Below are 288,358 nucleotides of genomic sequence, written 5' to 3'. Positions count from 1 at the left end.
TCTGTTGATCGGTTGTGTTGTTAGGCAAATTGTAGGGGTCCAGTGTGGGTGATACCATACTGCAGAAGTAGTCCTGAGTGCGACAGGACGCCAATGATTGAGACATGTTACCTTGGTCTTTTTAGGTACAGGGACAATGGTGGATGTTTTGTAGCAGGAGGGCACTCTACACTGGGAGAGGGAGAGATTAACATCTGGCAGATGAGACGTGCACATCCTGAGTACCACCCTGGGATGCCGTCCGGTCCCACAGCCTTGCGACTGTCCACCCATTGGAAACACCTGCGTACTTCAGCCTCAGAGATGACCAAGGTGCAGGTCACTTTGGCGGCTCTCCTCAGGGGCTCAGTGTTGGTGACATCGAACCGAGTGTAAAAAAGATTTAGCTCGTCTGGGAGAGAGGCAATGATGTTGGAAACTCCACTGCGTTTAGCTTTGAAGTCTGTGATGGGGTGGAGACCTTGCCATAAGCTGCGTGTGTTATTGGTGGGAAGTTGTGTCCAGATCTTGTCCCTGTATTGTTGCCTCACTACCTTGATAACTTTGCATAGATTGTAGCTGCATTTCTTGAGTTCCTTTTGGCTTCTGCCAGTGAAAGCTCTGTTTCTTTTGGTAAGTTCAGTGTGCACAGAACCGCTGATCCAGGGTTTCTGGTTTGGATAGACCCTGACCGATTTTCGGGCGCCAACGTCCTTGATGCACTTCCAGATGAAGCTCGTGACCTCTTCCGTGAACTCGGAGACATCCTCGTCACGAAAGACATTCCAGTTGATGCCATCAAAGCAGTCCTGTAGCATAGAGACTGATTGGTCAGACCAACAGTGGACGGTTTTAACTGTGGCCACCTCTTGTTTCAGCTTCTTCCTGTATGCGGACAGAAGCAGGAAAGAGTGATCAGACTTCCCAAGCAGTGGACGGAGGAGCACTTTGTAAGTGTTGTGGAGGGGAGAGAAGCAGTGGTCGAGTATGCTATCTCCTCATGTGCTCACCTGGGTGTGTTGACAAAACTTCGGAGAGACTTTAGTCAGTGACGCTCTGTTAAAGTCACTGGTGACGATGATGGCAGCCTCCGGGTGTACAGTCTCCAGGGTGCTGATGGTCCTTGAGAACCAGGTCAGTATCAGCCTGTGGTGGAATATACACTGCTGTGATTGTAACAGCGTGAACTCCCTAGGCAGCCAGAAAGGTCTACACAGCAGCACAAGGTACTTCAGATCCGGGGAACAAAAGGATTTGAGGGCATGCACATTCCAGGGGTTGTAACAAGCATTATTGACCATGAAGCATACCCCTCCTCCTTTACTCTTCCTAGAGAGGTTTTTAGACCTGTCCACCCGGAACAGGGAGAACCCAGTGGGCTTGACGGTGTGATCCGGTATCTCCTCCGTCAGCCAGGTCTCCAAAACATTACACACCTTTGTTTCCTGCTGATAGGGGATTTTTGGCTCTCAGTTCGCACAGCTTATTGTCCAAAGACTGAACGTTAGCCAGGACTATGCTAGGGAGTGATGGCCAGTTAGTACGCCATCTCAACCTCACCAGGACGTCGGCCCTTCTCCCTCGCCTCTGGCGCCGGTCCTGAGGTAGCAGCAGTGTAGTAGATGAGATTCGCATGGATCGTGTAAGCAGGGGTTCCTAGTGTAGAAGAATCAGCACGTTTTGGGTAAATGCCATCTTCCCAATGTTCAGAAGAGTCAGTCGATCATATCTGATGTGACCATCAGCTTCTTGAACAAGAAACGCGAAGGAGACAGCAGAAATCAGCGGTACACTGTAACGTTGGTGTATGGCTGCCTTATGCAGTGCCATCTTGGTTTATCTGTATTATGAGGATGAGTGATAATTAATCTCAATTCCTTCTGCCTTTGGATCTAACCATAGATTTGCATAGGGAACTCCCAGGATCTCCCGTTCATAAGACAATAAGACACAGCAGCAGAATTAGGCCATTCCTGTCACTGAGTCTGCTCAGCCATTCCATTGTGGCTGACATTATCCCACTCAATACCATTCTTCTGCCTTCTCCCGATAACCTTTGATGCCCTGACTAATCAAGAACCTATCAACTTCCGCTTTAAATATATTTAATGACTTATCCTCCATATTTGTCTGTGGCAATGAATTCTGCAGGTTCAGTACACGTTGGCTAATGAAATTCCTCTTCATCTCTGTTCTAAATGGATGTCTGTCTATTCTGAGGTTGCTCTTTTGGTTCTAAATGAACTCACTATTGGAAACATCCTACCAGCATCCATTCTAACTAAGCCGTTCACTATTTGATCGGTTTCAATGAAATCCCTCCTTATCCCTGCTAAACTCCAGCGACAATAGACACAGAGCCATCAAAGACTTCTCGTACGTTAACCATTTCGTTCACAGATTCATTCTCATGATTCCCCTCCAGACACTCTCCAATGCCAGCACATCTTTTCTTAAATAAGGGGGCCCAAAGCAGCTCATAACAACCCAAGTGCAGTCTGAGAAAACGCCTAATAAAGCCTCAGCATCACATCCTTGCTCTTATATTCTAGTCCTCTCAAAATGAATGCTAATGTTGTACTTGCCTTCCTTACCACTTACTCAACCTGCAAGTTAATCTGTAGGAAATTCTGCACAAGGACTCCCAAGTTCCTTTGTACCTCCGATTTTCTGAATTTTCTCCCGTAAGGAAAAGAGACTACACCTTTATTTTGTCTACCAAAGTGTATGACCAGACACTTCCCTACGCTATACTGCATCTGCCACTTCTTTGCCCATTCTCCCAATCTGTCTCAATCCTTCTTCGTATCGTCTGCAAATTTGGCCACAAAGCCATTAATTCCGCCATCCAAATCATTGACATATAATGGGAAAAGAATCAGTCCTAACACTGACCCCGCGGAACACCACTAGTCACCAGCAGCCAACCAGAAAAGGCACGCTCTATTCCCATTGTTTGCCTTCTGCCAATCAGCCAATCTTCTTTCCATGCTAGTACCTTTCTTATAGTTCAATGGGCTCTTATTTTGTTAAGCAGTCTCATGTGCAGCACCTTGTCAAAGGCCTTTTGACGATACAAGTAAACAACATTTACTGACTCTCCTTTCTTTGTCCTGCCTGTTATTTCCTCAAAGAATTCCAACATATTTGTCAGGCAAAGTTTTCCCTTAAGGAAATAATACTAACTTTGACCTATTTTGTCATGTGCCTCCAAGTACCCTGAAACCTCACCCTTAATAATGGACTCCAACATTTTTCCAATCATTGAAGTCAGGCTAGCTGGCCTATAGTTTCCATTCTTCTGCCAACCTCCCTTCACAAAGATTGGATCAGTTGGATATAAACAAATAAGCTGGGTAAAGTCAGGTTGAGCAAACAATAATGTGAACTTCCCATTGATGACAGAGTGAACAGGCACACAGTCTGGCCTCTGGCTGGACTTGCTCCAGTATAGGATCCATCAAGTGCACAGATGTGACAATCACAAATTCACAGTGTGTCTAGAAAGATTATAAAGCCACTGCAGTGGACATTTGTCAATCAATGTATAGTCTGCGTGTAAGGGCAAGAAGAAGTTCGCATGGATCAACGCTGGATTCCTTGAGATCTGTTATGATTCCCAATCCAGACTTCCTCATTCCAGGTTGCAGATTTAAGAGCTGATCTCTCAAACTCTTTTCATAATGTCCATGAAGAATCCTATCAATGAGATAGAGAACATTATGGCACTACTAGGGTTGTCATTCAGTAGTACTTCCAGTGTCCAGGTGTGTCCCTTATTGTCCTGTATAGTACTTGACACTTCCTTGTCAGCAAGGTTGCTGGAAGGGGTTTTGCTATGCGTGACATGTCCAAGCAGAGGGGACTGCAGGTGGAGAAAGATGAAAGAGCTCACTTCGACCCTAATTGAGGACATTCAGAAATAGGGTCAGAGAAAGAACAGGAAAAGGAGATTCACGGGTGAAGCTTTGCCTCACTAGAAAGGACTATTTGTGGTGCTGAATAGACAATAGACAGTAGGTGCAGGAGTAGGCCATTCAGCCCTTCTAGCCAGCACCGCCATTCACTGTGATCATGGCTGATCATACACAATCAGTACCCTGTTCCTGCCCTCTCCCCATATCCCTTGACCCCGCTATCTATAAGAGCTCCATCTAACTCTCTGAATGGAGGTGTGGGAGGATGTGAATGGGCAGGTGTTCTGAATGGAGGTGTGGGAGGATGTGAATGGGCAGGTGTTCTGAATGGAGGTGTGGGAGGATGTGAATGGGCAGGTGTTCTGAATGGAGGTAGGGGAAGAAATAAATAGGTAGGTGTGACAGCAACACTTCATCTGCAAATCTGTTGATGTTGTCTATTGTATCTGGTGCTCTGATGCGGCCTCGTCTACGTTGGTGAGACCCAATGTAAGTTGGGGGACTGCTTTGCTGAGCACCTCTGCTCCATCTGCCAAAATCTGAATTTCCTGGTGGCTAATTATTTTAATTTCTATCACTATTCCTGTTCTGACATGTCAGTCCATGGCTCCCTCTTTTTCCATGATGAGGCCACTCTCAGGGTGCAGGAGAAAAACCTCATATTCCATCTTGGTAGCCTCCAACCAAATGGCATGAACATTGATTTCTTCTCTGTTTTTTTTCCCTACTCCCTTCCCTCTTCTTCTATTCCTCACTCTGGCTTTTAGCTCTTCTCCTCACCTGCCTATCACCTCTCCCTGGTCCCCCTACTTCTTCTGTGTCTCCCATGGTCCACTCTCCTCTCCTTTCAGATTCTTTCTTCCCACCTGGCTTCATCTATCAGCTTCTAGTTAGTCCTCTTTTCCCTACCCCACCTTTTTATTCTGGCATCTTCCCCCTTCTTTCCCCATCCTTAAGAAGGATCTCGGCTCAAAACATCAACAATTAATTCATTTCCATAGATGCTGCCTGAACTGCTGAGTCTCTCCAGCATTTTGTGTGTGTTACTCTTGATTTCCAGTATCTGCAGAATCTCTGTGTTTATGATGTACAGTATTTATTTGCCTCCAGCTTGTGCCAAATTGGAGGCAACAACCTGACTGATACACTGGTATTCCCAGCCCGGATAATGTTACAGTTGGTCTTGACTGGAAGAATCTACAACAATTTACTTCTTTTGACAGGAGGAGGAGGAGGAAGAGGAGGAGGAGGAGGAGGAAGAGAGAGAGAGAGAGAGAGAGAGAGAGAGAGAGAGAGAGAGAGAGAGAGAGAGAGAGAGAGAGGGGGAGAGAGAGAGAGAGAGAGGGAGAGAGAGAGAGAAAATAACTAGTTCACTGAATTTTAGATGAAATACAATTACCAAGAACCTAGTTAATCTGGAATGTGGATTCTCATGTGCATGGTTTCTAGCTTCTTCCAGCTGCTTGCCAGCACCCGTATTCCGCGACAGTGTCTGTGGCTGTGACCGGGACCCCTCCCTAGGTGCAGCTCCCAAGAGACCAGATGCCGCTGCCCACTGGAAATCCTGGATGAGGGACCTGTCCAGGATGTGTCCAGCTTGAACTCAAGAATGTTCCTCTTGGCCATATCCTTCCCAATCCATGCCCTACACTCTGTGAGATGCCAAGATGCGCCACACGGAATAGACCAGGTACCCATCAATCAAGCTGGTAGCGGGGTGACTTGAGTAAGGGTGGAGGAAGTCATCGGTTTGAGATGAGAAACATGGAACACTAGGTGAACCTTCATTGTTGATAGTAGCCGCAGTCTGTTGATAGCCTTCTCCACCTAGCATGGTGCTAACTTGTGGCTCTCTATTCTCAAAGTAAGATCCCTAAATGCAAGCTAGACTTTTTCACCGGCTTGAGATGCCTCACCTGTCGGTGAAGCCAATCAGCTGCTAGACATATTGTTTCTGAGTGTGCTGCAGAGAAGCCCTAGCCCATCTCTATGTGTGCTAGTAGTGTCGGACCAACTGTTCAGCAGCAGGAACTTCCAAATCAATCTCTTGGTCAGGGAAGAGCAGTGGCTAGAATCCCTTTTGGTATTCAAAGGGGGACATACCAGAGGAGGGTGACTGGAGCTTATTGTGGGCAATCTCTGCCCAAGCCATTTGGGAGCTTCATGTTGTGGGCTTGGCATGGTTGTCTCCAGCTCCTGGTTCACTCTGGCTGTTAGACTGAGAGTGGAAACCAGATGAGAGACTGGCTGTGGCTTCCAATGGAGAACAGAAACCCTTCCAAAAATGGGATGTGAGCTGCGGTCCCCGATCAGACACGACATCCTGAGGGAAGCTGTGCAACTTGAACGTGTGTTTAATCACGAGGGTGGCGGTTTCACAAGCGGCCAAGAGATTGGGGAGGGGAATGAGGTGGGCTGCTATGGAGAACCAGTCCACAACTACCTGAATGGTAGTATTCCCATGTGATGGAGGCAGACCAGTGATGAGATCCACCGAGAGGTGAGACCAGGGCAATGAGGCACAGGCAGCGGGCAGAGCAGACCAGCAGGTCGCAAACATGACACCTTATTCCGGCCACGAGTAGGACAGGCAGAGACAAAGTTGGAGACATCTTGGGACTTAGGCAGACACTAAAATTGTCTCTTTATAAATTTCAGAGTCTTTTGAATCCCCAGATGACCAGTCAGATGGGAAGAGTGACCGTACTCCAACACCCTGGGGTGCATAGTGTCAGGGAAAAAAAGCCGGTTGGGAGGTTCCCCTACCTGGGACTGGATCTGGCTGTTGGGTGGCTTTCACCCCTGTTTCTATACCCCCAATCACCAGAGCAGCTCTGCATGAGCAAGGGGGAATGGGCTCTGAATTGGTGCTGTCCCAGCACAGAGCTGCTGAGTAGTGGCAGTGAAAGCAGTAATTCTGGCTGTCTGTCGTGAGTTGTCAAACTTTTGTTGTGAGTGCAGACCCCTATTTTTCCAGCCTCGATTGGGCTTGCTGCTCTGAGAGTAGTTGTCATACTACCCGAGCCATTTCCGCCAGCCCAGCCCAGCCAAGAGGTGAGAGGCGGGCCTTATCATCTCACTGCTCCATAGGGTTTGCTCAGCTCTGTGCTAGACCGAGACTGTGGCCTGAAACTAGTGAACTTCTGACTTGGCTGCAGTGATGCCTGGCATTATGAAATTCAGTTCTGAATGCTATTTGTTGGCTTTATTGATTTTTTTTCTCTCTCTGCAAATTGGGTGTTTGACTTCTTTTGTTTTTAATGGGCTGTGTTGGGTTGATTTGTTCCGTGGCTGCCTGTAAGGAGGTGAATCTCAAGGCTGTATGAAGTCTGCATGCTTTGATGATAAAATATACTTTGAACGTTGAACTTCCTTGCTCAGAAAATGAAGCCCATCCCTGCTGGTGAGGTAGAAGGATGGATAAATCCTAAAGCCAATGCCTTCTTGATGTATTCTTTCACGGCCACTATTTCAGGACGACAGAAGGAAGAGGGCCGGCTGTGATGAGGATGAGAAACTGCAGGATGTCAATGGTGCAGTCATATGGCTGGTGTACAGGCTGGGAGTTGGCCATTTTCTTACTGAAGACTTCAAGAAAGTCAATGTATTTGGTTGGAACACCAGACAGGCCCACAGGCTCTGAGAGGTTATGCTGACAGTGGAATGAGCTGGATGGGTCAACAGGCCCGCCAGTGCCCACTCTTGAGGCACCTGTAGAGAGCAATCGATTTATGGGTTGTGCCCACAGAACCATGGAAGGCCAATCACTAGTGGTTCAGGTGAGTTAATGAGAGATAAGGAGAGCTGCTTCCTCTAGCACATTGGAGGGGTATTGTGGAAAGGTGGAACATACTAATGCCCAGACACTGAGCCTTGATACCAAAATTTTCTTTCAATTGTTGGCTGGGATATCCCCATCTTTGAGTCTGAGAGGGATCCATGATATTGCTGCCTTCCCCAGAGTTAAATAATACCAGTAACTCATGGGTCTGGGACCACCCCCTATGACAGGGAAGCTGGGAGAATTAGTTAATTAGTGGAAGATGCCTGAAGAGAGAATAGACCTGTCAGAACTCTCCTTGCTGACGAGTCTCCTCCTTTACCGACGCCTGGGACAGGATGCCCGGAAGTGTCCTGGAGAACCACAGTAGAGGCAGCAACGTGTTCTTCTGTGCTGGCCACGTTCCTTCTGAGATAGGTGCCGGTCTCCTCCATAGGCTACTCCATGGATTGTGTGCTGGGGGACGAGAAAGGGGGTGAGGACAGATGGTGATCTAAAAAGCAGCAGGCTTGGGGCATTCTCTCTCTATGTCACTTAGCTTCCCAGTTGCCCATTCAGATAGCCAGAGGTATCAGGGTATCCAGGCTGTCCTGTTCATCACACACCGTGGTCTCATGTCAGACCTTTGTACTCAGCCCATGCGGGAAAGCAGTGATGAGAGATCTCTCATTCCACCCCGTCTCCACTACAAGAGTGAGGAGCTTTACTGTGTAGTACCTCCTTGGTGCAAGTCCAGGAGTTGGTGGGCAGCTTCCTGACTTCATACTGGAAGGTCAAACACTCTTTTGAACTTGACTACAAATTGCTGGAAAGCCTGGGCTGCAGGAGAACCTTGTTCTGTTAGGGCGTTGAACAGGGTGAGTGGGAGTCCGTCTAAGAGATTCACTATGTATTCCAGCTTATTGCATCTTCACGGAACTATCCTGACTGGGCTTGGAAATTCAGCTAATACTGTGTGATACAGTCTCTGTGCCTGACAGGGTCACTGGAGTATCTGCCTGGTGGAGGGATGGTCGGTTCAGGTCCAGACGCAGCTAAGGGAATTGGGCATTGGTAGCTGAGGCTGCGAAGGAGGAGGGTGGGACGCAATTGGTGCTGTCCCAGCAGAGAGCTGCAGAGTAGTGGCAGTGAAAGCAGTAATTCTGGCTGTCTGTCGTGAGTTGTCGAACTTTTGTTGTGAGTGCAGACCCCTATTTTTCCAGCCTCGATTGGGCTTGCGGCTCTGAGAGTAGTTGTCATACTACCCGAGCCATTTCCGCCAGCCCAGCCTCCATTGACTTTAATTTCGCCTGACCAACAAATTTTGGTTTGGACTGGGCTTGGTGCTCTGGGAGTAGTTGCCGTGCTGTGTGAGCCACTTCTGCCAACCACACTTCATCAAATTTTAACTTCTTGCTTACCCGACCAATGAAGTTCAGGGCTGACTTTTGCTGTTCTCTCTCCGCTGGGTCTACTTTGATTGGCCAAGTCTTGCTGACAGGAGTTCGGTGGTGGTCCGAGTGCAGAGGGAGGGACACAGAGGTGGAACGGGCAGTTCACTGAATTTTACTAAGAACTGTACAGAGCAAGGAAAAATAATAAAGGCTAGGTCAACTGGGCAGCTAACTGAAACTCTCAAACTAAAAGCTAACTGCATCACTGTTGCTTGGAAGCAGTAACAATACTAAATTAATACCACCCTTTTGCAGTGTCTATCTAAATTATTGACCTTCTTTCCCTGAGCAGGGAGCACTGCCATCACAATGCTTCAGTGAGGACTTGACGAGTCTGAAACAAAAGGAAGGGAGTTAAATACAGTTATTAAGAAACCCAAATTGGCTGGAATATGCACTCTCACATGAGTGATGGCCAACTTCTTACGACTGCCCACCGTCAACTGCGCTCGTTTTCCACAGCAGTGTCCACAATTGTCACACTTCTGGTACATTCACTCAGAATTTCATGTCTTGGACGTTCCCTTACAGATGAAACATGGTGTCAGAAGGAGTGGGTGAGGCATTTGGCAAAGTCACATTTAAGGCGAAATTAGAGAGGTACCTGACAGGAAAAGGAATGCAAGGACATGTTGACAGGGTGAAAAGTTGCTCATGTCTGTATTGCTGGTCATGTCAGACGTAAATAGGACCATAAGAAATAGGAGATGAATTAGGCCATTTGACCCAATAAGTCTGCTCTGTCACTTGACCATGGCTGATCTGTTCCATTCTCCTGCCTTCTCCCTGTAATTTTTGACACCCTTACTAATCAAAAACCTATCAACCTCTGCTTTAAATAAACCAAATGACATAACCTCCACAGCCATCTGTGGCAAAGAATACCACAAATTTACCACCCTCTGGTTAAAGAAATGACCAGCCATCTCTATTCTAAAGGGATGTCCTTCTATTCTGAAGCTATGCCTTCTGATCCTAGACTCTCCCCCTACTGGAAACATCCTCTTCACATCCACTCTATCTAGGTCTTTCAATACTTAGTAGCTTTTAATGAGATCCCCCCTTATTCGTCTAAACCCCAGCGAGTACAGGCCCAGAGCCATCAAACTCTCCTCATATGTTAACCGTTTCAATTCTGGGATCATTCATAAAAACCTCCCTGAACATTCTGCAATGCCAGTACATAGTTTCTTAGTTATGGGGCCCAAAACCAGTCATAATGCTCCAAATGAGGTCTGGCCAATGCATTACATCTTTGCTTTTGTCTTCTAGTTCTCTCAAAATGAATGTTGACATTGCATTTGCCTTCTTTACTACTGAGTCAAACTGCAAGTTAACCCTTAGGGAATCCTGCATTAGAACTCCCAAGTCAGGTTACACTTCCAATTTCTCAATTCACTCCCCATTTAGAAAATACTCTACACCTTCCTTTCTTCTACCGAAGTGCATGGCCGTGGGCTTCCTTACATTGTATTCCACCTGCCACATTTTTGCCCATTTTCTTAATCTGTCCTAATCCCTTTGCAGACTCCCTGCTTCCTCAACACTATATTTCCTTCCACCTATCCTGTATCAACTGCAAATTTACTCACATATCCATCAATTCTGTGAAGCAGATCATTACAATAAACTAAGCAGCCCATTTCAATGACAAGAAATTCTATGTTATTGTATGTCCTACTCACCACTTTGAATCCCTGTGCAAGGCACGTCTTCTCTCCTCTTACTCACCCTCAGCCTTTGCCCAATTGTAGCAGTCTGACCTCTAAGTCAGAAAATTGTTGGTTTGCTCTCTCTCCAGAGAGATCTCTCACAAATCTTACATCAGTGAGTATGGTTCACTGTCAGTGGTGCCATCATTCAGTTGATGTGGTAACTTGTGATGGTTTGTGTCCCATCAGGCTGATATGTTGAAGTATCTGTATGATAGGCATTGTATGGGTCTTGATGCATTGTACAAGGCATTGCAGTTAGTTTCTACTCTTGTGAGTGGTGGTAGACAATTAAACCGTCAATCGGAGCAGGAAGCTCCAAGAATATTCCTGGTGATGATGTTGCTGGGCATCTGAATGACAAAGGTGAGAGCATTTTCAGCCAGATATGGCAAGTGGAGCTTCCTCCCGAGATCCACATCTTCACAGAAGCCACCTTCACCCTACATAATCCCAAGGCACACCTGAGAGCATTGGACACGTACAGTGCCATGGAGCCTTAGAACATCTTGGCTGCAAGTGCTGAAGACTTGCTTTCTCTGAATCTAGCTTAGCTTTTCACCGCAGTTAAAACAGTGGCAAGGGAACATTAGAATCAGGAGCAGGTCATTCAGTCCCTCAAGCCTGCCAAGTTATTCAATAAGATCACAGCTTATCTTTCACCTCAGTATCACTGTCTATACTATCTGAATATCCCTTGAATTCCATACCATTACAATAGCTCCCAGTCTCTGTCTTGAATATACTCAGTGAACGTGTTTCCATAGAACTCTTCCAAATATTCCCTACCACCAAAGGATTTCCTTGTAACCTCTATCTCGATTATCTGATCCCTTACTATTAGGTTCTAGACCTTCCCATCAGAGATCAACAGAGCTTAATAAATACTGCGAAGATCAACTCTGTATCTATCAGCCACTTTAAGGACAATTAAATCTGTCTTGTGCACACAAGACCATGACAGCTGTACCCCTTTCCTCTCGAAGTTCCTCTGCATAATCAAAGAGAGGTCATTAACTCTGATACTGGGCAGGCAGTGGGACTCTTGGCTGTGGCTGCAGAAGATGACAGTTATCCATCTGACTATACTCCTCCCTATCACTATTCCATTCCTTTCTGTCCCCCCAGCTTGAATAGCCCATTGCTTCAGGATGCCCTGATCACCCTGCAATCTCTGCTCTTGTCCACACAGGTTGCCAGAACGACGTACCTGTTGGACGAGTGCAAGGTCTGAGGGGCCTCTGAAGTTACACGTCTTCTATAACTCTAAAGTTATATTTTATAGACTCCATGCTTTCCTCGATATTAATTTCCCAATAATGGGAAAATTGTTCTGAAACACACACTCTGCTTCTCTTTATATCGATTGTGCCTGTCTGTTGAGTGTTTTCAATGTTTTCTGCTTTATTTCAGATGTCCAGAATTTCCAGGGTTTTTGATTTACAGTGAATAAAATTGCCCACATACATCTTGTGAGGAAAATGACAGATGAATTCATTCTGGCTGATTACCCCAAATTAGGCTACGCACAATTATTAACAAAGTGGTGGAAGATGTTTTCAAAACTGTGAAGTGACATTTACTTACCTATAGCTAACTGATGGGACATCTTTGTTCCAGATGTTTTTATAGCCTCGGACTAAATATGGACCCAAGAGCTGAACGGTAGAAAAGAGATGAAAATGCTTGTCTTTAAACTCCAAGGGCAGAAGTTGACCCTGGAAGAATATTGTTTGAGAAGAGAAAGGTAGTAGTTTTGAACCATTCAGAGTGTGATGCTTCTATTAATGCCATGAGTCACAAGCAGAAACAGTTAAAACCTGCAGAGTAAGATACATCTTAATCTGACACCACCATGAACTGTTAGTTTGATATGTGAAACCAGGCACTAGAGGAAGTAGCGGATGAAACCTGGTCAGGCTGTGGATGCTGACTAAAAGTTGAAATTCCCAAGCTACTTTAGATTAGATGTCATGGAATCAAATAGAGAGCTGTTTGGATATATTAGGCAATGGAACTCTACTCAAGCTCTTTCTCTGGCTGGAGTGTCTAAAACCACACGACAGCATCTAAAAATAAGGTATAAGACTTTTAGGGTGGAGGTAACAAGAAAATTATTTGCACCATTTGGTTGTGAATGTTTGATAGCTTGATCTTAATCCTTGATTAAGTCATGGATTGATTCGGTCTTAGACTTCGGGGTGCACTGGCTCCACCCAACTACACTGCTGGTCAGGTAGGGTTGAGAGGTGTTAATTTTCCAACTCAGAGGCACTGGCAGACCAGGACTACAGGCTGTAGATCCAATAAAATAGTGGCGGAAAACAATAATATCACCCAGTGCCCTGAAACGCTGGGAGAAAGTGGCACCAGTGCTGTGGGGAGCTCAATAAAGATGCTGGTAGAATTGCACTGGTACCAGAACAGTTGTAGTTTGAAGCCTATCTAACTGGCAATGTGAAGCTTGGGCTGGAAGGTGAACTATGCTGTTAAAAGGGGGACCTTCCTAGCAGATGTACAGCATTCAGCATAAAAGCAAGATAGAGGTCACCCAATACAATTATTAGTGGGATGCTAGAGGATTAGAAAGCTTTTAAAAATCAACAAAAGGTAACTAAAAATACAGTAAGGAGAATAAAGATGAAATATGAAGTTAAGCTAGCAAATAATATAAAAACTAATAATATAAATTTTTGCACAGATGGGAGTGAATATTTAATATCTTGGATTTAACCATTGATTAGGTCATTATTTGGATTTGGTCCCTTGGATATTGGATTTTTTTCTGAACGGGTCATAACACTGAGCAGCGAAGAGATACAAGAGTGTCTCAGACTTCAGAGAGCATTGGCTTCACCCAAATATATCCAAAAGTTTGAAATGTTCTGGAATATATCCCAAATATATCCAAAAGATTTTTCAGATATATAAAGTGTAAAAGATAGGCAAGAGTTAACAACGGACCACTGGAAATTTTTTTAAGGATATAGCAAGGAATAGGCTTTGCCAGCCGTTTGAGCTGTGCTGCCCAGTAACTCCCGACAACTCCAATTTAACCCTAACCTAATCATGGGACGATTTAAAATGACAAATTAACTTACCCAGTTAGTCTTAGACTGTGGGAGGAAACCAGAGCACCCAGGGAAAAACCACACATTCCACGGGAGGAAGTACAGAGGCTTCTTACAGGAAGTGCCAGAATTGAACTCTAAACTACAAAGCTCTGACTGATTAAGAATAGCCAGCATGCCTTCGTGTGTGGTAGGTTATGTAAAACCAATTTTATTGGTATTTTTATGCATTTTCTACAACACTACAGATAAGGAAAAAAGACCCCAAACCAAAATAAAAAAATTAATACAGTGCGAAAATAAACATACAATAATAATATAATACAAAAAAGATAATTGAGAAAGCACCCAAATTGAAGTCATGTAAAGTTAGAATCCTCCCCAAGCCCCATAGCAAAAAAAAACTCCAGACCAACCACAACACAATATAGAGAATATAAATCAGGACAATCAAACCCCCAAAACTGTAAATACGCTTGAAAACAGAAGATAATAATGCCTACTACCAAAAAAAAGAGCTGAAAGTAAGGGACTGAAAAAAAACCTTAATTAAGAGGAAGGTTATGAAAGTACTCAATAAAAAGTCCCCAGACCTTATGAAACTTTATATCTGAATTAAGAATTGAATAATGAATTTTTTCAAGGTCTAAACAGGACATAATATCATTAAGCCATTGAGCATGCGTGGGCGGGGCAACATCTCTCCATCTAAGGAGGATTAAACGTCTAGCCAGGAGAGAAGCAAAAGATAATATTCGACACTTAGTCGAACTCAAACGTATATCTGTCTCAATAAAAGACAGATATATCTGTTTCAATGTAAAACCAATTTTATACATTTTTTTCAATGAAATTACTAGGAAAAAGGATGAAAGCAAGGCAGTGGATGTTGTCTACATGGACTTCAGCAAGGCATTTGACAAGGTTCCACATGGGAGGCCTGTCAAGAAAGTTCAGTCACTTGGTATTCAGGATTGATGCACCATCAATAACTCTAGGAGACTGGAAGTGAACGATAGGCTTTTATTAACAGCGAAAAATGGAGCACGACATGTCGAAGACTGAGGGAGGAGCAGTGCCCCCAATCACCTTTATACAGGGGTCTGTGGGAGGAGCCACAGGAGCAGTCAGCAAAGGGGTGTGTCCAGACAGGTATACATAGTTTACCACATTCACCTCTCCTTTGTTTTAAAAGAGAGTCCCCACAGGCGAAGTTTCTTACAAGTATATTTACAGGTTAAGTCTATCAGGCGATCAAGTCTGTCGCTGCGATCTACGTAGCACTGGTGGCAATTGCACAGGTGCCGGTGGTGATTGCACCAGAGACGGTGGTTGTGCGGGCTCCGGCCTGACTTGAGGTGCCAGCCCGTTAGGCGTCAGTGATCCCTCATGCGTGTGCGAGACGCCCGGTATGGGAGTGTCGTGAGGAGTCTGTGTAGGGCTTGGTGTGTGCAGTGTCTCGTGGGTATATACATCGGTGGGTACGGGGTTCATAATCACCGTGGAGTGTTCGGGGTAGGGGTCTGGTACTCCTGCGGGTGCCAGGTCGTGGACGGAGACCGTGTCCTCCCGCCCATCAGGTAAGACCACGTAGGCATACTGGGGGTTCACATGAAGTAGTTGAACCCTCTCAACCATCGGGGAGTATTTATTGCTCCTCGCATGTTTCCAGAGCAGCACTGGCCCTGGGGACATCAGCCAAGCCAGTAGGGTGGTACCAGTGGCAGACTTCCTGGGAAAAGAAAAGAGGCGCTCATGAGGGGTGGCATTGGTGGACGTGTATAACGGAGCGGATAGAGTGGAGTGCCTGCCAGTGAGAGACCGGCAACCCTTTTGACTTAAGGGCCAAGGGGGTGGCCTTCCACACCGTGGCATTCTCCCTCTGCACCTGTCCACTTCCCCGGGGATTGTAGCTCGTGGTCCTACTAGTAGCAATACCCCTAGCCAGCAGGTACTGGAGCAGCTCGTCACTCATAAAGGAGGACCCTCTATCACTGTGGATATAACAGGGATATCCGAACAGAGTGAAGAGCTGGCGCAGGGCCTTTATGACGGATGTGGCAGTGGTATCGGGGCAGGGGATGGCAAAGGGGAACCGCGAGTACTCGTTGATTATGTTGAGAAAGTAGACATTGCGGTTGGTGGAGGGAAGGGGGCCCTTAAAGTCAACACTCAGTCGCTCAAAGGGGCGGGTGGCCTTGATAAGTTGTGCCTTTTCAGGACGGTAGAAATGCGGTTTGCACTCAGCACAGACTTGGCAGTCCCTGGTCATCGTCCTGATGTCCTCAAGGGAGTAAGGCAGGTTCCGGGCTTTCACGAAGTGGAAAAGCCGGGTGAACCCCGGGTGGCAAAGATCCACATGGAGGGCATATAGCTGGTCGAGTTGTGCGCTGGCACATGTTCCCCGGGACAGGGCATCAGGGGGCTCATTGAGCCTTCCAGACCGGTACAGGATGTCATAGTTGTAGGTGGAGAGTTCGATTCTCCACCTCAAAATTTTATCATTTTTGATTTTGCCCCGCTGTTGCTAAACATGAATGCAACTGAGCGCTGGTCGGTCAGCAAGGTGAACCTTTTGCCGGCGAGATAGTGCCTCCAGTGCCTAATAGCTTCCACTATGGCCTGGGCTTCTTTCTCCACCACGGAGTGCCGAATTTCAGGGCCTTGAAGGGTACGAGAGAAGAATGCTACCGGTCTTCCTGCCTGATTGAGGGTAGCAGCAAGCGCGAAATCGGAGGCGTCACTCTCTACTTGGAAGGGAATGGTCTCGTCCACCGCATGCATCGTTGTTTTGGCAATGTCCCCTTTAATGCGGCTGAAGGCCGCACGGGCCTCGGCTGAGAGGGGAAATGTGGTGGACTTGACCAGGGGGCGGCCCTTGTCTGCGTAGTGAGGGACCCATTGGGCATAATAGGAAAAGAAACCCAGGCACCGTTTGAGGGTTCTGGGGGTGGTGGGAAGAGGGAGTTCTAACAGGGGGCGCACATGGTCGGGGTTCGGGCCAATGACCCCATTCTCCATGACATACCCGAGGATAGCAAGTCGAGTGGTTCTGAACACACACTTGTCTCTGTTATAGGTAAGGTTAAAAGCTTTGGCCGCTTGGAAAAATTGTTGGAGGTTGGTGTCGTGATCTGGCCAGTTGTGACCGCAGATGGTGATGTTATCCAGATAGGGAAATGTGGCCTTCAGTTGGCACTGGTCCACCATCCGGTCCATTTCCCTCTGGAAGACAGAGACACCATTCGTGACACCGAAGGGGATGCGCAGGAAGTGATAAAGCCTGCCGCCTACCTCGAATGTGGTGTAGGGGCGGTCCTCCGGGCAGATGGGGAGCTGATGGTAAGCGGATTTTAGGTCTATGGTCGAGTGCACCTTGTACTGAGCTATCTGATTGACCATATCCGCAATACGGGGTAGGGGGTACACGTCAAGCTGCGTGAACCGATTGATGGTCTGGCTGTAGTCCACGACCATCCTATTTTTCTGACTGTTCCGAACAACAACCACCTGGGCCCTCCAAGGACTTGTGCTTGGCTCAATGATCCCCTCCCTGAGCAGCCGCTGCACCTCCGACTGAATGAAGGCCCTGTCCCCCGCGCTGTACCTCCTGCTTTCAGTTGCCACAGGTTTAGTCGGGGGTCAGCTTGGCGAATAGCGGTGGGGGAGGGATCTTGAGGGTGGAGAGGCTGCAAGTGGGGTCCGTAGCGCGGCTGTTGGCATGGTGTTGGGTGGGATGTGTGGGTCGGTGTGTGTGTGTGGTCAGTAGCGGGGTATGTGACGAAGTCCCACAGAACTGAGGATTTCTGACAGTGATTGGTGGGAGGGGCCCGTCATACTCCATTGTCACACTTTTCAGGTGGCTCTGGAAGTTGAGCCCCAATAGCACAGGGGCACACAGTTGAGGCAGGACCAGTAACGCAAAGTCCCGATATTCTGTGCCCTGCAACACTAGTGTCACTACAACCCCCCCGGATGTCTGTGGAATGCGATCCAGAAGCCATGGTGACCCTCTGGCTTACTGGCTGTGTCACGAGTCCACAGCGTTGCACCGTGTCCGGGTGAATAAAACACTCAGTGCTGCCCATGTCAAACAGGCAACTAGTCCTGTGCCCCTCCACCAGGATGTCCATCATTGATCTTGCGAGCTGGTGTGGGGCGCTCTGGTCGAGGGTCACGGAGTCTAGAGTTGAATCGCTGTCTCGGTGCCCGGTAAGCACCCGTGGGTCAGAGGTGGTGCGATGTGGCACCGACCAAGATGGCCGCCCCATGCCTCGCACGCGGCGGGCAGGCAAGATGGCGACCCCCATGCCTCACATACGGCACTGCTCGACCCCGCTCGCGGTTTGGACTTACAGGCCTTTGCAAAGTGGCCCTTCTTTCTGCGGCTGGAGCAGGTCGCTTCTTGGGCTGGGCAGCGTTTTTGGGGGTGCTTCTCGAGTCCACAGAAGTAACACTTCGCTGATTCGCGAGTGGCAGCAGCCGCGGTTGATTTGCCGGCGGGTTGCAGGGACTTCACGGACTCGCGACTGGCAGCAGCCGTGGTCGATTCGCTGGCGGGTTGCGGGGTCTGCAGTGTCCACGGGTCTGGCGGGAGATCGCGTGCCTGGAGAGCGTCAGCGTTGTGCAGAGCGGACTCCAGCGTGTTGGCCGGCTGGATCGCCGAATGTAAGGTAAGATCGGCGTGTCCCAGCAGCCGCTGGCGCACATACCCTGACCTGATCCCTGTGATGAAGGCGTCTCTTACCGGGAGCTCTGCATGCTGTTCCGCCATCAGTCCCCTGCAGTCACAGGCCTGCACGAGTGTCTGTAGGGCCCAGACAAACTCAGCGCTCTACTCTCTGCCCGCTGCTGCTGTATCGCTAAGCAATGTCTTGTGTAGACGGTGTTCATTGGCCACAGGTATTGTCTTTTGAAGGCGTCCATCGTGCCCTGGTAGTTCGGATGGTCCCTGATCATCGAGTAGACCCTTGGACCGACCCTGGAGAGGAGAACTCTGTGCATCGTGGCAGGCTTGGTCACTTGAATCTCCTCCAGGTACGATTCGAAGCGTGCTAGCCAGAGTTCAAAAGCATTGCCAGCTTCCTGGGATTGAGGGTCTATATCCAATCTGTCAGGTCATAAAATTCGTTCCACGTTTTAAAATCGCTGTTAATAAAATTGATGCACCATCAATAACTCTAGGAGACTGGAAGTGAACGATAGGCTTTTATTAACAGCGAAAAAGGGAGCATGACCATGTTGAAGACTGAGGGGGGAGCAGTGCCCCCAATCGCCTTTATACAGGGGTCTGTGGGAGAAGCCACAGGAGCAGTCAGCGGGGGGGGGGGGGGGGGGGGCGTGTCCAGACAGGTATACATAGTTTACCACAAGGACGAAGTAGTAAATTAGATTAGACATTTGCTTTGTGAGCGAAAGCAGAAACTGGTGGTAGAGGGTTGCCTGTTCTTCTGGAGGCCTGTGACTAGTGGTGTGCCACAGGGATCGGTGCTGGGTCCTTTGTTGTTTGTCATCTATTTCAATGATTTGGATGATAATGTGGTTAACAGGATCAGCAAATTTGCAGTTGACACCAAGATTGTGGGTGCAGTGGACAGTGAGGAAGGCTATCATGGCTTGCAGAGGGATCTGCATCATCTGGGAGAATGGGCTGAAAAATGGCAGATGGAATTTAATGCTGACAAGTACGAGGTTCTTCACTTCGGTAGAACCAACCAGAATAGGTTGTACATAGTGAACGGTAGGGCACTGAGGAGTGTGATAGAACAAAGGGATCTGGGAATGCAGGTACATAATTCATTGAAAGAGGCATCGCAGGTGGACAGGGTCGTAAAGAAAGCTTTTGGCGCATTGGCTTTCGTAAATCAATGTATTGTGTACAGAAGATGGGATGTTATGTTGAAGTTGTCTGAGATGTTGGTGAGGCCTAATTTGGAGTATTGTATGCAGTTTTGGTCACCTACCTACAGAAAAGATGTAAACAAGGTTGAAAGAATGCAGAGAAAAATTACATGGATGTTGCTGGGTCTGGAGGAACTGAGTTATAAGGAAAAATTGAATAGATTAGGATTGTATTCTTTAGAATGTAGAAGAGTGAGAGGAGGTTTGATAGAGATATACATAAGTATAAGGATATATATAGGATAAATGCAAGCAGGCGTTTTCCAATGAGGTTGGGTGGGACTACAACCAGAGGTCATGGGTTAAGGGTGAAAGGTGAGCAGTTTATGAGGAAGATGAGGGGAAATTTCTTTACTCAGAAGGTTGTGAAAGTGTGGAATGAGCTGCCAGCACAAGTAGTGCATGTGAGCACGATTTTGACATTCAAGAGAAGTTTGGATAAGCACATGGATAGTAGGGATCTGGAGGTATATGCAGGTCGATGAGAGTAGGCAACTTAAATGGTTTTAGTATGGACCAAGTAGGCCAAAGGACCTATATATGGGCTGCACTTTTTTATGGCTCCATGACAAAGGAAATAGAGAGAATATTTTTCAGAATGAAGCCAAGGGTTGAAGTGAATGGGAAGGTGATGATGTCGGATGTGGGCTTATAATAAGAATTGGTCATATCAGCAATGAATACCTTAGGAAATATAAAGATAGCACACTGGAAGGCCACAGATTTACAGTGTTGTCTGTATTTCTGTCAGTATGGGCTGAATATTGTTTATTTCCAGATTACCAAGAGAAGCAGATAAAGCATTAAGGTGGCAGTAAAATACTAGGGCAGTCACTTCGACCTCATCACAAGGCAAAGCAACAGGCAGGCTGGTCTGAGGATGAGGTATACCAGAAGGAAAGATGATCTGAGGGGGCTAGTCCATTAAGCTCAGCTTGACACAATGGCATCACTTCAACAGTGACCTTGTGCTTCAGAGCAATGGAAACATTCATAAACGCCGATACAAGAGATTCGAAAGGAAGAATCCATAATCTGTTCGAATGATCAGAGGAAGTTAGTTCATGATGACTTTCAGGAGAATAAATATTATTAGAAAAAGGTGAGAAACAATTCCAACTGAGTGTAACATTGCCAATATTGATGCAAAATGTGGGGCTGTAAGCACTCTGGGAAAAAGCTCCCCATTTACACAATTCTTTCATATCTATTCAATGAGGAGCCTAGCTCAAGAACAGGTTAAGATTTCACTTTCAGATGAGCTCAATGCCTTCTGTGCTCGCTTCGATGGTCAAAACTTGGAGAAACCTCCATGAACTCCCACAGCCTCCAAAGTTGTGATTTCAGTCTCTGAGGCCGATGTGAGAGCATCCGGCCCAGCTGGGGTACCAGGCCAAGTATTGATCAACTGGCTGGAGTGTTCACCGATATTTTTAACCTCTCACTTTGGCAGTCTGAAGAACCCATCTGCTCCAAGCAGGCTTCAATTATACTGATCCCTAAGAAGAACGTGGTAACCTGCCTCAGTGACTATCGTCCAGTACTTATATCCACAGTGATGAAGTGTTTTGAGTGGATGGTGATGAAATATATCAACTCCTGGCTGAGAAGTGACTTGGAACTGCTCAAATTTGTCTACCGGCACAACAGATCCACAGCAGATGCCATTTCACTGGCTCTTCACTCAACCTTAGAACGTCTGGACGGCGAAGATGCATAAATCAGGATGCTCTTTATTGACTACAGCTCGGCATTCAATACTATCATCTCCCTCAAAACAAACCAGTAAGCTTCAAGACCTTGGCTTCAATACCTCCTTGTGCAATTGAATCCTTGATTTTCTCATTTGCAAACCCCAGTCAGTTCGACTTAGAAACAACATCTCCTCCATAATCTCTTACAGCACCGGTGCACCTCTAGGCTGTGTGCTTAGCCCCCGCTCTACTTGCTTTACACATATTACTGTGAGGCTAAAGCACAGCTCCTTTGCCACACTTATGTTTGCTGATGGCACCACTGTTGTTGGTCGAATCAAAGGTGGTGTACAGTAATGTGTAGAAGTCTTAGATACATATATATAGCTATGGTGCCTAAGACCTTTGCACAGTACTGCAGCAATTTTATGTGTTGCACTTTACTGCTGGCGCAAAAAGAGAACAAATTTCATGCCATATGTGAGTGATGGTATGAGTCTCTATTATAGACTGAGAGTGAGAAGGGGCAGGGAAAGGGATGGGGCGAAGCACCAGAGAGACATTCTGTAATGATCAATAAACCGGTTGTTTGGAATCAAATGACCTTGCCTGGTGTTTCAGGGCCGGGTACGTTTGCACTCGCATCACCCACCGTCCCTGCACTCCTTCTCTGCACTTGATCCACACCCCTCACCATTCCCAACATTCTTCGCTCCTGCCAGATTTACAAACTCACTCTCCGCTCCACATTGACAAGTAGATTACTGTGCAGAAGTCTTAGGCACCCTAGCATTGTATGTGTCTTAAAGCTTTTGCACAATGCTGTAGGAGGGATATTAAAAATCTGGTTGATTATTGGCTCCAGGAAGAGGAAACTGGAGGTCCATGAGCCAGCCCTCATTGGTCAGCAACTTTAAATTACTTGATGTTATTATTTCAGAGGATCTGTCTTGGGACCAACATGCAAGTTCAATTACAAAGAAAGGATGGCAGTGCCTCTCCTTACTTAGAAGTTTGGATGTCATCTAAAACTTTAGCAAACTGTTTTAGATGTGTGGTGGAGAGTATATTGACTGGTTGCACCAAATCCTGGTATGGAAACACTGAACTCCTTGAATAGAAAATCCTACAAAATGTAGTGAATATAGTGAATCTACGTGGAGCACTGTCACTGGATAGCAACATCCATCATGAAGGATATCCCTCCGCACATGCTTTCTTCTCACTGCTGCCAGCAGGAAAAAGGTACAGGAGCCTCAGGGCCCACAACGCTGGGCTAAGGAACGGTTATTACCCCTCAAACATCAGGCTCGTGAATCAGTGGGGTTTACTTCATTCAAGTTTGCTCAACTTCACTCACCCCATCACTGAACTGTTCCCACAACCTATGGATTCACATTCAAGGACCTTTCATCTCATGTTCTTGGTACTTATTGATTATTTATTTATTATTATTTCATTTTTCCTTTTGTATTTGCATAATTCGTTGCCGTTTGCGCATTGATTGTTTGTTTGTCCTGTTCGGTGAGGCCTTTCATGGATTCTATTATGTTTCTTGGATTTACTGAGTATGCCTGCAAGAAAGTGAATCTCAGGGTTGTATATGGTGACATATACATACTTTGATAATACATTTACTCTGTACTTCGTAAGTTTGATGCTTTAAGAGAGAAGCTGTTCAAAAGCAATGAACACCCTATGTGGAATGTCATACAGATATGGACTTAATGTTGACACAAAGCCACTCAGCCACAGTACAGCAAAACAGATGGAAAACTGTTATAGCAGAGCTGAAAGCTCTAGAGACTATCAAAATAGAGGGCATTAAAGGAGATAGTTTTGAGATTTCAAAAAGGAGAGCAAAAAAGAAGGAAGGTGCAATTTTACGGTGAATCAGAGGGGGAGTCACGATCTAAGGTGGATGCTGCTTGGGTCTGCTAAGCATAGAACATAGAAAATCTGCAGCACGTTACAGGCCCTTCAGCCCACAATGTTGTGCCAACCATGTAACCTACTCTAGAAGCTGCCTAGAATTTCTCTACTGCATAGCCCCCTATTTTTCTAAGCTTTATGTACCTATCTAAAAAGATCCTATTGTATCCGCCTCGACCACCTTTGTTGGCAGTGCATTGCATGCATCCACCACCCACTTTGTGAAAAACTTATCTCTGAAATCCCCCTCATACTACTTCCAAGCACCTTAAAACTATGTCCCCCTCGTGTTAGCCATTTCAGCCCTGGGAAAAGCCCCTGACTATCCACATGATCAATGACTCTCAACATCTTATACACCTCTATCAGGTCTCCTCTCATCCCCCATTACTCTAAGGAGAAAAGGCCAAGTTCACTCAACCTGTTCTCATAAGGCATGCTCCCCAATCCAGGCAACATCCTTGTAAACCTTATCTGCACTCTCTCTATAGCATCCAGATCCTTCCTGTAATGAGGTGACCAGAACTGATCACAGTATTAAAGTGGGGTCTAACTAAAGTCTTATATAGCTGTAACATTACCTTAGGGCTCTTGAACTTAGTCCTACGGTTGATGAATGCCAACACGCCATAGCCTTCTTAACAATGCTGTGAACCTGTGCAGCAGCTTTGAGTGTCCTATGGACATGGACCCAAAATCGCTCTGATCCTCCACACTGCCAAGAGTCTTACCATTAATACTGTATTCTGTCTTCAAATTTGACCAACCAAGATGAACCATCTCACACTTATCAGGGTCGAACTCCATCTGCCATTTCTCAGTCCAGTTCTGCATCCTATCGATATCCTGCTGTAGCCTCTGAAAACCCTCCAGACTATCCACAACATTCCCAACCTTGTGTCATCAGCAAACATACTAACCCACCCTTCTACTTCTTCTTCCAGGTCATTTATAAAAATCATGAAGAGTACGGGTCCCAGAACAGGTCACTGAGAAACACCACTGGTCACCGACCTCCATGCAAAATACGAACCATCTATAATCAGCCTTTGCCTTCTGTGGACAAGCTAGTTCTGGATCCACAAAAGCAAGGTCTCTTTGGATCCCATGCCTCATTACTTTCTGAATGGGCCTCGCATGGGAAACCTTATTAAATGCCTTACTGAAATCCATATACACTACATCCACTGCTCTACCTTCATCAATTTGCTTTGTTACATCCTCAAAGAACTCAATCAATTTCGTAAGGCATGATCTGCCCTTGAAAAAGCCATGCTGACGATCCTTAATCAGATTATGTCTCTCCAAATGCTCCTAAATTCTGCCTCTCAGGACTTTCTCCATCAACTTGCCCACCACTGAAGTAAGACTCACTGGTCTATAATTTCCTGGTCTATCTCTACTCCCTTTCTTGAACAAGGGAACAACATTTGCAACTTTCCAATCCACTGGTACTTCTCTCATCCACACTGATGATGCAAAGATCATCGCTAGAGGCTCAGCAATCTCCTCCCTCAAATCCCACAGTATCCTGGGGTATATTGAATCCAGTCCCGGTAACGTATCTAACTTAATATCTTTCAAAAGCTCCAGCACATCGTCTTTCTTAATGTCTATACAGTCAAGCATTTCAGTCCGCTTTAAGTCATTCCCACAATTGCTAAGGTCCTTTTCACTGGTGAATACTGAAGCAAAGTATTCATTAAGTAGTTCTGCTACCTCCTCTGACTCCATGCACATGTTTCCGTGTTTCTGGTCTCATTCCTGATTGGTCCTATTCTCACACGGCTCATCCTTTTTCTCTTCACATACTTGTAGAATGCCTTGGGTTTTTCTTTAATCCTGCTCGCCAAGGCACTTACACATTTTTTGTTTCTTTTATTTCTAATTTCCAGCATCTGCAGTATTTTTATTTCAATGATATATAATTATAACTACTATTGTAAGCAATGAGAATTATTCAACCTGTGTGATCATTATATGAGCAGTTTCATGTGTACAGGTGGCACAAGAAAGATGTCATCAAGCATACGTTATGTAATATATTTGCAGATATGAAGAAAATTATGTTGAGGAAACATTTGCAGAATGCAAAATGAGATTAGATAAGTGTGGTGTCTTTGTGGGAGAGTGTTTGACTGGAATTGTCAGCACCTGGAGTGAATAATTCAGAAATATCAAATGATTTTTACAGTGACTATTCCATGAACAAAGAAGCCCAATGACTGAGTGAATTTATAGTTAACTGAATACCGTTGTAAATAGTTAACTATGCAAATAGTTGATGGTTTTATAGGTTTATAACTTTCGTTTAAAGGGAAGCTGTGTTATGTAAATGTGTAAATGTACTTTTAAAAACTAAGTGGGTCTTTTAATCGTTGTTGACCCAGACTCTGCTGTTAGATGTAAGTTTACTGCTTTCACTAATGGATGTTCTATTGCTAACTCTGCCTCTGTTATCTGTGTTTGTGAACAATGACCCTGAGGTGTATACAGATCTAAATGTTCCCAATGCAATCTTTTCAAGGATAAGGAGCAGAATTCTCCTGCTGTGTTGGCCAAGATTTATCACTTAAGCAACATCATGTCATTATTCCATTGTTGTTTGAGAGTGGCCTTGGTCTGCTCAAACTGATCACTGTGTACCAATGTCACAAAAAAGATTTCATTTCAGAAGTAATTTATTGAGTGTAAATGACTTTGGGATGACCTAAAGTCATAATAGAGATTGTATTCATACATGCCTTTCTCGCTATTTTTTCGTGTTAATGTTATCGATCAACATTAGAATGTTAGAGATATTTTCACTTTTCTGGACGTGGAAAGTTCTCTGATTCCAGTGAAATCACTTGTGTTATTTAATACTGACGCTTTTGAATTCTGTCATTTTACTTTAAAGATTGAAAGAACTCAAATCTCAAAAAAAGTTTGAATACTTCAAGCACTTAAAAGCCCTTATAGTCATTCTAGTGCATTAAAAGAATTAAATTAACACCGATTAATCTTTGTTCTATGCAGCTCTCCCAATCAATGAAATGAATGGTAAAGCAATTCCTGGAACAAGTCCAACTAAAAGAAGCCCTTGAGAATCTTAGGATGGATTTTCCAAAGAACATTTGGCAAAAAATGTAGGAAAGCACTGACCACAAGTCTGGGGCTTGAGCATTTACACAGAAGTCACTCATAATGTTGACTATCCTATGTAGAACTATCATCACTTCTCTTCAAAACCTAGGGTGTGGATCTGTAGTGATGTCTGAAAAACATGCTGGATCTATCTTAGAGTATTTAGTTAATGAAACATCTGCAACAACTATGCTAAAATGATTGATGGATGCAAATTGAAGTTCACAGCAGGCTGAAATGCTTGCCAATGTATCTTACAATTACAACAAGTGTGTCGTTTCTTTTATTCATACATATACCTGATAGTGACTCAATCAGCAACCTGCAATCATATATTGAGTTTCACAGAGGGAAAATCACTGTTGCTATGCACACTATCTCAGGGGTATAATTATACATAATAGGCACCCAGGAGAATGCACTGATGTATCAATTACTGCAATGTAGTCATGTTGTTTTCTTTGTGCATATAGGATCTGTTAAATTTATGTGCTATTGATTTAGCTTTGACTGAAAAGCATACAAATTTACACTGTTGTTTTCTCTACCATTTATCTTACCATATAATTTAATTTGAGAAATAAATCTACCCTTCAAATGCGGCATGCAACAATTACTAAAACAAAATATTACCGACGCTTTTGGGGAACCAATAATTAGGGCTCTAGTGGTCTACTGCCAGAATCGGATATCCTTCCCAATATGAATTACAGATATATTTAGAACAGGAACTATTTTATTTTTAGCTTTTCCAAATATAATCTCTCACATTTACTATTAAATTATACTTTTACTGTATAGATGGAAGTTATCTTTACAACATGGAATTCACCGATCAAGATAATTTTACACAATGACTTGTTGCTGACTTCCTATGTATTCTCTAATATTTGCAAACTTCCCTCAGATCCTGAAGTTTAGATGATATTTTCCCAGTTGTGGAACATTCCGACAGATTGCAGTACAGGAGTACTATAGTTGTATGCTTTGATTGTCTTTCTAGCAAGTGATATGTAACACTAACTGTTATCAAAGAAGGGTAATTTAGCAAGTTAGACTGAAACACAGTGGGATTATTGAATGAGAAAGGAGCTTAGTAAAAAAAATGATGCTATTGTAATGACCAGTTGATCTTGTCATATTCAATTCATGCATATATTTCGAAATAGTTCTCTCCATACTTCCCCAAGGTTTAATGGGATATTGAATATTGCTGTTCCCGACAAATAAAAGCCAGCCTGATTTCTATTGCTGTAAAAAAATCCTACGGAGAAATAAAGGAAGAAAATTGTGACCAGACTGTTATCATATAGCAGCAAAGTAAATGAAGAGTGACATCAAGTTATACAGAAAATAGAGAAAAATACTCAGTGAGTCAGGTAGCATTTGCAGAGAGAGAAAAACCAGAGTTAATATTGACATTGATGATGTTTCATCTGATCTGAAAAAGCTGAAAATCAAACATTTCAAGACCCAAACGTGAGGGAGACAAGGGTGAAAGTAAGCAAAAAAGGTCGCAGCTGGTCTGTTGTGAGGAGATGTAAATGGCAAGAGATAAATGAAAACACCGAAGAAGAGAGAACAAGAAGTGTAATGAGATCTTCAGGCAAACTAACTCAAATGTGGAGTAAACTCAAGACTTGAAGGTAGAAAGTAACGATGAAGATTTATTTGAAGAACTTAACAGTGGAATAACAAATGACTCAGAGCGTACTTACTTGAGAGGGCTAGAGTACACAAAACTGAAGTTCACTTGGAGCCCAAAATCAGGACTCAGTGATAAACGCTATTTATAGTGAACTTAAATAGTTCATATAGAATGGGGACACAATGAGTATCAAAAACTCATTAAACTAAAAACAGATTGCTCGAGGAATCTGCATTCAAAATACAAGTAGCACAAAAAAACACAAGGAGGGCTTGTTAACAACTCGTCAAGAAGTAAGACAGTGATGTTCAGGGACGTTGGAGCATTCTCAGACACATTGTGCTGATCTGAAGAGTTCATGACAAAGAAGAATGTGGAGCTATGTAATGCGATGTTGGAAATGTGGAATAAAACAGAACCTGTTGGAAATACTCAGGAATCCAGGCACACCTGTTGAAAGAGGAACACGTACATCAAAATATCAAAGCATACAGTGAAATGCGTCATTTTGCATCAAATCAATTCAGTGAGGATTGTGATGGGCATATGCAAGTGTTGTCTCGCTTCCAACATCAACATAGCATACCCACAACTTTGTCCACAACTCACTATCCCACAACTATGCGCACAACTCACTACCTTGGCCATATATCTTTGGAAAATGGGAGAAAATTGAAGCACCTGGAGGAAATCCATGTGGTCACGGGCAAGATGTGAAATTTTCCAGACACCAGTGGATTTGTACCTAGTTCACTAGTGCTGTAATAGTGAATAGTGAATAGTGCTGTAATAGCTACCATATTGACCATAGTTTCCAAGTTTCTGTCACTAGACTACACACAGGGACAACTTGCACTAACCTCCCAACCCACATATCTTTGGAATGTGGAAGGAATGCAACCTACTCTCTCTGGAAGTCATTGCTCTGACAATAGGGGTTCATGTCGAGTCAGCCAAATGTAGATTGATCCCCACGTCTCAGGAGCCACCTCTCAGAAACCTTCATTTTCAGTGTGCCAGCATAGTTTTGACCATTTTAGAAGAAAAGTGTTTGAAGGTCAAGCCCTTCAAACCTGGCACAAAGCCTAGGTTTAATTGTGCAGCTTTAATCCTATATTTAATCCTACACAGGTCACCCCCAGATCACAAATATCTGATCTGCTTATAAACAAACTCCCATATTATTAAACTCAAAAGTCTGACATGCATACAGTGTGTGCCTTCATTCCTATGAATGACAGAACTAGTTTTTTCCTGTCTCCTTACTGTGTTTTTCCACTTTATTGTGTTTTTTTGTGCTTTTGATGGCATTCTTTACAATTCTGTGGAGGTATGGTTACCATTTTGAGTGCTTTTCTCTATATTATAACTAACAGATAAAATCCACTTTAGACATTTGTAAATGCAGAACCTGTTTGTTATCTCAGGATGGCCTATATACTTCAGGTATCTGCACAAAGTAGATCATGGATGAGATGCCACAGATGTTACCTCTGCAAATTCTTCCAAACTCAGTAGCAGGATATGAGCCCTCTCCTTCGGTTCATTGTTCTTTCTCATAGTTCCCTTGAAAAAGTGGAACATTCTCACAAACTTGTGAGAATCCATAAGACCATAAGACACAGAAGCAGAATTAAGACTTTTGGCTCATCAAGTCTGCTCTGCCATTCCATCATGGCTGATTTATTATCTCTCTCAACCCCATTCCCTGCCTTCTCCCTTTGACACCCTTGCTAATCAAATGTACCCAAAGATGTGGCCTTCAAAGCCATTTGTGGCAATGAATTCCACAGATTCATCACACTCTGGTTGAAGAATTGCTCCCCATTTCTGTTCTAAGGGGACACTTCTCTATTCTGAGGCAGGTTCCTTCTTGTCCTACACTCTCCCACTATAGGAAAGATCCTCTCAAAATCCACTCTACCTAGGCCTTTCAATATTTGATAGATTTTAATGAGATCCCTCATTCTTCTAAACTCCAGTGAGTACAGGCCCACGGCCATCAAGCACTTGTATTATGTTAACACTTTTATTCCTGGAATCATTCTTGTAAACCTCCTCTGGACTCTCCAACGCTAGCACACCTCTTCAATACTCAGTGCAGTCTGACAAATGCCTTATAATGCTCCAAAAGTACATCCTTGCTTTTGTAATCTAGTCCTCTTGAAAGGAATTTGAACACTACATTTGCCTTCCTAACCATCGACTCAACCTGCAAGTTATTTTGTGGGGAACCCTGCATGAGAACTCCCAAGCCTCTTTGCACCACTGATTTTTGAATTTTCTCTCATTTAGAAAATAGCCTACAGCTCTATTCCATCTACCAAAGAGCATGACCATACATTTCCCTGCACTATATTCCATCTGCCATTTGCTGAAATCCTTTGCAGACTACCTCTCCTTTCACCTCTCTTCATATCGTCCCCAAACTTGTCCACAATGCTATCAATTGCATCATATAACCTGAAAAGAAGCTGTGCCAGCACCAAACCCCATGGAGCACCACATGTCTCCGGCCCCCTTTACACCCAGGCTTTGCCTCTTGCCAGTCAGCCATGCTGTTATCTGTCCTGTAATACCATGGCTCTTATAAGCAGACTCATTTACGGCACCTTGTCAAAGGCTTTCTGAAAACCCAAGTAATCCCTCAGTAATGACTTTACAAAATGAGGAGGGAGAATTCAGGGTGGCATTGTGAATATTTAGTCCATTCATTGGAAACCTAAAGAAGACCAGTGTAAATGGTGTAAAGAATGTACCACTTAACACCTCCTACCCTATATGTGGCAGGATTTGTGGGATGCATTTTGGTCTCCTCAGGCATCAGAGGTCCTAGAAAGTCAGAATGGAAACAAGTTATCCCTGATTTCAAGGTTAGTCAAAGGAGGAGAAAGATGCTCCCAGTAACTCAAGCAGCGCATCTTGTCAATAGATGAGAAGGACAACTGGATGTTGATTTTGATTGTAATTAGTTTGCCAAAATATTGTGGGCTGAAGGGCCTGTTCCTTTACTATACTGTTCTATGTTCTTTGCAAAAGGATTTAAATCCAGGACCACAGATAACTTGTTCCAAAATCTTTGGCATCTCAGGAATGTCGTCTGAAGACCTGTTCTCCTTACCACAGGAAGGATAAATGTGATAGAGGGAGAGCACTGGGGGTTCACAATTTTTATTCTTGTAGTAGTAGCTTTGTTCAAAGATTAAGCAGACTGGGTCTATACAATCTAGAATTTAGAAGTTTGAAAGCTGATACCATTGACAAGTACAACATTTTATGGGTGTGAAGGGACTTGGACCAAAATGTCAACTTCCTTTCCACAAATGCTACCTGACTTATTGAGTTCTCCAGCCTTTTTGGCAGCTGCAGAGTCTCTTGTGTTGATGCAGAGATAATGTTTTCATTGCTGGAACCAGAAATCATAGGCCCAAAATCAGAGCTCACCATTCAGAACTAAGATGAGATGAAATCTTTCTTTCTAAAGTGTAGTGGAATATTCATTCATTCCTTCATTGAATTCATACTCATTCAGATAAGGAACACTGAGCTGAACTGAAATATGCCTTTTGATTTTGTGTTTTATATTCTGTGTTTTTCACTCTTTTTTATTGCCACTTTGTTGGAATTTAGCAGAGTTTCTCCAGTATTTTGTGTGTGTTGCTGAGGTAACCAATCAGCCATAGTCTTACTGAAAACTGTAACAGGTACAAATGCCTATATGGCTTCCTTCTGTATCTTTTTCCTGTTTCATTTCCATTAACTATTTCTCCTAGCTTTTTCTGGAGCTGAGAAAACCTTCACAAAAACATTTGCATTTTTCTATGCACACTACTAAACTTCGGTAATCAACAGAAGATCAAGTTGATTAGAAGGGAACTGTTTTTCAATTGAGCACCTATTTTCTGATCACTATGGTCTTCATATGGACAATGCATCAAAGTTAATCATTTGAAAATCAAGGAACAAACTTGCATTGAAAAGATCTATAGTTGCTATGCACATATATTTGGATGCTTATCTTACGTATGTTATTTAAAAATTATTTTCATTAATCAGATTGCATTTTCTGAACGTGTGAACAGATGTGCAGTTTCATAGACCCTCGTCTATCCCCGGCTGGTAAACTTCAATGGTCGTAGTGAACAAACAATTCTCTTTTATATCTGTTTTTGTTGATATGTCCAATGAAAGGTAGAATATACCATGGGGGATATCAAACTGCAGTTTGCTAAGTTGGAAAAGTGATTACATTGTAATACCTGCTGTGCAATTATGATTATTTCTTCATATTTTCCTGTAAGGATGTTGTTTAGAATTTGAGATAATTATAGACATGTGGTATCTATTTAGCTTAATTACTTTGTTTTCACAGTTGTTCGTATATGCAGAGGAATTAAAAAAGGAATGCACACTTGGAATGCACAATTCAAAACCAATAATAATAAGATGACTTCATAAATGACAAATAGTATGTAGAAAATGCATGATGAGAATTCCTAAGTTGACACTTAGGTGTAAATCTTAGATATACAAAATGAGAAGTACCAGAATCCATTTCACTAAAATCAGGCATTTTCCAGCTTATAAACTGTTTATAAATCTGCAATATTTTCAGTTTGTTCTTGGTCTGATGAAAGGTTTTTGATCTAAGACTTTAATTATGTTTCACCCTCCACAGATACTGTTGAGCTTATCTGAATTTCTTGAAAATAAAACATATCTGGATTCCATAATGAATAATTGATAGGCAAGAGCAGGTTTACTGGTAGGCGTCAGGTTGATAATCTACAATCAATATATAGAAAAACCCATTCACATCAATTTCAATAGGGCAAGATTTCCATGAATGGAATGGATTCGTTGATCTTCCAGACCCATTATTTACCATGTGGAAGGGCAAGAGTACTGGAGCAGCACGGTTTCAGAATCTCTGTCTTTGTTACACTGCGTTCTGGCTTGGGCATATGACACCAGTCTTTCACCATTACTGTATCAAAAACCCCACCTGTGCAAACCTGACAGTGCTTGGCATCACACTCAAACCCAATTCATCAACAACTAGGGGTAAGTGGTCCACAGGCATCTGAAAGCCATACCTTGAGGATGAATAAGACAAATATTGTTATAATTCTACATAGCCTTGAGTCTTAGTTTGGAATATTTTCTACCTCTTGATCTGAATAGGAAATGCCAGTAATCTAATAGAACATAGCAGTTATTTTTGAAGGTTGGAAAATGGACACACGTGGCAGTTTTAAACAGATTGCATTTTCTAATATACCCCTTTTTCAATGAGCTCAAAACATGGACTTCCTGCTTATTTGACGACTAAATAGAGGTTGTTCTCTTATGTCTCCAGACCTTCATTCTTTTGAAAATCCTGATATACAGTATCATAATTCATTCAAGTATGTTATTTGCATTATATAGGTTAAAATAATGTTATCAGTTTGCAAGCTTTGGTACCTTTGCCAGCATTGCTTCAATTTTGCATTTACTGAAGTTCAGTAGTTTATCTGTTATGCTGATGCATCATTCAAGCATCTATTTCTTTTTCCAAATGTATTGGGCAAAGAGCATCAGGTACTGAATTTATTATGTATGGAGGTTCTATATTCTTTCAAGGAGTAAATTGTTCTTTGTTCTTTTTAGTTGCTTTTAAAACAAGCATCAAAAAATTCTACATTGAGAAGTCCAAAATTCTTCATTAAAAAGTAACTAATTCACAGTTATTTCCAAATGGTGTTGCATGCACAGGTCTTGTTTGCGGTTACAGAACTAGTGATAAGAATAGGGAAAATGACAGGAAAGTCATTGTTAAGCTTTTTTATAGGACATCTCCAAAAGATGACAGAAATGCATATGAATGCTTAAGATTTTAACCAGATACATTGCTATAACACATGACTAAAATTTAAGCAGCCTTGAAATTGACGTGTTATATTGCTATGGTGCCTTGGTGCAGACAAGCAGTGCATGTTGTCATGGTTAATAAGTGCTATTCACCAGTCTTAGTATCTCTCTTCACTGTTTTCAGTTGGAAGACATTTCAGAAGAGCCCATATTTTTTGCAAAATTATATGTTGCTTAGTTGCATAATTAAACAAATGCCACAGCTTTAGTTACAGGATAGTGGCTGGAAAATCTTCCCTACATATTCTAAATGTTTAAGCACTGCCTTTTGGTGTTTCATTTATTATTGTTTTCTAAAGAAGAAATCTTCAGTGTAGTTGAGAGTTAATTTGAGACCGAAACAAAAAGAAACATTGTTTTAGGAATAAGAAGGCTATCTAGAAAAATATTTTTTTACATTAAGTATAATGGACCAATGTTTTGCATTTCTTCAAGTATAAATGGTATAAATTTTCTTTGGGGAATTCGTTTAGATAACAGTGGAAGTGTGCAGAGATAAGACCTTTACCATTTGACAGATCAAACCTCTTGGGATTGATCTTAACTAAATGATTTCAGTGGACTCTTTAGTGTACCATCAGGATATGTCAAAAATTTTAATTCAATGATCAAGGATTGAATTTTGCAGGGAGTTTAAGCTGAAAGTGTGTGTGTGAGTATATATTTGCAAATATAGAGCAATGGCTAGGTAGAAATATATGCTGAGGTTCTTTCTCATTTTCTTACATGAATATTTAAATTCTTAATAAATAACTTTCATCTGTTAAAAATAGCTGTGATATTTCCCCTCTCCTTCCTCTCTCTCTCTTCTCCATCTCATTTATATTTTGTGACACTATTTCCACAATCACAAATGACCCTTTTAAAATGCTAGTGTTCAGATAGCTGTGTTCTTTTACATGTAGTCCTCCTGCAGCACAAATCCCTCAGATCAGATGTTAAGAATGTGAAATGGTCCCCAGCTGTTGACTCTGGCGACCCCATTGTTGGCACCACTGGCTGTACTCTGAAATTTATACATTACTGCCTCCACACTCATTGTCTAAATACACAAGGTACTTGTAACATGTAGACTCAGTGCTCATGGATATTGGTGGCCAAGGAGGCATTGGAAACAGTGAACAGTTCCAATAAAATATCTGTGGCAGCAGAGGATATGGAAGAATCATAATGCTGACCTTTTTAACTTCACCAATGTGACAAGTTATACATATAAAAGGTCACGAGAGGATGTATGCATGAGAGATAAGAAGATGATACAGTTGGCACTCGGCATGCCTTTGGACAAGGCTGCCTACTTCATCTGGTTTTGATCCAGCTAAAGTGTTTATAGCTATGACTTGCAGTGTGGTGTCTTAAAATCTGTTCAAATGCCCGTTCTTAAATGTGAGTTCCCATGACAAGAAAGTGTTGAAACAGTTAAGGTGTCAAAGATTTAAAAGTGTATGTAAATCGGTGTTTGACAATTCATTGTAGCTGTGAATGTATACTGTACACTTATATGTTTGTGACACATACACTTAGTTATAACAATTTGTATTAAGTTCATTAACAATGACATTGTGGTAATATTTTCTGGTAAAATTGGAACTGCAGTTCTCCCCATTCTTCAGGTCAGGTCTTCCAATGATCTGCAGAGTTATCCGAGTGGAAAGCAGTTGTTTATACAATGAATTGTTTTCCAGTTTCCTTGAATTGCAATAACCATGGGTATCCTTGCTTTGTTTGTTCTTGCTTGCATCCTGTTTCCAGATTTAGATCCAACATCTCTGGATCATTTATGCAGTGCTGACCCTTTACTCCACCTTCTCTCAGAGGGTGAACTTCTGAGTAATGGCTGCAAAAGAGAGAGCTCTGTTATTTCCATTCACCATTTCAAAAGTCTGTTGCTCTATTCCAACACGTGCACCCATCAATGGATATTGTATCAGTTGCAACTGCTAAAACTCTTTACGACAGCAAAACCGTATGGGGATCCAGGCTGGGGTTGGTCCTATTGCATATCCTAACAGGATCTTTATGTACGTAGGGTGTTTGACCTGCATTATTAGGGCACAGAAGAGGCACCTTCCCTGAGGTCTCAAACTGTAGATAGCATCATATCCCTGGTAGGAAGGGGCTTGAAGGAACAGCTATAAGACAAAAATTTCTGGGAGATCTAAGACATGTTCCTGCTTTAGACTAGTGTGCAAGGTCAAGATCTATCCCTCTTCTCCTCCAATCAGGGAAAGAAGGAAAAGGTGCTACCACGATGATTTGTTATTGTAGCAGCCACTATGTTGATTTTGACTTACTGTAAGCAGAAATTATTTAAACATATCAAAGAATACCACCTGTGGACAGTTGCAATATAGTGATAGTTGCATGAAGGTGCGACCAGAGTCTCGGGAAGATAGAGTAATAGAAAACTACAGCACAGACACAGGACTAGCAGTCCATCTAGTCCATGCCCAAACATTTGAACTTCCTAATCCCATCAATCTACACCTGGACCATATCCCACAATACCTCTACCATCCATGTACCTATCCAGATTTCTCTTAAACGTTGAAATCAAAATTGCTTCCACCACTTGTGTTGGCAGCTTATTCCACATTCACCACTCTCTGACTGGAGAAGTTTCCCTTCATATTCCCCTTCAATATTTCACCTTTCACCCTCAACCCATGACCTCTAGTTGTAACCTTGCCCAACCTCAGCAGAAAAGATTGCTTGCTATACTCTATCAAATCTCCCCTCCATCTTCTATGTTCTAGGGAATAAAGTTCTAACCTATTCCACCTTTCCTTTTAACTCAGGTCCTCCAATTCCGGCAACATACTTGTAAATTTTCTCTATAATCTTACAATTTTAGTTACATCTTTCCTCTAGGTATGTGACCTAAACTGCCCACAATACTTCAAATTAGGGTGTCACTGACTTCCTCTACAACTTGAACATCATATCCCAACTCCTGCACTCAGTACTTTGATTTATGAAGGGCAATGTATCAAAAGCTTTCTTTACAACCCTATCTAACTGTGCTGTCACTTTCAATGAATTACGGGCCTGTATTCCCATATTCCTTTGTTCTATTGCACTCCTCAGTGCCCTATCATTCATTGTGTAAGAGCTACCCTGGTTTGACCTCCTAAAGATCTCACGCTTGTCTGAATTAAATTCTATCTCCCATTTTCAGCCTAATTTTCCATTGGGTCCAGATCCCACTTCAAGCTTTAATAGTTTTCCTTACTGTCCACTACAACCCCAATTTTGGTGCCTTCTGCAGGTTTGCTGATCCAGTTAACCATGTTAACATTCAGATTATTGATATAGATGACAAACAACAATAGACCCACCACTGATGCCTGTAGTCATAGGCCACCAGTCAGAGAGGCAACCATCTACTATCACTCTCTGGCTTCTCCCATGAAGCCAATGTTTAATCCAATTTACAACCTTTTCTTGAAAACCAAGCAATTGAACCTTCTTGCCCAATCTCCCATGCGGGACCTTGTCAAATTCCTTGCTAAAGTCCATGTAGACATCCATTGCCTTGTCTTCATCAACTTTCCTCGTAACTTCCTCAAAAAGCACTATAAGATTGGTTAGACATGACTTGCCATGCACAAAGCCATTCTGACTATTTCTAATCAGTCCCTGTCTATCCAAATACTCATGCATCCAGTCCCTTAGAATACCCTCAGCTAACTTTCCCACTACTGATGCCTCCTTTTAGTCCTCCTGATTTCTTTCTTAAGTGTTGTCTTGCATTTCTTATACAGCTCAAGTACCTCATTTGATTCTACCTGCCTATACCTGCTGTGCGTCTTAATATCCCTTGAAAACCAAGGTTTCCTAAAACTGTTTTTCCTGCTTGTTATTCTGACAGGCACATGCAAGCTTTGTACTCTCAAAATTTCACTTTTGAAAGCCTCCCAATTACTAAGGACACCTTTGCCTGAAAATATCTTGTTGCAAACCGCACTTGCCAGAACTTTTGTGATACCATCAAAATTTGCTGATCTCCAATTAGAATCTCAACCTGAGGACCAGATCTAACTCTTCCCATAATTACCCTGGAATTATGAAAACTTTGCATCATTCCTTAAGAATGCTTTGGGATACATCTTTGTGATGTATCTATCCTGTGTCTTTCAAACTGACCTCAGAAACTGTAGCCATTGTTGCTCTGCTGTCATTTCAGCTAGAGTCCCTTTCCAATTAACTTCAACCAGTTCTTCTCTCATGCCACTTTAATTCCCTTTGCTCCAATTTAACACTGATACATCTGACTTTATCTTCTCCTTTTCAAACTGCAGTGTGAATTCTATCATATTATGATTACTGGCTCCTAAGGACCTCTTACCTTAAACTCTCTAATCAAATCTGCTTTATTACATAACACACTGTCCAGAATTGCCTTTCCTCAAGTGAGCTTAACCACAGATTACTCTAAAATGCCTTCTCATAGGCATTCTACAAATTCCCTCTCTTGGGATCTAGCATCAACCTGGTTTTCCCAATCTATATATATAAATATATTGAAATACCCCATGACTATTGTAACATTGATCTTTTTACATGTTTTTTCTATCTTCCATTGTAATTTATATCTCACATCCTGGCTTTTGTTCAGAGGACTGCATATAATTCCGATCAGGGTCTTTTTGTCATGGTCCCGATCGTTAATTCCCTATCTTGCTCCTAAGTTTCTTTGATTATGCCATGGTGCCGATCATTAATTTCCCAAATTGCTTCCAATTCTCTTGAATGATGGCACACCTGGTTTCCATCAAATACCTCAGTATAAGAACCACTACATCACAACCAATAGTCGCCAGTTCGTTGATTTTTTTCCCTGTGAACAAACTATGTTTCCCGATCGCTTAGAACTGTTTGTTCTAAGTTTTGCTCCGTTTTCAAGGTACCTATGAGACTCTGTTTCTCTGAGTCAAAGCTCCTGGTCAAGGTTCCATATCAGGGCTCTATGTCAAGATCCCTCCTGCTTGCTGTTCGGTATTTACGCTTGTGTAAACATCCAAACTCAATCTCCGCGCCTGTGTCCTGCACTTGGGTTTGCCTCAGTCGCTCATTGCAACAGAAAAGAACTGGCCACTATGGATCCAGCGGATACAAAGACCCTGCAACAAGCCCTTGCCAGCCAGGGCTCCCTACTGGGTCTGCACGATCAACTCCTCCAGGATGTTCTGGGCAACCTCTGCTCCCTGTCTGCTAACGTAACGAAGGTCGGCGACCAGGTGGTCTGTGTATCCACTAATCTTACCCCATCCTCTCCTGGAACTCAGTCAAACCAGCCCAGACAGTCTGTAGTGGCAACCCCCTTCATGTCAGCAACACCCCCGCCAAGAGAGCCGCACGTACCTGAACCCGAACACTACACTGGGGATTTGGGGAAGTGCCGGGCCTTCCTTCTGCAATGCCAACTCGGGGGGAAATGATGCGGCACTCCAAAGGAATGGCCTCAGCAACATGGTGAAGGACGAGTTGGTGGCAAGGGATGACACCGACAGCCTGGATACATTGATCTCCCTCGCCACCAGGCTGGACAACCGTCTTCGAGAATGCCATAGGGAAAGATCTGGTCATCCAGCACCATTGGCCACTCTACGGCACTCATTTCCGCTTCCCGCCAGAGCAAGTCTCTCTCCTCCTCCTGCTCCAAGAGTAGCTCCCAGTCCGGCTATTTCCACCACCCCAGGAGAGGAACCCATGCAGCTGGGACGGAACCACCTCTCTCCCGCTGAGTGACTCCGGAGATTGAGAGCAGGTGAGCGTCTATATTGCAGCCAATCCGGCCACTTCCGAGCTACCTGTCCCCTTCATCCAAAGAAGGAAGGCTCACCAGTAGAAAGGGGGACCCTGGTGAACCAGACAATATTCCCTTCCATTCCCAGAACCTGGATGCAGATCCCGGCAACCTTATGTTACAACAAACAATCCCTGCCTCTGTCAGCTCTTCTGGGCTCTGGTGCTGAGGGCAATCTTCTGGATGAAGACATAGCTTCCCAGGCCGGAATTCCTCAGGAGCCGTTGAGTACCCCTCTGGAAGCCTGGGCACTGGACAGTGGGCTTCTGGCCCGAGTCACCCACTGCACACCACCCCTGTCTGTAATTCTCTCTGGGAACCATCGGGAGCAGGTACAATTTAACTTAATTTCCTCTCCTCAAGCTCCTATAGTTCTTGGGTATCCCTGGTTGGTCCGCCATAATCCTCACATTGACTGGTCCACTGGGAAGATAGCCAGCTGGAGCCTGTTCTGTCACTCCATGTCCTCAATCAGCCCTTTCTCCTGTGAAAGTCACTGCAACCTCGTCTGCCGCTGGGACCCCTGACCTATCCAAGGTTCCAGCAGAGTACCACGATCTGGGAGAAGTATTCAGCAAACAACAGGCTCTTGCCCTGCCAGAACACCGCCCTTATGATTGTGCTATTGACCTTCTCCCCGGAGCCCCTCTAACCACCAGTCAGCTGTATAACTTGTCACGGCCAGAAAGGGAGGCAATGGAGGCTTACCTAAATGAATCTCTCACCGTGGGCATTATCCGGCCCTCATCCTCCCCTGTTGGTGCAGGTTTCTTCTTTGTGGGAAGAATGATGGCTCACTGCATCCCTGCATTGATTACTGAGGCCTAAATAGCATAACCATAAAGAACAAATATCCACTGCCCCTTCTCAACTCTGCTTTCAAACCACTTCATGGAGCCACCATCTTCTCCAAGTTGGACCTACGAAGTGCCTATCATCTGGTCAGGATAAGGGAGGGAGATGAGCGGAAAATCACATTCAACACCCCTCTTGGGCACTTCGAATACCTGGTCATGCCATTTGTCCTCACCAATGCCCCCGCCGTTTTCCAAGCCCTGATAAACCATGTCCTTAGAGATTTCATTAAATGCTTCGTGTTTGTTTATTTGGATGACATTTTAATCTTCTCCAAAATCTTCAGGAACACACCCACCATGCCCGTCAGGTTTTGCAGAGGCTTTGGGAGAACAAGCCATTTATAAAAGCCAAGAAGTGCGAATTTCACGTTCCTTCAGTCAGTTTCTTTGGATGCATCATCGAGAGCGGGCTAGCGAGAGCAGATCCCGAAAAGATCTGGGCGGTAGCCGAGTGGCCAACACCCATGACACTCAAGCATCTCCAGCGATTTCTGGGGTTCGCAAACTTTTACCGTCGTTTCATCAGGGATTACAGCCGGGTGGCAGCACCCCTTACACGACTCACCTCTCCTAAGACCAATTTTCACTGGGATCCTGAAGTGGACGCTGCCTTCTCGGAGCTGAAGAGGCGTTTCACTTCTGCTCCCATCCTGGTCCAACCAGACCCCTCTTGTCAATTCATTGTGGAGGTCGACACTTCCGACTCTGGGGTGGGAGCTGTCCTCTCCCAACATTCAGGTCCTGACCAAAAATTTCATCCCTGTGCCTTCCTTTCTCGCTGGCTGTCCCCTGTTGAACAAAATTACGATGCAGGGAACCGGGAGTTGCTGGCGGTCAAACTTGCTTTGGAGGAGTGGAGGCACTGGCTGGAGGGAGCAGAATATCCATTTATCGTCTGGACCGATCACAAGAGCCTTGCATATATCCAAACCACCAAACGCCTGAATTCCCGCGAGGCCCATTGGGCATTATTTCTTGGTTGGTTCTGATTTACTCACCTATTGTTCGTGGTCCAAGAACAGGAAGCCCAATGCACTCTCCTGTCAATACATTTCCAAGGATGTCCTTCCCAACTCTGAGACCATCCTTCCACTATCCTGTATAGTGGCTGCCCTCACCTGGGAGATCGATGCCATGGTCAAAGAGGCTCAACGGAATCAGCCAGACCCAGGCAATGGACCCTCCAATCGCCTCTTTGTGCCCGACTCCGTTCGATCTCAGGTTCTCCAGTGGAGGCCCAGGTCTTGTTTTGCCTGCCATCCCGGGATTGATCAAACTCTGTCCCTCCTGAAGAGACATTTCTGGTGGGCCTCCATGGACACTGACACCTGTCCCCTCGTCTCTGCATGTTCTGTGTGTGCCCGTGGAAAAGCCTCCCACTGACCACCTGCTGGATTGCTTCGTCCCCTACCTGTTCCTAGCCACCCTTGGTCTCACATAGCACTGGACTTTATTACTGGACTGCACCCTTCCCATGGGAAGACTGCTGTACTCACCATGGTGGACTGCTTCTCCAAAGCTGTGCACTTTGTAGCCCTTCCCAAACTCCCTACAGCTTGTGAAACAGCCGACTTTCTCATCCATCATGTCTTCCACCTTCACAGGATTCTCTCGGACATTATTTCTGACTGGGGCACCCAATTCATCTCTCAAGTTTGGAGGTCTTTTTGTCAAGCTGTTGGAGCCTCAGTAAATCTTTCCTCTGGCTTTCATCCACAGACAAACGGGCAAACAGAGCGAGCTAACCCGGATTTGGAAGCAGCACTGCTCTGCGTAACCACCAGCAACCTGTCTGCCTGGAGCACCCATCTCGTTTGGGTAGAGTACACCCACAACTCCCTGGTCAGTGCCACCACTGGAAGGTCTCCCTTTGAATGCTCCCTTGGTTACCAAGCCCCTCTGTTCTCTGCTCATGAAGATGATAGGCCCATCTCCACCGGTGCCGCAAGATCTGGAAAGACACGCGTTCAGCCCTGCTCCGTTCAGCCGACCGCAACCAGAGGATTACCGATCGCCATCAGATTCCTGCACCTGATTATCGGCCTGGGTGGAAGGGGACCATTCGAGATTGAGAGTATTATCAACCCCTCAGCGGTCCAACTCAAACTACCCGAATCTATGCATATCCATCCTACGTTCCACGTTTACCTATTGAAGCCAGTATCTGTCAGCCCTTTGTGCCCTCCTGCCGAACCCCCTCCACCCACCCGGGTCATTGACGACCACCCAGCGTACACCGTCCGGCGATTACTGGATGTGCACTGCCAAGGAATGTTCCTGGATTCCCCACTCCTCTCCTTCATCTTGGACCCTTCCCTCATCCGTGATTTTCATTGGGACCATCTGGACAAACCTTGTGGATTGCCTGGAGGCTCCTATTGAGGGGAGTGGGGTATTGTCATGGTCCCAATCGTTAATTCCCTATCATGCTCCTAACTTTCTTTGATTATGCCATGGTCCCGATTGTTAATTTCCCAAATGGCTTCCAATTCTCTTGAATGATGGCACACCTGCTTTCCATCAAAGACTCAGTATAAGAACCTCTACGTTACAACCACTAGTTGCCAGTTCATTGGTCCTTTTCCTGTGAATAAACTAAGTTTCCTGATCGCTTAGAACCGTTTGTTCTAAGTTTAGCTCCAGTTTCAAGCTACCTATGAGACTCCGTTTCTGAGTCAAGGTTCCACATCAAGTCTCTGAGTCAAGGCTCCGTACCAAAGTTCCATATCGAGGCTCCGTGTCAAGATCCTTCCTGCTTGCTGTTCGGCGTTTACGCCTGTGTAAACATCCAAACTCAATCTCTGTGCCTGTGTCCTGCACTTGGGTTTGCCTCAGTTGCTCATTGCAACACTTTTTACCGTTACAGTTTATTAAATCTAAAAAAACAAGGAATCAACAAATTACAATTCCATATCACCTCTTTCTAACTGAGCTACCCCACACCCTCTGCCTAACTTCCTGTCCCTTCACATAGACCAGAAGATAAAGGAGCAGAATTAGACCATTTGGCCCATCAAATCTGCTGTGTCATGCATTCATGGCTGATACGTTTCCCTCCTCAGCTCCACTCCCCAGCCTTCTCCTCATAACCTTTGATATTGCCTCCAATCATGAACCTATCAAGGTCTGCCTTAAATGCAGCAAACAATTGAAATGTTTCAATACGATCCCCTCTCATCCTTCTAAATTCCAGCAAGTACAGTCCCAGAGCTATCAAACGTTCCTCATTTGATAACCGTTTCATTCCTAGAATCATTCTTGTGAACCTCCTCTGAACCCTCTCCAATGCCAGCACTTCTTTTCTCAGGTGAGGAGTCCAGAACTGTTCACAATACTCAAGCTGAGGCCTCACCAGTGCCTTATAAAGCCTCAGCATCACACTCCTGCTCTTGATACAATTGATACTTCTAATGATACTTCTAGTTGCTCTCTGTAGGGTTTTAAAAGCTTCCCAATCCTCTGTCTTCCACTAATTTTTGCTTTGTTGTATGCTCTTCCTTTTGCACTTACATTAGCTTTGACTTTTAATATAATGTGTATCCTTGAAGGTTAAGCTGCCCGCTATGATCTTCTTTCAGCCATGACTCAGTGATACCCACAATGTCATACTTGCCGACTTCTGACTGCGCTACAAGTTCATCTACCTTGTTCTGTATACTGCATGCATTCAAATAGAACACGTTCAGTCAAGTGTTCATCACCCTTCTTGATTTTGCCCCATGTTACACTTCAACTCATTCCACTGACTGCAATTTTGTCCTATCATCTCTCTGTCTTCCCTCACAGTCTCACTACACACTACATCTACTGGTATATGAACTTCCCATCTTCAGCCCTAGCACTTCGGTTCCCACCCCCCTGCCAAATTAGTTTCAATCCTCCTCAAAAACTCTCGCAAGCCTCTCTGCATGGATGTTGATCTCCGCTGGGTTCAGGTGTAACTTGTCCTTATTGTATAAGTCATACCCAGAAGAGATGCCAATGATCCAGAAATCAGAAACCTTGCCCCCTGCATCAGATCCTCAGACACTCACTCATCTCTACTATCATCCTGTTCCTGCCCTGAATAGTACGCGGTACTGGGAGTAATCCATAGATTATTACCTTGGAGGTCGTGCTCTTCAACCTCTTCCCTAACTCTCTATACTCACTGCACAGGATGTCTTCCTCTTTTCTACCTACAGTATGTCATTGGTGCCAGTGTGCACTGTGACCTCTGGCTGCTCACCCTCCTTCTTGAGAATATTCTGTAGCTGCCCTGAGACACCTTGACCCTAGCACCCTCCTGGAGTCTTTTTCACAGCGGCAGATTCTCTTGTTCATCCCCCTGACAACTGAGTCTTCTGTCATTATTGCACTACCTGAATTTACCATTCCCTGCTGCACTTCAGAGCTGGCCACAGTGCCACTGGCCTGGCTGGTGTGCCCTGATGGGTCATCCTAACAGCAGTATCCAATGGGGTGTACTTGTTGCTGAGGGGAACCCTACACTGATTGCCTACTCCCCTTACTTCTCCTGGTGGTCACCCATCTTCTATCTAAAGTCTGCACTCTGGGTGTGACCGACTCAGTAAAAGTCTCATCTATGAGGTTATCATCTTCCGGGGTGATCCTGAGCACCTCCAGCTCCAGCTCCAGCTCCAGTTCTGGCTCCGGCCCCGGCCCCGGCCCCAGCCCCAGCCCCAGCCCCAGTTCCAGTTCCAGCTCCAGCTCCAGTTCCAGTTCCTTGAGTTTGTCAGTCTTGCTGAAGCTGGGTGCAATTCTTGTAGATGTTGTCATCAGGGAAACTTTTAGATACTCTGCACTCCCACATCCTACAGAAGGAGCATTAACTACCATGCTCCCTACCCTTGCTATACATTTGGCTCTAACCTCTAAAGCTTCAATTCTATAATCAACTAAGTGACTCCAAAAGACGCACCACATTTAGCCTACGTGTATTCTCTGCTAAGGTTGTTGAGCCAAAGCCCGTCTTCTCTAATACTGACCCGCTCCAACAAAGGCTGCTCCAACAATGAGTGCTCCGTTTACATCTTCTTTCTTTTTATTGATTCAAATAAGACACACTCCTGATGAGACTGACTGTTTTTGAATGGCTCCCGCCTTGCAAGATGTTGCTCTCTCACTTGCCTCTTCAAATAATGGTTCACTTCTGACAGAACTTGCTGTTTTAAAAATGACATTAAGCAAGCAATGGTAAACTTTTGAATAATTAATGCATAGTTTACAGTAAATGGGTTGTTTGGTCATGGCTGACAAAAAAATGGATTAATGGGCAAACATGAGAAAATCTGGAGATGCTGGAAATCTAAGCAACACATACAAAATGCTGGAGGAACTCAGCAGGCCAGGAAGCATCTTTTAAATCTTCACCTATCACCTTGCATTTCTCTCTCACCCCCATCCCTCCCAACCTTTTAAATCTACTCCTTGTCTTTTTTTCTCTAGTGCTGTCACAGGGTGTCAGGCTGAAAAGTCAACTGTACTTTTTTCTATAGATGCTGCCTAACCTGTTGAGCTCCTCCAGCATTTTGTGTGTGTTGCATGGATTAATGGAAAAGGGTTAAACTGTTGCTAATAAGAGAGTTAGTCCCACCTTTGGGAAAATTTCACAGTTCAGCAAAAAGGGATCGAGGCATGAGGGTCCACTTTTGGGATGAAAGTAATCCAATGAGAAATATAAAAATGATCTGTAAAAAGCAAGGGAACAGCAAAATATGTTCACTTCAGTGAGACACTTGTAGTTCCAGTTTAGTCTGCAGTGATGGATGAGATTAAAGCTACGAAAAACCTATAGAATTCCAATGGATGCTAATGGCTAGCAAATACTTTTTCAGAACAAACCAGCGGTTGTTAAGCAAAGCTAAGTTTTCACCTGGAAAATGTTTCATTGCATGGAAAAGAAACTTGTCAAGGGGATACCTATCTGATATACATCCCACTGAAATGCACATGTCATTTTACAGTGAGACCCAACATAAGTATCAAGACCAATGGCTTAGATTTTCTGGTCAATGCTGGAGGGACAACGCTCACTACTGACCTTGAAGAAACATACGCATTGAGAGAGCTTTGCAGCAGGGATTTTCTTTTCCTACCATGACTTAGAATTAATTGTTTCTGATATTAGACCTGTGGCATCTCGCAAAAGTAGGTCAGAAAGAAGATTGCTCTACTAACCGGACTGAAAAAAGTTGTATGGACAGCAAGCAAGGAAGAAGAAAAAACATTCTTTTATTGAACTTTTAAAATATTTTCCAATAGAAAAGGTGCAGAGGAGAATTACAAGGATGTTGCCTGGGTTGGGGGGGGGGCAATACTTATGAGAACAGGTTGAGTAAACTTGGCCTTTTCTCCTTGGAGCGACAGAGGATGAGAGGTGACCTGATAGAGGTGTATAAGATGATGAGGGGCATTGATTGTGTGGATAGTCAGAGGCTTTTTCCCAGGGCTGAAATGGTTGCCACAAGAGGACACAGGTTTAAGGTACTGGAGAGCAGGTACAGAGGAGATGTCAGGGGTAAGTTTTTTTACTCAGAAAGTGGTGACTACGTGGAATGGGCTGCTGGCGGTGGAGGCAGAGACAATAGGGTCTTTTAAGAGACCCATGGATAGGTACATAGAGCTCAGAAAAATAGAGGGCTATGGGGAAGTCTAGTAATTTCTAAGGTAGGGACATGTTTGGCACAACTTTGTGGGCCAAAGGGCCTGTATTGTGCTGTAGGTTTTCTATGTTTTTCTATATGGTTCTATAAGGGCTGAAAGACATATATGGGATTAAGGAAGAAGATGAAAAAACATAAAACAAAAATTTAACAGAACATTTATTATAAAACCATTTTAAAATTATGTATAGGAAACAAAATCAGTATTCATAACAAATCAGTTTTATGAAGGTTCTGGAGGTTGTTCAGCAGTAATTAGAGCCTAATATGCTTTTGCCGACTTATGTAGTTAGATCTCATTCAGAGATGCTTATAATTTTCAGTGATGCTCACTGCAAAAATAAAGTTTAAAAGTTGAAGTTCATCACATCTCTGGTTCTGAGCTAATTACATCTGTGAAGATTGCTGTGACGCATCATGTGTGGGAGCAAGGAGTGTTGACCTCAACTTCCAAATCCCTGTATTTAACAATGCAAGTGCAGGACCTGGAATGTGCTGTCAGTTTCATAGAGTGCTGAATATCAACTGGGCAACGTCTCATCTCAGACTAAAGCATCCAATTTGCAAATTGACATGATGTATCCTTGATTTTAAACTTGTTTCTGCTTCACATTGAGACTTGCACAAGAGCTTGTATTGTAGAGCCGCTTTAAGCAGAGCCGGCATTTGTAATATTAATTTCTAATAAAAGCGAGTAGCCAATAAATAGTATAGTGAGCAGAGGCTCCAGGCAGTGACTAACAAATGAATAGGTTATCAAGACAGTGTTCTGTTGCTTGATTTCAGTGTTGGGTTAGTCATACAATATGATCTAATCTCATATCCATTAAGCGCCATTGTCGAGATTGGACATTAGTCATATCATGTCATGACATTAAAGAGATGAGTAAATTATCATAGCCATTTCCTTGTTGCCCATTTTCCTCTGCAATACCTGTACTTCTAAGGGAAAAATTCCAGTGAATGTCAGATGAAAGTACCAGGGCACTGCATTTATTCTTCCACCTCCTTAAAGATTAGGCTAGTATTCTGAAAGGGATTATCATGTAGGATGAGACAAGATTCCGGCATTACTTAGAGTTTCATTTGATTCCTTTGTTTTACATTTCCTGCAATGTATTTGTAAAAGGAATGGTTCATGTTTTACATTATATTCTTAATTGCTTTCCTGTGCCCTGCATTTTCCTTGGCCAAGAGGGTGCTAGGCCTCCACTTTTGTAACTCAAGCTCATTCAGCTGGCTACTGTGGCTGGGATGACTGCTCCTCGAGTTAATCTGATGGGAATCTACTGCCTTTGCTTGGTGTCCATGGCAGCACAGCTTGAACTGGAGACAACTGTGAGGAAATTATTGTGTTTTAAAGCTAATTAATACACATTCATTCAGAGGCCGTGGAAAAATAATTAGCTGCTAAACACCCCTCATCCAAAATACGGGGTCAGAAGTAATTTAGATTTCATATTTTTTCATATTTTATAATAATTGCAACTACATGATGAAATATTTTATGGATGGGATCTAAGTCTAAACAAAACTCCAGTTACTTTACATATACGGCTTATACATATACCCTGAATGTAGTTTTATATAATATTTTAAATAATTTTGTACATGAAACAATAATGTGTACATTGAACCATCACTACCGCAGCTGTCCAGGTGGACAGTCAGTGGTTGTGTGACATCCCAATCTTTCTTGACTTTGAATTTATGTGCCACAGATAAGCAGTCTTTGTCTTACACTAGTTCGTAACACACATGTATTGATACAGCCATTCAGCATGTTAGATTTTCATAACCAATGATCTTGACAAACTCATCAATTAATTTCGCTGCAGCTTCATGATCTGCTTTATTACCACAAATCTTTAAAATTTTAATGCTGTGCTTTTTCTTAAATTTCTGCAGCCAGGCTGCTGAATATTCACATTTGCCTTCAAGAGCATTAAAGATTACCATATTATAGGATTCCTATTACTAGGTTCCTCACAGTTACCTGGTATGGATTACTTTCATAGAATCCTATCATTAAACTGTAGATATAGAGACTATTTGGCCCTTTGTGCACAGACTTCAGTTTAATCCCACTTCACAGCTCTTGGATCCAAAACCCACCCATAGCTTTCATAAGCACTGCCTTTCTGTTGGTGGTGTTCAGATTCTCAAAGAAACTGAAAATGGTGGGGTTAATAACCATAGCATCTCTGAAGCAGCATTCACCAATAATGTGATGACATCTTCCACTAAATCTGGCTATTATGCAGGAGGATAGTGCTCAACGTTTAAAGATCAAGGTAAATTTATTATCAAAGTACATATAATATATGTCACCATATCCTACCCTGAAGTTAATTTTCTTGCAGGCACTCACAGTAAATACAAACAATGCACAATACAATCAATGAAAAAGACACACACAACAAGACCAACAAACAACCAATGTGGAAAAGACAACAAAATGCAAATATACGAAGGAAAGAAACAAAATAATAATATATAAATAAGCAATAAATATCAAGAACATGAGATGAAGAGTCTTTGAAAATGGTCCATAGGTTGTGGGAATAGTTCGGTGATGGGGCATGTGAAGATGAGTGAAGTTATCCCCTCTGGTTAAAGAGCCTGATGGTTGAAGGGTAATTACTGTTCCTGAACTAGGTAGTGTGGGACTTGAGGCTCCTGCACCTCCTTGCTGATGGCAACACTGAAAAGAGACTGTGGACTAAGTACCTGGCCTGCTGGTGCACATGTGCTGATGGTGGAGGGGATGCCGCCAATCTGATCTGACTGGAAGTGACAAAAATGAGGATCCAGTTGCACAAGGAGGTATTGAGGCCAAGGACTTGGAGCTTATTGATTCGTTTTGAAGGGATATTGAGTGCAGAGCTGTAGTCAATGAAGAGTACCTTGATGTATGTAATCTTTACTGTCCAGATGTTCCTGGGTTGAGTGAAAAGCCAATGCAATGGCTTCTACTGTGGACCTGTTGTGATTGTAGGCAAATGGGAGCAGATCCAAGTCACTCCTCAGGCAGAAGTTGATGTGGTTCATCATCAACCTCTCAAAGCACTTCATCACAGTGGATGTGAGTGTTACAGGGCCATAATCTTTGCGGCTGGGGTTGATGTTGGGTTTAGGAGAGATTTCTTTCTGTCTGCCTCTTTGGTTATCCATGAAAATCCAGTGTCCTGAAAGACTCAATTAACTTGTCAGATCATACTAAGTAGTCAGTAGCTTGAACCCAAGATGGGAATTGTGTTCTGATCTGAGTAAACAAAAAGAAGAAGTCTTCTGGGTTAGAAGAATTCCAGCATCCTTGATCAGGCATTATAAACTTTGTAGCATGGTCACAGGCTAACCATGTCCATAATGAGTGTGATTACAGAAGTTGCCATTGCAGGGGACCACTTCTAATCGCAGGGTTTGTCTTGGGTTGGCGAGTCTCAGTAACTTCCGAGACTCAGCAGGTTCCCTACACATTCTCAATTGACTTTAGTCTACTTTCCAATATTCACTTTTAGCTGAGTACACTGAGAGACTTTGTTGAAAATCAGATCAGAATCTCAAATCACTTCCTCTATTTGGAAACAACTGTAAGACATTCCTCATTGTTTGTTTCTGAGCATGACTACAAGGTCAAAATTATGTTTTTGTCTTAAAGATAATATCATTCATTAATCTGTATTAATTATCTGTTTACAAACAACTAGACAAATATAGGGACATAAGAATGTAAGTAGATGGATCATCTCAACTCTGCAAAATCATGGCTGATATATTTTAACTGCTATATCTCTATATCACCGATCCATTGACCTAAAAATTTATTAGCCATTCTTTCAATGAAGAAATTTCCCTAATTCCAGCTATAAATGGCCTAACCGTTGCTTTGGCCAGTGCTTCTATGCCCCTGAACCAAGGGAACGATCTGCTCTGTATCCCCCTTGCCAAGCTCTCTAAGAATTTTATACATTCAAGTGAGGTCTCTTTTTATTCTTTTAAACCCAAACAGTTCCATTTTAATATCAGAAAATTTATACAGCATACGACCTGACAGTTTTACTCTTGGCTGACATCCATGAAAACAGAAGAGAACCCTGAAGAATGAACCTTGAAGAATGAACCTTCTAGCTACATGTGGCTTGACGGAAAGGTTTATTCAGAGTCTAAGGAATGCATTACGAGCAATGTCAACAGAACACTCTATACCGACACTGAATCAGAAGCTTGTCAATTTCCTTCTTGCATATCACAATGCAACACACTCCAAAGCAACAACTCACCAGCTATGCGGTTCCTCAGTTGTTCCTTGCACTCAAGCTTGGATATCGTCAAACCCATTCTCAAATGGAGTATGCAGGATGAACAGCTGAGACAAATTGAGGGTTCTTCAAACAAGGAGGTCTGATCTTTCTGGACAAGCAATCCTGGCGAGGGTCTACGGAGGTAATGGGTACTTGGAAAGATTAAGTACGGAAATGAACCATTCTCCTACACAGTGGAGATCGCATCTCACGTTATCTGGAGATGACACGTCAATCAATTGAGGAGAACATAGTTAATTGTTGGAGAAGAGGTGTCCAGAATTGCCAGAAACACTTCCTGCAGTCCCAGAGTCAACTGCTGTAAACACCATGAAGGAAGCACCAGAACCTGAGATCGATTCACAATGGGGTTGAGTGGGATCCAGGATCAGCCATGATGGAATGGCAGAGTGACTCGATGGGCTGAATGGCCTAATTCTGCTCCTATGTCATATCATCTGGCCACAAATCTCACCTGCTAAGCAAAATGATCCCCTTTGTCAGGAAAGACATCATTCTACACGAGAAAGAAAGCCTCCACAGTGATTAAATGTTTAAGCCTGAGAAGGACAATATAAAATTTATTAAGCTATGGATATAGTTGAGATTCATTCTATGTTGAGTTGGAGTCTATAGCTAAGCAGGGAGGAGTGTTGTGTATTTAATATTTCAGTAATATTTGGGTAATATTGCTAATATATTGTTTGATTAATCATTCTTTATTGTTTACATAATCCATTATGTAAAAAGTATGAGAATGGCATACGTCATTAAACCACTACATCGTAAGTTCACGTTGCACTAAGATAAAAAGTAAGACTACACGTTTTCCCGGGCTCCTGTGCTTTTCTTTCAATTAGCTTTTTGGAGTTACAAAAAATAGCAGGACTAGAATATAAAAGCAAGGATGTAATCCTGAGACTTTATGAGGCATTAGTGAGACCACAGTTGGAGTATCATGAACAGTTTTGGACTCCTTATCTGAGAAAAGATGTACCGGTATTGGACAGAGTGCAGAGAAGGTTCATGAGAACGATTCTGTGAATGAAAGGATTAATGTATGAGGAACATTTGAAAGCTCAGTGTATATACTTGCTGGCGTTTAGAAGAATGAGGGGGAGTCGCATTGAAACCTATTGAATATTGAAAGGCCTAGATATAGTGGATGTGGAGATGATGTTTCTGATAGTGAGGGAGTCTAGCACCAGAGGGCACAGGCTCATAACAGAAGGATGTCCATTTAGAACAGAGATGAGGAGGAATTTCTTTAGCCAGATGGTGGTGAATCTGTTTAATTCATTGCCACAGATGGCTGTGGAAGCCATGTCATTGGATATATGTAAAGCAGAGGGTGATAGTTTCTTGATTAATCAGAGTAACAAAGGTTACAGATAGTGGAGTTGAGAGGGATAATGAATCAGTCATGATGGAATGGTGCTGACTCGATGGGTTGATTGGCCTAATTCTGCTCCTGTGCCTTTTGGTCTTAATAGCTATTGCCTAGTGGGTAATATCCACCATCATGAAGAGCTTTGTTGGACTGATCATGGCACACATCAATTCCAGCCTCTCAGGCAACATCAACCCGACACTGAATTCTCCTACCACTGAAACATGTCCATGACACCTTCACCCTGGCCCTACAATCATCTCTGTAGCAACTGGATAACAAAGGTAACAAAGGCTGGACTTCTATTGATTGCCTGCAGCTCTGACTTCAATACCACCATTCTAAACAAACTAATCTCTGAGCTCCTAAACTTCAACAACTCCTTTTGCAACTGGATCCTTGACTTTTTGGCCAGCTCACTGCAATCAGTGATGGTAGTGGCAGCAATGATTTTCCTGAATGCAGCTTTCCCATAAGGCTGTGCCCACAGCCTGCTCCTTTATTCCCTGTACACTCATGGCTGTGTGGCCAGATTCCGCCCTAATCCAGCCATGAGTTTTCAGGTGACACCACAATAACAGGCCCAATCTCAAACAATAATGATCCGGACTACCGGAAGGAGACAGAGAGCCTGGTGGCATGGCAACGGCTCTTTTGTCTTTTGTCAGCAAGACAAAAGATCTGGCCATTGAATTCAGGAAGGTTGCACATACTTCTGTTTTTATCAATAGTGCTGAGGTTGAGAAGATTGAGGGCTTGAAGTTCCTGTAGTACAAAATCATCAATAGCTTGTTGTGATTCAATCAAATTGTTGCCCTGGCTGAGGAAGTTCGCCAATGTCTCTACTTCCTCTGCAGGCTGAGGAAATTTGACATGTCCCTTTTGGCTCTCACTAATAGAAAGCATCTGATCCAGATGAATCACGTCTTGGTATGGCAATGGCTCTGCCTAAGATGGCAGAGTTGTGGGCACAGCTCAGCATCTCCTGAAAGTCAGCCTGCTCTCCATGGACTCTGTTTACACTTCTACCTACTTCGAGAAAGTATAACTAACATAACCAGTATCCAAGTATAAGCAACATAACTAGAATCCCCTTCTGGCCCGGGCTTTCTCTCTTCTACCCCCTCCCTCAGGCAGAAGATACAGAAGTTCGAAATTACAGACCGCTAGAGTCAAGGGCAGCTTCTGTTACAAGACTTTTGATTGGACCATTTGTACAAAAATATGGACTTTTGACCATACAATCTACCTCACTATGCTCTTGTACCTACTATCTGTCTGCACTGTACTTACTGAAATTTTAACTTTATATTCTATATTCTGTTATTGCTTTTCCCTTGTACGACTTTGACATATTGAGAAAGTAAAATGATCTGTACGTTTTTTTTACTGTACGTTGGTGCATATGACAGTAATAAACCAATTACCAGTTCTTTTTTTGGAAGTGAAGTGAATCTCTGCAGTTCTCTGACCATGAGGATGGTGGAAGTCAGATCATTAGATATGCGCTCAGTGGCCACTTAACTATATCCTAATGAACTGGCCGCTGTTTATAGTCTTCTGCGGCTGTAGCCCATACGCTTCAAGGTTAAATGTGTTGTGCATTCAGAGATGCTCTGAGGCACACCACTGTTGTAATGCGTGATTATCTGAATTACTGTCGCCTTCCTGTCAGCTTGAACCAGTTTGGCCATTCTCCTCTGAGCTCTTACATCACAAGGCATTTTCGCCTACACAACTGCCACTCACAGGATGTTGTTTGTTTTTCACACCATTTTCTGTAAACTCTGGAGACTGTTGTCTACGAAAATCCTAGTTTCTGAGTGGTTTCCTCAAGCCACCCTGCCTGGCACCAAGAGTTATTCAACCATCAGTCACTTAGATCACATTCCTTCCCCATTCTGATGTTTAGTCTGAACCTCAACTGAAACTCTCAACCATGTCTGCATGCCCTAATGCATTGACATGCTGCCACTGATTGGCTGATTAGATATATGCATTAAAGGACTGGTGTACAGGTATACCTAATAAAGTGGCCACTTAGTGTACTGAGGCTAGAATTGACAGTTATAGGAGCTGACAGAGGAGTGTTGCTGAGGCAAGATCATGCCGAGCAGCAGGGCAGGCTTGAGGGACATTCTCCTACTCTTTATCTTGTGCTCTTTTGTTCAGGTAAGGCAGCATTCATCACTAAAGGCCTTCTCTGTTTAGGCCAGTAATTGAAAGCTGACTGTCTTATCTTCCCCTCTCTGTCCAGGTGCAAGTTCTTGTCAAGGAGAGGATCATTGCCAGATGTGTGTTGTTCCCCCAGCTGTCAAGATATATGTATCGATGGGTTCATATGCAGTGCAAGAATCAATATGCATTTCCTGCAATGGAAAAAAGAACCTGGCAGATGGATAAAAATTGGGGCCTTTTGGCAATATTCTAATGGGAAGAATGCAGAATTCATTAAAAACTGCAAATAAAACAAATGGTTATATTGGTGTTGAATTTTCACTGCGTATTAATAATGATCAGACATGCATTCTCAGATAATTACATAGGTACCAGCAGCCAGCAGGCCAGTACATCTCTTCCACTCTGTGATAACTGCTTGGGACAGAAAACGAAGGAGTCATGGAATCTGCACTGGTGCCCTCTGTAAATGTTGTCTCTGTGATGCAGTTTGAAGCCATGGATAGCTGGCAAATGTAACACAATCCTAGTCTGATGAATGGGGTCGCAGACCTTGATGGAAAATCCATATGCCAGAAGTAGTAGCTTGTCTTATTTTCTTTATTTTACTAAATCTTAATGTTTATTTTTTGTTTCTAGAATATTGTTTAAGATGGCGCCAAGTGGCTGCCTCTTTGAGCTCATTGGCAGAAAGCTTAAATTCCTTCCTTTAATATCTTTTCAAGTTGGATGGGGTTCTATTGGGGTGCCTTATCAGCAATGGCACTTAAAACTGCCCTTTTTCACAGCGGATAACTTCCCGCTTCCGGTGTTCGTCATCTGGCTGTTTTCCAACATTCTCCAGGTGTGGCTTGGTAGATGGCGTCTCGGGGTGCGGCCCTATGGACGACCGATTCCAGGCTGGTGTTGCCAACTGGGAAGTCGCAGGAGAAAGAAAATCAGGATTTCGCTGTGGCGGATGTGTGGATGGAGGTCTCTGTGGTTGAGAGATCACACGCTCTCTCTCTCTCTCTCTGGTGAGGAGGGTTTGCTGCCAGTTCTTGAGTCGGAGAATCTTGGAATAAAAAGGTGGTGTGGCAGACTGTAACACCATATCAGCGGCTTTTAGTCACCCCTCCGCTGTGAAATTGGCTCATCGCTCTGTCCCTTGTTAGGGAGGGAGGGAGAGAGAGGGAGAGAGGGAGAGGGAGAGAGAGTGAGAGTGTTGGAGCAGAGAGGGGGAAGCAAGGGCAGTGGTATGGCTCGTTGATTTAAAAATGAAATTAAATCATTAGAAAGAGGAGATATAGGTTCGGAAGGTGTTGAATCATTGTGGATAGAGCTAAGAAACTGCAAAGGTAACGAAACCCTGATTGGTGTTGCATACAGGCCGCCAAATAGCAGTAAGGATGTGGTCTACAAATTACAGCGGGAGATAGAAAATGCATGTCAAAAGGGCCATGTGCCAATAGCCATGGGGGATTTCAATATGCAGATAGATTGGGAACATGAAGTTGGTGCTGGATCCCAAGAGGGGAGAATGCCTACGAGATGGCTTTCTAGAGCAGCTCATGGCTGAGCCCACCAGGGATCAGATATTCTGGATTAGGTGTTGAGCAATGAGCTGGAATTGATTAGAAAGCTTAGGATAAAGGAACCTTTGGAGGAAAGTGATCATAATATGATACAATTCACCCTGCAATTTCAGAAGGAGAAGCTAAAGTTAGATATATCAGTGTTACAGTGGAATATAGGGAATTACAGAGGGAAGAAAGAGGAGTTAGCTACAAAAGGTTGGAAAAAAACACTGGCAGGGATGACAGCAAAGCAACAATGGCTGGAATTTCTGGAAGCTATTCAGGAGGCGCAGGATATACGGATCACAAAGAGGAAGAAATATTCTTAAAGGCAAGATAACACAACCGTGGTAGACAAGAGAATTCAAAGCCAACAAAAAAGCCAAAGAGCAGGTATATAATGGAGCAAAAATTAGTGTGAAGTTGGAGGTTTGGGAAGTGTTTTAAAAAAACAACAGAAGGAAACCAAAGAAGTCTTAAGAAGGAAAAGATGGAACACAAAGGTAAGTTAGCCAATAATATCAAAGAGGATACTAAAAGTTTCTTCAGATATATAAAGTGTAAAAGGGATGTGAGGTGGACCGTTGGAAAATGATGCTGGAGAGGTAGTAATGAAGGACAAGGAAATGGTGGATGAACAAAATATGTTGCACTAGTTTTCACTATGGAAGACACCAGCAGTATTTCCGAAGTTAGAGAGTGTCAGGGGGACAGAAATGTGTGAAGTCGCCATTACTAGGAGAAGGTTCTTGGGAATCTTAACGTTTGAAAGGTAGATAAGTCACCTGGACCAGATGGTGTACCTGCCAGGGTTCTAGAGATTGTGGAGGCATTAGTAATGACCTTTCAAAAATCAATTGATTCTGGCATGGTTCTGGAGGAATGGAAGATTGCAAATGTCACTTCACTCTTTAAGAAGGGAGAGAGGCTGAAGAAAGGAAATTATATGCCAGTTAATCTGACCCCAATGTATGGGAAGATATTGGAGTCGGTTGTTAAGGATGTGGTTTCGGGGTGCTTGGGGGCACATGATAAAATAGGTTATAGTCAGCATGATTTCCTCAAGGGAAAATCTTGTCTGACAAATCTGTTGAGATTCTTTGAAGAGATAATAAGCAGAATAGACAAAGGAGAATCAGCAGATGTGGTGTACTTGGATTTTCAGAAGACCTTTGACAAGGTGCCATACATGAGGCTGCTTAAAAAGTTAAGAGCCAATACCTTTGCAGGAAAGAAACTGGCATGGATAAAGACATGGCTGATTGGCAGGAAGAAATGAATGGGAATAGAGGGAGCCTTTTCTGGTTGGCTGTCGGTGACCAGTGGTGTTCTACTGGGGTCTGTGTTGGGGCTGCATCTTTTTACATTATATGTCAATGGCTTGGATAATGGAATTGATGGTTTTGTGGTAAAGTTGGTGGATGATACAAAGATAAGTGAAGCGGCAGGTAGTTCTGAAGAAGTGGAGAGGCCACAGAAGGACTTAGACAGATTAGGCGAATGGGCAAAGAAGTGGCAGGTGGAATACAGTGTCAGGAAGTGTGTGATCATGTACTTTGGTATAAGAAATAAAAAGATAAATTGTTTTCTAAATGGAGAGAAAATACAAACATCTGAGGTGCGAAGGGACTTGGGAGCCCTTGTGCAGGATTCCCTAAGAGTAAATTTGCAATATGAGTTGGTGGTGAGGAAGGCAAATGCAAAGTCATTTCAAGAGGACTAGAATATAAAAGCAAGATGTAATGTCGAGGCTTTATAAAGCACTGGTAAGGCCTCACTTGGAGTACTGTGGGCAGTTTTGGAACTCTTACTGAAGAAAGGATGGGCTGACGTTGGATTTCAAAACAGGTACACAAAAATGATTCTGGGATTGAAAAGCTTGTCATATGAAGAGTGTTTGATGGTTCAGGGACTTTATTCACTGGAATTCAGAAGAACAAAGGGTGACCTCACTGAAGCCTATCAAACTGAAAGGGCTTGATAGAATGGATGTGGAGAGGATGTTTCCCATGTTGAGGAAGTCTAAGACCAAAGGACACAGCCTCAGAATAGAGGGGCATCCTTTTAGAATGGAAATAGGAGAAATTTCTTTAGCCAGAGTGTGGTGAATCTGTGGAATTTGTTGCCACAAGTAGGTGCTGAGGCTAAATCTTTATTTACATTTAAGGCAGACATTGATAGATTCTTGATTGGTCTGTGCATAAAAGAATGCAGGGAGAAGCCAGGAGATTGGGACAGAGAGGGGGAATTGGAATATCCATGATGAAATGGTTGGCTGGTGGTGCAGTGAGATCAGCGCTGGGCTCGAGAACACAGGTTCCCAAGTTCAATCCAGTGACAGACCGCTCCTGAGCACGCTCTCCATCCGTGCTGGGTTGATGTCGAGCTCGCAGCTCGACCTTGTAAGAAAAACACTGCCATCTCCACGTGGAATATTGTGGAGGATCAAATACCCAAACCCAAACCCAAACAGCGGAGCAGACTGGATAGGCCAAATGGCCTTATTCTGATCTTATATCTTACGGTCTTATCAATACCTTGACCTTACTGATGTTAGTTTAAATCTCAGTCTCCTCATCACTAAATATGCAATTTTCTTCAATAACTCCCCTCAATGGTTTGCCATCCTTAAATTGATAGCACCTTCAGCTCTAGGCCAGAAAACTGTGGTTCACGAACAAGAAAATGAGAGTGATATTCTCATGCATTCATGAGGGGTGGTATGCAGCTGGAAGTTTGAATTTCAGGTGGGCTGTTAAACCAAGGCCCTGCTTGCTGCTTCAGGTGATGTGAAAGATCCCAGTGCACTATTTTAAAGAAAAGGAGCATTATCCTCACCATCTTGACTTTTATTTATTACTCAATCATCATCAATAACCATATTATGACAGCCTATGGCAGATTGCCTAAAAGCTTATGTGCAATGTCAAGGACCACTGAGAATATAACCATATAACCATATATAACAATTACAGCACGGAAACAGGCCATCTCGGCCCTTCTAGTCCATGCCGAACGCTTACTCTTACCTAGTCCTACTGGCCTGCACTCAGCCCATAATCCTCCATTCCTTTCCTGTCCATATGCTGTTATGAATGTGCCACAACTCTGAGGGGCCGAAGGGTACAAAGTAGCCCCCTCCTTTTTGAGAATCGCAAGATCGCTATTAATTCGGGTCTGGGACCCAGGAAATGAGAGAGAATCCTCAAGGTTTTGGAATGTGTCCTGGCCTCAGTGAGACAAAGCCACAGATAACGGCCATTGTCTCTTGGAGACGGAATTGTGTATTGAGTACTGTACTATTCATTGAAGCCCTCAGGGGATGACCAGAGTGGGCTGGTTGAGGGATTGCATCATCCCAACCTGATTGACATCTGAGACCCCGTGAGTGAGGATAAAAGAGGGTCTGGGGAACAACCCCTTGAGACACACCAGGAGAAACGTACGAGACCGGTGGGGACTTGTGTGTGTGTCCATCCTTGCCTGGATGACAAGTCCTCCATGGAACGGCCTCGCTAAAGGACGAATATGGATCAAGATCGGATAAAGGAAAGCCAGCAAGTTTCTAAAAATCTCTCTCTCTCCAACAAAAGGCTGCAGCCTGCATGAACTGAGTGACTTTTATATTTCCATCGGACAATACATTATCCCCTAGACAACGATAGAGCTTATTTCTTATTGATTATTATTATACCCGCACTTTTAGATTTAGTATTGACGACGTATATTATCTGTATGTTTGCATTGATATTATTTTTGTGTATTTTTACTAATAAATACTGTTAAATATAGTACCATCAGACTTCAACGGACCTCTCTATCTTTGCTGGTAAGTGACCCAGTTACGGGGTTCGTAACAAAGTGGGGATCTCGTCTCGAGATTTGATACCAAATTGGAGGGCCAATGAATCGGGCTTGTAAGTCCAAACTTGGATCTGGTTGCGTGGGTAACCAGATGGGAAACCAGCAAAGATGAACGTGGATGAATTTATAGAAAACCTGACTCTGGAGGCGCTAGAGGTGGCCACAAAGTCGGAATTGATAAATATTGCGAAAGGACTAAACCTCGCAGAGGTGAGGTTGTCAATGAAAAAGCGGGAGGTGCGGAGGGCCATAACTCAGTATTATATTGTGAAGAATGTGTTTTCTGCTGAGGTATTGGAAAATATCCTTGAAAAGGTACCAGCTAGTGGGACGGCTCAGTTAGAGTTGGAGAAATTAAGGTTGGAACATGAAATTAAGTTAAAGCAGCTGGAAGCAGCTGAGAAGGAAAAAGAAAGGGCCGAGAAGCAACGGGAGCATGAGCTCCAGCTAAAGGAGTTAGAGGTGAAAAGGGAGCAGGAAAGAGCTGAGAAACAAAGGGAGCATGAAATTCAGTTAAAACAGCTGGAAGCAGCCGAGAAAGAGAAGGAAAGGGCTGCGAAAGAGAAGGAGAGAGCTGAGAAGGAGAGGGAGGCGGGAGAAACAGAGGCAACATGACTTGAATATGGAGAAGTTAAGGCAAGAGCGAAGAGCTCAAGGGTCAGACCGAGAGGAGCAGTTTAATGTTAGTCGGGAATTTAGGTTAGTACCTCCGTTCGAGGACACGGATGTTGATAGTTATTTCTTGCATTTTGAAAAGGTGGCAGCGAGTCAGAAGTGGCCCAAAGAGCAATGGGTGGCATTGTTACAAAGTGTGTTAAAAGGGAAGGCACAACGGGCCTATGCGGCGTTGTCCATGGAGGAGGAGGAGTCTGAGAATTATGAAAAAGTAAAGGAGGCCTTTCTTCGGACCTACGAATTGGTACCTGAGGCCTATAGACAAAAGTTCAGAAATTTAAAGAAAGGGTGGAATCAGACGTATACCGAGTTTGCCTATGAGAAGGGTGTGCTCTTGGATTGCTGGTGTGCAGCAGAAATAGTGGAAGAAGATTTTTGGCATCTCAGGGAGTTAATTCTGATTGAGGAATTTAAAGGTTGTGTTTCGGATGATATCCGGATGTATTTGAATGAGAAGCCGAATAAGTCCATCTTCGAATTTGCTAGGTTCATAGATGAATATGCCCTAACCCACAAGACAAAGTTTTCCTTGAATAAAAGTTACCAGAGAGACCATGGGAACGGTAGAGAAAGCCCGCCGGCTGAGGCAGAGGTCCCGCCGGGAGCTAGTGGTAAAATTGAGGAGGAGAGGCAAGACGGCAGGAGAGGTCCTGGCTTGACCTGTTTTAATTGTGGAAAGGTGGGTCATATTGCATCTAAGTGCCTTGCTCCGAGGAAGGAGACAGGAAAATGGAAAGCAGCAGTCCCAATAGGATGTGCCGTGGTGATCAGTAAATTGACGAGAGAGCCCAAGGTAGACAGAGTACGAGAAGGGTCTGAGATATGTATTTCAGAGGGAACCGTGTCTGTGAGAGAGAGACACACACCAGTTCCAGTGCAGATCTGGAGAGACACGGGAGCTGAACTGTCATTGATAAGCAGTAAGGTACTGGATTTTGGTCACAAGACTGGAATGTTAGCTTTGAGAGGCATAGGAAAAGGGACAGAAGTGGTGCCCTTGCATAGGATCATTATAAATTGTGAGCTGGTATCTGGACCAGTTGAAATAGGGGTGCGATCAGAATTCCCGAGAACTGACGTGGACGTCCTTCTTGGTAACAATTTAGCCGGTGGTAAGGTTTGGTCAGCAATGAAGCTGACGAGCCAGCCTGTGAGTGTTGAGGTCCCGCCCCTAGAATCCAAGATCTATCCCGCATGCGTGATCACTCGCAGCATGTTGAGAAAGGCAGCTGAGAACGAGATCAGTTTAAATCAGGCCAGTATCGATTTGGCCGAGATGTTTTTACCGACCCTGTACCAAGAGGGTTTAGAGAGTGGTAAAACGGAGAATAGGAAAGTGAAAGAGAGTAAGGGAGAGGAGGTAGACCTGTCCTTAGCCTGGAGGAAATTTATAGAGGCACGAAGTAAAGATGAGAAACAGATAAGGCTGTTAAAAGGTTCAGGGTTGGACATGGATAATCTGTCTGGTTTGGCAGAACTGTTTGAAGAAGTTGAAAATTCTAAAGGTGTTCCTGATAATGAAATGAGGGCAGTCCTAGATGAAAAGGATGGCCATTACCTTGAAGAAGTCTGCTGGGTTGGCAGATGAGGTTGTTTCAGCCCGCGGGGTTGAATTTACTCTGGAAGGGAGTTGCTCAGATAGTAGTTGGGAGGATCAGGGGAATTTAGAATTTGAAAAGGGTACGGGTATTGAAAGCCTGGAAGAGGCAAATGTCCCATTTGAGTGTGTCCAAGATGTGGATGCACGTGGTACTGAACCTAGTAATGGAGCTCGGAAGAAGTCTGAGGTATTTGATTCAGTTGAAAAGGAATGCAGTCCTTGTGGGTCAGATAGACTTGGTTCAGTGAAGAAAGGGTTAACCTTGGTAATAGTGGGAAGTGAGAATTCCCAGTTGTTGGTGTTCGAAGGTGTGTTAAAAGTTAGTAAGGAGATAAAAGGTGGTGAGGTGAATCTTATTATTGAAGGAAAAGGGAAAAGTGTAGTTCCCAAATTGAATGAAGAAAATTTAAAGTCTGGATTGATGTCAAAAGCAGCAACCAGGCTACAGAAACAATGGCTTGGTAACACGGTGCCTGCGAATCAATTACAGGTTGAGGTGGAATGTAAAGGTACCCCACACGCTATTGTTATTCACGAGTGTGCTGTGAAAAGGCAGAATTTGAAATGCTGTTTGAACAAAGAGTTTAAACTGAAAACTAATAGCCTGAAGGGTCCTGAAGAGAAAACTAACAACTTGCTTAAAATTAAAGAATTGTGTGGAAATTAGGAAAAAGGTCTAAGTTTGGAACACATTATCACATTGTTGATAAAATAAAAGGTGCAGGCGAAAGCCTATTCTACACTGGTACAAAAGCTCACCACGTGGGAGTTAACTGGAAAAGGGGCGAGGGTTGACGGGATGCCATTTTTAATAGCAGGATCCGGTTTTAAGGGATTTCGACAAAGCATGTGAATAATAAAGACAACCCCCATGGAAGATTGACTGTTAAGTTTGAAAGTAACAATAAAGATTAGTATTTGCATGAACTTTTGTAGTATACACGTAAGTTAAGATCACAACTCTTTAGTTTTTGTTTGCTGAAGGAAAGAAATAAAAATAGGCGGTTATTAAATTGGAGTCTGATGCTACAAGAATTTATTAAGGTACAAGATGTTAAGATATTAAAGGAAGTGACAATGTAATCGTTAACTGTTTAGATGCTGAATGGAATGTATAACTGTATTACTCTGTAGTGAAAAAAAAACTCTTTTGTATTGTGTTAGATTCTAAAATCCGGTATGACTCTGTATTAATTCATTTTTACCGATGGTAAAAAAGCTTTGAAGGAAGGGCGTGTTATGAATGTGCCACAACTCTGAGGGGCCGAAGGGTACAAAGTCGCCCCCTCCTTCTTGAGAATCGCAAGATCGCTATTAATTCGGGTCTTGGATCCAGGAAATGAGAGAGAATCCTCAAGGTTTTAGAATGTGTCCTGGCCTCAGTGAGACAAAGCCATGGCTGACGGCCATTGTCTCTTGGAGACGGAATTGTGTATTGAGTACTGTACTATTCATTGAAGCCCTCAGGGGATGACCAGAGTGGGCTGGTTGAGGGATTGCATCATCCCAACCTGATTGACATCTGAGACCCCGTGAGTGAGGATAAAAGAGGGTCTGGGGAACAACCCCTTAAGACACAACAGGAGAAACGTATGAGACCGGTAGGGACTTGCCCGGATGACAAGTCCTCCATGGAACGGCCTCGCTAAAGGACGAATACGGATCAAGATCGGATAAAGGAAAGCCGGCATGTTTCTAAAAATCTGTCTCTCTCCAACAAAAGGCTGCAGCCTGCATGAACTGAGTGACTTTTATATTTCCATCGGACAATACATTATCCCCTAGACAACGATAGAGATTATTTCTTATTGATTATTATTATACCCACACTTTTAGATTTAGTATTGACGACATATATTATCTGTATGTTTGCATTGATATTATTTTTGTGTATTTTTACTGATAAATACTGTTAAAAATAGTACCATCAGACTTCAACGGACCTCTCTATCTTTGCTGGTAAGTGACCCAGTTACGGGGTTCGTAACAATACCTATCTAAATTTACTTTAAATGATAATACCGATCCTGCCTCTACCACTTCTACTGGAAGCTCATTCCACACAGCTACCACTCTCTGAGTAAAGAAATTCCCCCTCATGTTACCCTTAAACTTTTGCCCCCTAACTCTCAAATCATGTCCTCTTGTTTGAATCTCTCCTACTCTCAATGGAAAAAGCCTATCTGCGTCAACTCGATCTATCCCCCTCATTATTTTAAATACCTCTATCAAGTCCCCCCTCAACCTTCTACGCTCCAAAGAATAAAGACCTAACTTGTTCAGCCTTTCCCTGTAACTTAGGTGCTGAAACCCAGGTAACATTCTAGTAAATCTTTTCTGTACTCTCTCTATTTTGTTGACATCTTTTCTATAATTCGGTGACCAGAACTGTACACAATACTCCAAATTCGGCCTTACCTATGCCTTGTACAATTTTAACATTACATCCCAACTCCTATACTCAATGCTCTGATTTATAAAAGCCAGCATACCAAAAGCATTCTTCACCACCCTATCCACATGAGATTCCACCTTCAGGGAACTATGCACCTTTATTCCTAGATCACTCTGTTCTACTGCATTCTTCAATGCCCTACCATTTACCAAGTATGTCCTATTTGGATTATTCCTACCAAAATGTAGCACCTCACACTTATCAGCATTAAACTCTATCTGCCATTGTTCAGCCCACTCTTCTAACTGGCCTAAATCTCTCTGCAAGCTTTGAAAACCTACTTCATTATCCACAACTCCACCTACCTTAGTATCATCTGCATACTTACTAATCCAATTTACCACCCCATCATCCTGATCATTAATGTATATGACAAACAACATTGGACCCAGTACAGATCCTTGAGGCACACCACTAGTCACCGGTCTCCAACCTGACAAACAGTTATCCACCACTACTCTCTAGCATCTCCCATACGGCCACTGTTGAATCCATTTTACTACTTCAATATTAATACCTAACGATTGAACCTTCCTAACTAACCTTCCGTGCGGAACCTTGTCAAAGGCCTTACTGAAGTCCATATAGACAACATCCTTGTCAACTTTCCTTGTAGCCTCTTCAAAAAATTCAATAAGATTTGTCAAACATGACCTTCCATGTACAAATCCATGCTGACTATTCTTAATCAGACCCTGTTTATCCAGATAATTATATATACCATTCTAAGAATACTTTCCATTAATTTACCCACCACTGACATCAATCATAGAACATAGGAACAAGGAACAAGTCGTTTTGTCCACAATGCGTATGATGCCAAATTAAACTAAATAGTTTTGGCCTGTATGTGATCCACATCCCTCTGCCTCTGCATATTCATGTGTCCAAAAGCTTCTGAAACATCACTATCACAACTACTACCACCACTACCCTTGCTAGTCTGTTCCACTCTCTATGTAAAAAGCAATCTTGCTCTGCATACCTGAGTTAAGCTTCTTTCCCCTCACTTTCCTTCAGTATTTGATGTTTCTACCCTGGGAAAAGGATTCTAAATGTCTAACTTATACATGCTTATTCATGCTTAAATTTCTATCATGTGTCCCTCAGCCCCTGATACTTATCCAGCCTCTCACTATAGCCCATATGCTCTAATCCAGACAGTGATGCACCATCAATAACTCTCGGAGACGGGAGGCAAAAGATAGGCTTTTATTAGCTGCAAACGTGACCACGACATCTTGGAGACTGAGGGAGGAGCAGTGCCTCCAATCGCCTTTATACCGGGGTCTGTGGGAGGAGCCACAGGAGCAGTCAGCAGAGGGGCGTGTCCAGACAGGTATACACATAGTTTACCACAGACAGTTTCCTGGTAAACCTCTTTTCTATACTTCTCAAAGCCTCTACATACTTCCTGTAATGGTGCAACCAGAAGTGCATGCAAGAAAAGTCCAATGTTAACTTCGCACAGTGATTGGAAACTATCTATGCACCAAGAAAATTGTGCACAATTCTGTTAGAACAACTGTAGAAACATAAGCAATGCAACCCCCTCATCTTTAGGTTACATTGCAGCACAGACAGCAGCCATTTAACTTGTGAGGGCAGAAGATCAGAATTCAGTCAAAGCATCACACCCATTGATGCCCTTCCCAAAATGGTGTTTGGCACAAAGTATCACAAAGGACTTATCAGAAGATGCAATCAGGAAGACTCTAAGACAAATGTGAAATTATTAAATAAAAATGCTACCAACATGATAGAGTCCTCTGAATAAAATATATTAGAGTGCATGAGTTAACTGCATTAGAATTCAGAAAGCTCTCATTATAACACAGAATTCTGTTTTTTTTGGCAAAGAGGTCCAAGGCAGTAAAAGGGACTGGAATGGAATTTATTTTTGTTTAATTTATTGAGATACAGTGCGGAATAGGCCCTTCTGGCCCTTCAAACTGCACCATCCAGCAACTGCCCGATTTAATCCTGGACTATGGGAGACAACTGGAATAGCTGATGGAAGTCCACAAGGTCACAGGGAGAACGTACAAGCAATGGCAGGAATTGAACCTAGGTTCTCTGTACTGTAAAGCATTGTGCTAACCACTACTCTACCATGCTGTACAGGAACAAACAAAAGGCCGCAAAACAAATCAGAAAAGGTAAGCACGAAAGAGATTGGGCAAACAAAGAAACACAGATTATAAGGGTGGATGAATTAATTAACACAGTATTAGAATAGAGTGTTCTTATTACTCCCGCTCGCTATGAGATGAATCCCAGGTTCAGACATTTTGTGTAGGTGCTTAATGCAAAGTCATCATATGTGAGATTATGACTGAACGTTCCCTAAGTCAGAAGGTCGTCTAAGCATTTTAAAAAAATTGAGCCAGAATCAGGTCATCTACAAATATTTTAGCATTAGCATGAGCATGATGTGTTGGTTTTTGGGATGGACATTCATGATAATCCCAGGACTGAAAGATCATTGCTTATTACATCTGAACTGAGCAGGCAGTTAAAACTGAACTGCATGGGTGTGTCTGGAATCATAAACAGGCTAGTATAGGAAGTGATAATAGATTTTCTTTCCTGAAGGATAATTGTGCAAGAAAGTATGTTTTTCTAGTCATAGTTAAGTTTATTGTTATATGCACAGGAACATGTATGCACGGATGCAATAAAAAGTTTTCTTACAACTACGCACATCATCAGGTAAGCAGCATTCAACAGAAGAATCACAATTTAAACATAAATTATACACACATTTTACAAGAAACAGCACAAGTAGAACAAAATGATGCTGCCTGGCCTGCTGAGTTCCTCCAGCATTTTGTGTATTTTGTTTGGATTTCCAGCATCTGCAGATATTCTCTTGTTTCTCACAGCAAACGAGTAGCTTTATGATTGTTGTTACAAAGTTTAGAGCCTTCTTTTATAATTTGATATTTATTAAATTCTTTGAATTTTAATTGCTCAGCTGCTACTTTGGGATATGAGCTCATGTGTTTCGATCAATGGTTCAACACTCTGCCTTGTGTAGTAATTCAACGAAGTGCGACTGCACTTAATATTGTTTATGATACTTTCACATCTAGAGCATTAGTTTCAATTACTGGTCTACTTCACTGCTTCTCTGATTTTGGATGTGAGATATGTTCTCATTAAAAAATAACATAAACTAATACAAATTTGCAACCACATCCAGGGGGCCACAAAACAGCTGATATATATATAAGGGATTATTTTGAAAGACCAAGCATGATCTTATCAAAACAGGCTTGAAACAGTGAATGGCTTCAACTCTTACTCATACTTCATATAAACTTATGTCAAACAGTGTAGGCCAAAGTTTGTGGTGTTCCATACTTGAAGAGTAGAAGAACGTTTACACCTGGTTTTACCAAATCTGATTATTCCTAATGATAACATTTATCAGATTAATGAGCACAAAACTTTGAAGTAATGATATTTCAGTCAACTTGAATTTCTCAGTTTCTTAATATAGAACAAATGGTTGATTTTTTTTTATATAAAGGAGTTCCGTAGATTTTATATATCTTTAAAACTTCAAAATACCTCTAGGGCAACAGACACAAAATGCTGGAGGAACTCACCAGGTCAGGCAGCAGCTACTGAAAAGAATAAATAGCTGACATTTTGTTTCGGAACACTTCTTCAGGACTGAGGAAGAGCCTTGGCCCAAAATGTTGACTATTGATTCTTTTCCATAGATGCTGCCTGACCTGCAGAGTCCCTCCAGCATGTTGTGTGCATTGCTTTGGATTTCTAGCATTTGCAGACTTTCTCATGTTTAAGATGCCTTGACAAAGTTTAAGTATTGTAGCTCTCATTTTGCAGGAGCAAAGCTGCTAGTTTCAATTTGTTTCAACCGCATTGAAACAATAATCAGATAATATGTCTTTACGTGATATTACTTGCGGAAAAATATTGGCTGGGACCACCGTAGAGAATGCATGAACTCTGCATTGTGAACATTTGTTTGGAGAAGGTGGATAGGATCTTAGTTCAGCCATCTGTCGGACTTTATTTCCTGAGGTAATCAATCTCCATAATCCAAATGCCATTTCACATTCGCAATGTTTTGTGCAATTAATCATATCTTTATTGGCTTTATGACTGTTATGCCCAGGTAGATAATTGATAACAGAGATAGACAGACAAAATATGAATTTGCAAACAGAGTTGATTTGTAATATTTCCATTTTCAGTTTTGTATTATCATATGCATCAGCATGTGGTAGGGAAATCTGAGCTAGTACAGGCCATTTATTATCAGAAATGGATGAGAGGCTCCTTGTTGCTTTTTCCACAAAATGATCTGCAGAGATCCAAATCCATTTACCACAATCATAATAACTTTGAGGACTTCTGATAAGTAGGCTTTCCTATGGACGAGGCTTCACCCTAACTGGACATACCTGAATCCTAACTAGACATACCTGAATCTAGGCAGCGATCATATATTGAGCTTTGACAGGAGTGCAGTAATACCAAGTAGTATGATTTTAGTTTTGTTTTAGTAGAATGATTTTTAATTTTTGAAATAACTTCTTTAACTGAATGTCTCAGTATGATAATGTAAGTTACAATAAACGTAAGTAAAGCTTGCCTGGAAATATTGTTTATGGATGTATATGCTAGGACTGCAGTATATTTTTCTGATAAAATTGGTCTTAGTTTGGAATGTAGCAATTTTTCTTGGCTCCAGAGTGGTCTCTTGCATGTTGTTGGAGGTGACTGTATTTATAAATAATTGTCTTTTAGATATTTATTCTCTTATTTCCTGAAATTCCAAAATTGAATACCTCCAGCTATGTTTCTGTTCCTACCATAGGTTCAACATGCCACAATTGAACTCACACATGACATTGTGTGGGATTGTGCCCTTTGACTTCCCTGCTGGTTAATTATTCCATCCTTGACCAGTGTATCTTCTGCTATCCAGGCCAGTTATTACACTTGTGCCTTATAAGTCTGATCTTCTGCAGTAGCTTTTCTTCCTGTCCTTCTGCTCCTACCACAGATGACAGCAATAGTCTATGCCTAAGTCCGTTTCTCATTCTCATCAGCATGCTGTCCCTTAGAGACTTTCTCTGAAGGGCAGGATGTTCACATCCTCTAACACAGGAGGATCTGCAGATGCTGGATATCCAGAGTAACGCATTCAAAATGCTGGAGGAGCTCAGCAGGTCAGGCAGCAACTATGGAAAGGAATAAGCAGTCAACATTTTGGGCAGCGATCTTTCCTCTTCCTCTTCTTTTTCTTTGGCAACCTCTTGGGATTTAGGCTTCCTCTTCAGATCTATGCTCTAAGAAGAGGAACAAAAAGAATGTTGGATCTACTGATTTTATTAGAGATAAGGTACATCGGTAATTTTGGAGACGATACACTCTTTTTGATGCTTACACTAGGCCTCTATAGGTCCTGACCAAGAATCCCACACAAAAACATAAGAAAACAGAAGCAGAAGTTGGCTGTCAGGCCCCTCATGCCTGCCCTGTATTTAACTTATACTGGCCTCAACCCTTCGTCAGTACCACCTCTCCTCAATCACTCGATCCTTCAAATACTTAACTCTCACCACCTTAGATATATCAAATGCTCTGGATCAGGGAGTTTCTGAGGAACACTGTCCTATGAGAGAGGAAATTTCTATGGATCCCTGTTTTCAAATGACTGGCCCTATGCTGAATATGTGAAAACTGTTATTCTCAGCAGGAAATTAATCCAGTATAGATTTCCTTCTTGGAGTAAACCATGTTAAAGAATAAATGGACTAGGACACTTGTGTTACGAACCCCATAACTGGGTGACTTACCAGCAAAGATGGAGACGTCTGTTGAAGTCTGATGATACTATTTTTAACAGTATTTATTAGTAAAAATACACAAAAATAATATCAATGCAAATATACAGATAATATACGTCGTCAATACTAAACCTAAAAGTGCGGGTATAATAATAATCAATAAGAAATAAGCTCTATCGTTGTCTAGGGGATAATGTATTGTCCGATGGAAATGTAAAGTTCACTGCAGTTCACACAAGCTGCCGTCTTTTTGATTGTCACTGTGTTGCAATTGTTGGAGAGAGAGAGAGAGATAATGGGAACATTTACCGCTACGGGTTTTGCCAACCTTCCTTTATGATTTCGATCTGTTGGTGTCTCGTTGCTGTGGCCGTTCAAGTGTGACCTCTCCTTTAGCTAAACCATTCTTCCGTGGTGAGCCCGCCACCCAGGCAAGGGAGGACACACACGAGACCCCACCGGCTTTCACTATAAAACGCTGTCACTGGATTTCCAGCGTTTCTCCTGGTGCGTCTAAAGGGGTTGTTCCCCCAGACCCTCTTTTATCCTTACTCACGGGGTCTCAGATGTCAATCAGGTTGGGATGATGCAATCCCTCAGCCAGACCACTCTGGTTGTCCCCTGAGGGGTTTCAATGAATAGTACAGTACTCAATACACAATCCCTTCTCCAAGAGACAATGGCAGTAATCAGTGGTTCCATTCCGCCTATGTCAGGAGACATTCCACCTGGTTGTATATTCCGTGTGTCTCTCTCTCATTTCCTGGGTCTCAGACCCGAAATAATAGCGATCTTGCGATTCTCAAAAAGGAGGGGGTGACTTTGTACTCTTCGGCCCCTCAGAGTTGCTTCACCTTCGTAACACTTGTTACTCTTTACAGGCCCCAACTTAGCTAAGTGTAGTTTTAAATTACAGGCACTCATGATTTCCATCTAAAACTGAAGGCTTAATATTACTAATTTGGAGACTCTTTTTAAGTTTTTTAAATGTGAGTTCAGCATTACTTGATAGCAGCAAGAATTTCACCGATATAATCATGCAAAGTATATCATGAAAGCAGTTAAAGTAATTTAAGTGAATTGTTTTGCCATACAGAGTATATTTTGAGGAAGGCATAAGCAGTGGAAATGGAGTAGGCCAAATGGTAACCTTATCATTCATATCACTGGTTCATTAATGTTGTTATAGCTGGGGGTGATAATGGGGATAAACTCCCACTCCCTATTAAATGCTCCCAATGGTGTGCATCTCAAATAGCCTCTGACAATTGTCCAGCTCCTGGCCTTCACGTGTGGCTTAGCTACTAAACCTGGTGGAACCGTTCCTACTGACAGAAGGAGCAAAAGTGGGTTCCTGGTGCCTTAAAGCTTCATACAGATGGGGCTCATCAGCTGTGCTCGGTAGCTCATCTAGGAGAAGGAAAACTAACATCAAACCTCAGCTACCTTGCAGCTATACCCACTCATGGGGAAGGCTTCAGAAGTCAACCTTGAAGGAAAAATCTGGAGCTGGAGTCCCTACATGAAACATTTTCATAGAAAAGCAGCATCCATCATCACAGATTCTCACCCCACCAGGCCATGCTCTTTTGTCACTGCTGCCATCAGCTAGAGCTTACAAGTGCTTCAGGACCCACAGCACCAGGTTCAAGAACAGTTACTACCCCTCAACCATCAGGCTCTTGAACAAAATGGGATAACCATACTCATTCTATTTCTGGTGTTCTGATAACCAAAGGTCTCGCTTTAAGGACTCTTTATTTATTATTATTTATTTATATTTGCATTTGCACAGTTTGTTGTTCATTGATTCTGTTTACAGTTACTGTTCTGTGCGTGTGTGCGCGCGCGCCCTTACATCCTGGTGGAGTCGTCGGGGCGCTGACATGACAAGCTTTTTGCACCGATCTTTTTGGTGATTGCTCATCGTACGGCGTGCCTCCGGCATCTGAAACCTGGCGGAGCCCATCACTCTCCAGGTCTTTTTTAATGAGGTTGAGTTGCTAGCTTGATACTCAACCCAGGCACGGATGGAGAGTGTGCAGGGGAGCCAGTGGGATTCGAACTCGGGACCCCTCGCCCCGAAGTCCAGCGCTGATGCCACTACACCACCAGCTAGCAGTGTTCTATAGATTTGCTAAATATGCCTGTGGGGAAAAAAAACATCTCAGTGTTGTATGTCCTCTGATAATAAATTTTACTTTGAACTTTGAACTAAGGCAGTCCTACTTTGAGTTTGACAGGCAACTCCTGCAATGCTGCTGGTGCCAAACTGTATCGGTCTCTGCCGTTCCTTTAGGTTCATCAGATGTGTGGAGAGGGCGAGCTTGCGACATGGACAACGGCTTGCTCTCCATATTGTACTGCCCAGGCTTACATATTTAGACGGCTAGGACACAACACCCATGGTTGACCCTGAGCAACAGAGGCCCATACCATACCATATCATACCATATCATTCATTAAGCTCATGGCTTTTGTTTTACCTCAGTGCTCTTTGTTGGTAATAGCTCCATATCTTTGATTCCATTCATGATCAAGCATTCACAATCTCTTCTTTGAATATGCTCAATGTCTAAGATTTTGCGGTAATCCCAGCAAAACCATACTGAAGATTCACAATACACTGAGAGAAGAAATTTCTTCTTGTCTCTGCTTTAGACACTGTGGTGAAGCCTAAGCAGTATTTATTGTCTGCTTCATATTGGTACAATCAATTGGCAGAGGAGGACAACAATATCTGACTCTCAGCTGCTACATCGTGCTCAGCAGTCTGAATAGATGAAGGGTTAATTTTTAAGATTTTTATGCTCCCGGCAAGCACGCTCACCTACCGAGAATGCATCTCAGACATTAGAATGTATTTTGTACATGATTTTATGACCATTTAGAATTATTTCTATTCACTGCTTGAGGCAGATAAGATTTCCAAATGGGACCACAAAATCGATAAATTATTCCTCATGAATCATAATTATTTAGAAAGAACTTGGTCATTATATTCTTAATAGACTCCACCATTAAGTGTAAAATGAATTATGTTAGTTCCTGATAAACTCTTCTGGCAGTATTGATCCTATATTGAAAGCATTATTTTGCATTTATGATGAACTATTCTTTGATGGCCTCATTATAAATGGCTCTTCTTAAGATCCATGTGTTTTTGAGATCCAGTGTACTTGGTTCCTCAATAGCTGCTGAGGTAATTGGCCACCCACATTGTAATTCCTCTGGGCTTTGTACAAGCCTTTCAGAAAATTGCAAGAGCCACAACTGCCTTTATTTCTGTAATACCAAGCAAGGCCTTTCTTAAGTGTGTGAAAACATTGATCACTAATCGTATGCTGGAGTTGGTAATTATGTTGCCACTGGCAGTCAACCTGCTGCAATTTTCAAGAGGATCTAGTGCGGCTGCAACCAGTATGACTCTAATTGTCATTTTCTAATTAACCAGTGGTAGCGTTTTGTGTACTCTCTCACAAATTTTTTTGGCACTAGAGTTAGAAAGGTGCTGGAAAAGAAGATTTGATGTCCTCTTGGATGGGGCTCCCAGGTAATCAATAATACTGATACACTGCACTTCACCTTCAGATTCATTTATGACCTTTGTACTCTTGGACGTTTTGCTGTCTGGCAGTGTGAAAAACATCAGCTGATATGTTCAACCCCATTAAGTAAAGGCTGAGGCTCTCAGTGATTCCTGGTTGTTGATGCACCATCAATAACTCACTCTGAGACGTAAGAAACAAGATATCGGCTTTTATTGACTGGAAGAATGAACAACACTACATCCTGGAGAATGAGGCCGGGCATCAGGCCTCAGTCGCCTTTATACAGGGGTCAGTGGGAGGAGCCACAGGAGCAGTCAGCAGGGGTCTGTGGGAGGAGCCACAGGAGCAGTCCAGACAGGTATATGTAGTTCACCACAGTTGTATAGTTGTTATGTTAGTTTATTGTTATGCTATGTTAGTAAACTGCATGTCCTAGGCATAGACAGTATCTTGGGTACAAAAAAAAGAAAGCAGCCATTCTTTACATTGATGTAAACAATATATAACATGAGGAATAAGTATTTGCAATTTTGAATGTAACTGATGAAGGAATACTTTGAAGGACATTTGTTCTCAGTTTGAAGATTGTGCATTTCACACAATAAGTAATCTTGTGGTTGATTTTTGATTTGGATTATAGGATTTTTGCAGCAGTTTCTGTAACTAAAGACAACCTACTATTGAGCTTTATGTAACTCACCATTTTATTCTGTCCATATCAGAATAATTCCTTCCTGTGCAAACATGAGGAAATCTGCAGATGCTGGAAATTCAAACAACAACACACACAAAATGCTGGTGGAACACAGCAGGCCTGGCAGCATCTATAGGGAGAAGCACTGTTGACGTTTCAGGCCGAGACCCTTCGTCAGGAATTCCTTCCTGTCCTCATTTTGCCTCAGTTTTTCATTTTATTTGTTTCTATAATCTGGGTACTGGGTATGTCCCATAACCTCACTATTGATAACACACTCAGAGAAGCTTAATGCGCTTCTAACTGCTACTCAAACTGCTCTACTAACCTATATGGTCTCAATCTATCCTATTCCCTTTGTCCTATTCATCCTTCCTCCACATTCATCGTTGCTGAAAACAAGCTTGCTTACCTCCCCTTCTCCAATTCAGATGAACTGGCAAGATCCAGGACTGAAATGTTAGCATTTTCTTCCCATTTGCAGATGCACCCTGACCTGCTGAGTGTATCCAACTTTTTTTTATTTCATATTTCAAACATTAGCATTTTTGTTTACTTCCACATCCTAGACCCCAGCTCTGACTGCACAGATGCAAGAGTCAAACATCCCCAGTTTATGCTTCCTCTTCTTGCTCATGCTCAGAATTGCTGGGCTGCTAGTCCACCGTGCCACCTTTAGAACACTTGTGGCTTTTGTGAAGTTTCAAGTTCACTTCTAAAATTTCCAAGCATATTTTGTAAAAGAACTACCAGTTATGCCTCAAGTTCTGAAATCTTGAACAGAGAATTTCTACATTGACAACCAGAACTAGTCCATGATGTAATGCATCTCCTATTCTTCTTCCCTCATCTTCCAGACCATTTAAATCCACATGAGACGGTGTGATTACTGTTTTGGTGGGATTTTGCTATACTTTAGGGGCATATTAGTGATGTTGATCACAAAATTCTGACAAGAAAATCAGAATTACCCACTTGGAGTGTTGTGCTCAGTTCTGGTCGCCTCACTCCAGGAAGGATGTGGAAACCGTAGAAAGGGTGCAGGGGAGATTTACAAGGATGTTGCCTGGATTGGGGAGCATGCCTTACAAAAACAGGTTGAGTGAACTCGGCCTTTTATCCTTGGAGCGATGGAGGATGAGAGGTGACCTGATAGAGGTGTATAAGATGATGAGAGGCATTGATCGTGTGGATAGTCAGAGGCTTTTTTTCCAGGGCTGAAATGGCTGCCACAAGAGGGCACAGGTTTAAGGTGCTGGGGAGTAGGTACAGAGGAAATGTCAGGAGTAAGTTTTTTACGCAGAGAGTGTTGAGTGCGTGGAATGGGCTGCCGGCAACAGTGGTGGACGCGGATACGATAGGGTCTTTTAAGAGACTTTTGGATAGATACATGGAGCTTAGAAAAATAGAGGGCTGTGGGTAACCCTAGTAATTTCTAAGGCAGGGACATTTTCAGCACAACTTTGTGGGCCGAAGGGCCTGTATTGTGCTGCAGGCTTTCTATGTTTTCTATGTTTTTTCTAATTGAGATTGCACTGATAGAATGGCAGAGGAGTAACAGGAAAAAATATATTTCAACTCCAATTCAAGCAAGCGGATACTTGTGGAAGGCAATTAATCCCCTCTGAGACCAATTACTGTATTTTTTGTGGTTACTATTAGAACCTTTTTAAACTGGAAAGTGGATTCTGATGAGTGTTCAGCTAATATGAATTAGGACACAGTAGGAACATTTCCCCAAACATGTGATTGGAAACTTGGGAGAACTTCCCTCTATTGTTCCTTGAGAATTTAAAGGCTCATTTTGGTTGCTTGGGATGCTAGGAACATTGTTGCCCGGTGAAATGGCCTCTTTTGCTTTGTGCTAACTTTGGAATTTTAATTCTTTTGTGTACTAGATCCTATTTCCATCCCAGATAGTTGTATTCCTAAAATAACTAGACTTTTCAAACAGCCGTGTCTGAATCTTAATCCAAATCTTTTATTCATTTCATTTTTAAATCTTTTTATTGATTTCCAAATAAAGAATATACAAATCGGAAGAGGAGTTTAACAAGTAGATAAAATAAAAGACATATAAACAGCAACAGTAAAAACAAAAAGTATATAATATCAAAATCAAATAAGTAAAATATTATGCTGTTATATATACAATGGTCAAAAAAAAAACTCCTCATAGCAATCATGAAAGAAAAGATTGGAAATTTTATTGATAAAGAAAAAAAAGCCCCACTAACTAAACTGAAACAAAAAACAAAAAAAAAGAAAGAGAAAAAAAGGAAAGAAAAAGAAAGATTGGGCAGTCCAATTGAGGACAAAATTAGAAAAAAACAGAGACAGAAAAAAAAAACACATCCTTCCAGTCATCTCCGAACCTTTATGGATAAGGATTTTCCCCAAAGAGAATAGAGAAAAATAAATAAATAAAAATAAGTTAAATCATGTGAAAATATTGAATAAAAGGTCTCCAGACTTGTTCAAAATTAAAGGATGTATCAAATGTCCGGCTTCTAATTTTCTCCAAGCTTAGACATGACATAATGGAGGAGAGCCAATAGAAAACAGTACAAATCTTTTAGCAACAACATCTGTCCTATTATAGCTACCCTAGGTGCAAAGGAGTTTGATCTACGCATTTACAAAGCAACTGCTATACTGTGACACCAGATCACAGTTCTCTCTAAGCCACGCCATAATGAACTGCAACCTTGCACACAGCCGTTGTTGCCACGCAGCTGGAATTTACTTTTATATAATATTTTATTAAAGTGCCGCCCAGTTTTCAAGTTATGTAAAAAAAAATCCGGCACTGAGCAATGGTTGGTACTTATAGCTGTAAAAATAACAGAGGGAATGTTGCACAGAATTAACTTTACCGAAGAGATTGCAGAAAATATGGGGATTACTAATCTTTGTTTTGGGTCCAAGGTTGGGCTTAGAAATGGTGTTGAATCACTTAAATAAAAAATGTTTCTGGAAATGTATGAAGTGGCACACAAGTCAAACAGACACTCTATAATGTTGTTCAGTTAGGTGTTTCTGGGAGATACGTAGGAGTGTATGGTGCTGGAGCCTGCCTGAGGAATTCATTGGGTCAGGCAGCACTTGTGCAGGGAAAGGGATCGTAGACGTTTTCTGTCAAGGCCTCTGACAGTACATTTCTAAGAGCCTATTGTTGACCATTATCTTTAAGATTTTGTCGTTATCTGAATGCAGCTACATTGCTTGCAATAAATAATACATCTGCTCAAATCATTGACGTGACACAATTATATGGTTTTTTTGAAACTTACCCAAAGAGATTTCCAAAGAGATTTTTGGTGTGTGGTTTGCAAACAACCACAACGACAGTTTGGACAAAAGGTAGCTAAAGAAAAGGTAGAAAAGTAATGTTAGACATTAAATTCCAAAAATAGAGATGTTCTGTTTAAGTGTTGGAATTCTTCAGTTACTCAGAATAAATTTCCAAACACATTTCAGTCAAATGGAAAATAACAATATCAACAATACTTTATACTTATATAAAGCACATAAATACGAGGCAGGAATAAATATTCTATCTTTTGAAGAATATATCCCATCTGGAGAATAGGTATGATTATTCCATTATGGATTACATTTTTGCATCTATTGCTGGTTCAAATGCAGGGATCATTATTTCCTACTCTGAATTCTCCCATGCAGAAAACCAGATGATAGAGCTTGTCTTTACAAAATGCTCAATCACTTTCTTGACAATTGTTGATCTCTTGCAAAGACGCCAATTGTCCAATACTAGGGTAGTGTTTGCTATTCTGTGGGGGATAAATGGCCTCAATTTTAAATGAAGGCCAGTTTTCAACAGATAAGTTTAGAGGAAGTTCAGAAGTTACTTGCTGCAATAAAATCTCGTTGGATTATTTTTATTGGAATAAAACAGAGAATGCTGGGAAAAGCTCAGCAGGTCAGGCAACAATTTGGTAAAGAGAAGATATTACTATTTTAGATCTGGAACTTTAATTTTGCTCCAATGCCTTATTATTCAGGGCATCAAATGTTATGGGGAGAAGGTGGGAGAATGGGGTTGGGAGGGATAATACATCAGCCATAATGGAATGGCAGAGCAAACTAGATGGGTCAAATAGCCTAATTCTGCTCTTATGCTCTTCCTCAAATGCCACCTAACTTGTTGAATTTTCACCGCATTTTCTGTTTTTATTTTTACAGCTTCAGCATCAGCAGTTGTCTTTTTGGGTTTTCACTCACTGGAATATTTTTTCTCCTGGCTTGTGCATGACAAGGTTTGCGCTCTTACTTCCTCCATGTAATAGCCTATCCCCCAAAAGAACTTCTTGGCAGCAGGATCAGACGTTGGCCTGTGCCAACGGAAGAACGTTTCTACAGAGTTGGACTAACTCACACTCATTTTCTACCCGAGCTTTGTGTTGTGTGCGAGTTATAGGTACTGTGTTGTGCACTTTGGTCCAAAAGGAACATTGTTTTGTCTGTAAATGTGCACGTTTATGGTTGAATGACAATGAATGGGAACTTGAACTTGAACTTAAAACCAGTGTTGTTGATGATATCACTGTAACACGATAGTGTCACAGATTCAGGAGATCAAGATACTCAAGGTTAGTGCTGGAAAATGGCACTAGATAAAGCTATCAGCCATGATGTCATTGAATGACAGAGCAGACGCTAAGGCCGGCTCTACCTTCTCCTTTTTTTATGTTTTCATTTGTTATTAAGAACATCACAAGCAAAAGAAAGGCTGCTTTCGACACCTGCTTAAAATACAAACGTGTCTTCTGCCAGAGTCTCCAACAAGGCAAAGAACTTGGCTAGTTTTAACAAGCTGGTTGTTTGGCATCCACTGCCAAATTTGTCTAACCTCTGTATGAACTTGAGTCCTGTATTGAATGTTCTGTTGAAGTTGTTTTTTTTTCTTTTAGCATTAAGATAGTGGAGAATGTATTTTATTTTTTATAGCATGTCAACAGCTATATCATCTCAAAAATAGAGAAAAACAGAGAAATATCAAAGCATGATTTTTAGTGTCAATTATTTTAATCCAATGATCAATGAATGAGAGGGATAAACAGTCAACATTTCGCACAACACCCTTCAGGAGATTCTGCAGATGTTGGAAATCCAGAGCAACACACACAAAAAGCTGGAGGAATTTAGCAGGTCAGGCAGCATCTATGGAGATGAATAAACAGTCAATGTTACAGACTGACACCCTTTATCAGGACTGGAAAGGAAGAGGGTAGATGCCAGATGTGGGGGGAGGGGAAGGAGGACAAGTTGGAAGGTGTTAGATGAAGCCAGGTGGGTGGGGGAGAGGGGACAAAGTAAGAAGCTGAGAGTTGATAGGCAGAAAAGGTAGAGGGCTGAGAAGAAAGAATCTGATAAAAGAGGAGAGTGGACCATGGGAAGCAGGGAAGAAGGACGGGCATCAGGGGAAGGGAATATGCAGGTGAGGCGTGGAGATAAGAGGCCAGTGTGGGGAATAGAAGAACAGGAAAGGTGGGAGGGGGAAAATTACTAAAAGGAGAAATTGATATTCATGGCATCAGGTCGGAGGCTACCTAGATGGAGTATGAGGTGTTGCTTCATCGTGGCAGTAGAGTAAGCTATAGGCTAACATGTGGAATGGGAATCTACTCATTTCATTTACCAGCATCTGGTCCATCGTCTTGTCAATTCAAGTTCTCATTTAAATACTTCTTAAACAAGCCTTTTACGTCAATTTATTTAATTAAATTAGAAGGGGTTTTGAACTCACACCCAGGCCTCCGGATTGCCAGTAGTCACACGACTATAGTGTTGTAACTGGCATACTTGAGTCCTGAATGCTAATTGTCTCTGGGCATTGCCTCGAGTGACTCATTTGTAGAGAGATGGGTGCAATGAACTTTAAGGCTAAAGTGTTGGGGGTTCACAGAGTTCCATTCAGACATTCACGTTGTCAGGCATATGCAAGAAACATCTCTTTAGATGGGCCTCCAATCCACCTCATTAAACCCGACTAAACTTGTGCAACAACAGTACTGTTTCTTTATGCTGCTTGTTCATTAAGTAGGTGACATGTTCACTGTCACTTAAGTTACAGGAAGTTTAGCAGCTCACCGTTTCTCACTTCCTTTCTTGCCAAAGGACAAGACAGACCTCTAGACTGATCAAACTTAAAGAAAATAAATAAGAAGCCAAATGTGATGGAGTATTATTGCTGTGGAATCTTAACATCCCAATCAGCCTGAACGCAGTCCTGAAATGGATGCACCATTGTGATGTAGTGAACTGAATTTATTGGACTTAACTTTTCAGGGCCTTTGATACTGATCTTCGTCAGGCCTACTCCAGAAGTCAATGTGTTCCATTCCACTGGGCGCTCGAAGGGCAGTACAATAGTTTCTCAGGAACACTCCCTGCAGCCTCCCACTCAGTTCCTGCATTACAGGGGTAATTTTCTGTGCACAAGCTTGTCCTGCCAGCAGCACACATCAGCAATTCAGTCGCGTGCTGTGAATGGATTTTCAATCATTATTTTAAATGCCTAGAAACTCTGAAGCAGCATGTGTCTGAGTTTCCGACATGTGCAGCTGGCAGGCGAGGAGCTTCTGTGGTCACTCACAGTCAGTACACCGCCCTTCATTGCCAAACTGGCTGAGCACGGGTTCAATAAGTAGCACTGTTAAAGCAAAGTCGACTTGCTGGCTTTATCTGTACATGTGAATGTGGTTTAACATCTGTTAATCACAAAGAAAGGATCAGGCACAAATCCTATTATGTGCTATTCGTGCATACAAAGGTGATACGAGATTTTTGTTTGCTCGGTGCAAGATGGCCCATTTGCTGCCAATTCTCGTCAGGATCATGAAAATACATTTCAACTGTATGCAAACTGCTTAGCAACTTAGCTGATACTGTAGCACATGCATTGCAATGCTAAGATGTATTTAACATGCAGTGCTGACAGAGGAAGTCTACAGGACCACCCCATGAAGTAGGAACAGATTGTCATACTAGCACCCGCTTCAAAACACATCGAAGATTTCTACACAAGAAGAGAAATCTCTTTAATTTTCTGGTGCTACGAAATTACTTCCATGCACAATTTCTGGGAAGTTCATAGAAGACTGGAGCTCATTAGATTTGTTTTATGAAACAGATTTTGCTCATGCCTGAATCTGAAAAAAAGAGTGAAAGTATTTCTAACATATCATAAGGTACTTTTAAAAAAGGTGCTTTTTCTCAGTTGCCAAGGTTTATTTTCTTTCTGAGTCTACATTGTTAAATGATATACTTCTAAGTATTCCAACATAATAAACCGTTGTATGAATATATGCATTATTCACCATATATCTTTGTTTTTTTGATAAATTTCTCATCCAGAAATTACAGATCTCTTCTAATGGTGTTAAATGTCATTGAAACATAGAAACATAGGAAACCTACAGCACAATACAGGCCCTTCAGCCCACAAAACTGTGCTGAACTTGTCCTTACCTGAGAATTTACCTAAGGTTACCCATAGCCCTCTATTTTTCTGAGCTCCATATACCTGTCTGGGCATCTCTTAAAAGACCCTATCGTATCCGCCTCCACCACCGCTGCCAGCAGCCCATTCCACGCACTCACCACTCTCTGTGTGAAAAACTTACCCCTGACATCTCCTCTGTACCTACTTCCAAGCACCTTAAACCTGTGTCCTCTCATGCTAGCCATTTCCGCCCCAGGAAAAAGCTCTTGACCATCCACACGATCAATGACTCTCATCATCTTATACACCTCTATCAGGTCACCTCTCATCCTCCGTTGCTCAATGAAAAAAGGCTGAGTTCACTCAACCTATTCTCATAAGATATGTTCCCCACTCCAGGCAACATCCTTGTAAATCTCCTCTGCACCCTTTCTATGGTTTCTACATCCTCCTTGTAGTGAGGCGACCAGAACTGAGCACAGTGCTCCAAGTAGGTTTGACCAGGATCCTATATAGCTGCAGCATTACCTCTTGGCTTCTGAACTCAATCCCATGATTGATGAAGGCCAATACACTGTACGTCTTCTTAACCACAGGGTCAACCTGCGCAGCTGCTTTGAGTGTCCTATGGACTCAGACCCCAGGATCCCTCTAATCCTCCACACTGCCAAGATTCTTACCATTAATACTATATTCTGCCATCATATTTGATGCAGCAGAATGAATCACTTCACATTTAACTGGGTTGAACTCCATTTGCCACTTCTCAGCCCAGTTTTGCATCCTATCAATGTCTTGTTGTAATCTCTGACAGCTCTCCACACTATCCACAACACCCCAACCCTTGTGTCATCAGCAAATTTACTAACCCATCCCTCCACTTCCTCATCCAGATCATTTATAAAAATCATGAAGAGTAAGGATCCCAGAACAGATCCCTGAGGCACTCCACTGGTGACCGACCTCCATGCAGAATATGACCCATCTACAACCACTCTTTGCCTTCCGTGGGCAAGCCAGTTCTGGATCCACAAAGCAAGTACCCTTGGATCCCATGCCTCCTTACTTTCTCAATAAGTCGACTGGTCTACAATCATCGATGTGTTTAGTCACATCCTCAAAAAATTCAATCAGGCTCGAAAGGCATGACCTGCCTTTGACAAAGCAATGCTGACTATTCCTAATCATATTATGCCTTTCCAAATGTTCATAAATCCTGCCTCTCAGGATCTTCTTCATCAACTTACCAACCACTGAAGTAAGACTCACTGGTCTATAATTTCCTGGGCTATCTCTACTTTCTTGAATAATGGAACAACATCTGCAACCCTCCAATCCTCTGGAACCTCTCCTGTTCCCATTGATGATGCAAAGATCATTGCCAGAGGCTCAGCAATCTCCTCCTTCACCTCCCACAGTGGCCTGGGTTATTTCTCGTCTGGTCCCGGTGACTTATCCACCTTGATGTTTTCCAAAAGCTCCTGCACATCGTCTTTCTTAATATCTACATGCTCAAGCTTTTCAGTCCACTGTAATTCATCCCTACAAATGTATGTGTTGGATGTTTCTTTATTTAATAATCACTGGAGTGAACACAGGTTACTGTTGTGCTGACTTGGAAGTTCTTTGAAAAGTCTTAAGGACTTGGAAAATCAAAATGATGTTTGGCCAAAACTATTGTTTTTAGTACTATGGTGCTCAATCCATTTTTGGTGGTGTACTTAAAGTGTCTGATTTAGGAAAATGCACAAAATAATAAAGTGGTAGTGCCTTTCCATGAAGTTCAAATATTTGGCACCTGTCTAGATCACATATGTTTCAAATTACTAATTGCTATGCAGTATTGGCAAAGAACCCATATCTCTGCTTTTGTCTGTTCTATACAGCTGCCATCAGTGTATCTGCAGACTATTGTGTCTCACGATATCTAATTTTTCCCAGCTGAGTCAATCATTAATACGTGGTTTCATTGGGAAAGAAACCTGGGATGAATTTCTGCTCTTCCATATCAACTTAACCAAATGTACCACAGAGCGGGTGAAGAAGGTGAATGTGAAGGACGATCATCATTTATATATTTACTTCCCCTGCCCCATCTGGCTTTTGTTAGGGGGAATGAGAAGACATAATGGGGTCTGCACTGTTCAAAGTCTTCCAGCAGGTTTAAACCTACTCCTTCCCAATTTAACACAAAGTACACTGCTTCTTTATATTGCCACGCATACACAGTTACTTCTCACTCATTGTTGTTGGTATCTAATGCTGCTGTCTGAGATAAAATCTTTGCAAGTGTACATGCCATTTCCCTTGGATGGTGAATACCAAGACAATAAGATTCAGAGTATGGTCCTCAGTCTGCATTTAATTACTTGAACACAGTGACAAAGTTACAAATGTTCAAAGTAAATTTATTATCAAAGTACATATACAGTATGTCACCATATACTACCGAGATTTATTTTCTTGAGGGTGTTCAGAATAAATACACAGAAACACAATAGAATCAATGAAAAACTACACACAAAGAGAGACAAACAACCAATGTGCAAAACACATTTTGCAAATACAAAAAAAAACCAAAATAATAACAAATAAATAAATAAATATTGAGCACATGATTTGTAGAGTCCTCGAAAGTGAGTCCGTAGGGTGTGGAATCAGATCAGTGTTGGGGTGAGTGAAGTTATCCACTCCACAGTAATGTTACAATTGACCAGACTATCTTTTCAGTTAGTCTGGAGAAAATCACCCCTTGTTCATAGATCTAAGCCACAGCTTGTGACTTATTTGAGGGTTAATGCTTCAACTAACTCCCTCTCGTAAACTTGCAGAGCTGAGCGTATGTTAACCAGTCATGCTGTTTAATGAAAAATGTTAATTGTTTACACATTAGTTACAAATTGACTGCTCCTGGCTGTTGTTGTCATTCCACAAATTTTTGCTACTCAGTCGCTTGAAGTTTCCAAGCGCCACAGACGGAGGTGTGGCAGATGCTGAATTAACACTTGCTTCAAAACTTTCATACAAGTTGGGTTGCTAACAGGCCTTGGTGCACCTGTGGTATTCCCTTCATCTATCAAACAAGAAGTGTAGAAGAGGAAGAAAGCAACATGCAAGGAAACGGAAGTAGAAGGAGGGAACACAGACTAGATTGTTATGTATATGAAGAATAATAAGGCATCAGACAGAGCATTGAGTAAAGGGGTTAGGAAGTTCTGCTGAAATTTTATAAGATGTTGGGGAGGCTATACTTGGAGTACTATGTACAGTTTAGGTCATAGGAAAAATATATTCAACTAGAAACAGTGCAGAAAAAAATTACCAGGATGCTGCCCAGACCTGGGGGCCAGAGTTAGGAAGACAAGTTACGTAGAGTGGATTTTATTCAGGTATAGGATTGATTGTTTTTTTTTGCCAACTTCTTCGCCAAGTTCTCCAGTATGCTGTCAGAAAACTTGGTGCCTTCTCTGCCAAGTTTAGCCATTCATCTACCTCTACCACTAAAGCCTCACAGTACCCTTCGCAGACAAATGCACTTCCCCTTTAAGAGATGCAGGCAACTTTAATAATGCCAACACATATTACATTTGTGCCCACTGCTGATACTTGTGGCCAATTACTAAGTTTGTTAGTGTGGAAATTCATAATCTTGAGCAAGCAATGTGAAGAGGTTCTGCTGCTTTTGATACATCCAGTAGATACAGAGTATTGCAAACATAAGCTACTTTTCGGCTGCTATTCAGTTGAGTTCCCAGGTTTTGGTCCCCTTTAGCTACTATCATTAATGTGAACAGTGGAGCATTGAGCTTTGAAGTATTGGAGAATTGGGAGGTCTAGGAACAAGTAAACCTACCATAGAGGTGAGGCACTCTGCTCACTCTGCAAATGCAAATATCATTCAACACTGAAAGATCAAAGAGGACACTAAGCGTTGAGTTGGATTCCCAAGTAGAGCGAAGCCTCCAATGAAATCCTTCAGGAAGAAAGCACTTGAAATAACCAAAAGACAGTATATCATCGTTAGAAATTAATATTACTATCAGGAAAACCTGTTAAAATAGGAACCTAATGTACTGGAGCTGGTTAAAGCAGGAAAATAATACCACATTGAAGTGGACCACAGCACTTTTTTTTTCCTGAGACCATGTGGAAGTTAATCTTAAATTATTAATTGTGAATATTTATGATGTTTTGTTTTACAGCCAAATAACTTTCTACCGTGTTTCTCAGGTACAATTTCAAATGTGCGTAATTCATCATCAGCATTAACCACATGATAGAGTACAGCAGTTATAAAACATATTACTCCTCAGCTTCATATAACATATTGGAATAACAAGCCTTTACTCTTAACCCCATATCTTCAGACAGCACGTGTCCCTGCACACCAGTTCAAATGAATAACGCGACACTCTCTAGAATAATTTGGTGATATTCAATCAACGATAATCAAACATCTGCCCACGAAGGAATCTTTGAGAAATTAAGGTAACTTTAACAAAACACTATTGTGATATAATTGTCAGTCACTAAGTTTAATTAATTTCTAAGATAGTAATTCCCCTAAGACTTACATTGTGAGAATTTTTTTTTGTCAAACAGCAGCAAATAATTAAAATGTAAAAGAAATAGAATTTAAATTCATCTTACGAAAAAATCTTTGCAAAAGTGATGACATTGTTCAAATTTAATTTGATTTGCTTTGTGCATGGTAATTTTATTTAGGGGAAAAATCAAGTGCAGTTATTTTATAAATCTATAAATTTAACTGGAGAATACAACCATAATATCCCTTAGTAACATGAAAACTAAATATGCTTTTGGATTTATTAACGCTATATGACTGAAATGCACGAAAATCTGTGTGTAATAATATTCCAAACACTTATTTACATATTCATAATTTGTTTGCAGTATATTTTAGAGCTGATTGGAAGGTATTATAAACAATAAAATTTGCATTGCTAAAGAGAAAGATAATTATGAATACAGGCAAACCCCATCCTAAGTTACAAAAGGATTCTGTTTCTGAGAGCTATTTGTTAGATAGAAATGAATAAAAGCAATGTATAGGAGAGGATCATGGAAACATCCTAGAAACTCTAGAGTCTGTTATGTATGGAACTCCCAGAACAGCAGTGTCTGAGATACTCAAACCATCCCGTATGGTACCAACAATCATTTTACGGTCTTCTGATGTTTAGTCTGAGCAACAACTGAACCTCTTGACTATGTCTGCATGCTTTTATGCATTGAGGTGCTGACACACAATTGGCTGATTAGCTGAATGTGTAAACCAATGTGTAGTTAATAAAGTGGCACTGAATATATATTGTACCAAGATCCTCCTGCGACACATGGGAAGAAATACAAAATATGCCATTCATTATGAATACTAATAACACTTATAATTGGCTGACACTACTATACTGACTCTATTTCATAGGTGCATAATTACCTCAGAATACTGTAAGTAGTGTGAAACTCACATTCCCGTGGCATTTGATAAATTGACTTCAAGTGAAATCACTGCCATTCCAGGTAAAAAATAGTTTTAAATTTAAGATTTTACAAACATGAGAAAGTCTGCATATGCTGGATATCCAAGGCAATGCATACAAAAGGCTGCAGGAACCCAGCAGATCGGGGGCCATCAACAGAAATGAATGAATGGCCAAGACCCTTCTTCAGGCCTTAAGGTTTGACAGAAACAATGCTTTTGGACCATCTTTGAACTACGAATGTTTGACTCAAAAGGAAACTAATCCTTGTCATGCATTTTTAACTTAAGACATTTCACTGAAGTAGTGTATATTCCACAATGAGCAATTTACTTTGCCAAGTTATCACCATTCGTACTTTTTTCATGTGGAAAGAGGATGATTCAACATTTCTCCTGTTTTATATGACTTTATTCTGTAAGTTTAATTCATAGATTTTACACCTTTTGTTTCAAGTTTATTGTATTTAAGTTTGCATCTATTTGCCCACTGTGGCAAACATCACATTGCAAAGAGCAACATGCACAAAATACTGGAAAGGCTCAGCGGGCCAGGCAGCATCTATGGAGAGAAATAAATAAGAATTCAATGTTACAGGGTGATTGTCTATTTCTCTCCATTGATGCTGCCCGACCAGCTGAGTTCCTCTAGTACCTTGTGTGTAATGCTCAGGATTTCCAGCGTCTGCAGAATCTCTTGTGTGCATCTCATTGCAATGGTTTTAACATTAGCATTTTATTGGCTAATTGACCACTAAGTATTTTATTTTTAGTTTATGTAGAGATACAGCATGTTAACAGGCCCTTCCGGGCCAATGACTCCATGTCACCCAATTACACTTACGTGACAAATTATTCTATTAATCTATACATCTTTGGAATGTAAGCTTTTTAAGTCTTGCACAAGAACTTTGAAAATAGGGGAATCAAGTAAAGTTTGTGTCACTGGGGAGAAGTGGAAAAAAACAATTTTTACATGTCAAAAAAAACTTAATTGATATCAAATACAAAGAACAGGTGGAACATAAGAAAGATAGATAAAGAAATAGTCAATTTCAATTATGACATATTTTCCCACCTTAGTTAATGCCAACAATAACTTTCAGTTATTCATTAGTTTTAATATGGCTTTAAGATACATCAAAGGAGTGCTATTAAATAAAATTGACAATGAGCCATAACCATGGCGATTGTTGAAACAAGGATGCAAGATGCAGTAAACCATTTTAATAACATCTGTTAATATGCCAAACAATACAATTGCATCAGAGTGAGAAACTAATGCTGCTTAGGTTCACTTTGAGCAAGTTTAAAAAAAAACATTTAATTGTAGAAATGTAACTAATATCTGATAACTTTAAATGGCAAATAGTACAAAACATTAGTGAGATAAAAAGGAGTAAATGACAAAATTACATCAGTTTAACATATATTAATTTACAAAATAGTTCACAATGTCATCGTTGGAACACGTTTTGATTTGATTGCCCATGTTTGAACCATTTAACGAAATGGTGAGCTAATGATTTCAAGGTGAAGCGTACACACGTACCACACGTGTAAACATCTGGTAAGTTACTGCTGTTAATTTGTTTATCCTTCCAAGCTGAGGGGGAGAAAGTTTGCTCTTAGCTTGAAAAAAACATGCTGACCTAGTTATTAAGTAAAATTGCTGCTTTTTGTGTCATGAAGTTGAAACTGATTCTATTTTGTTTGTGGCATTTTCCATACAGTCTATTTTGTTGCTTGCAACAATGTTTTCTGCAGGCAACGTGGACATTTAGTGTACGTGGTACAACATACTTCTGTAAATGGGCAAGTATTCCTAAGCTGAGTATAACTGATAATAACTGCAAGTATGAAATGATTAGTTTAAACCTTGTATGCTTCAAATGTTGGATGATCACCAGGTCATAATGGAGGTAAGTGTTAATATCATTGCTCATTATAAAAGCTGTGCTCTTTGCATTCTGTTCCAGATATTGAAAAAAAATGGGGTGATTTGCAAATTATGAGACCAGTGTGCCACAATAGTTGTACTCTGGCTGTAAGTTTCAAAAAGTCTGCAGTTCTGTTTGTAACTATAGTATGGACATTGCTTTTTACACACTGTTGTTGACCTGAAAATTTAAGGCTCTCTTTAGTGCCTTTGTGGGCTGAAGTATGGCATCATTTATGGATGCTAATTCTTCTGTTTATGAGTAAATAAAAGCATGTTACAGAAGACTAAAAACTTGCATTATGCCAAAGTAAGAGTGGAAAAGAGCTAGAATCATAGAAGTGTACAGCACAGAAAAGGACCCCTTTGGCCCAGCATGCCAACCACGATACCTCAGTGCCAGTCCCATCATCCTGCATTGGACCCACATCTCTCCACTGCTTTCCTATCCAAGTACATGTGCAAATGCCTTTTAAAAATTCTAATTGTACTTGCTTCCACCATCGAGTTATACAGTATTGTAGCACAGAGACAGGCCCTTTGGCCCATCTGTTCCATGCTGAACTATTTCTCTGCCTAGTCACATTGACATGCATCGGGACCATAGCTTCCTATACCCCTCCCATCCATGTCCTTATCCCAAATGTTGAAATCAAACTCACATCCACCACTGCCACTGGCAGCTCATTCCACACTTTTACTACTCTCTTGAAGAACTTCCCTCTCATGTTCTTCTTAAATATTTCACCTTTCACCCTTAACCTATGACCTCTGGTTCTAGTCTCACTCACCTTCAGTGGGAAATGCCTGTTTGCATTTACCCTACCTACACTCCTCACCATTTTGTTTACCTCTACCACATTTCCCCCCCATTCTTCAATGCTCCAGAGAATAGATTCTATCTTTCACTATAACTCCAGTCATCAATTCCCAGCAAAGCACTTGTGAATTTTCTCTCTTTCAATCTTATTGATATATCTTTAAAATTTACAGACAGTGTGGGGAAGGTCTTTCCCACGCAGGCTGTACCACCCAGCATCCCATCTATTTAACACTAGCCTAATCACATAACAATTTACAATGACCAATTAACCTACCAACCAGTACATCGATGGACTGTGGGAGAAAACTGGAGCACCCGAGGGAAATCCATGAGCTCACAGGAAGCTGATAGAAATTTTCTTACAGAGGACATGGGAGTTGAACACTGAAATCCAACACCACAAACTGTAATGGCATTGTGCTACCCTCTGAGGTACCATTGCACTATATCTTTCCTATAGATAGGTGACCAGAGCTGCACTCAGAACTTCAACATGGGCTTCACCAACACCTTATGGAACTTCAACATTCCATCTCAACTCCTATACTCAGTACTTTGATTTATAAAGGCCAATGTGCCAAAATCTTTCTTGACAACCCTATCTACCTGTGACGCCACTTTCAACAAAGTAATAGATCTGTATTCCCGGGTCTTTCTGATCTACTGCACTCTCAATGCTCTACCACTCACTGCATAAGCCAACTGCACTGCTCCAAAGAGCGATATATGAGGTCATTCTTATCCTCAGCCATTAGGCTCTATAATGAGCCAACCTATAGCCGGGGAAGTGATGACCCCCTTCCTGTCAGACGGTTTGAGGTAACTTATTTTTTATTCTTTCTTAGTTCTCTTCTAATATAACCATATAACAATTACAGCACAGAAACAGGCCATCTCGGCCCTTCTCGTCCGTGCCGAATGCTTACTCTCACCTAGTCCTGCACTCAGCCCATAACCCTCCATTCCTTTCCTGTCCATATACCTATCCAATTTTACTTTAAATGACAATATCAACCCTGCCTCTACCACTTCTACTGGAAGCTCATTCCACATAGCTACCACTCTGAGTAAAGAAATTCCTCCTCATGTTACCCCTAAACTTTTGCCTCCTCTCAACTCATGTCCTCGTTTGAATCTCCCCTACTCTCAATGGAAAAAGCCTATCCACGTCAACTCTATCTATCCCCTTCATGATTTGAAATACCTCTATCAAGTCCCCCCTCAACCTTCTACACTCCAAAGAACAAAGACCTAACTTGTTCAACCTTTCTATAACTTAGGTGCTGAAACCCAGATAACTTTCTGGCAAATATTCTCTGTACTCTATTTTGTTGACATCTTTCCTATAATTCAGTGACCAGAACTGTACACAATACTCCAAACAACACACATAAAATGCTGGTGGAACACAGCAGGCCAGGCAGCATCTATAAGGAGAAGCACTGTCAACATTTCGGGCCAAAACCCTTCGTCAGGACACTAGAGTTGGTGACCTGACGAAGGGTCTTAGCCCAAAACATCAACAGTGCTTCTCCTTATAGATGCTGCCTGGCCTGTTGTGTTCCACTAGCATTTTGTTGTCACAAGGGGACGTGGAGACTGGATCCAAATGCAGGACGCAGGCACTGAAGTACTAGGGGCAGGACAGGAACAACTAAAGGATAGAACAAGATGGGGAGACCATGGCATGCAACAGTGATCCTGGGGTTCAGAGAGTTCATGGCAAAGGCAGGACCTTGGCTAGGCTAAAGGATGGGTCTATGGGACAAGGAATGCTGGGAGGATTGCCCCCTGGGCAGGCCACATAACTCCTGGGCAGGGCCACCTCCCGGGCAGGAACACAGGGGCCTAGGAAAGACACAGAACACCTGGGCAGGTAGCAGGGCACCACCCATCAGAGGCAAGGGATCAGAAGGGAGCTCAGACCAGGGTGGACTACAAGAACAGACACAGAACTAGATGATTAACAGTGGGTACTCCAAGTCAGGGTCAAAACAGGATAGCCAGGCAAACAGCACAAACCAGACAGAACAAGAGAAACAGAGGAGTGCACACACGCACACACACCACAGCCCCTATATATACACCTGCCAGTCGATAGGTCTCAGGTGCACCTCCTTAAGCCAAGATGATCCTATTTGGGCTTAAGGGTGAAAGGAGGGATGGCTACAAGACCTGGAGTCCGGAGTCTGTGGACCGGATCAAGACCCGGAATGCAGGCTCCGGACCGGACCATAACATTTGTGTGTGTTGTTTGAATTTCCAGCATCTGCAGATTTCCTCGTGTTTGCACAATACTCCAAATTTGGCCTTACCAATGCCTTGTACAATTTTAACATTACATCACAACTCCTATACTCAATGCTCTGATTTATAAAGACCAGCATACCAAAAGCTTTCTTCACCACCCTATCCACATGAGATTCCACCTTCAGGGAACTATACACCATTATTCCTAGATCACTCTGTTCTACTGCATTCTTCAATGTCCTACCATTTACCATGTATGTCTTATTTGGATTATTCCTACCAAAATGTAGCACCTCATGCTTATCAGCATTAAATCCATCTGCCATCTTTCAGCCCACTCTTCTAACTGGCCTAAATCTCTCTGCAAGCTTTGAAAACCTACTTCATTATCCACAGCGCCACCTACCTTGGTATCATCTGCATACTTACTAATCCAATTTACCACTCCATCATCCAGATCATTAATGTATATGACAAACAACATTGGACCCAGTACAGATTCCTGAGGCACACCACTAGTCACCGGCTTCCAACCTGACAAACAGTTATCCACCACTACTCTCTGGCATCTCCCATCCAGCCACTGTTGAATCCATTTTACTACTTCAATATTAATACCTAAAGATTGAACCTTCCTAACTAACCTTCTGTGCAGAATCTTGTCAAAGGCCTTACTGAAGTCCTTATAGACAACATCCACTGCTTTACCCTCGTCAACATTCCTAGTTACCTCTTCAAAAAATTCAATAAGATTTGTCAAATATGACCTTCCACGCACAAATCCATGTTGACTGTTCCTAATCAGACCCTGTCTATCCAGATAATTATGTATACCATCTCTAAGAATACTTTCCATTAATTTACCCACCACTGACGTCAAACTTACAGGCCTATAATTGCTAGGTTTACTCTTAGAACCCTTTTCAAACAATGGAACAACATGAGCATTATGCCAATCCTCTGGCACCATTCCCGTTTCTAATGATATTTAAAATATTTCTGTCACAGCCCCTGCTTTTTCTACACAATTTTCCTCAAGGTCCTTTTATATTCCTTAAAAGCACCAGCACTTCCTCCTCTTTAATCGTCATAGTTTCCATAACTTCCCTACTTGTTTCCCTTACCTTACACAATTCAATATCCTTCTCCTTAGTGAATATTGAAGAAAAGAAATTGTTCAAAATCTCCCCCATCTCTCTTGGCTCCACACATAGCTGTCCACTCTGATTCTCTAAGGGACCAATTTTATCCCTCACTATCCTTTTGCTATTAATATAACTGTAGAAACCCTTTGGATTTATTTTCAGCTTACTTGCCAAAGCAACCTCGTATCTTCTTTTAGCTTTTCTAATTTCTTTCTTAAGGTTCTTTTTACATTCTTTATATTCCTCGAGCACCTCATTTACTCCATGCTGCCTATATTTATTGTAGATCTCTCTCTTTTTCTAAACTAAAATAATATTTGTATTTCTATGCACCTGTAATGCTGCTGTGACGCTATAATTTCCTTTGCGATCAATGAAGTAGCTATCTATCTATCCTGGTTTGTCCTCCTAAAGCGCACCAGCTCATACTTACCTGCACTAAATTCCATAGGCCGTTTCTCAGCCTATTTTTCCAGCAGGTTCAGATCCTTCTGTAAGCTTTGATTGCCTTGCTGGTTGTCCACTACGCCAGCAATTTTGGTATCATTCAGATTGTTGATTTTGATGACAAACGCCAATGGACCCAACACCAACTTCTGTGGCACACAACTAGATCGAATAGGTTATGAATCTGGAGTACACCAGGGCCTGCATTCAAACCATCTACTACCACTCTCTGGCTTCTCCTGTGAAGCCAGTGCCTAATCAAATTTACCTCCTTATCTTGAATGACAAGCGACTGAACCTTCCAGACCACCAGCCTCCATGTGGGGCTTTGTCAAAGGCCTTGTGAAAGTCCATGTAGACAGCATCCACTGCTTTTCTTTCAGCAACTTTACTGGTAGCTTCCTCGCAGAATTCTGTGATAAGGTGCCTAAGACTTTTGCACAGTACTGCACAGTATTTATCAACATGGAGCGATGAGTGAGTTTGTAAATCTGGTGGGAGCAAAGGATGTTGGGACTGACTGATCCACTAAATATTTGATGGCAGTACCTCACTATAATATTTTCATTTTTTATTTATTGTATTCACTTAAACTCCTAAACTAGAAACTGAGATGTGTTAGATATGATCTTGAAGGCTAATTTGTTTTGTAATTTTGGAGATCCTGACCCAGAGTTACATTCTGACTTTGGCTCTTTGCGGGAATGGGTCCTGATCTCAGTGCCTCACGGCCGGCCGCTTTTTGATATCCCAAGGACACGGCCTGGAAGATGAGTGCGCCTTCAGGGTTCCGAGATTTCATGGCTGTGGGGACATGCTGGTTCTAGGCCGGTGCTCCTGACTGAAGCCTCGCGGGAGAACACGGAACATCGGGAGCAGTGGGTTAGCTGCAGGGGGTTGTGTGCCTGGAGAGCTGCGCCTTTTTGGTGCCTACTCTACAGGGCAGAACTCGGAAAAGGCAATGCAGCAGAATTTTAACGTCGTAAATCAGTGAGTTGCTTGTTAAGTCTCCCCTCTCGCTGTGAGTGCTCGGTGGAGGGGGGGTACTAGTGCTTTTTTGTTGGTGGGGGAGCAGCTTTGCTGCTGCTTGTGTGTGGCAGGGGGGAGTGGGGGAAGGCTTTGGGGTTCTAACGTTTTAGCTGTCATTCATTCTTTGGGGCACTCCTCTGTTTTCATGGATGTTTGCAAAGAAAAAGAATTTCAGGATGTATATTGTATACATTTGTCTGACATTAAATGTACCTATTGAAACCTATTGAAATCTTCCAGCCACCTTAACCTGATGGTTATTTAGCAATTTTTCTTTAGTCCCCATATTTGTTTCACCATCCAGCCAGGCTAACATCCTTTGGGATGTTGGATCTGCAGCAACTGCATTCATCCTCCTTTGTGCTAGCAGAGGCTTTTCCATTTGATTCCTGTTTGCTGTGTTTCTGGTCAAATGCTGCTTTGGTGTCAAAGACAGTCATTTTCTCCTCTCTTCTGGAATCCATGACTTTCACCCAGGTGTATGGCAAAGCTGTAGTGAAGCTTGGAGCCATGGTATCCTGAAAAGGACACAATGAAACACCTTCGAAGTGTGCCATGGTGTAATGGAGGAGGCAACCTATTCACAGCAAGCTCTCACAGGTAGGAAAGGCTTTTGCAATGTTTGTTGAAGAAAAGTGGGCAAGAATTGCTGCTTGCCCATTGAGATTTTGTGGAAAACTGCTGCCTTGTTGCAATGGCTGGCTCAGAGCTTCTCCAGCACTGAAGCTGGGTGAGTTGGAAGTTCAGATGCCAGTGCATATGATGCTTTGCTCTACCATTACATCCCACTTGCCTGAACATGTAACCAATAAGGATTGAGAAATTAAGTGATGTGTTGATTTATCTTCATTTTACTCAGTCTTCATGGGGTTGACTGCTTGCTCCTGTGCCACACGGTGTGGGCTCTGGCACAGTTTTGTGCCCTGAGACCACCTCTCTGTAGTTGGTGTAACTCCACGCGGTACAAGCACTAAAAGCTGGCCTTGAGAGCTGGTGAAGCCCCAGACTTGGCAGACAGATGGGTTGTCAAAGCTGTCGGCATGATGGGGCCATTGAATGTGCATGCATGTATTTAGCACTCACAAAGTTACAATAGCATTTAATACACAATAAAAGAAAAAGTAATTAAAAAATTGAAAAAATGTTACTTCTTTTCTTTACATTAAGAATAATGAAGTGCAATTCTGCACTAATCATCAAAGTCATAAAAACTAACAAATAAGCATTCAAATATATGTGCTTCCCTTTCTCCTATAGGCAAAGGGATGGCTATGCTAGCACCTAAGAGGTGAGAAGTCTGTGGAGTCTTACTTGCTTATGTCTTTGGATGTAATGGGGAGTCAACTAGAGAAAGACAAGGACAGCTCTAGGCACAATTGGCTGAGCAATACCAGCTACCGCTGATTAAAGCCAAACAGTGATTGGAGTTGGGAATTCAGTGAAGTGACCTGCGCAGGTTTCAGCAATTATTTCTGTCCTGCCATGAAAGACCTGTCCCTTTTTTTGGGGTAGATTTCTGTAATGTTAGTGTATTTTTCAGTAAATTTGATCATTTTAGTTTTTAAAATCAATTCTTTAATATCAACTGGTTTTTATCATCTCTGATAATCATACACAATTGGAAAACAGTTCCAGAGACCCTCGACACCATCAAGCTGTCAAAAGGCCGTCATCAGTATGAGCCCAGTTTCTGCTCGCGAACTCAGCAGCATGTTTCATAGACACCTCCTCAGTAGGAAAGGCAAAGTGATTGAGTGAATCTGTGAGTCACAAATTGTTACAGTGGTCATGGGAATAATGCAAGTACAAACAGGCAAAATGGTTTGTATCATGCATGATCTATCTCATTTTTGGTCAGGGCATTAAGAACAGTGCCCCTTCCCATTTTTGAAATAAAGCCATGGGAATCTTTAAGAAAGGGTAAAGACTTGATTTCCTCCACACTGCACCGAAGTGCCAGCATTGACTTCATGTGTTGAAGAGTCTGGTGTGAGACTTGGACATGGAACTTTTTGACTTAGACTCCTTGCTCTTACATAAGAAAAGGTTTTGTGTGGGACTAAGAAAGTCAACTAGTCTCAATTCTATTTTGATATACAGAAAAATTGCCGTATACTGTGGTGGGGGTGGAGGTGGAGTGCAGAGCAGTTACATTTAACTTATTAATATGATATTATTATGCCTAATAGTAATATACTAATAAGATGGATGTTAGCTGCTGAGAATGTTCATCAAACAAGGTTAAGGTTCAACAATCGCACACATTTGCAATATAATTAAAAAAGAAATGTTCATCATGCATGGCTCGGTGGAGGAAGTGACCCACATGGACATTATTACAATCCTACGCAGCTCCTGGTGGGACTGAACACATTCACAAATTGCTCTTCTGTAAACACCCATGTAAATACTTTGTTAAGTTAAACCCAATGACAGGACCAGTAGCTTCCAAATCTTGCTTTCTTCTCATCAGCGATCTGCCCTTGAGGATTTTACAACCTGAGGCAATAATTTGTCTTCTTGCTCAGCAAGTCAGGTGGACTTTCTGCAATTAGACCTTCTGATTTGGAATTATAACTCAATCTGACAAAATTGAATTAAAGCAATCCAATTTTGCAGCACCATTGGTCTCCTATTGGAATGCTAAGTATTAACACAGACAAGATTTATTGGCAGAATCCTCTGAACAGGAACTGCTACCGTACTGATGGATCACATTCTCAGTCTTCCAAAACTAGCTGCTCCAGATCCAAAAGGCTCCCCTTTTTGTGGACTTTGTCCTGGATCCAGTAGAACTGTGAAAGATGTGATGTGAGCATATCAGAACAAGCCCGGCCATGATACTCCTCTGGGCGTATTTCATTGATGATTAACCCAGCTATCAGCTTTGCTCTTTGTCAAAGTAGTCAACATTTCCCAGATATTCAGAAACATTTAAAACTACTAAAAGTGAAGTAAAGAGTAACAAAATAAAGAATGCAAGATAAATTAAAATAGCTGGAAAAATTTGAAAAACCTTTAAAGCAGACAAAAATAGTTAAAGAAGTACCTCTAAGTCACCTCATTCTTATGTTTTCTCCTTATAGCTTTACACACTGATTCAAATGAAAATGGCTACAGCTGCTACATCAGGTCTAACCTGATATCGGGTATGAAAGCAAATACCCCAAGCCTAAGCATTGAACATCGCTGACAAATTGCCAGCAGAACCTCGCCTGCGGGAACAGGATCTTTGCATTCACAGTGGGGGGATCTTGAACTTGCTGGTAGTTATGTGGGTAAATGCCAGCAGTTCCATGCAGAACTGCTAGCATTTAACAGCAAATGACAGGCCAGTAGTGTTCCATTTGCAATAATAATAAAAAGGTGGAAGGAATGAAGTCTGACTTTGCGCTCCCAGCGGGGGAGCTTTGTCTGGTGGGAGTGCATAATTTCCTGTCCATTAATTTAAACGGTTGAAAAGTGATGCAGTATGTGCACCCAAATTGCTGGTAGATGGTGCTGGCAGGTACAGTTGCCTGGCGGGAGGGCAAAGTCAGACAATTAGTCCAATGGAGCACAAAAGATCAGCAAGTATTAAGAAAATGGAATAAATAAAGCCAGTGAGAGCATCATAATCGGCCAATTATCTTTCACTTGAACATCTTAAAATGTGATGGAAATACTCAAAGATGTGGTGAATAAAATCTGTTTCAGTTTGCTTTGACCTTCTGGTGCATTTTTGTTAATGGCATACAGCATTATGTTATGAAGAAATGGAAAGAATTATTTTATCATATGTTTGATTATAAAGTAGAACTGGTAGGGAGCTGAGCTTGAATTAAAACCTATTCTTAACCCAGTAAGTGTTTCTAAGTCAAGATTTTCAAATAAACTTCTAATGTTCAACTTAAGTACACAATGAACAATACTACATATACAATACAATAGAAAAATATTGTTTATGTGTAAAATGTACCTTTGGAGCTTTATGTTTCCAGAAGACCATGTGACCTTAAGACATAGGAGCATAATGATGTCATTCGGCCCATCGTGTCTGTGCCATCATTCAATAATGGCTGATTTATTTTCCCTCTGAACCATATTCTCCTGCTTTCTCCCTGCAACCTTTGATACAGTAATCAAGAATCTATTCATCTCCACTTTAAATACACCCAATGGCTTATTCTCTACAGTCATCTATGGCAAAGAGTTCCACAGATTCTCCAACCACTGGCTAAAGAAATTCCTCTTCAACTTTGATTTAAAAGGATGTCCCTCTATTCTGAGACTGTGCCATCTGGTGCTAGACTCTTCTCAGCCTCTTCACATTCACATTCTCTAGGATTTTCAATACCCGATTGGTATCAATGACATCAGCCTCATTCTTCTAAACTCCTGTGAGTACAGGCCCAGCGTAATCAAAAACCCTTCATACGTTAACCCTTTTCATTCTCGTGAATCTCCTCTAGATCCGCTCCAATGCCATTACATCCTTTCCTAAAGATAGGCTCAAAACTACTGATAATACTCCAAGTGTGGTCTGACCAATGCCTCATAAAGCTTCAGCATTACATTCTTGCTTTATGGTCTGCTCCTCTCAAAATGAATGCTACCATTGCATTTTTGTTCTTTACTATCAACACAATCTGCAAATTAACCTTTAGGGAATCCTGCACTGGGACTCTCAAGTCCCTTTGTAGCTCTGCTTACTGAATTTGCTGTCTGTTTAGAAAATAGTCTGCACCTATATTCCTTCTACCGAAGGGTATGATCATACACTTCCCTACACTGTAGTCCACCTGCCACTTATTTGCCTATTTCCTAATCTGTCCAAGTCCTTCTCCAGACTTCCTTCTTCCTCAATACTACCTGCCCTTCTACTTATCTTTATATCTTCTGTAAACCTAGCTACAATTCCAAAATCCAGATCATTAACATATAACATGAAAATTAGAGGACCAAACACTGACCTCTACTGAACACCACGAGTCACTGGCAGCAAACCAGTAAAGGACTCTTTATTTCCACTATCTGCCTCTTGCCAGTCACCAGCCAATCTTTTGACCACGCTAGTCTTTTTCCTGTAATATAATACACTCTTATCTTGTTGAGCAGCCTCATGTGCGGCACCTTGTCAAAGGCCTTCTGAAAATCCAAGTCAAATGCATCCACTGACTCTGCTTTGTCTATCTTGCCTGTCATTGGCTCTGTGAACTCCAACAGATTTGTTAGGCAATCTTTCTGCTTAAGGAAACCATGCTGACTTTGGCCAGTTTTATTGTGTGCCTCCAAGTGTCCCGAAAACTCATCCTTGATAATGGACTCTAGCATCTTGCAAAGCACTGAAGTCAGGCTAACTGGCCACTTACTTTCTGTTTTGTGCCTTCCTCCTTTCTTAAAGAGTGGAGTGACATTTGCAAATTTCCAGTCCTCTGGAATCATTCCAAAATCCAGTGATTCTTGAATGATCACTGCTAATGGCTCCACAATCTGTTCAGCTATCTCTTTCAAAATCCTGGTCTATGTGACTTATCTATCTTCAGAACTTTCAGCTTCTCAAGTACTTTCTCCTTAGTAATAGCAACTATGCTCACTTTTGCCTCCTGACACCTGAATTTCTAGCATGTTGAAGACTGATGTAATATACTTATTCAGTTCATCTGCTATTTCTTTGTCCCTCATTACTAGCTCTCTGGCATCATCTTCCAGTGGTCTAATGCATACTCTCTCTTTTACTCTTTATATATCTGAAAAATTTTTTGGTGTCCTCGTTATTACTTTGTGGCTGCCTTCTGTTGCCTTTCAAAAGTTTTGCAGTCCTCTAGCTTCCCACTAGTTTTTGCTATATGGTATGCCCTTTTGCTTTTATCCTGTCTTTGACTTCCCTTGTCATTCACAGTTACCTCATCCTCTCTTTCAAATGCTGCTTCTTCTATGGGATGAACCAATCCTGCATCTTCCAAGTTACGCCCAGAAACTACAGCAATTACTGTGAGTGTCCCCTTCCAATCATCTTTGGCTGGTTCCATTCTCATGTCTCTGTGGTTACCTTTACTCAACAGTGATACTGATAGTTCCTATGTTATCTTCTCCAGCAGCATCACCCCTGCTAGTGTCCCTTTCTAATCAACTTTAGCTGGCTCCTCTCTTATGCCTGTATAATTCCCTTTACTTCACTATAATACTTGCCAGGTATAATATCGATGTTTTGAGCCAAGACCCTTCATCAGGACATCATGACTGTCCTGATGAAGGGTCTCAGTCTGAAACATCAACTGTTTATTCTTTTCCATAGATGCTGCCTGGACTACTGTGTTCCTCCAGCATTTAGTGTGTGGTGCTTTGGATTTCCAGCATTTGCAGATTTTCTTGTGTTAGTGTTAGCCAGTCTAGAATTGCCTTTTCCCTAATGGGCTCACCCACAAGCCATCTCATTGACATTCTGCAAACTCCTTCTCTTGGGATCCAGCATCTACCTTATTTTTCCAAATCTACTTGCATATTGAAATCCTCCAATACCAGTGTAACATTGTCCTTTTGCCATGTCTTTTCTATTTCCCTTCGTAAATTGTACCCCTGTTTCCTGGCTACTGTTTATATGGGTCCCATCAGCATTGTTTTACCCTTGTAATTTCTTAACTCCACTCCCAAAGATTCTACTTTTTCTGATCTGATGTTACTACTTTCTAAGGATTTGATTTCATTGTTTGTCAACAAACCACCTGTTCTCCTCTGCCCACCTGCCTGCCCTTTTGATACCATGTATATCCTGGGATGTTAAGCTCCCAGCTATGATTTTTCAATTACAAATGCCCACAACTTCATACCTGCCAATTTCTAACTGCGCTACAAGATTGTCTACCTTATTTTCTATACTGCATGCATTCAAATATAATACCTTCAGTACTGTATTCACCACTTTTCTTCTTTATTCTGTCTCCATGTTGCCTGAAGTTAAATTTATATCCCTTTCTAAATTCCATGTCCTATTCTTTCTTTAGGAGACTCCAGCAACCTCTCCTGCACTCTTCTTGTTTATTTTATCCATACTTTTCCAAGCTGTTGAACCAATCTCCCTACTATTTAGTTTAAAGCTCTATCCACAGCCCTATTTTTGTTTTATAAGATTGATTTAAAAACAAGAGACTCTGTAGATGCTGGAAATATTGAGCAACACAAAGTTGCTGGAAGAACTCAACAAGTCAGGCAGCATCAGTGGATGGGAATAAACAGTCAATGGTTCGCCAGGACTGGAAAGGAAGTGGGTAGGACCCAGAATTGGAAAGTGCAGGATGGGAAGGAACACAAGCTGGAAGGTAACAGGTGAGACCAGGTGAGGGGGAGAATCTGTAGGTGAGGAAGATTGTTTGAAGTAAGAAACTGGGAGGTGATTTGTGTAAGAGGTAAAGGGCTGAAGAAGAAAGAATCTGATTGGAGATAGAAACACAGAAACATAGAAAATAGGTGCAGGAGTAGGCCATTCGGCCCTTCGAGCCTGCACCGCCATTCAGTATGATCATGGCTGATCATCCAACTCAGAACCCTGTATCTGCTTTCTCTCCATACCCCTTGATCCCTTTAGCCACAAGGGCAGTATCCAACTCCCTATTAAAAATAGCCAATGAACTGGCCTCAACTGTTTCCTGTGGCAGAAAATTTCACACATTCACCACTCTCTGTGTGAAGAAGTTTTTCCTCATCTCTGTCCTAAAAGGCTTCCCCTTTATCCTTAAACTGTGACCCCTCATTCTGGACTCCCCCAACATCGGAAACAATCTTTCTGCATCTAGCCTGTCCAATCCCTTTAGAATTTTGTATGTTTCAATAAGATCCCCCCTCAATCTTCTAAATTCCAGCGAGTATAAGCCTAGTTGATCCAGTCTTTCTTCATTTGAAAGTCCTGTCATCCCAGGAATCAATCTGGTAAACCTTCTTTGTACTCCCTCTATGGCAAGAATGTCTTTCCTCAGATAAGGGGACCAAAACTGCACACAATACTCCAGCTGTGGTCTCACCAAGGCCTTGTACAACTGCAGTAGAACCTCCCTGCCCCTGCACTCAAATCCTTTTGCTATGTATGCCAACATACCATTTGCCTTTTTCACCGCCTGCTGTACCTGCATGCCCATTTTCAATGACTGGTGTACAATGACATCCAGGTCTCGTTGCATCTCCCCTTTTCCTAATCGGCCACTGTTCAGATAATAATCTGTTTTCCTGTTCTTGCAACCAAAGTGGATAACCTCACATTTATCCACATTAAATTGCAGCTGCCATGAATTTGCCCACTCACCTAACCTATCCAAGTCACCCTGCATCCTCCTCACCCCTAACACCGCCACCCAGCTTCGTGTCTTGAGATGAGAGTGGAACATGGGCAAAAAAGGGAAGAGGAGGGGCAGCAGGGGGAGGCAGATAAGGAGAAGAAAAGTGGCAAGAAGGGAGCCAGAATAGGGAATAGAAAAAGAGAAAGGGGTTGGGGGGAGAGATATTACCAGAAGTTAGAGAAATTGATGTTCATGCCATCAGGTTGGAGGATACCCAGATGGAATATGAGGTGTTGCTTCTCCAACCTGAGTGTGGCCTCATTGTGGCAATAGATGAGGCCATAGACTGGCATGTCAGATTAGGAGTGGGAAGTCAAAGTGAAATGGATAGCCGATGTAAAATCCTGCCTTTTATGGCAGAGAGAAGGAGCCCGATAAAGTAGTTACCCATTTTAAGTTGGGTCTTATTGATATAGAGGAGGCCACACCAGGAGCACCAGCTATAATAGATGACCCCAACAGATTTCTACACTACAGGGAGTGTAGCTTTACCTGGAAGGACTGTTTGGAGCTCTGAATTGAGTTAAGGAAGAAGGTGCAGGGACAGGTGTAGTACGGTCACAGTTGCAAGCATGGGAAGGAGATCAGCAGTCATGTAGAGAACAATCCCTATGGAATGGGGTGAGTGGAGGGGTGGGCAAAAATGTGAATAATGGTAGGATTCTGTTGTAGATGGCGTAAGTTATGGAGAATATCGAGACTTGTAGGGTAGTAGCAAAGAACAAGAGCAAACCTAGCCCTGTTATGGCAGCAGGAGAATAGGATGTGGGTCTTGTTCTGTGGTAGGTAAGAACAAGGGGAATTTTTAAACTGTCCTAATTTATGTCAATTTTAATTATCCTTTTTCATGTTTGTTTTGGTGCATGGAGGAAGATTTAAAGATGATTAAGTAACTCCTTAATACTTTTTAAAATTGCAGATAGGGCAGTAATACATAGGTTAAGATTCTGAACTAGCAGTAGGATTTCCAGATCTTTGATGCAGAGACTTGTGTTCATACAGCAGCTAGGGAGTTCAAGTTTCTAATAATTAAGTAAATCCAAAGTTTAAAAAGAAATAGTAATAATGACTATGTAACTGCTTGATTATTATAAAGATATAGTAAGTTTGCTAAAATTCTTCAGGGAAGGAAATCTGCCATTCCCTTATTGGGTCTGTCTGGAACTTTAAACCTACATGTGTTGAACTCTCAGATACCTTTGTACATCAATAAGTAAATGCTGCCTTTCACATCATTTCTCCACTCCCTGGCAATGAAAAAATCTTTTCCTTATTCCAATTTACCTACTATAAGATTGGCTCCTGCTACTGCTACTTTTTGTTTGTACAGATTTTTTAAAAACTTCTTTTGACTTCTTTTGTCTGTCCAGATTGTTGATTCATATCAACAATGGATGCCACTCTCTGCATTTGATGAGAGTGCATCAAGATGATAAGAAGCATACATAGTCATCCAGTGCCTTTTATCCCAGTGTGGTAATGTCTAATATGAGAAGCTCTATTTTTAAGGTGATTGGAACAAAGAACACACTGATGGGGCTGGTAGGAGAGGCAGATCTATCAGGGACATTTAAGAGACTCTTAGATAAGCACATAGATTTAAAAAAATGGAGGGAGATGTTGGGTGAAGAGTTTGATTGATCTTGGAGTTGGTTAAAAGGTCAGCTCAACTTTGTGGACCAAATCACCTGTGCTGTACATTATATATACAAATGAAGTCAATGAGGAACAAGGAAGCAACCCTTCAATGTCTGGAGGCATACCTCCAACAAAGGAAGATGATTTGTGGTGGCATGAAGTTAATCAGTAGTCACAGCACATCACTGCAGGAGCTTGTCAAGGCGGTGTCCTAGGCATTCTCAACTTCATCTGTTTCAACAATAAACTTCTTTCCATCATAAGGTTCAAGATGAGGATGTTCACACAACGTTCAGTCCATTCACAACTGAAGCAGTCCATGTCTACATGCTACAAGTCCTAGAGAACTTTCAAGTATTAATTTGATAGTGGCAAGCAATATTCACGACGCATAATTGTCAGATAATGTCTTTAACGAATAAAGAGTCCATCATTTACATTGACAAGCAAAACTAATATTATCATTGAGTTCCTAACAGTCTATGCTGATGTTATTCAACTGAACTAAAAACATTTCTGTGCCAAAGAGAGAAGATCCAAGACTGGGTATACTGTGGTGAGAGTGTTTCTACCATCTGCTAAGGACAAACAGGAGAGAGATGAAATGCTATTGGCTTTCTTGAATGAATGCAGTTCTATCAACACCCATTATGGTCAATACCAGCCAGGGAAAAGCAAACTGTTTGTCGTACTTTCACCGTCTTAAACATTCACCTTCTCAGAGTCCACAGACACCTGAAAAAAGGGTCAAAGACATGAGCAACAGCATTATGATCATTTCCCCTCCAAATCATATTTCACCCTGATACAAAATTATATCACTGATTTTGTCAGCATCACAAGGTTGATAACCTGGAACCTTCCAAATGTGCTTTCAGAAGATCTGCTGCATCTAGAGTAGATTAATAGAGTGCAGAAACAGGCCTTTTCACCCAACTGCTTCCTGCTGTTCACAGTATTGTCCCTGCTAGTCTTAGTTGTCTGTGTTGTGCCTATAATCCTCCAAGCCTCTCCCCTTTGTGCACCTATCTAAATGCCTCTTAAAAGTTGCAATTGAACCTGTTTCAACCACTTCCTCTGCTGGCTCACTCCAGATACTCACCATGCAATGAACTCACCTGTTAAACCTTTTTTAAATCTCTCCCCTCTTATCTTGTAACTGTCCTCTCTAGAATTGGACTCACTAACTGTGGAAAAAGACTAATTCTTTACCATACTCTTCATGATTTTATAAGCTTCTGTGAGGTCACCCCTCATTCTCCAGAACACCAGAGAATAAAGATCCAATGTGGTCAACCTCTCCCTCTAACTCAAACACTCTAGTCAAAACAGCATCCTCGTAAATCATTGGCATTGTCCATCCTGGCAATGCCTTTCCTATAAGAGTGTGACCAAAACTGTTCACATCAGTCCAAGTGTGACCTCACCATCAACTTATATAACTGCAGCATAATGTCTACTACTAAACTTGATTCCATGTGTGAAGGAGAAGAAGAAGAGGAAAGCCCTTAATTCTGAGTGGAGTCATCGGGACGCCGTCATGATGGCGCTGTTTCTAGCAGGCTTTCTTGTTTTTACGAGGCCGAATTGCTACCTCATCACTCAACCCAGCATGGATGGAAAGCATGCAAGGGAGCCAGCTGGATTCGAACTCAGGAGCCTTCGCTCCAAAACCTGCCACTGATGCCACTACACCACCAGCCAGCTATGAGTGAGGGAGGCCAGTGTGTTAATCATATTCTTCACCACCCTATCTACTTCTGTGTCCACTTTCAGGCGTTCCCAGATCCCTCTGCTCCATAGCACTTCACAGAGCCCTGCCATTCATTGATAAGTCCTACCCTAGTCCTACCCTAATTTGACCCAGCTAGCTTACATTTATCTAAGTTGAAATCCATTTACCGTTCCTCAGACTTCTCCCTGATTGATCAAGGTCCCTTTGCAATTCTTTGTAAACTTCCTCACTATCAACAAAACCCTGAATCTAGCATAATCGGCAAACTTGCGAATCATTCTATGTACATTCATAATGAATAATAGAGGTCCCACTCTGACCACTGGGCATACCAGTAGTCACACACCTTCAGTCAGAAAATTGACCTGTAACTATCATCTTCTGCATCCTATCATTGAATTAATTCTCAATCCACCTTGTTAGCTTTCCTGAATTGCACTCAACCTAACCTTCCTGATCAAAGACCTTACTAAAGTCCATACAGACAACATTCACTGGCTCACCTTCATCTATCCCCTTAATTACCTCTTCAAAAAACTCCAAAAGGTTCACTTTAGATACCTCCCATGCACTAAACCATGCTGACCATACCTGATCAGGCATTGACTACCCATGTGACAGTAGGTCTTCAAAAGGTCCCTCAGATTCCCTCTGAATTCCCTTTGGTAACTTTACAACTGAAGTCAGACTTACCAGCCTGTTATTCCCTGGCCTGTTCTTGCTCTTCTTGAACAATGGAACAATATTAATGAAAACACAAAATGCTGGCAGAACTCAGCAGGCCAGACAGCATCTATGGGAGGAGGTAGTGATGACGTTTCGGGCCGAAACCCTTCATCAGGAGTGAAGTAACATGGGATGGTCGAGGGGGGATAAGAAGTGGGGGGAGGGATGAAGTAGAGAGCTGGGAAGTGATAGGCTGAAGGGAAATGGGGTAGGGGAAGGTGGAGAATTATGGGAAATAAAAGAGAAAGAAAGGTAGGGCTGGGGGGAGATTATAGTGAGGGGGGAAAAAGAGAGAGAAAGAGATCCAGACTAAAATTATAGATAGGGATGGGGTAAGGTGGGGGCAGGGTTATCAACGGAGGTCTGTGAGTTGAATGCTCATGCCGGCAGGTAGGAGGCTACCTAGGCGGGAGATAAGGTATTGCTCCATCGACCTGCGTGTGGCCTCATCTTGATGGTAGAGGAGGCCATGGACAGACATGTCGGAGTGGGAGTGGTCTGTGGAATTGAAGTGTGTGGCCACAGGGAGATCCCGCCACTGCTGGAGGACCGAGTGCCGGCATTCGGCGAAATGGTCTCCCAGTCTGTGGCGGGTCTCCCCAATGTATAAATGGCCACATCAGGAGCACCGGATACAGTATATCACCCCAGTTGACCATCCTGTTACATGGAACTTCACCAGTGACTAATGATGAACCAAATATTTCTGAGATTTCTTCCTGTGGGAGTGCAATTGGTCAGGCCTTGTGAATTCGCCCACCTTAATGTACTTCTATGCTGCAAGTACCTCCTTCTTTATATTATGCATATGATTCAAGACCTCATTACTAGTTACCTTCATTTCTTTGGCATCTGTGATATTCTCCTTAGCAAAAACTTAGGAAAATTGGACATTAAAAATGTCTGTCACCTCCTGCAGCTCCACACTTAGGCAGCCCTGATGGCACTTAAGAGGATTTAGTCTCTCCTTAGTCACCCTTTTACTGCTAATATAACTGAAAACTTTCTTGGAATTATCTTTAACCCTGCCTGCCAAATCCATCTGAAATCCTTTTTTCACGTTCCTGATTTCTCTCTTAAGCCTGGTCTTAAACTTATTCTATTTATCGAGGGTTTGATTTGTAGCCAGCTGCCTAAAGGTGATGTGCACTTCCTTCTTTTTTTCTGTACCAGAGCCTCGATATCCCTCATCAGCCAGGTTTCATTGAACTTGATATGCTGATCCTTCTTCCTAACAGAAACATGCTGTCCCTGGACTCTTCATATGGCCCTTTTAAAGCATCTCCTACTTGCCAACTGTGCCCTTGCCTTTAAAAAAAGTCACCCAGTTCCCCTCTGCTAGATCCTGTCTAATGCTCTCATAGATGGCGCTGCTCCAGTTGAGGACTTTAACCAGTAAATCTTTTTCTATCTTTTTTTCCATAGCTAGTTTAAACCTAACAATATTGTGTTCCAAAGTGTTCCACAACTTAAGTTCCTTGGCCTACCACGTTCCTGAAGACAAAGTACCAAATTCCTCTTTCCCAGTTCGGTTCCTCTATATACTCGGTGAGGCAACGGTCAGGTGCATCACACAGCTTCTGCCCCATCCAGCTCCTTTGCACTCTGGGTGATCCAGCTGATGCCAAAAAAATTGAAATCTCCCACAAGCACTTCCTCACTATTCTCATAACTGCAAGCAATTTCTTGACACATTTGCTTCTTAAGTTCCTGCTGACTATCGGAAGGGCAACAATGGACTATAACCAAAGTGACTATACCCTTCATATTTCGGATTTGTACCCATATGACTTGTTAGATGATCCCTCAAGAATATTCTTTCTAAGCAATGCTGTTCTGTCCTCTCTTATCAAAAAGTCAAGAGCCCTTCCATTCCTACCTTTTTTGCCACACCTAAAACATCAACACCCTGGAGATTTGAGCTGTCAGCCTGCCTTTCTGCTTCTGTTATGACCAGATCCCTTCAAGAACAAGACTGGTCCTTTCAAGGGCAAGAGGCTGATCAGTTAGGGCAGTGAGGGGTGTGGGACAGGACATTCCATTGTAGTACCAGCAGAGACTATGAGCTGGTAGCCCAGAGCCCCGGTCAATTATTCATCCCTCCATTTTGATTTTAGGGCAGCATGGTGCTATTTTAGTGCCACTGACCCAGGTCAAATCCGCTGCTGTCTGTAAGGAATTTGTACATTCTCCCCATGAACGTGTGGTTTTCCTCCACGTGTTCTGGTTTCCTCCCACATTCCAAAGATGTAGGACTTAGTAAGGGTTAGGAAATTGTGGGCATGCTATGTTAGCGTCGAAAGTACGGCAACACTTACAGACTGTGTTGGTCATTGACTCAAACCACAGGTTTCACTATGTGCTTTGAGGTTTTAATGTACATGTGACAAATAAAGCTAATCTTCTTCTTGTTCTTCTTCCAAAGACAATTCATAATGAGCAGTGACACCCATATCTATAAATGATGGGGGGGGGAAGAAACAATCCCTCTGCATGGAAAACCTCCAAAATTTATCTCTTCAGTTAAGTTTTTGGTCATTTCTCTTTGTTCCCTCAAAGATTTCTGTTAATCTCCTATGATACAAATTAGATCTTTTAAAAAAAAATTATTTGGTTTTAATATTGCATTTAAGTAACTGCAATTTAAATATAAATGACCTGATGGCATAAAGGAAAATACTGAATGTAATTTTCACTTCTTATTCTGTTTGCTCTATTTAATTAAATATCTTTCAAATATCAAATTTCCTTTCTAAACTACCTTCTCTTTAAAACTTACCATCCTGACCAAGCTTTTTGACATTTGTTAATATATTTCATTTATTGATGTGGTATTGATCTTTTCTCTCATTTTACTTTAGTGAAATGGTTTAAGGAATTTTCTATGTTCTTGTTATTTAAATGTAGGAGAGCTCACAAGAGACATTAATTACCATTTAAACTTCTGAAGTGTGCTCCATGCTGGCAAAACTCTCTTCCAGTGCATCAGTGTTGAAAATATCCTCATAAATGAGGTACAGGATTAAATTAGAACATTGCACCTTTCCTTGGGTAAAAACTGAATATGATTGTTCTTTCCTTTTTCAACAGTTGTACAATGAAGTGAAGGATCAGGAGAGGTTTCCAATGTCCTAGATGTGCACTAAATGTAATGTTGTCCAGGGGCAAGTTGTTGTTCCAGAGGAGATCCCAAGGCTCTGATATCCTACTGTGCATGAGTCCTAAAGTTCTGAGCATGTTGGAAAGGGCCTTTCACGTGAAAATGTGCTCAAAGGCCTTTTCCAGCTCAGCTTCTTCTAGAGTGAAGATGGAGGTGTGGTGGGCACACATGGTGAAGAGACAATCAGGGTGAAGGTTTGCCTGACAAGATGATTGGGGTGAAGGTTTACTGAGGTAGTGATTGGGGTGAGTGTTGACCTGAAAGAGATGACTGGGGAGCTTTCTGAGGAAATGTCTGAAGGAGGGAATGAGGAATTGATCATGAAGGAGCTGGGTAAATGATTGGTTTGCTCAGTGCCTTGGTCCACTCTGCAACATCTCATGTATGCTTGTGACAAGCTTGTGCCAAAAATGGTTGTGATCTTACAGTTAAGGTTTGCTTTCACATTCAATGATTATGCTACTCTTGAAGTGTGACAGAATTACACCCAAATAATATCTATCAAATGAGTATTGTATTCTGACTAATCTTACAGTGCATCACTAGTGCTCTTTGAGTATGTATAAAACATACATTTGGAAATTGGGACTGAATGCAAAATGTCTGCTGAGAACACACAATGTATATATTTGGGTTGCATATGAATTTTTTTTTGATGAACTAAAATATTGCACTGCACTGTAGGATTTTGAGGTCAAATTATTTGCTGTAGACTCATCTTTGTTCTTTCAAATACATGATTTAAGGAGCTTCTTTAAATGTTAGACTAGGCCTCTTTTCATTGTCTGTTGATATCCTGCTTGTAATTTTGTCTGGGCTTGCTGAACAGCTGCCACAAATGACACCGAATTGCACCTCCCTTTTAGTTTTCCCTGCGTATTTGCTTTCTTATTTGGATCAAATTTACCCCATTTCTTATATGTTTCAGTACCTGCAAATCCTACAGTGAAGCACAATCCTAACCATTATAGATAAAGTTAATACTTTTGACTCCAAAAGATGAGCATTTTATCCAATCTGTTGAAATTGTGCATTTTATTCATGTAAGTTAATTTAAAAACCATTCTGAATTTGCTTGTTAAGTAGATTACGTGGTTGCGATGATGTAGTGACAAGAAATAAGCTCCAAAATCAATTAAATAATTGGCTTGATAATCTCTAATTGATATAAAAAATTGAGTGATCAGTGTTTTGAAACTTCATTTTTGTAGCCTACTTTATTTTGCAACAAATTTTTTTTAAAAAGTACAAAAAACAGTCTTCAGAACAGAAAATGAATTGCAAACAGTTAATTTTAAAGAAAATAAATCTTATTTTCATTGACATGTCTCTGCCTTGTATTGAATGATCTTTGTTGCCATGACGTGTTGAAACTCCCATTGTTGGAGAACGTCTCTTTTTCCAGTTTTATTACTGCATATTCCATTGGTGAAACAAAATCATTATGCAAGGCTCCTCATGGCAACCTGTCCATTTTGAACCCAAGGGAGTAAAGCAATAAAGAATCCCGCTGATTGTAATTGTCAATGTTACTATAGCAACTCTTATCCATCACGCAAAATAGGATTGAATCTTGCACTGATATTGCCACCTAATTACATGAAAATGTAATCTATGTTTGCATTTAGTTAGAAGTCAGCTGGACGTGCTTTATATAGTTCAAACAAGAATGTGTACCAGCTTCTAATTTTCCAATGTTTAATTGCATGGCATATGAATTTAATACTAGTGATGCTTTGATGCATTACATTAGTAATCTCCATTACTGTTCATGCCATAAACAGTTATTTAACTTGACAATCACAGTCTGTGCCATCAATCACTTTATTCTTGTTGGAATGCTCCAGAAATTCTTGTGAGTTGCTAGTGCAGTTAGTGTATTTTTATTGATCATCTGGTGCTTCTAATAACAAGCTCACAGTGGTTGATTTTTCTCATGCAAATATTCAAACAATTATCTGATAAAATTCATGATAATTCTGTGAGCATTTTTTAGGGTTTATTTCATATACTGTGATATAGTTTACAGCAAGCAGTTAGATGGAAACATCTATTTTTCTAATATTGACTTTAGCCAGATGAAATAATTAAATGAGCTAACATTGTTAAAATGCAAAGCGGGTTATTTCTTTGGTGTCACCTGAGGTACGGCATTTTACAAAGGCACAACCATCAGATATACAGAATGCAGGCCTCATCTGTTGCTTCATTCAGGTGACAGTATTTACCACCACCACTCTCCCACCCCCCCCAAACCATGACCACTGAAAGAAATGATATCTTAATGGATCTTGCTGTGCACAAAATGGCTGTCAAATCGCTTTGCATAATACTTTTTCACAAAAACTCAATGACATATGAAACACAAAAGAAGCTGTTTTCAGGCAGAAAGGGGAAAACTGGTTTATTGAAATTTTGAAGCACAATTGATTTATTTTTCAAAACTAGATTTCTGAGAGTGCGTAACTTGTCCCTATTGTACAGTCAAGGAAGTCAAGCCTGGTATCTTTTATTTGTTCTGTAAAGAGCTTTGTGCTTAATCTTACTAGTAACTTCTTTACATAAATCAAAGGCAATGTTTGTTACCTTCTGTTCAAGGGCAAGTGGAAAATGCAATGATGACTGAAAGAACTCAGTTATAATTTCAAATGACAAGATAGCTTTATTCTAGTATTGCTTCATCCTTTGGTAGATTTTTGATAGTTGTGATCTATTCAATACCTTTAAGAATAATCACCTCTTTCCAGCATATAGGAAAAAAAAGCCTCGTAAATTTACATAAGCTGATCGGAAGCCAAATTGGGTGGAGCAGTGTTAAAGTGCTGGGGATGTGGGTGGGATTCTCAGTAGGTGGGTAGAGCTGATGCTGGGACAATGTTGATTGAGGTATTGGTGGGGATAGGCCATATCTGAACCGATCCAATCAGTTTCTTGAAGGTCTCTTGGGCCAGGCTGGCCACCAGGAAAAAGAAAGCCGAAGGTCTAGAAAATTAAGAAGCTTGAGAAAATTCTTTAGAAGGATAGATAGATACTTTATTCATCCCCATGGGGAAATTCAACTTTTTTCCAATGTCCCATACACTTGTTGTAGCAAAAACTAATTACATACAATACTTAACTCAGTAAAAAATATGATATGCATCTAAATCACTATCTCAAAAAGCATTAATAATAGCTTTTAAAAAGTTCTTAAGTCCTGGCGGTAGAATTGTAAAGCCTAATGGCATTGGGGAGTATTGACCTCTTCATCCTGTCTGAGGAGCATTGCATCGATAGTAACCTGTCGCTGAAACTGCTTCTCTGTCTCTGGATGGTGCTATGTAGAGGATGTTCAGAGTTATCCATAATTGACCGTAGCCTACTCAGCGCCCTTCGCTCAGCTACCGATGTTAAACTCTCCAGTACTTTGCCCACGACAGAGCCCGCCTTCCTTACCAGCTTATTAAGACGTGAGGCGTCCCTCTTCTTAATGCTTCCTCCCCAACACGCCACCACAAAGAAGAGGGCGCTCTCCACAACTGACCTATAGAACATCTTCAGCATCTCACTACAGACATTGAATGACGCCAACCTTCTTAGGAAGTACAGTCAACTCTGTGCCTTCCTGCACAAGGCATCTGTGTTGGCAGTCCAGTCTAGCTTCTCGTCTAACTGTACTCCCAGATACTTGTAGGTCTTAACCTGCTCCACACATTCTCCATTAATGATCACTGGCTCCATATGAGGCCTAGATCTCCTAAAGTCCACCACCATCTCCTTGGTCTTGGTGATATTGAGACGCAGGTAGTTTGAGTTGCACCATATCACAAAGTCCTGTATCAGTTTCCTATACTCCTCCTCCTGTCCATTCCTGACACACCCCACTATGGCCGTGTCATCAGCGAACTTCTGCACATGGCAGGACTCCGAGTTATATTGGAAGTCTGATGTGTACAGGGTGAACAGGAACGGAGAGAGTACGGTTCCCTGCGGCGCCCCTGTGCTGCTGACCACCGTGTCAGACCTACAGTCTCCCAACCGCACTGAGAGAGGGTAGAGTCAAAATAACTGAAAACATATCTCTGATTATTGGCCAGTTCTCATGTAAAATCAATTCTAACTCTGGTTTTCTTTTTTTCCACAGGTATTTCCTGTTTTGGTGGATACTTACAGCATTCTCTTCTGTTTCACGTTTTCAGCAGATAGTATATTCTGCCTCTTGCAGTTCCAGCCAGTTCTTCTGATTTTTATTTTCTCTCCAATCCAATCCAAGTTGCATATCATATTTTTTTTACTGAGTTAAGTATTGTATGTAATTAGTTTTGCTACAACAAGTGTATGGGACATTGGAAAAAAGTTGAATTTCCCCAAGGGGATGAATAAAGTATCTATCTATCTATCTATCTATCTATCTATCTATCTAATTGTCCTCATTCATCGGTTGTCTAGATGGCTCCAAAAGCACTGTGACACCTGAAGAACTTCTTCACCATATGGAAGGACGCATCCTCCCCTGATGTATACCTCCTGGAGGAAAGCTTCTTCTTGGATGTTTCTGTGGAGTATTCCTGCTGGGGAGATCCTCGTTGGGAGAGAATCCTGGGGCCAATTCCTGATTTCTTTCTTTGGAGAGATACTGCTAAGGATTGCTCCTTTTTGGGAAGTATTCAGCTGGCTATCAAAGTTAAATTCCAATGCTGTTGTTATACATTTTTAATTTTAGAGGTACAGCCTGGTAACAGGTCCTTCTGGCACAATGAGGGCTGTACCACCCAAATACACCCATGTGACCAATTCACCTACTAGCCTGTACATCATTGGATCTGTGGGTGGGGGAGGGGGGGGGGGGAACCAGAACACTGAGTAGAAACCCACACAGCCATGGGGAGGACAAACAAACTGCTTACAGACAGCAGAGGTATTGAACCCGGGTCACTGGCACTGTTTGAGAGTTATGCTAACATACCACCACTTATATTGACAATGACAATGTGGAAGGTTGCTGGTAAAGGACAAAGTAAGAGTTCTCCTTTTCAGTTTGCCATCATGCCTAGACAAATGTAGGATTGCATTAACTCCTTGAGTCAGACAAGGAATATTTAGCCTTTCCTCACTTCTACAGTTACATTGGCTGCAGTTCTCAATGCCTTTGTTTGTGTTTGCTCACTTATGATCATTACATCTGCTGTAGCTGAGATCGCCCCCACCCCCCCGGCCCGATAGTGGCTTTCATCTTCAAGCTGTAATTGGGTTTTGTTTTCAATTCTGAGATTTAGGAGATCTAAACTGCAGGGGAAGATCTGAATTTGACAGTTTTATTGTAAACATTATGAGATCACTAACCTAATGACCAGAAGATATGGAACATGGCTGTATGTGCTCAAACAATTAAGGCTATAGAGTTACAGTTGGTTACCCTTCCAAACCTTGATATCTCCAGCTACAATGGAGACACAGGAGATGGCAAGAGCTTGAAATGAGAGCAACAAATGATCTGCTGGAGGAATTCAGTATTTTGACAACAATTATTGACAATTTGTTTCCTACCACAAATGCTGCTCGACCCATTGAGTTCCTCCAGAGTTTATTTCTATCTCCAGCTATGATTGGAAGTGCTTATTTACAATATGAGATGGATGCAGAAAGTTCTTGGGACCTTGAACTCAGCTGTCACTAACTTTCATAGGACAGGTTCCAGCAGTTTTCTTGAAAATACAATGGCTACATGTCTTTAAGATACTCTACTGAACAATTCTTTCACATTATTTACAAAGTGTTATGAATTCATTTTACAGGCTTTGGTTGTCATTAATAAAACCACCTTTCGTTGCCCATCCCTAATTGAAGGTAATAGTGAGCTGCCTTCTTGAACCACTGTAGTCCTTCTAGTGAGTGTACTCCCACAACATTGTCCAGCAGGGAGTTCCAGGATTTAGATCCAGGAAGTCTGAAGGAACATTTATGTTGAGACGTCAGTCTCTGTTGTAGACCATATGTTGCAAAGCAGTCAAGCCATGTAACTCCTCTCCTTTCTTTTCAAATCTTTTTATTATTATTATTATTCAAAAATAACACAGGTACATCGAAGTAGCAACACTTACAATGCCTCAAAAAAAAGAAATTATCTTAAAGATTGAAAGCTTTTGTGAATTAAAAAAAACCCTACTAAGCAAGATAAGTGAGAGAAAAAAAGAAACCCATTGGGGGTACAACCCCGGAGCCATGCATCATGTAACTCCTCTCCAGCACACTTAGGTACACAAGGTAGAACATGTTCAAGCTCAAGGGTACTGATCAAGCTTGTTGGATGGGCATAATTCAGTTCTTTTTGAATACAAGCATATGATTTACTAACTCACTGAAGATCCAAAACAATGTACTCACACACACACACACACACACACACACACACACACATGCATACATATTCTTTATATTCTTTTAAATTTTGACAAATTATTTTGAGTTATTTTGTGGTGAGTGCAGCAACAAAAACTGACACCATGCCATAAAAGAAAATGTATCAGATATGAAGGTAAGTTTTTGAGGAATATCTTGAGGAAGGAGAATGAGGAATTAAAAGGAGCTAATAGGGTCATTCTTCTAAACTTTCTGAAAGGTTGCTTCTCTGAGCTAAAGTTTTGGCAATCACCGTTACCAGATAAAGGATTAGCTACTTAGGCCTGAGACAAAAATTTCTTCACTCTAAGGGTTGTGAATCCTTGAAATCCTCTGCCTATTGTATTCCTTGTCAATGATGGTATTCAAAATGTTATTCGAATGGAATGAAAAGCTACACAGATCGGACAGGAAAGCTGAATTAATGTTGTTCACTGAAGACGTGAGGGGTCATGTTCGGGGGGAAGATCATCAGAGTGCAAGCTATGGCATAGAATCTTAAACAGATGGGCATTATTAGTTCACTCTTCATCACCCCTTCTCCTTTCAGAAATGCTTTAGTGGTAATGAACCTTACTGTCTTCAGTCCTTACTCACAGGCTGAGTGCCTGTATCTTTTAGCAGACCTGGTGTGTCTGTTGTCTGTAAAGGTCATAGTGCATGGGCCCACGGAATCACTGTGTATGCATATTTCAGGGTCTGCTAATTCCCAATGTCCTGAAGAATCCAAAGTTTACATTAAGATTCAAGTTAATACTATGCTTGTTTTTGCAAAATGTAGTGCAATCATTCAAAGTTTGCAAAATGTGCAGTCTATGCAGCCTGTTATTATTCTAAGGTACATTTTGTTTAATAGCACACTAGTGCTGATCCCAGTGTTGGAGATGGCAATAAAATATAAATCACTTAAATATGTTGAAATGGAGTTACGTAATTCTAATACTCCCAATGCTAGAAGCCTGATATTACAACTTAACATTCCTACAGAGATATGCTTCAATGAGAATTTCACAAACAAAGAGCAATGTGCATAGAATCCACTGCCTGCACTTGGAAATGTTAATAAGGAAAACTGTAGCAGCCGCTGAAGCATAGTTGAAGATGAATGTGTTCATTCTTATTGAATGCGTGGGAGTATTATGTTTTAATTCTCCTTCTGTTCTGTCTCAGATGGTATTTGTCTATCTCCACTCTATCATACCGTTATTACTTACCTATTTGCATGTTTTGATAGCACTTACTTCCACGTAGCTCCATTCTTTACATCCCCTAATTCAAAGAAATAGATGAATCAACTCAAAAAGATGTCAAAAAAAGATTTGATTTGTCTGGATCCCTCAATTTCAAATATTTTTTTCTTCTCCCAATGCAAAGTCTACAGGTAGAAATAAGAAAAAAATATCAGCTGAAAGTGAAATGGAAAGTTAAGATTTTTAAAAATTCCTGCTGAGTAATTTTAATTCTAGCATTATGAAGTGAAATAATACAAATATTGAATAGTAGGTCCAGCTGCAAGAGAATAAAACAATTTGGGAATGAAATCCATTCTCCATAAGGCAGGAGCATGCCAGTAGGTTTCTCCTGCTAGCTCTAATATCATGGCTGATCTTAAAGATCCCTGTCTTGAATATATTCAGTGAGTAAGCCTTCACAATCTTTTGGGCAGAGTGTTCCATAGATTCACCACAGATGACATGAGAATATTTCTTCTCATAAATTTCCAACATAGTTGATGGTTTATTTTGAGATTGTGATGAGAAACCTCAGCTGGGGTAAATTCAACTTTGCTTCAACTCTTCTACCTTAAGATTTTTTAAAATATTTCTCAGAATTTTACAGCATGGAAACAGTTCCCTTAACTCACTGGGCACCTGCTGACCATCAAGCACCCATTTGCATTAATCCCTCACTAATACCATTTTATTCTCCACATAATCCCATCACTGTACCAGATTTTACAACACTCTTACAAAATAGAGGCAATTTACAATTAAGACCATATTTCAGATTCAGATTCTCAGTCTGATCATTTTCTCCTCATAAAACAAACTCACCAACCCAGGATCCCCCATGGATGTGCAAGTGCTGACCACCAAGAGAGAGGTCACCAAGTGCATCACTATTGTCACTTAGGTCATCGACTTAACTGCTGCTGAGGAAGAAATATGCTACCATCAATGACACAGTGAGAGGAAAGTTTTCTTCACTTCCTTTAGCAATGAGAAGTGACATGAAGAATAGCTTTCGTTTACGCAGCAAATTGCTAAGATGGGTAATGCAGCCCCTAAAATCATGCTGGCTGCACAGTTTCAAATTCTCAAGGAGTAGGGAAGTTGGAGGTGGAGTCAACTGAGTTGAATAAACTCAAGAAAATATGTTTGACCCTAATGGCCCTCCTTATCCACAAGTTCTGCATCCGCAAATTCAACCAACCGCGAATCGAGAAAACCCGGAAGTGCTCTTCCAGCACTTGTTGTTCAAGCATGTACAGACTTTTCTTTCTTGTCATTATTCCCTAAACAATGCAGTACAGCAACTGTTTTACATAGCAGTTACATTGTATTAGGGATTATAAGTAATCTAGAGATGATTTAAAGTATATGGGAGGATATGCGTGGGTTATCGTGGATCAGGATCGAAAAAAATCAGAAGTTCTCTTACTAAGTAAGTTGGAACAGTTACATCCGGTATTATTTAGCGTCAGTTAGTCAAACGTTTGTATATACTTTACCTTTCTATGCATATAAAACATTTAAGAACTTAGTTTCAGATTTGTGCCGGGTTGATGTGGAGGATCAAAAACTCAAAACCCCAAAACCCAATAATTAAACCACTGCGTTGCTTAGTAATAATTGAAGCTTTCATCAGGGCAGGGCCTTTCTCACCTTATCCTTTAAAATTGTTCTGATTGTTGACTGACGTAGCCTAATGCTTTTACAATGACCGAGTGTTTCGCCTCTTTCCGATTGCTTTATTATTTCCATTTTATTTTCAATCGTGATCATGATTATTTTCTTGAACAGAAACACTGCGAATTCAGAGCTCTTAGCAAGGGTGCTGTTAGCAAGGTTAGCACGTATTGTCCTTTCCTAATTACCCTTGAGAAGATGGGAGTGAGTCACTGCAGTCCTCTGGTAAAGGTATGTCTGTGGTAGTGTTTGGATTGGAAGTTCCAGTATTTAGCCCAGTGATAATGAAGGGGTAGTAATATATTTCCAAAGCAGGATGGTGTGTATCTTGGTTGAGTACCTGCAACTGGTGGCTTTCATATCCACCTTGTGCTTGATAGAAGAAGTTGCAAGTGTGGGAGATGCTATTGGTGTAGCTTTGGTAATTCTTACATCTATTCGTGTAAGGGGCCGTAGGGCAAATGGATTTTAGGTCCTTGTCCTGATTCATAGATGCTGATATTGAATGGTGTTGGAGCTTGGTGGAAGATGGCACTTGAATTTGCCATCATTGACATTGGCCATTTGTGTCAGGGCTGCTGTGATCCACTGGTGCAGCTGTGACCTCCAGCCATTTGTTTACATGACCACAAAAAGGCCCATTTATTTTCACGACCATTCCTTTTCCCTGCGTTCGTCACATTATAAGATGTAGAGTTTAGCATTTTCTGTTTTCCATTTACCTCTGTTTCTTTCTTTCTGTCCTATCTGAGGGTTTGGGTTCACTTTCACAGCAAAACAAAAGCTTAGCTTTATTTGTCTCAAACATCAAAACATAGAGTGAAATGTGTTGTTTTTGTCAACAACTAACACAGCCAAAAACTGTGCTGGAGGCAGCCCGTAACTATGCTTCTGGTGCCAACATAGCATGCCCATAACTTTACTAACCTTAACCCCTACTGCACGTCTTTTGGAACGTCGGAGCAAACTGGAACACTTAGTGGAAACCCACGCGGTCAATAGGAGACCTGCAAACTCCTTATAGACAGCGGCGGGAATTGAACCTGATCTTCTAATCACTGGGGTTGCAAAGCCTTACACAAACCACTACTCCACCATGCTGTGGTACGCAGTTCGATTTGAAATAGTGGTGAAGTATAGGTAGTATTAGTAGAAGGTGTAACAAAAAGCCTGAATTACGTTATTTGGTTGAGAGATCCCAATCATTTGTTTTTTTCCTATGATGAAAACTCAAACTTCTATAAAGAATAGAATGTGAGTATTAAATTGTCACATTTCTTCAGAGAATTACTGGAAAGTAAAGTACGTGAATCAAAATCCTCTACAATGAGCTTAAAGTCAAGACAGCGATTGTCAATAATTGCTGTGCATCCATTATATGACAAGCCACACAACAAAAGCAATTTAATCTTTTGGTACTTCCATTCTTCGCAAATTACTGAGACCTTTTTCCTACATTGGATTCAGACTATTATGAGCTATTGACTCTGTCCTTTAATTACATTAATGAATCATATACCTTTGCACAATGAGAATGCTATGATTGCTTCCTGAATAAAGCTAAAGATGTGCATAATATTTCAATGGACAAAATACCAACCTTTCCCAGGGTATGATATGTATCATGCTAATGAGACAGCTCCCTGTCATAGAGCAATCTCATTCATCCCCTTCTCCAAAACTGCATGTTTCTAAATTTACTGAGCAACAAATTGTGTGAGATTGGTTACCGGTAATGCATTCTTCAACTCATCCAATCGGAGCTTCATTAAGATATGAAGATCACTGAAAAATTGGAGCTAATGTGTTTATTCAGGTTACTATGGCATCTAACTTCCTTTCCTGTTATGCAGTTGTTGGTATCATGACTTATTTCTATTGACTTTATGTACCATGCTATATGGTACACTGTATTCTTCTGAATGTTTCTGTTTTCAAAGAGACCTTCCTTCCTGGTGCAGCTTTTGAGATAAATAGTGTCCTATGTTTCTGTTAGTAGAAATAATTCCAAGAACTGACATGACTTCTGAACTATTGGCATTTATTTTCCACCACACTGTCTTTCCTTTTACATATTGCTGCTGCTAATGTGCATTGCACATGAATATTAAGTTGTCACATTTCTTCAGAACATTACAGGAGAGTAAGACAACTGAATCATAATGCTCTACAATGAACTGAAAGTTTTTTTTGACTACGTCAGGACGGCACTTGTCAATAATTACTTTACTTTCATTCCATGGCAAGTCACATACTGAAAGCAACTTGATCTTTTGGTAGTTCTATTTTATACAAGTTATAATTGCTGTTTGAAATTAAAATTAGTTCTGACATTTTTTTGCAATGCATACATTTTAGTATTCTTTCAATTCTACCAATTAGGAATCTGTCAGTGTAATAAATATTTTGAGTGATATTAATCTGGAAAGACAGGTTATGATGTCTACTTAGGTCAGTATGAAATCCATTATGACTCATTATTATTAATCAACATTTCACAAATACCTAAAATAGAATATCAGACAGGAGGTCTGACTGCACTCATAAAAACATATACAACTTCACTTCTCTTCTACTTTGTAAGAGACAGAATTTGCATTCTGAAAAAGGAATTGACTTAAATTGTTTCCAGAATTATTTTTGTTGAAATAAGTTATGATGTTGCAATGGATTCCACTAGAATTTATCGTGTTTCTGGGTGGCACACAGTAAAAGGCAGGCAGAAATGCAGGACTTCATTCATATTTTACCAAGGTAGTTCGGCATGAATTTGGAATGAATAATGATAACAATGGACACTGCAGCACAGGACAGTTGTGAAGCCAATTAATAAACAAATAGCTTTGAAATGCTTGAGAGCAAAGTCAATGCATTATCTTGGGAAAATCAAGAGGTCTCAATGGAAGATGATCAGATTATCTATTTTCAAATATCATACAAATGTGCTGTCTTCCTTTGCATGTGGCTACTGCTATTGTGAATGGCCCATGGATATGAGATACGAGGACAAGAGCCTTTCAACTCCGGAACTGCCTCATGATATCATCAACGGAGACCATGCACAGATAGTCTCATTTTCTATTCAGCAGGAACAGGGCAGGTGCATCATGAAAGCTGAACTGCAGTATTCTTGCCATGGTTTGTGGAAGGATCCTTGTGATGGGTGATCAAGGTGTCCATTAAATCTCACAGGGCCATAGAAAGTGAGATCACTAAGAAGCAGATGAAATTGTTCTGTTTCCTAACATTTTTGGTGGAGTGTGGGTGCTGTTAGCAAGGTTAGCACGTATTGTCCTTTCCTAATTGCCCTTGAGAAGATGGGAGTGAGTCACTGCAGTCCTCCTGGTAAAGGTACGTCTGTGGTAGTGTTTGGACTGGAAGTTCCAGGATTTAGCCCTGTGATAATGAAGGGCTAGCAATATATTTCCAAAGCAGGATGGTGTATATCTTGGTTGAGTACCTGCAACTGGTGGCTTTCTCATCCACCTTGTGCTTGATAGAAGTTGCAAGTGTGGGAAATGCTATTGGTGTAGCTTTGGTAATCCTTACAAGGGGTAAGGGGTAAGGTGTAAGGGGTCATAGGGCAAATGGATGTTAGGTCCTTGTCCTGATTCATAGATGCTGATATTGAATGGTGTTGGAGCTTGGTGGAAGATGGCACTTGAATTTGCCATCATTGACATTGGCCATTTGTGTCAGGGCTGCTGTGATCCACTGGTGCAGCTGTGACCTCCAGCCATTTGTTTACATGACCACAAAAAGGCCCATTTATTTTCACGACCATTCCTTTTCCCTGCATTCGTCACATTATAAGATGTAGAGTTTAGCATTTTCTGTTTTCCATTTACCTCTGTTTCTTTCTTTCTGTCCTATCTGAGGGTTTGGGTCCACTTTCACAGTGAAACATAAGCTAACAGAGAAGGTCTAACGTTCCTGGGATAATATCAAGACCAATACCAATTACACTTTCACCCTTTCTTTTCCTTCTCTCGCTCCTGTCTATTCATCCACCTCCTGTTTCTTTCCTTTTGTAGAAATAAAAATGGATATAACTGGGACATTAAATACACTCTATGACCAATAATGTGAATAAAGAATGGTTCTCACTTACAACACAAATAATCAACTGTAAGGTTGTGGGTTAAAGACCATGCTCTTTTACCTGCCTATTGTTCATTTGTTTCCATAGAAAATACAGTTTTATATGGATTCAAATGTAAAGTCTATCCATTCATTTTCATGAAAATAATAATGAAGCAGCCATCCATATAATAGAAATTTGAAAAAGGAATTGTTGCACCTGGTACGCATTACAAGGAAGTATGAATCACTCACTGCATTTGCAGTCATCTCAAATTTTCCACACTATGCTCAATTGCATTTGTAACCTTCAAAAGATGCTCAATCCTTTCTGACTCCTCTCTACTTTTACATCTTATGCACTAACACTCACATCCTCATGAGTCCCCTTTGTCCCTGGGAGATAGTAGCATAGTGGTTGCTTTAGTCGACCAGCTACTCAGCACTCTGTTGAATGGGGAAATGTCAAGAATGGGGAAATCCCACCTCAGCGGCAATGAAATTGAGATTCATTCAGACAACAGCAGGAATCAAAAATTCCATCTTGGAAACCATTATTGGAAATCATTACAGAAATTGGTAATAATGGAAATTCCTCTAAGGGGCCATGTAGAGAAGAAAATCTTTGTCAGAGTGGCCCACATGCATGTCCAAACCTTCAGTGAGGTGGATGGCACTTTGCTTCATGATCACTTTGGGGCAGCACAGTAACATGGTGGTTAGCACAATGATTCACAGTACTGCTGACTGGGGTTCAATTCCCACTGCTGCCCATAAGGTATTTGTACATTCTCCCTGTGACCGAATGGGTTTCCATCGAGTGAAACATAGAGACATTGAAAATCTACAGCACAATACAGGCCCTTCAGCCCACAAAGCTGTGCCGAACAAGTCCCTAAATTAGAACTACCCAGGCTTTACCCATAGCCCACTATTTTTCTAAGCTCCAGGTAGCCATCCAGGAGTCTCTTAAAAGACCCTATCATTTCCGCCTCCAGCACTGCTGCCGGCAGCCCATTCCACACACTCACCACTCTCTGCATAAAAAACGTACCTCTGACGTTTCCTCTTTACCTACTTCCAAACACCTGAAAACTATGCCCTCTCATGCTAGCCATTTCAGCCCTGGTGTAAAGCCTTTGACTATCCACATGATCAATGCCTGTCATCATCTTATAAACCTCTATCATGTCACCTCTCATCCTCCAAGGAGAAAAGGCTGAGTTCACTCAACCTATTTTCATAAGGCATGCTCCCCAATCCAGGCAACATCCTTGTAAATCTTCTCTGCACCCTTTCTATGGTTTCCATATCCTTCCCGTAGTGAGGCGACCAGAATTGAGCACAGTACTCCAAGTGGGGTCTGACATGGGTCCTATATAGCTGCAACATTACCTCTTGGCTCTTAATCTCAATCCCATGATTGATGAAGGCTAATACACCGTATGCCTTCTTAACCACAGAGTCAACCTGTGTAGCAGCTTTGAGTGTCCTATGGAATCTGACCCCAAGATCCCTCTGATCCTCCACACTGCCAAAAGTCTTACCATTAATGTTATATTCTGCCATCATATTTGATGCAGCAGAATGAATCACTTCACTCTTAACTGGGTTGAACTCCATTTGCCACTTCTCAGCCCAGTTTTGCATCCTATCAATGTCTTGTTGTAACTTCTGACAGCCCTCCACACTATCCACAACACCCCCAACCCTTGTGTCATCAGCAATATTACTAACCCATCCCTCCACTTCCTCATCCAAATCAATTATAAAAATCATGAAGAGTAAGGGTCCCAGAACAGATCCCTGAGACACTCCACTGGTGACCGACCTCCATGCAGAATATGACCGGTCTACAACCACTCTTTGCCTTCTGTGGGGAAGCCATTTCTGGATCCACAAAGCAATGTCCCCTTGGATCCCATGCCTCCTTACTTTCTCAATAAGCCTTGCATGGGGTACCTTATCAAATGCCTTGCTAAAATCCATATACACTACATCTATGGCTCTACCTTCATCAATGTGTTCAATCACATCCTCAAAAAATCAATCAGGCTCATAAAGCACGACCTGACCTTGACAAAGCCATGCAGACTATTCCTGATCATATTATGCCCCTCCAATTGTTCATAAATCCTGCCTCTCAGGATCTTCTCCATCAACTTACCAACCACTGAAGAAAAACTCACTGGCTTATAATTTCCTGGGCTATCCCTTTTCCCTTTCTTGAATAAGGGAACAACATCTGCAACCCTCTAATTCTCTGGAACCTCTCCCATCCTTATTGATGATGCAAAGATCATTGCCAGAGGCTCAGCAATCTCCTCCCTTGCTTCCCACAGTAGCCTGGGGTACATCCTGTCCGGTCCCGGTGACTTATCCAACTTGATGCATTCCAAAAGCTCCAGCACTTCCTCTTTCTTAATATCTACATTCTCAAGCTTTTCAGCCCACTGCAAGTCATCCCTACAATCACCAAGATCCTTTTCCGAAGTGAATACTGAAGCAAAGTATTCATTATGTACCTTTGCTATGTCCTCTGGTTCCATACACACTTTTCCACTGTCACACTTGATTGGTTCTATTCTCTCACAACTTATCCTCTTGCTCTTCACATACTTGTAGAATGCCTTGGGGTTTTCCTTAATCCTGTCTGCCAATGCCTTCTCATGGCCTCTTCTGGCTCTCCTAATTTAATTCTTAAGCTCCTTCCTCCTAGCCTTATAATCTTCTGGATTCCTATCATTACTTAGTTTTTTGAACCTCTTGTAAGCTCTTTTTTCCTTCTTGACTAGATTTACAACAGCCTTTGTATACCACGGATCTTGTACCCTACCATCCTTTCCATACAAAATGCTGGTTCTGACGAAGGGTCTCGGCCTGAAATGTCAACTGTACTTCTTCCTATAGATGCTGCTTGATCTGCTGTGTTTCACCAGCATTTTGTGTGTGTTGCTTGAATTTCCAGCACCTGCAGATTTTCTTGTGTTTACATCCTTTCCATATCTCATTGGAAAGTACAAATTCAGAATCCCACGCAAATATCCCCTGAACATTTGCCACATTTCTTCCATGTGTTTCCTTGAGAACATCTGTTTCCAATTTATGCTTCCAAGTTCCTGCCTGATATCCTCATATTTCCCCTTAGTCCAATTAAACGTTTCTGTAACTTGTCTGTTCCTATTCCTCTCCAATGCTATGGTAAAGGAGATAGAATTGTGATCACTTTCTCCAAAATGCTTTCCTACTGAGTGACCTGACACCTGACCAGGTTCATTTCCCAATTCCAGATCAAGTACAGCCTCTCCTCTTGTAGGCTTATTTACATATTGTGCCAGTTTCTTTTCACATTCCAAAGATCTACTGGTTGGTAGGTTAATTGGTCATTGTAAAATGTCCTATGATTATATCTGGGGATTGCTAGGTGGCATGGCTCAAAGTGCTGGAAGGACCTAGTCTGTACTATATCTCAATAAGAAAATAAATAAATTTTATTACAAAATGATCATGGTAACTAGGGAGTCCGACAGCAGTTATAGAGAGAAAGTCTTCCTTTTTATGAGTCTACTCCTTAAGATTCTCGTATAATTTTGGGTGAAATGGCAATTGGCACGGGCAAGATGGCATTCAGGATCTGGTGGGATGAGAAAGCATGAACTTAAAATCTAGCAGTTGAAATAATTTAGCAATTTTTTTTCCCAGCTATTTCTGTTGAAGTGGAAGTGCTTAGCTGTTTCTGTAGTTTTTTACTCATCACCATTCTCTATTGTCAATTTGGTTTCTCTAAAGGCTTATGGATCTTTAGCCTAAATGAGGGAACTTGTAGTTTGGAATGGAGTGTCTATATTTCCTCAGAACACAATCCTCGCAATGACAATGTTATCATATCTAGCCATAATGTCAGTGTAAATACCATTGAGTCTGCAGTATCAATGTTTGTGTTTAAGAGCAAGAAACAGCAGGGAATCAACTCCAGAACTTGGCCAGAAATTCCGCCACTGATGCAAAGGTTGCCAAGGCCTTTCCACTTCCTTTCCAGTTCCATTTCGAATCGCAGGGGGAAAGTTAAAAACAAAGTTGTATTCACTTCAAGAATATTGGGTTCCTCAATTGTAAGTGAGCTGACCCGGTGGCCCAGGTAGGACTGCCTCAGTTCATCAGACTTCCAAGATTTAGTGAAGCTTGAATGAAACACCCATGTTGGCATCCTCTGGGCTTTCTCCTCTTGCTGCAGTGTTTACCAGGAGAACTTGTCTGCCACTGGTAGAAAAATATCTCAAGAATGATAATCTCCAAAACTGAAAGCTAAGGAGAAATATCAGATTAACGGAGGCGGATTTTAATTATGGTGCTGTAAAACTTCTTTTAATTTCAATGTCAATAGCTCCCAGTAGATGCCTCATTGTATTCTGTGACTATTACTGTGCTTTTCCAACAATTGTGGGTTAAGTGTGCACATGTTCCCGCTTAACCAGGCTATCATATAAGCTAATGTACTTTCATTGCTAATCACTTAATGTGTGAAGATAAATTGCTCTAATTTAGATTTGGTACAGTTGGATTATTCCAAATATGATTTTTGTGGCTTTGATGTAATTCACACCTATGAATAATTTCATTGCCACCAAATCTTTCCTTATAATGTGTGCTGAAACTGAATAGTCTGCAATATTCACAAACTCAGACACATCTGACCAGGTAATTATTAAACTCCTTAATGCCTTGGTACAGTTCATGCTGCAACACACAACTCTACAAATTTTATGCCCAAAGAGAATGTGCTTGGCTTGATGCAGCAACTCCAACAATGAATTCTGATGTCCGGATTCTCCCTGGTACACAATCCATACTCGTAATGAGAAGGAATATTCTATTGAGAGGGTCTGTGCTTTGGGAGAAGCCCTGTATCTGCTACCAGCATCAGTTGTTCCTGTTAATTATTATGAAGTGTTGGTGAGGTTTGGAGGTGAAATTGCTGTAGCTAGGAAAAAATGTAAGAAACTAGGAAAGAAGGGAATAAGGAGAGCTAAAAGAGGACATGAGAAGTCCTTGGTGAGTAGGATTAAGAAAAATTTAAGGCATTTTACATGTATGTGAAGAACAGGCGGATGACTAGAGTGAGAATAGGACTAATCAGGGATCAAAGATGAAACATGTCTCAGGAGATGGAGGAAGTAGGGGAGGTCTTTAATGAATATGTGCGTGCCTCACTAAAAGTAAGAATGAAATAAGAACACGTTACTCCTATCTCTGTGTTTTTTAAAATTCATTTTACTGTATGTTTTGGAGTTACAAAATATAACAGTGGTGATGAGGCAGTTTCAACATAAACCGGAGACGCTATCTATCTGTTGAAGTGTGGCAAGATGTTCAAGTACATCGCCCTGGTTAAGATTTTTACTGCTATGCTGTAGGTATTTCATTTGAATGGTTCTGTAAGAGGAGGCTGTTCTTTCAGCCTGTTTGGGTTTGAGCTGAGATAAGAGGCTTTGTTGTTCAAATTAGGATTGTGGTGTCAGCCAATCAGGATGGTGGAATTGGGAGAAGGTTCTAGAGAATGCTGGGTGGAGAGGTGTCGTGAGGGACACTGGTGTGGGTTGAACTCTTTGCTGGCGGGAGCTGGGAGAAAACATGAGGGAAGATGCTGAGGATGCCGTCCCTGTTGTGCAAGATGCTTTGTGTAGATGAGCAGCTCAAGGAGGAAGGACCAATACTCACATGGGAGACCCATTTGTTTGAGAAGGATTTCAAGCAAAATTCAGAAGGTGGTGTGTGCTTTCACGCAGACTGAGAGTCCAGTGCGTGATTGAAGGACAAGTTCAAGATGAGCTCCAACTTAAGTACATATTTGACTGTTTAAGAATAATGGGCCCTTTTTGGATTTTTTCTCTCTTTCCTTTAACAACAGTTTCCTTACGTTAACATCCTTAAATATACTTCTTTATAATTGTATGCAGTGAACGATCTGTTATTTCTTGCTGACAGGCGATTGCCCGGGGCAGTAAATCACACAGCGTTCACAGGGTTTGGGTGGATGAGACTTCCAACCTCAGGGATTTGGTAGGATCAAAGTCGTACACACCCTGAACAAACAAAGCCTGGGAGAAAGGTGGGTTTCTCAGCACGGAGTCCAGTGGCTATTGACGAAGAGCTAACGAACTGCATTTCCAGAGACGCTCATGAGTAAAACAAAAGCACAGCATGTTCTCTTCACAAGAGGAATGAAACAATTAGGTTAAAAAAGCACATAGTTTCTTCAGAAAAGAGGAGAGGCGGTTGAGTATAAAAGAAAGGCAGAAACTGATGTAATTCACCGGTTGCTAAACAATGAGTACCAGGTAATAATAACCATAATTTTTTTTAAAAAGCAGAAATGGCTCCCCACATCAGAAAGAGACACAATTGATGCACAAGAGATAACTGGATATTGCATACTGAATGAATTGAGCAGTATTTTGAAGAAAATGGAACATCCAATGCAAAGCAAGTGCCAGTGTTGCTGAGTGCAGTAGGTGGAAAGGAAAACAGTTTGCTTAGAAGTTTGACTGCTCCAACCAAACCCCAGCTGAAATGAGCTTTGCTGAAATCGTGAAAGTAATGCAGTAATATTTAGAACCACAAACATTGTTGATTGCAGAGCACTTTAGGTTTCATAAGCAGAATCAAAAGTAAGGAGAATCCATTTCAGCTTGTGTGGCTGAAATTGCCTGAGCATTGCCAGTTCAGTAATCAGCTTAATGCATTGAGATCATTTAGTTTGTGGAATCTTACAGGAAAGCATTCGAAAATGGCTCCTAGCTGAATCAAAACTCATATTTAAAAGAGCAATTGAAATCGCTGTATCAGTGGAAACAGCAACCAGAGATGCAATAGAGTTGCAGTCAGGAATGAAATTGAGCATGAACAAAATTGTAACATCAAAACAGAAATCAGCCTGGCTGAACAAACTGTGTTCCCATTGCAGCAAGGGCTCACAAACACAAGACTGATGCAGGTTTAAAGGCTTACAAGCTTGACAGGTTCTTTATACCATCCGTGGTGAGCTTGATCACATGGAGGCTAAAGGGATTCTTTTCCAGGATTGACTGGAGCCCTTGGGCAATGCCAGTGGTTCCAGAAGCCAAGGAGAATGGTTCTGCCAGGATCTGTTGTGATTTTAAGGTCACCATCAACCAAGCACTGAAAGTAGGTCAATACCCTCTGCCCAGAATAGAGGATATCTTTGCAAACTCTTCTGGAAGAAAACATTTCAGCACAGTGGACTTACTTGAAGCCTTCCTACAAATGGAAATGGAAGATGAGTCTAAAGTGCTTCTCACCATAAGCATTCAGAAAGGGCTTTATCACTATAATAGGCTTACTTCTGGAGTGGCATCTGCACCTGCTCTCTGGCAGAAAGCTCTGGACCAGGTGCTGCAAGGCTGCCCAGGCACTCAGTGTTACCTGGATGACATCATTGTTACCAGTAAGGATGACAAGGAACATCTCCAAATCTCAAGACAATGTTAAAAAGATTAGAAGATTATGGGCTCAGAGCACAATGCAACAAGTATGAGTTCTTTAAACCAAGCATTACTTACTGTGGTCATACCATTGATTCACAAACATTACACAAGTGTGTTGAGAAAATTCAAGCAGCGGTGGATGTCTTAAGGCCAAAGGATGTGCCACAGATGCGATTGTTTTTAGGGTTTTTCGATTACTCTAACAGGTTCCTGGCAAACTTAGCTACTGTGCTTCACACCTTGAACTCATTACTATGGATTGGGAAGAAATTGGCAATGGACAAAATTGTGTGAGGTGGCTTTCAAAAAGGTCAAGGAAATGATGGCATCTGACACCTGTACTCACACATCATGATCCACATTATCTAGTGAAGATTACCTGTAATTCTTTGCCTTAGACAGTCATATCACATGTTATGAGTGTTGGAAGTGAACGCCTCATAGCTTTTTCATCACGTTCCCTCACTGCTGCAGAGAAACATTTGCACACGGATTGAGAGAGAGGCCTTGAGTCTGGTTGTGGTGTAAAACATTTCATGTACTTGTATAGGAGAGAGTTCACCCTCATTACTGAACAGAAATCACAGGAGTTCATTTTCAATCCACAGAAGGCTGTTCCACTAACAGCAGCAGCACAAATGGAGAGGTGGCTCATATTCTCAGTGGACACAATTACAAGATTAAATTCAAGATGACAACTTTTCATGGGATTGCTGATGGATTGTCCCGTTTACCCTTGGAAAAGGATATATCTGAAAAATTTGCAAAAGAGGACACTTTTATTTATGTGTTCTCCCTAATGCATAGCGAAAGTTTCCCTATTATGGCAGAGATGATTCAAAGGGAAACCAGACAAGACCCCACACTGTCTCGGGTCTACATGGCAAGCCAAAATGGCTGGAACCTGCAGCAGAAATTCCAGTTCCCCCATTTTTACCAGTGCAGGTTTGAACTTGTCTTTGACGGAGGCTATCTTATGCGGGGGATTGAGAGTTGTACCATCCAAGCAGAGAGCTAAAGTGTTGGAGGAGCTACATGCCGATCACCTGGTCATGGTCAAAATGAAAGTGTAGGCTCAAAGCTTTGTATGGTGATCTGGGATAGCTTGAATAGAAACCATTTGGGATGTCAACACACCCAGAAGAATGTTGTTCAGAGCTGTCAGAAGCACCCCCTGCAGTCCCAGAATCAACTCTACAGGCACCACAGAGGATGGCCCGGATCTGAGAGTCCTTCACATCCACAATTCCAACCTGCCAAGCAAAGGGAAAGACTTTATCCCAAAAGATGAAAGAAATCCTCTACAGCGATCCCGCATGTCCCGAATGGGAGGTTAGTTAGGAAGATTCAGTCGCTAGGTATACATGATGAGGTAGTAAATTGGATTAGACATTGGCTCAGTGGGAGAAGTCAGAGAGTGGTAGTGGAGGATTGCTTCTCTGAGTGGAGGCCTGTGACTAGTGGTGTGCCACAGGGATCAGTGCTGGGTCCATTGTTATTTGTCATCTATATCAATGATCTGGATGATAATGTGGCAAATTGGATCAGCAAATTTGTTGATGATACAAAGATTGGAGGTGTAGTGGACAGTGAGGAAGGTTTTCAAAGCTTGCAGAGGGATTTGGACCAGCTGGAAAAATGGGCTGAAAAATGGCAGATGGAGTTTAATACATACAAGTGTGAGGTATTGCACTTTAGAAGGAAAAACCAAGGTAGAACATACAAGGTAAATGGTAGGGCACTGAGGAGTGCAGTGGAACAGAGGGATCTGGGAATACAGATACAAAATTCCATAAAAATGGCGTCACAGGAAGATAGGGTAGTAAAGAGAACTTTTGGTACATTGGCCTTTATAAATCAAAGTATTGAGTATACAAGTTGGGATGTTATGGTGAGGCTGTATAAGACATTGGTGAGACCAAATTTGGAGTATTGTGTGCAGTTTTGGTCACCAGATTACAGGAAGGATATTAATAATGTTGAAAGAATGCAGAGAAGGTTTACAAGGATGTTGCCGGGACTTGAAAAACTGAGTTACAGAGAAAGGTTGAATAGGTTAAGACTTTATTCCCTGGAGCGTAGAAGAATGAGGGAAGATTTGATAAAGGTATATAAAATTATGATGGGTATAGATAGAGTGAATGCAAGCAGGATTTTTCCACTGAGGCTAGGGGAGAAAAAAACCCAGAGGTCATAGGTTAAGGTGAAGGGGGAAAAGTTTAAAGGAAACATTGGGGGGGGGCTTCTTCACACAGAGAGTAGTGGGAGTGTGGAATGAGCTGCCAGATGAAGTGTTAAATGCGGGCTCACTTTAAACATTTAAGAAAAACTTGGACAGGTACATGAATGAGAGGGGTATGGAGGGATATGGGCCAGGTGCAGGTCAGTGGGACTAGGCAGAAAAATGGTTCAACACAGCCAAGAAGGGCCAAAAGGCTTGTTTCTGTGCTGTAATGTTTTATGGTTCCATGATTAAATCTCTAGGCTTGAATGGGACAAGAAATTTTACTCTGCTGTGGATGTCTGTACAGTAGTTGTATTACACCTTATCTTTAGCTGAAACCAAAACACTGTTAACAACAGGGCCCACGACTGTTACAGAAAACTGCTAAATTAAATTACCTCACAGCATAGCAGAAGAAATCTTAACCAATGCAATACATTACATATTTGAGTTGAGATGCATTCTATACTCATTGGAGTTTATAGCTAAGCAAGGAGGAGTGTTGTGTATTGAATATTTCAGTAACATTTGGGTAATATTGTAAATATATTGTATGATTTGTTGTTTATGTAATTTATTACAGGTTATTTGTAGAAGTATGTGAATGGCATATGTCACCATGCCACCATGCCACCTTGTAAGAATGAAGTAGACACGTTATTCCTGGCTCCATGTTTTCATTTTGAATAGTTTTATGTTTTGGAACATAACAAGGGGGACTTTACAAAGCAAGAGGGAATTTGTCAAATGTGAGGACAGAGTAAAACAGGCTGATATGGTAGGTCATGTTGGTGTTTAGAAAGAGGATTGCTGAAACTTATGATAAACATTAGGATAGATAAGACTCTGGGGCTGTAAAGGATATCTCAAAGGTTACTAGAGAAAGTGAGAGAAAAGATTGCTGTGCCTTTGGTGATGATCTTTGCATGCTCATTGGCCACAGGAGTAGTATCAGAAGATTTGAGGATGGCAAATTTTATTCCTTTTTCAGGACAATGCTGATTGATAAGCTACAGAACCTGGGCCTCTGTATCTCCATCTGTAATTGGATCCTTGACCTCCTAGTGGGAAGAATACAATCTGTGCAGATCAGCACTGGTGCACCTCAAGGGTGTGTGCTTAGCCCACTGCTCTATTCTTCCTATACCCATGACTGTGTGGCTAGGTAAAACTCAAATAACATCTGGAAATTTGTTGACGAATCAACCATTGTTGGTAGAATCTCAGATAGAGACAAGAGGGCTTACAGAAGCGAGATATACTAGCTAGTTGAGAGGTGTTGCAGTAACAACCTTGCACTCAATGTCAGTAACACCAAAGAGCTGATTGTGGGCTTCAGGAAGGGTAAGACAAGGGAACACAAACCAATCCTCAGAGGGATCAGAAGTGGGAAACGTGAACAGTTTCAGGTTCCTGGGTGTCAAGATCTCTGAGGATCTAACCTGGTCCCAACATATCCATACAGTTATAAAGAAGGCAAGGCAGTGGTTATACTTTATTAGGAGTTTGAAGAGATTTGGCATATCAACAAATACACTCAGAAAGAGGAAAGGTGTGTATGTAATGTTATGTTTTGCAACTGCAGAAACTAATTGAAAGAAAAACACAGGACCTGGGAGATGCCTTTCTATTTTGTTTTACTTTAGCGAGGCTCTTAAATATGACATGGTGGTGTAATGGTATGTATCATTCATGTACAAACCTCTAATGAATTATGCAAACAAAAGAATGCTTAATCAAACAATTTATTTACTATATTACTTAAGTATTAGTAAAATATTAAATACACATCAAGCAGGTTTGTAGATGACACTATAGTTGGTAGTATTGTGGATAGTGTCGCAGGTTGTCGTAGGTTACGTTGACAGGATGCAGAGGTGGGCGAGGAGTGGCAGATGGAGTTCAATCTGGAAAAGTGTGAACTGATTCACTTTGGTATGCAAACTTGAAAGCAATGTACAGGGTTAATGGCAGGATCCTCAGCAGTGTGGGGAATAAACGTATCTTGGGATTGATGTCCATAGGTCCCATAAAGTTGTTGCGCAAGTTAATTGTGTGGTTAAAATGTATGATGTGTTGGCCTTCATTAATTAAGGGATGACTTCAAGAGGTGCAAGATTAATGCTATGGTCTTGTTGGACCATACTTGGAGAATTGTGCTTAGTTCTGGTCACCTTACTATTGGAACTGATTTCAAGAACTGTGAGGCAATGATGCAGCCGTATAAAATTCTGGTTGGAATATTGTATTCAGATTTGGCTGTCTCATTATAGGAAGGGTGCAGAAGCTTCAGAGAGGGTGCAGAGGAAATGTAACAGGATGCTGTAAGGCATACAGCTTCATCATCACTGATCTCCCATGTCTTAATATTTGAACAATATTCCTCATCGTTGAGGAAATAATCAGAAGATGAAATGAATATACATTTGGTACTAATGTCTGCATGTGGAGATATCACATAATCATGCCAATGTTTTTCATCAGCCAGGTGCAAAACTTTGATAGAAACCTGATCTATTTGCATCATATTAGTGCAGTATTCTCAATGGACACGGGGAATGAATGTACTGTAAGTGCAACACTTACATGGAATAAACAGCTCACCTGTAGCAGCCATCACGTCAAACCTCCCTCCAGATGAATATATTATAATTAGCAGGACCCAGAGGATCACACATAATATTTCAGACATTAGTACAGTAATGTAGGTAGAAAGGTGTGGGGGAGGGGGGTGGGAGTCCTGTGCGGTGAGTATAAGGAGTTAGGGAAGAGGTTGAAGAGCAGGAACTCAAAGGTAGTAATCTCTGAGTTACTCCCTGTACCATGTGCTAGTCAGGACAGGAATAAAATGAAACAGCAAATGAGTGAGTGGCTGAGGAACTTGTGTAGGGGAGAAAGTTTTAGATTTCTAGATCATTGTGATCCCGTCTGGGGAAGGTATAATTTGTACTAAAAGGATGGGTTACACCTCAGCCCGAGGGGGACCAACCTCCTTGTGGCCTGGTTTGCTAGAGCTGCTAGGGAGGGTTTAAATTAATTTGGCATGGGGATGGGAACTGGAGTGATAGAGCTGAGGGTGGGGCTATGGGTATACAAGTGCCTGTAGTGTGTAGTGAGACTGTGAAGAAGGACAGACAGGCCACAGGGCAAAGTTTCAGTCAGTGAGATAAGTTGAAATGAAATATAACATGAGGGCAAAATCAAAAAGTGTGATGTATACAGGACTGAAAGTGTTACATTTGAATGCACACAGCATATTGAATAAGGTAATTGATCGTGTAGAGATTGGCTGGTATAACTTTATGGGCATCATGGGGATGTGGCTGAAAGAAGGAATGGTTCAGAGCTTAACGTTCAAAGAAACCTTGTATTGAAAAGACAGGCAGGTAGACAGAGGGTAGGTTGGCTCTGTTGGTAAAAATTATATCAAATCCTGAGAAGGAGGTGACATGGGATCAGAAGATGTAGAATCCTTGTGGGTAGAGTTAAGAAACTGCAAGGGTAGAAAGCCCCCGGTCTGAGTAATACACGGGCCTCTGAACAGTAGTCAGGATGTGGGATATAAATTATGAGGAGATAGAAAAGGCATGTAAAAAAGGGCAATGTTATAAAAGTTATTGGGGATTTCAATATATGGGTAGATTGGAAAATCAGGTTGGTGTTGGATCCCAAGAGAGGGAACTTGTAGAATGCCACAAGATGGCTTTTTAGAGCAGCTTGAGGTTGAGATCACTAGGAGAAATGCAATTCTTGTTTGGGTGTTGGTAAGAAACCAGATTTGATTAGGGTCAGTGGGTAGAAGAACCCTTGGGGGCAGTGATCAAAATACGATAGAGTTCACCTGTAGTTTGAAAGGGAGAAGTTATAGTCTGTGTCAGTATTGTTGTGAAATAAAGGAAATTACCAAGACCTGAGAAAGGAGTTGGCTAAAATTGATTGGAAGGGAACACTAGCAGGGATGATGGCAGAACAGCGATGGCTGGAGTTTCTGGGGGCAATTTGGACGGGGCAGGATAGATACATCCCAAAGATGAAGACCTTTAAAGGGAGGATGAGGAACTGTGGCTGACCAGGTAAATCAAAGACAGCATAATAAGAAAAGAGAAGGCATAAAATAGAGCTAAAATTAATGGGAAGATAAAAGACTGGGGAGCTTTTAAAAACAAACAGAAAGCAACCAAAAAATAAGACGACCAGTAATTTAAAAAAGAAAACTGGAAGTTCTTCCAGATATATAAAGGGTATAAGGGAGGCGAGGGTGGATATTGGACCGCAGGGAAATGATGCTGGAGAAGTATTAATGAGGGATAAAGAAACAGCGAATTAATCTTATAAGTACTTTGCATCAATCTTCACTGTGGATGATGCTAGCAATATGCCAGAAATTCGATAGCGTCAGAAGGCAAAAGTAAGTGTAGTTATATTATTAAGGAGAAAGTACTTGGGAAGCTGAAAGGTCTGAAGGCAGACAAGTCACCTGGATCAGATGGACTACACCCCAGGGTTCTGAAAGAGGTGACTGTGGAGGCACTAATAATGATCTTTCAAGAATCATGAGATTCTGAAATGGTTCCGGAGGACTGGAAAATTAGAAATGTTACTCCACTCATTAAGAAGGGAGGGAGGTAGAAGAAAGGAAATTCTCGGACAGTTTTCCTGACTTCAGTGGTTGGGAAGATGTTGGAGTCCATTATTAAGGACGAAGTTTCAGAATACTTGGAGGCACATGACAAAAGTCACCATGGTTTCCTTAAGCAAACACGAGGAAATCTGCAGATACTGGAAATTCAAACAACACACACAAAATGCTGGCCTGCTGTGTTCCACCAGCATTTTGTGTGTGTTGTATGGTTTCCTTAAGGTGAAATCTTGTCTTACAAATCTGATTGAACTATTTGAGGAAATAACGGGTAGGATAGATAAAGGAGGGTCATTGAATGTTGTTTACTTGTATTTTCAGATGGCCTTTGACAAGGTGCTGTACATAAGGCTACTTAACAAGACAAGAGTCCATGGTATTACAGGAAAAATTCTAGCAGGGTAGAGGATTGGCTGATTGACTGAGGGCAAAGAGTGGGCATAAAGGGATCCTTTTCTGGTTAGCTGCCAGTGATTAGCTTTGTTCTGCGGTGGTTGGACTTGGGACCACTTCATTTTACGTTATATGTCAATGATTTGTATGATGTAATTAATGGCTTTGTGGCCAAATTTGTGAAAAGTTAAGTAGAGGGGCAAGTAGTGTTAAGAAAGCAGAAAGACTTAGACAGATTGGGAGAATAGGCAGACAGAATATAGTGCAGTGAAGTTATTGGTCATGCACTTTGGTAGAAGGAATAAAGGTATAGACTATTACTAAATGGGGAAAATTCAAAAACCAAAGGTGCAAAGGGATTCCTTAAAAGTTTACTTGCTGGTTGAGTCAATGTTATGGAAGGCAAATGGAATGGTCGCTTTTATTTCAAGTGGACTAGAATATAAGAGCAAAGGTGTGATGCTGAGGCTTTATAAGGCACAGCGCAGATTGAACTTGGAGTATTGTGAGCCATTTTGGGCCCCTTCTCTAAGAAAAGATGTGCTGGTATTGGAGAGGGTCCAAAGGAGGTTTCTGAGATTGATTCTGGGAATGAAAGGTTAAGGTATGAGGAGTGTTTGGTGGCTTTGGGCCTGTACTCATTGGAGCATCGAAGAATGAGGGATAATCATTTGAATGAAGATGCAATGAAATACAAAATAGTCATTGTATAAAAACTCTATGAAGAGCTGTTTCTTTGGAGCTCCTTGTAAAGATATACATTTATCTTCAAGCACTTTGACAAAAAAAGTATTTTGGATGCTGGGCATCTGAATAGAGTCCAAGTGGAGAGGATGTTTCCTATAGTGGGTGAGTCTAGAACCAGAGGATACAGACTCAGGATAGAGGGTCATCCATTTAGAACAGAGATGAGGAGGAATTGAATTCAAGAGCAGGGAGGTCATGCTGCAACTGTACAGGGTACTGGTGAGGCCACACCTAGAGTACTGTGTGCAGTTCTGGTCTCCGTACTTGAGGAAGGATATACTGGCTTTGGAGGCAGTGCAGAGGAGGTTCACCAGGTTGATTCCAGGGATGAAGGGGTTAACCTATGAGGAGAGATTTAGTCACCTGGGCCTATACTCTCTGGAGTTCAGAAGAATGAGAGGGGATCTTACAGAAACATACAAAAATTTGAAATGGATAGATAAGATAGAAGTAGAAAAGTTGTTTCCATTGGTAGATGAGACTAGAACTAGGGGACCTTGCTTCAAGATTCAGGGGAGAAGATTTAGGATGGAGATGATGAGAAACTGTTTTTCCCAGAGAGTGGTGAATCTGTGGAATTCTCTGCCCAGGGAAGCAGTTGAGGCTTCTTCACTAAATATATTTAAGGTACAGTTAGATAGGTTTTTACATAGTAAGGGAATTAAGAGTTATGGGGAAAAGGCAGGTAGATGGAGCTGAGTTTACAGACAGATCAGTCATCAACTTATTGAATGGCGGGGCAGGCTCGATGGGCCGAATGGCCTACTCCTGCTCCTATTTCTTATGTTCTTATGAATTTCTTTAGCTACAGGATGGTGAATCTGTGGAATTCATTGTCACAGATGGCTGTGGAGGCCAAGTCATTGAGTATATTTAAGTGGCGGTTGATATATTCTTGATTAATTAGAAGGTCAAAGGTTACAGGGAAAAGGCAGGAAGGAGAGTGAAATTGGCAAGGATAATCGTTCAGCCATGATAGAATACTGGAACAGACTCAATGGGCTGAATAGTCTAATTCTGCTCCTATGTCTTATGGTTATATTGCCTAACAGTCGGAAAGCATGGATGTAATATATGAGAAAATAAATGGTTTTAAAACTTCAGCAAGGAGGACTAAAATGGACCTTCGCAATCCTTGCACATGTCTTATCCACGGGGAGCATCTATCAGAAATTTAGGCAGATTTTCTGATCATTAGTTTAAAAGCTGAGATATATTCTATGTCTACGCAGTGCATGTGAACATTTCTGATATGTGCTTGTGATGGGCAAGTCTCAATGCTCGAAAAACAATTTTTGTGAATTAACTCACAGATCCTGAAGGGAGTAAAGTAAATCCTTTACTGTGAGAATCAGTTTTATTGGAAAAGGACAAAATAATTTCATATAATTAATTAATTATAATGCTTAACTTGGCATTCTCCTTTGTAATTCTTGTATGCTGAAGTTGCTTAATTGCCCACTGGAAAAAGATTTAGCTAAATGTAGTGATTTTAAGAAAATAACATTTCACCAACTTGAAATGCAAACTAGCCTGAGTGAACTTGATATGTACTACTGTTTAAGCCACTGCAGTTGATTGTGCAATGTGCTACATTCATTTACTGATTAGAACAGAGCAAAAGATGCAACTTAGAGAAGTTAGAGAAGAGCCAAATGATTGGAAATTTCTTTATAGTGGGAATTGCAAGTGAAATCAATGAACTAATGATAAAAAATAATTCTTGTAGCTATCAACTACGGTCTGTGTATGTCATATTCCTGCCAGTATTAAATCTTGTATCCTGTTTAGTCGACTTTAGTCCCCTGAATCTGATCTCTTTTACTCAGCTGTGCCATAGATAATTTAGTTCTCTAAGTTTTTAATCTCTCTTAAACACCATTATTTCTGTAGCCCAATGGCCATCTTTGAAAACCTCTCAAAACTAACATTTTCAACCATTCCCCTGGATATTGAATCTGTGCTTGGTCGCATGTTATCTATTTCCTTGTCTGTCATCCTGCATATTTTTGTAATCCCCACAGAGAGCACTTTGGATTAAAGGGACTGAGCTAGGGATTATAATTTATTACATAGAACAGAGAACATTACAACACAGTACATGCCCTTCGGCCCATGATGTTGTGCCAACTGTTTAGCCTACTCTAAGATCAATCTTACCCTTCCCTCTGACATAGACCTCCATTTTTCTATCATGCATGTGCCTATCTAAGAGTTTTTTTTAAAAACGTCCCTATTGTATTTGCCTCTACCATCAGCCCTGGCAGTGCATTCCACATATCCACCACACTCTGCAAAAAAAAAAAATACCTCTAACATACTCTGTATGCTTTACTCCAATCACCTTAAAATTATGCCCCTCGTATTAGCCATTTCTGCCTGAGAAAATGTTTTTGGCTGTCAACTCAAATTTGCTTGAAACGTCCCTGAGCGGTGTGACATGTGCCAATATTGTTTGAGGCCCTGTGGAACTCTCGTGCAAGTTCTGGGCATGAGGCCCAAGGTGTTGTACAATACAGAGAAAGCCTTCTGTCACTTTTCCAGACAAAGTCTTACTTCAAGGTTATTTGAGGCTGGGCAACAATGAGCCACGGCCACAGACCTGATTCCATTTCTGCAGAGCAATCCAGCAAAAGGCCTCAACAGAGTGGATGTGGAGAGGATGTTTCCAATAGTGAATGAGTCTAGGACCAGAGGGTGCAGCCTCCGAATAGAGGCATGTCTATTTAGAACGGGGATAAGACGGAAAACAAGAGAAAATCCGCAGATGCTGGAAATCCAAGCAACACACACAAAATGCCGGAGGAACTCAGCAGGCCAGGCAGCATCCGTGGAAACGAGTACAGTCGATGTTTTGAGCATCGTCACAACGTGTCTGTAATTCAACAATCTCATCTGGATGAGCAAAGGAACAGCAAGGCGATCACAACAGCAAAAGTTACGTTGACAAGGATTCAGATTGGAATCTGAATGTTAGTCAGGATAGAGCTGGTGCTCGGCAAGCTACCTTTATACTATTCCAGTTAGCATGATTGACCAATCACATAAGGTCCAATATTCATCAAAGATGGTTACTGACTGCACATATGATGCTGAGGTCACTTTGAACACCTCGAGAGGAATCCACGGGGTCGGCAGGTTCACTGATTGGTTCTATTTCACCGTTTGGTTCCAGTCAGCGCTGTATTGTTGCATGACCGGTTTTCCATTGACGGTTAGTAAAAGCTAAGAGGGTGTACTTGACTTACCAACTGTTAAATTGCATGAACTCGTTCTGTGCCACAAGTCAAAGAGAACTGTTGGGTACTCTGGTTGCTAACTTCAGCATCCCCAATAATGTTTGCTTGAGTCTGTGGCAAGGAAGACAAATGCAATGTTAGCATTCATTTCAAGAGGACTAGAATATAAAACCAAGGGTGCAATGTTTAAACTTTATAAAGTACTGGTGATGTTAGGGTCCGGTCCGGAGCCCACCTTCCGGGTCTTGCTCCGGTCCGTGGACTCCAGACTCCGGGCCTTGCAGCCAGCCCTCCTGTCACCCGGAGCCATTGGATCATCTTGGCTTAAAGAGGTACACCTGTTGCCTATTAGGGGGCAGGTGTTTATAAGGGATTCGGGGACAGAGCCTAGTGGTTGGGGTTGTCCTGCACTGAAGCTGGTTTAACTTGCTCTATAATTGGACTGCTGGCTCTGAATCCTGTCTGTATCCTGTTCTGCCCTGGTTGCTTGGAATCCTGCTCTGCCCTGGTTGCTGGCCTGTTCTGTATATGCTCTATCTGGTTGGTCTTGTTCCCCTGCTTCTCTCCTGTGCGCTGGTCCCGCTGTTCTGCCTCATTCTCCTTGCTTGTGCTGTCACGCTGTTGGTTGCCTTTCCCAAATTACCTGTGTATCACGGTAATCCTGCTGCTCACCCTGGACCCAGCTTCCTTCTGATCCCTTGCCTCTGTTGGGCAGGTCTGGCTGGACTGCTGCTGCCTGGTGGGGGTTCTGCCCTTTCCACCCATCTGCCTTTCCTATCTGTTGCCTCTGTTGGGGAGGTCTGGCTGGATTGCTGCTGGCTAATGGGGGTTTCTGCCCCTTCCTATCTGTTACCTCTGTTGGGCAGGTCTGGCTGGATTGCTGCTGGCTGATGGGGGTTTCTGCCCTTTCCACCTATTGCTCCCTAAGGGTTGTGCCCCGCACCTGCCCAGGTGTCTGCGACTGGCCCAGGCCTCTGTTTCTGCCTGGGATCCTCCCGCCTTGCTTGACCTCAGGGATCCAGCCCCATCTGCCTTACCCCGCACATGCCCTAGCATCCCCATCCTGTCCTACCCCTAGTAGTTCAGTGTCTGTGTCCTGCATTTGGGCCAATCCTACCCCTGTTCCTGACAGGTGAGGCCTCACTTGGAGTACTGTGAGCAGGCTTGAGCCCCTTATCTTAGAAAGGGTGTGCTGAACTTGGAGAGGGTTCAAAGGAGGCTCACAAAAATGATTCCAGGATTGAATGACTTGTCATATGAAAGGCCTTGAAGGTTCTAGGTCTGTATTCACTAGAATTCAGAACAATGAATGGTGGTTTCATTGAAATCTATCGAATGGTGGAAAGCCTTGATAGAGGATGTTTGCTGTGGTGGGATATGTAAGACCAGAGGACACAGTCTCAGATTAGAGTAGGATGCTTTTAGAATAGGGATGAGTAGGAATCTCTTCAGCCAGAGTGGTGAACCTGCAGAATTCTTTACCACAGGCAACTGTGGAGTCCATGTCTTTATGTATATCTAAGACAGAGATCGATAGATTTTTGACTGGTCAGGGTACGAAGGGATATGGGGAGAAGGCAGGAGACTGGGGCTGAGAGGAAAATATATCAGCCATGATAAAATGCAGAGCAGACTTGATGGGTCAAATGGCCTATTTCTGCTCCTGTATCTATGGTCTTATGATAATCAATATACAAAATTCTAGATTCTTATTTCCTTCCTGGTCTAGGTTTTCAGGCTCTCTTGGATTGGTCCAAGGTGAGTACCTTTTGAACTTTTGTCCAGCAGTATCTGCTGGTTAACATGTGACAGATTAAGGTTCATAAATACAAGAGATTCTGCAGAGCAGCAGATGCAGAAAGCTGGGGGGACTCAACAGGTCCGTCAACATTGATGGGGAGGAATGAACAGTCAACGTCTCAGCCGAAACCTTTCATCAAGGTTGGGATCATTGTGATCTGTCGTCCTCTTGACAAAGTAAACAAATCAGTTAGGGGTTAAGTGTGCCAGTCTATCTTTGCTGATAGTTAACTCATGATCTTGAAGGGGCCTAATGGTGCCGTCTCTCTTCAGCATCAGAACTGAAATAACCCAATCAGAAAACTCAACTGATTCAATAATACCTTCTTCCTGAAGCTTTTCCCCAATCTTTTCTGTCAGGTGCAGCCAATGTTCTGAACAAAACAGGAACAGCATAATTTTGTGAATTTTGGCTCCAAGTCATGGATACTAACAAACTAATTATGAAACAACTTGAAGCACTTGTCAAAAACAGCCAAATCAGGCTGAATTCTCTTAATTGACCTTTACCTTCATCCTTTCAAATTGAGGCAGGATCACTCTAACTTGATCCTTTTCCCAGTCTAGGTACAAAGGAGTTTAGATGACATCCTGGGCTCCACTGGGCCATCCAGCCAATACTGCTTAAGTTCCTGCTCACAGATAATTGATTCTGCAGCATCAGTGTCCATTTTGGATCGTACGCTCTTTCATTCAATACACAAAGACATACGGAAAGGTTCAGCTTCTTGCTTACCTGGTTTATTTACACAATACTCTTCACACTGATTCCCATTATTTTTTTTCATAGTTTGATGTTTCCAGCATCAGTTTGCTGGGACTCATTGCTTCTCTCCTTATAAATCGAGTGAGGCTCTGTCCCCATGCTCCTTTTAGACTTATTGACACTCCAATCCCATAGTCCTTTAAAGTTCACTGGGGCCCTGCTTCATCGTCTCCTTATAATATCGCTAGTCCTGTTCTCCCTTGGGCCCAACATCCAGTTCTCATACTCTTTATAAGTCTGTTGGGGCTTTGTTCTCCGCTTCTTTAAAACATTTCAGAGCCCTATTTCGTATGCTCCATTTGAACTCAACGGGGTTAGATTCTGTGGTAAACCATGTATACCTGGCTGGACACGCCCCTCTGCTGACTGCTCCTGTGGCTCCTCCCTCAGTCTCCAAGATGTCGTGGTCCATTTGCTGCTAATAAAAGACTATCATTCACCTCCCGTCTCAGAGTTATTGATGGTGCATCAATTTTATTAGCAGCAATTTTAAAACGTGGAGAGTATTTTACGACCAGACAGATTGGATCTCGACCCACAATCACAGGAAGCTGGCGACACTTTCAAACTCTGGCTATCATGCTTCGAATAGTACCTGGAGGAGATACATGTGACCGACCCTGCCACAAAGCACAGGGTTCTCCTCTCCAGAGTCAGTGCAAGGGTCTACTCCATGATCAGAGACCAAATGGACTACCAGGATGCGATGGATGCCCTCAAAAGGCAATACCGGCGGCCGGTGAACACCGTCTACGCAAGACATCACTTAGCGACACGGCCGCAGTGGGCCGGAAAGTCGAGCGCTGAGTTTGTCCGGGCCCTACAGACACTCGTGCAGGCCTGTGACTGCAGGGGACTGACGGCGGAACAGCATGCGGAGCTCCTAGTAAGAGACGCCTTTGTTACGGGGATCAGGTCAGTGTATGTGCGCCAGCGGCTGCTGGAACACGCCAATCTCACCTTACATTCGGCGATCGAGCTGGCTGACACGCTGGAGGCTGCTCTGCACAACGCTGACGCTGTCCAGGCGCACGATCTCCTGCCGGCCCCATGGACGCTGCAGTCCCCGCAACCCGCCGGCGAATTGACCTCGGCTGCTGCCAGTCACAAGTCCGTGAAGTCCCTGCAACCCGCCGGTGAGTCGACCATGGCTGCTGCCAGTCGCAAGTCCGTGCAGTGTTACTTCTGCAGACTCGAAAAGCACCCCTGAAAGCGCTGCCCGGCCCGAGAAGCGACCTGCTCCAGCTGTGGCAAGAAGGGCCACTTCGCCAAGGCCTGTAAGCCCAAACCACAAGCGGGGTCGAGCAGCGCCGTGTGCAAGGCATGGGGGTCGCCATCTTGGTCGCCGCCATCTTGCCTGCCCGCTGCGTGCGAGGCATGGGGGTGGCCATCTTGCCTGCCCGCTGCGAGGCATGGGGGTGGCCATCTTGCCTGCCCGCTGCGTGCGAGGCATGGGGGCGACCATCTTGGTCGGCGCCACCTTGCCCCGCCTCCGACCCAAGGGGGCTTACTGGGCACCAAGATGGTGATTCAATTCTGGCCTCCGTGACACTTGACCAAAGCGCTCCACACCAGCTCGCAAGGTCAATGATGGACATCCTGGTGGAGGGGCACAGGACTAGCTGCCTGTTTGGCATGGGCAGCACTGAGAGTTTTATTCACCCGGACATGGTACAATGCTGCGGACTCGTGACACAGCCAGTAAGCCAGAGGGTCACCATGGCTTCTCTATCGCATTCCACAGACATCCGGGGGGGTTGTGTAGCAACATTGGTGATGCAGGGCACAGAATATCGGGATTTTGTGTTACTGGTCATGCCTCAACTGTGTGCCCCTGTGCTATTGGGGCTCGACTTCCAGAGCCACTTGAAAAGTGTGACAATGGAGTATGACGGGCCCCTCCAACCAATCACTGTTAGAAATCCTCAGTTTTGTGGGACTTCGTCACATACCCCGCTATTGACCACACACACACATCGACACGCACATCCCACCCAACACCATGCCAACAGCCGCGCTACTGACACCACTTGCAGCCTCTCCACCCTCAAGATCCCTCCCCCACCGCTGTTCGCCAACCTGACCCCCGACTGTAAACCTGTGGCAACTAAAAGCAAGAGGTACAGCGCGGGGGACAGGGCCTTCATTAAGTCGGAGGTGCAGCGGCTGCTCAGGGAGGGGATCATTGAGCCAAGCACAAGTCCTTGGAGGGCCCAGGTGGTCGTTGTTCGGACCGGGCAGAAAAATAGGATGGTCGTGGACTATAGCCAGACCATCAATAGGTTCACGCAGCTTAATGCGTACCCCCTACCCCGCATCGCGGATATGGTCAACCAGATAGCTCAGTACAAGGTGTACTCGACAATAGATCTGAAATCCACTTATCACCAGCTCCCCATCTGCCCAGAGGACAGCCCCTACACCGCCTTCGAGGCGGGCGGCAGGCTCTATCACTTCCTGCGCGTCCCCTTCGGTGTCACAAATGGTGTCTCTGTCTTCCAGAGGGAAATGGACCGGATGGTGGACCAGTGCCAACTGAAGGCCACATTCCCATATCTGGATTACATCACCATCTGCGGTCATGACTGGCAGGATCATGACACCAACCTCCAACAATTTTTCCAAGCGGCCAAAGCTCTTAACCTTACCTATAACAGGGACAAGTGTGTGTTAGGAACCACCCGACTTGCTATCCTTGGGTATGTCGTGGAGAACAGGGTCATTGGCCCTGACCCCAACCGTATACCCACAACTGTTGGAACTCCCTCTTCCCACCACTCTCAGAGCCCTCAAACAGTGCCTGGGCTTCTTTTCCTATTACGCCCAATGGGTCCCTCACTATGCAGACAAGGCCCGCCCCCTGGTCAAGTCCACCACATTTCCCCTCTTTGCCGAGGCCCGTGCGGCCTTCAGCCGAATTAAAGGGGACATAGCCAAAGCAACGATGCATGCGGTGGACGAGACCATTCCCTTCCAAGTAGAGAGTGACGCCTCCGACTTTGCGCTGGCTGCTACCCTCAATCAGGCAGGCAGGCCAGTAGCATTCTTCTCTCGTACCCTTCAAGGCCCTGAAATTCGGCACTCCGCGGTGGAGAAAGAAGCCCAGGCCATAGTGGAAGCTATTAGGCACTGGAGGCACTATCTCACAGGCAAAAGGTTCACCTTGCTGACCGACCAGCGCTCAGTTGCGTTCATGTTTAGCAACCAACAGCGGGGCAAAATCAAAAATGATAAAATTTTGAGGTGGAGAATAGAACTCTCCACCTACAACTATGATATCCTGTACCGGCCTGGAAGGCTCATTGAGCCCCCTGATGCCCTATCCCGGGGAGCGTGTGCCAGCGCGCAGCTCGACCGGCTATATGCCTTCCATGCAGATCTTTGCCATCCGGGGGTCACCTGATTTTACCATTTCGTGAAAGCCCGGAACCTGCCTTACTCCCTTGAGGACATTAGGACGATGACCAGGGACTGTCAGGTCCCTGTGCAAACCGCACTTCTACCGTCCTGAAAAGGCACAACTTATCAAGGCCACCCGCCCCTTTGAGCGACTGAGTGTCGACTTTAAGGTCCCCCTTCCCTCCACCGACCGCAATGTCTACTTTCTCAACATAATCGATGAGTACTCGCGGTTCCCCTTTGCTATCCCCTGCCCCGATACCACTGCCACGTCCGTCATAAAAGCCCTGCGCCAGCTCTTCACTCTGTTCGGATATCCCTGCTATATCCACAGTGATAGAGGGTCCCCTTTATGAGTGACGAGCTGCGCCAGTACCCGCTGGCTAGTGGTATTGCTACTAGTAGGACCACGAGCTATAATCCCCGGGGAAGTGGACAGGTGGAGAGGGAGAATGCCACAGTGTGGAAGCCACACTCTTAGCCCTTAGGTCAAAGTGATTGCCGGTCTCTCACTGGCAGGAGGTCCTCCCCGAGGCACTCCACTCCATCCGCTCCCTGTTATGCACGTCCACCAATGCCACCCCTCATGAGCGACTCTTTTCTTTTCCCAGGAAGTCTGCCACTGGGACCACCCTACTGGCTTGGCTGATGTCCCCAGGGCCAGTGCTGCTCCGGAAACATGCGAGGAGCAATAAATACTCCCCGATGGTGAGAGGGTTCACCTTCTACATGCGAACCCCCAGTATGCCTACGTGGTCTTACCTGATGGGCGGGAGGACACGGTCTCCGTCCGCAACCTGGCGCCCGCAGGAGCACCAAACCACTACCCCAAACACTCCACGGTGACTATGAACCCTGTACCCACCGAGGTATATACCCACGAGACACCGCACACACCAAGCCCTACACAGACTCCTCACGACACTCCCATACCGGCCGCCTCGCACACGCATGAGGGATCACTGACGCCTAATGGGCTGGCACCTCAAGTTAGGCCGGAGCCCGCACATCCACTGTCTCCGGTGCAATCACCACCGGCACTGGTGCAATCACCACCGGTGCTACGTAGATCGCAGTGACAGACTCGACAACCTGATGGACTCGACCTGTGAAAATACTTGTAAGAAACTTCGCCCGTGGGGACTCTCTTTTAAAACAAGGGGTGGGGGGGGGGGTGAATGTGGTAAACTATGTATACCTGTCTGGACACACCCCTCTGCTGACTGCTCCTGTGGCTCCTCCCACAGACCCCTGTATAAAGACGATTGGAGGCACTGCTCCTCCCTCAGTCTCCAGGATGTAGTGGTCTCTTTTGCTGCTAATAAAAGCCTATCGTTCACCTCCCGTCTCCGAGAGTTATTGATGGTGCATCAGATTCCCACCCTCCTTATAGACTCACCAGAGCCACTGTTCATGCTCTCCCTTTTGAGTTATCAGTTACTACTATATAACATTTAATAAGAAGCGAATCAGAGCTGGGTTAAGGCATTAATGGGAGTAACCTGCAATAGTTCAGAAATCTGCCAGTCCACCACATTAATGTCCCAAGGGTGCGTTAGTTTCATTGAATATAAATCATCATAAATTTTCCCTTAAATCCCCTGAATAAATGTTGGGCTCAGATCATCAGGATATAACTGTAGACTGTTACCAGGGACTGCAGCTGTCTGAAGTTTAGCTGCACACTGCATACTCTACATGTGTATGGCGGAGTGACGATAAACTTGAACTTGAACTGATTAATGTTGCAAAATGGCAGCTGATCAGAATGAAGTGACCTCTGATTTGTAAGAGGATACAGTTCAATCTTAAACCATCCCTACTGAGTGAAGGGATGAAAACTGAAACCACAAAATTACAGTTCAAGAACAATGCTAGTCAATGTCTGTACACTCAGGGAATGAACCTTATTGACAGGAGAGGCCTGATGGAAAGGAAATTCAATATCTATTGCTAATTTAATCTGTAATTTGATCTGGGACATCTGTGGCTTTTATCGGTTTGTTTGCATGAGGCTGGAGGAATTTTACCATGTGACCAGTTGTTCCCTTTGTTGTATTTTATATATCAAATCAACCGCCTGTGTGCTTGCATACACACAGAAAAAAAATAATGATGTTCCTTCAGTAAATCATAAACCTCTTCCAACTACAACATGATTCTATTAACAAACCCCCATGCCCTCCCACTCTCTGTTTTCTGCAGGTATCGCTCTCTATGTCACTCTCTTGTCCACTCTTCCCTCCCCCCGATCACCGCCCATGACATTTATCCTTGCATGCAGGACAAATGCCACTCCTGCCCCTTCACCTCCTCCCTCGCCTCCATTCAGAGGCCACAAACAGTCCTTCCAGGTGAGGCGACACTTCACTTGCAAGTCTACTGTATTCGGACCCCTGGTGCAACCTCCTCTGCATTGACGAGAGGCAGCACAAGTTAGGAGACCCCTTCATCAAGCGCCTTCGCTCTGTCCACCAAATTGGCCGGTATTTCCTGGCGTCCACCCATTTCAATTCGTCTTCCTGTTTGGCGTATCGGCCTCCTCTACTGCCATGATGTGGCCACACTGAGGCTGGAGGATCAATACCTTATATTCTGTATGGGTAGTCTTAAACCTGATAACAAAAACATCGATTGCTCTCATTTCTGGTCATTTCTCCCCCTCCCACTTCTCTCTTTCACCATTTCCCATTCTGGTTCCTCTCCAACCCCTTCTCTTCTCGCCTCCCTCTGATGCCACTTCTCATTCTAGTTCTTCTGTGGTCCACTCTCCCCTCCTATCAGAATCTGATTTCCCCAGCCCTTTAGTTTCACCTCCACCATCCACCCATCGACCTTCCCCTCTCACCTGCTTTCACTAGTCAGCTCACAAACAAGAGACAAGCTGCAGATGCTGGAAGCCTGAGCAACACAGACAAAATGCTAGAGGAGCTCAACAGGCCAGACAGCATCTGCGGAAACCTTTCAGTCTGAAACGAAGGGGCTTCCCTTCCACCATCAACGCTGCCCATCCTCCTGCGACCCTCCCAGTTATAGGGTTCCTCTTGTCCTCACCTACTACCCCACCAGCCTCTGCATCCAGCACTCCGTAACTTCCACCATCTCCAAGCACATCTCTCCTTCCCCCCACTTTCTGCTTTCCACAGGGATCGCTCCCTTCCTACGCGACTCCCTTGTCCATTTGTTCCTCCCCACTGATCTCCCTCCTGGCACTTATCCTTACAAGTGAAACACCTACCCCACGCCTCCTCCCTCCCTCCCTCACTACCATCCAGGGCTCTAAACAGTTCTTCCAGGTGAGGCGACTGTTCACCCGTGAGTCGTCTGTTAGGGTCACTGACAGTGCTTGGTGCACCGGGTGTGGTCTCCCTGTAGTCCTCTTGCCATTCCCATTCCGATATGTCCTTCCATGGCCTCCTCCACTGTCATGATGAGACCACTCTTAGGTTGGAGGAACAACACCTTATATTCCGTTTGGGTAGCCTCCAATCTGATGGCATGAACATCGATTTCTCAAACTTCTGCGAATGCCCCCAACCCCTTACCCTCTCCATTTCCATCTCTCAACTCATCTCACCAATCAACTTCCCACCTCTTTACTTCATCCCTCCCCCTCCAGGTTTCACCTACCACCTGTTGTTCCCCTCCCCTCCACCTTTTAAATGTACTCCTCAGCCTTTCTCCCCAGTCCTACTGAAGGGTCTTGGCCTAAACCGTCGACTGTACTTTTTTTTCCATGGATGCTGCCTGGCTTGCTGAGTTCCTCCAGCATTTTGTGTGAGCTGATTCATTTATCATCTGCCTGCTTGTACTCCTCTCCTCCATTAGTCAGGTTTCTTCCTCCTATCTTTCCAGTCCCGATGAAGGGTCTCAGGCTGAAACATCCCCTTCATAGATGCTGACTGACCTCCAGCATTTTGTGTGTCTTTTTCTTTCAATAAGATGAGCTCTTTGCTAATTAGGTTTACTAGAAATACCCCATTAATCATAGAATGTGATCCAGGCATACAAGTGTATAGGAATATTCCTTTTGACCAAAATGTACTTAAGAATAGAGACAACATTTTTCATGGTTAAATATTTAATGTTTTTCTAGATATAGATTTTAGAGAACAATGTCAGTACAACAGCAGAGAACATAGCTCACTGATACCACAAAACATCAGCAAAAGCTAAATACCTTGTGAAAACGTGCCATGTTTTTCAAATAAATAAAAGTTCAAGTATATAACACATATGACAGACAGAAAAGAAAGTGCAAGCTACAAGGTCACTTATAGTCCTTAATTACTGGTAACATCGTACAATGCAGTATAATAAGAGATTAGAACCAGTACTTCTATAAAACAATGCTTATCAATATTCCTTTGAATACCTTTGCTACCAAGCTCACAAATCTTCCGAGAACTGCATTTGTATTTTTCCAAATAAGGAAATGGTGGTAAGCAATCACACAGTGAAATCTTATTCTGAGCTGTAGAATGATGATTGAGGCCTGAAGGATTAGCGCGCATATATTTGGAATACAATGTGCAAAAAACGATAAGACCTTTATTTACAGAAGGACATCAGCACAAACCGAGACAGAACCTACACTGAAAGTGGTAACTCACCTCTTCTCTACTGAGATGTTGACGGATTGCTTATGAAAATGTCTCCACAGTAATTTCATATTACTAAGCTCTAATTTTCTGCCCTTTCTATGAAAAAAACAAATTCTGACTCTGTTATACTTACTTTCTATGCTATCAAATCCATTCAACTCTGAGCAGCCTCATAATCTTCACTAACATTAAAATTATTCTACGGATAATTTTAAATCCTGTCTTTCACCACGTCCCAGTTCACCATCACCTCCTTTCTAAATGACCTACATTAGCACAAAACTGCCTGATTATAGCTACCAATAGCCTGTCACTCCAAATTTTGGTTATCTTCTCCAGCCTCAATCCCTGCCCTGAAGTTCACTTAAATCCAAAACCTGAACTGTGTATGCATGATTTCTCTAACCCTTCTGCCCCTGTATTCTCCATTAGTGATGGCCCTTCTCTTGTGGTAAGTGTTCTGGAAATCTCCACCCTGACTTCTCCAACTCCTGAAGCACACAATTTGATTTCTCTCCTATCAGGTATTTGTCCACTCCTATCAATACTGCCACATTTGTTTTGTTCCTGTTTGATGCACTTATTTGACAGCGTGATAGTGATATTACCCGGTGCTCTTCAAGGCTGTTCACGCTGCTGATGCACGACTGTGTCGCTGGATCCAGCTCCGAACGTGTCATCAAATTTGCAGATGACACAATAGTGGCTGGCTACAAAGTCCCTGGGAGTTCACATGGCGGATGACCACACCTGGTTCCTTAATATCATCTCCCTGAACAAGGAGGTACAGTAGTTTTACACCCTGGTTTGAAGAAACATTGTCTCATTTCTATAAACATTATATGGTTTTGTATGTTATATACCCCCAGGCCACTAGGTTTCTGAACTCCCTGATGCATTGTATTCGGAGTGTCACTGGTTAATCTGTTCTGTGCCTTACAATATTTAATATTAATGCACTTTAGTTTGTTATTTATGTGTGATACATCTACAGATTTTATTGTGTGTCAGGTGTAATACTGTGCTTTACACACTGGTTTGGAGAAATGTCGTCTTGTTTCCATTATACATTGTATGGTTATATATCTTATATACCTGTATATAATAAATGACATTAAACTTGACTTGCCTTAGAGAGCGAGAGTGAGTTTTAGGTAGTTGGGGGAAAGGGTGGGGCTAGGTGGGCTTTGGAGTTGTTTCTCAGATGCAGACTCAGATGGGCTGCCCTCAAACTAAATCACACCTTGTGCTTGCCCGATTCTGTCCGCACCTACGAAAGTCACAAATGTGCACTGTATGCCGTTGAATGCTGCTGTGCAATTCCAGATACCTGGAAGGAAAATCACGGAAGATGCTTTTCCTAGAAATCCTTTCAAACAGTACATACAAGCAGAAAGCTAAGAGATAGAATTTCTCGTCTTTATATTGACTTCTTATTGCTTCCATGGTTAGAACTCTTTTCCAGTACAGGATAAGCATGGCAGAAAGCTCAGCAGACATCCCTACAGACTGAAAGCTAACAACATATGTCACCGGGGTCTGATGTGTCAGAATGAATTAGCCAACCACAATATAAAGGGGGAGGGTTATAGGGCAAAAGTATATTCTGCTTTTATTGTTTGGTTGTCAAAAAACTAGATCCATGGCGATTAGAGCCACCTGAGCCTCTTTTACATAAGATAAATGTCTAATTTGCTGCTAACATTCTTCACTGTATATTTGCCTCATAAATTAATGAAAAGGATATAAAAATAACTGACCATTTTTTTGACAGGATTGAATTCACTTCATACAAAAAGAAAGTATTAAGGCTCTATTTGTGTTCACAATTGCTAATCAGAATATTAAATTGTGCGCGTTAGTGAATGGTGCACAGATGGTTCAAGTACTGCCTTTTCCCCTGTGGTGATGGTAACCTCCAGCTGCAATAATGTCTGAAAGGCATTCAAAATATAAAATGTGACTCTAATGAGATGCAAAATCGACTGCGTATGCAATACAAAGCATCCTCCGTACTGCGGTTTGGCCTAAAGGGAATGGAGGAGTGGGAAAGGGAAAGCTAAATGCAGTAGCGTCCATCACACATTATTAACTCTTTTTTACCTACCATGCCCCCAGAGAAACCCAGGAGGTGAGGGTTAGCTCCGCATCCACTTGCTGCTCTACTTCAGTAACACTGGCTGGTTGTGGCACTCACCTGGCAGAGGTGAATGTGTCATTGGCAATGCCAGCAAGCAGCAGTGGTCACTCCACCAGCGAAACTGACGCAGCCTCAAGCAGGTAAGCAAAAGGTTACTTCTCCGTGAAGCATGCTTCTCTTGGACCTCTGTTTTCCTGGGATCTCCTGCTCTCTGTTTAATTGCATGAGATTACTGCTGAACATTCTTTCTTCCAGCCCACCTGCCACTCTCCCTACCACCCGACACCTTACCAGGAGCTGACATCCTCCAGATGCCCAGTCTCCATCTGCTGGCAGCCAGATCATGATACATTTCATGCCAGTTTCAGCGGGCAACTGGCCAACAGCACGGTAATGAGCCGACTATTAAAGGCAACCAGGCAACCGTTCATCAATCTATCCTTTACTTCAGGAATTAAAGTATCCACCATTTGGATCTTCAACCCAGTCATTCGAGCAAAGTAACGCTGACAATGGGCTTTAAAGAAATAATCAGCTGTTGTGATGTGGACATCGTGGAGTTGCCCAGGACAGCAGGATGAGGTTGGTTGGACTTCCTCATTTGGCTCAAGTTGCTTCCCCTACATCACTACGTTTTTAGAGCGCGGTACTTCCAGAGATTGACAGGTGTGCTGACACTCTCTTGCAATCAATGTGTTGAATGACATGATACTGCCTGATCAAAAAATAAAGCTGACTTTAAAAATGGAAACACAAGAGAGGCTGCAATGCTGGAAGATGCTGACTTTAGAAATCGATGCCTAAAAGTTTATAGGCTCTGTGAAGAAATTAAGACCTCAATAAGTTAACAGAACTAATGTGTATTGCAGGACAGATTGGGATGAAGTGGACTCTTTCTTAAATTGACTATTAAAAAGGCAACTCCTTGGTTAAACTCCAACAGCTTTTTAACTCCTGTGCAGCTTTTGTGACAGTTCTGATTTGTAAACTAAATTATCTGTAAGATTCATATCAAAATCACCTGATTTAAGCAACAATAGCTATTTCAGAAGTTGATGGAAATGACCAGACACAACACTCATAAGATAATTATCAAATATCAGTCATAAAGAGAGGAAAATGGTTCCATATGAAACTAAAGGAATGCTTAATGCTGGGATTACTTGCAATCTGATGATTCGGTCCCCTAGCTGTTCTATAATTTTGCACTGGTTTGAAGTACGATCAAATTGTTCAAATTGTCAGGCTTTAGTCACTACGGTGCATGTTTCTATGTCAGTTTTGAAATTATTTAAACTGTTGTTTAAACATCTCAAGAGAGTTGCACATCTGGACTTTCTAATTGCCTAAGCCTAGTATATAAGCCATAATTATATCCATGTGCCATAATTACTAGAAATCGGCCAGAAAACTGGAAATAAAATTATTTCTGCAATCTAATGAAGTGCACACAGAGATGAAACTGCAGAAAGACTGAAACTCAATAATTTTACTTGTTTTATGGCGCAGGCAAAGTTTGTTCACAACCTATGTCACACTTGCTTATTCAAAGAGAAGGATATTCACATTTGCATTGTAAGAGAGCAGAAGATTTACAGAAGCTTAAGCCCATCAACTCTCTTACCATTTCAGTGCAACAAGTTCTTTGTCAACTTTGAGTGTTTGCCATCTTAGGACAAGAAGTAAACTGTTTTGATTTTCCTTTGAAATTTCTCTTCTTCAAGGAAATTTGTGGAGTTTGTACGTGTCATTTGCTGGAGATGTTCATATTTTGATGCTGTTGACTTTGAGGGGAAGAAGGTGGAAATTTGACCAGAAGTACAGGTCCCTTGAACGCAAGGGAATGAAGTGAGGGAGGTGGTTGGAGGGATGCAGTTACAGTAGCAGGCTGCCCCTGGCAAAACTGGCAACTGAAGCAGCAGTGTCTGACAGGGGTCGCTGTACAATTTGGAAGGATTCATTGTGTAGGGGACAGATGCTGCTCTTGGAAAAATCGGGAGGACATGCTGAGCAGGAGAGGGGTGAAGGTCCCGATTATGGACAACGGATAGGCTGGACTACGGAGGGAGGATGGATTGGATTGGGGTGGGTGAGGGGGGAGGGAAGAATGCACTGGGCAGGGAAGGCCAAAGGTCACTTTCAGAGTAATGTCAAAAATGTTCATTTATTGAATTGAGATATTGGCATGGCTTTTACTTAAATGCAACACATGTTTCTGCTCCTTGTCGAAATTGGATTGATGGCTTCTTCTCTCTTCCTTTCCAGTCTCAATGAAGGGTCTTGACATGAAACATTGACTGTTTATTCCTCTCCATAGATGTTGCCTGATCTGCTAAATTCACCACATTTTGTGTCGGTTACTCTGGATCTCCAGCATCAGCAGAATCTCTCCTGTTTACATCACATACCTGGTCTGATCCTGCGGATTTCTCACGTGTTCCCACATTAAGCTGCTCTCTTGAACATATGGGAAGAGGTGCCAGAAGATGGAAATTGGATCTGACTTTCAATTTGCAAATTGGATCTTACACATATCAGAAATTGAGGCTTAATGGGAGTTAGAGGCTGGGTGGGATGCAGCATCTGCTATCTGTCAGGCAAGCTGGGCTGGCTACTGTATCATGATCTGGGAATGGCCCAAGAGACATTCTATGTTTACTCTTTAGGCTAAAGCCTCAGGCTTCATTGTACCCTTGATCTTTGCTTCCAGACTCTTACCCATCCCAGTCTGAACCCCGAACTTCTTGGATGGCGTGTAGTTGGTGGGAACATGCAAGTGACGGCATTCCACATGTCCTTCTTGATAGCAGAAGACACTTAGTGGAGTAGGCTAGCAAGTAAATTTTGTGGAATACTTGGGGTCAAGGAAACAATATCATGTAAGCAGATTGCTTTGTCTGGAATCTTTTTGAGATTCACCCCCTCCACCTCCAGGCCTGCATCATAATAATGCCATTGAATATGGTGGGTAGGAGATCAGACTCTCCACAGCTAGATAATCATTGTCTGCCACTTTTCTGGGATGAATATTACTCCTATAGTTGTAAGAAGTAGATGCATGTGAGGAAGAAAACAATGACCTGGCATTATTGTGCGTGCAAGCGTGCGTGCATGTGTGCGTGTGTGTGTGTTTGTGTGTGAGCGGTGATAGGGAAAGTATGAATAGAACAGATCACAGTTCCGACTGTGGGACTGTGAACTCCGATAGGGGAGTCTAAGGATTCCTAGTGATTGGAAATTTATTGTGGGTACATTTAACAGAAAGAGTGTGGGGTTTAGGGTAGTCTGTAGGCTCCCAGGTGAGTGATACAGGGTAAAACCTGATGTCCCAGAGCAGGAGTTACCAGGACTATGTCCGAGGCCGTACTGAACCTCAGTAATCCATTGGTTAACAGCATTCTGTGAGGCACTCGGTGAATTCTGAAACTGCACCTTGCAACATAGAATGTGCTGGCAGTCAGCTCAGGTTCTCCGTATCCCTATTAGATTCAACACTAAGCTGTCAAAAGCTTGAGGTGATCCAGGTTTACAAGGTTTTACCAGCAGTTTGATTTATTGTACTTGTAGTGTTCTCGCACAGGTGTAAAAACTCTGAACTAAACACCAAGTATAAACCGGAGTCAATGAGGCGCGATCCCAGTAAGATTAACCGTTTACTGTTCACTCTTCCACATTAACCTGTGGTGAAAACTGTTGACAAAACAATACAAAATATATACAGTATTTGTTTCCTTCTTGGCATCACATTTACATCATAAATACTTGGAAAAATAAAACTACAACAAACTATATTACATTAAAGTACAACATACAGTCAGAATCTACCTACGTCATCAACTGCTTTAAATTCTTCAACACAAACTATCCGTAACTCTTTAAATAACAAAGAACATAAGCTTTATCAACTGTCATTACTTTTAACAGAATCAGCGTTAACATTTTTACTTCAACATATCGATTATCTTATAAACTTATGGCGTTGCTTCTATGATGTTTCTAGTGCGTAGAAAGAAAACTTTTCTCGCGCTGATCCTGCACACACATAAGCCCCCTCCTTCCCGTTTCTCCAAACTGGTATTTTCCCACAAGACGCAGCGAAACCGGGTGTGACGTCATCGCATGCCGCGATATATCACAGACAACGAATTTACTTTCAACAACCTTAACTTTAACTAGAAAACGATTACAAACGAATTACTAAAGCAAAAATATAATAAACTGAATGAATGCCTTAAGGGCAACACAGCACTGGATTGCAAATCATGGGTGATACCTTGGAAACAATGCAGGGTGAAATAAGAGTGTGCTGTCACAGCCTGGCCCAGTGAAGTCCATGTTGGACTGCATTGATCCAAACAGAGAGTTTGAATGGTGAATGCCAGTGTGACTCTGATGAAGAAATCATGCAAGGATGCTTGTTGAAAGTGCCATCTTCAGTTTACTCTATAATTATCTGCCATCTGGGACACAGTGTTTCAAAATGAAATAGAGAAATTACTGTATTTAACTACAGACACAAATTTAAACAAATATTCAAATATCTCCCTCCTGAAAAAAAGCCTCAGTTAATTGCTCTCAATCGGTAACAGTTTCAAAATAACAGACAGATGTGAAATTGTAAAAGAGATTGGGAAGGCAAAATGGGTTGTATGAAAGAAAATATTAGCAGGCAAAATATTGGAAAACCTACAGAATTCCTGTTCATGTGTAGAGTGAATATGTAGTCTAGGAAATGATAGATCTAATCAGAGACTGATGGGCACTGTAGGTGGAAAATACAGTAAGTATCACTCGAAATGAAAACTTAGAGCCTTAGTGCCCTTGTTCATGGAAGACAGAAAGGCTACAAATGTTGATACTAAGGAGGAAGAAAGTGAAATATTCAAAATAAGATCAATAGATAAATTGAGAGGGGGAGGGAGGGGGAGAGAGGGAGAGGGAGAGAAGGCACAGAGGAATCATTGAAAGTGGATAAGTCATTGAGCCCAGGTAAAATGTGTCCTAAGCTGTTTAAAGAAGCAGGGGAGCTTCTAAAAGTAATCTGGGAAACTATAGGCTGGTAAATTTGACGTTGGTAGTAGGTAAGTTATTGGAAGGAGTACTAAGAGATAGCATCTACAAGTATTTGGATAGACAGGGACTTATTAGGGAGAGTCAACATGGCTTTGTGCGTGGTAAGTCATGTTTAACAAATCTACTAGAGTTTTTCGAGGAGGTTACCAGGAAAGTGGATGAAGGGAAGGCATTCGATGTTGTCTACATGGACTTCAGTAAGGCCTTTGACAAGGTCCCGTATAGGAGGTTAGTTAGGGAGATTCAGTCGCTAGGTATACATGGTGAGGAAGTAAATTGGTTTAGACATTGGCCAAATGGGAGATGTCAGAGAATGGTAGTGAAGGATTGCTTCTCTGAGTGGAGGCCTGTGACTAGTGGTGTGCTGGGTCCATTGTTATTTGTCATCTATATCAATGATCTGGATGATAATGTGGTAAACTGGATCAGCAAATTTGCTGATGATACAAAGATTGGAAGTGTAGTGGACAGTAAGGAAGGTTTTCAAAGTTTGCAGAGGGATCTGTACCAGCTGGTAAAATGGGCTGAAAAATGGCAGATGGAGTTTAGTACAGACAAGTGTGAGGTATTGCACTTTGGAAGGACAAATCAAGGTTGAAGATACAAGGTAAATGGTAAGGCACTGAGGAATGCAGTAGAACAGAGGGATCTGGGAATAAGGATACATAATTCTCTAAAAGTGGTGTCACAGGAAGATAGGGTAGTAAAGAGAGCTTTTGGTACATTGGCCTTTATAAATCAAAGTATTGAGTATAAGAGTTGGGATGTTATGGTGAGGTTGTATAAGGCATTGGTGAGGCTGAATTTGGAGTATTGTGTGCAGTTTTGGTCACCGAATTACAGGAAGGATATTAATAATGTTGACAGAGTGCAGAGAAGGTTTATAAGGATGCTGCCAGGACTTGAGAAACTGAGTTACAGAGAAAGGTTGAATAGGTTAGGACTTTATTCCCTGGAGCATAGAAGATTGAGGGGAGATTTGATAGAGGTGTATAAATTTATGATGGGTATAGATAGAGTGAATGCAAGCAGGATTTTTTCCACTGAGGCTAGGGGAGAAAAAAAAACCGGAGGACATGGGTTAAGGGTGAAGGGGGAAAAGTTTAAAGGGAACATTGGGGGGGGGGGGGTTTCTTCACACAGAGTGGTGGGAGTGTGGAATGAGCTGCCAGATGAAGTGTTAAATGCGGGCTCACTTTTAACATTTAAGAAAAACTTGGACAGGTACATGGATGAGAGGTGTATGGAGGGATATGGGCCAGGTGCAGGTCAGTGGGGCTAGGCAGAAAAATGGTTCGGCACAGTCAAGAAGGGCCAAAAGGCCTGTTTCTGTGCTGTAATGTTCTATGGTTCTATGGGAGGAAATGTTGCAGGCTCTGATTATCACTTCCCAGTTCTGCTTGGCCCGAGCTGGGTTACCAGTGAACTATAGACCTGATGAAGTACTAATTGGAAATATGAGCGGATTGAATTCTTATAAATAGCTCAGCCAAATGTTGATCATGTGCAAATCACTGGAAACAAAATTGTGAAGGAAGGCACAGGAAGTTAGTTAGCAGACATTAACTGGTGTAACAAATGCTCTGTAAACAAGCACATTAACGTACTTTTGATGAGATCTTTTATACCAGCTGATTTGCTTTTGGCTTGAGGTTATGTAGTTTAGAACTTGAGAATAAATTGAAGAAATACATAACTTCAGATATTTTCTCTTTTGAAGATATAATGTTTGTTATATATTAGTATGTTACATTTGGGTTTGAGGGTTGGTACTCAGATTCAATGAAAGGACAGTGATCTTCATTTCATTCTCATCTTGTTGAATTTACATCATACTGCTTGTCTGCATGTATTCAGACATCCGCACTTTCAGCACTTGGCTGAGAAATAGTTCCACTTTCTAAGCATGATTATACTTCTGACTTGAAGCACGATAGCTTTCTAAGGTAATGATTTGCATAATATCAACAGATCATTTCAGTAAGCCTTCAAACATTTTCTGTAGGATTCAGTTAGCTTTCCACCATACGGCTGTTGTATGTTTCTTGACAATTTTTCTATCGACCTTGTCTTGATCTGCCTCAAGTATAAGCCACTAAGTGCTTTTGGCACTCATCTGCCCCAGTTGATGGTAATTTTAGAAGCAATTTTTCAAGAACCCTTTGAATATTTTCTACTTTTAGGTTAAATCTCCTGCCTTTATTTAGTTATTTAGAGATGCAACATGTTAACAGGCTCTAATGGTCCAATGAACTGATGCTACCCGATTATAGCCATGTAACCAATGAGCCTATTAACTGTGGGAGGAATCAGGAGCACTCTGGGTCACCAACGCATAGGAATATCTACATTTATCTATCATATATAGATAATCATACAAAGATTTCCAGTGCAAAAAGAAAGATTAATTCCTATATTTAACTTTTAAAAAATCTAGCATGATTAATTCATATAGCTGGATATGAAGTAACTTGTTCAATATTCCATGTGGTAATACAATGCCTGATATCCAATTCCACATCCACTCTGTTGAACTGTAGTTTATGGCTTTGCTGAAACGTCTCCATCCATGCTCGCATTTCTACAAGATGTACAACGTAGAGGTAATTTATACCTCAAAGCTACGCACTCAGATGTTCCACAGACTTCACACATCAAAGTAATGAGCCTCTGCTATATCTGTGTGATGTAACGCCACTGAAAGACATACATATGTTTGCATGGTCCATCTGTATGTCACCCAACATGTCTATTTCCTGAAATTGACTGGTCTATGTACATAAAATACAGAAGAATATTTTCAGAGGGAGAAATATTTCTTGATTGTGGACATTAAATAATTCAATTTTGCTCGTATACTGGGAGTAACTTGGATTTTTAAAGCACAGATGGCTTTCTGCTGTTATACAGCAAATGAGACATATTTATACCTTAGGGAGAGAGAGTAAAGAAATGCTGATATCTGTGATTCTCTGGGTCTTAGATGACACTGAGAAAGCTCAAACTGTTTGCTATACACACACACACACACACACACACACACACACACACACACACACACACACACACACACACACACACACACACACACACACACACCTCCTTTTGAACAAACTAGTGACCTTTTGGGCAGCTGGATTATAGCTGAAGTTAATTGCTGGATCTGGTAATATGGAAGAAAGTTGTTCTCTAAAAAAAAATCTACCTCAGTCAAATTAGTTTTATTTTTCCAGCAATCTTAAACTGGCTGATCAGCACTGATTGATACCAGTAAGGCTCCTTGTTCTTCAGACCAGCTTGATATGCTAATGAAGCCAAGAAAGTAATGTTTTAGAGTGAGGCAGAACACGAATTGGAAATGATCTTCCAGCTGTCTGAGTCAGGCAGGTCATCTCATGCACAACAAATGTATTCTTTAGAGTATCGCAAGCCTCTAGCAATTCTCGAGTGCCTTAGCCATTTGAAGTTTAGGTAAATTCAGAAGCAGAATCAGAAAGTTGTAAAATTTGTCAGCTCCATTTTGATACTAGCCTTTGTAGTATCCAAAACATCTTCAAGGAGCAGTGCATCAGAAAGGCAGCATCCATAATTAAGGTCCCCTGTTATATAGGATATGCCCTCTTCTCACTGTTACTATCAGGAAGGAGGTACAGAAGCCTGAAGACACACACTCAGCAATTCAGGAACAGTTTCTTCCCCTCTGCCATTGGATTCCTAAATGGGCATTGAACCCATGGACACTACCTCACTTTTTAAAAAAATATGTTATTTCTGTTTTGCACTAATTTTAATCTAACTATTTAGCGTGCGCGCACACACACACACACACAGATATACTTACTGTAATTAATGTACTTACTTATTTTAATTTTTTTCTTTCTGTATTGTATTGTACTGCTGTCTCTAAGTTAACAAATTTTATGACCCATGCTGGTTCTGGTTCTGATTCTTTTGTGTTTAAGTTACCGGTTGTTTTATTCCCAAGATGATCAGGAATTAAAGTTATTTTGGATTAAGAATGAAAACAGACACCACTGGGCCTTGTTTCTGACTTTATTCAAATACCTATTGCACATCTGTTGCAGATCGTAATTTGAATTTACCTGGCAATTCAAAAAAGAAGTAACTGCAGGTTAAGCACTTAGACACAGATTAAAAGCAACTCTTTATGTCCTCCTATTACAACTTCAGTCAATAGGGACCGAGTAATATCAGCAACAAATTTTGTTACAAATTATACAAAATTATGATAAACATAGATAGGGGAGACTGGAAGAAAAACATTTCCCATATTAGAGGGCAGAATTTTATGCAAGGGGTAAAGGGTTCCTGCCCTTTTTATACCATGGATCAATGCCATTAAGCAAGGGATCCATGGGCCCCAGGTTGGGAGCCCCTGGTTTAGTGGGAATCTGCAGAAGGTTTCACCCAGAGGGTGGTTAGAATATGAAGTGCACTGGCTGAGGTGAGTGATAGATGCAAGACTCTTACAACTTTTAAAAAGCATTCATACAAGCAGTTGAGATGCCATGCTAGTCATTGTGATTAGTATAGATGAGTACTTGATGTCTGACACAACCGTAATGAGCCGAAGGACTTCTTTCTATGCTCCTTGGAGGTTTCTTGTTAGAGGAAGTAATGATGGTCTTAAATATTTTTCAGCTGTTGGATGAAAATCTGCTGATATGGCATAGTCTGGCCTACTTGCAACTTCAGACCCACTCGAGGCACCTAGGAAACCACATGTAGGAACAGGCAGTGAATGCTGGACCTTGTCAGAATTGCCCAAGTCCTGATGATGGATAAATAATGGGTGAGAACCCATGGGCATAATTTATAGATATTTTCAAAATAATTCATTTAAGGCCATGTTAATGTAGGAAGAAAAAAATATGAGTTCACTCTAAAGGGGTTAATATATTAGCATAAATAGAAGATTAGTTTATTGGCAGGAGACAGTGGGTAGGAATATTTGAGTCATTTTTATGTTGTAAGAGTACTCCTTCAGATACAAGAAAACTCTGTTATGGGAACTCAATATTCATAAGGTATATTCACAACTTGAAGGACAGAATCTTGAGCACATAAATCTGAGCTGATACTTTTGGAGTACTGAGGAAGTATTGCACCGTCAGAAATGCAGTCTTTTGCATGCTGCCCTAAGCCAAATTCCCTTCTGCCTGCTCTGTTGGATTTACAAATCCATGGCGACATTTCGAAGAGTGGTGGAGGCATTCCCAGTGAGGTGACCAATGTTTCTTTCTCAATTTGCATTGAGTAAGGCATTCCTCCTTTGCCATCTGTGCGAATTTGTGCGACAATTTTTTTTACATTCCTTGCATTATAATGATGTTGGTTGCAACAGCTTTTGGAATGCCCTACATGAGAAGTGAAAGACTTGACGTAAATGCATGGCTTTCTTTTTTCTCCCTGTAGAATTTAAAGACTGCAGAGTATTTAACATTGTTGATGATACAAAGGCAGCTGGGACAATGCATTGTGGGGAGGACACAGATTTAAACACCAGATATTGACGAGTAAGCAGGTGCTGATAGAGTACAACTTGTGAGGTTGTTCATTTTGTAGGGAAGATAGAGAAACAGAACATTTTTAAATGGTGAGAACCCAGAATGCAGAATGATCTTTTTTTCTGGTTCACAAGACACAAGATCTTAACAGATCAGTAAATAGGGAGGAGAAGGGATTGTCACTTATAGCAATAGAGTTGAGTACCAGGAGCCTTTCTGCATTTGTGACAGGCTTTCCTATGGCCACACTGGAAGCATGATGTGCAGTTTTGCTTTCTGCACCTAGAAAGGATGTACTTGCATAGGAGTTGGCACAGTGTAAGTTCACTGGATTTTTAGGACAAATGTTTCTCCAGAAGAAGTAATTGAATACATATCCTCTGTGGACTGATGATTTTAATCAAAGCTGCATGATTCTGAGATGAAGGGTGTGGATAGGTTCTGTTGCCTCTGACTAGAGAGCCGTGAGTAAAGATGTAATTTCAGAATAAGTTTAGGAATGAAATGAGGAGATTTTTTTTAAACTCAGGGTGCTCCAGATATTTGAATTTTCAGAATGTTCGGTTTTAGAGGATATATCAAGACTGAAATCAGTAGATTTATTGATGCTAACAGAAATAAAGTATATGAGGAGGGACAATGATGTGGTCACACTTCAGGTACTGCATTTTAATTCCTTTACATGTGGTCTTTCGGAATGGTGGAGCATGAAATGTATGACTTTCTTCTACTTCTATTTCTCATTTTTGTATTAATTCCTTTTGGAGTAATTTCTGACAAAAGCTGAAGAATGAAAGAAATGATAGAAACATAGAAAACCTACAACACAATACAGGGCCTTTGGCATTTACTTACTTTAGAAATTACTAGGGTTACCCATAGCCCTCTATTTTTCTAAGCTCCATGTACCTATCCATGAGTCTCTTAAAAGACCCTATTGTATCTGCCTCCACCACTGTTGCCGGCAGCCCATTCCACGCACTCACCACTTTCTGCGTAAAAAAACTTACCCCTGACATTTCCTCTGTACCTACTTCCAAGCACCTTAAAACTGTGTCCTCTCTGTGCCCTGGGAAAAAGCCTCTGACTATCCAGATGATCAATGCCTCTCATCATCTAATACACATCTATCAGGCCACCTCTCATCCTCCGTCACTCCAAGGAACAAAGGCCGAGTTCACTCAACCTATTCTCATAAGGCATGCTCCCCAATCCAAGCAACATCCTTGTAAATCTCCTCTGCATCTTTTCTATGGTTTCCACGTCCTTCCTGTAGTGAGGTGACCAGAACTGAGCACAGTACTCCAAGTGTAGTCTGACCAGGGTCCTATATAGCTGCAACATTATCTCTCCGCTCCTAAACTCAATTCCACGGTCGATGAAGGCCGATGCACCATATGCCTTCTTAACCACAGAGTCAACCTGCGCATATAGATCTTGAAAACTTGTCTAATGTGTCTCAAACTTCTTCAAACTTACAGCACTGCTAGTCCTACAATTTGAGCTTGAAAACTTATTTGTGTAGAGCATACCGGTCACCAAGGCAGCATTGTCTTGTTAGTCTGAACTTCAGCAGTTCTCCAGGTAGGTGCTCCTATAACCTGCTTCACTTACACAGAACATTGCCAGAATCAGCATTGCCATTCAAGATCTAATCTTGCTCACCTCAGGCAAATTCTATTGACCTTTTCCTTTAGATCTTTAATCTTGTTTTAGTGGGCAGGTTTTCCCACCCCTACTTTCTACTTGTATCCAGTATTCCAAATACAGTAGGTTTTGGTCAAGAACATATTTATCCTGATCAGCTAGACCATATGTGAGGTCAGGAACTTCCCTAACATTATAATAGCCCAGAACAAATTATGTCCAAAAAAGTGTCGAGAACTTTGACTTGTGGCAAAGCCCTGTGATCAGTTTTCCTTCTCTCAAACTTACATTATTTCTGAACATTATAATATTCAGCAGTACTCAAAAATTAATTCAACTATATACCAAAATAAAATATTAAATCTGTTACATACCCCGTGGGTATCTTGTGACTGTCTTATGACCATGATGTAATTGAGTATCTGGTGAGCATGATGTAATGGTCTTGTGACGGTGAGGTCATGTGATTACCTGCCAGTGTGAGGTCATGTGATGACCTGTTCTCAACAAGTATAAAACTGGAAAGCCTGCAGTGATGCAGGAGTTTTTGTATTGAGTCGTTGTTCAATTCGTCAGTTATTCCATTATGCTGCGTATTTGGTCTCATGACGCAGTTTCGTTTTAAAATGGAGTTTTACTTTCTACTGTAAGGTACAGGATTGTAATGCTGGCAGTTTTTGCTAATCGCTGCCAGTTTGTTTGATGTATCTTTGATTTAATTTTAAAGTCTAAATGTTGGAGAAGATTTTACCGTAGTACAGGAACCTGAAGGATCGAGTAAAGTTCGGCAGTTTAATACAGGATTGACCTTATTGGATCTTTGTTCAAGGAAGTAGTGACCTGCATCTGAGATAACCCCTGCCTGTAAGAGCAGAAAGGGTTGTGCAGTAGTCATTCGCCAAGAAAAAGGTCAGTTCCTTTAAGCTGTTTTTATTTCCTTCGTCGTGAATCCTCCGGGCAAGGCATATTTCAGCTAGGATCAGCAGTAATGTCACGTCGTCGAGGAATTCGTTACTTCAGGAAAGTCTCTCCTAATTGACTGTATAAATCACTTGGACTTTTGTATTTGCCATGTTTACAACTGTGTTCGCATTTACCACTTTAAGTCTGTGTTCGCATTTCCCACTTTAAGAACTGTTCGAGTTGCCATATAGCAGTTAACTTCTGGTTAAGTTAGTTGTTTGTTTACTTTTCATTTTTGTTGAGCAGAGTTTGATAATTGTTTATTTGCTTATAAAAACCTGACTCAACTCTATATCCATTGTTGCCGGAGACATATCGTAACAAATCAAAAAAATTAACAAATACCTCAAAACATCTTCGAAAATTCCATTATTTTTTCCTCACAATAATATCTTCATTAACACAAGTAGCAAGACAAAACAGATGCAGATTGATAAATAGATTCCACAGCAGAAGTACTTGGTCATCTTAGAAAGCTTATGCTTTGCTTCTGCCCTGTGAATCCGGCTGTGGAGCATAGTGACTGATTTGCTGGGATACCAGAGGGATTGCAAATGCTGGGAATCTGAATCAACACTCACAAAATGCTGGAGAAACTCAGCAAGTTACATAGCATCTATGGAGGGAAATGAAGTCAACGTTTAGCGCCAAGACCCCTTTATTAAGACTAAAATGGAAGGAAGCAGAAGCCAAAATAAAAGAGTAGTTGGAGGGGGAAGAGCAGGAGCTGGCAGGTGAATCCTGGTGGAGGGAAGGCAGATGGTGAGGAAGGGTGAAAAGAAGGGGAATAATGTCCCGAGCTGGGAGGATATGGGCATAGCAAAGAGCTGAAGTACAGGGAAACTGATAGGCCATGGAATAAGGGAAGGAAGTGGGGAACCGGAAGAAGGAATGTGAGGCGATGAACAGATTGTGAAGGTGGTGGTCAGGAAAGGGCAGGGGAAATGGGGCCTCAGGGATAAGAGAAAACTGACAGAAGGGTGGCAATAAAAAAAGCGAGTGGTTACTGGAAGTCAGGGAAATTGATGTTTTTGCCAATCAGATGGAATCTTTGTTTATAGTAATGTGACCTTTCAGGTCCTATGTCCCGCAATCATCTCTCCACCTTTCAACTTGACCTATGACCTGCCAGCCCTTGCTCCCTCATCTCTCTACACCTTTTTACAATGGCTTCTTGCTCCTTCCTTTGCAGTTCTGATGAAGGGTCTCAGCTCAATACATTGACTGTCAATTTCAAGCCATAGATGCTGTCCTGCCTGACCCATTGAGTTTCTCCATTTTGTATGTGTTGTGACAGATTTGCTGCCAGGAATCTGTAGACAAAGTCTTAGGCACCCTAACTATATACAATATGTGCCTAAGATCTTTGCACAGTACTGTACATATAGAAACGCATGCAGAGTTCCAGACTAGATTCTGTTGACCTTGGATCTGCAGGAACTTAACAATAAGATCCAATGTGTTACATTCTGACAAAAGGTATCTCAGTGTATTAATTGCCTGTAGAAGCCATACTGAAATGAAAACTTTCTATATAAACCAAGTTTTTTATTTACAGCTTGCAATATAATATATAAAAATGTACATAATTTTAACAAATACTTCCAGAACAATGCACACAAAATGCAGGAGGAATTCAACAAGTTATGTATCATCTACAGAAGTGAATAAATAGTTGCTGTTTCGGGCTGAGACCCTTCTTCAGAACTGGAAAGGAAGGGGGAGATGACAGAATAAAAAAGTGGAGGGAGGGAAAGGAGGAGAGAGAGAAGGTGATAGATGAGGCCAGGTAGGTAGGAAAGGTAAAGGACTGGAAATAAAGGAATCTGATGAATAGGAGAATGGACTATAGGAGAAAGGGAAGGAAGAGGGGATACAGGTGGAGGTGATAGGCAGGTGAGAAGAAGTAAGAGGCCAGAGTGGAGAATAGAAGAGGGGAGGGGGAGGGGAGGAAACAAATTACTGGAAAAATAAACCAATATTCATGCCACACACAAAATGCTGGTGGAACACAGCAGGCCAGGCAGCATCTATAAGGAGAAGCACTGTCGACGTTTTGGGCTGAGACCCTTCGTCAGGACTAACTGAAAGGAAAGATAGTAAGAGATTTGAAAGTAGTGGGGGAGTGTGGGAAATGCGAAATGATAGGAGAAGACTGGAGGAGGTGGGGGGAAGCTGAGAGCCGGAAAGGTGATTGGTGAAAGTGATACAGAGCTGGAGAAGGGAAAGGATCATGGGACGGGAGGCCTTGGGAGAAAGAAAGGGGGAGCGGGGAGCACCAGAGGGAGATGGAGAACAGGCAGAGTGATGGGCAGAGAGAGAGAAAAAAAACAAACAACTAAATATTGTCAGGGATGGGGTAAGAAGGGGAGGAGGGGCATTAACGGAAGTTAGAGAAGTCAATGTTCATGCCATCAGGTTGGAGGCTACCCAGCTGGTATATAAGGTATTGTTCCTCCAACCTGAGTGTGGCTTCATCTTGACAGTAGAGGAGGCCATGGATAGACATATCAGATTGGGAATGGGACGTGGAATTAAAATGTGTGGCCACTGGGAGATCCTGCTTTCTCTGGTGGACCGAGCGTAGGTGTTCAGCGAAACGGTCTCCCAGTCTGCGTTGGGTCTCACCAATATATAAAAGGCCACACCGGGAGCACCGGACACAGTATACCACACCAGCGGACTCATAGGTGAAGTGTCGCCTCACCTGGAAGGACTGTCTGGGGCCCTGAATGGTGGTGAGGGAGGAAGTGTAAGGGCAGGTGTAGCACTTGTTCCATTTACAAGGATAAGTGCCAGGAGGGAGATCGGTGGGAAGGGATGGGGGGGGATGAATGGACGAGGGAGTCGCATAGGAAGTGATCCCTGTGGAAAGCAGAAAGAGGGGGGAGGGAAAGATGTGCTTGGTAGTGGGATCCCGTTGAAGGTGGCGGAAATTATGGAGAATTATACGTTGCACCTGGAGGCTTTTGGGGTGGTAGGTGAGGACAAGGGGAACCCTATCCCGAGTGGGGTGGCGGGCGGATGGGGTGAGGGCAGATGTGCGGGATATGGGAGAGATGCGTTTGAGAATATTCATGCCATCAGGTTGGAGGTTACCCAGAATGAATGTAAGGTGGTGCTCCTCTACACTGAAGTTGAAACGGAAATGGGAATCAGAATTAAACAGTCTGGACACTGGGAAGTTCTATTTTTGGCAGATGGACTGGAAGTGCTTGACGAAACAGTTCCCCAATTTACGACAGTTCTCACCAGTGTGGAAGAAGCCACGTCGCGATCACTGGAAACAATAGACGACCACAGAAAATTCACAGGTGAAGTGTTGCTTCGCTTGGAAGGATTGTTTTGAGCCCTGAATGGAGATGAGGGAGGAGGTGAATGGGAAGGTATAGCACTTTGGCTGTTTGGAGGGATATGTGGCTGGAGGGAGATTAGTGGGGAGGTACAAGGGAATCACAGCGGGAGCTATCTCTGGGGAAAGTGGAGAGGAGGTAAAATATGTTTGGTGGTAGGATCCATTTGTAGATGGTGGAAATAGCAGAGAATGATGTGTTGGATGTGGAGGCTCATAGGATGCTAGGTAAGGGCAAGAGGAACTATCACTCTTAAGGTGGAGGGAAGATGGGGTGTGTGCAGATATTCAGGAAGTAGAGGAGATGTGGGTGAGGACTGCATTAATGGTGGAGGAAGGAAAACCCTTTTCTTTGAAGGAGGATATCTCTTATGTCTTGGAAAGGGAAAGCCACATCCTGGGAACTGATGTGGTGGGCAGAGGGACTAAGAAAAGAGAATAGCATTTTTTACACGAAGTAAGGTGGGAAGAGGTATAGTCAAGATAATTGTAGGAATCAGTAGGTTTACAAAAGATGTTGGTCAACAGTTTGTTTGCAAAGATGAAGACCGAGAGATCAGGAAAGGGAAGGAAGGGCTAGAAATGGACCAAGTGAATTTAAGGGCAGGTAGGAAGTTGGAGGGAAAATTGATAAAATTGACGAACTCAGCATGGGTGCATGAATCAGCACCAATGTAGTCATCAGTGTCGTGGAGGAATCGTTGGGAAGCATTACCAGGGAAGGATTGGAACATGGACAGTTTTACATAGCCAATGAAAAGGCAAGCATAGCTGGAGCCCATTTCCGGAAATATTTCAAGAAGTGAGCTTCTTCTAGTTATAGACTCATATTGTATAAGCCTGTAAACATTTGAATGAAACCTTTCCCAAGGAATAATGAATATATATATATATACATCCTTTCGATGCTAGATGATTCTTGATGACTATATAAGCTGAAAATAAACTCGTTCAGCTCGTATCAAACCTGGATTTTTTGCTTGTGGATGCTATTCTTGTATTTTTAGCTGCTGTGGGATCGCTCTTGATTTGCCTTAAAACTCAAGTGATAATATAACATCACTGGCAAAAGGATTCCCAAGTCAATAAAATTCAAGCGATGCAGCACTTCCAATCTGTGTTCTACAGTGACTTTAAAATCAATGCTCCGTGCCATTGAGAGGCAAAGGACAAATCAGTATTGCTGCTCAAGCTGTGATAGATTTAGTTTAGCAGTCACTTTAATCTTGCTGCACTGTTACATTTATTTTAATAGCATCTCCTTTTACCACCAATGACTTTGACATTATGTAAAAAAATGAGCGACAGGGATGTGGGTATGACTGGGGTAAGCCTTAGGTACTGGAGCAAGACTGGTGGCGGGTTGAGGCCCCACTGGCATTATTTAAAGGGGACATGACCTTAAATATCCCAGTGCTGGTGACGGCAAGGCATCCATTTCATCACTAAAGCCTTTGGCCTATGTGATCGTTCCCATCCTTCCCTACTGCTGAATGCCTTCAGGCCCCAGTGATTCTGTTTCTGATGCCCACCATTCACAGTCATCTTGCCCTCACCATGCCCTCCCACATAACTCCCACATCACAATCATCCCCCAGATGTCCCCAACCCCACCCCTTCCCTCCAATCCTTTCTATTCTGACCCTCCTCCCATTTTATCTCCTCCAGCATGTCTTGACAACTGTCATTGTCTGTTTACCTAATCATTGCCCCTCTGACCATCCCTCCTGTTTTCCCTCCTTCTCATGCCCAATCACATTCCCATTGGCCTTCCTTCTTAACTCCCCAGCTGTCTCCACACTGCGCCCACCTTCTTCGCAAAGACTCTTCCTACAATTCTCTTTGCGTTCATCTCCTCGCTGACTTTCCCACTGACTCTCACCCAGATGAGCCTGGAATCTGGTGCATTCACCTCTAGCTTTGAAATCTACAAATGTGCTTCCTCACTGCCCTGACTGATGGGGAATGCATTTGATGTTCCCAGTCATAGTGAAGGGTGAAGTGGAGGAGCGAAGCTGGTAAAAGTTGACAACTATTTTACCGTTCCTTATGAGGCCATAGCAGCATAATCTAGTGCAATGCTGCAGCTCATCCTGTTCTGACCCTCTCAATCAGCAGCATTCAAACGTTCATTAAATCTCACAGAATGTATACAGTATACAACCTGAAATTCGTAATCTTCACAGACGGTCACAGAACAAGAACCCCAGAGAATGAATGATAGAAACATCGTAGCCCTGAAGGCCCCCTCTCCCTCCCTTTGCACCAGGAGCAGCAAAAGCAACAACCTCCCCTCCCCCCACAACAGCAAAAGAGACCTTGATCCAGAGTCCATCAAACTCCCTCATCTCTTCCACTCTGGATGCAATCACGCACACTAAAGCCTCATTTGTCACCAGCTGTGATGCACTATCAATTACTCCAAAAGACTGGAAGTAGAGTAAATACTGAAAGGCTTTTATTAACAGTAAAATGGATCCACGTCCATGCTGTGTGTCTGTCCTGGACAGAGGGAGGAGCAGTGACACAATCGTCTTTATTCAGGGGTCCGTGCGAGGAGCCACAGGAGCAGTCAGCAGAGGGGCGTGTCCAGGCATGTCCGGACAGATCACTCAGTTACAACCTATATACATGGTTTACCACAAGCTGCCAGGCAGCTTTTCAGCCATGCAATATGCCATCACACCTTCATCTCCACCCCCAGTTTGGCCAACAGGATTTCAGCAAATCCATGCTGTTTAAATCTGCTGTATTTCATTACTCAGAACAAGGAAGTAGGAGCTAAGTGAAGGCGGAGCTTAGGAGGAATGATGGCACCTAACGGCGGCTCCTTTGCTTGCATCTTTGGAAATAGCTCTATTTCTACCTTTAATATCTTTATTTTTCCCCTTTCAGGGTTCTTTTGAAGACCCTGACCTGGAGTTACACGCGGACTTTGGTTCTTTGCTGGAATGGGACCCGTTCTTGGGGTTCCACGACTGGCCATTATTCAACATGCCAAAGGTTCGGCCTGAGAGTTTCGATCGTGTTCGGAAGCCTAATATCTCGGGGCTCTGGAGACGGGCGGATCGAGGGTCGGTGTCACGGCAGGAGACTCTTGTGTTGTCGGGGAGGCTGGAAAATCTTTCGCTGTGGGCCCCATGGCCCAAGGTCTTTGCAATCTTCGGACACAGAGCTTGAAAAATGTGTTGAAACAGACTTTTAATATCGTAAACCAGCAGGTTGTTGTTATGTCTCCCGCTCGCTGTGAAAATGGGGGACAAACCAGTGGTTTGTCGAATGTCGGATGATATGTGAAGTCTTTGGGGTAACTTTGGTCTTTATCTTTGCTATTGTTTAGCACACGCTTGGGCTCAGTGATGGTACCGTGCACTTTTGTTTTGCTGGTGTGGGGGAGATTCATTGCTTGCTGCCGCTTACGCGTGGGAGGGGGGAGCCGGGGGGGGGGGGTACTTTGGGGTTCTCATGTTTAACTGTCCTTCATTCTTTGGGGCACTCCTCTGTTTTCATGGACTGTTGTGAAGAAAAAGCATTTCAGGATGTATATTGTATGCATTTCTCTGACATTAAATTCAACCTTTGGACCACTGGACGTTGGGATGGAATGTTTGCATACCAACACAAATTCCGATCATTGAAGTTTTAACTGGGGATATTTCTCCAGGTTCCTAGTGAACAGAAATTTTGTACACCAAAATTATTTCATTTGCTGCTCCTAAAGACTCACACAAATGTTGGCGCTTTTACAATAAATAAATAAATATATCATTCATAGGTTCATTGTGCTTATTTGATAGTTCAATGTCTATTATATGGTAATTCATTATTTATACTTCTGTTTTCTTTAAACATGATGATTGCATTCACTAATTTTAGACCATAAGAACTTAAAGATCATAAGATATAGAGATAATAGGAGCAGATTAGGCCATTTGGCCCATTGAGTCTGCTCTGTCATTTCATTATGGCTGATCCATTTTTCCTCTCATCTTCAATCTCTTTCTTCCCACCCCCTTCCCGTATCCCTCCATGTCCTGACCAATCAAGAATCAATCAACATCTGCCTTAAACCTACATAAAGGAGGCCTCCAACAGCTGCCCATGGCTAAGAATTCCACAGATTCACCACTCTCTGGCTAAAGAAGTACCTCCTCATCTCTGTACCCCTGTATTTTGAGGCTGCGTCCTCTAGCCTTGGACACTCCCACCATAGGAAGCATCTTCTCCACATCCACTCTATCAAGGCCTTTCACCATTTGATAGTTTTCAATTAGGTCACCCCCTCATTCTTCTAAATTCCAGTGAATACAGGCTCAGACCCATCAACCACTCTTCATATGACAAGCTGTTTAAACCTGGAATCATTTTTGTGAACCTCCTTGAACCCTCCCCAGTTTCTGCACAGCCTTTCTGAGATAAAGGGCCTCAAACTGCTCACAATACTCCAAGTGAGGCCTCACCAGTGTTTTATGAAGTCTTAACATTACATTCTTGCATTTAGAATCTAGTCCTCTTGAAATGAATACGAACATCTCACTTGCCTTCCTTACCACAGACTCAAACTGCAAATTAACCTTTAGGAAGTTTTTGTATGTTCTCTCCATTTAGAAAATAGTCAACAGTTTCATTTCTTCCAGCACAGTGCGTGCAATACACTTTGCTACACTTATTCCATCTGCCAATTCTTTTCCCATTCTCCTAATCTGTCTAAATCCTTCTGAGTCTGTAGTCTGTCTAATTCCTCAAAACTACCTGTCCCTCCATTTATCTTCGCATAGTCTGCAAAATTTGCAACAAAGCCATCAATTCCATCCTCGAGTTCATTGACATATAATGTGAAAAGAACTGGTCCCAAAACAGATCCCTGTGGAACACCACTAGTCATCAGCAGCCAGCTGGACAAGGCTCCCTTTATTCCCATTATTTGCCTCCTGCCAATCAGCCACTGCTAGAATCTCTCCTGTAATACCAAGGGCTCATCATTTGTTAAGCAGCCTCATGTGTGGCACCTTGTCAGGTGCTTTCTGAAAGTCCAAATACACATCAACCAATTCTCCTTTGTCTATACTGTTTGTTATTTCTTCAAAGAATTCCAACAGAATTGTCAGGCAAGATTTTCCCTTGAGGAAACCATGCTGACTGGTTTATTTTATCATGTTCCTCCACGTACACTGAGGCTTCATCTTTAATAATTGACTTCAACATCTTCCCAACTGCTGAAGTCAGACTAACTGGCCTATAGTCTCCTTTCTTCTGTCTTGAAGGGTGGAGTGACGTTTTCTTGGCTAATAATTCAATTGATATGGATTGGAGTTTACCAGTCACTAATTATTGGGTTGACAAGTGGCACAAGGAATTAATCATGAATTATTTTTTGGAATAATGAACAGACTCAAGGAGTTGAAAGACTTGTTCCTATTCATAGCTTCTGGGTGTTTGATTGGCTTATGATGAAAATGATTCTTATCATTTCTGATCTGGGAAGGTGAGGCGGGATATGGGCTGAATTTTATTATTGATGTGTGTTGCGAATAATCTAATTTTATCCACATGGGAAATGCACCTGGTTCATTTTTCATTGACTAGTTCTCTATAATTGTCTAGTATTGTGTTTGTGAACTGGAGAATATTGGCTTTGTTGACTGGTCCGAGGATCAAACTCTGGAGAGTTGGGCAGGTCAATTCTCCCAAGTTGCTTGGTAATGAAAGTACATAGGGAAAGGAAGAACAAAGGCATTGAAGATAGGGGCTGAGAATCTGAGCAGAGAGGAAAGAATTAATCAATGGTCAATGGAGAGGAATGCCTCAGATATGTCCACTGGTCAGCAGAATTCCTTTAGTTGTGTATGTGAACTTCATCCTGAAGTTAATTGTTTTTAGTTGAAGAGATTTTGCTCCATTGTTGTAATCAGTCTCTCATGATAAATTAATTTTGGTGTCAACACAATTTTTATTACTAAGATTGAATAGATTGCGCTTTGCATCTAAATTGTGACGAGACAATGAAATAAGACACCAGAGCTCCAACAGATTGAGACCAAAGAACAAATCAAAATAAAGGAGTCATTGTGAAGTAGGGAACTTTTATTATGATGGGGATCTCATGCCATTTTTCATGTTAATTCTGGGGTTTAATCAAAGGACAACTTGAACAATGAAAACTATATAATATATTTACTTTCTGAACTGATTCAGTTTTCCTCTACAATGCTTTATTGTTTTTCTTTTCTACTTGTATTTGCAAAATGGTACCTGTGAAATCAACAGTAATAAATGTATAGTAACCTTGCAGTAAATGGATAAGCAACTCACACAACAGGCCAACAAGGTGTAAGGGTTAAGAATGCACCAAAGTTTCAAACATCAATACAAATCACTTCTCAGCTGAGGAGCAAGATTAGATTTTAGGGCAGTGGGGGCAATTGATGGCAGTGGTGGACTCAGATAAAATACTTTTGTTAATAATGCGGTTAGCTTTTTTTAAAGCCTCATATTGTGAATGTGCCGTCTTTAAAACGAGAGTGTAGAGGCAGCAAGGGCATAGAGTAAAGCAAAAAGGAGGAGCTTTCTAAGGTACACAAAAATATGCAATAAATACTTAAATGAATGGTTAATCTTTAAAAAGGAACAATGAATTGATATCAGTCCCAGACCTTTGTGTGTACAGTTGATCTCTGCTTTACCACTGTCTGAGCTATGGAAACTCACCCTTACAAAATTCACAAGTCACTACCCAAAATTTTGAGATATGGAATAATACCTGCTATTGTGAAATTTATGTGAAAAAATAAATAAAACAATGCATGATTTTTAAAACAATTGTTTCCTGATGCATGTGCTGATAACACAGTGTCGTGCTACCGGAAATTGCGATATGGCCTAATTTCTTGGAATACAGCATGAGGTCACCTGTATCTCATTGGCTCCTTCTGGTTTTTGATCAAGTACCAAAACTTGATTTCACAATCACTGCTCCTTCCTCAGAGAATGTCTCCAGCACCAACTGAACTAAAATTTCATCATGGTTACAACATTTTTCAAGGTGTTCAATGTTTCCCCAGCAACATTTCTGTCAGATTACAACTCTATGCCCATGCTTCTGTCTTTGCATAAGCTGGATTCAAATACGCATTCAACAAGTTCAGATAGGCAACAGCTGTGGAGAGAGTTAGCATGCCAGGTGATGTGATATCAGAACTGGGAGCAGATAAATATAAACAGGCTTAAAGGTGCATGGGAAAGGGGATTTTATTTTTTGGAAATCCAGCATGCTTTCCAAGTTCCTCAGGTCATTTCATAAATTATCCTCTGCAAGCTTTTGTTGCCTTTGACCACCATCTGGTTTGTTTCTTGGTCTCCCTGCCTGTGGCAGAGCTTCCTTTTAATTCTCCCTGGTCCACTAATAATGACCAAGAGGGACATCCTCCAGAAAGTTCATGGAACTACTTCGTTCATTTTTTTAAACGTTTTTTTTCTTTCAAATGTGCTTCTGTTGTTATAAGAGCCTGTGATCTACATTTTGGTGGTGTGATTTTGGGCCATCTGGCACGGTTCTGTCTTTGGGGGCTTGTTCCATGAAGCTTTAATCAAAAGGTGTGGTCTCCAGGCCAAGAAGCATGGAGATGGGGTGCAAGCCTGTGTTCGACTCTATTTCCCGCTGATTAAAGCACCAAGGAAGATTGAATAATGGAGGGCGAGTGCTTGTTCAGCACCACCTACCAGCCTGTAACTGTTTGCTGCCGGAGAAAGGTGTTTGCATGTGACCGTCTCTCTCTCTCTCTCCCTCTCGGTCAATGTGTCCGAAGGGAGGTGTCTGCTCTTGAATGGTCTCTCTCTCTCCCTGTTTTCACTTGTTTTCTTTTGTTGCCATTTGCATGATTTGTTTTGATTTGTGCATGGGGGTGGGGGCTGGGGCGGTGATGTTTGTCTTTGAATGGGTTCCATGGTTTTTCTTTGTTTCGTGGCTGTCTGTAGAGAAGGTAACTCTCAGGGTTCTATACTGCATACGTATTTTGATAATAAATGTACCTTAAATCTTTGTTATCTTTAGCTGAGTTTATATTTAACTACTCCCAGGTCAAATGTCAGGCTGACTGACATCTTTGTTTTCTCCCTTCTCAGATGCTGTCTAACATGCAGAGTATTTGCATCATTTTTGTTTTATTTCTAGTGTGACTACTGTCACTCATCTTTAAGCTCAGAAATTCAATAGGTATTTGGCACTAATGAATCCACATCCGTATCAATGCAAACTGAGCAGGTGGCAGGGTGCCATATAGAATGGAAGCAGGTTCTTCGACCAAGATGCTCATCCAAGCTAGTCCCATTTACCTGTCTTTGGCAAATAACCTTCTGAACCTTTCCTTTCTATGTACCTGCCCAACTGTCTATAAAAAGTTGTTATTGTGCCAGTTGAACCACTTTCTTTGGCAGCTCATTCATACAAATATGAGCCTTTGTAAAACAGTTGTCCCTCAAGTTCTTATTAAATCTTTCCTTCAGCCCTCAAGCTATGCCCTCCTGTTCTTGATTGCCTAACCCTGGGAAAAAGACTGGGTACATTCCCACATCTATACCACTCATTAAAAAATATTTTGATTGGACATTAATAGAAACAGAAAATATGAGTATGATTGCATTTTCATGACCAGGCTTTCTGTCCTATTCCATTAGTAAATGCAATCATGACTCATCATCCACTTCAATATCCTGTTCTTGTCATCTCCTAATATCACTTTAGTATTAAGAGATATTTCCATTGCCTTCCTATATGTATCAACTCTCTCCACTGTCTTCTATGGCAGTGAACATCACCAGTTCACCATCTACTTGGTGAAATCTTTTCTTCTGATCTTGGTTCTGAAGGAGATGCCATATATCTTGGGCCTATGACTCCAAGTTCTGGACACACTGCAGCCATTAGAGACATTCTCTCTATCATCTAACCAGTCTAGTCCTGTTTGAATTTTCAGTAAAATCACCTCTCATTCTCTTGGAACGTAGGCCTGGTTGATCCAATCTCTACTCATAGGTTCGTGCTACCATCACAAGATTCGACATATGTACACACCATCAATAAGTGGAGCTACAATTTTATGTACAGAATTTCTCATTCACGTTTCTCAATAAATTAACATAAATGGATCCAACTGTTATGAAAGAATTAAGCCTTTATTAACGTCTCATTTGTTTTAACCAGGTGATGGTCTCCCTTTTGTTGATTACATTGGGTTGTGTAACATTGCTCAGATCTTGTGTACATTTTTTATTCCCCTGTAGAAAACAACATTGACATAATTTCAATTAAACAGTAGATACACTATTAAAAAAAATGACTTTGACATCAGATGTCCTCTGTTCTAATTCCAAATATCTCTCTAACTAACAAGCTGACATTTTTAGAATGGAGCTCATTGATTTTTTTTCTGCATTGTATCTTTAAAATAGCTTCTTAAACTCTGGCTCGAACTTGCTCTTTCTTTTGTGATGACAAATATTTACCATGCATAGAAGGGTGCAAGAAAGCAACATTTAGAAAACCAACCAGGTTTAACATGGGTGACATAATACTTCTACAAGAATAAACTGGGGTTACGCATGATGCAATAAGTTAAACAGTAATGTGTGGCATAACCTAGGTTACTGCTATGTGGTGTATAAAAATGAAGAACTCACTGCTTAGTATGTTAATGCTCACTGAGTTTGAAAAACATTTTTGCCACAAAGAATTCAATTCACTAATAATTCAATATGACAGCAGCTACTTTTCACAACACAGGATGTTCTGTGCATACCTATTTATATATTCATTGCAGTGCTTACTGACATTTGGCAGCAATATTTGCTCTATTCCCGCCCCTCAGTGGTTTAAGCCCACAGTGCACTGGCATTGCCAACTAAAGAAGCAAATACGCTTGCAGAAAACTTCTATCATTGCATGCAACTTGTTTTTTGAAACGTGCCGGAGAGTGTGACCGGCATATCATATTTCTTTTCTTTAAAATTTAACCGTCATTTCAAAGTTGATCAGCTTAAGGAATGTTTTTTTAAATTTTTTAAAAAAAAATGCTATAAATACTGGAATTCTGAAACAAAAGCAGCAAAAAATGAGAGACACTTAGCAGGTTAGGCAGCTTCTGCTGAGAGTGACGCAGAATTAATGCTTGATGGCCTATTGTCAGAACAAGAAAAAAAAATGGCATATACGCATGTTTTAAGTTGCAGAGAAGGAGGAGAGGTGAAAACAAAGCAGAGAACGTTTATGATAAGGTAAAGAGTGATAGTGATGCAGATAGTGGTGACTCCACATGCAAGAGGAGATGCAAGTAGATGAAGATTGAGGACAGTGGAGAGAGGAAATAAGAGCTGGAGCCATGGGATGTAAAACAATATAGTAGTTGGAAATTTGAAATAAAAGAGAAAGCTAGAAATGCCCAGCAAGTATTGTAAGGAGAGGAAAATGTGAGTTAATGTTACAAGCTGATGACCTCTAATCAGAACTACTTTTTCTGATTCAAAAAGTTTTTCTGAACTAATTCAATGTTAAGTCCCAAGGGCTGTAAGTTATTTGTGTTCTGCTTGTTAGAGGTAACAAGGAGAGGATCAAAGGGAAACTGCAAGATCTAAGTCTGTTTCTGGTCTGATGGACAATGCACAATATTTTCTCTTACATATTGGCAGCAATGCTAAATTACCATGAATGATTACATTATGCAATAAGACTACACTCAGCAAGAACACTGCTGGCTTACTGTTCTGTTTCCCTTCTTCACACATGAGCGCATCTTTTAATTGAAGATGCCAATTGTTGGTTAAAAATTAAAGTCCTGGGAATTATCCAGCTGTTAGTTGGATTACAAATATCTGCCCATGGGACCAGGACTTGTTGAATAACAATTGCCATAATTCCACAGCATCTCCCCATCAGACACCAGACTCACACTATCTCTTGCCAATGTAAATGAACCAAAAACAATAGTACATGTTTGTCCAACTTGTCTCTTTGTTAGATTCTCAACAAGAAAAATGGCTCTGGATTAAAACATGTACTGGCTTCTTTGTTTTTCTAGTTAAAGATGCATTGTAATGCCTTTGGAGAGAAACAAATGAATTGGCTAATGTTTGGCTGCCAGTAATAATACCTTTGTGTAAACTCAGTCTTGCCTGCCAAGTCCTCAAATTGCACCCAGGAATTTTCAACTGTCGTTGAATCTTAATAAACATGTAAAATCAGATGCCAAAGATGTCATGGTTGGCTTGAGCTTATTATAGACAACAAAAAATGAGTTATTTGCTGTATGAATACCTTTGTCCTGTAATCTCAGATGATGGCATTCATTTCAAATGTGTGTATTTCAAAACATAAGCTTTCAGAAAGGATATGAACGCAATGTGTATTTTTCTTACGCAAAAACAAAAAAAAATACTGGAAACTGAGCAAGTCAAGCTGAGTCTTTGGAAGGAGAAACAGTCAAGTTTTCAGGTCTGCAATTCTTACTTAGTATGTTTTTAAACTTTTGGTGCTTTTTTTTTGGAAAGCACATTACACTTACCTGACTGATACCTGAAGACCAGGTCTCATTGCAGGTCACTGAATGCAATCAATCTTAAGGTCTGAACTCAAATATTTCATTTGAGTTTAAACTTTTGGGGGTAGGGGGTGGGGTCTGGTTAAATGAGGGGATTACTAATCCAGGACCTGAGTTGTGAGTCCACAGGTGGAATTTCATGTTCCATGGCAGCAGCTGGGGAACAAATTCATTCAACTAAACTATTGAAATGAGAAAATCACCAACAATATTGGTGACCAGTAAAGTGTATGAGCACTTTCAATATCCATTTGATTCACTGATGTCCCTTAGAATTTATTGGCAATGCCAGCATTTATTGGTCATCCTTAATTACTCCTGAATTAAGGGACCAGTTGAGAGTCAGACCAAAGCTGCAAGGTGCCAGATTATTGGAGTTTCACTGTAATTTGCAAATTTGCTGAAGTTATCACTCCTGAACATTTGTGGCGCATCAAAACGTTCAGATATGGCCCAAGTGCAGAGAGAGAAAGATACTGAAGCTGGTCAATAGTTCATTGATTTTAATGAGAACTGTTCCAGAAATTAAAAGAAAAGTAAAACAATAAATGTGTAGCCAATGGGGCTGTTAGCAAAAACCTTAAACAGAAAGTTAAATGCCAACACTGTGGCTGGAAGCAATAACTAAATACTAAATAAATACCACTCATTCACAGTGTCAATCAAAACTGTAGTCTTCTTTCCCGGACAAGGTTAAGGGTAAGCAGGGAGCATAAATGTTGCTGTGCTTATGATCAAGTCTCAACAAAACCAGAGTGAAAAGAAGAGAGTTAAATACCACCATAATGAAACAGTTCTCAGCTGGAACGTGCATACTCATAAGCGTGATTTCTGAACCTGTTCCGCAGCCCGCCTGTGCAGGCACGTAGACCCCATAAGATGTAGGAGTAGAATTAGGTCATTCGGTCCATCGAGCCTGCTTTGCAGCACCCCGCAGCAGAGTTTGGGGTTATGACAGTTCATCCTTATTGCGGCTGTAAAGTGTGATCGGTGAGCTTTGGAAGACGTGATTAACTAAACAAACTTACTGCCATACTTATAAAGAACACTGGCAAATTTCTTTATTACCAGAGCCAAGGTTCTCATATTTTCTCACGACACAAAGGGAGGCAATTTGGCCCATCAAGTTAATGCTAGTTCTCAGGGCAATGTCAATGATCCCAGTCCTCCAGTTATTTCCCTGTAACCCATCTTCTTATATTGCACATCAATCCCATTATCTATAAGAGGGGAATTTTTATAGAAACCAGTTAATTGGCCAACTGTCACAGCTTTGGGATGTGGGGGAAAACTGGAGCAGCTGGAGGAAAACTAACATGGAGAAGGGGGAAGACTTCATGCAGGCAGCAAACAAGATCAGGATCGAACTCTGCGTGCTGGAGTTGTGAAGTGGCAGCACTTCCTGTAGTGCCACTTTGCCACCCTTACCAGGGATGCTCCAGGGGCTTATCTACGGGAAATAGCGCCTAGGGCAAGCACTGAAATTGCGCCCCTGTCCAAATATCTGACACTCATCTTTTAGATAACTTTACCATAATATCAGCTCAAAAATACAAGTCAAACTCGTTAATCTTTTAGTTAACAAATTATGGCACTGCATGAAAATTATAACTGCACCTTCCTTGCTTTCACTGATGCAAATTGGTCTATGATGTGATCAAAGTCAGTTTTTTCAATTTCTTCTCTTTCTACACTCAGCAGAGCAAGATCACAGAGTCTGTTTTGACCCATGGAGGCTCTCAAATACGAAAGTATTAGTTTTAACTTGCTGAATGATCTCTCACAGTAGGTCATGGAAACTGTGATGGTTAGCATTATCTGAGATTGGGGAAGATGCTTTCACCTCCATACTGAACAATAAGTTCAAGAAGCTCTTCAGGTCTTGATATTTTCATGTTGACCCGCCTTGATGGCAACATTCTGCAATCCAAAATTTCTTCATATAGCTCCTGTCCATCAACATCAGAGCTGTACAATTTGCCTAAATTTTCGTACCACTTCTTTAGGTTGTTACTGTCGGTGCCATAACACAGTCCCTCGACATTGAGAAGGAAACCAAACTTGGTGTCAGTGTTGTGCAAATGAGCGAACCTTTTGTTCATTTCTCTGTGAAGATGGTCGAGTGTTCCCTTCATGACTCTTTCCATTTCCTCCTTAGCTGTTAATCCAGCATCTCTCGAGTTCTCATCAGCCATTTGTTTCTTTCATCTCTGACGTCTTTCAATTTCAATATTCCATCCTTGACAGAGACCGACTCCTTCTTTGAGTGACTCACTGACCACCACTTCTCCTTCATCATAAAAATGATCTTGGAGGGCTTTGAAATCCAGGGCAGCATCATGGAAGTTCATGCTAGGATCCTGCAGCCTCTTTTGAATGTGGTCAATGCAAATGAGTACTTTGTTCCAAAATCCTAGCAAAATCAGAAAATTGTAACTCAACATATGGTTGTACAGCTGCCTTGTGTCACTTCTTGTTTCACTGGTCTTGTATTCATTGTCTAGCATGTCCTGGAGAACTTGAAGTATCTCCTCAAGGTACTTGCTGACAGGCTTCACTGCTTCTGTCCTTGCACTCCACCTGGTTTTGGACTCCGACTTAACAACCACAGGCACGGCATTTTTGAGTTTTTCCCAGCGCTGTGTTGAACGAGAGAAAAACACGTAAAGAGCTTTGATGGTTCCATAAAACGTGACCGTCATTGTATTCTGTTTGGCTGCATGTACGCCCACCAAGTTGAGTGAGTGATTGTCGCAATTCACAAACACTGCCAGGTTGTTTTTCTCACATTCTTTGATGAACACCACTTCTGTGTCCAGTCACCACAGTAGCGTTGTCAAAGCACCATGACCGACAATCTTGTAGCTCCATTTTGTCCTTCTGTAACTGTTTCAAGATGTCTTCAACCAAGCTCTCAGCATCCTTCTGGCTTATCTGGATAAAACCAAGGAAGGACTCTCTAACACGGACTGTTTTCCTCTCAAAATCAACTTCCACATACCTCACTATTTCTGACATCTGTTCACAGTGTGCCTATTCAGGAGTCGAGTCGAACATGAGACCATTGTACTTGGCTTTACGAATGCTTCTCAGTAAACTCTGGCAAACAGTGGATGCCATCATGCGGATGAATTTGTTCTGGACACCCAGTGATAAGACGTGGATCCAGGATGACTTTCCAAATGAGTGAGGTGTTCTTTTATGACAAGGTCAGAGATGGCCAGTAGTTTCAGTAAGCCAAGGAAATTTCCCACATTGGAGTCGTCATCTAGCTGAAGTGACTTCCTGTGTCCTCGCAAAGCCAGGTTCCGAGTTGCAAAGTATTTTATGCAGTGAAGGATTCTCGTCAAGATATCACGCCACATCTGCTTTTCCTTCTCAATTTGTGACTGAAATACTGCGTCAATAACTCCTCTGTTTCCAGCTAAATTTCTTTCCACTGTGTGAAGCATTTTCATGAATACAAATTCTTTGAGGAGCTTTCTGCTGGTTGAATCCACTTTCCTGCTCCAATGAGGATTGATGGTCTGACTGGGAATAGAGAAGACAGCAGATACAAAATGTATACTTTTTAGAATGGGAATAGACCAGCCATGAGAGATTCACTTCCTCACCACGACCATTTCCCAATTTCCTCTTGAACCAAGTTTTGTTCATTGAGTGGTTATTTGTAGGTAGGAAAGGCCCCTCACTGTTCTGGAATTACTTTGAACCCAGCTTTATTATTTCTGTTCTCAACGCGTCAGGCAGAAATGCTTTTACAGTATCCTTGTCGAACTTCCGAAGTCCAACGTCATGCTGTTCAATCACTTCTGGTATGACAGTTCGAGGCTCTTTGACACCATCCAGTTCACTAGGTTCAGTGTCGTCAGGTTCAATCTCGTCAGGTGAAATCACTTCAACAAACTCAGCATAACCACCACCATCATCATTTTCCTCTCCTGTCATGTCCATGTTCTCTGTGGCAACCTCACTCTTAATCTTGTCATACTTGGCTTGTGACACATTTGTACTTGATCCACCTTTGGATTCTAATAAACTTGTAGCAGGTGCAAGTGACTCCATGGAACGTGTCGAGCTACTTGTTCCGGGCTTTTCAAAAAAGGGCATGAAGAACTTGGTTGACTTCTTGGCTTCCTCCGCCTCCAACTTTCGTCTCTTCCATTCCATCCTTCAGCTCCACTTTCCTTCTTCTTCGTGAAGAAACATTTCATGGCCTTCTTACACAATGCTCTGAAATAAGGCCATCCTAGTACTTTTCACCCATGATAATCAAAAGACAGATCATACTTTACAGAAAATTCTTTTTTCACGATCCGAGGATGGCTTGTCTGACTTTAATAGAAACTGCTCAGTAGCGGTGGCGCCCAGGGCACGTGCCATACCTGCCATACCTTAGATACGCCACTGGGATGCTCAGAAATATGCACAGCTTTAAAGAGGAAATACACTTAGCATTTGAAACTCAAACCTCAACCATGTCTAATCTCCTCAATCATGGTCTAATGGGCTGCAGTGGTCCCTGTACACTTCTGAGGCATTGACCACTTGTAGTTTCTACGAAATCCTTCACCTCTACTGCCAAGATACGCAAGTCAAAATCAGCATCCTGTCCCACGCCAATAGTCTCAGGAATGAGACCTTAATTACGTTCGGTCAGAAACAATGGGCAGGCTATATCATTTGGTCTGAACACAAAGGCTGTGCACAAATGACCAAGACTGCTCTGGCATGAGAATAATTAATGGATGTATTATTAAGTGAACTGCTGGCAAACGTCACTAGCTACTTCCAGGCTCCTTCACTTAGAGGATCCACTTATGAAGGATGTAACCCGAGCTGCAATCTCTGCTGAGATTATGGATCAAACTCGATGGCTTTTAAATTCATAGAGATGGTTTTGGGAATGGAGAGAGGAGTAAGGGCTCAGGTTACAGTTCATGGTTTGCGTTGTGGTGAATTAGAGGTCAGATTATAGATTAGAGTCAGGTACGTGGAGGAGTTAGAAGCCAAGCCTCCACTCTGCTTTCCACATTTGAAGATCCAGAGAGGAGGACAGGTGATGAAAGATATCTGGAATCAAGGCCTGCACCCCAGGTTTGGGAGGCCAGCTATATGGACATGGGACAAACACACCAAGTGTCCAGACCTTTGCTCTGTGCTCAAAAGACTAGCGATCTGGATATGGGGCGAAGGAGACCTGGAGTCCAGATCTCTGCTTCATGCTTAAAGGACAGCAATGTAGACAAGAGGATGAAGGGCATCTGTGGTTGTCAGGAGGTTCCAGGTCAGTGCATGTCTATGCACAAGAAGGCATGAGAGCTGGTCAGTTGGTGTGCTTGGAGTTTGATTGCAGGGTCCTGCTATCCGTTAGTCCAGGAGTCGATACTGTAGCTTTCTGTAAGTTAAACAGCAACGGCATTTTATGTTTAAGGGAAACCAAATCATGATCATGTCATGATGCCAGGGGCATTGTACGGAATCATCCAAATCTTGGCGGTCCAGTTTAAGGTGATATACCAAAATACATTTAGGTTTACTCTTCCTATTATGATAAAAGTCTTTACTCTCCATTCCAATAAGTAGAAGGGGTCATCATAAGGGAGCCTAAGGGGATGCTGGTGTGTATCATGGTAGACAAAATTGAATGAAGCAGAATGTAGGTCAAGAGGAAACCAAGAGTGTTGTGCACCATGATGGGAGGTAGGAATAGGCACAAAGGAATTGCGTTTTCTGAGAAGGGAAGAATGCTGTTGACAGGCTGATCAAGCAGTCGTGGTGTCACAAACAAAATCACCTGGCACTCGTAACAGCTGCCTGTATACCAACTCAACCATGGACAACTGCAGGTCCTTTTTTGGAGTCATTCTGAGCCCAAGTAAGCCCATGGACACGAGCATGCCAGCACTCCTCTGTCAGGGAAGTCCTCAGAGCAGCCTTGAAGGGGAGGTGAAACCACTTGCACAAGCTATTGGACTGCGGGTGATATGCTGTGGTGTGTCGTAGCTTCGTGCTGAGGCTCTGGGCCATCGCACCCCAGAGGTCTGATGTGAATTGGGGACCACAGTCAGAGGAAATGTCAGATGTGGTGTCAAACTGAGCAACCTCAGTGCTGATAAACGCCCGAGCCGCATCTGTGGCCGTCATCGATGCTAGAGGAACGACCTCTGGCCAACTGGCGAGGCACTCCACCATGGTAGGAGGTAATTGAAATTGCGGGGATGGGGGAGAGGACCAGACAGGTCCACATTGATGTGATCAAACGATTGTTCAGGGACCTCAAAAGATGCCACTGGTGCCCAAACGTGATGGCTAATTTTTGCCTTTGACATTCAACACAGGGTGCACTCCAATCATGCAATTCCTCTCTAAGGTTGAACCACACAAACTTTAGTGCAACCAGTCTCTGTGAGACCTTCCGGCTTGGATGTGAGAGCCAGGAATGTAGTTAAAAACTGTCTGCCTCCACTTTGCAGGCATTATGGGGTGAGGGTAACCAGTTGAGACATCGCACAGGAGAGAAAACCTAGCTTCCCCGAACTTAATGTCAGCCAGCTGCAGGCCTGTAAGCCTGGACCTCTGGATCAGTAGCTTGGTTGACTGCCATGCAGGCATAGTCTACCCCAGTGTGCTTGGCCTCAACACCTGGCCGCAAGGGTCAATTGGGCACGGCATTATTTCCCCTTGATATGTTGTGTATCAGTTGTGAACTCAGATATGTAGGCCAGGTGATGTTGCTGTCATACAGACAAAGAGTCTAACATTTTGGCCATTGTGTGTGCGAGGTGTTTGTGGTCAATGAACACTGTGAAATGGTGACCCTCCAGAAGAAAACAAAAATGGCGGACAGCCAGACCGAGAAGCTCACGGTCAAACGTGCTGCTCTTCCTTTCTGGGAGATGGAGCTGCCGGCTGAAGAAAGTGAGTGGCTGCCACACACCTCCAACCAACTGTTCGTGCGCAGCACCCGCAGCATAGTCTCGAGTGTCAGCAGTAATGGCTATGGGTGTGCGCCAGAAGGGTCGTGTTGGATAGAGCTCATTTGGTGCCATCAAATGTTCTGGTCATGTCCGCTGACCAGTCAAGCATGTGATTAGGGGCATTGCCTTTAAGGGCACTGTACAGGGGGAGTTTAAGTTCAGCAGCTCATGGAATGAAGTGGTGATAGAAGTTCACCATACCCAAAACTCGTGTCGTTTTTTAGTAGTGCGGGGGTGGTGGGAAATCCATAATAGTGGGGACTTTTAATGGGAGGGTTTTTCACCTTCTGCGGAGATGTGATGGCTGAGAAAGTCAAAGTTTGACAATCTAAACTGGCATTTGGCAGGATTAATAATCAACCCACGTTGGCTTAAGCACTTGAAAGGTGTGCGGAAAAATGAAACATGTTTGGATTTGGACGCACTGGTGGCAAGTATGTCATCCAGATAAACAAAAAGAAACTCTGTCTTTTAGTACAGAGTCCACCAGCTGTTGGAAAGTCTGTGCTACATTTTTCAACCCAAACATCATGCACAAAATCTCAAAGAAGCCAAACGGGATTATCACAGCCATTTTGGGAATGTCCTATGAGCTCCCAGGCACCTAGTGTTAGCCCCTAACTAAGTCAACTTTGGAAAAAGTTAACTTTCTGGCTAAACATGCCAAAAAGTCTTGAATGTGTGGAGCTGGGCAATGATGAGGGGCTCATTAAGTCATCAGTAATTGCCACATGGGTGGCAACCACCATGAGACATAGGGATCATGTGGAGGGGTGAAGTCCAGGGGTTATTTGACTGGTGTATAATGGCAAGCATTTCCATATTGACAAACTCTGCCTTTGTGGTTGCCAGCTTTTCTTGGTCCAGTCTATGTGTGCATGCGTGGAAATGTGGTTCTCAACCCCGTGTTTTGTGACTGTTGTGGAGAATGTGGGCTTGGTGTGGTGAGTGAAGTCATGTACGGTGATGCATGCGCTTGACAAAGAAGTTGTGGGGAGCTCACTGGGGAGAGCAGGGTGACAGCACAAAGCTGGCTGTTCTGAAGATCAGCTAACAGTCCCTGGGCACTTAGGAAATCTGGGCCGAGCAGAAGTTTAAACACTTCAACAAGGATGAAGTCCAATGTGTACCGTCGCCCACTCAAGCAGAGCGTCATCCATCGTGTTCTGTTAGTCTGGATTGTGTTGCTGTTGGCGGCCTACAGTGAGGTCTTGTTGCTCTTTGCTTTCTGATCAGTAGGCGATGCTGGCACCGTGTCACACAGGAATGAACAGTAGATGTCCCAGATAGCTGGAACCCACGGTGTTCACAGACCTCTGATTTCCCAATGCACTGGCATGGTCGTAGCTGCAAAGCAGTCGACACCGACCTGGCATTGTCTGTTTTGCTGCTGTGTTCGTGTGAGTGTTGGAGGCCCTACTGACCGGTCTTATTAAGGCAGGGAAAGGAGGAAGAACTATGCACCTCTGCCTGGCTGAGTGTAGACTATCAGCCATTTTAACAAGCTTGCTATAGTCCTTCACAAGTGCATTGGCAAGGGCCATGCAAACTTGATCAGGCATTTGCTTCATGAAGAGTTCTTTAAAAATAAAACAAGGATGGTGATTTCCCAGGAGAGACAGCATGTGGTCCATTAGCTCTGAAGGATTAGTATCCCCCAGACCAGGCACGGAGAGCAACTGTTTGGTGTGTTACTCTGATAGTCCACAAGTCTGTAACGAGTGAGTTTTCAGTGCACAATATTTTTCACATTCAGGCGGGTGTTCAGGTGGACTCACCAGTCTTGCTGCTGTGGAACTGCTGAAATGCACTACTACATAGTAGTGCCTGGTGTTGTCCATGGAGACTTCATGCAGAGTGAATTGGACCTCAGCTTGTACAAACCAAGCGATGGTATTTTGGTACCAAAAAGTGACAACATTAGCCAACATGTTGAAAAACCTCTGGAATTGTCCTAGAGCATAGGGGTCACCAGTGTAGGTTTTAGTAAATAAAATGGCAGAGGTGTTTTAAGATTAAGGGAAACCGGGACAACTCCTTTATTGACAACCAAACACAGGACATAAAGTGCAGTAAAAAACACTTCACATCATTATATCATCACGTCAGATCAGCCTCTTAAAGTGAACCCCAACTCAATGTCAGTGGTTGTGAATCATGCATGTTCCACCCATTACGTTGCCCTAAAATACCGAAGTTCGAATACCAAAGTTTGATCAGAAGTCCAGAAGTGGTGACTGAAGCCTGGAGGCCCAAAGACCCGAAAGCCTGGAGCCTGCCCTTGAGTTGGAAGATTGACCGTGCACACCACTATTGCAAAGTATGCTTATTTGGGTTACTGTCACCTTCCTGTCAGCTTGAACCAGTCTGACCATACTCTGAGCTCTTTCATCAATAAGGCATTTTTTTCCCCACAGAATTGCGAGTCACTGGATGTTTAAGGCCTTCAAGCTGTTTACCACTGACTCCAAGCCAAACACTTGAAGACAGAAAGTCAACACGTGTCAATTGGTATCTCAGAGTCAGCTCACCAGTAAAATTCCCAGGTGTAACATGTCAATGATATTTTTTTTCACAGTGCGGGTGTCATATCCATTTTCAGCTGGTGGAAAAGAAGAGGGACTTGTGGAGACCTTAAAGTGATGAGCAATACAATGTTCTCTTGTTCACATGGTAACAAGGCATTGTTTATCAGCATGTTACTTGTAGAGTAAAATGGATTGACAGTAGTGTCTTTAGTATTGAACACAATACACTGCTGTTAATGTGGCTCTTTATGTGTGTGAGCTATAGAAAAGAAGCCTTGTGCTTTTGGCATTGAGTAAGTGTTTTGATTTGCTGTATACAGTATTTGAAATAAGCAACAGAACCAATAACATATAAGACCCACGTGAATCAACACACTATTGTCACTTAAGTATGCTTGATATATTTTCTCCCATAAAATGTTACGTGCAATTTTTTTTCCATGTTTAACCCTTTATTTTCAGTTGCTTTCGCTTTAAAATATTTAAAAATTCAACCTAATTAAAATAAAATTAGAAGGTAATGTATTAGTAAGTTTATTGAGTGATGGATTTGTATAATTCTGCAACCTCTCAGTAAATTTCACTTTTGTCTTGTCTTGCAGTGTTGCTGATCTTGCTTTAGGATGGTGAGTTTTACTTCTGTGCTCTGTCTCCCGCTCAGTGACTTAACAAAATGTAAGTCTATGCAGCATCAAAAAGTTATTCTTGAGTCCATGTTTTGGCATGCAATTATGCAATCTAGTTTTAGTCCTGTTGGACATCTCCTGAGAATAGGAAGTGCCCTGGTAAATTCTCTAACGTGATCTTACTTTGAAACCTACAGCAAAGATTAATTTCAAATGCTGGGCCCACTCCTGAAAGTAGTGTCAGCCACACGTTGTCTATGCTTAAGCAATGGTGTCTTGCATGCTCATGATGACTGCTTTTTCATTTTCTATATTTAACAAATTTTCCACTGTTATGCTTCCAAGTACTTATAATTCCTGGTGCCTTACTTGTTCTACATCCTTGCATTTGATAATTATAAAGAGATGCAGGGCTTGTTCAAGTACAAACACTTCACCCTGTGATTGGATTTCAGCTTCAAATGAGACCAGAAATTAAAAGACTGTTTTTCTTTAATTTCCTAGACAGGTGCAATTATCTGGAAATAATATTCAGTAGAAGTAATTAATCATTGATTAAAAGAGGATTTCAATGATACATTTTCCAATTCTTCATCTGCCAAAAATGTTTTAGAGGTAATGCAGATATGACTTTCTGCCACTAGTCTGGGAGAAAAAAGACTAGTAAATTCAGTATCTATTTTTCTGGGACATCAATATGGTCCTTTCCTTGTTATGCTAAAACATTGTTGAATTTAGGGCTAAAATCAAATTAGGTTCTCCTCAAAAAAATAGTGAAATTCATCAAAAACAGGGATAGGGCGTTATGCACTCAGAAGAAACTTTTAAAACGTTATGCAATTCCATACTTGGCCACACTGCATCTCCCAACACTCCGCTATAGTGCAACTGCAGAAGGCTGTGAGCTCTTAAAAGCATAGTCCTCATGCCAGCTGAGAGCAGCAATGCACATTGTGGCTTCTGTGGAGGACCGACAGGTGCAGTGGCAAGTGAAAGAGCTCTGTGGTCATCTGAAAGGCACTTTGAAGTGCTATATCTAGAAGGGAGGAGTTAGATCTGCTATCACCAATGTAGATGAGTCTAACAGGGAATGGCATTATTGGTCTACTGAAAGAGTGATAAACCATGAACAAATGAATAATGCACACAATGGTTTTTCCATTGTCAGACATGTATGAGCTGATGAAGAGTTTTGGGGAACATCCTTGAAGTACTTTCTTTATCCTCCTGGAAATCACTTGATGTTATAGCCCGCCCAAAGGAGCTGGTGGGTCATGGTCTGAGCTTGAGGTTGGGAATGTTAGTCTGGAGAAGGATGCTGCTGTTAGATCGCTCACCCTACCTATGGATTTGGGCACTTCCATGATTCTAGTGCTACTTTTCCATTGCATTAAGATGTGTGCTGTAGGAGATACAGTTTGTGGAAGGAGGGAGATTATCGAGGCTTGGTCATTGCACCCAGAGCTTGCTGCAGGCTTTGAGGTCTTATAGTCAAAACATTCTTTTTCCTCAGTCGGTAGACGGCTGTACAAATGCACAAAAAACTATGGTGAATTTAATCATTTATGTTTCACTTTGCATGTGGCTTCCTGCCCATTTGTTTCATGAACCTTTTGTAAATATTGATTATGGATTAGTAAAAATGAATGTTTAATCTCAGCATCATCCTCTGGCATATTTCAGTGAAGCCGGTTAACCAATGGTTGAGGGTCTGGAGTTTGAGAGTTTACTGTCATCTGCAGATTGTAACCCAGTGACCATGTTTGGAATGAACTTGCTTCTAGATTGGCGGTGATTCAAGTTTTCCCCTTATTCTGTAGGTGAAGTCCTCCACTCTTGCAAAAACCTTGTTGGAGGTGAGGTGCAGTATTGCAATTTGTAAGCTAGAGAAGAAGGTAGACGCACTGACACAGCCTTGCATGACTCCTGTCCAAACCAAGATTGGCAAAGAGATGGACAGCTGAGATAGAACCACAGATTCTGAGGGTGGTCAAATATGACAAAACTTCTCCATTATTCTTTAGTTGATAAGATCAAAGTCTTTGGTGAGGGTGTGCTGTGGTTTGTGCAGATACTGGCATTTTTGTTTAATGTAACACAATGAAGTTCATGCCTGTTATTGCTCTGGAATGGCAGAATTTGCATTATGACTCTGAGAAACTCTGTAGCTAAATGGTTCCATAACTGAGGAGATGGAACCCAATCTGATTGAACACTCTCTGTGCAGTTCAAATCTGCCACGGCTATAGATCTGGGTGTACAGTACCTTGAATGATGGTGTGCCGCTCAAAATGGATATTCATGACAGTGTTATGAGCTTTGTTTTACCAGTTGACAGAAAATGAGGACAAAAGATTTCACAGTGGTCTGAACTATGCATCTTGTCAAGCTCCTCCTGCCCCATCAATGGCAGCTTCTGTGAGGCCATTTTTCCTTCATCATCCACCTCAGAGACCACAGAGTTGTTGTAGAAGTAAGTCATCCTTAGTCTTGTGGGATCACTTCAGAAAGGACTTAAGGACATAATCATATTAGGGATTGGGAGGCTGACACTTGCCTAATCAGCTTAGATCTGTAGAAAGGTTTTGTCAGAATATTACATATTTACTTAATGGGATTTGGCAGTATCCACAGAAATGGCACAGTATACTCATTAAAATTGTACTTCTCTATTTTCCATAAGAAAGCACTTCAAAAATGAATATTCACACCCATACACCATGCCTACACACTAGAGTCCAAATAAGTTAACTGTAATTGCCATTCAGAGACAAGCCTGTATGCAAATTTGAATTGCTGATTGTATACATTCAAAGTTCAAAGTTCAAGGTAAATTTTTTATCAAAAGTACATTTATGTTAGCTTGAGATTCATTTTCTTTCTGGCACTTACAATGAAAAAGTAATACAATAGACATTTTCAGAAAAGTAATATAATAGGCAAAGACTGACAAACAACCAATATGCAAAGTAAGACAATCTGTGCAAATAAAAATGATAATGAGAACATGGGTTGTAAAGAGCCATGCACAGGATTGTAAAAAAACTGCAGAAAGTTGTAAACTTAGGCAGCTCCATCATGGGCACTAACCTTCCCAGCATCCAGGACACCTTCAAAGAGGCAGCGTCCATCGTTAAGGACCCCCATTGCCCAGGACATGCTCTCTTCTCACTGCTACCATCAAGGAGGAGGCACAGGACACAGACTTAACATTTCAGGAACAGCTTCTGCCCCTCCACCATCAGATTTCTGAATGCACAACGAACCCATGAATAGAAACCTGTTTCTCTTTCCTTCTCTTTCTGCACTACTCCTGTTTTACTGTTTATAGTAATGTATAGTTTTTATTATTATGTATTGCAATGTACTGCTGCTGCAAAACCACAAATTTCACAATATATGCCAGTGATATTAAACCTGATTCTGCTTCTGACGAGTCTTGAAAGTGAGATCATAGAATCAGTTTGTGTAGTTTCAAAATAAAACTTCTTCATAGCTCAAGAACAAAAAAAGAGACAAAATTAAAGGTCAGTATTATGAACTGCTTTATCTGAAGATTTATTTAAAGAATTTTTAAATCTGAATTTAAGATTTGAATTGAAGGAAGTGACAATAGGATATAGTAAAGCACATTCTTTGCTTTAAGCTGAATGATACATGCCTTAACTCATGAAATGAATAAAGTACTTGATAGGTGAATGTGTCATATTATTTTCTCTCATGTCAAAATAACATATTAAAACTCACCATCCACTTCAACATTTGTGAGATATAATTTGTGTTATTATCTACCTGTTTCAATGTTGGATTTTTTTATGTTGTCAGTTCTGTTTTGGCTTGAAAGAAAAGAGAAGGCAACACAGGATAAATAACACTACATAATAAAGTTACTATTTTTCATCTCTTGATGCATCATATACAGATGACAAGAAAGAAGGTGAGAATAGAGAGAAAATAGAGAGCTTATAGGACTGTTCATTAAAGTTAGATAAGGCAGATATAAAGCAATGTTATGAATTTAAAGTCAATTTTAATGTTGAAATGATGGTAATTCTGTAAATCTGGCCATCTAAAATGTTGACAATTTGTAATGACTTTGCTTGAGAATGTGGTATCTGATGTTTCCTATATTTTTGCAATTATATTGTCCAGTATCCCATAAGCAGTCACAATTGAAATTGGCTAATCATACAATACATCAGAGAAAGCCGATATGTGTGCAAGCACATATTTTATGGAACATATTAATATTTTTCTATCATAGATAGACCAGTATGTACAATAGTAACATGCAGATGTATAATATAGAGCCTTTGACAAATGATTCAGTGATACGAGTTCAAATTCCATCAAATGGGTACTCCAGTGACAGAGCTAGTGTAGCTGCTGCCTCACAGTACTAGCAATTGACGTGCAACTACTGCACATTTTCCCTGTGACTCTCTGGGTTTCTTTCAAGTGCTCTTCCTCTATCCCCACATTCCAAAGACATCTGTGTTGATAGGTTAATTGGGATTATATTTAACCTTCGTGTATTAGAATCTGGGGAGGGGGGAGATAGCACCGCAGTTTGTAAGGCAAAATAGAGGAATAGAGCGGCACTGTGAGCAGGCATAGATTCAATAGGTTAAATGACCTCCTATGTTACAAGGAAATATGAAAAAAATGACAGGTGGCAAGTTTTAACTTAGGCAAGTGAGCTAATTGAATAAAACACCTAGTATTGAAAAGATAGGATTGTTATAGGCAATAGGCGTCTGAGTTATTAGTGTCTTTTATGGGAAGAATATGCTATCGTTACCTGGTTTGTTCTACTTAAGACTCCAGACCACAGTGTGTAGACTCTGCTGCTCCGGGGCATGGCTTAATTCCAGGACATACAGGAGTGGACAAAAATGTTGGCCTTAACTGTGTTTCCTGCATTCTATGTTGTATTTTGATGACTTCTAGCTCTCTGAACTGATCTAACAGAAAGAGGTAAATTTAGAAATTGTCTTAACGACAATTTAAAGAGTAGTGAACTACATAGATACAAATTTAGCATGATGAACATTTTTTGAGTTGTTGACTTTTCTGGTAAATTGCTGAAAGCTTCATATTCGAACATACACAAAATGCTGGAGGAAATCAGCAGGTCAGGCAGCATCTACGGGAATGAGTAACCATTTTGGGCCAAGGACTCTTCATTAGTCCTGATGAAGGGTCTCAGCCCCAAACTTTGACTGTTTATTCACTTGATCTGAAAAATTGTAATATATTTTGTTTTCTGCAAAGCATAGGATAATATTTTGTATGAGAATTATTTGAAGTTCAATCTCTTCACTGATGTTGTCATGAGATTATGCTCAGCCTTTGCTCAACCTGTTTATAAAGTAATATTTTCAAAAATATCTAGTTACAAAGTGACTTAGTGATACCGTTCTTGTCCAAACTATATAAAGGTAATAAGAAGCAAATTGAAGAGGACCTCAGCAGGTAAGACAGCATCTGAGGAAAGAAAGGGACTGTTGACATTTGAGGTTGGAACCTTCACCTGGAATGAAGGATAGAGGGGAGATAGCCAGTGTAAAGAGAGAAGGATAATGGGTAGAGCAAAGGACTGGCCAGTGTTCGGTGAATCCAGGTGAGGAAGGGTTGATATACAGATTGGGACTGGAGAGTGGAAGTAGCAACAGAGCCTGAAAGGTGATTGGTGAAGACAACAAAGAGCTGCAGTTGATGGAATTGGATAGAAAAGGAAGCATGGAACCTATTGAGGGAGGTGGTGTGGGTAGGTGGGAACAGCAACAGGAGGTGACGTGGTGTGAAGAGTATGTAAGTAATTGGTAGATCAAGTGGGTGGGAGAGGGGGAAGAAAGAGTGTGAGGAAGACTGAGGTAGCTTTTGGATGAACTTGCTGATCAGGAGAGAGAAAAGGGAGAGAAATGTATACTGATTTCTGGTTACACTAAACCATGAATGCCTTTTCCTTTTCTGCTTACTAATTTTAATGGTCTTTCATTAAAGAGAAAAGCCCCAGATTGATCTCAGGTGCCTGAGAATTGAGTTATAAATAAAAGAAACTTGGTTTTTGGTATTCCTTGGCTGGAAACAAGAGATAACAAAATCTTGCAAACAACCAAGGGGGCTTCATGAGGAAGCAAATTAGATAGGCCTAGAAAGGTCAACTTAGAGAATGTCTCTAAATTAAATGATGAGAGAAGAATAAGAGAACTGTTCAATCTAGTTCAAAGCAATTTTGGAACAGGTGCCAAGGTGATTTTTCATGTAATGAATAAGCAGCAGTTTGAATAATATTTGCAGGGAGAGAATTCTGGATTTATTTAAGAAACATGCTGTGATAATGGAAATAGTTTTTTTTCTGCATGAACAAGCTAAAGTGAGCCAAATAATAGATAACAAAGTCTGGATGAATAGAGCTGTTTAGTCCAGAGTGTGGAAGTCCAACAGGTGATCTGAAGTGGTTTTTAAAATTACTGTAGGTAATGAAGCCATTATTAGTTATGTGTGGATCTAAATCTAAAGGTCATCAATGGAAGGTAGTTGCTTAAAAATATAAACTGAACTCAGGAGAAATATATTCTTCCAAAGGGTAATGAAAATGTAGAGCATAAAATAGCTGAAATGAATAACACCGATGCACTTAAGAGTAAATTAGACAACAAATTAAGGAATGGAAGGATGTATGGAAACAGGGAGATGAAGCAAAATAGATGGAAATTTTTGTACAGCATTAAAATCCAGCTAGATATTTGGGCTGAATAGTCCATTGCCCTGTTGGTATGATGCAACACCTTATGTGGACTGCGTCAGCTGCAATTGCCTTGATATTTCCAACAAAATATATATCGTGGAGGACTGCAAGTGTTGACTCCTAGAATAAAAATACTTTTTGGGTGTAACCAAATAAGGGATTCATACCCAATTGATTCATTTGCTTTTGGTCTTCTGTAGAAGATTCTGGTCCCTAGAGTTCTAGAAAAGACAAATTATTTTTTTAACCTTCTATAGTTGCTAGCTTACTGACAAGTTGCAGAAATAATGTGTATTGGATCATGCAAATGTGATTTGTTTGGCTATTCATTACATAGAAAACACTTAATTTTCAATAATAAAGAAGCTTTCAACAAATTGGTAGTTACCTTTGTTCCACTCTAAGATGGTTCACTGACACAAACACTTTTCTGCTACCCACAGCATTGAATGCTCCAGGTTAAGGCTGGAGTGCTGGAATTCCATTGGGCTCTTGTCAAACTCATGTATGAGGCAAGCAGAACCGTCGAAGAAATGCTGCAGGTATGATGGGCCCATCAGAATTTGCCAGTAGTTGTCTTAAGTAACTTGCTTCATTGAAGGCTGTGTTTGTAAATAATTTGGGAAAGAGGAAATACAAACCTAAGAATATGTACAGTCTGTTACTTCAAGTTATGTCGTATTAAGCATCGAATCAATGAGAAACTATATTATCATTAATGTGCTGACTAGGATCTCCAGCTGCTTATTATTACTTTATATAGGATTAATAACAGCTCAGTACTTAGAAAGATCATGTTAATACATTCAGTTTAAATGTTAATGTCAATGTATGTACGATATGCAAAATCATTAAAAGAAATCTAAATACATTTGAAAAAGAGAGCTTCTGATACCTTAATTAAGCTCAAGATACACTCAAGGGCTGTCTGGAGCATACTGCATTTGCTCCCCTAATCTAATTATGATGCTCATTCTCATTCATAGTACAAAACCAAATTACATCAGCTCACATAATCACTAAATAGTGAGCTCTACTAGATGACAGCTGAAGTCCCCACCAGCCATCGATATTTTTTTAAAAACAAGATGAAATAATCATGTCCTAATATCTCTTTTAAATTTATATATAAGAACTGAAGCAATGTTTAATGATGTTATCATTTATATCTTGGCAGGAACACAATGTACAGTAGAGGCTTGTTTCCTTGGAGATAGGTCATAGATCAACTATAATCACACAACATGATGGAAGAGGCTCGAGGGAATGAAATGACTTGCTCCTGTTTCACTATTCAATCCTTTGAATCCATTGGAATAGAACATTTATGGATGTTACAAGATTCTTCAAAAATGTTTCCATTATATAAATATTGTGTTGTGGTCCTACTTCAGATGTAATTAGACACCTTCAACAAAGGCTTCAATAATGTACCTATACAAAAGCTGATTATCATTTAATTGTTCAGCCATAATTGCTATATTGTTCTTTTGGGATTGTGAAAATGTTTCACTTTTCCTCCTCTGAGAGTTCAGTCATGTTACTCTGAGGCCCCATATGCAGAAGCAGTCCTCTGTTGCTCTGCCTAACAGCGACCCTTCGTGTTATAGTCCATGATGACAACTTTAACCAGACCAACTCTTGCTCTTACCAATGGTCTTCTGCTTCCATTTTCTACCAAGGGTCATTAAATTTGTTTTGATTTTGGTTTCTCACCTCTTCACAAGGAATGTTGAGGACAGATCCCTCTGTGTCAAACTGACTTGGGCTGATAATGTTCTCCACAAAGTCCATGAGTTGACATTAAAATGGCCAACTTTTACTATTGGTGCTTCACTGGCTGATGGACTAAAAGGAGATTAGTAGAATAAATTTTCTCTTCTGATCTTAACTGCTGTCACAAATGGCGATAATTTGAACTTACAGGGGCAATCACCAAGCCCTGCCTTGGAACTAATCCTATCACACAGATGCTGAATTTGGAAGTTCTGATCTAAATGCTGCAAGGAAACAGCAATTGGGTATCTACAGTAGTTCTGCTGAAGATTCACAAGGTCATCTATACATGGAGCCAAAAGAGATGGGGGTGATCTTAAATGAATTTTTTGATCTCTATTTGCTTGAGTGGCAGGCACAGGGACTATAGAACTGAGGCAAAAGAGTCATGAGGTCATGGACTGCATTCAGATTGCAAAAGAGGATGTGAATAGATCCCCTGAGCCAAGGTTTTTCTGCACACCTGTCGGTGACTAGTGCAGAAATTGCAGAGGCCCTAGCTAATACATCAACAACCTCCTTAGCCACGGATGTGGTGCTAGAGGACTAGAGGATAGCAAATGCTGTTCCACTGTTCAAAGAATAAATCACAAAATTACAGGTAATGAACCAGACACAGTCGTGGCTAGATTATTAATCAATGGGGTGACAGGTTATGTTTAACCAATCTTACATTTTTTTGAGGAAGTTATGAGAAAGGGCAGTGGACTTAGTCTACCTGGTCTTTAGCATGGTTTTTGACAAAGTCCTGCATGGGACACTGGAACCAGAAAGCTAATTCACTTGGCATTAAGGATGAAGTCATAAATTTGAATCAGCATTGGCTTAGTGGAAAAAAGAGAGTGGCAGTAACTGGTTGTCACTCTGCCAGGAGGCCTGTGACTCGTGGTATGTCACAGGGATCTGTCGCAGGTTCATAGTTGTTTATCATCTATGTTAATGATTCAGATGATAATGTGGTAAACTGGATAAGCAAGTTTGTGGGTGACACAAAGATTGGGAATCCAATGGACAACGAGTAATGCTATCAAAGCTTATTGCGTGCTTTGAAACTGGTGGAAAACATGGATTCAACAATTGCAGATGGAAGTGTGACATGTTGCACTTTTGGCAGGACAAATCTCAGTAAGATTTACACATTAAATGGTAATGGACTGAGTTGTGTGGTATACGAAAGGCATCTGGGAATACAAGTCCATAACGCCTTGAAAGTAGTGGGGTAGATGTGGTTGTAAAACAAACTTTTGGCACATTGGCCTTAATAAATTAGAGCACTGAGTACAGGAGCTGGAATATTGAATTGGAATTGTATAAAACTTTAGTGAGGCTGAATTTGGAGTACTGTGTGCAGTTTTAGTCATCTACCTCCAGGAAAGATAGAACATAGAGCAGTACAGCACAGGAACAGCCCTTTGCCCACAATTTGTGCTGAACCAATTAAATTAGTAATCAAATGGCCAACTAAACTAATATCCTCTGTCTACACAATGTCCTTATCCTTCTACTTCCCTCACATGCATGTGCCTGTCTAAACTGCTCTTTAAAATCACTAATGTGTCTACATCTACCACCACACCAGGCAGCACAATCCAGACATGCACTACAATCTGTGTAAAGAATTTTCCCCTCAGATATTTCAGCCTGGGAAACAGACACCATCTGTCTACTCTATCTATGCCTCCCATATCTGACACACCATGATAAATTCTCCCCTCAGTCTCCACTGCTCTGGAAACCAAAGCAATCCAAACCTGTCCAGCCCCTCCTTATAGCACATGTCCTCTAATCCAAGCAGCATCCTGGTAAAACTCTTCCTCACTCTCTCCAAAGTCTTGAGATCCTTCCTATAATGGAGCAACCAGAACTGTATGCAATACTTCAGATGGGCCTAATTAGAGTTTTATAAAGCTGCAACATAACTACCTGACATTTGAACTCAGTACCTCAATTAATCAAAGCAAGCATGCCATATGCCTTCTAAACTAGCCAAAAAAGCTGCGTAGCCACTTTTGGGAAGCTATAAACTTGGCTGCCAAGATCCCTCTGCTCATCAACACTGCTAAGACGCTTGCCTTTAACAGTGTAGTGTCTTACCAGGGTGCAACACTTCACATTTATCTGGGTTAAACTCCATCTGCCATTTCTATGCCCATATCTGCAACTGATCTATACCATGCTGTATTCTTTGACAACCTTCTACACTATCCCCAACTCCACCAATCTTGGTATCATCCGCAAACTTACTAACCCACGTTTTCATTCAGGTCATTTATATTAATCACACACAGCGGAGGACCCAGATCAGATCACCACTAATCATAGACCTCCAGATGGAATAAATCCCTTCAACCACTACCTCTGTCTTCTATGGGAAAGCCAGATCTGAATCCAAACAGACAATTCACCATAAATACCATGCATCTTAACCTTCTGGAGGAGCCTCCCGTGCGGGACCTTGTCAAACGCCAAACTAAGATCCATGTAAACAACATCTACTGCTCTACCTTCATCAATCACCCTTGTCCCTTTGTCAAAAAACTCAGTAAGACATGACATGCCCCACACAATGCCATGCTGGCTCTCCCTAATTAGGCCATGGTTTTTTTAAATGCTCATAAATCCTATCTCTAAGAATTCGCTCCAGTAACTACCCTACCACTGACTGAAACTCACTGGTGTGTGGTTTGTAGGATTAAGTCTGGTTCTCTTCTTGAATAATGGAATGACATTAAATACTCACCAGTCTTCCTGGACCTCGACTATTGTTAAAGAGTAGAAGATATTGGTTAAGATCCCAGTAGTCTCTTCTCTTGCTTCCCTCAATAACCTGGAGTATATCCAACAGGCCCTGGGACTTATCCACCTTAATGCTCCTTAAGACACCCAACTCTACTTCCTTCTTTACTTCGAAATGCCGTAGCATATTAATGTGATTGGCACTATCCCCCACATCCTTCTTGGTAAGTAATAATGTAAAGTACTCATTAAGGACCTCACTCACATCCTCCATATGCAAGTAAATGTTTCCCCTTTATTCTGAATAAATATCAATAGATATTAATATAAACAGATATTTATATAAATATAGATATCAATAAGCTTGAAAGGAGTGCAGTGAAAATTCACAAGGATGTTGCTGGGAGTTGAGGACATGAGTTATAAAGAAGGTTGAATAGGTTAGGACTATTTTCCCTAGAACACCGGAGAATGAGGGGAGATTTGATCGAAGTATACAAACCTCTATGCTTTTCCCCTGAGTTTGGGTAAGACCAGAACTAGGGGTGATAGGTTTAGGGTGGAAGGTAAATCATTTAAGGGAACCCTGAGGGGGCTCTTCTTCACCCAGGAACCAGGTACTAGCAGAAGTGGTGAATCTGGGCTCAATTACAACATTTAAGAGAAGTTTGGATAGGTATATGGATAAGAGAGGTTTGGAGGGTTCTGATCTGAGTGTGGGTAGATGGGACTACTTCTCCGTGGATTGTCACCTTGTCATGGTGGAGAAGCTTGTGTGGTCCTGAGATCCCGAGAGCAATGCCGTCTGGAGCTATGCTCCTGGTAGGGTCACCCATGGCGGTAAGCTCGAGAGTGAGGTCCCTGACAAAGAACAATCCAACCAAGACCTCAACGGTGGAACAGACAGGTGAAGTTACTTCAAACTCAATGGCTGTGAAGGCGGATGAAGGCTGCAACAAATCCATCAGCTCCAATTGTAGTGGTTTTCATGCTATTGGAATCAATTGGTTGATTTGTGAAGCATCGTGTGCTTCTTGGAGTGCAACATCAAGTACACGTTAAACAAATACACGCTCAGGCATCTTTGCTTTGTGGAAATGGAACGAAGACCATCATCCTCAACCTCGAGAGATAGCCACGACGATGAGATGGGACTAGACAAAAACAGGTCGATGTGGATTAGATTGCCCATTGTTTCTGTGCTGTAGTGCTCTATGACTTTCAAGACTTTATACTGTACAAATCAAGAATATTGCTTATTCAATGCATTATCCCACTAATACATGTAAAAGTTAATTCGGAAGTGAACCTTACAGCCCACCCTCTCACTTTACTTTCCCATGCCTTTAGTCATGTCAAAACATCCCATGTTAATTCACAGCAGCATTATGAAGCAAAAAATGATATCAAGATACATAAGACACATTCAGGCACATACTTGAAATGCTAGGAAGGACTTTAGAAGAGGTAGTCATTTTATTGTTCTTTTCAATAAAACACATTATATCACATAGGCAGAAGGGAAATGGAACATACAATGGGCGTTAGGTTATTATTGCTCTTCAGATGCTTTTGCAGAGTTAAAATTATCCCCATAGTGTTTGTTAAAACAGGTGAGCAGAAAACTGAGTTAGAATCTAGTTGGGGATTCAAGGCCTTCAAAGTTTCTGACAATTCGGACTCTCAGTGTTATATTGGTCTCAAGGATGGCAACAAGGGCTGCGAGGTAGGATTCAAGACAGGGAAGACAGAAGTATTTCATGGAGAAAGTTACGATTATTAGGTAGATGTCAATTGATTATCACGACTAATAATCAATTCAGTGGGGAGTTGGATCGTTGTTTAATGAAAAATTCAGTTGCTCGATTTCATGAATTGTTATTCTGTTTAAAAAAAATTAATGCATGCTACATGAACTGAAATGTGTTTGTTAGATTCTTGTATTAATATGTCTGGTGGCTAAGTGGAAAATAAAATACAACAGAAAATATGGAAGCATGAATTTTCCTCTTGGAATGTTTGGACTCAGTTGAGAGATCTCTAGCTACAAGAATATTAATAAACTTGCAATTTTCACCTTCTGAGTATTTTGCAATTGAATACAAATATGATCTACTCTTATATTTTTTTTGCAGTTTCAATGAGTTTTCAATAGTTGTAACCGTTCAATGGCATATAAAAGTTGGATTATCATCTGTTCCTCAAATTATTAATAGAAAATAGGTACTGAAACAGTTTACAACTTTGATTTTTACAAAAATTCACAAAGCTGTAGTTGGCATAGTCTTGGGAAGATGTTGATAATAATTGAGTTAAATGATCATTAGCCCTTGGAGTAAATATTAGGACCAGTTGCACATTGCAGTAAATAGGTAGTGACAGAAGGCATGATAATTATGGTGTCAGACAGAAGATTTTGTAGCTGTGAGTGAAGAAACCACCCAGGTGAACAATTGCAGAATATTCTCAAGGGAGAGGATGACTACAGAGATCATTGTACACGTTGTTACAGGTACTCCACTAAGGAACACCAGGTCATTGTCCCCCACACCATCACCAACTTTATTGACTCTAGGGATTTCCATCCACTGTCACCAACCTCATAGTTCCTGAACCACGCACCTCCCATTTCTACCTCCTACCAAAGATCCACATACCTGCCTGTCCAGGTAGACCCATTGTTTCAGCTTGTCTGAACTCATATCTCCATACCTTGACTCTGTTTTATTCCCCCTAATTCAGTCCCTTCCTACCTACATCCATGACACCTCACACGCTCTTGATCTTTGCAAGGATTTCAAGTTCGTTGGCCCCCATCATCTCATTTTCACTATGGATGTCTAGTACCTATACAGCTCCATCCCCCACCAGGAAGGCTTCAAAGCTCCCCATTTTCTTCTGGACACCAGACCTAACCAGTTCCCCTCCAGCAGCACTCTTCTCTGCCTAGCAGAACTTGTCCTTGCTCTGAATAATTTCTTCTTCCTTCAAACAAAAGGTGTAGCTATGGGACTCGCATGGTTCCCAGCTATGCCATCCTGTTTGTCGGCTACGTGGAACAGTATATATTCCAAGCCTGTGCTGGTGACCATCCCACACTTTTCCTACGCTACATCGATGACTGCATTGGTGCTGCTTCCTGCACCCGTGACTTCATTACATTGCCTCTAACTTCCACCCTGCCTTCAAATTCATGTGGTCCATTTCCGACACCTCTCTTCCCTTTCTTGATCACACTTTCTCTGGAGACAGCTTATCTACTGATGTCTATTACAAACCCACGGACTCTCACAGCTACCTGGATTATACCTCCTCCCACCCTACTGCCTGTAAAAATGCCATACCCTTCTCTCAGTTCCTCTGTCTCGACCGCATCTGCTCTCAGGATGAACCTTTTCATTCCAGAACTAAGCAGATGTCCCCCTTTTTCAAAGAATGGGGCTTCCCTTCCTCTGCCATTAATGCTGCCCTCAACCACATCTCTTCCATTTCATGCATTTTTGTTCTTACCCCATCCTCCTGCTACCCTACCAGGGATAGTGTTCCTCTTGTCCTCACCTACCACCCCAACAGCCTCCACATCCAGCACATAATCCTCTGAAACTTCAGCCACTTCCAACGGGATCCCACCACCAAACACATTTTTCCCTCCCCCCCACCCCACTTTCTGCAGGGTGCTCCCTATGTGACTCCTTTGTCCATTTGTCCCTCCCCACGGATCTCCCTTGTGGCACTTATCCTTGTGGGCTACACCTCCTCCCTCACGACCATCCAGGGCCCTAAACAGTCCTGCCAGTTGAGGCGACACTTCACCTGTGAGTCTGTTGGGGGTCATTTACTCTCTTCGGTGCTCCCAGTTTGCCCTCCTGTACGTTGGTGAGACCCGACGTAGATTGGGAGACTGCATCGCTGAGCATCTACGCTCCAGAACAAGCGGGATCTCCCAGTGGCCACCCATTTTAATTCCACTTCCCATTCTCATTTCGATACATCCATCCATGGCCTCCTCCATTGTCATGAGGAGGCCACGTTTAGGTTGGAGGAGCAACAACCTTATATGTATTCCATTTGGGTAGCCTCCAACCTGATGGCATGAACATTGATTTCTCAAACTTCCTGTAATGCTCTCCAATCCCACCCCACCCTTTCTTCTCCATTTCCCATCCCTTTTTCCCTCTCTTACCACATCTCACCAATCAACTTCCCAGCCCTTTACTTCATCCCTCACCCTCCAGGTTTCACCTATCACCTGGTATTCCTCTCTCCCCTCCCCCTATCTTTTAAATCAACTCCTCAGCATTTTTTCTCCAGTCCTGCCGAAGGGTTTTGGCCCTAAATGTCAACTGTACTTTTTTCCATAGAAGCTGCCTGGCCTGCTGAGTTCCCCCAGCATTTTGAGTGTGTTGCTTGTAACAAGTAACGTAAGAGGGAAAGGGCATGAGGTCCTGCAGAGTGAATACAGAGAGTTAGGCAAGATCACAAATACAAAAAAAAGAATAATGATCATAAATAAATAATGAAAACAGGAGAAAGTGAGTCCATAGGTTGTGGGATCAATTCAGTGTTGGGGTGGGTGGAGTTATCCCCTCTGGTTCAAGAGTCTGAAGAGACCTGAAGCTTATGATGTGAATCCAGAGGCTCCTGTGCTTCCTTCTCGATGGCAGCAGTGAGAAGAGAGCATGGCCTGGATGGTGGGGGTCTTGATGATGGATTCAGCTTTCTTGTGATACCGCTTCTCGCAGATGTGCTTACTGGTGGTGCTGGACTGGGCTGTATCCAGCTTGTTTTGTAGGCTTTTCAGTTCAAGGGTATTGGTGTTTCCAGACCAGGCTCTGATGCAACCAGTCAGTATACTCTCCTCTGCACATCTATAGAAATCTATCAACGTTTTAGATGACATGCCAAATCTTTGCTAACTTCTACGTACTGACAGGGAGAGGCTTACACATTCAGCTCTCCTTTTTGCAAGACCGCTAGCCAGTGGCAGAAGCTGAAAGTGAGAGTGACAAGCGCTACCCACTACACTACCACACTAGACACATCACAACAACCACCTGACACACAACAGTAACCAGGGAGTGAATATTTCCCCTTAAAGATCAAAGTGGTCATCTATGTGTGAAACTGTTATGTATATATAAATATTTCTCATCTGCATTTACTGTGGAGAATGTAGGGAATTGAGGGAAGAGAATAGGAATGTCTTGGAAAATGTCAGCATTACAAAGGAAGAGGTGCTAGTGGTCTTCACGTGCATAAAGGTGACTAAATCCACAGGACCTGACCACGTGTAGCCTATGGCAATGTGGGAAGGTTGGAAATAAATTGCTAGGGTGCAGGAAGAGATATTTATATCATTGTTAGTCACCAATGAGGCACCAGGAACCTTATCGTTTTGCTGTGAAAGTTCATAGGCTGGTACAGATAGGGACGGTTTTCCCATGAGCAGAGGCAGCTGAGAGGGGTGAACTTCAAGAGGCTTATAAAATCATGAGAGACATAGATAAGTTGAATGGCTATAGTCTTTAATTTTCCCAGCCCAAAGGCATCTAAAACTAGAGGGCATACATAAATTTCAGGTGACAGGGGAAAGATTTGAAAGGGATTTGAGAGGAAGGCTTCTCACACAGAACATAGTGGGTATGTAGAATGAGTTGCTAGGGGAGCTCCCATTGTAACTTTTAAAAGACATTTGGACCTGTATATGGGTAAGAAAGGTATAAGGACTAAACACTGGCCAATGGAACTACCTTAGATAAATATTTGAGTAATTATTTTACCAAGGACAGAACTTCCAGCAGATCTTTGCAGGCAGTTTCATATGAAAAGCAGGAGGGCAAAAAGACATAAGATAGCTCTGGCAGATAAGGTAAAGGAGAATTCTAGGAGTTTCTACAAGTATATTAAGAACAGACAGTAACTAGGGAGAGACTAGGGTGCCTTAAGAGTCAAGATGGTTGCCTATGTGTGGAACTATGTGTATGGATAGGTGAATTCTGAAATGAATGTTTCTGACCTGTGGAGAATGTCACGGAAGCTGGGGAATTGAGCGTGGAGAATGGTGACATGCTGACACATATCCCGATTACAAAAGAGCGCAATTTAAGGTGAATTATTTAGATGAACCACATTTTGAAATTAGATGAGTTGCTATGAGTCCTTTTGTATGATTTGTGTTCAAAACAGTTTTAACAGTTTTAGAACTAGAAATGATAAGGAAATCATATTCACGGTTTCTACAACATTGCATGCAAAATGATATAATATGGGAAATATATATGCTTATGCCAATGAATTTGGAATCATGAGAAGTATGCAAACATAAGGTAACAGCTGTGAAAAAAATTGACGACAGAAGCATAAAAATTGCGTTCAGTTATTTGAAGTGGGTTGGAAAATGTGACAATGGAAGTACAATGGCTTAAGAGGTCTTCTTGCAGATAAATGATCTGTGTGATTAGATGGCACCACTACAATTATTCAAGTGATAGTGTTTTATAAGGAGGTTTCCTTCTTCAGTACTCCCTTGGGTTTGAGGACCATTTTTTTACAAGTTATGCCAAGTTGAATTTATCATCATCGTATGCACAAGTATGGTGAGATACAGGTTCAATGAAAAACCTGCTTGTAGCAGCAGTAGAGGCATGTAGGTTCATTACAGAATATAAATTACACAAGACAATGAAGTAAAATACTCTGTAAAGCAAGACATTCTGTGCAGCACAGTTCCCCAGGAGACACTGGATTGCGTAGCAGGAAAGAGAGTTCATATGAAGCAAACAGGAGCAGTCAGGACATCCTGCATGCCGTGTTTCGCGAGGAGATGTCGAGGTGTGCATAATTAGGCACTTGGCAATGGTTAGGTTTAAGTGGGGCAGTCATTGTGTGACAGAGCCAGTGTTAGAGTAGAGAGCTCGAGCTTTGGCTCAGAGAGGCTTCGACGAGAAGGGACGGAGGCTGTGTGTAGATATTTTCATTTAATTTTTCTCTTTTCTTCTTATTGAGAAATGGGAGATGCTGGGCAGGATGATAAAAGGCTCCTGTTGTAGGATGTGGGAAGACAGGGAGACCTCTAGTATCCTTGACGACTACACCTGCAGGAAGTGCATCCAGCTCCAGCGTCTTTTTGAGTATGTTAAGGAGTTAGAGCTCCAACTGAGTGAACTCTGGATCATTCGGGAGGCTGAGGGGTTGATAGACTGAACTTACAGAGAGGCAGTTACACAAAAGTTGCAGGACAGAGGGTAACTGGGTGACCATTGGAAGGGAGAAAAAAGAATCAGCAGCTAGTGCAGAGTACTGCTGTGGCCTTTCCCCTCAACAACTGCCTTGGATACTGCTGGGAGGGGGTGGTGGGTGGATGAACTAGCAGAGGAAAGCCACAGCAGTCTGGTCTCTGAGTCCGGCGCTGTGTCTCAGAAGCTGGGGGTGGGGGAGAAGAGGAATACAGTAGTGATAGGGGATTCCATAGTTAAAGGAGATTCTGTTGATGAAAGAGACACTCGGAAGGTATATTGCTTCCCAGGTGCCAGGGTCAGGGATGTCCTGGATTGTGTCCACAACATTCTAAAGGCAGAGACTGAGCAGCTGGAAGCCATGGTACTGTATGTATTGGTACCAACAACATAGCTAGGAAAAGAGGGGATCCTGAAAAGAGAATATAGGGAGTTAGTTAGATAGTTGAGTGAGGGTAAGAATAGGATGATTTAGCAGAGGAATTAATGGCTGAGGAATTGGTGCAGGGGGTAGGGTTTCAAGTTCCTGGATCACTGGGATCTCTTCTGAGCAAGGTATGAGCTGTACAAAAAGTTGCGTTACACTTGAACCCGAGGAGGGCTGGTATCTTTGCTAGATCTGTTGGAAAGGGTTTAAACCAATTTGGCAGGGGGGTGAGAACCAAAGTAATAGGGCTGAGATAGTAATGGGGACAAAGAAATGACAGATGAACTTAGTGGGTACTTTGCATCAGTTTTCACTGTGGAGGACACTAGCACTGTGCCAGAGGTCCGTGAGTGTCTGGGAGCAGGAGTGAGTACCATTGCTTTACAAAGGGACAAGTGTTAGGTAAACTCAAAGATCATAAGGTGGATAAGTCACCTGGGCCAGATGGACTACATCCCAAAGTCCTGAGAGAGGTTGCTGAAGAGGTAACGGATGCATTGGTCATGATCTTTCAAGAATCACTTGATTCTGGCATGGTCCCAGAGGACTGGAAGATTGCAAGTGTCACTCCACCATTTAAGAAAGGAGGAAAGGAAATTATAGGCCAGTTAGCCTAATCTCAGTGGCTGGAAAAGTGTTGGATTTTATTATTAAGGACGATTTTTCAGGTTACTTGGAGACTAATGATAAAATAAGTCAAAGTCAGCATGGTTTATCTAAAGGGAAATCTATTAAAGTTCTTTGAGGAAATAACAAGCAAGGTGGACAAAGGAGAGGTAGTGGATGTAATTTACTTGGATTTTCAGAAGGTTTCTGATAAGATGTCACACATGAGGCAGCTTAACAAGATAAAATCCTATGGTGTTACAGTAAAGCTACTGTCATGGCAATCAGGAGGCAGTGAGTGGAAATAAAGGGGACCTTTGCTGGTTGGCTACCAGTGACTAGTGGTGTTCCACAGGGGTCAGTATTGGGAGTACTTTCATATTGTTTGTCAGTGATTAGGCTAATGGAATTGATAGCTTTGTGGCAAAGTTTGCGGATAATATGAAGATAGGTGGAAGGGTAGGTAGTGCTGAGGAAGCAATGCGATTGCAGCAGGACTTAGACAAATTGGGAAAATGGGCAAAAAACTGGGAGATGGAATACAGTGTTGGGAAATGTATGATAATGCATTGGTAAAAGGAACAATAGTGTGGACTATTATCTAAATGGGGAGAAGGTTCAAACATCAGATGTGCAACTGGACTTAGGAGTCCTTGTGCAAGACACCCAGAATGTTAATTTATAGGTTGAGTCTGTGGTAAAGAAGGCAAATGCAATGCTAGCATTTACTTCAAGGGGAATAGAATATAAAAGCAAGGAGATAATGCTGAGGCTTTACAAGACACTAGTCAGGCCACATTTCAAGTCAGATCAAGTCAAATCAAGTTTATGCCATTTCGACCATAAACTGCTGGTACAGTACACAGTAAAAACGAAACAACGTTCCTCCAGGACCCTGGTGCTACACGAAACAATACAAAACTACACCAGACTATGTGAGACAGCACAAGGCTACACTAGACCACATAAAACAACATAAAAACTGCACTAGACTACAGACCTGCACAGGACTACATAAAGTGCACAAAACAGTGCAGGGTAGTACAATAATTAATAAACAAGACAATAGGCACAGTAGAGGACAAATTACAATATAATAATAATAAATGATGTAGAATAAATGATATGGAGTATTGTCAACAGTTTTGGGCCCCATATCTCATAAAGGATTTGTTGTCATTGGGGAGAGTCCAGAGGAGGTCTGTGAGAATGATTGCAGGAATGAAGAGGTTAACATATGAAGAGCGTTTGGCAGCTTTAGGCATGTACTCATTGGAATTTATAAGAGTGTGTGGGGATCTCATTAAAGCCTACCAACTGTTGAAAGGACTAGATAGAGTGGATGTAGATTGGATATTTAGAACTAGAGGGCACAGCCTCAAAATTGAGGGGAAGCCCTTTGAAACAGAGGTGAAGAGGAATTTTTTAGCCAGAAGTATGTAAATCTGTGGAATGCTCTGCCATAGACTGTGGTAGAGGCCAAGCCTGTGTGTATATTTAAGGCGGAAGTTGACTGTCTTCTGATCAGTCAGGGCATCAAAGGATATGGCAAGGAGGCAGGTATATGGGGTTGAGTGGAATCTGGGATCAGCCATGATGGAGTAGTGGAGCAGACTCGATGGGTTGAATTGCCTAGTTCTGCTCCTATGTCTTATGGTCTTATAGTCCTATGGCTGAGCATGGGGCAGTTGGTACACAAGATGATGTAGTGTGTAGTGAGACCATCGCGGTGGACAGGCAGCTGTTAGGGCAAAATTGCAGTTAGTGGGATGAGCTGAAGTGTATCATGGGGGAAAATCAAAACAGGTGATGAATACAGGACTGAATGTGTTATATTTTAATGTATGTAGTATACAGAATAATGTAAATGATCTTGTAGTGCAGTTAGAGTTTCACAGGTATGATGTTGTAGCCATCACTGAGTTGAGGTTGAAAGAAAATCATAGTTGAGACCTTAACATCCAAGGAAACACATCATATCGATAGGACAGGCAGATAAACGGAGGGTATGCGTTGGGTGTGTTGGTAAAAAGATGAAATCAAATTGTTAGAAAGAAATAACATACAGTAGGATCATAAGGTGTAAAATCCTTGTCGGTAGAGTTAAGAAACTGCAAGGATAAAAAGACCCTGTTGGGAGTTATGTAAAGGCCTCCAAAAGTAGGTAGGATGTGGGGTACAAATTACAATGAGAGATAGAAAAGGCATGTAAAAAGGGCAATGTTATGATAGTCATGGGGGATTTCAATGCGCAATTAGATCGGGAAAATGAGGTTGGTGCTGAATCCCAAGGGAGAGAATTTGTAGAATGCCAATGGCATGGCTTTTTGTAGTTGAGCCCATTAGGAGAAAGGCAATCCCATTAGGATTGAGTGTTGTGTGATGAACTAGATTCGATTAAGAAGTTTAAGGTAAAGGGACGCTTAGGAGGCAGTCATCATAATATGATAAAATTCACCCAGCAGTTTGAGAGGGAGAAGCGGAAGTCAGATGTATCAGTTTTGCAGTGGAGTAAAGGCAATTACAGAGGCACGAGAGAAGAGCTAGCCAAAGGTGATTGGAAAGGAACAGCAGCATGGATGATGTCCCTTGCAATGGCAGGGATGATGGCAAAACAACAAGGGCTGCAGTTTCTGGGGACAATTCAGAAGGTGCAGGGTGGATATTCTAAAGGGAAGATGATGAAATGATGTTGCAATCGTGGCTGACAAGGGGAGTCAAAATCAGCATAAAAACAAGAGAGACAGCATATAATGTAGCAAAATTAATGGGAAGTTGGAGGGCTTGGAAGCTTTTAAAAACCAGCAGAAGGTAACTAAAGAAGCCAGACAGAGAGAAAAGATGAAGTTTAATTAGCCACTAATATTAAAGAGGATGCCAAAAGTGTATTCATATATATAGAAGGAGTTCCCCTGGTATGATGTTGCAGGTTAGAGTAAAAGAGAAGCACGACTGGGTGTTAGGCTGCTGGAAAATGATGATGGAGAGGTAGTAATGGGGGCCTCAGTCTTCAATGTGGAAGAGAAATTCAAGATAGAAAGGGGACAGAAGTGAGCGTAGTTGCTTGGGAAGCTGAAAGGTCTGAAGTTACATTAGATAAGTCACCTGGACCAGATAGGCTACACTTATTAGTCATGATCTTTTGGAATGGTTCCAGAGGAATGGAACATTTCAGATGTCACTCCACTCTTTAAAAAGGAATGGAGACAGAAGACAGAAAGTTACAGGCCAATTAGCCTGACTTCAGTGGTTGGCAAGATGTTGGATCCATTAATAATGGCAAGGTTTTGGGGTTATTGGAGACCAAAGTCAGCACGGTTTCCTTAAGGGGAAATCTTGCCTGACAAATCTGATGGAATTATTTGAGGAAATAACAAGCAGGATAGACAAAGGAGAGTCAGTGGATGTTGTGTACTTGTATTTTCAGAAGGCCTTTGACAAAGTGCAGCACATGAGGCTGCTTAACAAGCTATGAGCCCATGGTATTACAGGAAAAATACTAGCATGGATAGAAGATTCCCATCTTCCATCCAATCCCTAAATGACCATTGGACCCATGAATACTATCTCACGTTTTTATTATTTCTGTTTTGCACTATTTTTAATTTAACTATTTTATATATACAAACACACACACACACACACACACACACACACACACACACACACACACACACACGTATATTTACTGTAATTGATTTACTTATTTTTTCTTTCAATATTATCATGTATTGCATTGTATTACTGCCACTAAGTTAGCAAATTTCATAACATATACCAGTGATATTAAACCTGATTCTTATTCTGATTCTGAAGATTGGGTGACTGGAAGAGGCAAAGAGTGGGAATAAAGTGGCCCTTTTCTGGTTGGCTGCCAGTGACTAGTGCTACTCCACATGGGTTGGTGATGGGATCACTTCTTTTCACATTATATGTATGTCAATAACTTGGATGACTGAATTGATGGCTTTGTGGCCATGTTTGTGGACAAAATGAAGATAGGTGGAGGGGCAGACAGTGTTGAGAAAGCAGGGAGTCTGCAAATGGACTTAGACAGAGTCGGAGAATGATTAAAGAAGGGAATAAAGATGGAATATAGAGTTGGGAATTGTATGGTCATGCACTTGGTAGAAGGAATAAAAGTGCAGACGATTTACTAAATGGGAACAAATTCAAAATCAGAGGTGCAACATGTTAGGGATTATTCTGGAGTAATGTGAATATATCAGATATAAGTCAAACAAGAGCCAGTCAGTTTTCAGTTTTTAATGTGGATTATAACTTGCAAGCAGTAATTTGAAGTTAATAGCATGTCTTTACGCTGTCTATGGAGCAAAATGGTGACCGAGGGAAGTTTGCATATGTATCAGCCAAATGATAAGGCAACGAGGTTGTGTTAATTGGCCTGTATCAATGCCGGTGACAGGGCTTCAGTTAGTTTCACCATTGTGTCCATGTTCAAGCTGGAAGACTGGACTGATGCTGTCACTTAGCAACATGGTCACAGGTATAGGAAATCAATAGTTTTTTGTGTACCCAGCACACTTGTGTACTCAGAGACAGACCTAACATTAATTTTGAGTGAGTGACTGGAATTTCTGTCCCCAGAAACTTTTTGGCTATTTGTGTGAACTACTTTGTGGCCAAGGTGTGTGAACATTGAGAGAGGTCTCCCACTGTAGCTGTGTAATCAAAGGAAGGATTGTCAACCTATCAAAGTAAACAATGTTATTGCAACTACTGAAATTGTATTGTATCACCTACTGTTACCATTGATCTTGAGGGCATAAAAATGTGATGTACTTTTGAGTTTGTGAGTCTCCATTGAGAGGGTTTTAATGAGAATGCCTGGTTGTGGTGATGAATGAATATTTCTATATCACCAGCTTCAGTGTCTCTCTGGTGACTTTGATCACAGTTACAACACGAAGAGACTTAGGAGTCCTTACACAGAATTCCCTAAAGGTCAACCTATGGGTTGAGTCGGCGAGAAGGAAGGCAAACGCAATGTTAGCATTCATTTCAAGTGGACTAGAAGATAAAAGCAAAGATATAACGCTGACGCTTTTAAAGGCACTGGTCAGACTGTACTTGGAGTATTATGAACAGTTTTGGTGCCCTTATCTAAGAAAAGATGTGCTGGCATTGGAGAGTGTCCAGAGGAGGTCCTTGAGAATTATTTCTCAGAACGAAAGGGTTAACGTAAAAGGACTATACTTGCTGGAGTTTTGAAAAATGAGGGGTTATCTCATAGAAACCTATTGAATATTGAAAGGCCTAGGTAGAGTGGATGTGGAGAGGATGTTTCCTGTAGTGGGAGAGTCTAGGACCAGAGGGCCCAGCCTCAGAATAGAGGGATGTCCACTTAGGACAGAGATGAGGACAAGGTTCTCCATAGAGAGTTCAGGGAGTTAGGTTCTAAGTTAAAGGGAAGGACCTACTGGGTTGTTGCCTCAGGAATGCAATCCATGTCACTTACTAGTGAAGCTAGAATAGAAAGATTATACAGTTTGGTACATGGCTAAGGAGTTGGATTAGGAGTGAAGGCATAAGATTTTTGGATCATTGGTCTCTCTTCAGAAGGGATGGTTTGCTCCTGAACTGGAATGGGGCTAATATCCTAGTAGGAGGGTATGTTGATGCTACATGGTGGGGTTTAAACTAGAGTTGAAGGGGAATGGGAACCAGATGCCCAGAACAGTTAGTGGAGAGTTTGTGGAGGTAGATGTTGGTAAGAATTCAAACAAAATTAGGAATCAAAAGGTTGATCATGGTGCAATAAGAAAGAAAGGGGTGAACACAGGACTGAAGGTGTTGTACCTGAGTGTGTGCAACATAGGGAATAAGGTAGATGAACTTGCAGCACAGTTGTAGATTGGCAGGTTTGGTGTCGTAGGCATCATTGAATCATGGCTGAGTACAGATTATAGTTGGGAGCTTAATGTCCAAGGATGTACATTGTATCAAAAGGATTGGCAGGAAGGCCAAGGGGGCGGCTTTGCTCTGTTGGTAAAGAATGAATTCAAATTATTAGAAAGAGGTGACAAAAGGTTGGAAGATGTTGAATCGTTGTGGATAGAGCTATGGAATTGCAAAGGCACAAAGACCCTGATGTATACAGACCCCCAAATGGTAGGAAGGATATTGCCTACAAATTACAATGGGAAATAGGAAATGCATGCCAAAAGGGCAATGTTACTATAGTCATGGAAGACTTCAATAAGCTGGTAGATTGGGAAAATCAGGTTGGTGCTAGATTCCAGGAGGGGAGAATTTCTAGAGCGCCTGAGATGGCTTTTTAGAGCAGATCATGGTTGAGAGAATCAGTTACTCTGGATTGGGTATTGTGCAATGAACCAGAATTGATTAGAGAGCTTAAGGTAAAAGAACCCTTTGGGCCAAGTGATCACAATATGATCCAATTCACCCTGAAATTTGAGAAGGAGAAGCTAAAGTCAGATGTGTCAGTATTACAGTGGAGTAAAGGGAATTACAGAGGCATGAGAGAGGAACTGGCCAGAATTGACTGGAAAAGAACACTGGCAGGGATGATGGCAGATCAACAGTGGTTGGACTTTTTGGAAACAATTCGGAAGGCACAGAATATATGCATCCCAAAGAGGAAGAAGTATTCTAAAGGAATGATGACACAACCCTGGCTAACAAGAGGTGTCAAAGCCAATATAAAAGCCAAAGAGAGGGCACATAATAGAGCAAAAATTAGTGGGAAGCTTTTAAAAACCAATAGAAGGCAACTGAAAAAGTCATTAAGAAGTTAAAGATGGAATACAAAAGTAAGCTAGCCAATAATATTAAAGAGGATACGGAAAGTTTACTCAGATACATAAAGTGTGAAAGAGAGGCAAGAGTGGATATTGGTCTGCTGGAAAATGATGCCGAGGAGCTAGTAATGGGGGACAAGGAAATAGTCGATGTACTGAATAAGTATTTTGCATCAGTCTTCACTGTGGAAGACACTAGTGGAATGGTGGAAGTTCCAGGGGTCAGGGGGCATGAAGTGTGCAAAGTTACCATTACTGCAGAGAAGGTTCTTTGGAAACTGAGAGGTCTGAAGGTAGATAAGTCATCTGGACCAGATGGTGTACACACTAGAGTTCTGAAAGAGGTGGCTGAAGAGATGAGTAATGATCTTTCAAGGATCACTAGATTCTGGAATGATTCTGGAAGACTGGAAAATTGCAAATATCACCACACTCTGCAAGAAAGGAGAGAGGCAGAAGAAAGGAATCTATTGTCCGGTTAGTCTGAGCTCAGTAGTTGGGAAGAGGTTGGAGTCAATTATTAAGGGTGAGGTCTCAGGGTACTTGGAGGTACATGATAAAATAGGCTGTAGTCAAGGGATAATGTTATCTGACAAATCAGTTGGAATTTGTTGATTTGTTGATTAGCAAGATAGACAAAGGAGAATCTGTTGATGTGTACTTGGATTTTCAGAAGGCCTTTGACAAGGTTCCTCATATGAGGCTGCTTAAAGAACTATAAACCCATGGTTTACAGGAAAGATTCTAACGTGGATAAGCCAGTGGTTGACTGACAGTAGGCAAAGAGTGGAAATAAAGGGAGTGTTTTCTGACTGGCTGACTAGTAATGTTCTACAGGGGTCTGTGTTGGGACTGATTCTTCTTATGTTATATGTCAATGATGTGGATGATGGAATTAATGGCTTTGTTGTAGATGATATGAAGACAGGTGGAGGGGGAGTTAGTTTTGTGGAAGTAGAGAGGTTGCAGAAGGACAGACAGATTAGAAAAATGGACAAAGAAGTGGCAGCTGAAATATAGTTTCAGGAAGTGTATGGTCATGCACTTTGGTAGAAGAACTGAAAGGGTTGACTATTTTCTAAATGGAAAGAAAATACAAATGCTGAGACACAAAGGGACTTGGGAGTTCTTGTGCAGGATTCCCTAAAGATTAATTTGCAGGCTGAGTCTGTGATGAGGAAGACAAATCCATTGTTAGCATTAATTTCAAGAGGTCCAGAATTTAAAAGCCACTTATTTGAGAAAAGATGCGCTGAAACCAGAGAGGGTTCAAAAGAGGTTCACAAAAATGATTCCAGGATTGAATGGCTTGTCATATGAAGAACATCTGATGGCTCAGGGCCTGTGTTCACTAGAATTCTGATGAATGAGGGGTGACCTCTACAAACTTTTCAAATGGTGAAAGGCCTTGATACAGTGGATGTGGAGAGTATGTTTCCTCTGGTTGGCGAGTCTAAGACCAGAGGACATAGCCTCAGAATAGAGTGGCATCCTTTTAGAAGGGAGAAGATGAGGAATTTCTTTAGCCAGAAAGTGGTGAATCTGTGGAATTTTTTGACACAGCCGGCTGTGGAGGCCAATCATTTCTGTAAATTTCAAGTAGAGGTTCTTGATTGGTTGATTCAAGATTCTTGATTGGTTAGGGCATAAAGAGATATGGGGAGAACGGAGTAGATTGGGGCTGATTGGGAAATTGGATCAGCCATGAAGAAATGGCAGAACAGACTCAATTGGCCAAATAGCCTAATTCTGCTCCTGTAACTAATGGTCTTAATTACTGTAGAAAGAGGGTAGTGAATCTGTGGAATTCATTGCCCCAGGTGGCTGTGGAGGCCAAGAGATTGAGTTTATGTGAAGGGGAGTTTGATAGGTTCTTGATTAGGCAGTATGTCAAAAGTTAGGAGAAGGCAAGAAAATAGGATTGGGGGGGGTGGATATCAAATCAGCCATAATGGAATAGCAGAGCAGACTTAATGGGCTGAATGGCCTAATTCTGCTCATGTGTCTTACTGTCTTACAAGCCACAAGCAGAAACCAGTCGATGGTATTACAGGAGCTGGTCCATTGTAATCCATTGCTGAGATAGGATTAGGACTATGCAGGTTGGTTGAAGAACATGACTGTTGCAAGAGAGTAGTTCTGGAATCTGACAATGTGGGGCTTCAGGCTTCAATACGTCCAGCCTGATAACAGCTGTGAGAAAAGGGCATGGCAAGGACGGTGAGGTTCCTTGAAGATGGATGCCATGGTTTTGAGGCAGCGGTGTGGTGGGATGTCTTGGTTCTGAGCTCCTTCATGAAAGGCAGTAGTTGATCAGCTTCTTTCCTTTCCTTTACTTCAATGTAATTCCATCAGTCATTTCTAAAGTAATAGATGTCTTTAAAAACAGCACTACTGAATTTTACTACTAGTACTCAACTTTATTTTGGTTCACAAATCAATACAGAATAACTATTCCATTGCTTCTAACATCGGCCATAGTGGTATCTGCAGTTTACATTTGCTGTGTTAGGATGTTCACTGAAGTGTTAGTTATGTTTTTAACAGCATGGATACACCGCATATATAGATCTTGGCCTATACTGCAGAATTAAATGTTATGTTTCAACAACTTCATACTTTAGGCAGAATAAAAATATGGCTCTGCTATCTAACAGCATTGCTACCTCATGCCTATATTTCAATGACCAATATTTTGCAAGCTAATGTTCATTCATGAATGCCATAATTTTATTTTCATTTTATTTTAGCTGTACAGTGTGGAATAGGCTGTTTGGGTCGTTCGAGCCACAGCAACCCCCAATAAACTCAATTAATTCCAATCTAATCACTGGACAATTTACAATTGTAACGCTCAGCTATATCGGCTCGTATGCATCTAGGGGAGACCTCGTCCCCCGCCCAACCTTGTCTCACGGTTGCGTTGGTTGCTCTGCAACGCCACCTGATACGGCCTCAAACATCAATCATCAGCCAGCACACAATGTACATTTTACAAATTACACTTTATAAGTCTTACTTGGACTATGAGATTAATAAAGATACAATACAAAAAGGAATGAATGGAAACAAAAACAGGTGCCAGACTTATCAAAGTTCAGTTTCTTCTTGCACACACAGTTGGAGCTCAGGACCTTCCTTCTTCCCCTGCGATCCGCTCCGACCCCACAACTCGTAGCTCGGGACCACCCAAAGTGATCGACCAGAGCACTCCCAGCATGTCCGTCTTCCTCTCAATCTCCCCTCCAACTCCCCAGAAGTCTGCACAACACTAGCTTACAGTCCCACAAGAAAGAATAACATCTATCCCAATTGGTTAACAAATGAATACAATTCTCATTATCAGGAATTATAGCCCAAGCAAACAGAGAAACATACAAACATAGAAAATAAGTGCAGGAGTAGGCCATTCGGCCCTTTGAGCCTGCACCGCCATTCAGTATGATCATGGCTGATCATCCAACTCAAAACCCTGTACCTGCTTTCTCTCCATACCCCTGATCCCTTTAGCCACAAGGGCCATATCTAACTTCCTCTTAAATATAACCAATGAACCGGCCTCAACTGTCTCCTGTGGCAGAGAATTCCACAGATTCACCACTCTCTGTGTGAAGAAGTTTTTCCTCATCTCGGTCCTAAAAGGCCCTTTATCCTTAAACTGTGACCCCTCGTTCTGGACTTCCCCAACATCGGAAACAATCTTCCTGCATCTAGCCTGTCCAATCCCTTTAGAATTTTATAAGTTTCAATAAGATCCCCCCTCAATCTTCTAAATTCCAGTGAGTATAAGCCTAGTCGATCCAGTCTTTCTTCATATGAAAGTCCTGCCATCCCAGGGATAAATCTGGTGAACCTTCTCTGTACTCCCTCTATGGCAAGAATGTCTTTCCTCAGATTAGGGGACCAAAACTGCACACAATATTCTAGGTGCAGTCTCACCAAGGCCTTGTACAACTGCAGTAGAACCTCCCTGCCCCTGCACTCAAACCTTTTGCTATGAATGCCAACATACCATTTGCCCTTTTCACCGCCTGCTGTACCTGCATGCCCACCTTCAATGACTGGTGTACAATGACACCCAGGTCTCGTTGCATCTCCCCTTTTCCTAATCGGCCACTGTTCAAATAATAATCTGTTTTCCTGTTCTTGCAACCAAAGTGGATAACCTCACATTTATCCACATTAAATTGCAACTGCCATGAATTTGCCCACTCACCTAACCTATCCAAGTCACCCTGCATCCTCTTAGCATCCTCCTCACAGCTAATACCGCCGCCCAGCTTCGTGTCATCCACAAACTTAGAGATGCTGCATTTAATTCCCTTGTCTAAATCATTAATATATATTGTAAACAACTGGGGTCCCAGCACTGAGCCTTGCGGTACCCCACTAGTCACTGCCTGCCATTCTGAAAAGGTCCCGTTTACTCCCATTCTTTGCTTCCTGTCTACCAACCAGTTCTCTATCCACATCAATACCATACCCCCAATACCGTGTGCTTTAAGTTTGCACACTAATCTCCTGTGTGGGACCTTGTCAAAAGCCTTTTGAAAATCTAAATATACCACATCCACTGGCATCCCCTATCCACTCTACTAGTTACATCTTCAAAAAATTCTATAAGATTCAGCAGACATGATTTTCCTTTCACAAATCCATGCTGACTTTGTCCGATGATTTTACCTCTTTCCAAATGTGCTGTTATCACATCTTTGATAACCGACTCTAGCATTTTCCCCACCACCAATGTCAGACTAACTGGTCTATAATTCCCCAGTTTCTCTCTCCCTCCTTTTTTAAAAAGTGGGGTTACATTAGCCACCCTCCAATCCTCAGGAACTAATCCAGAATCTAAGGAGTTTTGAAAAATTATCACTAATGCATCCACTATTTCTTGGGCTACTTCCTTAAGCACTCTGGGATGCAGACCATCTGGCCCTGGGGATTTATCTGCCTTTAATCCCTTCAATTTACCTAACACCACTTCCCTACTAACATGTATTTCCCTCAGTTCCTCCATCTCACTAGACCCTCGATCCCTTACTATTTCCGGAAGATTATTTATGTCCTCCTTAGTGGAGACAGAACCAAAGTGGTTATTCAATTGGTCTGCCATGTCTTTGTTCCCTATTATCAATTCACCTGTTCCTGACTGTAAAGGACCTACATTTGTCTTGACCAATCTTTTTCTTTTCACGTATCTATAAAAGCTTTTACGGTTAGTTTTTATGTTTCCTGCCAGCTTTCTCTCATAATCTTTTTTCCCTTTCCTAATTAAGCCCTTTGTCCTCCTCTGATGGTCTCTGAATTTCTCCCAGTCCTCAGGTATGCCGCTTTTTTTTTGCTAATTTATAAGTTTCTTCTTTGGACTTGATACTATCCCTAATTTCCCTTGTCAGCCACGGGTGCACTACCTTCCCTGGTTTATTCTTTTGCCAAACTGGGGTGAACAATTGTTGTAGTTCATCCATGTGATCTTTAAATGCTTGCCATTGCATATCCACCGTCAACCCTTGAAGTATCATTTGCCAGTCTATCTTAGCTAATTCACGTCTCATACCTTCAAAGTTACCCTTCTTTAAGGTCAGAACCTTTGTTTCTGAATTAACTATGTCACTCTCCATCTTAATGAAGAATTCCACCATATTATGGTCACTCTTACCCAAGGGGCCTCGCACGATAAGATTGCTAACTAAGCAAGCTGCAAGAGAAAGCACTCTCTCACCAGTTAACATAACAAAGAAGCCATTTTGATTAACATATGCAGTAACATAAAGAAGAAACCCCTTACACAATGAACAATTAACCTATCTGGTATATCTCTGGGAGGAAACCAGAGCACCTGGGGAAGCCACATACATTCCACAGGGAGACTCCTTACAGAATGGTGCCAGAATTAAACTTTTAACTCTAGAGTGCCCTGAGCAGTAACAGTATCGCGTTAACCACTATGCTACTGTGGTGCCCAATAAGTGCACTTACTAGAAAAGTAGACAGAATATTTTGCAGTCCAGAAAATATGAGTTATATTTGGAATATTAATCATCACCATCATCATCATTATGTGCCGTGTCATATGACACAGGCGATCATGATCAAGACGGTGACTGTTCTTGGCAAATTTTTCTACGGAAGTGGTTTGCCATTGCCTTCATCTGGGTAGTATCTTTACAATTCAGGAGAGCCCAGCCATATTCAATACTCTTCAGAGATTTTCTGCCTGGTGTCAGTGGCAGCATAACCACCAGGGTTTGTGATATGCACCAGCTGCTGATACGACCATCCACCAGCTGCTCCCATGGCTTCATGAGACCCTGATCGAGGGGGCTATGCAGATGCTACATCTAGTCCGAGGGTGACCTGCAGACTAGCAGAGGGAAGGAGCACCTTACACCTCCTTTGGTAGTGACGTATCTCCACCGCGCCACTGGAAATATTCCATTTGGAATATTATCACTCATAAAAGTTGTGGTCGACATCCTTGCTAATACTTGACAATTTTCTTTTGATTTTGGCCATCTACTTGAATTTTAGCATGGTAGAAAAAGGGGTATTTACTGATATTCTCTGAAATACCCCATATTTTCCCACTAATTTTATTCCTCTTAAAATTTGGTTTCTAATGTTAAGGATACAGCTTAGGATCCCAGGTTTTTAAATCAAGAAAAAAAACTGACATTATGCTAAACTTCCAAATCCGTGACCTTCAGCTCTAATCGGGTTTGTCTCAATATATCGGGCCATAGTGCTGAGCATAATAATCCGTGACTTCTCTCCTTCTTGGTGATACTTCAATTTGCTTTTCATTTTTTGCAGAGATATCCGTCAAATTTTGAAATTGTCATTTTAATGTTTCACTTTTTAGTGCACCATCTTTACTTGCTCTGTCACTCCTTTACTATTAAATTGCAAATTTCAGCATTTGCAATTCTGAAAGAAGATTTTCACATACAGTAAGTGGATTTAATTGTATGTGCAGGATTTACTGTGTAATCCCCATGCTGCCACTGGCAGACCATTGGAACTGGTTCATTTTAAAATAAAGAGTTATTAAAACAATTATCTGACTTTGCAATCCACCGTGGTCTGGCATTCTGCACGGAGAGCTAGTTTTAAATTATTTTAAATAGGCATTTGTCTCCCAATACGATCAGAATTAAAACCATGCATCACTTGTTTGTAACTATCTTTAAGGTGTAGGATCTCTGCACATAACACAGAGGGAGTTCAGAGAAAATGCAAATGAATATGCCGAATACAGAAGATTATGGCTAGGTGTTAATTAAATAAACTGTGGCCAAAGCATTAATAGATGAAGTATGAATACCTTCTAAATGCTCCATTGTGTCTTTGAAGTTGATTGATTGACAGCTTTGCATTGGGAAGGTTTTGCATTAGAATATATGCTGCAACCTTCCCTTAACAAGTACGATTTATGAACTCAGTGCTAGCTGCTGGATGCTGATTTTATGGAGATAAGGGAACAAAATTGTTGTCTGTGGAAGCAAATTCATTTTTGCAATGTGGACATTCCTGATATCTTTTGTTCAAATGATAATATCCAGAGACATGGATACTATGCTTATAAATTCTCAAGGAAAATGGGGATCTTGCCTGTGGGGTAATTATACATAGCAATCAAACATGGAACCATTTCTGGTTCAGCTGGTCACTCTCCTCTTGGAATTTGAAGTCTGTAGATCAATTCCTGTTCCAGAGCTGACTTGAAATATTAGTACTTGAGGGAGTGTTATGCCGTTGGAGATGCTGCTTTTCTGGATTATATATTTACACCAAACACCCTGACTGTTTTTGTCTGGTGATGTAAAATGAGGCACATCACTATTTTGGAGAAGAACAAGGGAGCCATCCTGAACAACATTTACCCTTCGATCTCCTCAAGACGGATTCTTTGCTGATTGTTTCATTAATTCTGGGATCTTGCTGTAAGCAATTTGGTTGCCAAATTTTCTGTACCCAAACAAATTCCATTGCAGGCTAGTTACAAATATCTTCAGATGTGCTAAGATCCATAAAGATGTCGTAGAAATGCAAGCCTTCCTGTTCTCAGCATTAGCTAGCCCTTTGGATTCCTAACTGCTGATGGTGATTGTGGCACTCATCAACAGCATTGTATTAATGAATATCATCCAAGCACCAGAACATTCAAATACCCTTGTGGATTGTCTCGGGTTGAAATTACCTTTCTGCCTTTTCATTCAGTAAGGTAAATATTACATGAATATATATAAAATATATCTGGGACTTCACCAATATATAAAAGGCCTGGTGTGGCCTTCTATATATTGGTGAGACCCGACGCAGACTGGGAGACCGTTTCGCTGAGCACCTACGCTCGGTCCACCAGAGAAAGCAGGATCTCCCAGTGGCCACACATTTTAATTCCATGTCCCATTCCCAATCTGATATGTCTATCCATGGCCTCCTCTACTGTCAAGATGAAGCCACACTCAGGTTGGAGGAACAACACCTTATATACCGGCTGGGTAGCCTCCAACCTGTTGGCATGAACATTGACTTCTCTAACTTCCGTTAATGCCCCTCCTCCCCTTCTTACCCCATCCCTGATATATTTAGTTTTATCCCCCTCCTTTTTTTTCTCTCTCTTTGCCCATCACTCTGCCTGTTCTCCATCTCCCTCTGGTGCTCCCCTCCCCCTTTCTTTCTACTGAGGCCTCCCACCCCATGATCCTTTCCCTTTTCCAGCTCTGTATCACTTTTGCCAATCACCTTTCCGGCTCTCAGCTTCACCCCACCCCCTCCGGTCTTCTCCTATCATTTTGCATTTTCTCCTCCCCTTCCTACTTTCAAATCTCTTACTACCTTTCCTTTCGGTTATTCCTGACGAAGGGTCTCGGCCCGAAACGTCGACAGTGCTTCTTCCTATAGATGCTGCCTGACCTGCTGTGTTCCACCAGCATTTTGTGTGTGTTGCTTGTTCTAGGGATGATTATATTTGACTTCCAATGTGATGATAAAAATTCCCAAGGAAAAAGATGCATTCAATTCTGTTTCACTGCAGGTAAGAGGAATAATACACTGGGCAATCAGCTGAAGTTACCAGAATCTGTTAGAAGTGATGAACGTTGTGCTCAGAATAAACAGAAGATACACCTACATTACTAATTTTACAGCAAGCTATTAACTTGACCACCAACATTTTTTTATTCTGCATCTGTTAGGAAACTGGACACGCAGGGGAAACTCTAGCGGAGCGTGCAAACTCCACACAGAGAGCAGTGGAGGTCATTATGTTGACTGCGGGCAGCACCATTGTGCTGCAGGTGGTGATGTCATCTCAACCCTCCAGTGATCTCAGTTTGACACTGACCTCCACTGCTGTCTGTCTGTCAATAGAAAATATGAGAAAATAAGATAAACTCTGTCTCAAATTTACAAATGGTTTAAATGGTTCAATTTAATATCAGAGAATGTATACAGTAAACATCCTGAAATTCTTACTCTTCTCAGAGATATGCCTGAAACAGGAAACCCCAAAGCAGGAACGATAGTAAGTACCGAACCCCCAAAGGTCCCCTCCCCCCTCCCACACACAAATAGCAGGGGAAATATCAACCCTCCCCTCTCCCCACCCCACTTGCACCAGCAGAAGCACCCTCCCCTCACCATGCAAGTAATAGCAAAAGCCTCCAAGATCTAAAGACCATGAAAAACTAGTCACTTTGGTTTCTCAGACACGCTCTCCCTCTCCAGTGAGGGAGAGAGAGAAAGATCGCTCTCTTCTGATAGCAGTTCACACCGCCTGGTGTCCCGATGTTTCAGTCTGCCACGACATTTCGGTCGGAGAAATCAACAATGAACTGGGTTGTCCACGTGACCACACTCTGAAGGCACACGTCTTCCAGGCTGCTCCTGGAGATATCAAGCCGCCAGGTTGCACGGCCGGGGCGAGAACCCACCACTTGTGAAGGTATAGCTGTAGGTCACAGACTCCAACAGAATCCCAGCCACCTTGAAAAGAAAAAGCTATTTCACAAATGATTTGGGAGAAGTTGCCCAGGTCTACCTAAATCTCTGGTGCCATCTTTCCTCACTCCTCCTCAGTTTGAAAGCTACCATGTTAGGTGTAAGCAAGGAAGAGTTCTATCTGGAATTAAGTCACTGTTATTACAGGAAGAAGCCTGTTCCCAGAAAATAAGCAACTTACTGGTCACCTTTGCCTGTGCTTACCACAATAGTATGTGAGATGCTGCACCAGGTCTTAATGAATGGGAGCTTTGCGGCAGGGTTAATATCCCAGATAATATTGAGATCCCGATATCCAAGCCATTAGTTATTGCTCACGTAGATGTTCTGGTCCTTATCATGTTCGTAGAGCCTTGTTATCTACATTATCTACAGTCTCCCTCCTAGTCAACAGATACGACTCTTCAAAAAGTACTTAACTTGCTGCAACTTTGGAATGACTGAAATGATGAATATGATGCACAATTCGGGCCTGGTTTTAGCTTTGATAGAAGGCAATGGCAAACTGTAAAGTGCTACACAGAGCATAGAACAGAGAACATAGAACACTATGGGATGAAAGAGACTCGCAGAGCAACACACCTGTAATGCTGGAGGAACTCAACAAGTCAAGTAGCACCTATGGATGGAAATAAATAATCGACATTTTGGGTCTAGACCCCAACTCAGGCCATACTCTGTTCTTGCTGCTGCCATCAGAAAGAAGGCATAGGAACATCAGGACCCACAGCATCAGGTTAAGGAACAGTTATTACCCCTCAACCATCAGACTCTTAACCAGAGGGGATAACTTCACTCAACTTCACTGTCCCCCAACACTGAACTGTTCTGCAACCTATGGACTCACTTTCAAGACACCATCTCATGTCCTTAATATTTATTGCTTAATTATTTACTATTTTTTAAATTTTGCATTTGCACATTTTGTTGCCTTTGGCACACTGGTTGTTGGTCTGTCCTCTTCTGTGTGGTCTTTCATTGATTCTATTGTGTTTCTTGGGTTTACTGTGTATGCCCACAAGAAAATGAATATCAGTGTTGTACATGGTGGCAGAAATGCACTTTAAATATAAATTTACTTTGAGCTTTTGAATTTTAAAAGTGCTAGATTAATACAATTTCTCATGTGGATAATTTATATAGAGATATTAGTTTCGTTCTCAGATATAGGAGAAAATACATTTTCAAAATTACTACAGAGGAAGGAAGAATATAGAATGTGATTGAGCTAGAATATTTACTATATTGGTTTCTGATGGGAGTGAGTCATCTTTTGCCTTTGTGCTTTTTGGCTTCATTTTAATCTTTTATGGTCACACCAAATTTGAAGAAAAGGTCAAACATCAGGAAGTTCTGTTGTCTGCTTTATATTAAGAAAATTAAAGTGAAGAATCATAACTCAGAGAAGAGTGAACATTAAAGTTAACGCGTTTTGACAGGTGGCTACATTGAAACCATCAGAAAATGCACAGGGGTAGGTTTAAGCAGCAAACATTTGATCCAGTGTAGACAACCCACCAAATGCTACTTAACATGATTTCAACATCTAGACAGTATATATACAGTAGGTCAATTTCCACAGCTTTTATGTGCATTTTGAGACTATTTTATGATACTAAAATGCACAGCAGAATAACTTAAGATGAATTAACTTGAAAAACAATATGTATAAACAATATAAATTAGAGATTAACCCAAGTTTGGATCGTAGTACATAAACACTGAATGAGAACACCTTGCTGTTTGAATTTCATTTAAGTTAAATAATCTTTTTCACAAATGGATCATTGGACCCCTTCCTTACATTTCACAGATCTCTGAGGCCTCAAAATGGTAATAATTTTTATGAGAAACAGCAGGCAATGCTTTGCTTCAGTCAAATATAATTATGCAAATATGAAGTATTCATTTCAATTGATCTGTGGTTGTACAGAAAGCTCAGCTGTTCAGAGGTATTTGAACTCTAACTTACTTATACTGCTTTATGAAGTGTATTTAAATTACAAACCCTTTGCATCTCGTGTCAAAAACAATATTAGAGCATGCAAGAGCTTATAGCATGAAGGGGGTGGTCCTGGGTTGTATTCTGTTTGGTTGTATTGTGACCTGGAGTGGCAATTCTAACACAAGAATTCAAAAGGCAGAGAGCATTAGACACGACCTTATCCATCAGCTCTCCCCATCACTGATAGCATCTACATGAGACAATAACTCAAGAAGGAGGCATCTATCATCATAGATCCCAACTATTAAGGTCATGACTTCTTCTTGCTGCTACCATTGGGCAGGAAGTACAGAATCCTGAAGACCTCTACTCCACTATAAGGTTCAGGAAGAGTAACTTTCTTAAAATCATCTGGTTCTTGAACTGACTTGCACAACTCTAACCCTAGCTCAGCAATGGAACACCTTAGACCACCATGGACTTGTATCTGATCATGTCTGGTTTACTGGACTTAACTTTGCACAGTCTTTTTATTCTCCTTCTCTCTCTCTTCACAGTTTGCTATAATTTATGTATAGTTTATATTCTGCGTGTTGTCTGTGGCTGGGAGTCTGTGATGTTGTTGCAAGTGTTATGCCGTTGGCCCCCTCCTTTGTGAAAATCGCAAGAACTCTAGTTAAGGGGGGGTCAGCTGACCCAAAAGAGAGATGTGCGAAAGACCACGTTCTCTCAAGAAGCAGACTAACGGTGACTTCGATTATCGTCTCATGGAAACCACGTGAAAAGCCCTCGGGCAAAGTGGGCTGGTTAAGAGAAAGATCGCATTACCTGCAACTTGATTGATACCTGCGATCCCGTGAAGAAGTATAAAGGCGGGTCTGAGGGGAGGACCCTCAGATGCCCCAGCAGACACGAGATCAATTCCCGTGGGAGCGGGACGCCATTTTGAAGGAAGCTACGTGCGCTAGATTCCGACTTTGAATCTGTGGCTAAAACCAACGAAAGACTGCTTTTAAAATAACAACGGGGAAGTCTGCTCCCCTGATTCCAAGGATTTGCTCTGCCAAGACGACGGGCAAGTGTGCATCTTTTCTAAATTGTAAAGGAAAAAGCCTGCAAACTTCTGAGTGACTCTTAAGACTTCCGTTGGACTCAGTATTACCCCCCTAGACAACTGTAGAGCTTATTTCTGATTGATTATGGTTACACCGGTGTTTTAGATTGAGTTTTGACGATTTGAATGTTTTGTATTAACCATACGTTTGTGCCCTTATTGAATAAAACGTTTGAAAATAGTAGCATCCGACTCAGCTGATCCATCTATCTTTGCTGGTAAGTTACCTGGTTACGGGGTTTACGTAACAAGTGGGGTGCTCGTCCCGGATTTGAAACCAAACGGGAGGGTCAGTGAATCGGGCTGTAAGTCCAAACTTAAATCTGGTTACGCAGGTAGTCAGACGAGAAACCAGCAAAGATGGATGTGCAGGAATTTATGGGAAACCCGACGGTAGGGGCGCTAGGGAAAGCTACAAAATCAGACTTAGTAAGTTTGGCGCAGGCCTTAGACCTCACAGTGGTGAAGACCCTTATCAAATTCTTTACCACCGTGGGGCTACCCAAGGAGATACAATCAGACCAGGGAAGTACATTCACGTCGAACGCATTTCGGCAGATGATGACCCAGCTCGGGGTGAGGCAGATTATGGCCTCTGCGTACCACCCGGAGTCACAGGGAGCGTTGGAAAGGTTCCACGCTACCCTAAAGACCATGCTTAAAGCTTATTGCCAGGAGAACGTTCGAGACTGGGATGAGGCTTTACCCCTTTTGTTATTTGCCGTAAGGGATACAGTCCAGTGCTCCCTGGGGTTCAGTCCGTTCGAGCTGGTTTTCGGTCACAGGCCCAGGGGACCCCTAACCCTACTGAAAGAAAAATGGTCTAACCCGACCGCCCAAGTCAGTGTGGTCGACTATGTGCTGAAATTCCGGGAAAGACTGCGTCAAGTATGCGCCTTGGCAAACGAAAACCTTAAAGCCTCTCAGGAAAAAATGGGTCAGTGGTATAACCAGAGAGCGAGAGAACGAGAGTTTCACGTGGGCGACCGGGTCCTGGTCCTATTCCCGGTAGCTACTCACCCCCTGGGGGCGAGGTTTCAAGGACCATATACAGTGCGTAAGAAAATAGACTCGCTGAATTACGTGATCGAAACCCCCGACCGACGAAAGCCGACCCAGTTAGTTCACGTGAACATGATAAAAGGGTATCATGAACCCACCCTCCCGGTTGTTGGCGCGGCTATGAAAGCCGATGAAGTTGGGGGGGACGGTAAGGAGGAACCAGAACGGTTCGACAAGATAGGTATAGTCCCTACCAGATTAGAGAACTCTGTCGTATTGGCGAATCTTGCGGGTAAAGTTGGCCACTTAAAGCCTGAACAGCGGGAGCAGGTAATACAGCTTGTTAACCGGCATGCAGACTTATGCCCAGATGTTCCCCGAAGGTGTAATGGGACACAACATGATGTGATAACTACCTCAACCCAACCTATTAAACAAGCCCCTTATCGGATGAATCCTGAGAAAAGCCAGCTGGTAGAGAAGGAGATTGAACATATGCTAGCTGCTGGGATAATCCGCGAATCCTCATCCGCGTGGGCTTCTCCTTGCGTGGTTGTCCCAAAGCCGGACGGGACCATACGATTCTGTACCGATTATCGGAAGGTCAACGCGGTTACCCAGACCGATGCTTACCCTCTTCCCCGGGTGGATGATTGCATTGATCAACTGGGGAAGGCAAGGTACATCACAAAAATTGACTTGCTAAAGGGGTACTGGTGCGTTCCTTTAACGGACCGGGCTCGAGAGATTTCAGCCTTTGTCACCCCGTCTGGGTTGTACGAGTACAACGTTATGCCGTTTGGGATGAAAAATGCCCCAGGGACATTTCAGCGGATGATAGACGCTGTGATAAAGGGGTTAACCCACACCAAGGCTTATCTTGACGATGTGGTAGTTTGGAATGACACCTGGGAGGAGCATCTGGGGGCTGTAGAAAGTTTGTTTACCCGAATGTCGGCAGCCCACCTTACTGTAAACCTCGCCAAGAGTGAGTTTGGTCATGCCACGATCACCTATCTGGGGTATGTGGTGGGAGACGGGCAGTTGGCCCCTGTGCAGGCGAAGGTCCGGGCTATTTCCGAGGTCCCGGTACCCTCCAACAAAAGGGCCCTGAGGAGGTTTCTGGGCATGGTCGGATACTATCGGAAATTCTGTAAAAATTTTGCAGACATTGCGCTCCCCCTTACAAAATTACTGCAGAAGGAGGAAAAATTTGAGTGGGGTCATTCTTGTCAGAATGCCTTTGAAAAGTTAAAAGCCGTACTGTGCCATGACCCGGTGTTAAAAGCACCCGATCTGTTAACCCCCTTCTCCTTGGCCACGGACGCCAGCGATGAGGCGGCAGGAGCAGTCCTATTGCAGCAAGCGGGGGATGGAGTGGAGCATATTTCTCTCGGAAGTTCAATAGACACCAGAGGAATTACTCTACCGTGGAAAAGGAATTATTAGCGCTTGTGTTAGCGATACAACTTTTCGAAGTGTACATTTGTCCGGCGCAAAGACCCCTAGTGGTCTATACCGATCACAACCCGCTGGTATTCTTGAACAATATGAAAAACAAAAACAGAAGGTTATTAAGCTGGAGTCTGATGCTACAAGAATTTGATATTAAGATCCAGCACATAAAGGGGAGTGATAATGTGCTAGCGGATTGTTTATCCAGGTGCTGAATTAAGTATACGATGTAGGGCACGGTAGGGTAAGGTATTAAAGAAAAGGGGCACTGTACTTGTTACCTGTTTAGATACTGACTTGAATGTATAACAGTAGTACTCTGTGAAGAGAAAAGCTTGTGTAGTATGTAGATTCAGAAAGAAAGAGAAAAAATAAAAATCCGGTGTCAACCTGTTTTTAACCGCTGGTTAAAACCCATTATGGGGGGAGGTGTTATGCCGTTGGCCCCCTCCTTTGTGAAAATCGCAAGAACTCTAGTTAAGGGGGGGTCAGCTGACCCAAAAGAGAGACGTGCGAAAGACCACGTTCTCTCAAGAAGCAGACTAACGGTGACTTCGATTATCGTCTCATGGAAACCACGTGAAAAGCCCTCGGGCAAAGTGGGCTGGTTAAGAGAAAGATCGCATTACCTGCAACTTGATTGATACCTGCGATCCCGTGAAGAAGTATAAAGGCGGGTCTGAGGGGAGGACCCTCAGATGCCCCAGCAGACACGAGATCGATTCCCGTGGGAGCGGGACGCCATTTTGAAGGAAGCTACGTGCGCTAGATTCCGACTTTGAATCTGTGGCTAAAACCAACGAAAGACTGCTTTTAAAATAACAACGGGGAAGTCTGCTCCCCTGATTCCAAGGATTTGCTCTGCCAAGACGACGGGCAAGTGTGCATCTTTTCTAAATTGTAAAGGAAAAAGCCTGCAAACTTCTGAGTGACTCTTAAGACTTCCGTTGGACTCAGTATTACCCCCCTAGACAACTGTAGAGCTTATTTCTGATTGATTATGGTTACACCGGTGTTTTAGATTGAGTTTTGACGATTTGAATGTTTTGTATTAACCATACGTTTGTGCCCTTATTGAATAAAACGTTTGAAAATAGTAGCATCCGACTCAGCTGATCCATCTATCTTTGCTGGTAAGTTACCTGGTTACGGGGTTTACGTAACACAAGTAAGTTTTCCATTGTATCTGTACCTTGTTGTACATGTGCACAGCAATAAGCTTCAATTGACTTGGATGGAGAAAGGAACAGCAACAACATAGATTTCCATCAATATTAACATAGCAAAACCATCTCAATGCACATCATAGGAGGATCAACAAACAAAACTATATTATGTAACATTAGGAAATATCACAGAGGACACTTGAAGCCTTAGTCAGAGAGGAGCTTCATGAAGATGTTTGGGAGAGTTAGAGAGAGGGAAATGACTCAGCCAAATACTTTGGTCTCCACTATCAGTGAGCTGTGGAGTCCTCCACTATTGCCGACAACTCGTCGTGATTAGCCTGGTTCTGGTGCAGTCCTCATTGGGAAGCTTTAATGCATTGGAATCATATTTGGTGCAGTTCCAGGCTCTCATGCCCCATTTCTATGCTTGAACCGTAATCTGATATGTGATGTGAACCATGCTATTTGAAAGTTTAAAGTTCAAAGTAAATTTATTGTTGAAGTATGTGATATCATCTTGCAATTCATTTTCATGCAGGCATTCACAGTAGAAGCAACAAATACAATATAATCAATGAAAAACAACACACAAAGACTGTTAAACACCCAATGTGCAAAAGATTACAAACTGTGTAAATACAACACAGAAAGAAATAAACAACGCTGAGAGCATGTAATAATTTCCTTGAAGTTGATCCATAAATTGTAGAGTCAGTTCAGTTTTGAGGTTATTCATATTGGTTCAGGAGCCTGATGGTCGAAGTGTGATAACTGTTGCTGAACCTGGTGATGTGGGACCTAAGGCTCCTGTAGCTCCTTCCTAATGCAGAAGGCTTATTTCAATATGATCAACATGAAATCTATGTCATTGATCAGTGTCCTGGGAAGTGGGCTGTAATGATATTAATTTGGTATAAAAGCAAGGATATGGTTCTATCCCTTCCTGTCAGGAAAGGAATTCATAACAGTAGGCCCAAAATAAAGGAATAAGCATGTCAATCAACTTGTCTGAAGGGATTGCAATTTGAACAAAAAGACTCAACGAAGATTGTATCTTTTTTTTGCTTGATAGTTTTCCTATGAAGTGGCTTTTGCTATTTTAAAGGTCTAATATTAATGGACAGCTTTGTTTCATTGTTCCCTTCATAATTCCTTACATTAATCATCTGGACTAATCCATTGGAAGTGAAATCTGCATGGATTTGGGATGGAAATTCAACCAAACAGAAGGCTTCAGCACTCTTGGTGGTGATTTTACTGATAAAATTTGAACTATCTGATGAATTTTTTGAACAAAGTAACTAAGCGGCACAGTCACTTTAACTGGTTCCATAGATTGCTGATATTGGCATGGGAAAAGGAAATGTTAGATTGGAAATTGAGTATCATATTCCTCTGAGGTGGAATTAACAGAAACTCAGCCTTATGATAGATAGATAGATAGATAGATAGATAGATAGATACTTTATTCATCCCCATGGGGAAATTCAACATTTTTTCTAATGTCCCATACACTTATTGTAGCAAAACTAATTACATACAATACTTAACTCAGTAAAAATATGATATGCATCTAAAATCACCCTCTCAAAAAGCATTAATAATAGCTTTTTAAAAAGTTCTTAAGTAGTTTACTTAAATACATTGAGTCCTAACCCCGGCACTTTAACATATCTTACTCCTGGCGGTTGAATTGTAAAGCCGAATGGCATTGGGGAGTATTGACCTCTTCATCCTGTCTGAGGAGCATTGCATCGATAGCAACCTGTCGCTGAAACTGCTTCTCTGTCTCTGGATGGTGCTATGTAGAGGATGTTCAGGGTTTTCCATAATTGACCGTAGCCTACTCAGCGCCCTTTGCTCTGCTACCGATGTTATACTCTCCAGTACTTTGCCCACGACAGAGCCCGCCTTCCTTACCAGCTTGTTAAGACGTGAGGCTTATGGGGAAACAGTTTCAATGGGATTTGGAAATAAATTGCTTTTTCAAGTGCACTGCATTGTATGCTGCTGTTATGAAAGGAAATCTAACTTTAAACATTGTGGTTTCTCACCACTTGAGCACTGACCATTTGTAATTTGTTTTACAGGTAGTGTGCTGGTATCACAACTTTTTTCTTAACATCGTTGTGGATTGAGCCATGTTATCTGAGGTTTGTATTCACAAGAATGTTTTGAATCACAAGTGGCAGAGGTGAGTTGTTTGCTGGAAATCTATCAAAGTCATTTCGTCATTTTAGAGGTATTAATGTTGAATGAACTGTTACATAAGATCCTCGTGTCTCCGTGAGTTTTGTTCTGTTTAAGACAGAGACCCCTGTTACTGGAAAGGCAACTATTTCCAGGGAGCCATTCTTGAGGTATGAATTCTCTGAAATGTAGAATTAGATGGTTATGTATGTATCGAGTCTCATAGATATTTCAAGCCAGTTTGTCTTCCATATCTGAAGAGCATAATGCAAAAAAAAGATCCAGGTGATTGCTGAGATAATTTGCTTCCTAGATAAAAAAAAGTATGGGCTTTATTTCTTCCTTTTACTGAGGGGATCCAAACTCTTATGTTGAAGCACATAAAACAACATATAGTTCACTTCATAATATGTTAGGATTAATCAAAAACTGACAATTGGTCCCTCAAACATCTTAGTAATCCAGCTCCTTTTTTGGAAAAATCTCTAAAGCTTGCCAGAACTGGGCAGGATTTCATCATTGTTTGGTCTGTTAAAAGGATTTGCAAAGAGTGTTGGAAGCATTTGAGAGAAGGTTTCCCAAACTGCTATTTGGAAGGGGCAGGTTAACTTATAGGATAGGCTTTTAGATGCTAGTATTCAGAAGACCAAGAGGAGCTTGATAGAGACATAAAATTTCATGAAGGTCTTGACAGGGTAGATGTAGGTAAATCCAGCACCATACACCACTGTGTAAAAATAACAGATCATCTAGACTAAGATGGATCCTGAGCCTTTCTTCCTCAAAGGGTGGAAACAGAGTTTTTGAAATTTTTAAGATGGGTAGACTTGTCAGGAACTATAGGCTGGTGAGAAATGTGGGGAAGTTACTTGAGGGGATTCTGAGGGACTGGCATTTGTAAAGGCAAGGATTGAATAGGGATAGTCAGTGTAGCTTTGTACTTGGGAAATTATGCCTCAGAAATTTGATATTGGTTTTTTGAAGAGATGACCAAATAGACCAATGACTGATAGAACTTTTGTAAGGATTTTGACATGGTCTCACATAGTAGGCTGGTCTGGAGGGTTAGTTCACATGGAATCCAGGGTTATCTAGCCAATTGAATACAAAATTGGTTTGGTGGTAAGAGTCAGAAGATAGTAGCAGAGGGCTGTTTTTGAGATTGGAGGCCTCTAACCAACAATGTGGTGTGGAGATTGGCGCTCGGCCCACTTTTGCTTGTCATCTACTATATTAACAAGCTGTATAACTCAAGTCCTCAGTCCTTAGCAACAGAAATCATTTCTCCACTCTTTCCATTTTAACCATGTCTTTCCTATAACAATATTCCAAATGTGACCTCATCAATGTCGTATATAATTGTGACATAATTTCCTATCTCCTATACTCCATGCTATGACTGATGAAGGCCAGCATGTCAAACATCTTTTTGACCATAGTTGTTTACCTATGATGTTGCTTTCAACAAAGCTATGCACCAGTACTCCTGGGTGCCTCTGTTCCATTACATACCCTACCACCCTGTTATGTATAGTATACTGTAAGTCCTATGCTGGTTTGACTTTTCAAAATGCATCACCTCGTACTTATCTGTACTGAAATCCATCTGTGACTTCTTTGCTAACTTCCCTAACTGATCAAGATCCTCCTGAGATCTATGATAACTTCCTGCACCATCAATGACATCTCCTAATTGGGTGTCATGCACAAACTTATTAGTCAGGCCTTTTGCATTTGCCTCCAAATAATTTATACAAATATCAAATAAAAATGGTCCTAACGCTTACTCCTCCAGGCACCCCCCTCTATTCCACGAAGCAATCTTTAAAAACCACTCACTGATTCCTACCTCTGAGACAATTTTAAATCCACTTAACTATTTCTCCCTGGCTTCTATTTGACCTCATCTTCCAGACTAGCCTACCTTATTGAAGGCTTTGCTAATGTCCAAATAGATAATATTCATTGCCCTACCCACATCACCTTTCATGGTTATCTCTTCAAAAACTTTAAAACATCCATAAAGCATGATTTTCTCTGTCCAAAGCCATGCCTGACTCTTCCTTATCAGACTCTGTCTATCTAAATGTTGTTAGAATCTGTCTATCAGAATTGCCTCCAATTACTTCCCCACTGCTGATGACCGGCTGACTGGCCTGTAGTTTCCTGGCTTGTCCTTGCTTCCATTCTTAAACAGCAGAACAATATTACCCACACTCTTGTCTTCAGTGCTTCACTAATGGCAAATAATGAAACAAATATCTTCACAACAGTCTCTGCAATTTCTTCTCTAACCTCCCCCCCACCCCCAACCCCACAAAATCCAAAGATGTCTCAGTCAGGCCCTGGGAATTTATGCAATTTAATGTGCTGGTGTAGGTAGCTGCTAATATGAATGTCCTCCAAAACATCTACACTAGTTTCCCTCATCCCTTGAGCAACCATGTATTTCTACTCAGTGAATATTGAGGAGAAAAAATCATAGTTTCCACCAGCAGCTTGAGACAAACTCTTTGGTTCAAGTATAAACCATCTCTCTTATACAAGTAACCTTTACCCTAGAAGGAATCCTAATAGTCTAAGAGCCTGAATCCTTGCCTCCTGCACCAGCTTTTTAGCCATGCGTTCATCCAGCTTATCGGTCTGTTTCTAACCTCAGTATCATGTGGCAGCAGGAGCAATCCAGAGATCACTATCCTGAAGGTCATGCCTTTTAGCATCTTACCTGACTCCCCTACTCAATCTGCAGGATAACATCTTTTGTGCTATTTGTATCAACATGGTCCACTCCCCATTCCCCTTGAGTCCTTTTTGTTCTTTTAGTATACGAGGCTGAGGGGTGACATCTGGGGGGTTTATAAAATTACAGGAGGGCTTATAATAGTTCCAGCCTTACTCCCAGGATAGGGGAATTAAAAAATTTGAATTTGATCCGAGGGCCATGATGTCAGAGGAAGTGGTAGACACAGATATAATTACACCATTTAAAAGACATTTGGACAGATGGATAGGTAAGAAACAATTAGGGGAAACGGGCCAAGTGAAGGCAAGTGGAACTAGCTCAAGTAGGCAACTCACTCCAATTTGATGAGTTGGTCTGAAGGCCTTGTTTCATGCTGAATAACTCAGTGACTCCATTCTTTATAAGCAAGTGGATGAAAGATTAACAAAGGTAGTTGGGAATGCCCTTACAGAGGTTAATTTAGACTGGCCATAATATTATTAAGTGGTGGAACAGACTCTGGGAGCTGAGTGCCCTCCTTCTGCTCCTAGTCTGTATGTTCATAATTAATGGAAAGCTGAATCCAGTCTTAATTAACTTTTTTTTCTCTTTTACATTTAACTCCATCACACTGCATTCTGAAGAATGGAAAGCAGAAATTTCAGAAGATATACACGGATATACCATTTAGGTTGGAACTCAAATGCCATTTCTATGTTTTTTAACCAACTCTGCTGTTTTGTTATTACTGACTAGAGATTTTAAACTTGTTATTTAATCACACTATTTGCCATGTACCAACACTCAGCACTCTGTACGGGCTGCATGGTAGCATAGTGGTTTGCATAACATTACTACAGCATCAGCTGTAAGATTGGGGTTCGATTCTTGCTGCTGCCTGTGAGGAGTTTGTATGCTCTCCCTGTGACCTTGTGGATTTCCTCAGCATGCTCCAGTTTCCTCCCACACTCCAAGGACATACTGTTAGAATTATTGAGTTGAGTTGTGGCCAAACTATGTCGGCACTGGAAGTTTGGTGAGCCCAGCACAATCCTCACTGATTTGATATGATGCAGACGATGGACTTCACTGTTATGTTTTGATGTACATATGACAAATAAAGCTAAATTTATTTTTTTCTCTGGCTCTGTGCTTGCTTGGACTCTGTTCATTTTAACGAACATCTTCCTTTATGTAAAGTCCCATTGTCATGGGACAGCAGTTCTTGCGTTCCTCTCATCACAGTCTCACTAGGTTTGCTGAGCGTTTCCAGTGTTTTCTCTATTTTGATTTGGCATTAGACTCAATGGCCATGCTAAGCCTGGAAACGATGCCAAGGTATTTCCATGCATATTCTGAGATCCAATTAGAAACTGAGATTGATTTTTATTTGCACAGATGGGGAATGCTTATAGGATTCATATTCTGCATTTTGTTTAATTCTTCTGATTCTCAGATATTAGTAATAAACCACAAAGTCATGACAGTCAGACAAGATTTGTTGATATTCGACAATGGAAGACCCCTTCAGTTATGACTTCTTATGTAAAAGAGGTAAGTTATGCCCTGGAATGATAAACAGATAATATGCTTGACAAGGTGGATACAAAAAGTCTGGAGACATTGCCAGAAAAATACAAATACCAATGAACTAGAGTGCAGCTTGAAATGATTAAGTGAAGGGGGGAAGATTTCCTTTAACTTATTGGAGTATTTGGAATGAACATTGCCAAGGCAAAGAACTGCTCAGATTGCTGTACCCATTAAAAGAACATTGGTATTGATTTAAACCAACATTTCAGGCTTTCGTCTCAACCAGCCTTGGCAGGAACAATACAGCAGGGAGCTGCCAACATAACTAATAGCTTAAGTTTTATGCCAACTGGAGCAGGTTGGGTAATAACCTCAATTTGTGGACTTGCCATTCTCAACTTCATCCAGGTGGCACAAAGACTAATGAACTTCACAATCTCCATCTTTGACAATTATTCTGGCTACAACGATGTGCAATAATCGTTAGTGTTTTCAGAAGGAAGAATAACTACAAAGTAGCCAGGTCCTTTGAGAAGTAGAGACTTCCTACACCATTATGTTTGCCAACTCAGATCCCATTCACATGGACAGCTTTCCACATGTAAACTTAACACATGACATGAGACTTCAGGACAAAAAGTATATCACAGATTGTTTTGACTTGATAAATATGTTAAAAATAGCTTCTGTGATATTTCTCAGAGATCTAATCCTAGGTCCCAGTCTTGAAGGGTGTCTGGGTGTCTGTGTCTCCGTAGATGGACCTCTTAGCAATGTGTTTCTCGGGTAAGTGTGAAAGTCGGGTATATTGCCCTCTGTAGTCAATGTAGTGGAGGCTTTCAACTTACTACTTTTCATTTGATTCAGATCAAGGATTTAGGAAGTATCTTATTTTACTCACAGTCCCATCCTTGTTATTAACAAGCCTCATCATTCCCCTATATATTTGGAATTCTGGAATTCAAAATGCATTTACACTGATGAACCATAGTACTCTATGGTGCGCATGTCCCAAAAAGTTAATTTGGTTGGAAATAAAGAATTTTTAAAAATACAATGTTAAATCTAGGACTGCTTCTACTGTTTGGGTAGTCTTGAGGGTTGAATGGCACTATTCAAGGAAATTGGAGCCTTTTGGATCCTTTTTGCTATCTTATGCAGTCATAGAATCATAGAAAACTACAGCACAGAATCAGGCCTTTCAGCCTATCCAGTCTGTGCCAAACCATTAACCTGCCTAGTTGTGACCTGCTATCGGACCATAGCACCCCATACTCTTTCCATCCATGTACATAGAACATAGAGCATAGAAATTTACAGCACATTCCAGGCCCTTCAGCCCACAATGTTGTGCCGACCTTGTAACATACCCTTGAAACTGTCCAGAACTTCTCTGCTGCATAGCCCTCTATTTTTCTAAGCTCCATGTCCCTATCTGAGAGGCTCTTAAAAGACCCTGTTGTATCCACTTCCACAGACAGACAGACAAACACCCTTCCACCACTGTTGCCGGCAGTGCATTGCACACGTGCACCACTCTCTCTGTGATAAACTTACCCCTGACATCCTCTCAGTACCTATTTCTAAGCATCTTAAAATTATGCCCCCTCATATTAACTGTTTCAGTCTTGGGAAAAAGCCTCTGGCTAGCCACATGATCAATGCCTCTCATCATCTTATACACCTCTCTCAGATCATTTCTCATCCTCTGTCACTCCGTGGAGAAAAGGCTGAGTACACTCAGCCTATTCTCATAAGGTACACCCTCCAATCCAGGCAACATCTTGGAAATCTCCTCAGCACTCTTTCTATAGTATCTACATCCTTCCTGAAGTGAGGTGACCAGAACTGAACACAGTACTCCAAGTGGGGTCTGACCAAAGTCTTATATTCTTATATAGCTGTAACATTACCTCACGACTCTTAAACTCAGTCCCACGTTTGATGAATGCCAACACACTATATGTCTTCTTAACAACGCTGTCAACCTGCGCAGCAGTTTTGAGTGTCCTATCGACACAGACCCCAAGATCTCTCAGATCCTCCATGCTGCCAAGAGCCTTACCATTTATATTGTCTTCAAATTCGACCTACCAAAATGAATAACTTCACACTTGCCTGGGTTTAAATCCATCTACCACTTCTCAGCCTAGTTCTGCATCCTATCGATGTCCGGCTGTAACCTCTGACAACCCTCCAGACTATCCACAACACCCCCAACCTTTGTGTCATCAACAAACTTACTCACCCAGCCTTCTATTTCTTCATCCAGGTCATTTATAAAAATCACTAAGAGGAGGGGTCCCAGAACAGATCCCTGAGGCACACCACTGGTCACCGACCTCGGTGCAGATACAAACCATCTACAACCACCATTTGCCTTCTGTTGGCAAACCAATTCTGGATCCACAAAGCAAGGTCTCCTTGGATCCCATGCCTCCTTCCTTTCTGAATGAAACTTGCTTGGGGAAACTTATCAAATGCCTTACTGAAATCCATATACACTACATCCACTGCTCTACCTTCATCAATGTGTACCTATCCAAATTTCTCTTAAATGTTGAAATTGAGCTTGCATGCACCACCTGTGCTGGCGCATGGTCCACACTCTCACCAAACTCTATGCACCTCCTTCCTTTTCTTAACGGGCCTCAATATCGCTCGAAAACCAAAGTTCCCTAAACCTGGTATCCTTGCCTTTTATTCTGACAACAGCAGATAAATTCTGTACTCTAAATATTTCACTTTTTATAGCCTCCCACTTTCCAAGTACACCTTTGCCAGAAAACATCCTGTTCCAATCCAAGTTGCCATATCCTTTCTGATACCATCAAAATTGGCCTTTCTCCAATTTAAAATCTCAACCCAAGGACTAGACCCATCCTTTTCCATAATTACCTTGAAACTAATGTCAATATGATGAAAAGATGCAAAGTGTTCCCCGACACAGACTTCTGTCACCTGCCTCTCTCATTCCCTAATAGGAGTTCTACTATCGCACTCTTTCTAGTTGGAACTTCCATGTATTGATTAAGGAAACTTCCTTGAACATATTTGACAAACTCTCTCTCCTCCAGTACTTTCACAGTATGGGAGTCCCAGTCAATATGTGGAAAGTCAAAATCACCTGCTATCACAGCCTTATGTTTCTTGCAAGTCTGCAAACTCTACAAATTTACTCCCCTAAATCCCATGGATTATTGGGTGGTCTACAATATAATCCCATAACATGGTCCTAATTTTCTTATTCCTCAATTCCACCCATAAAGCCTCACTAGACAAACTCTCCAGTCTGTTCTGACTGAGACTGCTGTGACGTTTTCCCTGACTAGTAATGCCACCCCTCCTCCTTTAATCGCTCCCACTATCTTGTCTAAAATAACAGAAACCAGGGAAATTGAGCTACCAGTCCTATCCCTTGGGCAAACAAGTCTCATTAATGCCTACAATATCATAATTCTGTGTGTTGGTCCCTACCCTAAGCTCATCCACCTTTCCTACATTACTTCTTGCATTGATATATTTGCTGCTTAGAACGTTAGTCTTGCCGTGCCCAACCTTTTGATTGCTGACTTTGTATGTAGGCTTAACAGCATCTTTCTCCACAACCATTCCACTATGTTCTGGTGCTCTGGGTCCCATTCCCCTGCAACTCTAGTTTAAACACTTCACTTGCGGCACTAGCAATCCTTCTTGCTAGGATATTATCAGTTCAGGTGCAAAACATCCCTTACGTATAGGTTCCACCTTCCCTGGAAGAGAACCCAATGATCCAAAAATCTGAAGGCTTCACTCCTCCACCAACTCCTTAGTCGCGTGTTAAACTGTATAATCTTCCCACTTCTGGCCACACTTGTACGTGGCATGGGTAGAAATCCTGAGATTGCAACCCTGGAGGTCTTGTCCTTTTGCTTAGCACCTAATTCCCTGAACTCACTTTGCAGGACCTAGTTACTCCTCCTACCCATGTCATTGATACCGACATGGACCATGACCTCTGACTGCTCAGCCTCCTACTTAAGAATGCTGTGGACTCGATCTGAGATATCCCTGACTCTGGCACCTGGCAGGCAAAAAACCATCCAAGAATCTTGTTCTCATCCACAGAACCTTCTTTCTGTTCCCCGAACCAATGGATCCCCTATCACCATAGCTCACCTCTTCTCTCCCCTTCCCTTCTGAGTCAGAGAGCCACACTCAGTGCCAGAGACCTGACCAGCATGGCATTCCTCTGATAGGTCACCCCCCACCCCCCAACCCCTTGTTATGGAGGGGAATAGTAAGCAGCCATCGATCCTAGGAGATCATGGGTTTGTGCCTCTGGTAGAATGTGTCCTCTCCAGGGGGCAAGGCTAGGCTTGAAGATTTGAAGATCCGGCTGATGCCTATGCAGCGGTTCCCCCTGTCCATGTCACTGATGTAGTCCAAGGGAAGGGCAAGTGCTGATACAGCTTGGCACCAGTGTTGTCACAGAGGTTGCCAGAATGAAGTTGTAAACAATATCAAACTGCCTTAGGAACCCCGGTTCTGGATTTCTTCCTCAGGGTTTACTCCCGAAGCCTTTCCCATGGGTGGGTATGGCTGCAAGGCAGCGGAGGTTTAAAATCAGAGTTTTCCTTCTCCTAGGCGGGCTGCCGTCCAAGGCTGACGAGCTTCACTTGCCTGAAACAAATGGTTTTACCTGTGTCCCACACCTTAGTTGTAACTACCTCCCTGTCTGTTCTGCTTAGCAATCCCTCAGCCACCCAAGTGATCTGGAACTGGAACTCCATCTCCAGCACGATCTGTTAGAAGCTGCCACTGGATGCACTTCTTGCAGGTGTAGTATTCAGCAACACGGAGGTCTCCCTGCCTTCCCACATTCGATAAGAAGAGCATTACACCATCCTGTCCGGCAGCACCACTGCTCTAACTGTTCAATAAAAAATAAAGAAAGAGTAAATAACAAAAAAAAGTCTACCCATGGCCTACGCCTCTCCTTATCAAAGTCTGAATTCCCCACTCCAACTGTGGCCCACTCACACAATGACCACTCTCCTTACACCTAACTTCTTTTTATTGGTCCTTGCCAAGTGCCTAATTATGCACAATCCAATGTCTCCTCGGAAACAGCCATTAAATTGTGCTGACTGCCCCTGCTCACTTTTTTAAAACTCCCTCCCTCTACACAGTCCGGTGTCTCCTTGGGACTGCGGTTTGCATAATGTGCTGACAGTCCCCACTCACTTCTTTTAAGCGCTCTCTCTCCCTCTTTCTATGTTTCCTTGGAACAGTGGCTCGCAATATGTGCTGAATACCCCTTTAAACTTTCTCTCCCTCAACACAATTGAGCATCTCCTTGGGACTGTGGCGCAAAAAATCTTATTCCGTAATTACATTATTATTAAATTATTGCACTACATAAACTACATTCATAGAGTAATTATATCACTAGTACCCTGAGGTCATTCATTAGTTTGTCAAGAAATATCAACAAAATTAGTTAACAATCTAATTGTAAAATTGGAATGGTTACCATAAGAATGTATTTTGTCATGCTAATGTTCTGCCTACAAACCTAATGTACTATCAGCTGAGTAAACATTGCATACAGATATTGAAAATTAACACCATTTTGAATCTATATGGATCTTTCTGTGTCACCTGGGGAAACACCTGCTAAATTTATCCTGAGTTAAGTGCACACCTTGAGAGATCTCAAACTCAAGACGGTGCATTCTAAACAGTTCTCCATCTATTACAGCAAGAATTCACACAGGGTACGTTGATCTCTGCAGTCAGATTCTGGCTGTGCATTCCTGTTATGTGGTGTTCTGTGTTCAACAATTAATAGAATCCTACTTGATGTTATCAATATGCTATGAATGGCTTGGGTTTTATTGTAATTAATGGGCACAAAATTACCAGAGTTCATCACTATTATTGTTTAAAATTGACCACTACTTTGGGATTTTTTAAAGCCATAATGAGTAAATCCTGAATTTGCAGCTTTCTTCATCTCAGCCAACCTATGTAGCAAATTATATGCTCTAAAGAATGATTTTATGTATGTGTATTTTAATTTATATGCATGAAATTTTAGTTTAAAGTATACTTTAAATGAATATTAATGTTAGTGTCATTATTTTAACCAGTTGTACTGTGTATATTCCATTTTTAAACACATAAGGGACTGCAGCTGCTGAAACCTAGAGCAAAAGTAATCTGCTTGAGGAACTCAGCGTGTCAAGCAGCAGCTGTAGAAGGGAAGGAACTGTTGGTGCTGTGGGTTGAAACTCTGCATTAGGTCCTGATGCAGAGCTTTGACCCAAAATGTCATAGTGTTCCATTTTTAATATGGCATTATATTATGCAAATATTTGAAAAGTTCCTTTGAAAATAGTAATTGGAACAAAAATCTACAGATGCTGAACGTCTGAAACCGAGTCAGAAAGTGAACAGGTGATTTGGGAAAGGAACTCCTGGCATTTCAGTTTAAGAAACTGGCAGAGAACTGGAAAAGTGAGTAAACAAGTATGTTCTGAATGCAGAGAGAAGGAGGGGTGCAGCAAAATGAGGGAACATCTGTGGCACAGTGCAGGCCAAAGTCGTCATGGTAACAATTGCGTTAAAAACTGGCAGTTGAAAACAGAAATGTAAAAAGAGAAGCAAAGTGAAATCAAAAGGCAGAATAATAAGGGTGGCTACCTGAAATGATCAAATGTAGCAATGAATCTTGGGTCGTCAATGTACCCAGATGGGAAGGTAAGGAAATTATGCTCTGGTTTGCTATCCAACAGAATTACTCAATGGGATATATCCTTTAGTCAGCTTAATGATATTACAGTCAATGGACTCTAATTATACTACAAACTGACATCTGTTGGCAGGAAGTGCTGGAAGAAAATAAGTCTTCGTGGGGATCTTTTAGTTTAATTGAATAGATCTACTTTAAAATATATTATCTATTTAAAAACTAGTTATCTAAGAAATGTAATTATGAATTATATGTACAGGTCAAGTGTTTACAGCAATATTGAAACTGCCTTTTTTGGAGCCTTTTGTAGGTAGAACAGCTGATAATTTAAGGTTGTTTCCACTAGAGGTTCTACAGTTAGCCAATCTGCTATTCTGTGGAAAATAAAACTGAAGATGTTGGAAATACTCTGTAGGTCAGCCAGAATCTCTGGCGAGAGCAAAATACAGATAATGTTTCACTGATCACCCTCCTGGCACTTATCCTTGTAAGCAGAACAATGCTACACCTGCCCTTACAGGGCCCCAGACAGTCCTTCCAGGTGAGGTGACACTTCACCTGTGAGTCGGCTGGTGTGGTATACTGTGTCCGGTGCTCCTGATGTGGTTTTTTATATATTGTTGAGACCCGACGCAGACTGGGAGACCGTTTCGCTGAACACCTACACTCGGTCCGCCAGAGAAAGCAGGATCTTCCAGTGGCCACACATTTTAATTCCATGTCCCATTCCCATTCTGATATGTCTATCCATGGCCTCCTCTATTGTCAAAATGAATCCAAACTCAGGTTGGAGGAACAACACCTTATATACCGGCTGGGTAGCCTCCAACCTGATGGCATGAACATTGACTTCTCTAACTTCTGTTAATGCCCCTCCTCCCCTTCTTACCCCATCCCTGATATATTTAGTTTTTTTCCCCCCTCCACTCTTTTCTCCATCATCTCCCTCTGGTGCTCCCCTCCCCCTTTCTTTCTCCCTAGGCCTCCTGTCCCATGATCCTTTCCTTTCTCCAGCTCTGTATCCTTTTTGCTAATCACCTTTCTGGCTCTCAGCTTCACCCCACCCCCTCCAGTCTTCTCCTATCATTTTGCATTTCCCCCTCCCCCTCCTACTTTCAAATCTCTTACTATCTTTCCTTTTAGTTAGTCCTGACGAAGGGTCTCGGCCTGAAACGTCGACAGTACTTCTTCCTATAGATGTTACCTGGCCTGCCGTGTTCCACCAGCATTTTGTGTGTGTTGCTTGAATTTCCAGCATCTGCAGATTTCCTCGTGTTTCCTTCATCTTTTCCTGGCTGGAATTCTGTGTTTTTGGTGCCATCCCAGAATATAACATGTTTATTTATCAATACCGATCTCTGCACATAATAGGCATGCTTCTGCTGAAGTTTGGTTTTTAAAATGAACCGAATTATAGGAAAGATATCAATAAATTAGAGAGAGTGCAGAGACAATTTACTAGGATGTTACCTGGGTTTCAGCACTTAAGTTACAGAGAAAGGTTGAACAAGTTAGGTCTCTATTCATTGGAGCGTAGAAGGTTGAGGGGGGATTTGATCGAGGTATTTTAAATGTTGAGAGGGATAGATAGAGTTGACGTGAATAGGCTGTTTCCATTCAAACGAGAGGACATGATTTGAGAGTTAGGGGGCAAAAGTTTAAGGGAAACACGAGGGGGTATTTCTTTACTCAGAGAGTGATAGCTGTGTGGAATGAGCTTCCTGTAGAAGTAGTAGAGGCCAGTTCAGTTGTGTCATTTAAGGTAAAATTGGATAGGTATATGGACAGGAAAGGAGTGGAGGGTTATGGGCTGAGTGCGGGTAGGTGGGACTAGGTGAGATTAAGAGTTCGGTACGGACTAGGAGGGCCGGAATGGCCTGTTTCCATGCTGTGATTGTTATATGGTTATATGGTTATATGGTTATATCTGAATGTCCACTATCACCACCACGTCTACGTGGAAAATAAGCATCAACTGAATAGAATGTTCTCTTTGCCCTTCTTGAGCTCACGTCAGAGGACAGAAGCTTTATTATCTCTCTTATAACTTTAGTAATGACACATCTCAGGTTTTAGATTTCTGTCAGGAACATTGTATTTCAGCAAGCATGGCATCAGGGGATGCACTTCTATGCGAAAAAATGGAAAATTAGCAATCACAGAATGTGGAACACACCCAGAAGGAAGAGAGGCGAAGGACTAGAATCAAATAACTAATTTTTTTAACATGATGGAGAAATGGTTAATGGAAATTTGGAGGAAGGCTAAAGGCAACTACATAGTTGACAGCATATAGATGATCTGTAAATACAGTTCACAATTACTTCTATTCTATTGACTATTTTGAGAGTAAAACTATAACTCTGAGATGCTGAAGGAATTCTTCTATTGATATTCTATAATCCAGCATTCTAGCCAAGATGCCAGTGAGCTGTGATGTCTCTTCAGGTTGCATTTCAGACTTACTTGTACTTTTAGGCTCGTAGGGATGGTTTTGTTACAGTGCAGGGAGTTAGGGTTCAGGGACTGGGATGAGGGAAGTTAGAGGTCAAGGGCAGTGAACGGAGAGTCAGGGGAAGGAGCAGGAGTCCAGTTGAGAACACTCAGTGATGCCCACGGATGGATAGTTAGGTGCTAAGGACAAAGAGCAGTGGTCAATGACTGGGGTTGGTGAGCCCCCCAGGGTTAGCAAGTCCTGGGATCTGAGCTCTGTGCAGGCAGGAGGCGCAAAGGCTGGTGACCCCCAGCTCAGAGAGTCCTGGGTTTGGGGTTCCATGCGACTCTGGAGTTCGAGGCCTGGATTTCAATTTCCCATCATCAGTGAGTCCGGAAGTCAAGTTCTGATGTCTGTGAATCTGCAAATCGGATGCCTGATGGCATTTCCATAAGTTGGAGGCCCTATGTCTGTGAGTCTCTGGGTCCAGATAAGGGTCTGGTGGTTGGAGACCTGGAGGGGCCTATCCTGAGGACAGAGGAGTGTCTGTGTGTGTGAGAGTGGGTGGAGGGGTTAGAGGAACAAAAGAGGTTTATTTGGCAGTTGTTGTTTTGTTGCTATTGTTGTCGCTGCTTGTGCTGGTTTGCTGAACGTTGTAGGCACTTTCTGTTGGTGCTGGAATGAGTGGTGACACTTTGAGCTCCCCCAGCACCTCCTCAGACTGTGTTGGTTGTTATCCTAAACTACTCATTTCACTGTATGCTACAATGTACATGTAACAAATGACTGAAAGAATGAATGAATTACACTTTCTACATAATAATACATACACCATTATGTGAGGCATGATAGAATTTTGGTCACGTGGAAAAACGTGAATTGTTTTCCTTTGATGAGAAAAGATGAAGAGAAGATCTAATGTGGTGTTCTATTAGTGGGGCAATTTCATACAGCAAGCAAAGTGTGATTACTTCCTCTGGTAAGTGGGTCATAACTTAAAGTGACTGGTAAAGAGACTACAGTGAAAAAGGGAATTTTTATTTTTCCACTGAGGGTTTGATCTGGATCACACAGCTTGGATAAATGGTAGAAGCATGTTTTACATGAACTTGCAAGATGGAATTATATAGGAATTGGAAGAGAAATCTTTTTTTTAATTGAATTGACTTTATTTCTTACATCCTTCACATACGAGGAGTTAAAACCTTTACGTTATGTCTCCATCTAAATGTGCAATCAAAGTAATTTAAAATAATTTATAATAAATAGAACAACCAATGTAATTTAGAAATACACTCAAATCAGTGTGAGTTAATCAGTCTGATGGCCTGTTGGAAGGAGCTGTCCCCGGAGCCTGTTGGTCCTGGCTTTTATGCTGTGATACTCGTTCCCAGATGGCAGCAGCTGGAATAGATTGTAGTTGGTGTGACTCAGATCCCCAATGATCCTATGGGCCCTTTTTACACACCTGTCTTTGTAAATGTCCTGAATCATGGGAAATCCACAACCACAGATGTGCTGGGCTGTCCGCACCACTCTCTGCAGAGTCCTGCGATTGAGGGAAGTACAGTTCCCATACCAGGCAGTGAGGCAGCCAGTCAGGATGCTCTCAATTGTGCCCCTGTAGGAAGTTTTTAGGATTGGGGGCCTGTAACAAACTTCCTCAACCGTCTGAGGTGAAAGAGGCGGTGTTGTGCCTTTTTCACCACACAGCCAGTATGTACAGACCGCCTGAGGTCCTCGGTAATGTGGATGCCGAGGAACTTAAAGCTGTCTACCCTCTCAACCCCAGATCCATTGATGTCAATAGGGGTTAGCCCGTCTCCATTTCTCCTGTAATCCACAACCAGCTCCTTTGTGCGACATTGAGGGAGAGGTTGTTTTCTTGACACCATTGTTACCCAGTTACCCAGAAATAAAATCTAGTCAGTGTGCCCAAACTAGGCAACACTTTCATTGCACTTGTTCTTGTGATGGGCCAAACAGATACATTTCATGTTATTGGCTTTTATTATTCTACATTTTGTGATCTAATTTAGAATGAAACCAAAGTGCTTTTTATGGTGGTCAAGTGGACACTCCATAGACAGACTGTCATTAGATTTAGTGGGAGGGATGAAAGAGATTGAAAAGAAATGGGATGGACAGCTTGTAGCTGCACAAGTTTCTCCGCTTGCTTGAACCTCACATTCCAGCTCATAGAAATCCTGTCTTATCCAAAAGGGTTTTAATACAATTACTCTTTGAAATGAGCCTGTTTTACTTTTGAAGAAAAAGCTATGTGTTGAAAAAAAAAAGCCATTCTATGGAGGAGACAAACCAAGGAATGAATGCCGAAGGTTAAGTTTACAATGCTGACAGAGCTTCACCAGAAAAAAGAATGAATTTGATGTTGATATGTTATTGCTGCTGCATTAGTGAAATAAAGGAATCTCTGAAGGAGATTCTCACGTATTTGGGAACAAGAGAGGAAAGGTGAAAGACGGATCGATGGGCCCTTTCCACCACCTTCAGTTTCAGCAAGTAAACTGGGTTAAAAGGCCTCTTTCATTTTTGTCAGTACTGGGACATATATTAAATACAGAAAAAAGTATCAGAAGGAAAATATACCGTACATCAAAAGCAAGTCCAGCATGTTACCCACCATTTCAATATTTAGCTTCTGTGCAAAGGATTACTCATTCCCTACTGTCTAGGCACTTGGATTTATAGAGTATATCACATGTAACAATTACATTATGAATACTTTTGCAAAAAATCTGGAAGCCTCAAATTTTGCAATAACTGATCTTTTGGCAGTCAAATATATAATAAGCTGCTCACTTTTAAATTAACGTATTTTTCCATTGTACATGTCAATTGAGGATTAACAAGGTAATGAGTGCAGCTTCAATTCTTTACTTGTAAACATTCTACTTTTTTACATACCTAATATTCATGCATACCTCATTTTAGGCCCAGTTAATAGATTTTATGCAAATAGTTGAACACCAGTCATACTGTCCCCTGTTGATATGAGCTGTCAGAGGTATGTTAATGAACCTTTTAACCCAAACTGCTAATATGTCACGTATTGCCAAAATCTCTCAGTAAAGGGAGTCACAGCTGGCAAATCTTGATTGGTTACATGCTTTATCCAATCAATCTCTCACACATTTGAAAGCCAACGTGAGGAAGTCATGCAAACAAAAATAATATGTAGGAAGGAGCATGATTCCATGAGAAGTTAGCTATTTACAGCAAAACTATAAATAAATCGGTTTTATTGTTCAGAAAGGAAACACTAATATTTGTTTTATCCCCAGATTTCAGAATGAAAAGCTCAGCTTTTTAATTTGGGATAATTAATATCTTTTAATGGAAAGCGTTTTGCAAGAGCTTATACTCCCCAGATTCTATGATTTTTTGTATTTGATATTTTAAAACTAATTATGCTTGCTGTGTAATAAGAATGAATGGGAAACTGCAGTAGAACTTGAATTCTCAGGCTTGCAAGGAAATCGTCAGGCTTCCTGTGATAGAACAGAAACATAAATTACCTGCAAAACAAAGGAGTTTAGAAACTGAGTTAACAGCTTGAAGGCAAAATATGATTTAAGGAGGTATTCCTCCTTAAAAGTTCTTATTCCAAAATCACAGTTGTGCTGTTGTGGGATAGGGTGGTACCCAGTGGTTGAAGTGAGGAATTACAATTTAGCTTTGTATTGTTCCATGCAATTAAAGTTTGCATAAAGAACACTAAATAGTTTCATTAATTTAATGAGTTAATGAGTTAAAAGTAATCAGCATAGAGTTGCTGTGGACTAGGAGGGGTATGTGTCTAGGTGCTTTTAGCTGGTGCTGTTGTTATGAACTAACAAGTGATAACAGCAGCTGATGGAAAGTGCATTACAATTCCAGTCTTGCAGGTGATGTGCTCATGGTAATTGGGCAGAGATTTCTTCAAGCTAGCCTGACTGAAGTCCCTGGCAAGGATGTAAAAGGCATCAGGGTAGGCTAATCATGGCATTCAGTACATTGAGTGTTTACTTAACATCAGCCTTTGGCGGTATGTGAACTGCGTTTGGGATCACGTTGGAGAACTCTCTCAGTAAGTAGCACGGACGGCACTTAATTATTAGATGTTCCAGGTCAGGAGAATCAGAGTGCGACAAGATTGCGACATCCATCAACCGTGATGAGTTTATTAAGAAACACTGATCACATCTCTTGCCTTCTTTGAATTAGCAGCTCGGTCCATCCGGTGGATTAAGAACACCTTGGGCTGCAATGCTGTATCCAGAGTGTTGGGGTGAGCCATGTCTCAGTGAAATAGAGAATGCAATAATCTCTCATTTCTCTCTGATACTGCAATCTTGTCCTCCAGTGACTGTACAATAGCTAACAGGGTGCTGGGGAAAGGTAGTCACATACCCAATGTTTTAAACTGGTTTAAAGTCCACTATTAATCTGGCTTTAAACTGAATTGAAGAAGTGTGTATCAGAAGAGCTAGACTGTCACCATCTGTAGATGTGTGTGCTGTGTTGAGATCACTGGGTCCATGGGGGAAGTGTACTGATGGTGGTTTATTATTAACATTGGCTTATTATTGCCACATTTACCAAGATGTACCAATGGAAAACCTGTCTTGCATACTGTTTATACAGATCAAATCATTACTCAGGGCATTGAACTAGAATAAGGTAAAGCAATAACAATGTAGAATAAAGTGTAAAAGCCACTGAAAGAGTGAAGTGTGTGTAAACGATAAAGTGCAAGATCAAAACAAGATAGATTGTGATGGTAAAAGTCCATTTTATCATACAAGAAATCCATTGAAAAGTCTGATAACTCTAGGATACACACTGTCCTTGAGCCTGGTGGTACATGTTTTCAGACTTTTGTATTATCTGCCCGATGGGAGGGGAAAAAGTCAGAATGTTGGGTGACCAGGGTCTTTGATTATGCTGACTGCTTTACTGAGACAGTGAGAAGTTTAGACAGAGTCTATAGAGGAGAGGCTGGTTGCTTTGATGTGCTGAGCTGTGTCCACAACTCTTTTTAATTTCTTGTGGTCACATGCATAGTAGTTGCCATAACAAACCATTATTCATCCAGATAGAATGCTTTCTATAGCGCAATGATAAAAATTGGTAAGGGTCAACGGGGACTGCCAAATTTCTTTAGACTCCCTAGAAAGTAAAGGCATTGGTGATCTTTCTTGGCCTTGATATCAAAGTGGTTGGATCAGAACAGGCTATTGGTGATGTTAACACCTAAGAAACTGAAGCTCTTGACTCTCTCAACCTCAACACTACAGGAGCATGTGCACCACCTCCCTTTCTGAAATCAATGACCAGCTCTTTTATTTTGCTGACATTGACGGAAAGGTTGTTGTCAACCTGCATTGCCAAGGTGTTCACTGGGGAGTGTTTTGTGCATGATGGGGAAGCACCAGGAGATCTGAAACTAGATGGAATTTGAGCATGGAATCTTGACTTCTTACTGCAGGATCACTAAATCCACCTAATGCAAGCTCTTTCTCCACCCCTCTGCAACCACTGTCTCTCCACCATAATCTTTGTTCCAGTGTATTACTGGGGAGTTGGAGGTGCTCTCCTTCAAATGATAGAATCATAGAGTCATAGAGCACTACACACAGAAACAGATCTTTTGGCCTGCTGGTCCATGCTAAACTACTACTCTGCCTAGTCCCATTGACCTGCACCCATACCATTGCCCTCCATACCCCTTCCAACTATATACTTATCTAAACTTTTCTTAAACATTGAAATCAAACCTGCATTCACCACATCTGCTGGCAGCTCGTACTACACTCTTACCAATCCCTGAGTGAAGAAGTTCCTTCTCATGCTTCTCTCTTGCTTCCCTTTAACATTTCACCTATCACCCTTAACCCATAACCTCTGCTTCTAGTCTTGCCCAATCACAGTGTTAAAAGCCTGCTGGCATTTACGCTATCTACACCCCATATAATTTTGTATACCTTTATCAAATCTCTCAAAATTCTCCTACACTTCAGGGTATAAAGTCCTAACCTATTCAAACTTTGCCTATAACTCAGGTACTCAAGTCCTGGTAAAATTCTTGTAAATTTTCTCTGCAACCTTTAATCTTATTGATATTTTTTCAGTAGGTAGGTGACTAAAACAGCATGCAGTTCTCCAAATTAGGCCTCATCAATGTCTTATACAATTTCAACATAACATCCCAACTCCTGTACTCAATACTTTTTGGCCATTTGAATTGAATTGACTTTATTACTTACATCCTTCATATACATGAGGAGTAAGAAACTTTACGTTATGTCTCTGTCTAACTGTGCAATTTATAGAATCAGAATCAGAATCCTTTATTATTGCCAAGTATGAGGACACATACAGGGAATTTGATGCTGGTTTCCCTGAGCTCTCTCTGTACAGAATTAAAAGCAAACAAAACAATAGTGCAAATAATCATAAACTATATACAATGAGGTCCACCTCATTGAATGTACAGGTGGACTTGATTTATAATAGACTAAAATTCAAGTGTTCATAAGACTGATGGCATACAGAAAGAAACTGCTCTTGTACCTATTTGTCCTGGCATACAGTGATCTAAAGCGCCTACCAGAGGGAAGGAGTTGGAACAGGTGATGTCCAGGGTGTGATGGGTCTACAATAATGCTGCTTGCTCGCTTCCTGACTCTAGATGCATATAAGTCCTGGATCCAGGGCAGCTTCACACCAATAATCCTTTCCGCAGCCCGGACGGTTCTTTGGAGTCTATTCTTGTCTTGTTTGGTAGCTGATCCAAACCAGACAGTGATGGACGAACAGAGAACAGACTGGATTATTCCTGAATAGAATTGAATCAGCAGCTCCTGAGGCAGGTTGTACTTCCTGAGTTGACGTAGGAAATACAACTTCTGCTGAGCCTTTTTGATAAGAGTATCCGCGTTGGGTGTCCACTTCAGGTCCTGGGAGATTGTGGCACCCAGAAATCTGAAGGTCTCCACAGCAGACACAATACTGTTGAGTATAGTGAGTGGGGGCAGTATTGGGGGGCTCCTCCTGAAGTCCACTGTCATCTCCACAGTCTTGAGAGTATTTAGCTCCAGATTGTTCTGACCACACCAGAGGGCCAGCCGTTCCACCTCCCGTCTGTATGCAGACTCATCACCGTCTCGGATAAGGCCAATGACAGTTGTGTCATCTGCAAACTTCAGGCGTTTAACAGATGGATCCTGTGAGGTGCAGTCATTAGTGTAAAGGGAGAAGAGCAGTGGGGAGAGCACACATCCCTGGGGGGCACGGGTACTGATTGTCCGGGTGCTAGAGGTGATGCTCCCCAGCCTCACTTGCCTCATTTATAGTAATTTATAATAAAAAGTGTGTACAACAGGACAGTCAATATAACAAACAGTCGTGTCAACATGAGTTAGTCAGTCAGATGGCCTGGTAGAAGAAGCTGTCCCAGAGCCTGTTGGTCCTGGCTTTTATGCTGCGGTACTGTTTCCCAGATGGTAGCAGCTGGAATAGATTGTAGTTGGGGTGACTCCGGTCCCCAATGATCTTTCGGACCCTTTTTACACATCTGTCTTTGTAAATGTCCTGAATCATGGGAAATTCACAACCACAGATGTGCTGGGCTGTCCGCACCACTCTCTGCAGAGTCCTGCGATTGAGGGAAGTACAGTTCCCATACCGGGCAGTGATGCAGCCAGTCAGGATGCTCTCAATTGTGCACCTGTAGAAAGTTCTTAGGATTTGGGGACCCATTCCAATGTACTAAAAACTCTTCTTATGACTCTTTATACCTGTGACACCACTTTAAATGAATTGTGGATCTATATTCCCAGACCCCACTGTTCGGCCGCACTCCTCAATGCCCTAACATTCACCGTGTAAGTCCTATCCTGGTTTGTCATCCTAAAGTGCAACATCCAACATTAAATTCCATCTGCTATTTTTCAGCCCATTTTTCCAGCTGGTCTAGAACCTGCAGCAAGATTTGGTAGCCTTGCTTGCTGTCCACTGCATCCCCCATCCTGGCGACATGCTCAAATTTGCTGATCCAGGTTAACCACATTATCATCCAGCTGGTTAATATAGATGACAAACAGAAATGGACCCAGCGCCGATCCCTGAGGCACACCACTAGTGTGCTGGTGTGCATGATTCATCTGGTTAACCATGGTCCTTTTTATTCTTTGCACGACATAAAACATTAAAAAAATCAATTCAAGGAATAGAAGTTAGCTTTCTGTATAACATAATCATTATTTATCCATTGTTTAGGTGGATCTGGGCATGACTGGTGTTAGGAATTATTCTGTAGTTAATGAAATTATAGATAGCAGATATTAATTAAAATGAGGAATATAGAAACCATAGAACCAGCCTTGAGGAAATAAAACCTGTTCACAATTTAACTTCAAATGATACCTTACCATTGAACCTCTCCAGGGGGAGACAATAGATGAAAGTTCATATTAATTGGTAGTCATTGAAAACTTAGGGTGAGATCTGTGAAGACATGAAGGGGCCATCTCCCATATTAAGATATTGTTAAAGGTGTATTCCTACCATTTAATACATTCTTCAAGACAGGGCTATTTTCTCACAATATTCTGGCTAGTCATATACTCAATACCTTAATAAAAGAGCTATACTTTGCATAAGCACAAAATATTCTGCAGAAAAAAACATGCTGGAGGAAATTAACAAGTCAGACAGCATCTACGGAAGAGAATAAATGGTTGATGCTTGGGCCGAAACCCTTCATCAGAACACTTCCTCACACACTTTGCGTGTATTGATTAAGGTATATTTTGGGTGTCTGGAGTTTGTGCTGAGAAGCTATTGGACTAACCACCAGTATTAAATATGCAAAGGAGTTCCATTTGGATTGTATCAACCATTGAAAATGTATAATTCTGCATAGTTACCTGTCTGCATTCAAGACGTTAAAGTGGTGATTATGGCCATTGAAACTGTAGTTAATTGTTTATTGTTATTTTTGAATTTAAAACATTTAAAATATTGAGTTGGAAGAAGATTCTAGATTATCCCCAGAAGAGCTGTTGTATTGAATAAGTACTCTTATATCACCCAGTTACAGCTTCCTTGTCGCTCAGTTTTGTCTGTCACAACAGCCGGCAAGACCAGAATTTATTGCATATCCTTAAATTCCCTGGAAAATCTGGTGATGATACGCATTCTTGAATCACTAGAGTCCTTCTGGTGAAGACACTCCTTCGCTGCTAAATACTGCAGCAGTTTCCAGGGTCTAGGATTTTCAACAGTGACGAAGGGGTGGCAACATATTTCCATGCAAGATAGATGTAACCTGGAGGAAAACCTATACCCGTGGTGCCCCCACTTCCTTCTCCTTCCTGCTCGCAGACGATGTGGGTTTGGACGATGTTGTCAGAGCGGTCCAAGTAAATACATGCAACCAATGGCACTTACACAAACAACAGTCAGACTTTTTAAAAAATCCATTACTCATTTCTCAGAATGGAGTGCTATTGCCCATGAGAAGGTGCTGGTGAGAGTCACCACCTTGGTGAGTGTGGAGTCCCGAGCATGCCAGATCAGATGAAACAGCAAATTTCTTCCCCTGAATAAGTCACGAGCTGGGTGGATTTTTACTGGTGATTGTCATCATCATTGATATGTTTTTTTTCAAATCATTAATGTGAGGTTTAATCCCATCATTTCCAAACCTAAATTTGAATTTGGGATTGCTAGTCCAGGTCTTGTGTTTTAGTTCTGGTGGCTTAATGACTAGTAGGCAGCCGTCGATCCCAGGGGATCATGGGTTTGAGCCTTTGGTGAACTGTATCCTTCCTATGGTGCAAGCCTGGGTGGGAAGATCTGAAGAACCGGCTCTTGCCCATGCAGTGGGTTCCCCCTCTCCACGTCACTGATGTAGTCCAAGGGAAGGGCAAGTGCTGATACAGCTTGGCACCAGTGTCGTTGCAGAGATTGCCAGGGTGAAGTTGTAAACAACGTCCGGATTTCTTCCTTGCTGTTTACTCCCAAAGCCTTTCCCATGGGTGGACATCACCATGAGGCAGCGGAGGTTTGAAAATCAGAGTTTTCCTTCTCCTAGGTGGGCTGCCGTCCAAGGCTGATGAACCCCACCTGCCTGAAGCAACTGGTTTTGAGCCACCAGTGGTCTGCCTTTGCCCCTTCTCATCAGTAGAAACAGTTCCGCTGGGCCTAGTAGCTAAGCCACACATGAAGGCCAAGAGTTGGACTTAGTTGTCAGAGGCTGTTAGAGTCACACACCATTTGGAGCACTTTCTAGGTAGTGGGAGCTTATCTCTACTACCACTCCCTGCTATGACAACCTTAGGAATTAGCTTAATGACTACAACATAGCTATATCACCCTTCTAGTTGTGGGAGCTTGCTCTGCACAAATTGACTGTTGTGTTGGTACAATGACTTTAAAGTACTTGCGCCATATTTTTTTTAACAAATTAATCCTTCTTCTCTGTCCGTCCCCTTTCCATTGTAGTGGTGTTGGAGTAAAATAGCCCCAAGCCTTTGTGGAAGATTTAAGGTGTCTCTTAGCCCCTTGAATAGGTGTGTTTGTAAAGGATGGAAGGTGTGAAACAAAACTGACGTGCAGGTTGAGGACCCAATAACAGACCGAGAACAGAAGTTCAGGGACAAAAGAAATTGAGCTTTGAGGTTAGATGTTCAATCATTTTACTGGAGACTGGAAACTTAAAACCAACTTCTCCATTAATTTGGTGGGGGAAAAAAATCTACATTACTATTAATTTAAATGCACATGTTTAAGATGCAGTAGAAACGAACATCAGGCCTTTTGGCATTTGTTAAAACTACAACCCAAAAATAGAAATGCCCCTTCCTTGTTAAGATGCAGTGAACCTGATCCCAATTGATACGGACACAGTACAGATTCTAGCACTTTGTATTAAAATATTAAAAGCAAGGTCCTGGTTTACTTGCCGTACTTTCAAGGTTCTTTGTTGTTTACATATTCATCACTGGGATGAATATATCTGGCATTTATTGCCTACCCCCAATTGACCCCTGGCCTGAGTAGTTTGTGAGATCATTTTAGGGGAGGGCTGATAAGAACTTTATATCTCCTGATTTGGAGTCTCATATAGAGAAAAAATCAGGAATACAGATTTCCCACCCTGGAAGTTTCTGTGACAATCCAGCATCTTCATGCTCATCATAAATACCACTACCTTTTTATCACAGAATAATTTGATTACTCAATTTTAAATTCCCAGGGATGTCTCTAGATCACGGGATACAAGACCAATAATTTTAAAAAATAAGTCATTGGCACATCAGCTATTTACTATTCCAGTTTGTTCCTATGTTCATGAATATGTTTACAAAAAGTAACCTTTTAAATTTAGGTCAGCGTTCAGTCCTGTGAAGGATAGTAAAACACCCACATAAATCAAAATAGTTCTTGTTATCATCAAAAGATGGTCACTCGCTATTCAAATAAAGAAACCTATATGATAATGTTTCACAAGCTAATTGTTTAGGATTCTGTATATTGTATTTACCTTACTACAAGCATGTTTCTTCTGGGTTATCTACTTTAAAAAGTTATATGTTTAAACAAATGTTTTGTTAAAGTCAACAGATTGTGCAAACAATCCAGGGGAAGGGATAATACCGTAAGTACAAAGGTTTCAGATTTATTGGGGCCATAAACTGGGGGTTAATCTAGCCCATTAACTAATACAAATGCATAGAAACATGAACAGAGTGGGGGCACTCATAGGAGAAATCTCCCTCCTCCTAAGTGGTTGCTCTTAAATACCTGAAGCACGCCAGAAGTAAATAGCAATTGTTATCAATCTGCCTTTCAAAGTTTAAATCTGTTGCAAAGTCCCCCTAAAATAAATAAAAATCTGATTCTAAGAAAATTGGGTAATGCAACTCACAGTCCAGCTCTGCCTGTGAGAGAAACTCTTCAGAAAGATTAATGCTGAAACCAGTTTGCTTTCATTAATGCCTGCCACCAGATCACCTTCAGTGCATTGACAGTCAGAATTGTGTGATTAGCAGCTGCACTAAGACCTTTCTGATCTAACACCATGAAGCAGCAATGATCCTCACTTCGAATGTGTTACCGTTACTACAAATGCCGGTTTTAGGGACTGAAATTGAAATCAGTCTCAATGCAGACTGTGATGCTTCCACATCCCATAGGATATCTGGACTTGTGCACGTAGCTTCCCCGATAATACACCGCCGCTATCTGTGAGGAGTTTGTACATTCTTCCTGTGACAACATGAGTTTCCTCTGGGTGTTTCTGCTTCCTCCCACATTTCAAAGGTGTATGACTCGGGTTAGTGAGTTGTGGGCATGCTATATTGGTGCTGGAAGTGTGGTGACATTTGTGGGGCCAGCACAGTCCTTGCTGACTTGACTGCATTTCACTGTATGTTTCAATGTACATGTGGGAAATAAAGATAGCCTTTAATCTTGAATCTTAATTTGAATTTTTAATGTCCACCCTTCTCAAAAGGAACTATTGATCACAAACAAGAGAAAATCCGCAGATGCTGGAAATCCAAGTACCACACTCAAAATTCTGGAGGAACTCTTTGTCTCCAGTCCTGATGAAGGGTCTCAGCCTGAAACATCAACTGTACATTTTTCCATAGATGCTGCCTGGCCTGCTGAGTTCCTCCAGCATTTTGTGTGGGTTGCTTGAATTATTAATCATTTCTCTCTCCCTAGAGACTGCCTGACCTGCTGAATATTTCCAGCATTTTCTGCTTTTATTTCAGAAAAAAACTAAAATGACTCCTGGAGTTAAAATCTTCATAGGATTTAGTTAACCATGTCCGAAACAGTAATGGTATATTTCCCTTTGCTGTACATCTTAAGAAGAGCATATCAGAATCCATTGCCAACTGTTGCACAATTTTAGTTCTGCTTCAAGTGATTTAGCATTTCTTGTAAAAAAAAATAAAAGCCCTGGTGATCTTACCTTGACTTTCAAGACATTCATTGGCATCCATATTGATCCAAATTTGAAAAAAATACTAAAAAATCTCGCCAATGAAACATTGAATTGAACTATTGAGCCATTAAAATACATCATAAATAAACTTCATTGTGTTTTTGACTTAGTTTAGGGGATCTAGTTAAACAAGATAAATTTTTTCAGCGGAACCATGAAAAACTGATCCATTCTTCCTAGATATTTGCCACAATGATATTCATCTTCCCAAGTTGTGTCATTACTAAGTGATAAAACTTCTTCCTACTGTACACTGGTGTGTGAGCACATCAGTGATGGGTGAATTGAACTCATGCTTTAAGATTCACCCCTCCCCAGGGCTTTGGATGATTGGAAAGCAAGACCCCTATTTTTTTGGATCAATTTGCTCCACCGGGGATCAGTGCATATTCCGAAATTGGAAAGATGTCATTAAACTGGAGGCAATGCAAGGGAGACTTATTTCATAGAAGAATTTCATAGAAAACATACAGCATAGTACAGGCCCTTCATCCCACAAAGCTGTGCTGAACATGTCCCTACCTTAGAACTACCTAGGCTTTACCCATAGCCCTCTATTTTTCTAAACTCCTTGTACCCATCCAGGAGTCTCTTAAAAGACCCTGTCGTATCCGCCTCTACCACTGTCGCCGGTAGCCCACTCTCTGCATAAAAAAACTTACCCCTGACATCTCCTCTGTACCTACTTTCAAGCACCTTAAAATTATGCCCTCTGATGCTAACCATTTCAGCCCTGGGGAAAAGCCTCTGACTATCCACACGATCAATGCCTCTCATTATCTTGTACACCTCTATCAGGTCACCTCTCATCCTCCATCGCTCCAAGGAGAAAAGGCCAAGGTCACTCAACCTATTCTCATAAGGCATGCTCCCCAATCCAGGCAGCATCCTTGTAAATCCCCTATGCACCCTTTCTATGGCTTCCACATCCTTCATATAGTGAGGCGACCAGAACTGAGCACAGTACTCCAAGTGGGGTCTGACCAGGGTCCTATATAGCTGCAACATTACCTCTCGGCTCTTAAACTCAATCCCACGATTGATGAAGGCCAATGCACCGTATGCCTTCTTAACCACAGAGTCAACTTGCGTAGTAGGTTTGAGTGACCTAGCAGCGTTAAGTGATGAGGATATTTCCAGGTCTGGATTATGAAAGGGTAGATTGGGCCATTTTTCACTGCAGCTCAGGGAAATGAGTGGGTGGGAGGGTTCTTAGAAAGGTGTATAAGATCATGAGGCACAAATGTAGGGCGAAAGCGCACAGTCTTCTACCCAGTGTTGGGGAATGAAGGCAAGAGAGCATTGGTTTCAGATGAGAAGGTCAGATTTAATAGGAAATAAGGGACATATTTTTCACCCAAAGAGTAGTCACTATATGGAATAAGCTGCCAGAGGAAATTGTTGAGACTGGTACATTAAAAATATTTAAAGAGCACTTGAGCAAGTACATGGATAGCAAAAGTTTAGAGAAATGGACCAAATGTAGGCAAACTTAACTAGCTTGGATGTGAATCTTGGTCCTCCGGGTAAGTGGGCTGAAGAGTCTGCTTTTATGCTGCTTAACTTTCTGACTCAAATCAATACAATTGTGGATGCTGAACTTTGACCGATCCTTTTCATACAAGCACATTATGATTATATGGACTGGTATGTGCTCTTACTCATGATGTTAATAATTTACTCAGCATCTCATGGTGTTAACAACTCCTCCAGCTGCACTACATAAAGGGCATAATCACTACCTACTCATCATTTATTCGTACACATGGGCACTGAATGAAAATGGAGCAAATATTATTCATTCCTTGTTGGTACAGATGTATTATTCTAGTAATTGCATGACAGCTTTTTAAATTTTAGGTTAATTTAATTAAGTCAATTTAAATTTCTAACTACCTTGTTGGAATTTAAACTTGTGTTCAAAGAATCATTATTTGAACCTTGAATAATTAGCAATAACTTAACCATAATACTATTATATGCCCACATAGTTATGGGTCTATTATTCAAGGCTTCTGGTTAATTAAAAGTTAATGTTTGGAAGATGTTTCAGGCGCTGGACTACTGTTGCAGACTTGTACAACAGCGATGCATGTCTTGTTAAGTTGCCTTTATCCTTAGAGATGAAGTTGGGGAGGAGGTAATGATGACAGCAAAGATCAGGAGAAATTCATGCAAGAGAAGAGAAATGCTGGTCAGGAGACACAAGAGATTCAGTGGATGCTGGAAATCTTGAGTAATACTCACATAAAATGCTGGAAGAACTCAGCAGGTCAGGCAGCAACAAAGGAGGGCAATAAGCAATTAAGGTATTGAGCTGAGACCCTTCATCAGGACTGGAAAGGCAGGGGCAGAAGCTTCTGTCCCCTTTGTTTTCAGTCCTGATGAAAGGTCTTGATTCGAAACATCACTGGTCAGGAGGCTATTCTTATCCTATATTTTCAGGGAGCACCTTAATCTCGTTGAAGAGAATTTGCCTGGGCGCCTCAGCTCCATACGCACAATTTGTGATTTAAACCAGGGCATTACTGAAAATGTAGCAACAATACAAGGGAGTGTGAATAGAGTATGAACGCAGATGTATAGTTGGGTCCGTTGGTCACATTCTGTTTAATAAGGGATAAGATCTGAAGAAAGTCCCTGTTGCACCTGCTTAATTGAGGCCATAACCTTCGGCCATGAGTGTCAACAGGCAAGGATGCTTCCACTATTGAGGGAAATGGTGTTGAGGTAGCTTCAGCCTTTTCAGCCGTCGGCTCTCTGTCTGGAGTGGCATTCTCCATCAAATAACAAGGAGTTGTGCTGTGTTAATGACATCATCATGAGTCACTCAGAGATCGCACTTGTTCTGGTTGAAGAGTTTTTATGCAATGTGGCAACACAAACCCACTATGTGAATGGGGAAGAAGGAAATATAGAGGAAGATGATTTATCATTGTAGAAGAATGGAAGAAGGAATGTAAACTAGTGGAGGGAAGGTTAGAGGTGTGAGTGGAGAACAAGAGAGCTGTATTGTTACCTTAATAACTTTGCTGATTGAATTTTGTATTTTCTCACAGCTGATTTTCTAGCACTGATGCCCTTGAAGATATCTTGCCAGGGAGAAAGGGTGTGTTGCACAGATGATTTTCTGTACTCGAACCCCTTCTTTCACTTCTAAGCCTCCCCCATCTACCATCCCACAAACAAGGATAGACCGTCTATGCTATCAAGTGCCTGCAAATATTATGGATCTTGTGGGATGTTCTATTTGCATTTATTAGATCCATGGTATCTGGATTCAGAATGAATTTTCCTTAAAGAGGTATTGCCTGTCCTGTGCATTTGATGACTCTGGGCCTGTACTTGTTGAAGTTTAGAAGACTGGGGGTGGGGATTGCACTGAAACTTATCAAATATTGAGAGGCATAGATATTGTGGATATGGAGAAGATGCTTCCTATCGTGGGAGAGTCTAGAACCAGAGGCCACAGTCTCAGAATAGATTGATATCCCTTTAGAATGGAGATGAGGAGGAATTTCTTTAACCAGAACATGGTGAAATTGTGGAATTCATTGCCACAGATGGCTGTAGAGGCCAAGTCATTGGGTATATTTAAATCGGAGGTTGATAGTTTCTTGATTAGAAAGGACATCAATGGTTGCGGTAAAAAGGCAGGGGAATGGATTTGAGAGGGACAATAAATCAGCCATGATGAAATGGCGGAACAGACTTGACAAGCTGAATGGTTTAATTCTGTTCCAACATCTTATGATCTTATAGCCTTTAAGGGATATCAAAGGTACCTTCACAACACTTATCACTAAGTAGTCATGAAACCAATGAATAGCAGATTTTTTTCTGGCCTAACCCACTTATCTGCATTTACCATTATTTTTATTACTATTCATAGCAGTAGCATTAATGCAATTTTGAATGGACGACACTCAATTTTTCATAAAATACTTTCGTCATCCATCTCCTGATATACATTGAAATGAATGTAAAATCATCACATTACCTTTATACAATGTTTAATGAAATATTGGAAAAGAATCTCTTGATACATTTCACAGAATTCATTTTAAGTACAGCTGCTTATCAGAAAACCTTCATTATTTGAAAACTGTTACATTCTCTGCTTTAGAATTTATGAAGCATTGTCCTTCTTGTCCTTGCCTTTCTCTGACAGTGTTCGACCTAACCTTCAAAAATCCCCATTTAAGAACAATAACATTCTGAATTTCTTTTTATTTATTATGAATGACAGATCTTTAATGACAAAGATCGTGGGAAGAATATCATTCTGGCATAGCTGAATTAGTCATGCAATATAAACACATATAGCTAATTGTAGAAGACATTCAATCAGAATTGCATTAAGAAAATTCTGGAGGACCTTAGCATATTTTTCTCCATGGAGAGACTAACAGCCATCTGACATTGATAAATGAACGGAAAATATTTAATTAGTGCAAAGTTAAATTTCCCACAGAGACTGTCTGTCTTATTTACAATGGACCTCCGTTTTACCTTAATTAATTCAACACAAGGTTTTACAATAAAACATAGCTAAAATTTGTCTCTTTTGCTCTTTTTGTGAGTATTGATAGACATGCATTAAAATTGAGTTACTAAAAAGCTAACATTTCTGTTTTACGCTTCAATGATTTGCAGGATGGGTTATGTCAGCATGGCCAAAAACATTATATGGGCTCAGTTTAAATAGGAGACTGGGAGTTAATAATGTTGTCCATGGGGTGCTGGTGCCCTGTGCTATCAGGTCAAAAAGCATACTCAGCACCCGTTGTGTATTGTGCTTCCTATCACAATGTGGAAGGCTATGTGTGACTGAGAGCTGTACACCTGCTGTGTGCTGGGATCATTAAGAACAGGAGAAAACCACTAATGAGGTCAAAGTCCCATAATGTGGTCAAAGTAGTAGAACATCACTCCAGGCATTCTTCGTTCATGTAACATGGGCACTGTATGGGAGGCACAGTTGCCAAGTTGTGTCCTTCTTCTTAATAAAAACAAACTATTCTGTTCTTTTAATTTGCTTTATTTCCTTTAGCCCTGCAGCACCTTTTGCCTTTTTTTGTTGCGTCTGCAGAATCACGATACCTGAGCTTCAGGATGCTGGAACGTATCTTCAGGGGGTATATCTTTACAGGGTACATGGCCATCGCTTATGCCCACATTTTGTGCCACCATCCTTATGATGTAGCAGAACAGTCATACAGTCATACAAAATGGCCCTGATTTCATAAAAGTCATTGACCTGAAATATCAATTTAGTTCTCTCCCCTTGCATGAGCTTCTGATTATTTTTGGCTCTATCTGTTTTTACTATCAATTTGTACATTAAAGGAGTTTGCTGTTCGACCCAGACTAGAATCACTATCACCAAGTAGTTGCTCATGTGAAAGGAAGACAAAGTCCACGTTGTCAGTGGGACCATGCTAGGTGTCCCTATTTTACACTAAAAAAAATGCACATTCATCATATCTTCTGTGCAGTTCAATCTATTCCACAACTCCTCACTATCGCTGTAAAGCAAAGCAAAGTCTATATTAATTCCTTGAATCATTTACGACATAGCCCATTTTGCCTTTGCTTAATTAATGACAGCTATTCACATAAGAACTATGTCAGATGATGCTCTTAAAGAATTTATAAAACCTTAGGATCTCTAGGTGTATTTTAAGAACACTAATGTAATTCAGATCACTTTGTTTTAAAATTTCATTGGCCTTGGACTAATTACAAGTTACATTTTGCCCTTATGAGAGTAAATTTCCTCCTCAATGTATGAATTTGTTTTCCATTCCTGAATGCAAATGGTTGTCACATCTTTTATTGGGCAGTTAATTCTCTGAATGGTCTTTGTTTTAGGCATTGTCAAAATAAAATAAATGACAACCTGGTTTTAAAAAAAATGATAAACTGACCATAACAATTGCCTAACACTGCAAATTAGCTTCCTTGCAAGCTGCTGTTGTAATTAAACTTGATAGGAACAGATGTTGTACATGGCAATAAACTAAGATCTTTGTTGAGCAGATGTTGGAGAAGGCACTAATGCGTACACTTCAACAAACTATATGGTGATGTTTTAGATAGCTTATACAGACTCCATATGAAAATCAGATAAAAAATAATATTTCCACAGTCATTGTAAAATATAGCAGTGGGATGAACTTCATGGCTTACACTGTAATTAAGAAAAAGATAACACTAAAAAATCCTGCAGTGACTATTTGTATAATCGGTGACTCAAAAATTTCTTCAGAACGGTCTTAGAAGAATTCTTATGAAGGTCACAAAGGGCAATTGTAGCTGACTACAATGCTTGTTTTTGCATGTACAGTAAACCATTTATCAATAAAGCTCTAGGGATATAATATTATTTTTCAGTGCTGAGTATAACTGATCTTCTGTGGAAGCATACCTGATAATGTATAATGTTAGTAAACACACAATAAAAAAGAGGAAAAGAACAAATTATAAATGATAAAAATAGAGCAGATGTGTGAACAAAACACTTCAAGGAAGAGGAGGAACAAGAAAAATAAATGTAAGGAAATGCTTGAAAATAACTGATCTATTCCTGATAACTTGAGCTCTTTTCTCCTGAAAAGTTTTCCAAGAAGCTTAAATAACAGCAAATGTTTACTGAAGGAAGAAAATAATTTAAAAGTAAGCACGTTTGGATTGACGGAAGTGGATTATAAAGGAAAACCTGATAAAATACATACATTGCTTAAGACCACATAAATAACTCATATAATCCACTCAGTGGCCACTTTATTAGGTACCTCTTGACCCTAATAACCTGACCACTCAGTGTATGTTTACGGTCTTCTGCTGCTGTAGCTGATTTGATGTGCTGTGCATTCATAGATACACTTATGCACAGCACTGTTGTAATGGTTGTTTCTGTTCCTGTCACCTTCCTCTCTGCTTGAATCAGTCTGGCCATTCTCCTCTTACCTCTCTCATTAACAAGGCATTTTTGCTCACCGACTTGCCCTTCACTTCACCCTATGCTTTTTTTCAGTTTATCACACCATTCTCTGTAAACTCCAGTGACTGTTGTGCGTGAAAATCACAGGTGATCAGCAGTTTCTACGATACTCAAACCACCCTGTCTAGCACCAACAATCATTGCGCGGTTAAAGTCACTTAGATCACATTTCTTCCACATTCTGATATTTGGGCTGAACAAAAACTGAGCTTCTTGACTATGTCTGCATACTTTTACGCAATGATTTGCTGCCACGTGATTGATTGATTAGATATTTGCATCAAAGAGCAGGTGTACAGGTGTACCTAATACTAGTGGCTGCTGAGTGTATATTGGCTGACTTAGTTCATGACCTTTATCTTCATAAGGCAAAATTAATAGTGACAATAGATTTATTGTTATGGCTGTAGTAACACTTAATTTTTAACTTTTCTCTCCACACTTTAATAATCCAGTTTCCTCATCCTTCAGCAACTTACATTAAATTTAATTCACTAAATTTCCCTCACCAAGAATGGCAAGTTTCCTTCCACATGAGAACTGATTTCAAAAGGATTCAAGAAGTTGAATACTGGAGGTGAATTTCTTCGGTTGATCTCCCACTTGTTTAATTGCAACCTCGATAGAAAACTGGCTGAATATCGAATGCAAGCAGTACAGTATATAGCAATTTCCAAGGTATTGAACCTCTTCAGCTAAATGTTCACCCACCCTTCAACCCGTCATGTTTCCTTCAAATGGATAGTATTGTCCTCTGGATTTTATTTGCATCCTGAGATTTACTAAAAGCAAGTTCTGATCAAACTCATGTGTCAGATGAGAAAAGGGATGTGGTTTTGAAAAGCAGTTATTGACATGCAATACATGTTGCTTTTGCACTGATGCTCTGTTTGATCAATCAACGAAAAAATACCTTTGAAGAAATCTGTAAGCAAAACCAATTACTCAGAATGAAATCATTATATCATTGCCTTATTAAAATCTTCAAAGTTCAAAGTAATTTTATTATCAAAGTACATGTATATCACTATATATAATCCTGAGATTCATTTTCTGGTGGTCATTATTAATAAATCCAATAGCCATAATAGAATCAGTGAAAGTCAGCACCAACAGGGTGGACAACAAACTGAAAATACAAGCAGAAATAATAATAATAATAATAGTAATAAATAAATAATAATAATAATAATAATAATAATAATAATAATAATAATAATAATAATAATAATAGTAATAAATAAATAATAAGTATCAAGAACATGAAATGAAGAGTCCTTGAAAGTGAATCCTTTGGTTGTAGGATGGGGCATGTGAAGTTCAGTAAAGTTATCCCCTTTGGTTCAAAAGCTTGATAGTTTAGGGGTCATAACTATTCCTGAACCTGCTGGTGTGAGTCCTGAGGCTCCTGTACCTTCCTCCAGATGGCAGCTGTGAGAAGAGAGCATGACCTGGGTGATGGAGTCCCTGATGATAGATGCTGCTTTCTTGTGACGATGCTCCGTGCAGATGTGCTCAATACTGGGGAGGGCTTTACCCTTTGCCGCCTCTACTACTTCTTGTAGGATATTCTGTTGAAGGTCATTGGTGTTTCCATGCCAGGCTATGATGCAACCAGTCAATAAACTCTCACCATACATCAATAGAAGTTTGTCAAAGTTTTAGATATCATGCTGAAATATCAAAAACTTCTAAGAAAGCAGAGGCCCTGTTGTGATTCCTTTGGAATTGCACTTACGTGCTGGGCCCAGCGCAGGTCATCTGTAATGATAACACTGAAGAATTTCAAATTCCTGACCCACTCTACCTCTGATCCCCTGATGAAGACTAACTCATGGACCTCTTTCCTTCTTCTGAAGTCAATAATCAACTCCTTGGTCTTGCTGACATTGAGTAAGAGGATATTGGTGTGGCACAACTCAGCCAGATTTTCAGTCCTATATGCTGAATCATCACCACCTTTCATTCGGGCTACAGCAATGGTTTCATCAGCAAATTTAAATATGGCATTGGAGTTGTACTTAGCCACACAGTCATTAAGTGGAAAGTGAATAGAGCAGGGGCTGAGCACACAGCCTCGTGGTGCACCTGTGCTGGATGGTGATTGTGGTGGAGATGTTGCCTATCTGAACAGACCGGGGTCTGCAAGTGAGGAAATTGAGGATAAAACTGCACAAGGAAGTACTGAGGCCAAGGGCTTGAAGCTTATTGATTAGTTTTGGGGGAGGTTAGTATTGAATGCCGGGCTGAAGTCGTTAAGGAGCATCCTGATTTATGCATCTTTGCTGTCCAGGTGTTCCAGAGTTGAGCGAGGAGCCAATGAAATGGCGTCGGCTGGGCACCTGTTGTGTTGTTAGATAAACTGGAGTGAATCCAAGTTACTTCTCAGACAGGAGTTGCTTTGTTTTATCATCAGCCTCTCAAAGCACTTCATCACAGTGGATGTAAGTGCCACTGGACAATAGTCATTGAGGCAGGTTACCACGGTCTTCTTAGGCATCGGTATAACTGAAACCTACTTGAAGCAGGTGGGTATCTCAGACTGCCAAAGCAAGAGATTAAAGATCTCAGTGAGCACTCCAGCCAGTTCATCAGCACAGGTCTTTAGTATTTGGCCAGGAATCCTACCTGGGCGAGATGTTTCCTTCTGAAGGATGCTCTTACACCGGCCTCTGAGACTGAAATCACAGAGTCATCAGGGAATGTGGGAGTTTGTGATGGTTCCTCCATGTTTTGACATGTGAGCATAGGAGTTATTGAGCTCATCTGTAAACAAAGCCAAGTGATAGAAGTCTTAGTCTATGCAGGAAATCAAAATAATTAAAATTTATCAGTTGGTTATGATGCTTCATCTCAAATTTACATGCCTCTTTTCACTTGCTATTGCATTTGTCCTTGCAAAGCTGGCTGACTGTGACTTCTAATAGATAACTAGACCAGTTTATCAGTGGTGCTGCTGTGCTCTATTTCTGAGAGTCTGGATGGTGGGAATTTCTTTTACTGCTTTCATTCATTGCAAGCCGTCCTTGATCATATAAGTATTTCTCATCATATAAGTATTTGATCTTCCTTTTATATACAGTATAACGTGAGGCAATAACAATTTTGCTTTTAGTTCACTTCTCATTTACTCCACTTCACTTCTCATCTCTTAAAATGCAGCTTAGTAAATTAATCCACATTTCCTTTCTCATGCAAAAATTAAATAAATGAAGTATGTTCTTCATATTGCTGCAGAATTGAGAATTTTTATGCCGAGAAGCTTGACCCCGTTGATACATTACACAGAGATGTAATTGAAAATGTTTCAATTTGAGTTACTTTCTAGTTTTTATTGTTTTCAGAATAAAAGAGAGTTATGCATGTTTCTATTTTACACACCCATTTCTGTAGACTAATTGAAGACGCTTGCACAAATATTGCCAGACTCAATATTATAAGTAGAAACCCTTCTTCGTTATAGTTAGGTTTTAATATTTGTCCTATAGAGGTGTTAACAGTCATAGAATTCAAAACTATCTAGTGAAATCTTGTACTGACCAGAGGTACTCAGTTAGTTGCTACATGAATCAGTTGTTACATTACTGGAGATATGGTTTAATTCATATTCAGTCATTCTTCTTGATGGTTGTCACAACTAGGGAGAGTACTGAGGATAACTTCCTATTAAACGCTCTCAGATAGGCTACGACAACCAAGTACAGCTCCTGCCCTTCATCGTGGCTTAGCTACTAAGTCCGCCAGAGCTGCTTCTACTGTCAGAAGAAGGGGCAAAGGCAGGTTACTGGCACAATAAAACCAGTTGCATCAGGCAGATGGGGCTCGTCAGCCATAGTTTTCCATCTAGGAGAAGGAAAACTCTTATTTCAAACTTCCACTGCCCCATGGCTATACCCATTCACGGCGAAAGCTTTGGGAGTAAACCCTGAGGAAAAATCCGGAGATGGAGTCCTGTCAACTCTTGTGATGCCAGTGGTGCCAAACCGTATCGGTCTCTGTCTTTGCTTTGGATTCATCAGCTGTGTGGAAAGGGGGAGTCTGCTGTATGGGTAACAGCTTGTTCTCCATATCGTACTGCCCTGGTATGTGTAGACAGCTAGGATGCAACATCCATCATTTAGTGCAAATGAAATCAAGGTTAATGTCAGATAAATGTATACAATATACATCCTGAAATTCTTTTTCTTCACAACATCCACGAAAACAGAGGATTGCTCCAAAGAATGAATGACAATTAAACGTTAGAACCCCAAAGCCCCCGCCATCTTCCCCCTCCCACACACAAGTAGCAGCAGATCAATGACCCCCCCACCCACAACAAAAGCATTGACACCCCCCACCGAGCACTCAAGTGTGCAGCAAAGCATCAATAAAGACACAGGCTTGCAGTACCCCAAAGACTACTCGTTTGCCTGGTAATTCAACATACCACAGGCTCTCTCTCTCCCTAATAAGGGAAAAAGAGGTGTCCCTGTTTCACAGCGAGAAGGGAGACGTAACAAACAACTCGCTGAGTTACCATGTTAAAAGTCGGCTGCATCGCTTTTTCTGAGTTTTGTGCCCAAAGAACTCGGGTCTCTGGGCACACAGCCAGCAGCCATCTTGCTGCTTTTGATCTTCCATCTCCCACGACACAACAATTTCCTGCGGCAGCATTGACCTTGAGTCTCTCCGCCTCCAGAGCCACGAAATCCTGGAACCCCGAAGGCGAACTAGTCTCCTAGGCCACATCCTTGGCGTATCGAATAGCGGCCAGTCGTGAGACCCTGAGAGCGGGTCCCATTCCCGCAAAGAACTGAAGTCAGTGTGTAACTCCAGGTCAGTGTCTTCTGAAAGGGAGAAATAGAGATATTAAAGATAGAAATAAAGTTTTTGAAGATGCAAGCAAAGGAGTTGCCATTAGGCACCATCGTTCTCCTAAGGTATTGAATGTATTACCAGATGAATGTCATTTTAACAAAAATGCCAATGTTTTAAAATAAAGAAGCAAACCTTTCTTTGAAAATAGGTGAGTGGTAAACTTGAGGTGAGATGGACAACTGTTTTCTTGGTACTAGTCTTTCAAGGCTATAAATGAATGTTATGGAATAGTACTGTTGAAGTGTGAAGTATTCATAAAATTTCATTCTGTGTTTTTGCCTTCAGTAGATTTTATGCTGTGTAGTATTTCCTGATTTTTTAATACGATTTATTTATTTATTCATTTACGGGATATGGGCACTGCCAGCTAAGCCAGCAATTTTTGTCCAGCCCTAGATTCCCTTGAGAAGGTGGTGATGAGCTGCCTTCTTGAACCGCTGCAGTCCCTGAGGTGCAGGTACACCCACAGTGCTGTTAGGGAGGGAATTCCATGATTTTGACCCAGTGACAATGAAGGAACAGAGATATGATTCCAAGTTAGGATGGTGAGTGACTTGGAGGGGGATTTCCAAATGATGGTGTCCCCAGGAATCTGGTGCTTTCATCCTTCTAGATAACATTCACAATATGGTGTATTCATTCTAAGATTATGAACAAATAATTAATAGTTTGTGCTGGAAAGTGGTGTTGACGGACGCTAACCCAACAGCTGATTAAGAGGTGAACATGATAAACCGATGAACCTCTGCTCTCTTAACTTAAGGTGTATTTTTGTTGCGTGTTAAATAGAGGGGCTGGATATACTTGGAGACACAGGCGTTTGCTAATCCTGTATTCAGAGCAAAAAAAAGAGGAACTCAAATGATTGATACTTTATATTTGATCCCTCAGCTTTATGCCATCCATAGCTGATGTACCCAATAAGATCCCATTCATTCAATGAGACTGAGCTGTTGCAGGAACATTCAGCCCTAATTCCATTGGAATATAATTAGAAACGCTTATTTTAGAGGCGCCCATATCGTTGTACTTGAAGGTCCATTGTTGGATAGAATCAGAAAACCATGGGCAGAAGTCATTGCTTACTTTTCCATGCATGTGACGTGCTAGTATGCAGGTGCAGCTGGACATGGGAGATGGTATTGACTGGCATAGGATGGTCAATGGCACCATACATGAAATTCACTTGTTCATACAGGGTCTATTGGAACACCGGAATCAGAACATTGATGCCTACTTTATGATTAAGCAATGGCACAGTTCTGTTTTCCAATGCCAGTAAATGTCAGTAAATCCAAGACAACATTCTAATCTTGGTAAGATATGTAGACAGGACATTGTTGTGTGAAAATTAGATGGCTTTCTTTCCACATTACAAAAGGAATAGGCCTGCAAAGTGCTTTGGCCACCCAGAGATTGTGAGAAATACTATTTTTCTTGTTGGATCTTGCTTATTTTTTTTTCCTTTCCTTGTAACAAGGTGTAGGATTAGTGAAGCAGGAGTCATAAGGCCCTATTTATGATTCCACAGTGAAAAGATATGTTATAGCTTTAAACTATATTTGGAGCTTGTTCTTCCTGGATCTTTTTAGGAGCTGCAGCACACCCTTGATTGTGTTCTCAGGTAGCCTTGATGTCCTGTATCAAACCCCTGCCATGGCCCACCCCACCAGACCACATACTCTGGGCCAGAAGCTTTAGAGTGAAGATGTTTCAGATCATAACACTTTGGGAGGTCTCAGCTATATAGGTGCTCCTAGCTTTAAGCCTGGAAATAGAATTGTGATAAGAGGTGACATTTAGATGAGAAGAAATTTCTTGGGCCAGAGTGTTATGTAGTTTCTTAATACTCTGTTTCAGAGGTCTGTGAGAGCATTCTCATTTGAGAGTATTCCATACTGATGTGGCCAAGACTTTAGAAATCATGGGGATCAGAAGATATAGGAATTCAGCAGAATCTAGGACATGAGGTGAGCGATTGTACATTATAGAAAGGCATGCAGGTTTGAGGAACTGTATAGTTCATTGCTGCTTTTGTTTTTTATGGTCCTGGCCTGGAAGCCACAGTTGCTCAGACAGGTGAACTGACTGCATCGAATGATAAACAACTGCAGATGCTGGAAATCTGAAAGAAAACCAGGGCATATTGAAAATTATAAGCTCTCTGACAATTTGTCATCTGTATTAACTTGCTTGTCATCTATGTTAAATTGTTTGTCACCTATGTTAATGATCTGGGTGAGAAGATAAATGGCATCATTAGTAATGTTGCAGATGTCACTAAAACTGGAGGTAGATCAACTAGGAAAGTGGCCAATGAATGGCAGATGGAATTTATCTTGGGCAACTGTAAAGTGTTGCATTTTGGTAAGCTGAACCTGGTTAGAACTTGCACAATAAATGGTAGGGTCTTTATGAGTGTCGTTGAACAGAGAGATCAAGAGGTACAAGTACATAGCTCAGGAGGAGGCAATGGTGCCTACGTCAACTCCTTTGCTTGCATCTTCAGAAACAGTTCTAATATCTCTATTTTTCCTTTTCAGGATTATTTCAAAGACCCTGACCTGGAGTTACACGCTGACTTCGGTTCTTTGTGGGAAGAGGACCTGCTCTCGGGGTTTCACAACTGGCCGTTATTTGACGAGCTAAAGATGTGTCCTAAGAGATTAGCTCACCTTTGGACTTCCGGGATCTCGTGGCACTGGAGATGGGCAGTCCGAAGGTCAGTGTCCAGGCAGGAAATCCGTGAGTCGCAGGAGACGGAAGATTTCTGGCTGTGTGCTCGGAGACCCGAGATCTTTGGACACAGAGCTCGGAAGAAGTGATGCAATGGACTTTTAACATCGTAAATCAGCCAGTTGTTTCTTATGTTTCTCCACTTGCTGCGAAATGGAGACACCACTTTCTCCCTTAGGGAGAATGAGAGGCTGCTGAATACCAGGTGAACAAGTGGTCTCTGGGGCACTGATAGTCTGTGTCTTTGCTGCACGCTTGAGTGCTTGGTGGTGGGTGCCGATGCTTGTTTTCTGATGGGGGAGACATCTGGGTTCTAACATTTCACTGTCATTCCTCTGTTCTCCTGGATGGGTGCGATGAGAAAGCATTTCAGGATGTATATTGTATACCTTTCTCTGACATTAAATGTACCTTTAAAGCCTTTGAAACCTTTGAAAATGGGTAACACAAGTAGTTAATGAAGATGTTTGACATGCTTCCTTCATCAGTCAGGGCATTGAATACAAGCATACAAGACAGTGGTGAGACCATACTCGAAACATTGTATGCCATTCTAGATACAGAAATTTGTCATTAAGCTAGGAAGTATAAGTAAATATAAAAAATTCACAAGGATGTTACCAGGTCTGAAGGGTTTGAGTTATGAGATTGGAGTTGGGACTTTTTTAAGATGGAACTGGTGAGACACAGTGACGTTGTACTGGCAGCAAACAAATCTACTAGCTACTCTATCAATCACACTTTTAATCACAGCGATCACGGTAATCAATAGCCTGTAACTTCCCTTTTGGAGTTGTGCTTTCGAACTGCTGGCACGGCCTTGCATTTCTGCAGTGTTCTGGAGGATTCTGTGAACTGGACTCTCGAACGGTTGTGGCGGTGCGGCAGGTACGAGCCGAAATGAGGTGCTGGGGCCAAGGCCCAAGAGCAAGGAATGATATTTGGCCATTGTTGGGGTGGACTTGGGGCTGAACTGAAGTGGCACGGTCCAGGCACGAGAGTGAGGAACGGATCAATGCATTGCTAATTTAAACACTGGGCCAGGTTGTAAAGGGCATGGTGTTGGGGCTGGAAGTGAGGGATGGGCTAGTGTTCAGCTCACTGCTACATGATTTCTTTTTTCACACATTGGGTGTTTGACAGTCTTTTTCAATGGGTTCTGTTGGGTTTCTTTATTTTTGGGGCTGCCTGTAAGAAGAAAAATTTCAAAGTTGTATATTGTATACATATTTTGATAATAAAAATGTACTTTGAACTCTGAACTTTGAAGAGGTGACCTTATTGGGTTTATAAAATCATGGGGTATAGGTAAGATGAATGATCTTTTTTTTTGAGTGAGAGTAAGGTAGTCTAAAACAAGAGGGCATTGATTCAAATTGAGAGGGTAAGATTTAATGGGGATCTGAGTGGCAAGTTGTTCAGATGGAGGGTGCTGAATACATGGAACAAGCTGCTGGAGGAAGTAGAAAGTGGCAGGTGCTGTGTTTAAAGGATATTTGGACAGCTGCATGGATAGGAAGGATATGGGCCACATACAGGCAATTGTGATTAGATTAGGGAGGTAATTCGGTTGACATGGTTAAGGTGGACAGCAGCGACTGTTTCTTTGCTGTATAACTCGATTATACTGTGACCATATCTGACCTGCTGAATATTTGCAGCATTCTCTGTTTATTTTTTTTAGAAGTTTTGTTCCCTATCTCAGTTCCAGCTTTGTTTTTGTTTCCCTTTCTCCTCCTTTATCTCCTTCTCCTTATATCTTCTCCGGATAAGCTAGCTATGACCAGTGAGTCTTCCCTACCCTTGCATAGGCAACACGAGCACTATCTCAACCATCTTGATCCTCCTGGTCTTCACCTATCACCAATTCCTTTGTTCGCTTCCATTCCCTTCGCTTTTGTTGTTTCCTCACTTTTCCCAGATCTAGTGGATGGCCTGAAATGTTAACTCTGTTTCCCTCTTTACAGATGCTATCTGACTTGCTGAGTATTACCAGAAGCTTCTGTTTTCATTCTGAAGTGCCTAGACAAGCATGTCTGGCACCAAAATTTTGTACATTAGGTCCAAACTCGGGGCTAGAACTGCACTGGTGTTCCTTTGTGCCAAGAACCAGGTGCTGATGAGCCGTTATCTGACAGCTAGGAAAATCTTTATCTTCCTCAGAACGTGAGTGCAGGATTAAGACCCTTGCTTGTTAGAATGATGAATACCAACACGAACTGGAGAGGCTGAGAGATTTCTACAGAAAATCTCTGCTTCTTTTATGTGTGATCCTCATGCTTTTCAAACTTGACCTTGGCCTGATTTGATCTGCGGCTTTTGGATTTTTTTCTTTCCCTGTATTTAACCTTGGTGCTCTATATGTAGCATGACCCTTCATCTTGCTTCTGTAAACAAAATCAATCTACGTCGTGAGGGGAAAGGTCTTTAGTTCACTTCCATTGATTTTTAAATACATTCTGTTCATGGAACCTTTAAAACCATCAGTTACAATTTCTAAATGTTGGGGTTATCTACCACAGGCAATGTGATGTGCACCAGCATATAAAACATCTATGAAATGCTCAGGCTTTGGTGTTCCAATTACTAATTCACTGTGATCTTTAATATTTCAAGTCTGTAATTGAAATTGAAGTTCTGAGTGTCTCAAGGAATCTTTAATGACTGCAAGGAATTTTAATGCTATAGACATGTGTTCTAGGGCTTTCCCCATGTATCTTCTCCCACCAGCAATTGCAGCCTGCAGACTCGCATTATGGGTCAATTTCTGGATGATTTGCAGGTGTGTATAAATTGAATAAAAATATACCAAATCTCGCCAGGTTATTGACATCTTAAGGTATAATGACAAAAACGTGTAAACGTGTTTCAAGTTGTAGGTTATAGAACTGGTGTGAAAGTGCACTGGCAGCAATATGTCGCAGGAGTTGATTTAATTTTCTTCTGCAGCCAATATCCATGAAGTGATGCTAAAATTCAGATGACTGAATGAGCACCGTTTTCACTAGTGGTGTCAATTGGCCACTCCTGTGGGTAAAACACAGCTACTGAAATTATAGGAAGTGTTTGGCAGTTTTCCTGTGATCTGCTAAATTGCATAGTCAACAGTTAATATCAGTTTGTGTTAGAAATCCAAAGTACATTTATTATCAAAGTATAAATGTACTATTTTTTGTATTATAAATGTATTATTATACACCCTTGTGATACGGCTCCTTACAGACAGCCACAGAACAAAGAAGCCCTAACAGAACCCATTTAAAGAAAACACTGTCAAATACTCACTGCGTGAAGCAAAAATCTTGCAAACATTAAAGGTAAGCAAATAGCATTTAAAGCTAAAGTTTTATGAAAGACACAAAGCCAGGCATCACAGCTGGATCAGGCATCGCAGCCTCAGTTAATCACGGAGCTGAGTAAATGTTGTGGGACCACAGACACGAAGCCAGGCATCACTGCAGCAGGAGCAGTCCTCAGCCTCAGTTCGGCAAATGTCGTGGAGCAGTGAGTATTATGCGTGTGAGTTATATGTACTGTGTTGTGCAGGTTGGTCTGGAGGAATGTTGTTATGTTTATTGGTATACATTTGTATAGTTGAATGACAATGAACTGAACTTGAAGTTAAGACTCCCGGCAACTAAGTTAAACATGTAAAATTAAACTTCACAGCTTTAATGTCTGGGCACAGTTAAACTTTTACATATCTGCTCAAAGTTACTGTAGCCTAAACGCACCATTTAACAAGCAAACCTTTTGGAGAGTTTAATACCATTTATAACTGCCAGGCAAGAATATTAGTGAAATTCTAATAAGGTAAATTAAGCTAATATGAAATAGAAAAAGCTTCTGATCTTTAATGAGTTCAGGCAGTCTTAGTTATTCCCAGTATATACAAAAGAATGAAACCATCCTGGTATTCAACACTAATTAGCACTAATTAGCTTAATACTATTTAAGAATGCCTCAAGGATGCAAAGAGTAGGAAGTGAAAATTTCACTTTGCTGAATCAGGGGTTTATTGTTAAGGAGAGAATGGAAATTTGCATCGTGTCTGGCCTGACAGCATTTCAACCTGTAATACAATGAAAGGTATTAATTCATAAACATTTACTCTGTTAATTATAGCCATGAACATTACATAAATATATGTTTCAATGTTGGGCGTTGTTGTGCCTCAGGCAAGGACATATGCTTCATTTAACAATAAATGAATGTGAAGAATGGAAAGGATGTATCTAAACTCAAAATGATACTGTCAGGAACAAGAGGTATCAGAGTTCAGAATTACCTTGGGAGCCTCTTGCTGCCAAACCCATGTTGCCAACAAATTTAGAAATGTTGTTGTTTAGGGAATAGATTTCTTGCTCAACATTAAACTGAATAAACACTAGGAAGAATGGCTGTCAGATTTCCATTCAAATAACTTTGACCTTTCCTTCCACTGGCACACACTTTATAGTTGCAGGTCGTTCTCTTTATTGCCAGCTTCATCAACTTGACATTGTTCAGCCTTAATCATTGGGATGCCCATTTGGCACATGGCAATTTGGTGGCCATTGGTGAATGAAACTTGAATTCTATGTCAGTAGCTCAAAGTGGGAGCCTTTCTCTTCGATATACCTCATCATGATGGCAATCAGTCAGCCAAACTACATAGAAACTACAAAGGGTTAGATTATCCTGACAATACAGCCCACGACTCATTACTAATGGAACTAATAGATAGAAATGTACGCTCAGTGCCCACTTTACTAGGGAAGTTAGGAATGAAACTTGGTGTGGTCTTCTGTTGCTGTAGCCCAAGCACCTCAAGGTCAACGTGTTGAGCATTCAAAACTAGTTTTCTGCACACCACTGTTGCAACACTTCATTATTTGACTTACTGCCATCTTCTTGTCAGTTTGAACCAGTCTGGCCATTCACCTTTGACATCTCATTAACAAGGTATTTTTGCCCACAAAACTGCTGCTCACTGAGATTCTCTGTTTGTTTTGTTTTTCACACCATTCACTGTAAACTCTAGAGGCTGCTGTGTGTGAAAATCCCAGGCGATCAGCAGCTTCTGACCAACCCATCTGGCACAACAATCAATCCATGGTCAAATCCACTTAGATCACTTTTCTTCCCTGATTCTCATATTTGGTCAGAACAGCAACTGGACCTCTTGACTATGTGTGCATGGTTTTATTCATTGAGTTGCTGCCATATGATTGGCTGGTTAGATATTTGCATTAATGAGCAGCCATATCTAATAAAATGGCCACTGAGTATATATAATGGTTTTAAAAGTATGTACTACTGATTGTAATCCTGTTGTTCCTTGCATTCAACTAATCCAACTCTTGCACAGTATTCTGAGGCATAACTGGTAGAAAGCTACTTTGGTTGAATGCTGTACACTTGGGAAGGTTGTAATCAACAAACTTAATGAGTTCCTGAGTTCAGTGACTGCCAGTTATATTTTGTTGGTCTGTTCTCCACTGGGTTTGCTCCTGTTTGGTAAGCAGTGAAGACAGGTATAGTCAGGACCTCTTACAGAGGATTCTACAGGTGAGTCTAAGGGGGGAAGAAGCAAGTTGTGGGAAGGAGAAAAGAATATTGACTGGTGCTGATGCTTGAAAGGAGTCAATGGAGCCTTTATGTATATTTATCTGCTAAAGTTAATTCACACCTACATTTCAGCTGTCTTTGAGCAGTTGTGAAAGCTGACTCCACATCGCAGGATATCAAAGCAAAGAATCAGGAAGGATGAAGGATGATTCTTGGACAAACATCAGATTTTACTGACATAAAACATAGAAAGGTACAGTACAGTACAAGGTCTTCAGCTCATGATGAGGCACCAACCCTTTAACCTACCCGAAGATCAATCTAACTCCTACATATCTCTAAATTTTTCATTCATCCAATGTGCCTATCTAAGAGTCCCTTAGATGTCCCCAATGTATCTCCCTCCCTTAGATGTCCCCAATGTATCTCTCTCTATCACCACCTCTGACAGCAAGTTTCAAGCACCCACCACTCTGTGCAAAGAAAACTTGCCTCTGACACCCCCCTATACTTTCTTCCCAACACCTTAAAGTTATGCCCCCTTGCAGTAGCTATTTCCACCTTGGCAAAAAGTCTGTTGGTGTCCCCTGGATTTATGCCTCCACGTCAGGACCACCAGACTAAAAGCAGTCACTTTCTCCAAGCAGTAAGACCGATCAACACCTCCACCCACTAACTCCACTAGTAGTTCAATTATTTCCCATCAGTCACCTTATGTGCAGCCTTGCATCACTCATAGACATACAATCAACCTATGTAAGTTATCTTGTGTATTTATATTTATTCTGTTTTTAAAAAATTATTATTGTGTTCTTTATCGTTTGTCTTTTTTCTGTGTTGCATCAGATCTGGAGGACAGTTATTTTGTTCTCCTTTCCACTTGTGTACAGGAAATTACATTAAACAATCTTGAATCTTGAATCACTTTGTATGCCTCTGTCAAGTCACCACTCACCCTCTTTCTCTCCAAAGAGAAAAGCCCTAGCGTTCCCAACCTTTTCTCATAAGCCATGGTCTCTAATTCAGGCATCATTCTGGTAAATCTGCGCTGCATCCTTTCTAGAGCGTCCTCATCCCTCGTATAATGCGGTGACCAGAACTGAACACAATAGTCCAAATGTTGTATAACCAGAGTTTTATAGAGCTGCAGTATTACCTTGTGGCTCATGAACTCAATTCTTAATGAAGGCCAACACTGCAAACAACTTCTTAACCACCCAATCAACTTGAGATGCAAATTTGAGGGTTCTATTGATGAGAACCTACAGCACAATACAGGCCCTTTGGCCCACAAAGCTGTGCCGAACATGTCCTTACCTTAGAAATTACCTAGGTTTACCCGTAGCCCTTTATTTTTCTCAACTCCGTGTACCTATCCAGGAGTCTTTTAAAAGACCCTATCGTATCTGCCTCCACCACCGTCGCCGGCAGCCCATTCCACACACTCACCACTCTCTGCATAAAAAAACTTATGCCTGACATCTCCTCTGTACCTACTTCCCAGCACCTTAAAACTGTGCCCTCTCATGCTAGCCATTTCAGCCCTGGGAAAAAGCCTCTGACTATCCATATGATCAATGCCACTCATCATCTTATACACCTCTATCAGGTCACCCCTTAACCTCCGTCACTCCAAGGAGAAAAGGCTGAGTTCACTCAATCTATTCTCATAAGGCGTGCTCCCCAATCCAGGCAACATCCTTGTAAATCTCCTCTGCACCCTTTCTATGGTTTCCACATCC

The 288,358-nt window shown here is 41.8% G+C and overlaps 1 long non-coding RNA gene across 1 annotated transcript; it reads left to right on the top strand.

Annotated features, from left to right (window-relative positions):
* The first annotated feature begins 194,813 nt into the window (after positions 1–194,813).
* On the top strand, positions 194,814–202,831 carry LOC140737517 (uncharacterized). Its single transcript, XR_012101181.1, has 3 exons — positions 194,814–194,862; positions 202,011–202,109; positions 202,745–202,831. It is a non-coding gene; the product is annotated as an uncharacterized lncRNA (long non-coding RNA).
* Positions 202,832–288,358: the final 85,527 nt, after the last annotated feature.

This window comes from Hemitrygon akajei, chromosome 13 (assembly GCF_048418815.1).
Source record: "Hemitrygon akajei chromosome 13, sHemAka1.3, whole genome shotgun sequence".
NCBI lineage: Eukaryota > Metazoa > Chordata > Chondrichthyes > Myliobatiformes > Dasyatidae > Hemitrygon > Hemitrygon akajei.
This window is presented reverse-complemented; position numbering and strand designations above follow the sequence as displayed.